Here is a 256,087-nt window from a genome sequence, read left to right on the forward strand (position 1 = left end):
TTATCTCTCAGGCACTGAGTTCAGAAACAGATGTGAATTGTGTTCTATGGGTAACTCGTTGACGTCTTTTATTGTTACAGTTGTTGGATCAAAAAAAATAGTGGAGGTAGTGGAGACAGCAGACCTTTTGAGCAGCCTAGGAGCAGGCAAGCAACAAATGGGAATTTCACTGAACTGATTTTGTACAGCAAAAGCTTGGTACACAGTGCCCTCTTTGTTCCACAGAGAAGAGTGCATCACTCTGGACCTTGCTGCAAGGAATAAGCAAAATTCTAGCTAAGAACTATGTTGAAGGGATGCCAGCTGTTCAACTTGGCCTCCTCCTTAATCTTTGTGTGTTTGGAAATGCTGTGCAAGTCAGGGCTCCTCCAGGCCAAAGCACAGACTGCAACAAATATCTGAGCTTAGACATTTGTGTCCCTGCAGGGACATCTCTCAGACAGGGACACACAAGCCTTTGCCAGCACAAGAGGGGCTTTGCCCCTCTGTAGGAGCACCAGAACTGTGTTTGTTTCAAATGCTCTTTCTGTTGAAAGGCTCTTGGAGTTTGGAGCATTTGAGGGACCCAAATGCAAGGATCCAGTGAGATCCTCACTTGTTACATTCTCTGCCTCTGCTAGAGTTCAGCCAGGCTTGTCACAAGCTGGAAATGCCTCTCCTCTCCTAATTTTGGTAGCAATGAGAGGATGGGTCTTTTCGGAGAGCCCTCCTCACTGAAAGAAACACAAAATGCAGACATACAGAAGCTAAGAGCTTTCACACTCCAGGAAAACACAGAGTTTCTGAGTAAGCAACAAATCTGCATGGGAAGAATCTGAAAGGAGCCTGTTGCCCTGTGGTGTGGAAGTGTGTGTGGTGGACAGACTGCCCTCGGCGTCCGTGGATGCGGCAGCTGCTGTGCCTGCGCGCTCACAGGTGCTGCTGAGGCCTCAGCTGCTCACAGTTCCAGGAACTGGAGGAAGAGGCAGCCAGAAGGAGCAAAGAAAACACAGATTGAATATTCAGGAAAAGAAGATAAACTGTGCTGAGTGGCAGCTGGTCTTTAGAAAACAGGCTGTGTAAATACCCCAAGGGCCTTGTGCATCATCCCTGGGAAGCTAGTCCCCAGAGGGGGACTCAGCTGGATCACCACGCCATGCCACTCCACACTGGAGGTATGTTTACTTCTGCACAGTCTTCAGTGTTTCCTGTGAGAACATTCCCCTGCTCATAATCAGTATCTGCTGACCTTTCAACAAGCAGTGTTTCCCTTCTCTGTCTATACACATCTGTCTGTGCTAGAAAAAGCCTCCAAATAAATTATTTACTGCTCATCTTCTTCTGAAGGCAAAGGTGCAGTCCAGGGCCACTTTTTACAGTGTTGAGGGGAGAGACCAGCGACCAAATAACAGGATTGTGCATTTTGTCTTTAATGCATAGGTGGCATACAGTGTACTTTCTCTACCTGTGTATAATGGAAGCAGTTTGTAGGGAAAACTTGCCTGGAATAATTTTCTGCATTGTATATACTGACAGCTCTACTGATACTTTTGCAGTGGTAGGGATAGGTGGCTTTTAGAAGAAGAATACAGCTTGCTAGCAGTGTTTCAGTGCCAGCTGTTAGTGTTGCCTCTGGCTGTAATTGTGCAAACCATCCTTCAATGAATATTTGACAAAAGGTGTCACCACTTTGTGCTTCTGTTAACCCATAGGTCCATTTTGTGTCTGCTATGTCCCTTTCTTTTTCTGTTCATCCTTTGCTGTGTTTCTCTCTTCTCTCTCTGTCCTTCCCATGGTTCACCAGAAATGTGCTTTGTAATGTTTGTTCCCTGCAACTCATTTGTACTGGTGGCCTTGCCAGGCCTGGAGGCACACAGAAGTTTTGGCACTGGCTTTGATGGGAACTTCAGTGATCTTGACGAAAGAACTGACCCCAGCCTGGAGCTGTGGGTTTCCTTATAGGGCTCTGCAGAGGCCCCACAGAGCAGGGGTGACCAAAGGAGAGGGACAGCTGAAATGATTTGCTATCAAACAGTTTATTTGTCTAAGGTTTGGAGCAGAAGAGCAGTGCTGGTGAAGCAGCACTTAGGTGCCCTCTGGCCCTGCTTGGGGCTGCAGCTGTTGTCGCAGTGAAACATTCAGTCCTGCACCATCCAAACCCTTGGTCTCCCTTTCACTGTCCCCAGGCTGTGGTTTCCACCCACCTCTTCCATGCTTTTGGTACTTGCTGTCACCCAACACCTGGCTCAGCAAAGGAGCTATCTGGCAGAAAACTTTCTGTGACTGACTGACTTATTCTAGGTAATTAATAAATGAGAAATTCTGCCACACCAATGGCCTGCCAAGCATATGGCAGTGCTATAGATACACTGTGCTTGATGCCTCACACAGACAACATCCCTCCTCTAAGAAATTGTCAGCTTGATTTAGAAGTGAAAAATGGGAGGAAGAAGAGAAGAGATGTGGTCCTTGGCAGAGACCTGCCCTCTCCCTAGAGCACTACCTGGAGTGTTTTATTTCATGCAGGGGAAAGGAGCTGGGGATTCGCTGTTGTCTTTACTCTGCAGGCAAGCAGCAGGTAGTAGCAACACACCAGGGAGTGGAAAAGTAGTGTAAAGAATTAACTTGCACATTCACAAAAGCTGAAAGGAATTAAACGCATGGTGACTCCTGGAATTTACTTGTGCTCTTACTGTTCCACTCCTTAGTGCTCTATCTAAGATCCATACAGCCTCAGTTAAGGATCTGCGTCATCCATTTGTTTATTGGCTGCTCATGGTGCCCACAGACTCCAAATGAGAACAGACAATTATTTGCATTTACTGCCCTACTAGGGAACTTGTGCTGTGTATCAAAATCTAATTGTTCTAGGAATACAAACAAAGAGAAAACACAGAAGCACAGAAAAAAAAGAGCAAAATTTCTTTCAGTCTAAGAAGATTTTTAAAAAAGACCTGGAGAGAAGAAAGCATTATCACTTCCTTTTCATGTTTGGGAACTAGAGCATTAAGAGATCAAATAACTTGCTCAAAGTCATAGAGAGGGTGGGTCAGGAAATGAACCCAATCCATCACTAGCCTTTGCTTGCAATCCCATCTCTTCTTTAAATAAGGGCTCTGCTCCACCTGTGCAGGGAATGTGGTCATATAGCTGCCAGGCAATAGTCTGAGTGGGAGCATAAAACTCCCAGTTTAGGATGTAGGCTAAATTGTAGTTTTTGTAAGGGGTAAGAACTAATGCTGCTAATGACTGGCTACTCAATTCCATAGATCCATGAGAAGGACTCAGATTATACTCACTTGCACCTGTGACTTGCCTAAATCTGATAACTTACAGAATGTGCAATCACCTAAATACCAACGGCAGTGTTTTAGGACAGAAAAGCAAGGGAACTAAAGACTAAGAACAAAAATCTGTTTTGAGCTACCTGTTTTTTAATGAAGCCTGTCCTGAATATCCTCGTAAAGAAAGCCTGGGTGGAAGTTGCTGAGGGATGGAAAAGACAGCTTGTTTTTCCAGAAGCTGAAGTGGTTGCAGCCACTTGTTGTGTTGCAGGTGGGCAGTGGGCATGCAGCTGGTGGCTCCTGTGAGTCCATCAATTTGCCACTGTCATCACAGCGGCTGGAGATCCATTCCTGTATCCTGCCCTCTGTAAACAGCAGCTCATAACCACAAAGCATCAGGCATCTCTGCTCCAGCATCAGCTCAGGGAGCCTGAGAGCTCCTTGCTGAAAGCTGCTTTCTGTTTGCTTGTAGACATGTCAATATTTACTGAGTGAGGCTCCACTTTTGCCCAGCTGGAGCATGACAGCTTTGCCACTCTTGCACTCAGTGGCCCTATCTTCCAGCATTAACATCAGGAGGTGATGAGTGACCAGGCTGGCCTGATAAATGGGAAGAGATCTGCAAACAGAGAACAGCAAACACTTCCTGGGGGGCTCGGGACACCTGCTGAGAAAGATGTTCTTTTTTTCAAGGATCAGGTAGCTTCTGATGCTGTATCAGGAGAGACATAGGAAAGGTGCTGTTGGAGGTGCTGGGTGCTGGGGAAGGCCCAGCTGTGAGCAGGGGGGCACAGTGAACTGTTGAAGTGCCCTCATGGGGAAGGCACAGTGCCACCTCAGAGCTGTAGCTGTGTCACTGGGCTTTCAGCAGAGTCCTGTGAGTGCAATATTGGGGGGAAAGTGACAGTCCAAGAGGTGCACCAGCAAGGTTGACCCCCTCTCCTGTTTCTGATGAGAGTAAGGAAGGCAGGATGCAGGACACACTTGTGGGGAAGATGCTGTCAGGGGCTGGAAGGTGCTGAGCTCTGCTGCACAGTCACAGCTGAAGTTCCTCAGTTATCAGATGTGTTTGAGTGAGCCATTATATGCAAATAAAAATCAAGAGGCCAGTTTCTGATGTTTAGTGTTCAAGCTTAATTCTCTGGGATTTCACAGCTATTTGCAGATACTTTAGTGGTAGACACATTACAACTAATGGTTTGAATTTGGCTGGAGCTTACTGGCATGGTCTGCTCTGCATTAGGTGGACAATAGCTCCCAGTGGTGGGGACTGGCAGAAGGGAGGGATTAGTAAACAGTATAAAAGACTTAGATTCACTGAGGGATAATATTCTGAAAAGGATAAACTGTTCAGTTTGGGGTTCTTCTAGGGTAGGCTTTTTTTCATCCTTCTCCATTAGGACCATAGGAAAGAAATGTAAATTACTGAAAACTGGGCCTTTCTGTACAGTTTAAGTGGCAGGATGGCACAGTAGGTTCTCCAGATTTGGCTGAGACACCTTCGAAAATCCCTCAGAGATGTCAGTGTTGGTGGCAGCATTTCCCTGAGGATTTAGGAAGTGAGAGGGTCAGCAAGGAGGATATGAGGACAGGGAGTCAAGACATTATATAGAATCATAGAATTATTTATGATGGAAAATACCTCTAAGATTACTGAGGCCAACTGTTAACTCAGCACTTCCAAGTTCACCACTGAATGGAAACAGCAGAGTGTAGAATAAGGGAGGCAGTGATAATCAAGTGTTGAAAGAAAAGCTATGAACAATGAAAGGAAGGCAGGAGAAAATGATACAAAAATGGGGAATAATAGTTCACGCAATTAGTGAGAAATAGGAGTTTTGGCAGCAGAGCTGTGTATACAGCCAAGCAGTGTCAGTAGCATTTTCCAGCTTTTCTAATGCCACGCTTTGCATCATGCCTGTTTTAGCATGATGTGGGATTAGTGACCCAGAGGTTCAGATTTTCTTTGCCATTATGGATTTGACATTTCACCTCAGTGGGGCACAGAATCCCACAGTGGTGGTGGGGGACATTTTAAATGAATTTTCACAAAAAGGATATGAAACAAGCTGCCACACCAGAAAAGGGTACCAGCAGGGCTACACTCAGTACTGTCACTCAGGGAGCAGTGCGAGGCTGCAAGGGTCCCAGCCCTGCTACCCTGATCTAGCAGAGCCTGGGGCAGCCAGCAGCCGCACTGGGCTGCCTCCCAGGAGTGGGGTGGACAAGATCAGCCAACATCTGTTCCCCTTTAATCTCTTGTTCCTTTATGTTTTGGTGTAGCTCTTTTGTGCATAACAACTTGCATGCTCTGGCACATCCCCAGCCACTGTCCTGGATGGTGTTTCCTCAGCAGGCAGTGCTGCTGGAACTCAGAGGCTGGCATGTGTTAGGAGGTGGTGCAGGCTGCAGACTCCAGCGTGTTTCTGATGGCCCAGCTCCTCCTGCCCCCTGGACTTGGCAGGATTCCCGGGGCTCACCAGACCCCATCGGGAAGAGGCTGAACCATGAAAGTTGGTTCCCCTTCATGTCTCTGCTTCCAGTTGTTTTGATTACAAGGGGTGCAAGTCAGGACAGTGTCCAGGGCTTCCTTTCATGCACATCCTGTTACGCAGTGCTCTCCTCTCTGCAAGGAGAGCACCTGCAAGGTCCACTAGCCTGGAGCCACCGGTGCTTTTCACCTCTTGCAGATGCCACTGAACACGCTCAGATGCTTTAGGAGGAATGGGGAGGGGAATAATGTACTAACAGTACATTTTCATCTTCCAAAAATGCCTTGTGCTTTCTCAGCTTCCACCATGGCTTTAGGAAGTTTACTGGGACCCTGGTAAGGGAACTAAAGATGGTTTTTTCATGAGAAGAGTGGTCACAGATACTCTGTGGCATATTTCTCCATTTAACCCCTTCCTGAAGGAACTCGCAAAGCAGCATCCAGGGCAGCAGCCTGGAGGGTGATGGCTCCTTGTGAAACAAAGGGTTTAGACAGACTTTAGGAGGAGATGCTCTTTTCCCTCCAAGCAATGTATGAAATTCCAGATAATTTCCTTCTTCCTTGGTGTTTGGTTTGCAGGAGTTTGCCTGCAACTCCTCCAGGTTGGGAAGCACATAAGGATAATATAAATCACCTTCCACCTCTGAGCCTTTTGAAACATGAGGGATCTTACAAATGTTTGTCATCCAGGAGGTCACCAGCAAGAGGAACATACACAGCGCTGAACTTAGCTGAAGCAGTGAGACACCAGCTTCTGCATGACTGCACACTGCAGTCAGGAGTAGTAGTGATGGCAGTATTGCACATGGAAGAACAGTTCAGATGGTAAAGGGATGTCAGGAATACACAGTGGGACAGATATTGGACCCAGAGCAGCTCCAAAGGATTGTGAAATGACCCTTCTCCATGTCCAGCTCTAAGACAAAGCTGGCTGGGTCTGTAGTCCCAAAACTCAGAGCAAGGGAGGATAAATAACCATGAGGCCCTACGCAGAGGGAGCTGCTAGCTTCCATATTTTCCAAACCAACATCACTCAGCCCAGCATGTCTGCTTGGGTGGATGTGTTCTCCTCTCGAAGTCAGAAGGGCAAAGGGAGCAAGAAAAGACCTGTAAAGCTGAGCTGCTTGCCCTGCTGTGCTGGTTTTGGCAGAGATAGAGTTAATTTTCTTCATAGTAATTAGTATGGGGCTATGTTTTGGATTTGTGGTGGAAATGGTGGTGATAACACTGGGATGTTTTCTTTATTGCTGAGGGCTTGCACAGCATCAAGGTCCTTCCTGATCCTCAACCCCCTGCCACCAGCAAGGGGGCTGGGGGTGCACACGAAGCTGGACAGGGACACAGCCAGGACAGCTGATCCCAGCTGACCAAAGGGACATTCCACACCATCCATCATCGTGCTCAGTATGTAAAGCTGGGGGAAGAAGAAGGAACTGGGGACATTTGGAGTTGCTGTGTTTTACCTTCCCAAGGCACCATTATGCCACGATGGAGCCCTGCTTTCCTGGGGATGGCTGAGCACCTGTCTGCCCATGGGAAGCAGTGAATTAATTCCTTGTTTTCGCTTTGCTTGAGGTTGTGGCTTTTTCTTTCCCTATTAAACTGCCTTTATCTCAACACACAAGGTTTCTCACCCACGTGAAGCTGAACCATGACACCTGCTCACACGTCCAAGAGGCAGGAGCCAGTGGTGGCTGTGACCTGTTGCTGATGCACCAGTGGATATTTGGGCACCTTTTCCTGTCCCCATCTCTGTGCTGGGGGGAGGATGCTGGACTTCCTCACACCTCCTCCCTTGGGGTCTGTGCAGCAAGGAAGTTGTGATGGCTGGGGAGCACATATAGCTATGGAAGCTATTGCTGTTCCACAGGTGGCTGTTCAAGGGCTCAACCCTTTGGATTTTTCTTTCATGCTCATGGTAGCTTCATTTTCCAGAAGCCAGTGAAAACAGGATGTGATGACATCAAGTGAACCTCTCTGATCACTCCTCCCAGGAAAACAGCCTATGGGCAAGGACCCTACAAAGCCAGAAGGAACTGCCAGGAAAAACAAAATCCTCTCTTAGCAGTGACCTCCCCTCCAGCTAGGGACACCTCTGCCATGTCTTCCATAACAGAACAGCTTGTATCCCCTCCTCCATGTCACTGCGCAATCAGGTACTTGGATGCCAGACATCTTTGTATGTTGCTTTGCAAGAGTAGAATGTGAGAGTAGGAGAAACAAACACAGAGCAATGAGCACTTCAGTACTGGTTGTTCCTTCCCACTTCCCATTCTCCACTGAGAAGTAGCCAGTTTGGGAACCTGCAGAGGATGCTGATAAGGAACAGATGGGGCTTTAACTTACCAGAAAGGCCATGGGTTAGTAGTCTCTATTAGGAAATCACTTTGCCTTTTTTTCCTAACAATTGCTTCTAACTTTGCAGGTTAGGGACATGTCATATGGACTTACTTGCTCTGGTCCAGGCTCCTGTGCCATGGAGGCATGAAAGCCTTTTGGGCACAGAGCTGCCTACACCAGCTATCCATAGGACATAGAGAGAAAGTTGTCTTCTTTCCTGGGAATCAGTGGTTCTCAGAACAAGTGAACCCTCACTTGATTTGCTTTTGCTTAAACAGAAGGCTTGAATCAGTATTAGAGTCAAAACAAAAGCTGTTTGTTCTTTGATTATTAATCTTTAACAGAAACCTGTAAACAGTGGACTGTGGGGATAATGCTGTACTAGAGATGGTGCATTAGTGCCTCCGGGATCTGAGATACAGGCTGATGTATCTGAGTGTTGACTCCTCAATCTTAGGGAAAAAAATATTGCTTCAGACTGTAGGAAAAGTGTCAGGTTAGATGTGTTTTCAAATAGTCTCTCTGAGAGAAGACAATAGATTTTCCCTCTATTTTTCTTAAGACCTGTGATCATTGATATAGTTCAGGCCCATAAAGGGAATTAGAATTTCCTTTCTTAAATATGGGATTTAAGAAGGGAAGGAGGCATTGCTGTATTTTATTGCTTTCTGTTTGGAGGCAATTTAGTTACTTAAGCTTGCTTTGCTTCCCAAATTTTCAGGCTCTGTCACACACAGGGCATGCCTACCATCAGTGTTTAATTGCAGCGTAGCAACTGCATATAAACTCTAGCAGGAATGAAGTAACAGCAAGACAGACATCCAGGGAGGCCTGTCAAGTCCACTCAGGGGCTTGAGCAAGCTTGTTAAACCCCACTGCTGCAGCTTGACTGCTGTTGACATCCTGACTACTTGGAGTTAGATGAGTCTGCCAGTGCACCATTTTCTTCTCCAACTGCATTTTAAAAAGGAACATCTTGTGAATCCCTACACAAAGTCCTGGTATAATGTGCCATTCTGCACACTGCACAGGATTTCCGGGGCTCTCCAGTGGCCTCAGATCACCCTGAAGCTTTTATATCTCTACGCATTTAAGATAATGAATCCCAAATCAATGAAGGGAACTTGGCTCCCCTCCTCACCAGAAAAATAATTCTCCAGAATCAGAGCAAATGGTGATAGTGATGTGTCCCATGGACTTCTCCAACCAAGGGCTCCAACACCAGCACTGCAAAGTGGGAAAGTAGCCCTCCTGTGAAATCAGTGTTGCTCTAGAGCTACCCCCCTGAAACATGTCACTGGCTGGCTTGTCCCACCAGTCACCTCCTGACAGTCAAGTATGCTATGACCAAGTGTGCTCTCTTCTTGACCAAGAATTTCTATTCCTGGCCCGTACTATGCTTGCTCTAACAGAGCCTTGATCTTTCATTAGAGAAGCAGAATATGAATACCTCCTATTCACAGCCTCATATCTCACATAAAGGCAAAGTACAAGAGAAAAAACACAAATATTTTCCTTGCTTTGTTTCCACCACTTACTCAGTTCTCTCTTCCTTTATTATGCTGAATAATGTCTCATCACTCTTCAAATACTTGGAGGCCAAGATTCTACTCCTAATCAAACTAGACTAAGGCAAACTAGATTTTGCTTTTGGAATGTTTTTCTGCATAGAATCTCCAGCCCCCTAATCATCTTTGTTGCTGTTCTTTGATCTGCTTCTCATTTGTCATGATCCTTCTGGTACATGGGATTCCTCAAAATGAGAGCAGTATTCCAATGAGTGCAATATTCCAGACACAGGAGCCCTGCATGTCCCATTGTGTGTGTGATGTTGCCCTCAGGTGGTTACTCCAGAGAGAAAATGCAGCCTTAAAAAAAGCCTTTGATATTTCAGGGCAGATTTGTAACAGCATGGGGTCTGTGGAAAGGGTAACTCTGTGCTCTCAAGTGGTGCCTTTGCAACAGAAACCAGGACTACACTGGCTTTTTCTGCTTTTCATCCAATTTTCTGAGTTTTAAGTGTATTTCCTAATGTGGGTGTTGCTGTGCTTAAAGAGTATCAGGAAGAAGCTCAGCTTTGGTGAGCTACACAAAGCTGAAAGGGAATTCTAGGACAAGAGGCACAAGAACTGAGAGACTTTCACCACCAACAGCTTTAATAATACTAATTTTATCACTACAGCTACTTGTCTTGGTCACACTTTTCAGTAATTCGTTTTGTCTCAAAACTCTATGCATCATTCAATCGGATTTCCTTTCTTTATTACACCAGGGGTTGGGTAATTCCTAGATTATAATTCACATAAAGTCATGGAAGGTCCCAGAAGGTGACAAGAGACTTTGCTAAAGGTCTAATTAGGAATTAATCATGTTGTCTCTTCCCTGACTCAGTTCTTCACAAAGGTAAACCATAATTCTCACTCATTCCCTTCTCCCATCACATCCCCCACTGCCTCATTGATTATGGTGCTATTTTTTCCCATCCTTTTCTATTCCTCTCTGCCCCTTTGTTAAGGAAGTGATCATGCCTATCACTGATTTCAATGTAGAGCCACGCAGCTGATTTGTTTAGAGATTCTTATGGTAGTGTATACATCCCTGACCATTTAATAGATGGCAATCTGCTCTGGTTTTATTTTGCTCTGCACTGAACGTCCTCTCTCCACACTGCACTGTTCTCCACAGAGCTTCTCCCACACGTCAGTTCTAACCCCAGTTTTTTAATTTAAATATTAGGTAACTGAAATACAATCTTCCAGCTTCCCTTAACTTATACTGGCACACAGAGAGCTCCATCTGCCATCACTTTGTCCCACTTATCTAACTTTTGGTTCATTCCCACTGAATGCAAATGCTAAAACTCTCACTTGGTTTAAAAGGAGTGGCATTTTTTAGGGCCTATAGAAGGTTTTACCAATCATTCCTATTTTCCATAGATTTGGTCACCTCACTGAACACTTCATCCTTTGGATATGGCACAAAAGTAAGCTCCAATCTCCCTAATGGCACTGAAGATTTTGACATTGAAGCCAAAGGAATTGGATCACTCTTGGCTACTGCATCTCAGCCTTGATCATGGGAGCTGCCTTGCAAATCCCATCAATCCCTAAGTGCTAAGAAATGGATGCTTTCTTCTGTACATTCTTTCACAACCTCACTTTAGTTCCTTGCTTCCCACAGAACCAATGCTTGTACAATCACCTGGTGTGTCTATAGGTGTGTCCTCCCAGCAATGTCTTGATCTGTTTGCCAATTTCAACAACTTCAGCAAGCAGAGATTTCAAAAATAGTTCTGAAAGATGTTTCTACATGTTTCATGAAAACTGATGGTTTTGGGAGGTGCAGGGGGAATTTTATATGCACACCTAGAGAGAACAAAGTCTTAGAACAACTCTGTTATAAAGTTTTTGTGTTTGTACTTGCAAAATACAAAGTCTTTGTGTTTGCAAATAGTAGCTGCATTTTGCAAATACATGTAGAAAATGAGGCTTCATTAGTTCCGCTCCTTGTGGAACTGATTATTAATCTTTGGCAAGGATTCATCCTGCAAGCTGTTGTTGCCAAGTTTTCTTAAGAGCCACTTGCAAAGGGCTTTATCCTTGTACCTTTTTGGAAGGGCCAGTCAGTTATTTATGCTGGGATTTGACTTAGCTAATTCTTTACAAGAATGCTGAAAAGATGAAGGGGAAAAAAATGCTTACAGAATTGTTGGTAGTGTCTTGTTTATGGTATTCAGTAATACAGTAAAAAGATACATTAAAAAATGCAGATGGATGCATTAAAAAACAATCCCTACCTTTTTTTCCAGCTGTATTTTGGGTCCTCATATAGGCCTCAGGGTCTGTAGTGCTATTTTCTTTAGGTGAGAGGTCTGCAGTGCTGTTATTGCATTATACTCAAACATGCCTGGTTTTCCAGACTAGCTGTTTTTAATGAAAAAAGAAAATCATATCCTTATGTTAGAAGTTCAGCTGGTTCAGTCTTCATTTTCTTAATGCCTCTGGACCTGAAGGGTTTCTTCAGATTACTGTTGTTGTTATTGTGATACAATGTAGGCATAACAACTAATAATGGACAGCAGGGCTACCACAGAGAGAATAAATAATTACTCAGAAAGAAGATCACAGAAACATTTCCAGGCAGCTAGTGCAGTTCCCAAAAGGGGAGGGAATAATGCACCAAATCAGAGCAGAAAAGTCTCCAGAATTTCCATTGAAGTGAACAGATCATGAGACCGACTTCTCAAAACACACGTCTTCTCTTGTGCATTTCCTCAGGCCTGCAAAGGAGCTCACGCTCCAGCAGCCCCTTGGCTGCCTCCCAAACCAATTGTGGGAGCCCTGTGGGTGCCTGGTGCTCAGCTGGTATCTCTGTAAAAGCGTGCTTAAATCTGGGCTTCTCCTTTCCCCTCCGAAGCCCGTCTTTGTAAGGGCCAGTTTTGGCAAGCTGCCTATGAGGAGCTATGGCACAGCAACAGGACAGAGAACCTGCCTCTCTCCTGCAATGCACCTATCCCTCACATCCCACAAATCCCACTGATGCTCACCAAAAGCCACACCTGGAGTTTGCCAAGATCAGGATGGAGAAAAGGAACTTGGGATCTGGCCGGTGATAACAGTTAAAGGATCCTCAGCAGCAGTAATTCTCTTTGAGAAGGATGGCAATTATTCTCTGCTACTTCTTTTTGACTCAGCTGAATATGATAATTGCTTTTTTGGATTTTATTTTGTAAATTATATAAATTATTGAGTATAGACCCCCTATACATACTGATTTATCAGCCACCCTTTGTTGAAGATACGTCCTTTGTTTCTGCCACCAATACTTCTGTCACTACAATAATGAAAAAATCCATAAGAAATGTATAGCTATGCTGTTGCACAGATCTTAGGATTAGCCCTCAAGTGCATTTGACCAGTTGCATTATGTGTTTTTCATGATTTTTGCTTTCTTTGCAAGACGGTACTTCTAGATGGCTTGGAGCAATGGTTACAGGGGATACACAGTGCCCTGCTAAGACAGTAAGACAATAAAAATGGCTAAACTGACCAGGGTTTAACTTTGTTTCTCTGCTGATTGGATGGAGTTTCCTTCTATTTAAGCAATTCCTTGTGTCCAGGCTGCTATGCACCTGGATTAGCCGGTGCATAAGCCCTCAAGACTCCAGCATGCTTCCCAAAATGCCAGCAATGTGTCCTGGCCCAAGGGGGCTCTGCCTCCCCTCATACTCCGGGGTCAGCACTCTTTGCGTGCAGAACAGCAGGGCCCATGTCCCAGAGCCCAGACAGGACCTGCACACACACTCTCAGTGCATGGCTGTGTGCACACCCTGGCACCATGGTGTTCTGCACACCCAGCTCTCAGTGCATGGTTGTGTGCACACCCTGGCACCACCGTGCTCTGCACACACACTCTCGGTGCATGGTTGTGTGCACACCCTGGCACCACCGTGTTCTACACACACACTCTCAGTGCATGGCTGCGTGCACACCCTGGCACCATGGTGTTCTGCACACCCAGCTCTCAGTGCATGGTTGTGTGCACACCCTGGCACCACTGTGCTCTGCACACACACTCTCGGTGCATGGCTGTGTGCACCCTGGCACCACCGTGTTCTGCGCACACACTCTCAGTGCATGGCTGCGTGCACACCCTGGCACCATCGTGTTCTGCACACCCCAGCTCTGAGCCTGAGCTCCCGGTGCTGCTGCCTGCCTCCCCTCACCAACATCCCTGGGATTATCCCTGGGGTATCACTGACCTAAATACACTGGTTTGGACTTGAAAGTTGCCTTTGTTTTTAATGATGCCACGTCTCTAAATCCAACACACGTAACAAGCCTCCTGTTTCCAAACAGCTGTTGTGTAACCCGGCTCCCCACCCCCAGAGATGTTGCCTGCCATTCATTTGATGGGTTCGATTTCACTGGGAAGTGCCGGGGGGAACCTCCGAGCTCCCTAATTAGCAACAGAAGGGGCCAGTCCTGGAGGTAGCCGTGAAACATTTGTGAGGTCTCGTGACAGTAAGGGAGGCAGGGAAGGGGCCGTTCCCAGCTGGGAAAACATTAACTTTGATTCAACTTGCAGTGCAGAACAGAGGACTGAAGAGAAACTTGGAGGAAAGGTGCCTGTAGAAATTATGAGACTTTCTAGGCAAGAAAAGAGCATTTGTGAAGGGGGAGGAGGGAATGAGAGAGATTATCCGAGTTGTCCATTGCTGCTGCAGCCTGAGTTTTATGTAAAACACCGTGGGGACGCAGGGAGGCCTCGTGGGCTGAATGCCGGTGGGGACAGGAGCGAGGCATTGCTGCGATCTGCTCTCAGATGCTTGAGCTGGCTCTTGTTAATAAGATTCAGGAATTAACAGCTTGGAAGTGCTTAGGCGCTCAGTGTTTCCTCTGAGGATGTGATCACTGAGGCTGAGGACAGAGCCTGCCATTCAGCACTGGAGTAGACTTGGGTGCAAACAAGTCTCCCACGAACCAGCTGAATGTCCTGTGACCTTACAAGGAGGGGGAGCGCTTTTCTGGTCCATTGGCGGTGTGGTGATGTGCTTGGGGCTATTCCTTAATCCCCAGGACACAGCGACATGTGGTAAGCTCTCTGACTTTTCCCATGCAGTTCCATTTCTGGGCAGGGCTTTTTTTTCATACAATACCAATTGAGAAGGGTTCTGTGGGAGTATGGACTGTCCCAGCTTGGACCCATTGGACACTGGGGACCACCCCCCTTCAGAAGTTATGCAGGGAAATACATCATTCAGTATCTCTGGACTGTGGGAACAAATATCCAGTGAAGCAAAAGAAAGCCTTGTCAGCCTTAAGGACCCTCCTTAAAAGCAAAGAAAGAAAGTGAAGTTCAAAGTGAAATTGTGAGGCAAGCAGGGTTGCAGAAGCCTGGAGGAGCAGAGGGGAGATCTTAAATTTTCAGACATCACTGGCCAGCAGCTCACTGGTAGTGGCCACTCACCAGGTGAGCTCATCCCTGCTATTCATAAAGATCCCCTGTTACTGAGCACCATCTGCTCCCTGGTTATATTCTTAAGACAGTGAACCTGATTTTGTGCATAAAAAAAGAAAATTATGCAGCAATGCATTCAGGCTGTAAGATGAAGACCAGCACATTGCAGCCAGGGCCATAACACCCAGTGAGGGCATTGCAATGACTTCAAAGGTCAAAATAATAATTTCTGAGTTGCAACAGCTTCTCAGGTTATAAAAGAGCTGTGCTTGAAGCTTTTGTGGTCCGCTCTTACCCGTGTTTTTGAGCTCATTTCATAACCAGAAACCACCAGCTTTCCTTCTTTTGTTTCAGGTTTTGGTATTAATAGTATTTATGGAGCTTTATGGATTATGATTATGTGCAACTGGAAATGAGAAAGAAGAAAGGTAAAAAAAAAAAAAAAGGTGCCTGAATAGAAAAAAAAAAGAAGTGGAATTGTGCATACTGCAAGCTCCTCTCTCCCACTAGTGAGCACCCAGCATTTTGCAGAACTCCTGCTTGGCCTTTGAGAGCTTTTTCCAGCAGCAGTGAATGGTCCTGGGAGACCTGGCAGGTTGTGTTGTGTTTGGCTCCTCCTGCTCGTGTCCAGCTGCTAAACCAGCTGAAAAAATACTTTATGCAGTTCCATGTGTGCATTTTTTGTCATTGCTGCAGGGGTGATCCTGCAGATCAGTGACAAGAGCGAGACAAAAACATAGGAAACAAGCTCTCTGTTAGTATGGGATTTGTGCAATGGAAACATATTAAATCCCCTTATAAAATTACACCAGTTGGAAAGAGACTACAGGATGGCCACAACTGAAAGTTTAGATGGAAATGCAATAATGAGATACAGTATATAAAATGTTATTCTCTCTCCTGGTTATTTTGTTCTTTTTCATGTTGTTGGGGTCTTCCCATGCCAGAAGAGCGGCTACACCAGCAAAATCACAGCAGTGTGACAGAGGCAGAAAACTTTCCAATAGAGCTCCAAGGAGGCTTTTTAAAAACCCATTTGCTTAGAGACATTTTGCTAAGGGGTCCTGTTCCAGTACAGAGAGATGCTCTGAGTGAGACATTTGTGCAGTTCCTTTCCTGTGGGATTCCCCTTTCCACTTATGTCACATGCATCAAATCCAGCAGAAGGCAGCCTTGCTTACTCCAGCAAGTAGTTTCTGCCTGGATTTGTGCATTTTGGCCACTAGAGGTTGTAAGAGAGAGGGGAAAAAAGTATTGTTTTCCATCGGACAATCTGCGGCAGCATCCCAGAGCAGGATTTTCTCAGGGACCCTTTGATCCTGTCCACCAGAGCTCCCACAAAATTCCTGCACTGGGAAGTGCCTGGGGGAACCTCCTAGCTCCCTAATTAGCAACGCTTCTTTGTATGTACATAGACAGCATCCTGACATCTCAGCTATTTCAGATTTATCAGTAGCAGTTTGTTGCCTTTTAGCCCCAGGGCATTAATAATCTTGGTGTGATCCCCTAAATCTGAAGTAAGAGGTCTTCTGATTCTCAAAATCTTTTAGAGAGAGAGCAGCAACCTGTATCTTTTCTCTGCAGCGTGGACTAGATCTTTTGGCTCTTTTCACACATTCCTTGTATAGGTAATCTCACTCTAAGATTTTTAGGCCAGACCTTCTTCCCCTAGCCTTTATGCTTTTTCCTAGTGCTGAGTAAGAATTAGGATTTTGCTATGGTCTCCTGGAAACATCACAGCCTGTTGTACCTTGCACCTTGCAGGTTCTTCAGCTACCTTCCACATGGGCTGTAATTCTTTCCTCTAGCTGTTGATAATTCTTCAGTCTAACTATAGTGCCTCTGCAGTCAGGGACACCATCTTCCAAGAAGCCTCAAGAGAGCTGAATTTTTTTTGGGAAACACAGTGTTAAAGCTAAGTAATCCAAAGAGTAGATATGATCAAAAATAGCTATAGTGTAGCAATAAGTTGAACTTTAACCACATGAAGGATTCGCAAGCTCTTCTTGCTGATGGCTCTTTTTGATGGCACAGTGGCTGCCTGTGAACTCACAGCAGTACAAGACCTAATCATCACAGAGCTCACTGGTGGTGGGACTCCACTGTAAGCATTGCACACTGATAGGAATCATGTCCTCTCCTGTAAAAGGCAGCTATTCCTGGAGTGAAGCACAGCAAAGACATTGCAACAATTCCATTTCCCCGCCTACAGTTTATCTCAGAATATTGGGGACAGGATAATCAGCACAATATTTTAAACCTTAAAAAAATACTTCATAATCTTAAACTACTTACTTTTTCCAACATATTTTATGTCAGTATTTTTAGCTTTATCATCATGTGGTTGAAAATGAATAGTGTCTTCAGTCCTAAATCTTTATCATACACAACCACCAGCAGACTGAGCTTGTTTGCCAGCACTGAAAAACCCCCAGCCTCAATTGCAGGATTTTATGGATGGTAAATAGCAGCAAGCCACACTGATGATACATGTATTGAATTGTACCTTACAGTGCACATCTTAATGTACAGCAGTGGCCTTGGTTGTGTAATTTTGTCAGTCCTTGAGTTTGAGAGACAACCACTTGTGACATGGATCTCAAGGTCCCCAATTCAACTGCAAGAGACAATATTCACATGCCTTAAAATGTCCTTATTTACACGCTTTAAGAAACCCCAAACCCCTATAAGAAATCCTTTTTTCTTCATTCACCTTAAAACTCACTGACTGCAAAGCAGAATCTCAGACTTAGGAATTAGGCAGCACAGATTCCCCTATTATTTAGATTTCATGGATAGGTATCTTTTCCATCTGAAGCAGTCTCAGAATTTAATTTTTATGATTGAGGCTCACCATTGCCCTATCTTCTCCATAGATGGAGACAGTAAAGTGTCCTAAGAGAACCCACCAAAAGTAGTAAAGTTCATGTTTCAAGTTTCCTTATGTTGGATGCGAATGTGTCACACACCTGAAGTGGGTCCTTCTAGCCCAGTCTCTGCCTCTATCAAAGACCAGAAGGGGAAGCTAAAGAATCATTTGAGAAGAGGCCATGCCCATGGTGGCAATTTCCTGGGTATCCCCAGTGTCCAATAGTGGAAAGCACAGGGCCCTCCCAAGCCAGCAGGGATTTCTCAGTGGATTTCCGGCTGGCACCAGCCCTGCTGGGTGACACTCCCTGCTTCCCTGGCAGCTTCCCCCCCTCTGCACTGCCCATGGGGCCACAGAGGGCCAGAACCCCTCCTCAGGCCCATGGTTTGGGGTCACATCCCACCTCCCCAGCTGGTGTGGGCTGGGGGAATGAACAAAGCAGTGAGGTTTAGTTGCCATAGGAGCCAGAGTGCAGGTGCCAGGCTGGAAGCACAGCCCTTGACAGCAACGGTGACTGGTCAGGAGTGGGGGCAAAGCCAAGCCCTGTGCCAGAGGTGAGTAATGAACCCTGGGCACACCTGTGCTGGCCCCACAGGGCAAGGCAGGGAAATTACAGAATCATCCAGGTGGGCTCTAAACAAGGGACACCCCTGTGGCCTCCCTTGGCAGCCTGTTTCAGTGCTCTGCCGCCCCTCATAGCCTCGCTCTGTGTGGAGTTGCTCCCGCGGGGATGCCTGGGCAGCCCTCTGGGGAGGCCCCTCCATGCCTGGCTCTGTTGTAGCCATGGGCTCCTGGCCAGGGTCTGGCAGCTGAGCAGGAATGGCTGGGACTCCGAAGAGCATCACCTGTGGTCTCGCAATGCACGGCACCACCACACCATAACCACACAGGGCTCCAAGTTTTACAGCCAAAAAGGACTGGAGTGGTGTGGCCTTGCTGGGTGCCAGGTGTTCAAATCATGTACAAGTGTGTGTGTGTAGGAGAGAGGAATGTATTGTGGCGCAAAATTATCTGTACATAATTCCTTCTCAAAGGAAGAGTGGCTTGTCCCTCCACTGTACCAGAGTGTCTGTCACCTCTCAGCTACTGCAAATTGCTTTAACTAATACCCTTCTTGTAGCATTGCCTCTTCTTGCATCCTGAAACACTGAATTTTGTCCTTTGGTGCTACTCAAAGCCAGTCCAATCTGTCACATATCAGAAAGGGAGACATGTCAGGGAATTGTTGGGGATTTTTGAAAACCACTTCGTTACAACCTTTGTAAGCTTGGGGCAACTCTCCTCCCCTGCAGCACAGGGTACCTGTACCCTTGTAATCACTCATAACCTTATGACTTTGCCAAAATATTGCTTTGAGGAGAAGGGAGTGGAAAGAAATATCAGGTTTTCTCTACTGAATTACTGTGACTGTCCTTCTGGTAAGGAGGCTGCAAATAGGAAGTTGTGTTTCTCAACTGCTTACAGCCTGGAGAGGGGAGAGAAGGTTTTAATAACAACCCTCTCTCTGTGTTTTTTACATTGGTTTTGGAACTTGCTAATCAGTTAGGAAATACTTCAGTGACACAGCATGTCACAGGCACTGAAGATGAAAAACGTACCCAAATAACCCCAGTGAAAGAGCTTGCAGAAAAAGAGCCAGATCTATCTCAAAGCAATAAACCTTTTTCTTACTTTTTTTTTTTTATTTCAGTTTAATTGTTGTCTCTCTGGGTTTCTGAGACTTTCTGTTTTTTAAGACACTGAGAAAATTTCTGGGTCAGAAGACCAGTCCTAGATTTATCATATTACAATGCTGGATGTAGCAAAAATCCCTAAAACTAGAAGTGAAAAAAACAACAAACAACCCCACTCATCAGATAAAGCAAAATAAAAAGTTTGATTTACAATCTGCTTCTACAGAAGGCCTCACTCCTATATGTGCAATCAATTATTCAAATAACTTGTTGACAATTGATATCATTATTTCTAATTATTCTTGATTAAAGTCCTTGAATTATGTGATTACATCTTGATGTATGCATCATAAATGCAGAAGGTACAGCCTAGATGAGGAGGAAATACAATTTTATTTTTCAATTTATTTATTTTTACTAGATAAAAGAACTCAGAAAGTTTAATTTTCATGATCCTAAACAGAGGCTCACTGAACTCATCTTTATTACGTTTACTTTTGTACGTTAAGTAGTAGAACTTCTTCAGCTATGGAAGCAAAATTCACTGTATTTTTTAATATTTAGGAAGGCTAAAAACACAGTAGAGTTGTGTGATGGACATGCAAGTAATGTGAGCGTGTGTGGTTTTTTTCTACAAAATCAAGTCTGTAGTGCTAAGTGGGTTGCGCCTAGGAGAATATAACCATTGCAAAAGTGGCAGTTAATTCAAAGTTTGTTAATTTGTTAATTTCTCTCATGATTGAAGTTTAAAATTAATGCTTCCTTCTACTGTAAATTCAACTATGTTCTTATGATTGTTTAGCATTTTGCAATTACTGGTGCTTAGAAGGTTTTAATATGTATCAGATAAACATCTGAACTTGGGGCATTAATTCAGCTGGGCATGCAACAGGAGGAGATTGCTGCCTCAAAACATCTCAGGTGGGTGGGTGTGAGGGAAAGGGGCAGGTGGGGCCTTGCTCTGGCGCCTGCCAATCCCGGCACACTCAGGCAATGCTCCACACCTGCCCCTGGAGCTCCCACCCTGCCCCAGAAGGGCCAGATGACAGCAAGTCCTGCCCCAGGGAATGGCCAGGAAAGCCAAAGGGCACTGAAACTGGGGCAAGCACCAGTCTTGGCCCTACCTTCTCTTGGAACTTCTCTGAGGTGAACGCTGCAGGAACTAGGAGTGGTAACTATACTTGTTCTTTTCTATAGTGTTTCTGTCTTTCTCTTTCTTCTAATTCCTTCTTCTTAGAGTTCTCAGTAATTTAAAACCAGACGGGCTTGTAGTTTACTAAGTTGAATGGGCAAAGTTTATACTTTGTGAAACGTTTTATGTTGATTGAATGCTTCTCTAAACCTTTTGCTGAAGTTCTCTGATTTTTCTAAAGTTGCCAGTAAAGTTTTTCGCCATTTTGACCTCTTGAGAAGATCTTGTCAGTATTTCTCCCCTGCACCTGACTCAGAGTACATAAAAAAATGTAAGCCCTTTTAAGAGCCTCATTGAGCAAGTTTTTGAGGGCCTTACAGCAACCTAGCAGGGTACTAAGCAAAGTGGATGCTGAGGAAGCTCTATCTAGTGAGCCAGAATTAACCCGATCTCATTGCTCCCATGCACCTTCACAGTTGAGCAGCTTGGTTACAGTGAAATATCTTCCTTTTAAAATTATTCTGTTTATTCCAGTCCTTTGCTGATGCATTCTACTCATTGATTTTATAGTCCTTAGGGAGCTCTATCCTTCATGGTCACCAGCTGTGTAATAAAGATGAGGGAATGATGTCTCACAGTGGCAGACCCTTGTGTCTTTGTCTGGTCCTGAACAACTGCTGGGTTGCTCAGGTTGTTCACAGGAGTCACCACCAGGTTTTCACAATGGTAAGTGCAGCTTCTGGTGCTTGGGCACCACAGTCCAGTGTGGTCAGTAGCAGGCAGGAGCATGGACTGAGCTAAGGACTGCTGGTGTAACCTCTCTAGCTTGAATCACAGCAGCATTTTGCTCCATCTGCATGAGATGGTTTCTGATCTTAGGAACAAAGCCAGCCATGCAGAAGTCCTGAAGACAAAGAGCTGGATCAGCGGGGAATTGGTAAATGGAGGGAAGGGCAGATGAGGATGAACTGAGTATCAGTGCTAGCAGTTGCACCAGTTCTGGGGGGCTGCTGTACCTGCCTGTGATGAAACCTTTTATGTCTCCATGGCACCTGAATTCAGAGGCATTTCAGCAAGTTTACTCTTGCTTAGCATCTGGTTCTTAGAGAAGACACTACAGAATATCAAGAGACAACAGTTATTACCAGCCTGTCGGATACTGTGCTGGGGCTGACATGAAGATTATTCTGGCCTCAAGCAGCACAAGGACATGGGAAATTTTGAAACAGAGCTAAAAGAATGAAGGTGCAAGTCACATAAAACTTTCCTATCTCTTTCTGGCTTTGTTCCTCTGTATTTACACCCAGCTGAAATGTCACAGCTCGATGCTAGGCTTGGAAAAACAATGGGAGCAAGGAGCAGCTAGGGATATACCCAAGCAAAGAGATTTCCCCTCTGAACTTGTGGAGCAGAGGGGAAGGCAAGGGGCACCAGGGTCATGTGTCCTTGTAACATAATGCCATCTTCTGGGCCTTGCTCTGGCAGAGGAGGCAGTGCAAATGAACTTGGGGTGCAAGTCCAGCAGAGCTAGAACACACCTGCTGCCTCACAGCCATGTGAGCACAGACTGAATGAGATTACATTTGCAGTTAGCTACTGTATATGGTTTAATAGAGCAGGTTTTAGAGATTTTTCATTCCTTACTGCCTCACATTTTTCTATGGAGTATGACAGTGTATATACATCCTGTGCTACATTCAGACTGGCTGTTACTGCTGTAAGCTTTTCCCTCTGGGGTGAAAACCGAAGTTGTGGTATCATTAAAAAGCAATTGAGACTTTCTGGGTTCACTGCTGTGTCACTTGTAAGTCCAGGGTGCATTAAACAGTGCATTTGTCACTCCTGTGTCATTCCTGCAGTGGATAGACAGTGATGGGATAGACTTGTCCATGAAATTGATGTTCTGACTAGCTGGTAGGATTTCTTACTCACCACAATTCCCAAAGGTATGATCCTGGAAACATGTTGGTTTGTGATACGCATTTGCTGGTTGAGATCACTTACATGATTAGAAGTGTAAGATTCTAGTGCCAGATTTCTCCGAGTTCAAATCCTATCCTAACACAAAACTGCCATGTAACATGAGGACAGATGAGGAACTGGGAACTTTCCCAAGCTGTTCCCATGAGAGGTTTCTTCATATATATTTTGTCTGATGAAAACACACTTGGAAGAAATTCCCCTGAGTGCAGATGTTGGGTTTTTTTTTGGTTTTTTGTTTTGGGGTTTTTTGTTTGTTTGTTTTGGGGTTTTTTGGTGGTTTTTGGGGGGGTTGTTTGTTTGTTTGTTTTTATTTTGGGGGGTCTGAGGAGGCATGGTTTTAGGCAACCTGTTGCCTCAGCTGCCTGAGTCTGTTAAGGAGGAGTAGCTTAGTCATTACTACACACCTACAAACACCTCAAACTAGGTGTTCTTCCTCCTCAGAGGTTTGATCTAGAAAGGATGCTCAGATCACACCAGGTGCCCACGTGGCTTCCCATGGAACAGCACTCCTGCTGCTTCTGCTACCAGCTGCAGGGCATAAGCAGCTGAGATCTGGCTCTTGTTCTTGCCTTTGCCCACAAGGATTAAAATCACAGCTCCTGCCTCTCAGCTGTAGCAGGACTTCTGAGTTGATACACGATAGATCAGCTTTCTGTTCATTACTGGCCAAGAAGGTCAGGGAGGCAATGCCCAGTAGCACACAGAGCTGACTTGCAGTGAAAGCACTAAGGTGCAGTGTTTGTCCACCTGCAGCAGAAGCTTCCCATGGCCATGGGACATGGGGTAAGGGATTATGAGCTGCTTTTACATATGCTTTAAGGGCTCTCACTCCAGAGGTTCCAGCCATGGTGATTATATTGGATCTGAAATGGCACACAACATGCCTCCTTAGTACTACTATGCCTGGCTGGAAATGCTCAATGACAGCTTTTGGGGATTTTAATGTGATGCATTTTCTACCTTCTTAGTAATTGCCCTACCTGATAGCTGTCACTAGGAGATGGTTTACAAAAAATACCAACCTTTGATTGTGGTTCAGGTCTGATATGCAAATTGCTCAGATACGGGGCAGGTAGCCTTCCTTACCTGCAGTATCTGACTTTTGGCATTTATTTCCTGCAGTTAACTGTTAAACAGCAGCTGTCCCACTTTATGAGTGCTAAAAAAAAGTACAGCAGCTCAGCATTTCTCTTTGCTAACAGGCCCATTTTAGAGGCCCTCACTTGGCAGCTTCTGTGATTCATGCCAAATGGAACTCATTTCCATGACTATTAAGGGTCATTTGCAGAGAGTTACACATAACACAGCACAGGTTTGCAGTGAACACTCTCTGAGAGCTAATTTTTCTGCTGGCTATGGTCTGTATCACAGCAGCCCCGTGACCATCTGTGGGTCTCCCTGCATCTGTGTGAACAGAAGCACTGCATAAAAGCAGAAAAGGTTAAGTGAAAAGATCTACTGCCAAGGGAAAACTCTTATATCTCATGAACAGCTTTCTTCTTTTTAATGTGTTATCTTCAGCCCAAAATTGCATAATGGTAGGAGCCTTTGTTTTGCCCCTTGTAGGACATGCATACATTCCAGATTGAAAAGCCATTTCAGATGCTTGAGGAGGATGAAATATGAGTTGGCTCAGGCAGTTGGAGTGATATTGCTCTGAAATTTAAAAATGGCACAATCTGAAGTTACTTCTGCAAATACCCTAACACTCAGCTATTTTCAAGGCAGGACAAAACATATACATTAAAGAAAAACATTCAGGGCTTCTGAGCTGCCTTCTTTGGATAGCAAAAAGGGCATCTAGCTTCGTGAAAATTCTTGCATAGAGCAGAACTGTCCCCAGAAGGCTGCAGTGAATGCACAGAAAGGTTGCACCTAGTTAGTAGCAATGTGTGAGGATTCATCATTTTTGCAGCCTCATTCTTTGGTTTAAGGTGTGCTCTGTGCAGGTTTGAACTTCACCTAGAGGCAAGGCACTCTGTGCATTTAAATGATAAGCAAAACGAGTAAACACAGACAGAAATAAGAAGGTGATTAGCATCATTAAAGGGGTTTGCAAACTCCGTTTGAGATTTCTGCAATTACTTAATGAAACAAATTCACTCCGGTTTCTGTTAAATATTTCACATTGTCTCAGTCAAGACTGAGGGGTGTGAATAAACAGGGATTAGTTTGGTCACTGTTGTGGTAAAAGAAGGGGTAGTGAGTGCTGACCCGACACATGGGATTTAAAGGGACTTTTAATCCTGCAAAGGAGAAGTAGAATGCCCTAGATAACCTATTGAATCAGCCTCTAGAATTGCTATGATGTTATTCCCTGTGGCTTCAGGTCTGCACAGGCCATAGGTTTTTAAGGGCAAATGACATATGGTGTCAGCTTGGCCAGCAAAGGATTTTTTCCCTTCAGTGTTTTTCTTGTGCTTTGTTCATGTTTGTTAAATTCCTCCAGAGCCTCCTGCTTGTTGTAACAGACCTCACCAATGCCAGCTTTTCATTGCACTCTTTTCAATAGACTAGTTTGTTGCCCAGAGCAATAGCCTGAGCAAGTCTGGGGACTGAAAAGATCTAAAATTAAAACCCTGCAGAGAAACTGTCTTTGTTCTTTCCCAGAGAAATGAAATATGAATACATCTTTGCCAGAAACAAAGGAATCTACCCCACAAAAAAATGACAGTGTTCTGTCCCTCTCCAAGAGGACTGGGAGCAGCTCCAGACTGTGAGAGACCCAGGTATGAAAGGCAAAGTGACCATGCTGTGCCTTGCTCTCTGTTCCCTCGCTGGGCACGGGAGCCATGCGGCCCTTGTGACATCCAGCAGAAAGCACTGCTGCCATTTGGAAGATGAGCTTTACTTAGGTTTCTCCTTTCCTTACATTTCAGACACCAAGCTTTCCCCCAGAATGGATTTCTTTGTTACAGTGATGTGTACCCAGGCCAGCGGACTGCACAGGCTCTTCTGCACAGCAAATAACTGTGCTGGGAGAATCATTCATTTCCACGCAATGCTTCTGCTGTGAAGGCCGTTTTTCAGCAGCTTGGCAGAAGGGTGGCACCTGCCTATTTTTTCATTTGGCTTGAGAACTACTACTCAGAATACCTTCATTTTTGGACAGGAAATACCTGAGAAGCTGCTAGACTCACCTGCTCCCCTTTCAGCATCCCCACGTGGTGGGACGCCAGTGCGGGCTGTGACTTTTTGTGCGTGGTCCCTCTTCTAAAGATTTATTTGGTTTTTAAATGGGTTTGAAGTCAAATGAAATGGTAACACCCTTTCATGGAGACATACAAAGGCCCAGGAGGATGATGCTACATGAACTGACTTCCAGACTTTTTTGTTTGTAGGCACATTCTGTCTGGTACCCTTATGTGGCAGCTGTGATCAGAAATCATCTTGAGTCAGAGCACGCCTTTGTTTCTTTATTGCTACTTCTCTTTGTCTCTGGAGCTAACAGTTTTTAAATGTTGAGGAACAGCACTTACTAACATTGTTCATTTTGATGCTGGCCCTAGCCCCTAAGGCAGGCCAGTGGAGGTGTGCTGGGATGTGAGCTGAAATGTACCATACAACACTGAGAAATAGATGTTTTTCTTTGCCTAAGCTTGGACCTTGTGTAAAGCAAAGCAATATTAAAATATGTGATGCCTGTTTAGTTGTGATGTAATCCTCAAATTGGCAGGTTTCTTTTTGTCAAATTCCCCATAATTTTCCATTGTTGTTTCAGGGAGGGGAAGCATTGGAGCAGGACAGTGAGTGTTTGGAAACTGAAAGTGTTTTAGCAGATCTTGTAGGATTTGAATTGAAGCTCTCTTGAGAAGTGAGGTAGTTCTCTGCCACAGAGCCAAGGAAAAGACCTGTTAAGAACTTCATGGTACATTAGGTCATTTATATTCATAGATTTATTGGCTTTGCACTTTCTCTGCTCATCACCCACGATGCTGTAGGTACAAAGTAATTCTGGTTACCTGTAGGTTTGCTCATCTGGGAACACCAGCAAATTTGAGGAAAAGAGCTTTACTAGCTGTGCACAAGTCTAGGACACCTAGCAGAAAATTGGTATCCTCTGCTATAGCAAGTTGAGGAGAGATTGAAGTGAGATGAAACACTTTATCTAGTTCTAGGGCAAAGAAAAGTGTGTAAGAATATCTTTGTGCCATCTGAGAGTACCTGGATACTTCAGCATGCCAGAGAAAGCTGTTAGTGTCAGCCATGACATCTTGGAAATTCTTTACACACACTGCTGCTACAACAAAAGCTGTTTATTTTTCTGATGATGCCATTTTGTCATTCCCCTTTCACAGTGTACAAGCATTTCTTTTTATTTCAAAGAAGAAACAGTTTCTTGAAGTATTCTTGAGAGAGATTAAATGAGCAGTAAAAGCCAGCTCTCTGTTTCCCTCTGTCTAATTACAGTCAGACCTTTAATGACTGGTACTCTAAGATATAGTAATTTTTTGTCTGGGATCTGATCTCATGTTTTTTATGACCTACCATAGCCCAGATAAAGAAATTAAAGGATGTGCAGTGAATTTATTTAGACTTTTGTCACTGAGTACTCTAGTGATGGCAGACCAACACAAATTCCTGATGTGAGCTGCTGTTCCTTTGAGCTATGACAGAACTGATCTTTAGTAATCTCTCAAGTGTTACTCTTAAGAGCAAAGAACTGCTAATCCAGCAGGAGGATACACAGTCTCACTGGGGCTTGCAGTTACTGTGCATATTGTTTAGGTCATTGGGCAATTGGGACTTGAGTTTCATCAACAGGTGCTCCAAAGATCTTTGGCTTGACCTCAGAGCTGGGCTGAAATGTTAAATTGGTTTCTTTTGCTACAAATTTCTAGCTATGAAATCAGACAGGCCTAATTATGGGCATATTGCCTGTGGAGTCAGGAAGCCTGTATGCAGTTTTGAGGAAAAATAACACTAATTGAGATAAAGAAAGGGATATTAAGTTTGTGAGGAATACATCAATTGTTTCAAATTGTTACCAGACACCTTTGGTGCCCGAGGACCAGGTTCTGCCTCTGGAAGAGGCCATTGCTGACTGCATGTTCTGGCCTCTGCCTCTAGGCAAAGGTGTCTGATGGGGCTCTGAGCATTCAGCCCCACAAACTGCTCTGATGGCCACTGGCCAGGCTGCAATCAGATCCCCTGGGGCCCTTTGCCACCACACCACTTGAGCCCCCATCCAAAACTGATCTGGGATACCTGACTCTGGCAAGTGAAACCTTTCTGGTCCTTGCAGAAAATTTCCTTCATTGCTTGTAAACTTGTACGGGTCCTGTGGGAATGCTGATTTACCTCAGGATGAATCTGTGTGCTTCCTCCTTCAAGTCCTGGTTTTGTTACAGAATCTGCTTTATTCTAAAGGAGACTTTTGTGTACAGCAGGTGCAGAGAAACAGGTGGGCAGAAGACCAAGAGGAATCACTTGGGTAGTAGCTTAAATTAATGCTTCTCACTTCCAGATTGGAGCTCCTGATTCTCTCATTAATTTCTTTGCTGTTAATACAATTCGTGTTCAATTCCTGTACACATTCCAGAAGCCATAATGATAGTAAACCCCTCTCCCAGGTCATCAACCTAATGAAATGCAAAACAAAAATGCTAACAAAACTCAGTGGAATTGCAAATACCAGTTCTATAGGATATATGAATAAAACTTGTGACAACTGACTTTTCTGTTTCCTCCTTATAGAAATAGCAATGGAACAAGTTCCAATTTGTTTGAACTTCTAGTCCTGGCATTTATTATTCATGTGATGTGTCTGGCCACAGTGTGCCAGAAGCAGCAATGTGAATTCCTGACAATACAGACCTTAAGTACTAAAGGTCATAATCTTACAATTTTTGTTCCTTGTTCTTTTATTTTTAGATTATTCTAATGTAGTTCTTATCTAAAGCTCACAGGAAAAACAGATAATTTGAAAACATTTTTCTGTAAAGCATACTATTTAGCAGTTGTTCTGACCTTTTCATTTGCCTACTTAAAGGTAGATGAGCCAAAATCTTCAAAGGGTTCCATCCTTATCAAAATTTTAAGGCTCTACTTTATCTTTTATTGTATTGCATGTAAGGTTATACTCAAAAAGGAGTTTTCTATTGATGCCTGTTTCTTACTTGTCTTGTTCCACAAATTGTTTTAGTTAAGGAGCTTTCAGACTTGGAGAAGGCTTAGGACCCCAAGCATGTTGGGACTGAAACCTCATGGCAGAGTGAATACCTAGAAATGCTTTTCAACTTTTTCCTTGGATTTTGTTATTTTTTCTACTTTACTGTTTGTTATCCTGCCTTCCACATTGCACCTATGGTGCAGTGTAGAATTCAGCTTATTTTCTTGGATTACTCACTCACTAGAGTGTAACATGTTTCTTGCCCTGTAACCTGCAGGGTTTTTACTTGTGTGAGTGAATTTTATCAAGTCACCAGAAAGAAGGGTGCATGTCATGTAGCTCTCTCCATCAGACGTATCCATAACCATTGTGCAGGCATTAATTCTCACAAGGCATTGTAACAGCAAAAAACGTGAGGCCTTGAGATAAATTTCACCCTTCAGTGTCAAAACTGACTTTTGCTGTACACTTAGGTCAGAGTATGGATCAGTGATGAGGTGCAGACTTTGACTCTTCTGCACCATTTCCTGGCAAGCACTGCTGTACAGACCTAAGGAGGTCGGGCTGCAGCACTCTGTCTATTTTGGGTGTCCCATGATATGGGTGAATCCACTGTACTGAGTAACAACAATTTTTTCTCCAAGTCAGCTGATTGAAAACATGGTATTTTTGAAAGATTATTCTGCTGAAAGTTTGATACTTAGAGCTGGGGACCAGGCTTTACAGGATCCACAGCTTTACAGGATCCACATAGCCTGGGAGGCTATTTTCATTGCGTATATGAAAAAGGGTTATATTGCCTTTGTTTTTTTTTCATTAAGCTGATGCCACAGCCTTACTCATCTCTGTTTCCTCTGCTTGTAGATGAGGAGATTTTTTTATTTTTTTTAATTGAAGGGTTTCAGGAGAGTATTCTTGGACTGAAAATCACTAGATGTAGATTTTGCTGCTTTGGTTATCTGTAAAGTATTTGCTGTGGTTCTAATACAAGCAGGGCCCATTTTGAAAGGGCCATCCCTGAGGTTTTCAGCATTTGCAACTCTAAATTCTGTATCAATATGAACAGAAATGAATGTGCTGATGCTTTGGTTTTAAATAAACCTCTAAAACAGAGCTCACTGAGCTGGTTCTGCTATAGAAGACATGACCTTTCTGGAAGCCTGGGGATGTGTTGGCATGCTGTTGGCAGGCTGAACACAGTATCTGGGAATATTATGTTACACCAGCAGTAATATCTACCTAAGGGCTTACTGCCATATTGGTTCATTAGTGGCTACATCCATAAAAAGGATACAGGGTAGGGACTGGAACATGACTCTTTGGTAGTGAGCCATGATTTGTGTTTTCATCTTTGTGTTCTCTAGCATCATGAATGAGTTTTAAACTGCAGGCTGTGGAAGGCTGTGCAGGGCTTGAAGAAAGACATCCCTTTTCTGTCTCAGAATAGGACTTGGTTCAGAGGAAAAAACTGAGCCTGAAAAGTTGGTTATTGCTGTTCAACGAGTTGTCTGCCCTCTGATTTCAAACTTCCAGTGCATCATTTTGATGGCACTGTTCCACCATTGGTTGTGGGACAGCAGGAATGATTTGGAAGATTTCTCGCAGTGAGCCAAACACCTGTTCTGAATATTTTTCTTCTGTCTATAATACAGTTCCAAAACCTGGGTTACATTTAGCAGAATTCTCTAAGTGGGCTGGAGTTTTGTGGTGGGACAACAAGTATAGGCTGTTCAGGAGTTATTTAAGCAAGGGCAGGCTGTCTTAGCACACTAGTAGTGTGTTGTGCACTTCAGCTACTATAGAGAGCATGCTTGTGCTGGCTGTGGCTGGGTTGGGGTTCATTTTCTTCCCAGGAGCTATGTTTTGGATTTGTGCTGAACACAGGGCTGATAACAGAGATGTTTTTGTTATTGTTGAGCAGGGCTTGCACAGAGCTGAGGCCTTTTCTGCTTTCCATGCTGCCATGGCTGGCAAGGAATTTGGGTGTGCATGGGATGTTGGGAGGAGACACAGCTGGCACTGGTGACCCCAGCTGACCAAAGGGATATTCCAGGCCATAGGAGATCCTCCTCAGGATAGAAAGTGGGGGAAGGAGGAGGAAAGTGGGGGGACATTTGCAGTGAAGGCATTTGTCTTCCCAAGTCACTGGCACCTGTGATGGGCCCTGCTCTCCTGGGGATGACTGAACACCTGCCTGCCCATGGGAACTGGTGAATGAATTCCCTGTCTTGCTTTGCCTGTGTGTTTGTCTTTTGCTTTCCCTGTTAAACTCTCTTTATCTCAATCCATGAGTTCTCCAGCTTTTGCCCTGGCCCTGCTGGTGGGGGAGTGAGTGAGCAGCTTGGTGGGCCTGGCTCCTGGCTGGGGTTAAACCATGGCAATACTGTTAAGAAACCCATATGTGAAAGAAAATGGCTTTTCTACGTTTATGTGTTTTTACTTGGCACCAAAGGGGTTAGCAAAGTCCAAGAGCATAGCACAGCTGATTTGGTGTTGCTCCTACTGGGGTACAGGTGCTGTCACTTGCTGGGTTCTTTCAGTGCAGCATTGCTTGAATACATGTGGCACTCCATGAAAAATGAGTATGGGTACTCAAAAAATAATCTGGGGGTGGGGAGAGCTTCTTTTTTTTTGTAGGAAACTGGAAAGTTCTTGGAGATGTCAACATCTTTGGAATCAGTGCCCTGCTTTAATTGATGGTGCCTTGGAGGTGGATATCAAGTCAGAAAAGGATGTATCCTATGAAAAACATTATAGTATTGTAGGGAAGCATTGTCTGTTTGTTTACTTGAAAGGTGGCCTTTCTAGTGCATGTGATTCTGAATGGAGAGGGGACTCACCCATTTCACCATGATCATCTCATTCCACAGGAGCACAAATCCTGTTGTGATCAAAGGCAGGGAATAGGATAAAATCCCTTCCTTCTCTGTGAATCAGTCCAGGGCAGGGGCCTGCGCTGTAGCTGTGACATTGCAGCTTTCTTTTCAGCTACTGGGATTGAAATTTTTTTTGTCTTCTTATGGAATGCATCTGAACATTTCCAAGCATATTTCCAGAGAAAATGCATATTTGGAAAGGAAATTTAACATGACAATAGATGTCAGCAGCTGAATTTAAATTTTGTGTATTTTGCAGGCTAATTGTAGGGATACAGTGCACAGTAAGCAATTATAGTTGCTAATTGTCTGTAAACAGGACTAATATTTTGTTTCCTACTTCATATGATTGTTGTGAAGCTACATATGTGAAAGAATTTGAGTTCCTAAATGCATATTTTTTGTTAAGTGTATACTTCACTTTTCATGAAAATGGGCGCTAAAATAATAATCAAGTAGAAGAATTGTCTTGCAAAAAGCATGGAAAATGTGAAAGTGAGGTGCTCTGATATTGTCAAAAAAACCCAAAAAACAGACGGGGACATAAGTAGTTTGGGAATTAAGGTAAAGCTTCTCTTCATGAGAATTGATTCCTTCTCCTTGTTCTGCCCTCATCACTCCTGCTGTACCTGAAATCTCTTCAGGTGTTGTATTTGAAACTCTGTGGGTCACAGGGCAGCAGCTCACCCACTGGGACCTGTGCAGTCAAAAGCTGCCTTCCTGGTGCAACATAAAACAGCTCTTAAAAAAGCACAAGCTGCTGAGGCTGGTGTTTATCTTGGGAAATTCAGCTTCCTCCCATCCCCTGTCTTCACCTTTTTGTTTGAGTATTATTTGCTGCTGAGTGTTCTCATTTCCAAACTACTTGGAACATGGGTCTCCATAGAGCGAATTATTTAGAATTTGGTAAATTCTAAACCTGGTAGCAGCTTTTTAGATGCAAATCAGAGGGGAATTTATGTTCATTTGGTTAGGACTCCTGTAGTCTTAACAGAATGTGACAGCAGTCCTGGCAACAGAAAATCACAATGACTCTGTGAGTCTCCTGAGAAATCAGAAATCCGGGGTAGTGCCTGCTTTCCCAGATTCCAACTACAACTTTAGTTCAAATCTACTAGGGGTGAGGATCCCACTGCAGAAGTCCCAGTGGTCTGGCACCAGTGCCAGCGCTGCTCAGGCTCTGCAGAGCCCTGCAGGGAGGCACCAGGGGGGTCTGTCAGTGTTACGTGGTCTGCCTTTGGGGTGGGTGCGTACAGAGGACTGGGAGCTGGACAGCAGGGGCTAATACCTGGGATTTCGTGCTCATAGAAACAAACAGACAAACAGAGAATAAGAAAAGCATCATGTACTGAAACAAGATTCTTTATTTCAGTGCAGTACAAAGAAATGGGAGTTACTTTGCTTTGAATGAAAATACCAAACCTAAAAAATGGAGCAGATAAAATACGTTTGTGTAGTACTAGGAATCCTTGGATATCAAAGCAGGTAAAAATGATCTCTGTGATGCTGCAGCATTAAAATCAGTATTTACCTATCTTTAAATTAATGAATTACCACCTTGATTTATATCATTGGTAACTTAGTTTCCAGCAGTATATTACCACTGACAATGCTGTCTTAGCCATCAGTCTTTCAGCCAGTGATTTCCTTACATTTAAAATGCATTGGTACAGAAGCAACACTCTGTACCAAGCCAGCTCTCCAAAACATCAGCAAAATTGGTCTCTTCTCTTTTTTCTTCCAAACAAATGAATTTGATCAATTTTGTTAATTGCATTGAACTTTGGTTTTGAAATAGTAATACTGTAAACAGTGGGCCCAGTTCACAATCAAGTAACATGAATTATTTGTATTAAGGTCATGAGTATGAACTTTAAGTATTATTTAGAGAAAGAAAAAAAAAGATTGCTACATTGTCATCCTGCAGCACCAAAGACAGTGGCTGCTCAGGATTGGATTTTTTCAATTACAGCTTGCATCAGGACAGGTCATCTGTTTTCCTAGTCAATGCAATTTACATTTTCAAAGGTACCAAAGCATGCCAACACAGTGGCTCTCAGCAGACTCAATGGCCCCATTTATGGATTCAGGGATAATGTTGTATTTTTTTTTAAATAAATAAACACTAAGTACACAGGTATTGCTGTGAACCAAGCCCATTGTCTAAAGGAAGCACATTTCTTGCCAAATTAAGAATTTACATAAGAACATGTTTTTATAATGGATTTGAATAGCTGCTGTGCAAGTTATTAAAATCATGTGTCTTGCAGCTTGCACTTTGTACCAACACAAATAATAAACATGCAGTAAAATGTAGCATCGTTTAGAAAATAATGTGTAAAAAAACATTCAGTATCTTATATTAAAGCATTTACACTGCATAGGCATTCATATAAGGATATAGTATAATAAAACTTATCAAATATACAAGCATGCAGCAGTTGCCTTATATTCACAGTTCTAGAAATGACCACACATCGATTTCCTCAAATATAAATTGGATTATCCAAAATAGATTTTGCAGCCACTCTCCTTTGCAGTGGCAAACTATGTTCTCATGTGCATTGCAGAGACTGACCTATATAACAGGCCTAAGCTATGCCGCTGTATTGTACACATCTGTGATAAATACTGTGGTTTGGAATAGGAAGGATAATGAGAAGTGATCCATACTTCTCATAGCAGAACTTGGAGACTACACAGTGCTTGAATTGAACAAAAGATATACACATATTAATTGTATTCTCCTTAGAGAGTAATGCTGTAACCTTGCCACACATCTAGCTACTGCATAAGCTGGCCATGCAGTTTTCAAAATAAGTTTAGACAGATTTTTCTATTTGATATTTATTCCATCAGAAGAGGTATAGTAGGAAACATATAGTACATACCCTTTTTGCTCTGCAAACTCTACACAGGACTCCTGATACTTTTAGATTGTGTTGGGGAATAAAATGCAGTGCCAAAGTCACACACAGAGATTTAAAGTATGTTTGCAGAGAGATGATCTTTCTTCATTTGCTCTTTTGAGTGTGGTGGTGTTATACATGATGGTGAGCTTGGACCATCTTAACTGTCACAAGATGACAAGTACCCAGGTTAGCCCCCTTCTGTGGCCAAATGCCACCGGGAGGATAAAGCTGAGGTCACGTGGCTTGAAGTTGTCTGTGGTTTTGACTCGCTTGTTATTGCCTAGCTTGGCAGGTTAACCTGGAGAGTGACTCCAGGCCAACAGCAAACAGAATCCCTGGAGGCAAGGCTTGTGTTAGCTGCGCAAGGTTTGCAAAATTGAGCTCTAGATCCTGATACAGATTTTGGGTGAGCCAAGGTGAAAATCGGACTGAGGAGTATGACTTTAGACCCTTTCCCTGTCCAGGTATTGCCTGCATTCTGCTTTTGCCCTGACGTCCCTTGTCTTCATACGTAGTAATTTGTGTGTCTTTAAACAGTGTGTGCATGCACGTCCTTCTTCTGAGCACTTCAGGTAAAGCTAGTGGAAGTAACCTTGTAGGATGTTACAGCACCAACAATACAAGTTGCAGGGATTCATCCTTGTGTACAAAGCAGCAGCAAGGGATTCAGAAACAGCATTCAGGAAATAGCTTGAAAAGGAAAAAGATGAGGCAGAGATGGTGGAAACATTTGCTAATTTGCAAAGTGGAGTGTGGAAAGGGAAGAAAAGTGGGGCAGTGATTGCTGTTCTCTCTATTAAGAAAAAAGAAAAGAAAAAGAAAAAAAAAGAAAAAAAAAAGAAAGGTATAATCCTCTCCGGAATGTTTCATTCAGAGAGAAACACTGCCCTTTGTTTTTTTTTAAAGTGGGCTTTGGCCCACATTTAGTGTGGAAATGACAAGGTGAGCAGATGGCTTTGGCGTGTGCTATCAGAAATGGTGACACTGATGTCCCTCTGTGCTGCAGCCAGGAGTCCACTTTGGTAACTCATTATTCTGAGTCTCTTTGTGTGCATATTTGCATTTTCTAGTAAAGGCCCTTTCCAGACAGCTGTACTGTTTCCTGTCAGCCTTATTTAAGAGTAGGACAGCAGTGGAACAAGTAATTGTGCTAGAGATGTTCCAAGCTCTTCTAGCAAAGACACTAATTTTTCCTTTGAGGACATGTCTCTGAGTGTGTGTGAGGAGCCTCAAGTCTGTACTTGGAATCTGATACAAGGACATTTGGAATCTGAGCTGGATAGGGGCACTTGAATGCTTTTATTGTATCAACTAGCACTTGGAAAATGGGCTTGCAGCTTTTTTTTTGGTTTGTGTACTTGCTGCCACAGATGTTGCTTTTCTGCCTTTCTCCAGACGTGTTCAGTAAGATCTCTGTGGTGACATCTGAAGACACAACTGCTGAGAGAAGTGACTGGTTTTCAATGATTATTTGGCAGTAAGATCTGTATAAATATACACAGAATCCCATTTTTAGCCTACCTTTTAAGCTGTATACATTGAGAAATGGACATAAAACTTTGAATGCTGAAACCTTTGTACAGCACATCAAAGCAGTTTTCTGATTCTTCACTGCATCTCTGCATACCAAGAGCAGCAGTTCAGATGTGGGGACTGTCCATAAAAGTAAGAGTTTTGGTTTATAAACTCCAGTCCCATTAATCTGAGGTACTGCATTAGCCTTTCGTTTGCCTTCACAAGTCTCATTTGTTGGCAAAAATGAGAATGCCTTGTGGTTTTGATCCTGATTTCTTATATATTTTAATAGTTGTACTAGGTTCTTTGGATTCCTCGCTGAACCTGCCCTTTCTTTTTCCTTTTCACAGGGAAAATTCTTATAGCCTAGTTTAGAAATGTCTTTGAAGAATCTGGAGATTGTTAAAAACAGATGTCACAACTGTCTTGAGCATAGTGAGAAGGAGAAAAAGGAGCTCTCCTGAGAAGTCTGACAGCTTGCCACAAAGAAATTGGTACAAAAGCTGTGAGCCCCAAGTTCCCACAGAGATGGACCATCTTGTGAGAATTAACAGAAGTCAGATGCGTAAGATCTTTGCTTCTTTTAGAAACCTTATCAGCTCTATTTCTAGTAGCAACCTGGCCTATTCCCTCAGAAGAGGGAATGTTACCTGCTTCTTCCACCTCTCTTACATAGTGAAGAAATTAGTTCAGTTCATAAAGACGAGGGGCATTTGACCTCTCATCTTTTCATGCTGAAGTTAGCCACACATTTCAGGCATTGCAAATCTGGCTGTGTGGTAAAGAATGGTGCATTCCAGAATAAAGCAAATTCACCAGAAGAGGTATTTATATCATCAGAAGAACCTCTACCTGATTTGAAGCTTGCCAAGCATTCTCCTCACCCCCACCTTCCACCTTTTTTTCCAGATTTTGCATATGTGTCTTTCCAGGTCAAGAATTGCGTGAGGCACCTGGAATTATGTGCTTGGCCTCTTTTATTATACTTCTAATATCTCATTAGACGAGGGATCTCTGAAAGGGCAAGATCATGTTGAACAGCCAGCAGTTTTCATAAACAGCAGGTGACTAAAAATACTTCATTTTCTTTGCTACTCAGGTCATGACAAATGTAAGCCTGGATTGAGCTGCTGAAGAAGTAGGAGACAATAAAAGGACAAGTTAGATGAGAGGAAGTCCTCTGATCTTTAGAAAGAAACAGCTTTGGTGTTCTTTGTTTGCTTCCAGAAGCATCCTGCTTTTTTGTCAAGTTTCAAGTAAAACACTGAATACACGTACAGTGTCACTTGAAGCAATACAAATAAGGAATACTTGCAGAGTAATTTAAAGAGATTATTGTGAAGTAATTGAACATTGAGATCTACTAGATTGAAATCTACCAGAAAATACTTGTTAGCAGGTCAGTCAACAAAAAGTTGGTCTACATACTTCCATTTTACATTTTTTATGCTGTTTTGCTTAGACACTACATATAACAGTGCATGCCTTTAATCTTTAACAGAAACCTTCCTTCCCCATTAAAACCCCCATTAAGTCCCTCAAAGTTACATTTGAAAATAATTCTAGCTTCTAAGTGACTTATAAACTTTATACAGTATCATTTCTGGGAGGATTCCTTTTCCTCATTTGAGTGTGTCAAGTTGGATTGCCTGATACTTGTGCTTAGTTTTCACTAGTTTATCAGTAGTTCAGAATGGTATCTGTCTGAGGACTGTATTTGTACATTGAGAGAACAAACAAATCACAAGCAAATGCCGTGTGTGATGTGAAATTTGCAGGCGTGTGCTACGTTGTCAATTTTGGCTTATATTACACTAGAAACTTCTAATGTCCAAGGAGGAGTCCCATTTCAAATAGTGCTTTACTACCTGGTACCTGCTGGACAGAAATCAATGGACTTTTATTCATGCTGATTTCTTTCTGTTAAGCATAAGTTCACAGTTGTTAAAGGTCCCTTCCTCATTCTGAAAACAACCAAGGGAATTCACTTGTATAAAGATGAGCAAGGAGGATGCATAAGAAATACAGGATTTTGCAGAGAAAGGAACAAAATAAAAATGCAGTCCAGAGCTTTTATGTCAGCATCCAGTCTATTAACTCAAGCTGATCCAAGTTAGTTTGCCTCTGGCTCTTTTTGCCCCTTCCCCTCTACCCTTCCTACATTTTATGCTGTTACAAGAGGGATGGATTTTACTGTATGAGATTCAATGTCCACCATGTCTTCACACAGCACCACTGTGATACATGTAATTCATATTGTTCATGGTTGTGGCCATGCAACATGAATTAACACAAAATTATCCTCTGGAATGCTGCAGTTGACAGCTATTCTGTTATGGTCTGCAGCCCAAATTGGCCATCAACCTTCTCTCTGTTCTTAAAGGCAGAATGATCATGGTTATTTTACAGGGTTAAAAAGTTATCGAATCTTCCTGTAAAATCACAGTGTAGAATTTGTTGTGAACAAAATAGAGCTGACTACATTACTATAGCAGAATAACTTGCAGCCAGATTTGAATTACATTCTTAAAAAATCTGTTTTTAAGAATGTTTTCAGAAATAGGCTGCCATAGCTTGATTTTTGTCCTACATGTTTTTGAACTGTAGGGAAAACCTGACATTAGCATGTTAATGCAGTTTGTATCATATGGATATGTAATACAAATGTGTTTTCATGAAAACCCATTTGATGTTACTGTGTTGAACCACTCAATACAGCTGGATTATTTTCAGATTCTCTGTAAATTCCTGATTGCAAGGTAATTCAAACAGACAATTCTCACAGACTTTTCTTGGAAGCCCATGCAGGATTAATTTAAACAGGAGGTACAATAGAAAGCTCCACTTTATTATAGGACCAGAGTTTATCCATTGACTTCAATACCCTTCAGAGTGTAAAGCACATGAGTTCTTCTTGTCTAAACTATTTTGAATGAGGTCTCTTGTACATGCTAGTTTGGCAAGCTTCTAAGGCATTTGTGCAAAGTGATGATCCAAGAGCAACCTGATTCAATACTGAGAAATTCATAAATAGCATCCAGCAGTAATTAAAGTGAAAAACTACAGCTAAGAAAATCAATCTCCTACAGTATCAGTTGAGCTGCTATACCTTGCAGTGTCAGAAGTGGAGCAGTGTTAGAAGTAGTACCTTCAACTTAGGAGGCATCGTTGTGAATTTTAAACACACCAAGGATTCATTCTGGTTTCTTTACATAGATTGCATTGGAATAATGATGACTGAAAAACCATGAATATATGATAGCTGTAGGTAGAGAAAGGGTAAGAGTGGAATAAAAACACAGCACCAGAAATTACCATCTGGAAACATACTAAGCATTTAGTCAGTATATTTGCATTGAAATGAAGAGTTAATTTTGAAGACCAGAAAGGTTTGAAGAAAACTTAGTGCACTCTATAAGGCCATTCTCAGGAGTAAAGTGTATAATCATTTGAGACAGGGATATTTAGAACTTCACAATGAAAAACTGGAAGAGCCAGCAGATGTTTTTACCATCTTGATGAGAGTGCATTCTCATCACTCTTTCCAGTAAGTACATGCTAAAGTCACAAAAAACCCCAATAAATTTTCTGGATTTTTTTCTTAGATTACCTTACGTGAAGGTAACAAAACTTATTTGTTCAGTTTTTATGTGTGCAAATCTCAACAAAGTAGTAGAATTTAGGTAGCTGGTAGTATAGCAAGTAATGAGTAGGTCTTAAAAATAGCATTTGGAGGCTTTTCTATGTGTTTCTCAAGCTCTCTTCGAACCACCTGGATTTACTGGAAGGAATACCTGGCCCTACATTGGGTAAATCTGTTCCTGTTAGGGTACAGCTATAGCCATTGTGCTGTAGCACATTATCCTTGCCTTTCTGGTCTTCAAACAAGAGATGAGAGTAGTTGTGGATCCTAGTTCATGCTTCAGACAGAAAAAGTAGCTGGCCCAAAACAACTTGAGACTTAACATGCAAGATCTGGAAAGTAGCCACTGTGTGATATTTGGGCTTCAACCTGTGCTTACAGGAATTTCTGTGATTATGGTTTTGATAGCAGCCAGATGTTGGGAGAATTCAGATTTCATACCTTGGCAGGACAGAATAACTCAACTGTGTTGTAGATTATTGGATAAAGAAGCCAGGAGTAAATTGTGAAATTTAGCTCTTGAACTGGGATTGGATAAAAATGCTCCAGTTTCGATGTGCTTGTGGTTTGGACCAACATCTCGCAGTCAGTTTTTGTCTTTTTGTGACTCTAGTTTTAGGTACTAAACTGTAAACATCACAATGTCTTCTTACTTAGGAAGTTTGCTCTATGCCTCAGTACTAGATACAGGATCTTTAGCAGGACTTCATGTGAGGAACAGTTAAACAAAAACTTGTATGAATAAGGCACTAGTAAATGTTTGCAGCAAACAACAATTGCAGTCTATATTCTTTAAGAATAAAACTGTTCTGTTTAGGAAATTGCCTTTAATATGACAGAGTTACCAATACCAGTTAGAAGGGCCTAGAGAAAGTGCATCTTTTGGGTTATGCCTGTGAGGTCTGTGAGAACCCCCTGAATTTAACCCCCTGTTAAATTAGGAAATAGCCTGTGCAGTGGTGATACTCAGGAGATTGGAAGCAAAAGGAAACTAGTTTAGATTCTGATACCTGCTAAACTAGTGTGAAATCACTAATGGATTTTCTTCCAATTTATTACAGTGGTAGAAGGATCTGAAGCCAAAATTGAGGCTGTTTTAGCAAATCTAGTTAAACAGCAACAGTGAAAAACAGGCCAAAGAATTGGCGATAATCCCCTTATATGGTTTCAAAAATAATCTGGTATTTTAAATTTCCTATTTGCTGAAGTTCAAGGATGCACTTTGTCTTTTGGCTAATGTAATAGGTCAAGGCCTTATGTACTACTTTGAAGCTGACGCCATTTTAAACAGTTATTACAGTATTGATCCATACTTTATACCAAATGAAATTTGAGTCTGCCATTCCATTTAGAGCATGGCTGGCCAGTATTTTGTGTTGAAAGTTGTTCAGAACCACCCAAATTCTTCCATTCATAAAACAAAAACATCCTGACACTTTTAAAAAATAGTTTTATGTATATGCTCTTTGAGGGGGGTCATTGAAGCACCAAGAATCTGTTTATCTAGCCAATAAGAAAATATTTGCAAACTAACAGATCTTGTTAGTAGTCATGATCTGCATTTTCCTAGGATCTGTCCAGTAAAACCATTTTAACAATCATTTGTTATACTAAAGCAGTCAATGGTCAGTCTGATTTCATCAATAAATCCTGCTTTGTAAACAGCTTAGCTTTATCATCTGACAAATTTGTGTTCCACTCAGATCCTCCATTTTTTATACAAGATGTCATTTAAAAAACTTAACACACTTGCATTATCCATAATGCAAGAGGGGGGGAAAACCCCTACATTGATTGGTTACTGTATATTATTGCCATTAGGTGCTACAATTAACAACTCCAGGCAGTGGGGATTTTTGTTTGCATGAATAATTTTGTGGTTTATGTAAGGTCATGGTATTAAGGTTATCTCAAACTTTAGGATCACCTATTCATAGGGACCTCAGAAACTGTACAACTATCTCAACCAGCTTTTAAAAATGTGGTGGGCTTTTTGTTTGTTCATTTTGTGGGTTTTTGCCTCACAAGACTAAAATTACTGGTGGTACAAATCAGCTGAAATTTTCATCAGCAATTAATCTGGACTAATATTAATTTCTTAAAACAAAAAAATCCACAACAAGTAAGTTAAGTTCTGGGAATCTGTCTCCCATACATGCTGTACATACTCTAAATTAAACACACAAGGAAGAAAATCCAGAAATTTCTCCTCACAAAGATCTTTCCTCATAGCAACACAGGAAACCTTTTTCTTTTAAAACAGTTGGTTCTTATCAGTATGTCAGATTATATGTTTCTCTCTGTGTGTGTGAGACTAATACATGCCATGTGTTTATCTGAATATCAGAAAATGTTGTTGACTATTGGAGTTGTGCACAATATTTTCTGTAAAAGTTGACAATATTAAAAGTTTTTTATCATTATTTTCATAAGATAATGTAAATCTTTGCAATTGCAAAATAAAAAAATCTTTGTCAAAAGTGTGCCTTTTGGGGTCATGATTAGTCTTGTGGGGTATTTCTAGCTGACAATTTGAAATTGTGCATACGTTAATTTATTAGAATTTCTTAAGCTGTGCTCACTGTGACATAAATCTGAATTTTTTTACCTTATAAGTGTAAGCTATGTTTTGAATGTCAACGTGGGTTTTTAACTTCTTCATAAGATTAAATTAATACATTGGAATGTGGTTGGGTTTCTTTCTCTTTTTGCCCTCTGCTTTTGAAGTGTGCTTTCAGGAGATGAGAAGAAAAGTCATCATTTTGGAAAAGGTTCTGTAAATATTTAACAAAACGCAGAATGCAGTTTGCTTTCATGGCTGTGTTTCTTCAATGGAAGCAGAGGCATAGTAGTGAAACATTTTTATTATGAAACTATACTATTACATCTCTGATTGGAGAAAAATCTGTTGTCAAACATTTGTGTGTATTCTTCAAAGAGCAAGTTCACACTTTCATAGAACAGCTGCTTCTTGGTGCAACTTAGTTGTGATTATAGAGGCACACTTTTGACACCAACTAAAACTGTGGTCTAAATAAAGGCATTACTTTCTGTCCATGCAGGTGTATTTACCTATATGGATGACATTTTAACAAAAAAATGTCACTTCACAATTTTTATTTCTTTTTAAAGTAGAAGTTAGGAAAGCAAATTCTCCAGGTGTAAAAATCAACAACATTACTGTATGATAATTTAACAACAATTATTGCATGATTTTGCATAACCCTTGGCCTTTCTAAAAAGCAGTATTTGATTGTGAGATGTGCATTGGTTTAATAATGAGTCAACACAAATCTGCTGACTCACACATGATAAATATTTAACTTGGGGAAGAAATTTTCTTCAGATTACAAAAACATAAAAAAAATCAGTTCTAGGTTTTAGCTATTAACCCAGAGATTTTCACTGTTAGATGAAATGTAATTGGAAATAAATATTCTGTTGAAAGGAATCCACAGTACTTTGATAAAAAATCTGAGAGGCTTTAGGGAATATGACAAACTTGATGAGGCCAACCCCAACCCCTCAAAAATTTCTCATACTGTTAAAAGATGAAAGAATTACCAGTCCTGTAACTCCAATGTATTTTAAGGCTAGTTAGAAGACATGGAATAGTGATACTCAAAGTAAATGCTCAAAACCAGTAAGTATTTTTATGACGGGGTAGTTATTTGAGGGGAAATATTTATATGGGTGAAACGTTCCTAATTCCTTTACATTTTCTATTATAGTAAACCTACAATCTATCTGAATGTCGATAATAACTGATCTTAGAATGCCATTTCATAGCTTGAATCTTCATTTTGCCCCAAGGTTTGCTCTAGCCAGGTTGGCAATTGGGGAAAGTCCTAAAACAGAAACATTGACACATGCTGATAAATTCAAATGTGGAACATTAAAATTTACATGGAAGCGAAAATGACATTCAGTGTCAGAAGTAACAAATTTGAAAGTCTTAAATAATCCATATAGAGAATATAGGTTAGACAGATTTAATATAAGTGTGCTTTTTCCTAAAAACAGCCCCCCCAAACCAAACTTCTTTTTTTTTTTTTTTTGCTTTTTCTTTAAGTCTTTTGTCTGTAAATATGAAAGAAGGCTACACCCCAACATAATTCTTCATTGCCATACTAAACGGTAAAATAGTCTTTCTAATTCACATTGCTCATGGAAGTCTTATTTGAAGTTCCTTTATTGAGTTTGTGGTTAAAGCAGTTTGGGATTTTTGTTGGTTGTAAACTTTTGGCATAATGTGAATACCAGTCCCTTTCAAAAACAGCCTTGAGTTGCTTAATGATGCTTGTGCTGTTCCCCGCGTCTGCTTGGTTGATAACAAGGCCAGCTCCGGCATTCTGCGTAAAAGCATTTCCTACCCAATCAAAATTACCTGCAAGCAAAGGCAGGAATAAACAGTGAGTTTCTAACATTAAAAAAAGAACCAAATAAAAATCCAATCTCCCTAAAGGCAATCCAGAATGAAACAGTACCATTTTCCCCAGTGCAGAGATGGAAAAAAGCTCCGATACATACCATGCGTAGTGAAGATCGTTCCTCGAAGTTTTAACAGCTGTAAGTCTTCAGAAGTGAAAACAGGTTCTTCTATTTATTCAAAACTAATTTGCTCCTCTTTTTACATCTATTACATTATTAGTCCATTTACTTTCCTCACTGGCCTTTTCAGTGCTAAAAATGAATTTTTTTTTTTTCCTGTATAAACAATTCAGAGTTCCAAACCAGTAGATATTTTACAACTTACCTGTTGACAAATACTATTTGAGGAAAGAAAAATCGATTTTACTGGTTTATGCCAGTTATTACAATCTTTGTGGAAATCTAAGGTAACAAATAAGCACTTTGAATCCAGGGGATAGCAGGGCAAAAAGGTTAATTGGACTAATGGAAAACAGGTAAATCAAGTGCTTCAGCTACTTTTTTTTATTTCAGTAAAACTGTAAGTATTTTAAATTATACACTTAAAACACATGCAGTATTCTGGACAAACAAGGCTGTTACTTCAGCAGGAAACGTTAAGAATTTTAAAGTTATCAAGGATGGTAAATTGAAACCTCATCACAATGGATAATTTTTCCTAAGCTTTCAAGTAAAAAAAAACCTTTTGTGAGGTGCCACACAGCAATTTTACTTAAATACACTTTTAACCCAAAATACCAGTTAGATACGTACCTAATGTTAGGAAGATGTCTGAAATGTCATTATAGGAAATGGAGTTAGGCTTTGGATGAAGAGCATCTGTACAGTATTTGCCAGGATTGACCATAGCTTTAGAAATAATATGGGAAAAGGAGAACACTCCATCTTCATTGGATTGCAGAACAAGAGAATATGTTAATAATTATACCTGCTTCATAAATTGTGTTATATTTGTGTTTTCAGTCTGTTTTAATATACTGAAAGCAGAATGTTGGTCTTGAGAAACCGATTCAGAGGGGAAAAAAAGGTTTAAAATGAGAAGAGTCTCAAAGTTCTGTCACCATCCAGGTTCCCAAAGAAATTAACTATTATCTTCAGATAAAGAACATATCAGCTGTAGATTTCTCTACAAAAGGTTGTTATTTCAGGATACAAACTAGAATTTCTTGCGATGTGGTTACTTACCAATATACGCAGCTCCATCAGTCACCATGTATTTGTTACGATTCAATTTGGGAAGGGAAGTGTTCTTCTGTTCTTTAAGGAAGCAGGCACTCTCTTCCTCAAGGTCAAAGAATTTCTGCCATAAAATAGAAGGAAGCACAGGTTAATGAGAATTGCTCTGTAAGAGACAGAAAAAATACAGTCTGTTCTCTAATCTTTATTGAAAATGAGTTGGTACTACAGAAGAGCTTGAGTGTTTATTGCCAAGCATTAACTTTAATAAAATGCTGCACATTGTATTTCTAATTAAACTCTCATAGTTTGTGATACTCCTGCTTTGACATTCTGAACTATACAAAGTATATGGCTACTGCATGCTAAAAGCAATACAGTGCCAGGTAGTAAAGGCTATAAAATGAAAAAAAACCCCATCTTTCTGTTCTCCAGGGTAAGAGCCAGGAAATTTCTTTAACTCATTTCCTCATTTTTCAAGGGACACTGGGGTTTGAAGTCTGCTTTAGGATTGGGATCAGCAGACACAACAACAGCTGAATTAATACCTCTGCAATCACACATTGCATAGTTTCCAACAGGAAACTTACCATTTCACAAATTTAGAAGCTTCTCAGGATTGAATTTGGTATAAAGAGATCAAATTTTCCAGGCAACAAGAGGAAGATGTTTTACCCTGGAGAGTGAAGTATGAGCAAGATTTATTTATTTATCTGTTTATTTATTTATAATTTTAGAGCTATATGCACTCCTCATCTGATCAGTAACAGACACAAATGAGAAATAATACACCTGCACAACTCAAAAATAGATTCATGTGGATGCTCAAGAGTAACTTGGCTGTAGATAGATGTTCCTTGCCACTCCCTTGTGTCTTCCAGTTGTCTAGAGACAGTTTTGTTCTAGGTCATAATTTTTGCAGGCCCTTTCAAAGCACACACTTTTCTCTGTTCAGCTCTGCACCCAACAGAGCTGGCCCCTTCCTGCTGCTCATTTCAGAGTTAGAGCAGGCATTCACACACACAGGATGCATTTACAGGGTCAAGTACACAAAACTTAAGGAATACAGAAATTAAAGTTCCAAGAAGTACAGTGGTGAGCTCTTCACCTTGAGTCTACCCTTTCTGATTCAAGCTTTAATTTTATGACCACATGTGCATAGGACAGAGCTCCCTGCTTCAGCAGCAGTTTGATATGCAGGTTACTCCTTGCCCTTTGGCTGTGCGCTTATAGCATTTAGTTAGTCCTCAAACAAAGCTTTCTAGGTGCAGGTTCTTCCAGTGATCATGTTCTTCAGAGTACTTGTATTGAGTTTGCATTCTCAAAACAGTTTCAGTTGAAACCATTAATGCCTCTGTAAATGGAACTTGGAGATGGTGAAAATGCCAGATTTAACAGGGTTGCAGTGCCCTAACTCTATACTTGCAGTAAGGCAACACCAAAACTTGCATTAGCTTGGTCAGAAACCAGGAGGAGATTCCCATCCAACAGAGAAATTACATCTGCATCTCCTTCTCCAGGATGACCACTGGCAAATCAGTGCACCCTGCAGCTGCAGCCAGCCATTGGCACTCCCTACAAACTTTCAAGCCAAACTGGTCTTTCCATAGGGATAAGGAAAAAAAAAAAGGAAAACAATCAAGACAAGGCATATCAGAAGGATCAAAAGCTAAATGAAAAATAAGAAGTTATGAGTATGCTTTGTAGGACGTATTATCCCCAAAAGAACAGGACAACAGGGTGATAGGAGGTCATGTGGTGCAGGTGTGTGTGGCATTTTGGTCAGAACCATGCAGAGGTATTGTGACAGCCTAGCAATTTTAAGTGTAATTTCAAACACTCAAGAATTTGTAAGAGGTTTCTCTTAAAATTGCAGTGGTTTTGTATATAAACACACACAATACAAGTCTGCAAGACAGTATTTTTTGTACTGAGGTTAGTTTATGTTTTCTCACTGCCAAAGCAGAACCAAGAGAGAAAAGGAATGTTTTCAATAGTTCAAAAGTTAGTTTTTTACTGTTTTAACCTATTCTTTCTCCTCCATACACACACATAGTTTTGTTTCACTTTGATCCTGGCTATAACAGATGAATACAGAAGAAATGCAGCTTTAAAAAGCAGTTGCTCATCTGACATGCATTTTTAGTTAAAAGAGTATTGAGATGGAGCCCATAGCACTGTTTTCAGCCAAAATCAAATTGATCCCAGCAAACTCTGACCCTTGGGCTATTACAAATACCAAGGGTTATTTAAGGCAGTGATTCCATTTCCCAGACTGGGAAATGTGATGCACAGCACAGAGGTAACTGACTTAGTGTTGTACCTTTACAACTCTTTATAGATGATTTTTTTACTGAAAGTTGTTTTTTTCTTTTCTAACTGCAGAGATTCTAGCTGGACTATTCACTTAGAACAGATGCTGACGAGTAGTTTTTTCCTTTTATCATTTAGTTCTTGACAAGATAAATTCTGTATAAAAGATTTTACCTGCTGTAAATAGATGGCAATGGATATAGGTATTAGGTACCACTTGCAAAAAAAATTTGATTATGTAAATAGAATTTTGATGGTAAATATGGAAAAAGCTAGAAGTTACTTAAAATTGAAGCATCTTACACAGAGTCAGCTATGTATGGGGTTTTTTGACTTAAAAACACACTTTAGGCTGCTTTTTTACTGAGGAAACTTATAATAACAACATACATTGTAACAAAGAAGCCTTATTTCTAGATATGCATAATACCACTTATTGTGTGTATAAGCAATAGTACTTCTTTTTTAGAATTGTTGTCAATTTTCAAAAGGCCAGAAGGATTTACGGGATTATCAATTTAGGAAATCAAAATAATCCAGCAGATTATTTAGAACTGTTACCTGAAAAACACAAAACAAAACCAAAAAAACCCCACAAATCCCCCTCCCCAGGATCCAAGGTGGCTGATTTCCAGTGTGCCTCAATTTCATAAAAGTGACATGTGTCACACTGGAAGTAGCACTTACCATACATTCTGTTCTCTAATGCATTTGTATGGTGTTTCTCACTTTCCCATACTGCATGTCTAATGTGGCCCCAGAGTGGCGTTTCTGGTCTTCACAGTTTTGAGTTTGTAGACTGAATTCAATGCAAAACCTTCATTATTTTTTTCTTGTGCTTTTCACTTGACTGGAGGAAAAGTAAATGCTTACACAGCTTAACAGTAAAGTTATGTGAATGCAGACTAAATAATATTTTTGTGCTGTCAGATTGACTCTTATCTCACAGTATAAACACGACCAGCGGCCACAGTTCACTCTCTGGGTTTTGCTGTGAGACACCACATGTGGTGTTTTGCATGGGCTGTCCACCACACTGACTGCCTTTTGGCACCAATGTATTTTTCTGTCTTAATTTCAAATTCTGTTACCACTAGGAGTAAATTATGTTCAGTATATAACATTTCCTGATATCTAATTGAATTTATGATAATAACAGAAAAAATTCTCAGTTATATTTTCTTGTTTTTTTCTTTTAGGGGAGTGGGGAATATCTTATATTTTAAAGCAATATGGATTATACTTACAACTTTCAAACTACAGCTTGGAACTTCAGTGCAAATAGCTTTCAGAGATGAAACAAAGTTAAAAGTAAGGGGATCTGTGTCTCTTGAGAAGCTGATGAGAAGTCGTACTTTAATACTTCGTAAAACCAATGCTTCTCTTATCTTCCCATCTAAATACGGCCAGTACCTGTAGAGAAAGAAGGTAACATTAGCAGAGAACTTAAAAAACTTTAAAACATTCGGGAGAGCCGCAGGCAGAGGGCGCTGCTGGCCAGCCCAGACACGGCCACACAGGATCTCCCTGCTGGCACAGGTCAGGGAACTGGGACACCGCATCTCTCCCTGGCTGACATCCCTTCTTTAACCCCTCCGCACTGGGACCGCGCAGGCTGGGGGCTGCAATGCCTTCTGTAATTTCTCCTTGGGAAACAGAGCTGCTGTGCAGGGTGCCTACATCCTTCAGGAGCAGCAGATGAGATGGGTTGCTTAAGGAGGATGCTGTGCAATGAGGATTGCAAGAATTCTGCCCGGAATGGGATGGTGGCTTTCACGGTGATATTCTCACAATTGACAGTTAGCTCTGTATTCCTGACACTTGGTGGGAGCAGGTCAGGGCAGGGAGAATGAATCAAAGAAAAATGCATGTTTTCTACATTCAGCAACATCAAAACACCTGGGCTAATGAAATCTGAGCTCTACCATGCCAGAAGATAACTTAGAAGCACCAACTGGGAACTGGCAAGGCAGAGAAGCTGGGGCAGTGCCTCAAACACAAAGCCATGATGAAGGAAAAACGTTGAAGAATTCACACTGGTGGCTTTCCTGGATGCCCCTAATCCAGTAGAGAGAATAAGGTAAGGAGGAGTACAGGAGATAACATACAACACTGCAGTGGTTCTACATACTAAGATGCTTTCCAACATAAAGGAGAAGTAGGAGGGATACATATTGTGAAACTGAGGTTCCTACAGCACTGCCCATGATTCTTTTCCTGTGATGGAGGCTGTACAAAAGGAGTTAATTGGAAAAACTCTCTCATGGACTTAGAACAGTTTATGCTTGGTATCAGTAATATGATTATTTTTTGAAAAATTTGAACAAAACAGCTCTAAATAGAAAAGAGTACATAGCCACATGTTTAGTTTGGCTTAACTGTGTTCAAATAAAATGCATAGATGGAATAGCAGGCTTTGCTAGATTCTAAATTAATTGTGAGCATTATCAAGAGTAGGAGGGACCAGTGGATACTTGCCTCCTGAGCAGGATGGTTTTGATGCACTCTGGCTCCAGTGTTGGGCCCATGAATGCTTTTTAATGGTCCATACAAACTGGCTGTTCAAAAATTATGTGGTTTTGTTTGTTTTAGCACCTCTCAGTTAACCAAACTGTGATATCCTTCAAATATAATTTATTCTGAACTGGGAATTTTCATTTATATGTGTATGCCAGTAAGATAATGACATTTCCTACACTGTATACAAGGCACAGCCAATTATTTCTCTCCTAACACACACACACACTTTGTCATGTTGAATATCTGCATGATATTCATAATATGCCAGGAGCTGTGGTCTCAGAATAGTCAATATAATAGTGTAAGAAATAGGATTTGTGTGTAAGCAGACTGTTATATTCCTGGATCCCAGTCACATGCAGATGGTCAGGCTAGACAATTTCTGATCTCCTTTAACAGGCAGATCCAAAGCTTAGGACCCAGAACTGGAAATGTCCTCTTAGATCCCAATTCTGCTCCCATTTAAGTCAATGGCAGGACTCTCACTGATTTCAATAAGAGCAGAATTGGGCCCCAAGAAATGGGTGCACAGTAGTAACTAACCTCCTGTGGGTTCATTTTCTCCAGCAGACCCCCCTGGCATTATGGTAACCAGCTGGGCCTGGGCCTGGACACTCACCGTTTGGCGTTGGTGTCGATGACAATGGGCAAGTAGTCCATGACAGCAATGTACACAAACTGCTTGGCATCATCAATAACACTGTAGATAGCTTCGATATCCAGGACTCTGTCCTTGGGGCAGAAGAGTTTAGGTGAGTTCTGTGAAAGGAAAAGTTCAAATATGGCATTAAAAATTATTTATTTTCTCTCCCCCTCAGTCTTCTTGAGATGAGAAATAGTATCCATTATTTTAGCAGAGATTATTAACTAATACCTTCAGCTGTCCTGCTAGAATACTCAAAGCTACAAAGGCAAGCTACTTGCTTACTTGGCCCTCAAAAGCCTCACCATTTAGGTGTAACTGTGAGTAAAACGCGAAAGACACAGACTTCAAAACATCCACTGTCATGAAAGAAGCTGTAATTGAAGTTACATTTCAGAGAAATTTGCTCCAAAGAGCCCGAGGACTGGTTTCTATTAGATGGAGTGTTCATATGTTCTTGCCACATGAGCATGATGCTTCACTTGTGAGCAGGAATTAAATGCTTTATGTCAGTGGCAGGGAGATGCTGCACTTTTGCAAGAAACCTAACTTTAAAACAAAGCTTCAGGGATGAATTTCCCGGTCCAGAGCTGGTACAAGCCCAGATTGCAGCTGTTCTGCCTTCTGTCTGGGGCTGTCAAAGGCAAGGTGAAGCCAGTGGAAATTGCTCATCTGTGGCAGAAGTGCCCAGGACTTTCTACACTGCTGCACAAGCAGGGAGAGAAAAGTGAACCCCCCTTTCAAGTTGTTTGTAGGCAACAACTTCATTCCTGGGACAGAGGTTGTCAAAGGCACTTTAACCCAGCTGGAACAGGTGTTTTCCTGCCACTGTATCACCTTCTCACCTTTGTTACTTTCTTGGGCTGCAGCTGACATTCAGATGGGCATCTTTCCTTTAGGGAAAGATCCCAGGGGTTTTATTAGTCTTCCTTAATTTCAGCCTGTCACAGTGGTTTCTTATTACTGATTGGTGTTCTTAAGGATTTACTACAACTAAGTACAGAAAATACTAGAAAATTAACCATGGCAAGATTTCAAGGCCAATATTCCAGATCCATTCCTGAACACTAAAAAACCAAAACCTCTTACACTTTATCAGCCAGTCTGAAAGATGAGTTTGTTGCTAAGCAACACTAAGCTATGATTCCCAAGTATAACAAAAAAATTCAATGACTGTGTATGGCACTTGTTTTATATAGCACAAACATTGAAATAAGTTTTCAAAAAATTAATTTCAACTCAAGAAAAAAGTGTAAAGTGATTTAAATATGGCTAAAATATTAAATATAACTTATTTTAATTATCTGACACTTTTTGGAGGTTATTGCTCTGAGATGTTATTCTTAACACTTGTATTATTTTCTTGAACTTTTAAGTTACAGAACAGCTGAAGAAAGAAATTGTCATGCGTTTGTCTTCTTCGGATGCGTTCAATACAAATATTTATTTACATCTGAAAGTGAAAGACTTCCGGAAGATAATTAGGAGAAAAATTTCAGTAAAAACTCTCACTCTACCTCTACGCTTTGGCATTCCACTTGTTACTCTGTGGCACAGCTGATCCCTGCCCCGCAGCCATGGACTGGCTTAGGAATTGTCTCCATGTTGTGTAGCACTTGCTGTTCTGATCAAGCACTCATTTGTTCCTCCTCTTCACCCACCAGGAACAGCCTTTATTCTGCTGGGAACAGCACTCTTCCATGCCCCTGCTCAGGGTGGGCTATCCTGAACCCACAGGGACGCAGCAGCCTGTTTCTACCCCAGGCAGGACTGCCAGGGCAGCAAGGGAACTGCCTGGCTCCTGGGAACCTCCTTCTGATCTTTAGCTCAGGAACACACAGCAGCATTAACACTTGGTCCACCAAGTCAGTCCCAAGAAACTCCAGGACTGCAATTAAGAGGGGCATGTCAGCCCAAGTGGCTGTGGATACAAATTCAGTTAGCTCTAGGAGCTGGACTTCAGTGATCTGAGCTTCTGAGTACCACTGAGTCCTTTTTGTTTTCTAAAGTGAAGTACCAAGAGAAGAGGCTTCCATGCCTACAGAAAAGGAAAAAATCACAGAGGAAGGGAACACTCTGCAAACTGAAAAAAAAAAGGTAGAGTGTCCCTCCATCTGCCTTTGTCTAGGATCCCAGATTCCTTAAACTGGGCCGTAACCAGCTTTCAATTCTGTGTTCCCCTCCAGGATTAACTTCAGCAGGATTTCTCCATTTCTTACAGATTTCTTAGAAAGGAGTAGGATTTCATTTCACAGTGCATTAGCAAACTGCCCAAAATTCTGTCTTTCATATAAGCTAGTCCTTAAGATTTTCCGGAATCAATGGAAGTGTCCATTTTTTCAAACCACTAATAATTCTGGCTGTCTAAGGCACTTCCAGACTCACTGCAAAATAGTTCGCTGTCTGTCCGTCCACTGATTGTAAGAGTAGGAAAAATCCTGGACGGCAGAACATTGCCTGGTGTCCAGCAGGTGAAGGGGAACCCTGCCCTGTATAACCACTCATCTGCACTGTCTGATGCCAGTGGCTGTACAATTTAATAGTGGGCCACGTGTGTTGTGCTGTTTTAGACAAAACATGGCTATAAAGCAATGGTGGTTTTGCTCTTGTTTTATAGAGAATGGAAAATTACTCTCAGCAACTTTATTTATATTCCTGATTTTGAAAGGGTGGTTTACACTCACATAATTCACCCCAAAATTAATGACACTCCACATCTTCCATCATCTCTATCTCACTGGGTACATTTTCCAGTTTTGCTACATCACTGATGAGAAGGAGGACTGCATTTCTTTCCCTTAAAAATACATACACAGTCAGTGCTTCCATGGGGATAACTGCTTGGATTTTAGAAGTTTTAAAATGTCATTTAAAAATAAAGCTGAAGTAGATGATCTTTCGTACAGAAGTATGAATGCTTTGCAATAGGGTGAATCCTTATAAATTACATTGATAAAAATGCAAGCTCTGCTTATTCTGTATCATTTTCTATGTCTGATTAATGGTTCATTCACTCCCAAGTGATTCACATTCTACCTATTAGTATAAATAAAAGAATTTAATTTGAAGTGCCTCTGTATCGTTTTCTGAACATGACTGGAAAAGTGTGGAACATGGCAGAGAAAAGGAAATTGAATAATGCTAAAATGAAATCCTGCAGTATCTAAAGCCCTGGCAAATGGCATGTCATAGAAACCAGCAGAATTTAAAAAAAAAAGTGATTTTTCAAATTTCCGGGTCTTTCAAAGATCTTGTGGGTTAAGTACACTTCTTCCCTATCCTCTCCCCCCACCCCCAACCACCCCTGGAACTCCTTTCAGAACTTACCGACACAAAAGCTTCCGATTTTGTCTCGTTCAGCTGCAGCGTCAGTTTATTTTGAGTATCGTACACTCCATAGAGTCTCTTAGACCAGCTTGGAGGTACTTTATTCTTATACCTTAATGAGCTGTACAGGGCAAATATCCTTTGTAAATCCAGGACCAGGCAGCTACAGTTGTATACGATGACGCCAAGTTCCTTCATCTGTGAAATTAAAAGTTGGATCATTAGTGATATTTTTGCTGATGGATCTGTGGAAGTATGCAGCAAGAGCACAAAAACCTCACCTTGGGTACCCCAGCTTTCTGGGTGTTGGTTTCTTCACACGTTGAAAGGGAGATAATGATACTTTTCTCTCACAGAAGATGCTTACTCTGTAAGCATCAACATTCTCAAATATAAATTATGAGGAAAAATAGTCCAAGTAAATACAGACAGCAGAGTACAATTAAATTCTTTATCTTTCAACAGGCACAGTCCCACTTCTCATTTACGTAAAGGCAGATCTCTTGATCATCATAAATCTTGTTTTGGCAGAGATTTCATTAATTGTACACTCCTAGTACCTAAGCTGCTGACAGAATTTTATGCTGAATGTAATGTCTGGCTTTTGTAATCAAAGTGTAACCACATGCTCACTCTCTTCCCTTCCTTTGCTTTAGAACAGGTCAAGAGAGGACTGGTGTGGGCCTGAATGCTATTGACCTCTCACTGTCTGTATTTAAGAATACTTCAGCCATCTTCTAAAACAAAGCAAGAAGAAAATCTGCATGTATCTGCTGGAAAATCATACGTAGGATAAATATTTAAAAGATCCATGCTGGTTTTCTGCAGGCAAACTCTCTTGGTAGCATGCCGGTGAAGTCTGCCTGGCATGAAGAAGAAAATAAGGGTAATATGAACTCTCCAGCATGCTTACCCTTTCAATCCAAAGTATTCCCACTGATGTTATTCCCTTAGATGAGATCTCCACAGTTACACAGACTACTTTCTGGTAAAAGCATATCTTTCTGTAAAGCCTGTGGGAACTCTGAACCCCGCACTGATGATATCTCAGAGCTTGTTCCAGTGCAATTCTCCCTGACTGCAGATGAGAACCTCTCTGCAGGAGTGGGCAGAGGGAAAGTGAAGGATAGAATTGAACCTTGACTCCTTCTGTGGTGGGTGAACACAATACTCCAGAGAGAAGGAAATTCTATGGGTGACACATTCTTCATGACCCCACCCTGGAAATACCACATCCCTAAGAATACACAACACTGAGCTATCTCGTTCCTAAATATTTGCCAAATAGTTGTAACCACAGGAATAAGACCTAATCTTATTGCTACCTAAATCAGAATATTTCTGCAAGCTTCTTTAATCTGTCAGCCTGCACAACCTGAAATTTGCAGAGAGTTGGAAAAACAGACATACTGTACTGCAGCTTTTCATTTCTGGATAAGCCAGTAAATTAATTTTGATGCTAAATATAAATATGACCAACATCCTAGCTGAAGAATCTATTTGGAATAACATCTTTAATTTTTCCCCTGGGTTCTGGTATCTTTGAGGATGCTCCTATATTCAGCTCTAGGCTGTCCCCATAGTCTGGGCACTATTTGTCTCCAAATATTTTTAACTATACATTAGCACTGTTTTCACTGTGTGCTGCCAATACAGCTCTCTTAATTGCCAGGCATGCCATTGCAGAGGACTTGCTAATAGTACTCTGTTACATCTATCTGCATAATGTGGTTTAATCGGCTTTTCATGGCTGTTAGTTGATTCTGACATAATTATGTGGTTACAGTTTTCCTTTCATTTATCAGTCCCATTATTACCATTCCACTTTATCCATTCTATTAAAAGTAAAGATAAAAGGGTCCTCACTGCACACCAGAAGCTGCCAGGATTGCATCTGCACGAGCAACTCTCCTCGCAACAGGAGTGCCTGCAGTGCGTCCCCTCCCCATGAATTAAGAGATTGCCCTTCTGCCTAAGTGGTTCCTCATGTAGAGATAGGGAGGAAGCCAGGGGCACTAATGGGTTTTGTTAAATGCCACTTTCACAGATCACCACCTAGCTGGAGTGCCAAAGGAAGCATTAGGCACGCCTTAGCGCCAGCCTCTCCCCAGGCGCAGGAGCGCAGGGACCGGAGCCTCCCCGGAGCTGCTGCGGGAGCCGCGGGGATGCCCGGCTGGGGAGCAGCCGCTCCCCCGCCCGCAGGGAACAGGCTCAAACCACGGGCTGCAGTGAAGCCACCCACAGATGTGGTTACAGCCAGTAATGAACGCTGCCTTCCCAAGGTGTGCGTCTTGCAGCTGGCTTCTCAAAGCATTGATCAAAGCTTTTCCTGCTTCTGAAGCTTTTCCCCACGGGATTCCCTAATACATGATAGAGGCAGGGCTCCTCTCCCTCGCTGGGAAAACACAGATATCCTCTGCTGCCTGTTTTCATTAAGATTTTATAAACTTAAGTTCAAATTTAACTCAACCTGAACAGTAGATTCAAAGCTATAGGAAGAGGGCAGACAGCGACTCCGATGCTTGTTGCGCAAACTGAATTTTCTTAAGAAATTGGTTTCGATGTCAGCCTGTCACTTTGTGACCCTCTCAGCTTAAGGGTGATACATCCCCATGAAATGCAAGCAATACAGGTACATAGTAAAACGCCACCTCTCTCCTTTCTTGTGTAACAGCCCCAGTAAGTTTGGAGACAAAAAAAAACCAAAAACAACCTGTTTCAGAAGCACCTTCTACACTGAGCCTAGTTTTACTCCCATACTCTGAGGTGAGGAGAAACTGCTCTTCTTCCTATTAATCATGAAGCCTTATAATCCCGGAGGCATAGGGGGCAGCAGGAATCTGGTAGCGACAGATTTAGTATGAAGTGGTATGACATCTAGATAAGGGAAAAGACTTTCTCTTCCGTTTGAGAGCTGCTGTCATTACAGACTTTTTTTTAGTAGTCTCAAGAGGAGAAGCAGAAAAAGCCATCTATATTGTAAGAATCAAAATCTGAGTGTTGTTCCCTGACTTGCCATCATGGAAACCTTCAGCTAAGCATCATTTGAGGTATCTGTTAAGGTAAAACCCTTCAGGGCAAAAGCTCTTCAGGCAAGGGAAGTATTTTGCCATCTCCAGTTTTAAGAGCAATTAATACAGTAATGAAAATGTCACTAAAAATTAAAGTGAAGATGATCTCAAAAAATCAAAAGCTTAATGAAACTAAGGAAGATAAATGTGAAAGGAAAATATGGAGTCACAAATTGATTACCTCAAAATAGAAGTTTTTGGAAGGTAAAGTTGTACAGTTGCTTGTGAGTGACATTTTCAGGGCATGTGCCAGGAACGGAGGAAAGGAATGGTTATCTGCACAGAGAATTTTGTGTCCTCTCTTGAGTAGGTTTCTTCTCCTCTTTATTAAGAAATACTATGCATGCTCTAATCAAAGAATGGAAAATATAGGAGCTGGTTTTCCTTGTTTTTCCCCATGTCATTTACCTTTGTGTAGAGCAACTCTTAAAGACTACGAAATTACTGTTTGACTTCCTTGCCAATAAGGGCTTTCTTAAAGCACCAGAAGAGTGAATAATTATATTTGGCTTAAGAAATGTGGTTTCCTCCCACTGTACAGTGATCCTCTAACTACAGAGCTCAGTTAAGCTATGAAAAGTAATAAATATGGCCTAGATAGAAAAATGGTAATTTTATGACAAGAGGAGGAATTCCTTGCTAAATTGGACAAAAAGCAGCATTTCAAAAACAGGAATTTTAGCTTATTCTTTTTCCATGTGCATTCATAGGCATCCTGTGCAAAAGGAAAAAAAAAAAAAACATGGGAAAAGAACCTGAACAATCCAGGCTGTGAACACAGAGCTCTGTAAGATTCCTACACTGAGAAACAGAGTTAGCAGGACTTTTCAGGTACATTTGGGTCATGGGCCAGAGAGGGTGTTCCATGTGTCCTTACCCTGCGCTGTGCAGACCAGACAGCTCCTTTTATATTTACCTTGAGCTCCACTCTGAGAGACAACCCCGCTGTGTAGGCAAGGTACTATTTGACCTACATAAGAGTGCCACAATCTGGTTCACAGCTTGCAGTATCTGAGTTGTGGTAAATGTAGCAGGAAGCTTTAGAAAACCCCTTGCTTAAAGAAAAAGTTTTCATAGTTGTTCACACCCAAACCTGATCCTGTAAACAACAGGCAGCTCCCCTCAGGCAGGAATTGCCACTTGCCCAAAAGCTCTGGCCACTGGCAGATGCCAGGAATCCATTGCCTGTGCTACAGAAACTCTGGATTAACTACAGGTAGCCTATTGCACCCAAAATTTACTAAAGTAGACATTTGGCATACAGGATAGTGTATACATCTGTCATTTGCTGTGTTTGAAAATGTATTTAATTGTGCATTTGAGCCTCTGATTTTTTTAATGACCAGTTTCAAAATGAATGACTGAGCAAAGCCAGAATCACAACAGGGTAAACTAATGCAGTAACAAAAAGCACTCCATACTGATAATCAATTATTAAAGCCTAAGATTTCAATAGCTTCTAAATAAAAGTAATATAGAATGTATTCATTATCAGCTTAAGACAAATCACAGATATTTACACTGATACACTAATCTTTTTATAAAACATGCTCTAATTATCCAGTTACCCAGAACTCCAAACATACTTTCTTTTTCATTAACAGGCTTACCTGATCCTTACTGCAGGCCTCCCTTATGTTTTCATGTGGGATCCTTTAATACTGAGTGAATATTCCCCAGTCATACATAGCACCACTGAAGGCTGTCTCTGTGGAGCTATTCTTTACCTCTCTTTACCAATATCTGCTGAGCAGATTTGTGTGCCCATCCTATGCCAGGCACAGGTGACAGCTGAGGGGTGGCCTGTGGCAGCAATGCAGGAGGAGAAGGGCATTCTGATGGGAGTGCCCACCAACAGAAAGAGAGATTTGAGAAAGGGAAGAAGTGTTTCTCTGTGCAGAGCTGTTTGCTGTGACTGCTGTAGCACACTTTGCTGAAGAGGCTGACAGGAGCACTGCTCATCACAAATGCACTCAGTGTAACAGCCCCATTCAGGCAGCCCAGTTTTGATGTAAGCCAAATGTGCAACCTGATGCTAAACAGGCTGAGAAGGCTGTAGCACTGCCTGGCCCCTCTCTCACAAACCTCTGCAGGTATTACAGTGCACCACAACAGCAAAGGGATGTGCCTCAGCTAACACTTCACTAGAAACTGCAACCTACTACGACATTCCTGAGACAAAAATCCTCCTCCTGTGCTTGGCTAGTGATAGGGTACAGAGACTTCACACTTTGTTATGTTAAAATCAAAAGTAATTCAGTGAAATCCAAATCCAGCACAGTCCTGCTTCTGCTCCACGTTCCATTTTTTCTTTTCCTTTGCTAAGAAAATGGGACCTACACTGATATTGGGAAATACTAAACAGAAAACATTAATACAAATGGGAAAGCACTGTTTTCTCAGGAAGTTAATAAAACTCTGTCTAGCTTAAACCATTGGAAAGTGAATAAATCTAAATTAACAGCATCTTTGGATGTCAGAAATCATCTAGGGCACAATAAATGTTTTTACTTGCATTCCCTGCTATTTTGACAGCGACAAATTGCTTTTGAATATTACTTACAGAATTCAAACAGATTAAATTTTGAGAGTTACTATTTCACTGTTTAATTGTGTAACTTTCCTGTTTTCTATAGACAATTTTACTGAATCTATGGTATTTTTAAAATCTTACATTCAGCTCTCAACCATTCTCAAATTAATCACCTTGTGAGTCTTGCACTTGGATCTCTCTTGTGCCTGCCCTATGTCCTAGAGTTTTGTAGGTTTTACATTTCTGTCATCTAAGGGTAAAGGTTAATTTTCTATCATGTAGGTTTTAAGTAATTTGAAAATAATTGCCAGGTAGAATTTCTAATGAACTAGAAACAAAGCCCTTCCACTTGACAAAAAAATGGAATTTCAACCTGAGCCAGGAACTCAGTCTCATCACTGAAAATGGAAAACTGTCACTCAAGCCACTGTGCTGGAAATAAATCTTAGCATGTGACCAAGAAAAGGTGATGCATTTGATAGAGAGTGCACCCAGCATTGGCACTGAATGTCAGTATAAAACCATGACAAGTTTTCACCAAAGGAAAGGAAGTGGTATAAGTAGACTGACTGTACCACTGAAGCTGATAAATTTGAATTGTCAGACACCAGCAGTCCACTGGTCTTTAATTCTCACCTTCAGAAAGTACATTTGATAGATTTGGAGCTATAGACCATGCAGAATAAAAGTCTCAAGAAGTTACAACTTCATATGTTATGTTTACTAATATTAGGTAATGACAAAAAGCTGCTATGATAAGGCAGAGAAGATTTTCAATAAGCTGCTAATTTTTGTGTTCTCTTTTTTTTCCAGTGGTCCATAGGCAAAGAACACAAAACTGCATTGTCATGCTCTACTAATTTCCACTTCACTTCAGCCACACCATTATTTTTCATAGCACCCTGATCTTAAGAAAACCATGCTGAGAAAAAAAAGGATAGGCTTAGCATTTCATTTCTGCTGGAAAATACTGCTGCTGAGACACAAAGCAAGTTAGGCACCCAGGCAGAATAGGGGCTTATTTTAAAATGGTGTGGTTTAAAGAGAATTTTGTGATGAAGAGGTAGCAATGCATATTCAAAGTAGAAATCCCCTGTGTCCTCATCACATTAGAAAGAAGCCCCATCACGATTTTTCTTTTTCAGCCATCTGTTCTATTGATACTAAAAACTCAGCAAAAATAAATTTGCTTGCAGAAAAAATCAAATATAGTTTGTTTAAACCATGGACCACTCTGTGATGATGTTTACATAGACCCTACCACAGAATTGTGAATGCAAGTTTGGGCTGTGCACTGCTGTTGTTTAAGCTCACTAACAAACCAAGCCTGACACATGGCTAATTGTCAGAGCAAGCCAGAAGCAGAACTGAATCAGTTAAAAATTCGTTGCCATATAATCTATCAGCATAATTAATATCACTTGGCATAATCATAGCCTAATTTACAATTTTCAAATGAATTTTCGGTTTATAGATTCATTACCCCCTCAAAGAAGGCACAAGTGTCTTCTTTAGGGGAAATGGAAACTTGCAACTGCAAGAAAACATTTTTCCAGGATTAAGTTTGATTTATTTCTTGTTTTACTGCAGGAAATCTAATTAATGTGAATTCTAATTTGATTCTGTTTCTCTTTTGAAACAATTTTGTTCCTTTTGTCAAAGAAAAGTGCAGGCTGGAAAGAAAAGGATCATGTTGTGTTGGCCTCCCATCTCACTGCTGGCAAGCTGCATCACATTTCAGTCTTGGTGTCATTCACATGACATAAAAAAATTCCCTTCTCCAGCAGAACCATAAGACAACTAACAGGTGAAGTGGAAGACCCTGCCTAGCTTCTGAAAAGGGCTGGACTCTCCTTCACCACCTACATGTGTGCACCTCCCTGAAGCCTCTTTCCATTTCCCCTGCACCAGAGGCTGTCCTGTCAGCCCTTATCTCACAGTCTCCCCACACAGCAGGAAATCACAGCAGGAGCCCTCAGCATTTGTTGTCATGCTAAGCAATGCTGCAAAGGGCAGCCTGCACACGTCTTCTGCTGTGCAACAGAGACAGGAGAGTGCAAAGGGCTGATCTCAGAGTAAGGGCAGTATTTATGTCTAAACATTTCTCTCAAAGCACACAGTTTCTTTGGGGCTTTCAGATCCATGGCCTTCAGGGAAATGCAACAGCATGTAGTTGACTAATTGGATGCATTATTTATAACGTTACTGACACACACAGTGGGTTTTCCTTTTGCAAACTGAATAGAGATTGGTAGCAGGCATGCTGGGGACACAAACGGGGACAATGACATTGCATATGAATTATTGCTATAACTGTTGAGCTTTGCCAGACTACCTGATCAGAATAAGAAACCTTTTTTCTTGGTGTAAGCAGAGGGCCGAAGGCACCAATTAATTTTTGACTGAGCCTTGATTAAATTCAGTGTACAGGACCTTGAGGTAAGCTAGAAATCCAAACAGTTTAGATATGTAAGGCAATTTAGTCAAATGGTACACAGGCAGCCCCAGAACAATGGCTAGTCAATATGAAAATCTATTTTAAAAATCCACTGTGCTCTCTGTCCTTTTTTCTTGAGTAACCGTCTTAGATATTTGTGAGGTTTCTGGCTGCTTCAACATGGAAGCAATTTCTCTTGTAAAGATACAATCCTGATATAGGCCCTTAGGAAGAAAACTTGTAGTTAAATTAATACATCATATTTCTGCCTCCTGACTCTAACAGTAAAATTGGGAACACAGAATGACAGACTGTGTAAGGCTGGAAGGACCTACTGGAGGTTATCTAGTCTAGCCTCCCTCCTACCATGGTCATCCTCGAGCATATTGCACAGGATGGCACCCAGACAGCTCTTGAATACCTCCAGTGATGGAGACACCACAACCTCTCTGGACAATCTGTTCCACTGCACAGACCCACACCGTAAAGTTCTTCCTCATATTCAGGTGGAGCTTCCTGTGCATCAGTTTCTGGCCATTGCCTCTTGTCCTATTGCTTGGCAACACACAGAACCTGGCTCCATCCTCAACACACTGCCTTGAGATACACTTTCAGTCAACTCACCAGGCTAAACAGGGTGAGTTTCCTCAGCTATTTCTTGTGAGGTGCTCTAGCACTACATTTGAAAGAAATGCCTAGTAATTCATCATACTGATTAGAAAAAGTTGCCTGTCCAGTATCACGATTCCTATGACTTCCTCAGTTCTCTGAAGACACATTTAACAACTCTGTTTGCAGGGGCTGCCTGCCCAATATACCTCCCTCATGCAGGGATTAATAGTTTTCCACTGAGTAGTTCCAGGGAAACGTCAATGACTTCACTGTTTTGATGAGTGCTGTTTACTTAGAAAAGTTAAGGAAGGTGACTGCATGATGACTTCTAAACCAGACCTTGATGTTTATGACGACAGTATCAAGATCTGAAAAGGTTAGTGATGACATTAATGCTGCACATTCATATGGAAGGAATGCTTTGTCAGAATCTATTTTTTTCGGCTTGATGACTTATGGGTATAGAAAGATGAGATTTTATTCTGAACTGCAGAATCATTTGTCTTTTATAAAAGGACTGAAATGATTGTCCTTCCTTGCCCCAACTCATGGAGATTTATGCCATGGTATTTCAGCCTGATTTACTGTGTGTCTTATTCACAGGACAATACCAAATCCAGTTTTCCATGAAAGGATTCAAACTTTCAAGCAGAAGGTGACTGGGCTCCATCTGGGAACCTTTTCGAGTTGAGGCAGTTCTGAATGAAGACATTTTTCTAGGGGGGAACTGTCATCTGTGCAATATCAAAGTGTGTGTGCGTGGGTGGAATCACATATTGGGAATACACTTTCATGATTATTTTAATGTTGTTATTTTAATTGTTTAGTTGAACAAGACTGAACTGATGGGGTATGCTAATAACTAAATCCCTCTGAGAGGAATCTGCCTCCATTTGTTAACATCACTGACCAAGATTAGTTGCCAGCAAATTCTTGTGGAAGATGACAGAATAGACTGGGGTGCATTAGCTCCCCCAGCAGAGATTCAGCTGGGGTTAAACAAACAAGTTTTCTTTCAGCACGACATAAATCATATTTTTGTGAAAGTGGCGGATTTACTGTTTTTTACAATATCTATGTAAATTTACTGGTTATTTCAGACTACCCCTGCGTAGATTGCTGCAAACAGACTTTACAGAGATGTACTTAGAAACAATTTTCATCTCTGTGACCAATGTCTTTTTTATTTTTATTTTTTTTAAAGCCAAGACAACTACCAGGTGAGCTACTTGTGATGCAGTCTCTGGGAGATCCTCCCAAACAGTTTTTATAAATTTCAACAACTTAACTCTTAGGTTACTGTGTCTTATTCCTAGGCCATGGACTTGTGCAAGCACACTTCACCAGTGCTGTCTATTCATCAGTATTTGCTTCAAGATAGCAGAAGAGGTTTTAAAAGCTGTCTCCTTTTTTGCATGCACTTTTGTGGATGATTTTCTATCCTGTGTGCAGTGGTGTACAGTTTGTGTTCTGGTAGCAAATTCCTGCATGTCTCCAGTTCCCTAAACACTTTTAGAACCCATCCAAAATTCTCAAGTCTGATAATGCTAGTAAACTGATGTTATTTGTCAAGTATATGAGGGACCAGTAATAAACCAGAACCAATCACACTCTCTTTGCAACATCTGACTCTTAATTAAGACATAGTAATGGCAAGGCAAGTATTAAAAAGTAAGTAAATTATTATGAGGTTAGTTTTACTGGAGAAAGAACCTTCTATTTTCCTTTGGGTTTTGGAGATCCGACTACCTGAATATGCCATGCTACTTTGGAAAGAAGACAGTTTATCAATTCAAAATGGATATTCCATAATTTTGCTCTGCAGGGTTATTATTTATTGATTTACAATCTATTCTTGATTACTCCAACAGCAGGCAAACCTGTTCACAGGACTTCCACAGCAACTAAAAAAAAAAGATGAGAAGAAAATAGAATCATAGAATGGTTTGCATTCAAAACGTCCATAAAGATCATCTATTCCAACCCCCTGCCATAGGCAGGGATGCCATTCACTAGACCAGATTGCTCAGGGCCCCATCCATCCTGTCCTTCAACATTTCCAGGGATGGAGTATTCATAATTTCTCTGGGCCAACCTGTTCTAGTGCCTCACTACCCTCACAGTACAGAATTTCTTCCTAAAATCCAATCTAAATCTACTCACATTAAGCCTAGCATTCAGCAATATTCAGGTACCCAGGTACCTGAAAACGCCATGCTCCTTTGGAAAGAAGTCAGCTTATCTGTTCAAACCAAATATTCCATAATTTTCCTCTGGAGGTTTATTACTTACTGATTTTCAATTTACTATTGATTATTTCCACACTAGATAAACCTGTTTCACAGAACTTTCAGAGCCACTGAAAACATCAACAAAAAAATCAAAAAGACAAGATCTGTAATTTCAAAGATCAGAAACAGAGTGATGAGCATATTCCTACAATCACTAGAAATCAAGATGTCGATGTGTTTTGCCCTCTCCTACACTAAATATAGACACATAATGCAGATGATACATTGGTGCATGTGAGAATGGAGCACAACAGTGGGAGAAGTATGACAAAGGGGAATAAATTCTGAGTTCCTCAGATTTGGGAATCAGCACTGCACCTAGAGAAACTAGCCAAGCTAAGAGGACTTTCTGGCTCCAACTGCAAGGCGAAGATATAGATCCCATGCTGTTTTCAGTCAGTAAATCACACAACCAGAAGCCCACAGCAGTAAGGAGGAACCAAGGGCACTACCAGGCAGCAATGAAGCTCATACAAGGCACAAGTGGAACAGCCACGTTACCACATTCCTGCCCAGTTTTAACCAGCTCTCTGTGAGCAGTGCACAGCAATGGTGAGCAAGAGACCAACAGTCCTTTTGCTTCACTGGTATTTATCTGTAAATACTGGATGCATAGGTACTATATTTCAAGCAGAGTAAGAATAATGGGCAACACTGACTGTCCTGATTTACTGGATGTAACTGAGAAAAAACCAGTTAAAGAATCTCAGTTAAAGAATCAAACAAAACATTCTACTTCCAAAAATGTAAATTTTATATTATGATAAATGCATGCTGTGAGATCTGCACATTTACAAGAGTATCTTCTCCCAGTCCTCTAACTTTCGGGGAAAAAAAAAAAAAAAAAGAAAAAAAAAAATAGAAAAGCTGCAATTTTGGAGATATGTATCAGCCACTAAAGTGCTCTAGATTTAGTCAAAGATAAAACCCTAGCCAAAAGCTCTTAGCTCTTAGTGAAAATAATAAAAGTATTTTAAACTTGTCCTTTGAAGGACAAGCTGTAATAGCATCATAGCAAAGTTCTGACAATACAGCTAGATTTCTATGCAGCAGGAAAAAGAAAAAAGTAATAACTAGTTTAAGCAATAAATTACTAAAAAAGTAATTGTCAGTATAGCTCTGTAATATCTCCCTATGCCTCCTTTCTTCCCATATTGCCTCATTTACCTATGCTTGAAGATCTGGGTTCCACTTTTTTGTTATCTTTAAAATATTAGCTAGCTCAGGAAATGATGCCATAGACAGAAAGCCCATGAGGATTTTTTTAACGATTGGATCACATGGGTAACAGCATATCAAAACTTTTTAGGAGATACTCTCTGTCACCCAGAAACACAAATTTAGATAGAATACAGCAGTATTATCTTGCCTGTACTTTCAGCCTAGTATTTACCCATCTAAGCTTGATTGAACCTCAGTGGGCAACGAAGTTGAAAGAGCCTTGTTTCATGTTATAGGACACTTGAGACTGTGTTCAGTTTACTAATAGCAACATGATACTGAACACCACTGGGACAGTAAGAAAATTAAGCAAATTATTAGAAGAATATGAGAAAAACTGACAAAGTGCACTTTAGGGACAAATCTGTAATTCATACTAGCACAACACAGTATCAAATGAAAACTCTCAATATAACTTCTGCTTGACTGAAAAGATGGAATTCTATGTCAGACAAATATCTTATCTCAAAAGGACCAGATGCACTATTACATAACTTCAAGAGACTCAGATAAAATTCAGAGAAACCACTGACTGATTACAGATTGCTTTTGCTCTATGAGTTCTGTAAAGATCATCAATAGAAATTGCAAATGTGCAGATTTTGTCTCAGTGATCAGTTTTGAGAGGTGGGTCTGCTGTGGCAAGATTTTGGGGAAGCTGAAAACGAATAAGATCATCATGATGTATTTTTGAGATATATAGAAATCCAGTATTTATTACATCTTTGTTTTATTGGAGGACAATGTTTTTCCCACAATAAATAGAAAATACAGTGCTCAATGATATAATTTGAGGAAATCATCATTCCCCTTTCCCTGGGAGAGATACATAAAAAGAAACACAAGTTGCATTTGCTCCTGGCAGCATTCCATAGATTCTTGAATTTTGGGAAAGTTTTTATTAGAATCCATATCCCCAGAAATTAAGGCCAAGAGAAGGGATAATTCTGAGGTGAGTTTTGTCTCTCATTAAGTGTGGCCTTTGAGCTACATCTCCTCCTTATGAGTATCGTCAATATAATTGGGATGAGAGTTTTGAGTAAAGAACCAAGGGATTGCTTCCAATTGATTTTACCCACCACAATCAATGAAAGGGTTGCTCCTCTATTATTCCCAGAAACATAGATTGCCCCAAACTTGCTCCTTCAGATGCAGCTCTTAATACCTGATATACCATAATTTATCAACTTTTGTCATTTCAGAGTAGGATGGGAAGAGTTTGGGCTTTATCAGTCTTTTTGTCACAAAAGATTAGAGAAGATGGTACAGATGAATTCAGACTGCTGCTTTTGTCTCCTTTTTTCTATGTTTCAGGAAGGGCAGCCTGAACAACTCAAGTGAAACCCCCATTATTTCTCAAACCAGTTCTGTCCTGTTGGGTGATAACAGGCAAGACAAGCAGACACACTCCAAGCACTCTTGGAGACATCCTGCTGCAAGACTTCCTACAGCTTAGTTCAAAAAACAGACTCATACAAAAACAAATCAAATATTGGCTCATCAGTTTTTACTTAAAATGGACACGAAGAAAATGTCTATCTTTTGATCAACTTAAGTTTTGGGGGTTTCCTCCCTTCCTTTTTCCCCTGCCTTTTTGTTTGTTTTCCTGGTGAGTGTAGGCTTATTGATTTCACAAATGTCAAAATCCAATATACTTTTGCTGTAAGTATGCACTTGATAATTCATATTTATTGTAAAAGACAAACCTTAGTTTATCTACCACATCTACAGATGCTTAATAGATCTTTTTTAAAATAATTCTCACAGCTCTCCGTCTCAGCTAATTTGACTATTGATTCAACTGAATTATCAACAGAATAAATGAACAACTTTTTTCCTTATCCTTCAAATGTAACCGAAAAATTCAGAATTGCTACAACTTTCATGTGCTGTAGGACTCAATACTAAAGAGACAAGTATGTTTTAAGTACTAATAACCATAAAGAAAAAGCAGCTCACAGAGAGTTTCTCATTCACACACTATCACATCTCACTTTCTACAGTACTTTTTCCCCCTTGGGTATTTATTTAACATCTTAGGTGCATCAAATAAAAAAACTAACTCCTCAGATTAAACACAAACCTGACAAAAACTGTTGGGACAGTTTATCTAATTTTCCAGTTGCCGAAATTATGTAGATAAAATTAGCAGTTTGTAACTCATAACAACAAGAGAGTAAGAGGAGGATGGAGAGGAAACTGACTGACAAGGAAATCCTGATGGATTTTTAAGATTAAGAGAAATTAAATGCCTTTCTGAAGTCTTACTTATATTGGTAAAATAAATCACACAAAGAATCCAACAGAGAAATGAAATTAATGGGAAAATGAGAAAAAGATCACTTGGTTATTTTTTTGTCCTTAAAGAAGTATGTTTCCCAGCCTGGTTGTGTTTTTTTATCCTTTAAAAGGATAAAAAAATCCTGTGATTTTTACAGCCTTGTTGTTTTTGGTACTAAAAAAAATTAAGTCTTGCAGCTATTCAGCTTAAATTTATCTGAATTTAAAAGATTAGAGGAATGAACAATCCAGAAAATATATCAGACTTAAGAGGCATCTTAGAAACAAAAATCCTCTGCAAGCAGTTTTTACACGGCTAAGAGAAAAAAATCATGCTTAGGAACTTAGCCTCAACATCAGCTGAGCCAAAATTTAAGCAGGAATTTTTGAGATAATGCTTTTAAGATGTGCTAGGCAAGAGAGAGCAAATGACTACCTGAGGTGTATCTGGATATTGGGATTTCTTTAAGAACCAACACAATGAGAGCTTTTGCAACTACTTGATCATATTTCACACTGTCCATCCATATCTTCTGTTCCTGCAGGGAAGGGGCTGCTGGCCCCAGATGCTGAGCAGAACGTTGGGTCCATCCCTGCTGCATGGCTGCTCACCTGTCTCAGGCATCACCAGTCAGTGGTTTTGGTGCATCCCCTGGCTTCCATCTTACCCACAGCTCTCTAATCTCCAGGATCACTCCCGTTTTAAAGACTTTTCCTCCAGTCAGGAACTTCACCTTTTTCCATTCGAGTCTCCCTCCTTAGTGTCAAGACCACTTCCCCCTGGAACCCCAGACAAGCCACTTCCCCTCAGGCCAGATGTTTACAGTCAGACTCCACAATTCCAGGGAGCAAACAGCAAGCTTCTACTTGAGACCTTGAAGGTTTGAATTTGATCACTAACCTTCACACATAGACTCAACTACCTGGTACTGGTGGTATTCATAATTTAAACTATTTTTTTTGCCAACAAAACTAGCTAATATTAGCCTGATTTCACTTCCAGTGAAGACAATTGGATTAATTTTACTTGTTTCAGGAATTTTCAGTAATAGCATTTTCCAAAAGCTGATTATTTGTTGCACATAAATGCATTTTTCTGAAGTGGTTCAACTAATCCATTACAGTTGTTTGCCCACTGGATTCAATTATTCATGCGTGAATAAAACTTTTCAAAAAATGCTGCTAGTATAAAAAGCTCCAGAAACGTTCATATGTATTACAAACCTCATGCTCCTTAACAAGATTAAGGAGACAAATGCATTTTCAAGCTTTGCTGGAATTATTGGAGGGAGTCATGGAACAAAATAAATATATGATACATTTCATTAGCTTATGGATTGTAACAATTTTTATATAACCAATTTATTTTATGAAGTAATAATAAGCTACTAGGTCAAGGAACTAGAATACAGCACCATGGCCATCTTGATTGTCATTAGTTCAAGCCACAGGAAAAAATTAATCAGTATACATACACAATTTTAGGCATGTTGGAGTGACTAATTTTTTAGTTGTTTCTCAGTATGTATAAATTTACCAGCGAGAAGCTAGGTGATTTCACTGGTAAAATCTTACAGAGCCTACTATATCTAAGAAAGTGGCAAAACTCTGGTTGTTCATAATCCTCAACTGTCAATGGGTTATGTAATTAGGTAATATTTGGATATATTGATAAAAATAGAAAAAGATGCAAAAAATCCAGAGTTGTACAAAGAAAAATTCAAAATATTCCACTATGGACAAAAAAACATCTTATTTTTGTAAAATCCTGCTTTCAGGAACTCTAAACAAGTACTTAACATTTCCCTGTGGGGTTTGATCTCAGACTGAAGCAGATAGCTGGTATAGATGATTTCAGCCAGAATTACTACAGCTTGACAAACTTGCAATTTAACTGAAACACAGTTTTACTTGAAAAGTAATAATGTGCTCTTATCCTTGCTCATAATTTCAAAGCTGAGACTCTGGCAAGTATTAAAACTTTGCCAGCAGAGGCACAGGATATCTGCAACTTTAAAGGTTATTCTTAAGTAATATCTGCAGCATATGAAAATCTCTCCTTGATGCAGAAAATTTACTTTTAAGAAAATACTCTCATTGCTTCTTGTCAGTGCTGGCAAGTCAAGAAAATGGCAACAAAACTAAATAAGCTTCATATGTGATTGATTTATAGTATCCAGCTTATAAACACAAAGAATTCTCCACAAATACTGCAAACCCAAAGCAATTAAGTCCTGATGATGTTTTCCAAGGAGCTGTTAAAAGTTAAACTATTGTTTCAGCTTTAGATTTAGCCTCCTAAGAGACAAATGATGCTAAACAGACTGGGTTTGTTTTTTTGGTGTTTTTATTTTTCTTTTTTTTTTTTTTTTTTTTTTTGTATCAGGTGAAGGGACAATAGAGGAAAGTCAGAAAGAGAAGGAGAGGGAGCTGATCCCTCATTTGCAGCTATACTGAGACTCTGATAATGAGAACCCGTGGGAGATGCATTTCCCCAGCGAAGGCTCAGCTCACCGTGGGTTTTAAGATTAAGTCCCACACATGTGCAAAGCATTTTGCTTGAGGAAAGGACTCAAAATAAAATGACAGAGTTCCATGCTTATTTTGCTTATGTGAAAAGGAAAGTTCAAGACAGATTATTATTTTAGGACAGCATATCAGATCTCTTTGACAGTTGCCCTGATTTATTAACCTGCAACTCTGGGGTAAGGGAATCAAACACTTATATCTGGCATCAACAGGAGCCAAGCATCTAATTTCCTTTGGCTCTTCTGAAACCCCAGCATACATTTCTCAACTAACTGAAAGCAGATTCTCTTTTACCATAATGCAGAGAGATTTCTTTTTGCATTGTACAAATATTCTTCGGAGCTTCATCTTACGACTACATATAAAAATATACTGCTATATGACAGTAAGATTAAAACAAGTGCAAATGCATGCAGAAAAGACTGATAAAATTAACATCAAGGAATCACTTTTGAAACACTGGTCTACAAGTAACTGGCATCAAAGTTTAATGCAAGTATGTTAAAAGATTTAAGATTTACTTCAGCATGAGAAGAGCAAACCTATATGGAATCATATAACCTATGATGAAGATTATATATACATAAGCAATATATAAGTAATATAATAATCTGTGCAGTAAATGTACTTCTCTTCCCCACATTTATTATTTTCACTGGTACCCATCCCCCAAATAGAAGAGGCTTCAAAGACAAACTATTTGTAAGCTAAATAAATCCTGTGAAGAGCTATTTTGTTATGACAGAAGAGTTTAGCTCATGAGGCAGAGATAATGTAAAAACATTTTCTGAACTGTCCAAAAGCCCAAACTGTATTTTCTTGCATTGACTGGAAATACAACATCCTCTTTTCCAAGACTTTCTCTAACAACATTGTTTTTCCTACCACTGTTCCAGATTCATTTGTAAACATACCTTTTAAGTAAATTATTATCATAAGAAGAGCAAAAATGCATTTATTCAGTTTCTTTTCTAAATTGGCTAATTTGCTTTTAGTCAGACTTCCAGTCTTAGCTGAAAACAAATAGTAAAAAGTTCAGCAAAACCAAGACACATGTTCCTCTTAACAAAATCATTACAACATTATCATGTTCAAAATTATTCCTGTGTTTCTGAGATTCTGCTCATATTAGAAAGCAAGCTTTTTTATAGCAACTAATAACTACCTAGGACTGATGCTTTTCCCTCTCTGTTGTGCTTTTCAGTTACTGAGATCTCAAAGTACAGGTTTCACTCCATAAGTGTGTCTGAAAGCAGCCTCACACAGTCAGTGGTATATAGCAAAAATGAACATGACAGCCACTAATAATCCTGAGACTGTTACAGAAATAAAAAAGGCACACATCCCTACAAAAAGGCAAATAAGCTGTGCTACTGACGAATTCCTCAAAATGGTCACAGACTGAACAGAGTTCTTAGCACTGTCATGTTTATGAGGAACAAAAATGTGGAATTCTCTCTAATATATTCAGCCTTCAAAAGCATTATGCTATTTGACATTCTGTACCCATGAATCTGACCCTCCCCAAAGGTAGTGGGTATTCCAGTATAATACTCACTATCCATTTGGAAGTCTCTCCAAATCTGGGGTTTGCTTTTTTAAATGGCAGATCAGAGGGAGTACGTCTTGTCCGTGATATTACAATAGTGGTTTGTTTACCAATGGGTTTGCTCCCTTTTTCTTTTCTTTTTTTTAATAAGTAAACTGGGACATACAACGACCATCACAGAAATTAATAAAAACAATCAAATATTTAAAATTTAAGCATAATCACGGAAGACAGCTGTTATAATGAAAGCAAGCAAAATTTATAGTAGTACATTCTTGCCAACACAGAAGAGTCATCAAAATTGTGGCAGTACAGGTTTTGATGTTAGCACTTTTGCCAGTAAACTATCAGAAAATAGAGCAATCCAAGTGTCCTCAAAATGTTACTTTTTTTCCTCATTATACTCTCAAAGGGTATAGGATTAGTTTTTCAATTCAATTACCTGTCCCAATGATCTCCAGTCTAGGCTGGCACTTCCAATGTATACGTGCTGCTTGTCAACAATCCAGAATGACGACTGAAGCCGACCTTCATTATATGCTGACATGTTCATATACAACACTTCAGCACCTAGAGATTTAAGGATAAAATAATAAATGGCATTACTTAATATGAGATAATTTACATTATTAAAAGAAAAATGATTTCACATTTCACGGCCTCAGTTTCCAAAATTAGTGAGGGGCATATTGAAACATACCATTAAGGTTTAAAAGCAATGATAACATTGTTACTGTCCCAATATTTAAGACTTTTAACTAACATTTATTTCAGTTATATGAAGAAGTATTTATGTAATGCATGTCCCAGGTATAGGGAACGTTCCCATGTGTTATAATGCCTTCCACTTTAGAATGAAATAATTGATTTTTTTCCCCAGCACTGTATGTTCCTAAAAATAGTTCATTTCTAAATTTCTATTCTCTAACATAAACCACATATTGCAGTAATGACCTTTAAAATATGAATGCAATTAAAACCCCTGCCTAAAAAGCAGACTGTTCTGCTCCTTCTGCCCTCTGCAATGGTTTGAGCAGGTAGCTGCAGTGGTTGTGGCATATAACAGACCCCAACAAGAGGGACATGGGTGGAGAATTAAGGAAATAAGCAAAGCCCTAAATAAATTATGTTGAAACTGCTTTTAATCCTGCTAATCTGTGACATTCAACCTACCACTCTGAATGGCACAGTTTTATTAATGACTATAGGCCACTGAAATCAAAGGAACTCCTTGTTGGTTCCATTGCATCACTAGAAATGTCTGAATTGGCCCCATCTGTATGTTTGCAGAACAAAATCCGGAATATATTTAATATTAGGTAAGTCTAGGGGATTTCTCACACCATCACTTGTTCTTTCAGTGCTCCAGTGTTTGCAAAATTAGGTGATTAATCTGAATTAATCATTCCTGAAGGCATTTTACAGTAACCCACTCATCTTCACATTTCAGTCATGACTAACCAGGGAAGAGAACTGACAGTAAACAGCAGCCTGGGGACAGTGATGGTACCAGCCATCTCCTATTAAACACTCATGGGGCCTCCAGTACCATGAACTCCAGTAGTGGTTGAATATGACTCACAACTTTAAAAGAATTCCAGGATAGATAGAGAACTAAAATGTATCTCTTTTAATCAAATTTCCTATTTTTGATCTCCTTAGAGACAGTTGACTTGCAATTTTAGGCAACGGCTACCAGTGCTAAATATTTCTTTATTATTATGAAAACAGCAACTTTCCTTGAAAAAATTATTTTAAAAGTTCAGACATCAAGAAAAGAAGAAAAACCAGGTAAAGGTGCCGCTTACCATGATGCAGGAAACACGCAAAATAACATTTTGAGCACATTACAGACTTTGGCTCATTGGCCAATTGCATTTGGTGCAACCCAGTTACCTTTCCAGTTTTTTGTATGTTTCACTCACCCACACTCATCTATGCTTAGAAACAATGATTTTTCCAATTTCCTTGCAATGTATTGCTGCTGCTTTCAATTAATGCATTAACGAGCAGAACTGTGCTAATTATTGAGAAAATGAATGTGAAATGGAAAAGAAGTCAGAAAAGATGATAGCTGCTATTAAAGGGTTTAAATTGTTTCCTGGTGAATAAACAAAACAAAAGCAACTGCTATTAGCTAAGGATGACCATTCTGTAAGGCACTAAACTACCAGCTAGTGATCTGAAAACTGTGTTTAAAATCGGGTTTAACAAAGCAGTTTGCCTTGATGATGTTTTCTTTCCATACATCCAATTTGCAGCATTAAAGAGCAGTATGAATTTAACACCCACAACACACCTACACCAAAAAGGTTATAAATGAAATGTTAGGATTTTTGCATAGTAAAGAGAAAACAATAGGAAGTTACAATAAGCTTCCTTCTCATAACTGAGAGCCTAAAAAAATAACAATTTAAAAACATTTTTGAAATATTCACTAACAAACAAAAATGCTGACTGCCAAAGCTATAACAGGAGACTATTTAACCAGTAATACTAACATTAAAAATAGCAGACAGCATCAGTAACTTGAACCAAAATTCAAAAGTTGTAAAACACCAGAATTTGTTGGCATAGGTTGCTCAGACATGGGCAGAAGCAGTGGGATGGGACTATTACTCTAAAATATAATCTAGGCTTCAATTACCAAAATAGTGAATATAGCAGTGCAGAAGATACTGCTATCATATCTACCAGTAAGATCAAAACCTGGAACCCAGTTTCTGTTTCTTTTGGAAACAGCCAACTAGTAAGTGAACAGGTGAGGAAGCAGTATCTCCAAGTTAATTAAAAAAAAGTCATTTGTTGCAAACAGCAGCTGTTGTGCAGCCTATTAATGAGCCCGTACCTTTTGAAGAAAGGAAACGTGTATCAGTATCGATAATTACCTCTGTTCCAGAAGCCCTTGAGATGCTTTGTTAAAACAGGCTCATCAAGCCTTCAACACAATCCACCATCCCTAGCGTGGTTCAGGTCCCATGAGGAAATTAAATTGGACTGATCAATATGTGAAGCCATAACAGAACTCTCTGCCATGCTGCAGTCTCAATTACACAAAGCTGTGAGTCTACCGAGTTCAACCAGAAGGGCACATTTGTAGGCTTGATTGCTAATAAACATGCCAAATAAATCTAACTATTTTGTTTCACTGGAGATTAAATTCAGGATGAGAACTTACAGAAAACCAGTGCTGTCACTTAAAACTCAAGTGGATTTGTCTGTCCCTTAAAATTGTGCATTCTAAGGGCTGGGACAGATGACACATTTTCTGCAGTAAAAAAACTCACAAAAAAAAGAGATGCTGTAGGGATCAAAGCATATTGTAAATAACAGACATTTATCTGAGTACTTTTTCCTCTAGGTGGGGAATTTTTTGCACTGTATAAGGTAGATGACTGATGCAGTCTGGGATGCATGGAGGGGATCCTGCCACTGAGAGCCTGGACCTTCTGCATGTGATGTGAACACACCCCCTGGGAAGTGCCAGACAACAACATAGCCTCTAGCTTTGTCTCATAATGGAGGAAGAACACAGAAGGTATCAGTAGTGTTGCAAGAAAGATTAACTTTTCATTCATTAAAAAAAAAAAAAAATCCAACTCCCAAAGTAATCCCAAAGAAGAGGGGTGGCCAAGCAAATGTCATTTACAATTTCTAGCTTTGCAACATCCTGTTTGGTCTAGCTGCCTGCTCTCAGATACTTCACTAACAATGTCTGAAAGCTACAGGGCAAGCTTGACTTCAAGAATAAGAACTTGAAGAGAATTGGGATTATTCAGCCTGGAGAGAATGCTTCATGGTGACCTAATTGTGGCCTTCCAGTGCCTGAAGGGAGCCTACAAGAAGGACAGAGGTGGACCTTTTCCAAGGGCAGGCTGGAAAGAGGGAAGGAAAAAGGGGAATGAACTCAAACTGAAAGAGGGTAAGTTTAAATTAGATATTAGGAGGAAACTCCTTACTGTGAGGGTAGTGAGGGAGTGGAACAGGTGTCCCAGAGAAGTTCTGGATGCGCTGTCCTTGGAAGTGCTCAAGGCCAGGTTGGGTGGGGCTCTAAGCAGCCTGGTCTACTGGAAGCTCTGCCTGCCCATGGCAGGGGAGCTGGAACTAGGTGACCTTTAAGGTCCCTTTCTACCCAAGCCATTTAATGATTCTGTGAACCTAAAGCTAGGACATTTTTCACATATTTGTGGCAAAGCACTAAAGTCTAAGCAGGACCCTTTGATCAAGAGCTCATCACATACACGCTGTCATGAAAACCTGTGTCAGGCACATTCCTGGTGCAGCTGTGTTGTGGCTGTGGATTCTCCTGCTGCTCAAGCAAGGTCACCAGACAGCTGCACAAACTGGGAGATCCTTCTTCGTGGGAGAGACTGTAGGAGGTCAGAACTCACAGGGCTGCCACTTGGCCTCCACATCAAGTTAATGCAACAGTCTGGAGAAGGTGCATCTTCTTTGGAAGTCTTCACTTTCTTGAGGCTTTGGATCCAGCACCTGTGAGCAGCTTAGGATATTGTCCTTGTATTGAGACAGCATCATTATGCCAAATCCCCTCACTGGTGGATGCAGTAAATAATATTTGTAAGGAAGACCGAGAAAGAGCAACTATTTAGGCTGCTATTATCACAGCTGCCTTGAAAGCAAACATGCAAATTCTGCTTGCCACAGTTTTCAGCAGTACCAGTTACAGGCTAAACTTACTCTGGAGTTAGCAAACATAACGCCCAAGAAACAGAAGCTGCATTTGCTTGTACCATGCCTAAAATTGGTCTTCTGTCTTCACAACTTTCTTACTTTAACTACAGTGGTTTTAAAATCAGAGAGGAAAAAAAAATAAGGGGGAGAACTTTAGGAGTAAAAGGAGAGCCAGAGTTATTTATTTGTATAGATACAAATATCTCTTTCTCTACATTTTGCAATATATGCTTTGACGTCATTTATTTGCTTTTGATAATAATCTTTAGCAAAAAGTACTCCCATGAATAAATATAATTTTTATTCTACTGAGAGAAAAATTCAGAGTTTTCAATGCAATTGGTCACAAGTGGTGCAGTAGCTGTCTCATTTGGGGTAGACACAAGTGATCCAGGTGGAGGATCACCTCCCCATGAATTTTCAAGCTTTTTCTCAACTGATTGCAAAAAGTATGGACTTCTTCCAGAAGCCCCATTAGTGTGACCTGCCACCACTCAGAAGAGGACAAATACAAAAGCAGAAGAATGCACAACTTGAAAACAAAGTTATTTTTACTAAGTCTCTGAATGATTAAAAGACAAACTATACTATTTACTATTTCTGTGCTCTTTATGGAATATTGGATTTGAAATGCAATTTAAAAATCTGCCTGGCCCAGAAAGATTAATGATTCAGATTTATTTTAAAAGAGAACACTCAAGGACTTTTAGGGAAATATCTGATGGTAATACCCTAACTTTGAATCAGCCGTTTTGTTTATATTGCTCTCTGCCTCTCTCTCTCTAACACACATCCCTCTGTCCTTTTAAAAAACTACCAGGACTGAATCCTGTCACTCTAGGATTATGTGCTATTCATCACTCTAAAGACACAATAATTTAAAAAAGAAGCAGCCTAGAATCAAAACCTTGCTGTCTTTTCTCTAGCAGCTCTATATTCAACTGTCACACATATGAAAAATGAAATCACAATTACTCAAAGAAATTACATTCTAGCACAAGTCAAAGTAATCTTCAGAAAGCTTTTGCAATAATATTTACATTCATGCCATCTTGGCCCATCTTAGACTCAAACCTACCTGCATAAGAAACACTTACTCCCTGTGTACAATCAGCCATAAGCTGTGTGCATATGTAGCTTCTCAAAACTGCCTTTAGGAAAACTGGGTTGCTTCTGATGTAGGTATTTTTCACAAAAATTAACTGTGCTTAATATCTTGTTTTACAGCATCTGAGGTCACTGACACAAAGATAATTTTGAGGAAATCAAAGCCCAGGAGACGAATCTGTGACCAAAGCTCCATGAGCCCCTCTGCTATCTCTCTGGAAAGACACAGATGCCTGCAGCACTCACTGGGATTGCAATGGATGGGCTCACATGCTTGGGGCTGTGGTGTGGGTGTTCAGGGACACAGTCACTCTGCCTCCTGTGTGCTGCTGCTGTTCATCTCCACTGGCACGCTCCCCAGCCACCTCATGTGTCCCTGTCTGGCTGCAGCTTGGAAGAAAGGCTGCTACAAGAGAGCTCTCCTAAGCAGACAGGCTGCAGTCAAGGATCTCCCTGTGGAGCTGAGGACGTGAGAAGAGAGGTCTCCATCGCTGCCGTCTGACTTCCCAGCCCCCTCTCCAGGCCCTGTGCCAGCTTCTTCCTGGCTCCCTTCCATCCCCAGCAGACTGCAACATGCTGATGGGCTCTGCCCTGGATGATCAGGGGAGCAAATATCCTCTACACTCACCATTGCTTTTTTACTTTGTTTTTTTACTCAGTCAGTGGGTTGAAATAATTTCTGTGAGGTGGTACAGCCCCAGAAACTGCTCCAGCCACACAGCTGTGGAAGCCAAGAGCTGAGAATGTGGACAGGAAAGAGCAGGAAGAAAAAGGAATATAGTGACAAATGAGCATTACAAATCCCAGCTCTCTCTGAAACCAAATTATTACAGAACTACAACTGGCATGTTTAAAAAAGGGGAAAAAACTCCAACCCCCAAAACCAACACAAATTACCCCAGAAAATAGTAGCATGAACAGATCTCATCTTCAGCAGCCCTTCTGCCTCCCTCCACTGCCTCCTCAGACGTGCTGAAGGAGTTTTTTAGGGAATCATTTGGATCAGAAAATGGATCCAGGTTAAACATAAATAAAAATAAGAAAGGTATTTCAAATGTAGAACAATTCACTAGTCCAGCTCACCACATGGCAGTAAACAATTTTTTCAAACACAGCTGAAAGCAGAGAGCAAGTGTGGGAATGAGTGGCTGTGGCTGAGTGCAACAAGATCCAGGAACTGCTTCTGCCAGTGCTGCCATTTAAAGGTACACCCACATAGTCTCAGCCTCTGTGCCTCTCAAAATCAGGCCTCAGTAATTTCAGGTGGCAAGCTTCAGAATCTGTTTGCCTTTTACCTTGTATAATCATTTGTCTTGTGCAAAGAAGGCAATTCTAGCATTTGCTTAGGTTGGCATTCTCCATGTGCTTACACAGGGGTTGACAGTGACACAGAAAATCAAGAAAAGACCCATCAGGGACCCTCATGTCCTGGATACAGGATGGCAGATTTTTGAGAACAAAGGAAAGGTCAGAATTAATTTCTTGCAATTGCTGATTTAACTTCAATGGCATCTTGGGAGCTAGTTAATTCCCAAAGTAACATTTATCTAAATATACCCTTACACTGGCTTTGAAGAAGTCAAATGTTGGCCTTTGTTGCTACCCAAGTAATCAAAACACTGATTTCTCAGCTAAGCACCCAGCTGTAGCTAGAGTCCAGCGTGGGAGTGTTACAGCTCTCCCCCATGTGAATGTATTTTGCGCTGCCTGCTGGGCCCTTTTGATTTACTCAGCAGAAAAATGCCAGAAATATAACCAAAGTGCTTCCAATCCCATCTCACAGGCCAGACAAAAGAGAGGCCTGACAGCATTTCTTTTTAATACTTGTAATACCCACCCAGCTACACCTTACTTCTGATTCACCAGCAAACAGCCAGTGGCCCATCACAAATATGACAGCACAGAGATAGAGATTCCCCTCTTTACCTGCAGAATAGACACAGCAGGAGAACACTTGACCTTCTCCTTGAATAGAATCATACAATGGCTTGGGCTGAACGAGAGCTCAGTCATCTAGTTCCAAACCCTCTACCACAGGCAGGGACACCTTCCAGCAGACAGAAGACCAGCTCGCTCAGAGCTCCATCCAAACTGGCATTGAACAGTTCCAGTGATGGAGCATCATCAGCTTCTCTGGGCAACCTTTTCCAATGCCTCGCCACCCTCACAGCTGATAAATCATGCATGGACATGTTTACTTAACTATACACAGAATTTTAGAGTGCAAAGAAGAATAAGCTCATATAACTACAGATCTTTGACCTTTCCATGGTGGAAATCCAGGGCATCAGCATGACCTTGAGAGGCATATACTGCCACTCAATAGAAAACACCAGCAGCCAACAGTATAGCTCAGTACATAGAACAAGACAGGAAATGACATGCTCAACTCTACACTTTCCAACCTAGATGTGGCCTCTGAAACCAGGGATTTCTGTACTGTATTTGCTAAAAATCTCTTACTGTTTGGGCCAAAGTTTAGGGCTCCCATTTTAGTCTGTCTTAAAAAAAATTAAATTGAGCCCATGCACAAGAATTTAGTGTAATTTTAAAAGCTCCAAACAGCTTTTCCTTTCCTTCTAGTAATTTTATCAAAAGTAGCAAACATTTCCACCTCTTTTAACAAGTGCTCCTGCTTGATGTAGCAACCTGAGAAAAATCCTCATTTTTTACCGCCTTGACTTTGATATCAGTATTTTTACATCAATTTTTACTTCTTTTTGAGCTATTTGAAGTATTTCATATCAAGTCATAGAAAATTTTGAATAAAATTTTGAATAATGAGAGCATTGATGATCAGTTCAATTCTTTCCCCTTAGCAGAACTCAGCATTCCTTTAAATAGCATTTTCTTAGTACAAATCTGCTCTGAGAGTCTGATGATTCAGTAGAGTCTGTAAGAGAACTCATATACAGCGAAGTTTGCTAGAATATTAAAAAAAAATCCACATCTTTTTATTGCCCTTCATTATTGGAGAGTAGACTGCTCATTTACTAGACAAAGCTATAAAAGTGATTGCTTTGGAGATTGGGAAAAGTAATTTTCTTACTTAGTTGATTCAGGCGACAAAGCATATTACCACTTAAAGGAAGACTATAATACAATCAGTAAAAGCATTATTAAAGCTGAATTGGGGCTTTCTTTCTTTGCCTAAGTATAATTGCATATGTTTTTACTATAAAAGAAAGCCATTTTAAATATAATAGAGAGATTAGTAAACTTGCACACTGCTTATCCCACTTTCTTGTGAAGACTTTTCTTTACTTGGATTAGCATTATGAACCACTATATTTATTTATATACTTCTTGGATGAAACATCCAAGAATTCAGTGACATTTTCTCATCCTAACACACGAGGAATTAGGATCACAACCTTTTATGAATGAACAAGGCTAAATCTCTACTGAGAAAAATGCAGTGACTATTTATCCCTATCTCTCTTTTTAACTTAGCAACATGATTTCATTCTGATATTTATACATTCTAAAATCATCAGTATTGGCAACAGTCTCTTCTAAATATGCTGACTAGCAGTAACAACACTTGTGCATTATTCTCAAAATGTGCTCCTCAGACATCTGGAGCTCTGCTTTGGGTTCTGTCAGTTTCCTTCTCCTGAAGGAGAAATAAATCTCAGTTCTGGAAGGTGAGATACTGCAGGGCAGGCAAAGAGTTGAGGGCAGAGTTTGCCTCCTTGGGTGGCTACTGCTTTTAATTTTTACAATACCATCATAACAGAATCTATTTTTTTTTCCTGAACTTTCATTAGATGATTCTCTGAGCAGCCTCTGAGATAACAGAGTATTATCTGCAGACTACTGAAAGCCAAGAGCACCAGCTGACCTGGCTGGGGCCATACAAGAAAAGCAGAGGCACAGCCAGAAGTAATCTGGGTCTGCCAGTGGCACAGACATTTCCTTTCACTACTTCTCCCTTGTCTCTAAGAAATTTTCCCCACCTCCTTCCTTTGGTTCTATCTTGTTATCTTGCTGAGTCAGCCTTTGACTTTTCTACATTTTTTTCAGGTCATTTCTATCTCAATGGCAATTATTTTTCTTTCCATGTTGTCACAAGTCCACCAATAACATGCTTCACCTGTTGACGACATTCTGTTCTGATCTTGTCCCAAATTAATTACTCAGTTTTCAATTTCTGACCTTCGGTTTTATCTGATTCATTCCTCCCTCAGATTTCATTTTCCCCACTACTTTCCACCAACATCATTCTCCTCCCTCTCCTTTGCTCTCTTCCATTTCATGCTCAGTTCATAATTTCACTCTTGCCCTTGTCTACATTTACATTGTTTCATTTATCATATATATTCATCCAATTATTCATTCAGACCCTCTTGCTCCAGTTACTTGAGGAACATATTTTATTTTATATCTACATAAGCAGTATATAGTATATTCTTCAAGTTTTTACAAATAAATTTGTGAAAAGGAAAAAATACATTTTCTTAAGAGTTCTAAGGCTAACCATGGCTTTGGGATACCCAGATTGGTCCTAATTTTACTTTATTTACATGTGCTAGGATTTCTACAGGGATTAACTCATTATATACACCCCCAAAATAAACATAGATTTCTGATGGTTGTTGCAATTTAGGACTCAGGGAATTTCTTCTTGCTTTCTTAGTCCAAACATCAACGGAAGCTGAGCTTTTTACTACCATGAATCTAAGGTTCTTGAAAGAACAAGACACTTCTACAGCTTCTTCTTTTATCAAAGTAAGCATGTACAGCAGACACTGCAGCTCTGCTGTAGCAGGCTGAAGAGTCTCACGCTTGATTTACTATTGTTCTAACTAGTCTGCCAGATGCATTTTTGAGGGCTTCATTATTCTGGCTTGGTCACCGAGATACTCCATTCATATAAATGGAGGCATTTTAAAGAGAAAAATGGACATGCCCTGATGTCAAAATCAGAAAAATCCAGACAGTGGACTGAGAAAAAACAAAAGGCATATAGGGAAAAAAATACATTGATTTGAGGAAATACCTAGGGGATACAGATCAATAGCTTTTCAGTTAGCAGATTTTTAACATGCATTGACTTTCTTCCAAACAGCCTACTTGAAATGTAGAAAGCAAAACAAAAGGAAGCCACAACCCCACAGATTCTATCTTATTATCTGGGTGAAGGACACACAATATACAGTCAATAAAAGTAACTGCACACTGAAATCACAGAGGATTTTAGCACCACAGAGGGACTAGACAACAAAACAAATATTGTTTCATTTCTCCAGTGTAAATATCAACAACTCCCCGTGAAGGACAGGAATACAGGTATATTACTCCCCTGTGACATTTTGAACTGGTGGATAACCAGGTCTGTAGGACTTCTTTTCTACTCCAAACCACATAGGGCAGACAGAATTGGCTTGAGGACAATGAGAGACAGAGATGGATCAGTTCAGTTGGGATGGCAGTAGTGCACAGGACAGGGGGCTGTGGAACTGGACTGCTTGCAGTTGACTACTGGGATCTCTATGAAAGCAGGACCAGAAGGCAGCAGAGGCACTTCAAGTCTCAATATCAAATCAGGGACTTGGTTACAATCCTGTGTCTTACGGCTGATAACAGCTGCTCTGTGGTCCTTTGCTTAGGAACCGTTATTTTTGAAAGCTTCTCATTGCAATCATCACAATGTTCTTTGTAGTGATTTTGAAGCTTAGTATAGTAATTATGTAGTCCTATAACTGCTGGCGCTTTTGTCCATCACTTTAATGCTAACAAGACTACTGAGATTAAAAGCTTCAAGAGCAGGGATCTGTTTTGCTTTGAGTCACTGAAATGACTGTCAATTTCTGTACTACAATTACTAAGACTTACACACTGTAGAAAGTTAATATTTTGTCCAAAGGATGGAAAAGGGGCTGAAATCACTCTGTTCTCAAGGATGAACATTAGAAACAACTGCTCTGTAGGGACATGCAGAAAGAGGTGGAAAAGATAGAGAGTAACAGAGATATCACCCTGAGAACTTTGCTTCCAGCTGAATAACTTCAGAAGGATCTTAATGTAATTTGCTTTCCAACCATTAGGCTGTGTCAAAATTCGTAACACACCAAAGTGCTGCAGAAGTGAAGGTTAATTTGAAAACTGGTTTAGGAGATTACCAGAAAGATCAGTATCATAGTGGCAAATCCATGTTACAAAGATCAGGCTTGATAATTAATGTTGTATAAACCAGCAAGATTTCATTGCATGGGTTTACTTTATGCTACAGTTGTGCTGTACACAATAACACAAGCTGAGTAGCCTTTCCAAAGTGTTCATCCAATGAAAACCAAGTGGTGTTGGTCAGAGTGCCGGTTGGGTTTGGGCATTTGTTAATGCTTCTTATGTAACTTTGAGCACACAGTATTTAATCAGGTTTGAAGCAGAAATTGAGCTAGCAGCGAAGGAGCTAAAAGATCATAATACAAGTGTCCGCGTCATGTCACTTCAGGAGATGGTCTTCTCAGAGCCGCCCAGGTTTGAAGTTACATCTCAGTCTAGATGACATGCAAAACTTGAACAGGGTGAGAGACAAAACACAGTCCCACTGAGAAGGCTGGAGCCTGCTTGCAAAACAGCAGCAATCAAAAATACACCAAATCATGCCAGCAGCACGGCTTTGACTGACCAAGGTACAGTTCTAAGAAAACAGTCAGGCTTCTAGTGAACATTAAGTATGTGAAATGGACAAATCAAAATTGACCAAAATTAAATTGTTTTCCTTGGATCCCTTTTAGGACCATTAGCCTTCATGCCCTTGCAGGATGAGATAACATTAGTATTTTTGCATACAAGAGAAATCATGGGATGCCAAAATTTCTGCAAAGGGAGCACAGCCACCTAACGAATGATTTCTGAGCTCAGATGGCCCTGGCAGCTCTTACCAACTCTTTCAGTAGCTGTAGGTAGGAACTTGCACACTATCCATATGCTTTAAAAATGTCACAACTAATTTCTGCTAATGCCAGCCGTTATTGGTTCCTCTGTGCTAAAGAGTGTCAGCAATTCAAAGCAGCTAGTGCCATACGGGAAGAATCCATTCCAGCATGTAAACCACCAAGCAAGATTTGAAGATGATCCCTGTGGCACAAGCTCCTATGTTGGACCTGACTAGGTCCTACCTGACAAGAGCACTTTGGCTGTTCTCAAGATGGCTGGATTGCCCAGCCCATAGTTGCGCTGGAGCTTATTAAATACAAAAGTGCCCACTGCTGTCAAATCCATGAATACACACACCTTTGTATCAGACTTGAGTGCAATATTTGCAAACTGAAATTATGTACTAAAATACTGACCAATCTACCATGAAAGACTTTTCCATTACAAATTTCAAAGCAGAAGAATTAGGATATTGTTTCTACCGAGCACTAACATCTTAAATATGCCTCATAGTACACCTGTCCCTAACAAATACACCTCTCAGTACATCTGTCCTTGATTAATGAAGAAAATTAATTAAATGAATGTATTATTATTTACCTATGCATCTTTGAAACGGTGACTACAGATACTGGAAAGCACAACTGGTATCTTATAATGCCAAGGTACACATTACCAATGAGAGAGTACTGTCTTTGGGTACACAGCCATTTCTCTCAGAAAGGTACACATTTCTACAGACACAGAAGCTGTAGAGCTTAGAAGCAGAATTTATTGCTTACATATCTGGCTCTAAAAGACAGAATTTTTGGCTTAAGTGAACCTTTTCCCCCTTCCTCTTTGTAAAACAAGCCAATACAACCCAAGGTCCTGGCTGCCTTCAGAATTTAAATTATTATGAACTTTGTTTTGGTTTTTTTTCTCCCTCTGTTGGCTGTGATGTGACAGCCTCATACTGCTAAATCTCTCCTGCTAGAGAACTCTGTAAGTCAGGCTATGCCTAAATCTTTTTAAAGTTAGTGTGCTTCAGGCTCACAAGAGAAAGTAAGCTGTTCACATTATGAACTATTATGGTGCCTAAAATGAGGATATTTGTGTATCTAGGGAAAGTTTAATTCCCAGATTAGGCATCTAGTTTCCTGTAGAACCTATAATAAAAACCGGATTATCACTAGTTTATTGTATTTCTTGAGCTAAAAGACATCCAAACTAGGCAGCAGCCAATGCTGATGGAAAATATGTTGTTTACACCAGTTCCTCATTTGGAATTGCACAGAAGGATGGATTCTCCAAAGAAGTTTTAAAATTCTGTCCTACAATCAGAATCTTAAAACAATTCTGTTACTATTAAGGGTAAGAATTTTCTTTCAAAATATATCTGGAGGCAATAGAAGGAGCAGAAGCAGAGTAGGGACTGGAAGCCAGGTTTCTTCTACCCCAAATGAATGTGTGACTACTACAGCCATCTTTAAATGCAAACACACTAAAAGATTTTCTGCAAACTGTTGGAACTCAAATCGGAAGAACCAAGGGAGCACCACTACAAGGTCCCTTCTGCTCTTCCTAAATCTTTGTGATTGCAAGCTCAGCTTTAAGAAGTTTAAGATGTTCAATACTAGCTTAAGTGATTTGCTTTCTGTCAGGTGCCTAGGAAGGCAGACAGCTGTAAGGTAAAAACTGGCAGTTTAGAAACTTTCAGACAGAGCAAGATTTTCCACATCATCTTCTGCAACTCAGGCAGATGTCCTGTGTTGAAGACGTTTGGTTATTGGCACAGATGTAACAAAAACAGTCCCCACCTGCACTTTTCAGTCATGTTTCATAAGGCTGGATGTGCTTTACGTTACCCAGCTCCCCAACTGAAACAAGTAAGAAATGTTTGCATATGAGTTCTCATGGGATTCAGGCATAAAACCAGTGCTGAACATTCTCTTGTGATCAAGATGTTTGTGGATGTGTGCACACTGTGCAACATAAACTGAGGTAAGTCAGTTTAGGTGCCTAAACAGAAAGATATTTCTCCAAAAACAAACCTAGTTTCTGCATGTTAGGTATGAATGCTTGAATCTCTGATGCAAAACTAGGACCTGCTTCTTTCCTTTAAGATGGGCTGCAGCTAGCTTTGGGAATTCAGCTTGGTAATTCTCACTACATAGAACAGTGTCAAAGTTACTATGCATTCTAAGAGGCAAAGAACTTAATGAGATCTTCCATCTTGGAACTGGCTTTAAGATTGCTTGTCACAGGCTTAAAGTGTTTGAGAAAGTATCAGGAAACATTCTCCAATAGCAACTAATAAAAGATAAATCAAATCTTGCATCTACTATTTTCTTGCATCCGAGCTGTCTAAATGAATAATAAAAACTGAACAAGGCATGATTCATAATAAATCAAAATATAAAAATGAATTTTAAAATCAGATGTCAAAGGTGTTGTCAGTGGAATTTTCATTAGCTGCCTTTTGTACACTCTTGTATTTTCAAGTGTGACTTAAAGTTTTAGAAAAATGTCAATATTTATGATTTGAAAGGAATGGAAGAGATTTCTTGCCCTCTGTTCACATGCACCTTTACTTATCTCTATGAAACTCAGACCCAAACTACTTGCTTTCTTCAGGAAAACTCACCCCTCAAAAAATCCTGCTTACTTCTTCATGAAAAATCATGAGGAAAAACCACTCTGGTTTTGGTACTGCTGCAGGAATTTCCTCCATCTTAACATCCTTCCCTCACACACACTCTTGGAAAATCCAGCCTAGGAAATGAAGAAAGCAATGGAGCTACAGATCCATTCAATGCCTTATGTAAAACCATCCACTGAACATCAGCTGTCAAGAGCACTCTTTACACTCCAATGGAACATGCATCAGATAATATTATTCTTATTATTCTTATGATAATATTATTCTTATGTGCAAAAACTGACCATCTGGACAGGCAGAAATCTCTTCAAGATCCACCTTCTGAATTAGAGCTTCCCATTATATGAACAGAATGCATTTTCTTCTTAGTCTTTGCAGAGTATTTGATTCCCAACATTATCTTCACATGAAGAGGATATTTAAGACTTAATTAGAATCAGAAAATCCCAGGTTAAAAGGGCCCTCAGAAGACCATCTGACCCAGTTTTTTGTGGAAAAAGGAAGCCTATATGAGATTATTATGAGCACCCTGTCCAATAACATCTTGCAAACCTCCAGTGATGGAGACTCTACCGTGTTCCTGAGGAAGGTTCTTCTGGTGAATGATTGTTCTTACTGAAAAAAAATTCCATCTTATCTTGAAATAAATGTCCTTAAGCACATAAGTTTATGTTCTCTTTCCAAATCATTACACAATGATTAAACCCAGCTTTGAAATCAATCTAGACCTTTCCCACACACGAGATCTATGAGGCCATTCCTCACAGAGGCTTGTCTATTTTATTCTTAAAATTGCCAGTGATAGCTCTTGTCTAATCTCTTTACAGACCACTGCCCCCATATTTTGAACAATTTTTTATAATACTGAAACCAAGTATTTTGTGCTTAAAATAAATCCATGTCATCATGGTTTACCCTAGCAATGGCTGTCAAAAAAGTTGCCCAAACCCCAAACAGTTTTAGACCCAAGGGAACTAATCAGGAAATGTTCCCTCTTAGTCTTATAGCTTTATCTTTTCCAGAAAAAATGTCAGTTTCTCCAGGAATGGTCAATTTCTCATTCCTAGGGCTTGCAGTATACAAAGACTCTAGTTCAAAAAAAGCACCAAATTCACGGTTTATTTCATAAGAAAAAAATGTACTGATATTCCCAGATGATCTCCATCTTTTCTATGACATAGCAAATGTCTTTCAGTTCTTCTATAGTATGTTAAAATTTATATCTTCCTTTCCTCCACAAGAAGACAGGGAAAGAGAACATGATTGTGGCCAACAGTAAAAACTCATGCCCCACAAGCAACCCAGCTCTAACTATACAGCACCTTAAGTGTGCCAACAGATGCAGACAGAATATGGAATTACACACATTTAATAATTTATACAAACCATATTTACCATTGCTGTCCATTGTGCTACACTTATGTTCAGACTCTACAGGAAAGTACAGGAAACCCTGAAACTTCCAGAAGTCCCTTGACATTACATGAGCTTTGTTTTGGTTGTATCTGATTAGGAAAGACTGTAATCCTGGGCAAATGTGCATGAACTGCTCAGTGAATAACAGCTGCACATGTGATCTAGTGATTGGATCCTGCCCCATGACAATGACTTCCTATGATTCTCTGGTTTCCTTGCTAATACACAAAAGTGATTACTAAAAGTACTTAGAGGACATTTTTTCCTAAAATCACACTGTGACATGGACAGACTCCTCTTTTCTCATCTCCCTCAGCCACCACTGACAAAAGACAAAATATTCCTTGCAATATATGAAAAATGCTTCATGAAAAAGAGTACTGGGGAAAAAAGAAATAGAAAAGAAAGGAAACAATGCAAATTGAAGAAGGAAAATCCATTGGTATGTCTTAAAAAGCATGAACACTATCAGCTAAAATAAGATATCAATTAGTAAGGGATTTAGATTCTGTACATGTGAGAAATAATACAACAACCTGTTAATCGGAGACAGTGCTATTCAAATGTTACTGATGAACAAAGACTGGTACATAATTATGTGAAAGGAGGGGGAGGGTTACAAGAAACATTTCAGTCTAGTAGACTGAGCCCCAGCTGGGAAAAGGCTAAAACAATAGCCATGAAAACAAGCATTAACAAGCTACTGTCACAGTACAAAGAGGATAAAGAAGAACATGTTTGTTTACACAATGAGACAAATTTTATCTAAAGACAGACCTACCTTTCACAAGAGAGTCATAGAGAGATATGCATAGTATGGATATACATATATCCTATAAAGTACCATCACAGTTTATAGTCTGTTCAGTAATAATTTTGACAACATGAGCTGAGAAAACTTACATGTGATTATTTTTCTTTAATTACGAATATACTTTTTAAAATTTTAATTGTGACTATAGAAAACAAATGCTCTTATCTGGCTTCTGGTGCCTGTGTTGCCATTAATAATCATTGGCTGTCCCCAAGAGATAGAAACAGCAAGAAACCTCACCTAACAGGGATGTTGTAAAAGAAATTCATTAATACTGTATTTGCAGAGCACTCAGATACCACAGTGAGAAACAGCACAGAAAGGCCTATGAGGAAATTAATCATTCTGCATTCAGTGCAGGATCTGGCAGATGTGCAATGAAGAAAGCTTAGAGACATACATTAAATATGAAGATAAAAAAAGATTCTAGCCATTACCAGCAGAAATAATATCCCCTGAATGAACATCAACTGCCTTAGGCATTAAATGTTTGATGCATTCTCATTCAATATAAAGGAAAACCCTGTGATTAATATGCTAATATTACAACAAGTACCAGCCAGGTATTCTGGGCAAAATACAGAATCTGAAAACGTAATTAAAGTCTGTAACAAATATATGCTATGGCATTAGTATTTCCCCATTTTTGCATACTTAGTTTTGCAACTAAATAACACTCCCACAGTCCAGCAATTATTGGCAAATGTACATTATCTCAGCAGTCAGAGAATCCTGTCACCACAGCTGACACAGCATGGGATGTGTTAGCACAATAAATCAATCCATGTTTCATGCTGCAGCCACTGGACTCCTGTAATCAAGCTCCCCTGCTTTACAGCTACCTCAAGTAAGTCAGGATAGCACAGAAAGGCTAAAAAAAAGTTACTGGAGTGATGACAAACCTGTAGGTTCCCAGCTAGCTCAGATGTCTGCACTAGCATTGTGATTGTGAATTACTAATTTTATTTCACTCCACATCAGTTTAGTTCTGCTCCCCCCTCCACATAAGTAATTTATGTTACCCCATCAGCCCACATTTGAAGCCAGATTTCAACCTTCTCCTCTATTAATCAATAGGGACAGCTGCTGCAGAGGAAGCAGGTAGAATGCACCATTGTGGTGGAAAAGATCTATAAAAACAGCTTTCTACAGTTCTTCAGAAATAGGGGGAAGAGGCAAGGGGACTCAATGCATGCCTATCTAGAAAAAGGAAATATATGCTGGAATAATCTGTCTGGCAGAAATAGTTTTGACGCCTGTGTCGAGATGCAGTAGTACAGGAGCCTACCATGGTTCCTCATACAAAAAAGCCAAAACTGCATGAAAACATGTTGGTGACCAAGTACTGGTCTTCAAGCAGCCCCATGTGTTTAAAGCAATTCCACTTTGGTGGAATTTTTTCTTCTTCTTAAAGCAGACAGGGCGTGCTACCTGAAGATTCCCTCAAGGTTCCTGAGCAATATATTAACAGGTACATCCATGGCCAACAGCCAAATTACCTCTCATCCTAGCCTTAGGAACCAGTCTGCACCACATGAGGAGACAGCCCAGGGGTTCTGATCACTCAGCCTGCTGAAAGGAAAGGCAAGACTCTTCCATCCTCCTCATGCAATACAATTCTCTCTCATGTTCAGTAGAACAGCTTGGGGACAGTCTGACTTGTGCATATAATCTGCCTTGGAAAGAAGAGCCAAACCTATGCCCACTAGCAAGGTGAAGGCCGATTCAGAAAGGATGAAATTCCCAGCATCCCACTGGTAATGTCTGTGCTTTCTGTCCATGCTATTGCCCATGGCTCAGGTGCCAAGCATGTTTGCTGCTTAGGATCAATCAGAGTTGTTGATCAGGTGATGAACCCCAGAGCAGGGCTTGGTCTTTCTGCTGCCCAATTCAGACTGACACCACAAGTTGGGGTTTGGGTCTCCTCAGACAAATGTATTCTGGTTCTCCATCGTGAGATCCTTCACCACTTGGCTGAGCTACTGATTTATTTTCTGCTTTCTTCACCAAAAGAGGAATGCATCTGCTAAAAAGGGTGCATAGCATATTTTAAAGACAAATCTGACCAGCTGCAGGAAAAAAAAATTAGTTGTCTTCATGGATATAAGTCCAAGTGACAATGCACAGTTCCCTTTCAATGATCAGTTCTGAAAGATTTCTGATGATGCAGGTGGCCAGCCCCTCACAAGCAAAAAGATTAATAATTTTAGTAGATAGGCTTTCCAGGATAGCATAGTAAATATTAATGTTATCTGGTTTTTTTAAGCCAGCCTCATACTTAGCTTCTATTTGACACAAACAGGGCCATAAGCTGCTCATACAAGGTCTACTCATTTCAACATAAAGACAACTAAATCTGACTGAATTTAAAACTAATTTATTTCTTTTCAGGAATGCAAAACCAAAGAAAGATTTATCTAACTTTCACAGAGATAAAAACCAAACAACAAACCTAAATGAGTGAAACAATTGCAGCAGAGCTGGCAATCACCTTGCCATAACCAAGATATTCTAATAAAAATATCAGTGCAGAAGGTAGCAGACCAAAACATGGAATGAAAAAAAAAATCATAGTGAGAAAAACTAGAAATTGCAATATTGATGTTTGAGAAAGGCCAATAGTAAACAATGATATATACAGTTCCAGGGTTCAAAGATGATGACAACAAAACTCACAAAAATTACCAGCAACTTTCTCCAATCCTTAGCTTAGAGCACAAATATATTGATAATTTCATTTAAGATCTCCTGTAAGAAGAATTTACTGTAAGATTTCCTGTCTCAGAAATCTAAAAAAGACATAAGGGAAACTAAAGCTAGTAAAATTGTAAAAGCCTGATTTCTGGGGTTTTTTTTAGGCTCACAGGTTAGATTAATTCCCACATAAATAGAAGGAAGTGTTAAAACATTTCTCCTCCTTTTCTAGCTAAAAATTTCTCCTCATCTTTTTTTGAAAGAGGATAATTTTTGGTATTGTGTATTTTTAATAAATGATACTTAAAATATCTGTTGCCAGTACATCAATATGAATGTACAGGCCTACCCCTGCTATTCTCTGACTCATAGGAATTTGGGATATTAGAATCACAGAGAAAAGAAACAACTTCTCAAAAGACAATTTCACTGACACTGATATTAAAATACCTATTTCCTTTTGAACACATCAGAAAAAGACATTCCACATATATCTGACAAAGTATTTGATATATTCTTACTGGTTATCAAAGGATCAATATCTCTTTTGGTTATGTAGCGGAAATCATCAAATCCCTGGAACAGGTAGTGTCATGAAATTATGAGGATATATAGTTATTAATTATTTAATTAAATTTAAGTTTATTAAATTTAAATAATATGTAAATCTTGATTAAAAGCCGATTTCCCTCAGAGATAAGGACTTCCATTAGTAATATTCTTTTACTTGTGCAGTGAGGAGATTACAGGGAATTTAAACAAAAATAAATTGATTTTTGTGGAAGAGCATGCCCTTTATTCTTCACCATGAACAGTCATGCTATGTTAGGATGCTGCTACACATAACAACTCCTTTGTCTAATTAAATCCTTTAGAGTTTCCTTTGTGATCCATATGGGTATCTTTGTCAAAAATGATCCCCATTAAAACACATACATTCTTTTTGATCTTTGAAAAGTGTATCTTATCCTTAAAATCGCGATTTTATCAGATATAGATAACTAAGAGGAGAAATGTGTATGAGATTGCTAGAACTCCTGAGAGAGACTAATTTCTTTCAGCAATTATTGAATTCTCTTTACTATTTTTCCACGCAGTTTTACACAAAGCAAGTTCATTCATGCAGTGCCAATGTGCAATCCCTCTGTGGATAGGGGTTTTTGAGCCTCAAAATTACAATTAGGAAAGCAGAGACGAAAGAAATATACCTAGCACAAAGAACCTTGTCAGCTGGTTAAATCTGATCAATGGTCTATTTTCCAGTGCTTCAGGATCATCAGTACCATACACGTGTTTTGTTAATTTACTTTGCTATTGCTCAAAAGAGGAAAAGTATCTTGTCCCACAAGGTATCAGCCCAGACTCTCAGGTTTCGTTGCCTACTGTTAAAATGGCCACAGAGAATTGAAACATCTCTCTAATGCACTGTCTTTTTATTTGCTTGGGAGCTGCACACATCAGCGACAGTAACAGTTTCAGACTTCTGACATCTGTGAACCAGAGAAAGCTGAAGAATTACAGGGTCATAGTGCAATACCAGCAGTGTGCATTTTATGCATCATCCAAGTCTGCATTTTAAACAGCAGGAACATCACGCAGCAGCCAATGGCAGAACGACATAAAGACCTTGGTCTTACCCTTTGTTTTCAAGTCGTTTAATACCTTGGATTCCACGGGCAGTTTATCGCTCACGAGCTTTATCTCAATATTTCGGGACGCCAGTTCCAGCAATTTTTCAAAAAGACGCTGACCCTGGGAAGGACATTAAAGAAAAGTAGAAGCTTTTAGACACAGAATTGATCAAACTGCATATCAACAAATTAAAAAAGCACATTAAAACAAAAACATTATAAAAAACATCTGAGTAACTATGTTCCTAGATATCATTAAACCTATCCTAAAGCTTTGAAACTCAATTTCATTTTCTTAGAGAAATACTGTTCTGAAGGCCACTAAGGTTTCTTACTTTTCCCAGACTGTGCAATATTGACAAGGTGACAGGTGTCAGGCAGAAAACGAAGTGTCCAGAGGTTTTATGCTGCATAAGCACATTTTGACATTAACTTTCTTCTAAATAATCGCAGTCTGTTCACTAAGTATTAAAAGCTCAAGGAAAACAGTTTATTACATTTTTTTCTGTATTGAGTGATATTTTTTCAAGTGGTTCTAATCACAGTACAACACATTCCCAAGTAGTTGCATGCTCATCTTCAGATGAGTTATACCAAGAAGGAAAATAATTATCAGTAGGTATTTTATGTGCATTTAATTCTTATGCTGCTGTAAACGTTTACTATTTAAACCCTATCTCTAACACAGAACAAGAAAAGGAAAGTCATACTGAGCTGTATACATATAAAACCAGAAATTTCATATGAAACATAAAATTTTTATTCACCATGTTTTTCCATATCCAAGAAACAAACAAGAGGTAAAACTTCTGATTGCATTGTAAATGTTTAAATTTTATGTTGAATATTTTAAATTAAATAAAAAATTTTAGTAACACCCAACTAGACCATGTGTTGTTGTAGTGTTACTATAATTACAACCAGAGTTCACTTCCTTGGTACTGTCCTAACCTAGTACTGCAGACACCACATTCAATTAGCAGTCCAATACAGAAAGACTTTGGGCTTTTGCACCTGACAAAATGCCTGCCTACCTACACAGTTCACTTTAGATTCAATGCATTGTTTGCCTCAGGGTAAACCTAAAACAAAAAAGCAATAGCTATACATCAACTTTCAAACATACAGGTAGAAGATACAGCTCTTCACAGAAACATCTAACATAATTCTCTGCACAAACAAAGAATCTTAAAATGATCCTTCCATTCAACAAAAATGAGCAAACCAAGAGCAGTTCAGGTTGATATAATATGATGCAGCATGGAGGAACAAAACCTCTGACAAAAGCCCTCCCAACACTCTAAAAACCCATTAGCAGCAGAAAGTGGAAAGCCTAGAAATTTGCCCTGTAATTGCCTAGACAGATTGATACTTTGAGCCTTGCTGGGCTTTAAACATTACACAGTCACAGAAAGTAATGCTTCCCCTGTCTAAAGTACAGACCTATTTCCTAATGTTCACTTAGTTTGAATATATGTGGCAAAATAAAAATACCCATCCCCCTAAAATATAGCTTTCTCAAAAATAGAGGCTGCAATGGAAACAGAACTACTGCTTTTACTTTTGTAATGTATGCCTGCTTGCTCACTCAAATCCATAGTACAGCTCCCTGCTCATCCCAGGGCTCACAAGAACTTTGCAATGAACACAATGCTGCTGTAGTGAAAGCATTAAAGAATAGCTAACAGAACAGAAAAACAAAAACATTCCTTGCATGAAGTTCCAAGTGCTTCTTTTACTCAGATTCAGCATTTCTCAAGGTTACTAGGTGGTTCCATATGTAAGAAATATCATCCATGATTTTAACTCACACACCCAAGAGTCCTGAGTTGCTCTGTAAGTTTAAGGAGTGGCTTTCCCTCACATACCTCATCAAGCTAGAAAAATCCTTAATTATTACACCAGAGATTATGTTTGGTCTTTTTAAGAATGAGAGCATATGTTACAGAGAATTCAAGAATTAATGAGATAAGAATGTGGAGGAGATGGATGCTCCACATAGAGTTATGCAGCTGCTCCAGCATGGTTCTGGGGGAGCAGAGGCGCACTGACTGGTGTTCCTGAGTGCCCTGCTCCCACCAAGAGGGTTTCTCATGCAAGTGCTACTGTCTGGCACTGCTAGAATCTATTCAAATCTGAGAACAGCCATGGCTGTCCTGCTGTCTCCTGAATTCCCAACCCTTGCTTTGCCCCATCCCCCAGCTACCCCAAAGCATCAGGGTCCTGGAATGTCAGAGCTCAGCCAGCCTTTGGATATGCTTCATATGGGTCCAGCACTTTTGGTTTTCATTAGCTACATCTTTGCAAAAGTCAGCTGGGAAATTCAAAGATTAAAAGGTTCGCATTATGCATATTAACTAATATAAATGTAAGTAGAAAAAGCTACTCAGGTTCTCTGTGTTGATTCCATTTACTAAGTAGACAAACACCGTTTTTGTTTAGGTTATCTAAAAACTCATTTTGTCTAGAAGAACAGCAGAAAACTGGCATACAGAAATAAACATGGAAAATGCATTCATAAATTTGATGGAAAATTATTATCATTATCAAAACAAATTAATGGGTTAACTGTTTTGACAAAGAAATGCTTAGAAAGTTAATATCTAAAACTGATAAAATGAATTGCTTCAGGGGATGGATCCTAATTTTACATAGGGAACTACAGCAGTTATTTTTGGATATTATTGTCACTTCTACCTGCAGGAAATTATATTCACACATGATTTATAAAAGCTTTGATAAACAAGCCTGGACTTTCTGTATTAATTGCAGTTTGGACAAAAAAGAATCTGGCAGCACCTCCTGAGTTTTCCCTGATGTAACCAACACAGCTGTCTCCTACAGGCCGTGCTGCCTGCTGAACAGCCTATCCTATGGATTCATAGATTGCTTGGAGTGCAGCCCTGCATTCCAATGAAACCATCTCCTCTGAAAATGCATCTGTTTTCCCATCAGGGACACCACAAGCTATTCAATTATGGCATTTTTTTCCAATAATGTTTATGAATGGTAAAACCTCAGATTGATTCAACATTTAAAACATCTCTAAGTAGTGATGGTTAAAACTAGGAATGCACTCACCACAAATATTTGTGTTTATACAGGTACATAAAAACCACCACCTGTAACAAAATTGGAAAGAATTCCCTTTATCTCACCTGTCACTGCATCATCCCTCAGCAGGCATTCATACCCCCAAGGCTTAAGTTTGATGAACCAAACTATGAAAAATTCACAACTTGCTTTTAAAAGCAAGTACATACTCCACTAAATAGGGTTACTAGAAATTCTTCCCACACTGCTGAAGAACCTAGACTTCTTCTCCATTAATATTAATTTGAAACTCAGTTTCTACACTTTCTGACATGTTTACTTGCAATTTTACTGGTTTGTTCCATGAAAAGGAAAAAAGATGGGACAGAAGGTCTGAAATGTTTTGTTACTGCTGTCAGAACATTTGAAATGCTTCTGCTGAATACAAACCCTTATGCTGTCATTCAGACCACATTCCCTTTGTGAGACAATACCAGGCTGCTGCACCACTACGTGACAGTGATCAGAAGCATTGCTATATACTCAGTTTGTGAGGACTGAGAAAGAGGAGCAGCCAAGTGCTATGAAACTGTGGCTACCTTATAGCAAAATCTGCATTTTAACAAACAATACCATCAGAAATCTCCTTATCCTGATAAAATATTCTCTTACACTTTTCGCTGGGCTGTTTGAAAAACATGAGAAGTGAAAAAAGAGAATGTAGTAAGTATTTATCACATGAAAATGTGATAAATTTATATAATTTTAATTTATAGAATGTAGTAAGTGTTTATCACATGAAAAAATTTACTTTTGCATAGTGGCTTTAAACCAACATAAATCTCAAACATCGGTCCCAACTGTACCTGCCGCAGAAAACTGGTGAATTAAAATAACCCCGAAGTTGTCAATACCAAAAGGTCCTGAAATTTCCCCCAAAGCAATTTACTGGCAGACTCTCAACAGGCTGACTGTAGCCTGGCTGATTTCCCTTGTCTGCTCTTGTCTCTGTCACCATAGGTTCCTCATTAGAAATAAAATGGGGAGATACAAACATGAAAATTATGTATTTACTGAAGGACTCTCAAATTGCATTATTGTATTCTCCAGTAACACAGATTCCTACAGTTTGGAAAATGCTTATCTTTTTAAACCCACAGAAGAAGCCTGGTTACCTCATAGAGTTTTCTTCTGGTTTTATGTATATATTTCTACTATTTTTTCCCAAGTTTTCCCATAATCAAGCCTCTGGGTATACTTCTAAAACATGACTAAAAACCATAGCATGCTGGCAGAAACCAATAGAGCAAATAAATCAAGAAATCCTAACTTTTACAGCTGGTATTTAATACAGAACAAAGAAGCTTAAATGCTTTCCTCAATTCTTCTAACCAAACAGTAAATGGAAAGGAAAGGAATATGCTTTCATTTTAAAAACCCTCCTTCCATTGAATTTATTTTCTATGCCTTAGTCAGTACCAGGGAAATGCCACCACCTGAAGAGGAGAGATGTTTATGTAAAGATAAGCTTATAGATCTCTATAGCTGATCCCATCCAATTTCCACTGGGAGCTGCTAGATTTGGAGATATCCTCTTCTTTGTATTTATTTGCATTTTTCAATAATTTTCAAGGAAGGGAACTTAAGCTCTTGCACTAACATTTGTTCTACCAAACAAATCACTTAAGCTCCTTGGGTAATGCATGTGTGAGTGACTCATGACTTCTCAGCAGAGATTCATTACAAAGCTGGACAGCTGCCGTACATGAAACAGAGTATCAGATGGATGGGGGACTTCTCCCACCAAGCCATATGGGAGATGCACAGTAGGTTGGTGAATAAAATCAGAAGTAACTATTTTTTATGTGATACTTGTAAAAATCAGATGCAGATCTACCCCTGATCATCTTATGTTTATCCAAATATCCATCCAGGGCCAACTGTGTCATCCTCATGGCAATACCAATAAGCCATGATGGCATTGATTCTGATTTGTGAAAAACAAACTGAAGTTTGTGAAGGACTTGCTGGAAATCTAAAAGGTCATTCTAAATTAAAGTTTCAAAACATAAGACGACCCAGAGGAAATGAACTGTGAAAACTGTGAACTGGCATGATCTTGTATTCACCTCTCTCTTGGCACTGAAAATGAATCAAAAGCCATCCTCAAAAAAAGAAAAAAGGCTCCATTTTCCACTACTATCTCTAAACAGAGATTACCACAGGAAGAGCCACATACTCACATTTCACAAAAACCTCAATGCTGCTAGGGTGACAACTACCCTGCTATTTGAAAATGCACATATGACAATACAAACTCGCCAAAATATGTGGATTTCTTCTGAATGAGAGAAGCAGCATAGAGAAAACTCACTATTTTGCCAAGCAAATATTTGTTTATTTGACTGCTTTATCTGTTGTAGAACAGAAACACTGTCTCATCATGTGTCTGTCTTTAGAGAATCCAATTTAGCAAAACTCATCATCTCAGATGACTGAGCGCGGCTGTTGTGACCTGGACAGCTCAGTTGGCAATGAATGTTTATTTACATTTATAACAAAAAACCACAGACATGCAAGAGTCAAGGACACCAGGTAACGTACCCACAAACAAAAATACAGAAAAATACAGCAGGAAGTTCTGCAATTTTATATATGCAAATGTATATGTATCTATGTATATCCAATATACATTTGGACAAGACAGACAATATGTATACATACAGATGGCACATATATTGGGCATATATATGTATGTGTGCATACAAAGCTGCAGAATTTCCTGCTGTATTTTTCTTCAATATATATATTGCCAATATGTGTGTGTACATGTACTCACATATCTATGCATGGGACTACAGAGACGTATATAGAGAATGTAATTAAACCTTGTAACTAACTGAGAAAAAGAAATCTAGCCAACTCTGCTTTTCTCCTTCAAAAACCCATGTCTGTTCAAGCACTCTTGTGGAGAACCTTGCTCTCCAATATGACTTGAAGATTCATAAAATGGAAATTGCTAATTATATAGCAGGATGTGGGTCCGTATGGAAAATTGTTATGTCCTTAATTTCTAAAAAACACGACTCATTCAAGGAACAACTAGGACTCATTCACTAAGCACTCTACTACCTGGGAGTTTTGTATCTCATCCCCTTATCTTTCATAATGCTTCTGCCATGCTGGGCAAATTTCCCCAAACTCAAATTGTAAGGACTTGAGGGCATTGGACTTTTTTTTCAAACAATTACTAGATTAGAGTTATTGAAGCTTCTCTGAAATTTCACTTCCACTTCACTGAGTGGAGAAAGCAAATGTAATGATACAAGTTTTCTCCCTTCCCTTTCACAGAGTGAGCTTTGTGTACATTCTCTGGGAGAGCAAGCTGCTAAGAAACACTGCCTCTTGGCAATTTTTTAGCAATCAGACTGGCCAATAACAATATAGTGCTTTAGCATGAATAGACAAGCTTGACAGAAAGATCTATCAGCGCTTCAGCCCACGCTGCTGTACAAATGAGAAAATGACTGGAATATTAATTGCCTTTAATCAGAAGTAATTACTCATTTTTGTAAGACTACTAGCAGGCAGAAAAAGATAGCTAGAATAGAGTATTATGAAAAATGTTTTATTTTTTCTGGCTATAACTGTGCATTTGAGGACAAAAGACCAAATCCACTTCTTAGACGTCTATTCCTCCTTTCCCTGCTGAATGGTATCTTACAGCTTTTACTTTGCAATGCGAATGTGGAAAAGGGAATGGATTTGATGCTTAACTACTGGAATCCCAATTTCAATTTTGCTATTTTATCTGTTTGGGATTTGTTAGGCTCTGCCAGTTTTGAAGCAAATGACATGCTGAATTTTTTTCAGACAAAATATTTTTGAAAGATTCATGCACATATCAATTCATGCACATCCTAGACACATCTAAGGCCCTATCTCCTTGAATTCATCTGCTTGAATGGCAGTACATGGGTTTGAAGCTACTTAGGCAATACATTTTAAAAAAGCTTAGCTGCACAATTACATTGCAAAAAAGTCAATATTTTGATATTCCTCATAAATTTATTCACAAACCACATTCCAATATTTATAAGCATTCTAAAATGTAGGATTTGCATTACATTTTCTATTCATCTGCTCACCTTATATTTTCAGTACTCTAAATGGACATGCAGCAAACTTTTTCTGAAGAAAAGTTAATGTATGCTGCTCAACTGGGCTACTGTCTATTTCAAAAGAAGCAGAATATAGTTGGTTAGAATACCAGGATTTGCCTATCATCTACCAAAAGGCATTTTTTACTCCACCACATCTACAGAACTAGAAAGGAGAGCAAAGAGTTTTTGGCACGGCATAACAGAGTTGTTTCATTACAGTTACCTGGCTGTCATTTTAGCACCACTTCATGTCAGCTGGGTGGCTCCTTTCAGCAAACAATCTATCTAGTGGAAAAGAGGAGATACTCTCAGCCTATCCCTTCTTTGATATCTTAGTTTCACAAGTGATGCTGAATGGAAACCTTTTCTGACCATATTTCTAAGAGGATTGCTCTCAAGAATGAAGTGTTTCTTGGCACAGCATCACTGCAATGCATGTCTGCCTTATTCACTGTGATTTATGATTTGTCATGCTGGTTTAATTGCAGAAATCTTGAACACTGCTCCCTCCCAAGACTAATTTAGAAAAGCTATGAATCATCTGATATGATATTGTTCTTTGTAAGTGTAATTCTATCCATCTATTTGCCTGGAGAATTAATTCACATGCTTGCCTTTTATTTCATCAGCAGCACCAAATAGAAAATAATTGTACAGATTTAAAAATATTACCAAATAGGTAGATGTGCTAATATAGATACAACTCGACAGCTTTCTTAAGGTTACACAATGTCTTTCTTTCCTAAAATGGAAATGCTGTAAGTATATGTTGAATGTTATCTTGTTCAAGCACACCACTGCTCTTAGAAACTTTTGTATTGGCAGGAAAATCCCCATAAGAAAATGATTTTTAGACTACCCAAACAAATAGTTCTGCTACAGGGAAGGGTTTTAGTTCTGTAAAATTAAGTTTGACAACAAGGACAGACTGTTAAGGTCCCACTCTTTTGTTAGGCTAGAACATACCTGGCATGCTGATGGATGACTGTGATTGAGGTCCCACTGGGAAGATACTATGTCAACAGACTTTTCAGCCATATTAAGCAAATTCATCCAGCCTTGGAAAAGAGACAAATGGGATGGTGCACTGTCTGAATAGTTGATCCCTTCAGGAATATTTTCCACGAGAGCAACCCTGAGAATAGATAAGGAAAAAATAACCACTTAACAAAAGCACTTTTTTTTATTAGAAGGCTCCATATTGTAAAGAACTTCAGATTTTGGGCTTGGGGTTCAACATCTGCTCCCAGAGGCTCTCAGCAGTTTGCCACCCTGTAACTCTCTCTGAAGCATCTGACTGTCATGCTCCACACTCCCCAGAAGAATGAAATGGGGAAGTGACCTACTCTGAATGCAGCAAAGCCAATCAAGCTTTCAAAGCTGTGCAAAATTAGCTTACACAGGGAAAAGGTTATTTCTTACAACACAGTAAGTGGGAACCAGTCCTTAAGGTGAGCATGGGAAGAAATAAACAATCTCCTCTTGCTTTGCCACTCTCATCTCTGAATATATTTTCTTCTCTCTAAGGAATTTGACAAGATGTACACTCCCTGGAATTCTCTTAGGTCTGCTTTTACAGCTGACATTTTATTACATGGACATCTCTAAATATGAATTCTCCCTTTCCAACTGCTCTAAGCTACCCAATTTTTCTGCTTTTGTTTACCTGTGTAAGGCTCTAACTGGGACCCAGCGGTTAAAAAAAGAATTATGACCTTTCAGTTTCTTGCTCTTTTTGGAAAGCTCTTTGATCTTACTGTCTACAGTATTCAAAACATTTTCAAATTAGAGTACACAAATTCACATGGATATAATCACATCCAGGAAACCAAACAAGCATTGTAGCAAACAGCTCAAAACATGCTCCTCTGCCTCAGGAGAATGAAATGATGTGTTTAATTCAGCACCTCACTGCTAGATTTCCTTAAATTGCAGCAGGTAAAGCTTCTTTCTACACTCAGTAGAGGAATTTTAAAATTAAATAAAGTCAAACAAGTTCTTCAATTCTGTCTTTAGGTAAAGAGAATAAATTTTCATATAAATGCCTCCAACATCTGCCACTTCTACTGTGAATGAGACAAACCAGATGTAGGAAAGCTGTAATAGGAACTCAGAGAACACTCCTCTCTTATACACAAGTACATCAAGCATTTCCACACTGGTTTTGTACTTGTCAATAGTGTTAATTATCAGCTCTAGTAATATGAATATAATTTGTAAACTTTAAGTAAATCATTATTACAAAATTCCAGGGTAAAAGAGATTTGTACATGTTTTGACTCTCAGATTAGTGCAGTATATACTATTAATTCAGTTCATCCTAGAGGGTTCACGTGGAAACTTTTAGAGCTATTTCAGAATATCAAGCACATTTGTAAAGTGAATCCATTAAAAGACCGAAGATTGGTACTCTTAAGCAATATCAAGAAAACCCAGCAAGAATTGTGATAAAGTAAACCCATGGCCATTATCACACTCAATCTCCTGGCCTGGCAAAAAATCCCACCAGCCAAAGCAGAACAGGCACAGTTCCTCCTGTAGGTTCTCTTATTCCCTCAAATCTGTCAAACAACATGGGTATCACTAAGCTGCAATTACCAATGACACTCTCCACAACTTACTTTGAACACACTATTCTATCTATTAACATTTAACTTAGCTACATTGCAGTAATGGAGTTGGAAATCAGCAAACAAGCTGTAAAATGTTAAAAACACAACTAGATTTTTAAATGTCTTTAAAGTATAATTTATTCCAAAACATTCTACCTACCTTGTTTAAAAACTTTCTGAAATAACTACTGCTCTAAAAATTGAAAGCCCTTTTTAAAACATTTTAAAATAAACTTTTTTACTCTAACACTCAGAGGTTCAGGCTTAATTTTGCCAATAATCGTGTTACAGAACTTCATAAAACTTTGGTTAGATCCCTTGAAAGCCTGGCTTGTTCTTTTTCAGTAGTTAGAATTACAAATCATATTGCAGCTCTTAGCATGCCCATGTTTCCAGAACTTTTTAATGGAGAGCTGTAGGATGGCCACCTTCAAAGAGCAAGAAATTGAAGCTGAGACTACAAGGGCATAATACCCTCATAATCCAGTTGCAAAGATCAGAAATTAATGCACCTCTTTCTGAAATCTTCCATCCCCAACTCAATCACACCTAGATACAGTAAAGAGTTATTCTGAATATGCTTCAAATACATTCTTAATACCAAATAATTTTTTCAAAAATAAAATAATGTCAAATGCAGTTCTGATTTAGCTAGAATTTAAAAGTGAACAAGTAGCGACCAAAATTTCCCAACATTAGAATATTCCCTGACATACACAGTGTTTTCTAGTGGAACCCATGCAAATCAATTACACAGGAGCCCACAACATAACTGATAGGACTGAATCTGTCACAGTCTCTTCCAGTGGTTTTAAGTAGTGCTTCCTATGGGCAGTAATGAACTTGTGTCTCACTAGAAAACAGTATCTTAACTTCCACTTCTCCTGTCTCTTTCTCTGGCAAGTTGAGAGCTGCCAAAAATCTAACCCTGCCCCAGAAGGGCTAAGACGATCTGGAGGTCATGTCCTTGTCAAAGGAGGGCCAATGCCAGCAGGTTGATCAGGACACTATCCAGTCAGGTTTTTGCATATTTCCAATATCTCCAAACCCAAAACTCATCATATTTGAGATGACAGACCTGACCCAGCCAAACACATACTGTTTATTTCTGACTTCACATTATTTAGGTGTGCATTAAGCTATAATGCAGGAAGAGTTGTGGGTCATTGCTGTTCACATACATTTTGCTACAGATACCATCAAGATATTCACAAAAGTTTGTCTCTTCCTCATTTGTCATGGGTTAAAACTTTTTATTTTTTCAAAGAAAGTAGCAAGGAAAATTTACTGGGCAATAAGGAATTCAACTCCTCCTAAAAGGACTCTTGCCAAGGACAAGGTGCCTCTTGGCAAGGAAATTTGTCCCGACTATTGAAATAAACTTGCTCTTCACTGGGAGAACATCTCCCAACTTCTAAATCTGCGTAGCATTTACCAGGCTATGGGACCAGCACTAAATAACACAAATGACTGCACAGCTCCTGCTATTGTATAATTTGGGTTTCATTGTGCCAAATGCATTCCCGTTAACAAAACTGTTATTCAGAACAGACACTATCTGATAATATTTTTCCTACTCTTCCATTTTACCAAATAGTAAGTACAAGGAAATGGTCACAGCACCAAGCCTGAGTCTGAGAAGGGTTTGGACAACGTTCTCAGGAACATGATGTGATTCCTGGGATGTCCTGTGCAGGGCCAGGAGCTGGGCCCAATGATCCTGATGGGGCCTTTCCAACTCATCATATTCTATGATTCTATTTTGTGTTCTTTAGCAAAAATGAAAGAAAAAAAAAGAAAAAAAAGACATTTTATCTATCTAGGGCACTAGTTAAAATACTCTTTTCAGAGTGCTGATTTCTCTTTAATAATGAATTGATTCTGCCATAAAATTCCAATGTTAAAACCCAATACCAAGCTCAGAAGTAATACCAAAAAGCCAAGCTGCAAGTTTTTATTCTAAGTGATTTTGCCTTTATAATATTCTCCTTTTGTTTGGCACAATAGCAAAGTTCCAGTGCTTAGTCAAGATAAGTTTCAGTAAAACTTCTGTGCAAAAATTTGAGTTTGCAAGCTCCAATCCCATCAATAAAAGCTAAATTTAGTTTTCATTTTTGTTCCAATATGACCCACAAAGAGGTTCTTCAAATATGGTATTACAAAAACTTCCAGGAGAGAAGGTCACTCACAGACCTTGAGTAAAGTTAGACATAGTGACATAATTTATTCTGCAAAAATGGCATATTAACGAAGCAAAACACAAGTGTACCATGGCGATTAAAACAGATTTTTGCAATCCTCAACCTCATTAGCAGATAACCTTACACCTGTTGAATGAAGATGTCCTTCCCCTCTCTGATTCCCTGGTGCTCTGTTTCATTTGACAATGCCAACATAGGCTTGTGTCTTCAGTTTTACAGCTGAATATCCTCAAAACTACCTCACACAGACTGAGAATGTAATGTTACACATTTTCTGTGAAGTTGGACAGAGAGACAAGGGTCAGAGTGAGATCCAAGCTCCTCTCAGCTTACAGAAATGGGGCAATAGAATGGTATTTAATGCCTACCACAGAACAGACCATGACCTCAATAATAAGACTCTTCTGAGCTCAGCTATGGCTTGCATTTAGCAATTCCAAGTGAATTTTATACTTGGTTAAGGATTCTTGTTCATCTTTGACAGTTCTTTGGTCAGAAAGCAAGAAGGATTGTTTCTGATGTCACACCAATTTGCTCCTCAGAAGGAAACAGGGGTTCTTAATTTAGCACGTGGGTTAATTAAAGTAGAGAGGGCTAGGACAGGCAAAATAGACAGATGCTATATGTCTGTCTCTTGAAAAAATCTGGGGCTATTCACAGAAATTTATAGTTCTGTCAGAAAATTTAGCTCTGAAAACTCACTAGTATAAAAGGAATATTTTTTTATGGTTCACACCATATTAAAACAACAAACTCTGGAACATTATTCACTTTGGTTTATCTCAATCCACAGTCATCCACTAAAGAAAACCCAGGTCATATGCACTTAAGCATCTCTACATCATCTGAATTTGCTCACCATTAAAGGGAAGAAACTTAGTAAGAAAACACTGCAATGATTTGTATGAGGCAATAAAGAAGCAAAAGATGAAAAAAGGCTTTGACATAAGGCTGCTCTATTTCAGACAAGGGAGACAAACAAAAAAAAAAAGGGAAGATAATTGAGAAAAGTATGCAAGTTCTGCTCCTACACTATAGTCCTATTTAAAGATACCCTCTTGTGATCCCTTTTTCTTTCTTTATTAACCTAGAAGCCCTGGAATCACCATTCCCTGGCCTGAAGGACCACATCTACTCACATAGTTCCAGTTTCACTTATAACACCAGAATCTTAATGTTTATTAAACCTACCATCTTTCTCTTTTTCAATTAAAGCTTTCACCATGTCTCTTTTAAACCCTCCACATCCTTCTTCATCACTTCTACCACTCTTCATACCTTCTACCACTCTTCCCCCTCAGATCTAATCATTAGCTGTCATCCTGGCTAAGATCACCTTCCTTCAGTTCTCAACTGAACCACAGCTCCAGCTCTTGATTCTGAAAAAGATTAAGAAATGCCTTTCTAGACAGGGTACAGTTACAATTTCAAAACATGCAAAACAAACATGTTTTCTGGGTTCACAGAGAAAATATCCGAAAAAAATAGGGAGCGTATAGCACAACTGTATTTGGATACTCTACTTAAAGCCAGTGGTAATGATTTGGAAGATCGAGTGCAATAAGTCTGCTTTGAGATCAGAACTGAAGCATAAAGGTATCCAGTATATTTGGATAATTATACGTTATATCCAGTAAAGTAAAATCAAACTGTGCATTGCATATTTACTTTGTAATTAATTACACCTAATTCTTCCAGTATGAGAAGTTACAAAATGTGCTATCACATACTTATGCTATGAATTTCAATTTTAAATAAAACATGTTTGACCCATTATAAGGAATTCAAGACAGAACATCAGAGCCAAAAGTGAAATGCCAAGCAGCTAAGATAGAATTTACAATGGGCTGTGAGCTCAAGCTCAGTGCTCAAAAGCACCTGGACTACTAGCAAATGAGAACATATCACAAGTTCTGTAACAGTCCTCTAACACTGACAGTCTCAACTGGTGAGGCACGTGTGTGTGTGTGTGTGTGGGTGTGTTTGTATGTGTTTGTATGTGTGCAAGTGCCTGGGTACATGCACACTATGAAAACTCTTTGATGGCATTTACTTGTCTGCTTTTTGAATTTTAGTCATGAAGGCCTTGATGTCCAGAGACAAAATCTTGAGATGATGAATGCTTGGTTCAAGATTATTCTTTGAATTAGATCTGCGGTGAATGAGGATAAATTCAGGTTTATGATATTACATTAAGTATATTTTTCTGCAGACATGCAAGGGACAAAGTTTCATTTGAACATTTCCAAGTATGTGGTAGAGCAGACTAGAGTGATGTTTAAAATGAAAGGCTGTGCTGCCTCAAGCCAAAGAGGGCACACTGCATCTGGGTTTCTGCCCTCCATCACAGGAACCAGTCAGTGACTCCTCACTCACACTGCTCACGTGGGCTAGTATGGCACCAGGGCACCCTGACATAAGAAAGGGTCCCAGCACCTTACACCACAAAAGTGACTAGACTCAGAAGACACAGGCTTGATCCTCTTAAACATGCAACTGCAGAAAGTGGCTGTGGCACAAGAGTGAGAACCAAAAGTCTTGCCAACTTCAAGTATTCACTGAAGTCCAGCCTAAGCACACCAGTTAATTCCTGTAATTAGATGTTATACTTTCCCCTTCTACAGCTGCCTCTTCTTTGCACTTAGCTTCTTTTTTTCTTACTGGTCCACAGAAGAAATTGAAGTATGATAACTATATTTCAAAACATATTTTAACTTCTCACCACTTAGGCCTTTTTATATTGTTTGTAATCAACTTGAAGATCACTCTGTTGCTGCTGTGCCCACATAATTGTTTTTGTGCCCACTCATCACGATGTCTGGAAGACAAATACAGCATGCGAACACGCACAGCACATCCATTAATCCTGGTGGATTTTATGTCCCGCATTCTCGGTTGGTCCGATATAGAAAATAAGATTTTCAGTCAGCACTTATGTCAGTGGAACAATATTGGTTTTTACCACTTAAAGATTAGATTCAATTCTGTAGCTCTATAGAACAAATAACTAGAAGCACTCCTGGAATACCTCTTCTCTTTGGATTGTCCTATGGATGTGCAAAAAGGATGATACCCTCCCTCTGATACCATCATGTTCAGAAGAATGCCCCAATAATCAATAATAAAAAGTCCTTCTGTGATGAATAACACAGTAGCTGTGTTGTAACACACCATAGGCACAAAAGTTTTAAAAGAAAGATCCACTATACAAATTCACCAGTCATCTAAGGTTTAAACCTGTGAATGATTTCTAATTAAACACATTTTAGGTGATAAAATGAAGTTTTCACAGTTGCATTTCAGATGCAGCTTTCAGTTCCCAAAGGCAAAACTGCATGCAAAAGAGGAAAAGAATTGACCAGATGTTTCACAATGTCACCTCTTCCTACTGGGGACAGTATTTCCCTGGAGTCAAAGCAAATCTGAACCTTAGCTGGAAATTCAATCTAGCCTGCCAAAATAATACTGGAACCAAGATAGCAGTCCTATAAAGTATCAAATGAAAAAGGAGCACAAGAAAGAATGAATAGCAAACATTAAAGGCCTTCATTTATTTTACTGACATGACCGATACTTGCCTAAGCTCAAAAAAACATATAAATAAAGTACAATGAGCACAGAGCCTTAAGAAGCCTTAGAACTTTTCATATGGTTTGTGCAGACTTAGGATTTCTTGTGAATTATGCAGAACAGTCCACTCAATACTTATCTTTTTCCTACACTTTTACATATCCAGGTGCATACCAAAATAATCCTTACCATCTGCCCTTTGCTCTCTAAATGCTGACACAAAGATGTTGAAATGCAATTGTTGTTTCAATTGTATAAAACTATTTAGCATCATTAAGACTCAATAAAAAAATCCCATAGAAGAAGAAGAAGAAAAAAATAGAATCTAATTGAAAGGGATTGACAAAATACATATAAAGACCCTTTTGGAATAAAATACTGTGTGGTTTTGCTTCAGGTTTCTAGCTCAGTTATGCCTGAACCATAGCATTAGCATTCCTGTATAAGAATACCTAAATAAATTAGACATTTTAAAATTATTTCAAAAGCAAATTAACTTCTGTGATTGTTAAAGAAATAAATCTGAGAAGTAGTAATCACTAATAAGTATCAACAGCTGAGACTCTGAAATCTGTAACTGGGAGAATTATCATGATAAGAATGCAGAGAACTAAAAAAGTCTTTAGTTTACTGAATTGACTTCTAATTTACTGAGAAGACAGGATGTAGAGTTTAGTCTTTTAGATTTCAGTCTGGCATTTCTCACCAATTCAGTAAAAGTTTTTTCACGGGTTCTGAAAATACAAATCTCAGAAAAATTTATCCTCTTTTATACCTTCTGTAACCATTTATATATATACAGATCAAACAGATAAAGACCTAGTATGCCAGAACATATAAATATTTTATGAAATAATTATAAATATTGCATTGTTTATGACTTGGATAGAATTTTTTTTACACCAGCTAAGGAAAATGACACTATGAAGCTGAGCAGCCAAGCCATCAAAACAGAAACAAGCATATCTACATTTAATAAAGAGAAGTGTAAAAATATAATAAAGCTAAAACTTATATAATCTTTATAATAGAGATCTAGTGTTGATCTTAAATTTCAATTCTGTATATAAACTAATGAAGAATAACATTACTTAATACCTGAAATTAACAACATTAATTAACCACAGACTTAGTTAAGGCTGGTTTGACTGGAAAACCACTACACTATTCCAACACTATGCTTTATTGTCCCAGCTTTCCCATCTTCATCCATGAGAATCAGTGCCTTATTCCATGAGGGAAGAATTACTTGTTACAGTGATAACTAGTGCTGCAATAGTGACAACTACATTTGAATTTCTAAGAGACAGAATGGATTTCCATTTTAGGAAACATTCAGATGTTGCATCTAATAATTTAACTTCAGGTGAAATCTTGCAGGAACTGATGAGCACTTGATCATTACTAACTAAATCCAGCCTGCGTTGGCAGTTCTTGAAGCCCCACTGTGCTGTTTCATCAGTAATCAGAGCGGAAGCATAGCACAACTTTCATACTTTACCTAAAAGTTCAGCAAAAAGATAAGTACATTTACTAAACACCATAATAAAAAGTGGAATGTTTGATAAGGCCACAAGAAATGTCAAAAAAGACATTATTTGAACCAAACTGGCACAGCCATCATCACACTTTCCCCATGTTCTGATGGAAGTTGACCTTTCAAAATCCATCAAATCAATAGAAAAGGCAGCATACACACCACATTTCTAGATTCATGCAATTCTTTGGTTGCTGTCAGAGCTTTGATTTGCACCCTTTTAAAATGGAATAATGCCTATATTTTAATCAGAAAAAAAAATTTCTTAAGGTTCAAGTAAATCTGGTGTTCAAGCAAATCTTATTTCATAATCTCATGTTTGAATTACTCGAATTTTTTTTCAAATGAAACACCAAGGCACTTTTATGTCAAAGAAAGCAACAGTATCTCTAGACACTTATCATCATTCATTTCAGAGCACACTGTAGCTAAATTTCACATACAAGAAGGCACAATACAGAGGTCAAACGCTGCAGTGCTCTGCTCATGGCTCTCTTTATGCACAACAGATATAAGCCTTGGGGATATGTGTGAAATCTATTTAATGGACACAGACTAAGAACAGAAACTGCCATCTGTTCCTCGTATATATTTGGGCTTTCTGTAAGACACTTCCATTAGGCTATTGTTAGGCTATGACGAATCATGACAAGAAGCTTTAAAATCTGTGTCTGATACACCCCTGTCCTCATCATGTCTAAAACGTGCTACAAAACTCTTCAGCACCCTATCACGTGCCAGAACAACTTCCTTTCAGACCGTGATATCACAATAGTGTTTAAAAACAACAGAGGGAAAACAGCTTGCATTTTGGTCTCATTAAAAAAATGCATCACCAATGAAGGCTGTCATACCACTTTTGCATATGACTGAAATTTATTTGAGGTCACAACAGCACTTCAGGAGCTCAGATCCTCTCTATCAAACTTCAAGTAGCTTAACCAGCTTCTCTATGACTATTTCATTCTTAAGCTCCCATATTTCTCATCAATTCTCTCATTTTTGTCCCCAGGTGCTTATTCATTTCAGCTCCTTGTAGAGCCCTTTCTGAGAGGGAACAAAGGCAATTCCTCTCATGGTTATCCTTCATTGTGATGATGTTTTATACAATGAAATTTAAACTTTGTTGGTAAGTGGTCAAAATGCATCCCTTTGAATGAACTGTTCATTATCGTGAGATTTTTTTTCTTCTTATTCTTGAGAAAAGAAAAGCTGGGAGGAAGCCAGACTGGAATCAGCAAAGTCCTTTTGTGGGGATCATTGGGTTTTCTAAAGATAATAGGCCTACTGTTGTATTTTTTTCCTGGGCACTCTGCATTAAAAAAGCTTGCTCCAACCATCTTTTGCTCTAGATGTGCCCTGTTTTGAACTCTACCACTCTCACAGCTCCTTCTCCCCTTGCCTCCCTCTTCTGTGTATTAAAGCCTAGATGACCTCTATTGCTTTGCTCTGTCTAGTTAGTCTTCCTCTCAATAAATTTCTTCCAAATTATTTAATTGGCAGAAAACATAATACTGTCACTAAATCTCCAGGACAGATCTGTGCATTCTATTTTGTTTCTCCACCATATCTGATTTGTCCAGGTAGACTGAAAGCTCTTATTAGTGGCACTTCTTGTTACTCAAGCAGTAGTGACAAAGTAAGATTAATTTTTGCCAAATTCATAGGAATTATTACATCAGAAAGAAGCAGCATAGGCCTCTGAAAAACTCTGCTGACAATAAACATTACCCAGGGACATGCTTCTAAGTACTGCTAACTAAATTGTCATCATTCAATTCTTTACATAAAATGCCTCATGCAAGTCTAATCTGGCTTACTGTTTTGGGTGACAGGTTTTTGGGCATGGCTTTTTCTTTTGTTTTGTTTGTTTTTTTTTTTTTTAGGGGGTTTACAGATAACTTGGCAGCTTCCTAATTACAAGAAGCACAGTAGTAACAACTAGGTCTTCTAATTACTATTTCTAAGGATAACTCTTTGGAAGTTTCCTGCAACTTTCCTTTATTTCCTCTGTATTTCCTTGCAGCAAATACAAAACCAGATACATCGCTTTAAAAATGGAACCTGTGGACAGTGTGTAGGACCTGAAGAAATTATTCCAAATTCAAATGGAGAAGGTTTCCTGGGTGATCAAGTCTCTCTCCTTGCTACTTCAGGCAATGTTTCATATGCTTTCATTCTTAAATTATGACAGAATCACAGAATATTCTGACTTGCTAGGGACCTACAAGGACCATCAAGTCTAACTCTTTAAGGGAATGGCCTCTACAGGGATTGAATCCATGACCTTGGCATGCAGATGAGGAAAAGATAAGAGGACAAGCAAGAGTTTTTACCACCGCTTCTCATACTGGAATATTTTTATCTTGCTGCTGTCCTAGGCAGAAACCTACCTCGTTTGATATCCTTTTACCTGCTCTAGCTTCTATCCTCAATAACTGAGATCCCACTCTGTAATTTCTCTCTCCTGTGCTATTTTCATGGATGACAATAACTTTGGTTTTTAGCTGTCACCCCGCACAGCCAAGTGCTTTTAGTATCTTTCTCATTAAAGGAACTTTCCATTTCTAGAACCTTCTCCTACTAAGCATGAGTTCAACCTTCTTGATTACTGATGGTCACTTACACACAATATTCCAGATTAAAACTTATTGATGCCTTTCAAAATGACATTAAATACTTGGCACTTTTCTTGCCAGATATAAATAGCATTGCATCTACCTCTAAGCAATCCTATCTACTTTTATTACGGTTTCCCTAAAGAATTGTTTCCCTTAAACAGCATAAAGTTGTAAAATCTAGATAAATTTCAGATGGACTACTGCTTGGGAGTGACAAAAATTGAACTGTTAACCAAAGTGGTACTTATATCCCCATGAGAAACCAAAAGATGTATTTTCAAATTCAACAATTTGAATAAAGTGTTTTTCTATTCTCAGCATGAGGAAAGGGCATTTTTTGATCATTCAATTATTTTCTGCCTTCAGAAAAAAATTATTTGTTGTTCAAATTTAATTCTAATGATCTCTGTAGGGAAATGTATCATTAGGAGGCTCTACAGTCAGCTGCCATTCCCTACTATTGTCATTTCCTGCTTCTGCATGACTGCTGTAGTTTGTAAAGTTCAAAGAGAAAAATAAAGTAAAAAGATACCAAGACTAAAGCAGTAAACCAACTAAAAGCCAGAGGATGCTGAGGTGTGTAACAGGCGTAAGAAAAAATATTTCTACAACCCTGTTTTAAAACTGTAAGCAACATGTTCCAATAAAACAGCTGACTCTTGAAGTAGCTTTTTCTCCAAGTTGCTTCTGAGAATGTTTATTATTATTTTCATCTAATTCAAGATCAGATGACCTCAGAACTTCAGGATTGATAAACTCCACAAAATATGAAACAAGAGACATGTTGTTAAGCAGGGACAACAAAAAGAAGGTAAAAATACAGACAATCTGTGAAGAACTATTTTGAGGTGTTAACCCAGTCCATGCAATAAGAAATTGCATGATGGGATCTGCAGGAAAAGAAAAAAATTAAGAAATTGTGCTGAAAATATCTGGGATTAATCCTTAACAGGAGATTACCAACTGCCAGAATCAGCTCTGTCATACTGAATTGCAGGGAAGGCAAACACTCCTCCAAGAATTCACATAAAAAGCTCACATGGCTATAAGGAAGAATACCACTGCAGAAGAGAACAAAGAGCTCCAACTGGCAATCCAGCAAATAAAACAGCAGACAGAATTATTAAATAATTCAGGTTAGATGATGCCCCTGGAGGTCATTCAGTCTAACCTCCTTCTCAAAGCAGGTCCTCTTAGAACAGGGTGTTCATCATTTTGTCTGGCGAAGTTTTCGGTATCTCCAAGGACAGAGATCACACAATCCTCTCTGGGTGTATCTGTTTTGATATTTAACACTCTCACAATGGAGAAAAAATTAAATTTAAGAATAAGATCCTATGATAAAGGCTAATGTTTACAGCGATTTCCAGCAACCCAAGAAATCAAGTAAGGCTCTTCATTCAATCCCAGTATATAAAAAGTCCAAGAACCTGTGTCAATAATAAAGTAAGATGCCTTGCTCTAATCCCCATTCTTGCTTTTCATCTGCAAATGAATGATTTTGTGCTTTGCAGTATTAAGTGACTTTTCTGTAACTCCAGACCATAAGATCACCTCTTGCCTTCTATGATATCATCCTGAACTCCCAAATTCTTCCAAGAAGTCACAATATTTCTCATCCTAACCCTTGAGCACAAAATACACTCATTAGAATATGAAATGGTACTGATAGTGAGCTGTACGATGCAGAGCGACGCAGAGTCCCCAGGCAGTGCAAAGGAGAGCTGCTTTATTGCAAAACCCAGGCCTCTTAGAGCAGTCAGGTCTTTATCAGTTACATAGCTTTAAATCATAACAAACATAATCCAACCAACTACCATACACCACGATGTGAACACATAATGGTTTTATAACTTGTTTTTCTACCTCTAACTCAGCTGAGTCACCTTCCCAGAGTCCTCTTCTACTTAGCTGAGGCAGCAGGCCTGAGCCACGATTTTACAAGGGTAACAAGGCCCTTAGTTTATAATTTTATAAGGCTTTACCTATATGCAACAGTGAGCACAACTAATTCTCAAAAGATACTGCTGTAGGCTCCCTGTTCATTATGTTACAGTAGCACTGCTGCCCTCCCTTGTGGTAATTTCTCACCCAACCAAGAGGTTTGCTCAGAATGATACAGAGTACATCTACTGCCTTACCTTGCTAAAGTAGTCAATTACCTTATCACTGGAAATACATCTGGTAGAACCTACCTCATGCAAAGTAAAGGGAATTTTTTTATCCTGCTTTCCAACATCTGCATTAAAGTATTGTATAACACTGAAGTAAAATTTACAGGCTGGTGTTTTTTTAAAGCAGAAGATATGTTAACTTATAAACACTACCTGGGGAAGCATAAAATTTCAAGCAACCTATTCCAAAGAGACCAGACTTTCATCACAACAGATGAAAGAATTTTTCTTGACTTAATCATAAATTATAATGAGCAAATTATAATCAGTAAATTAAAGCAATACAGATGGGATGTAGAAAATTCACTTGCGACAGCGAATGAGATGTATGAAGATGATTAATTAAATTATTACAGAACAAAACCAACTGTAAGACAATAAAGGTTGATAAATAAAACCAAAAATAAAGCTTATTTCAAAGGAACTTCAATAGGAACACTAAGTAGTAAAGCAGAAATATTCCCTAACATACTCTAGTCCAGCATTTGTGTTTATAAAGTAATTTGAACATTCGCAACTAGAAATCTCTAAATAAAAATAGGTTCAAGATCAGAGGAACACAAAATGTCCTATTATTTTGCCTAATACAAAGTGATTAGATATGAAACCATCTTACCTTGATTCAAAAAGAGAAAAAATCTCCGCATTTATTGGTTGCTCATTATTCAGTAATGAGTAACTTATTATTTTCCTATAAAACCCCTCAGTATTATTTAATTTTGCCATTTCTGGTATTTTGTGGACCTAAAGTTTCTCAGCTAACACAACTAAAGGCAAATTCATTAGGACTGCCTGCAGTACCCATATAGACTAAACTACTGCTCATTCTGTTCTTATTCTGTCTCTAATACTTCTCATAAACTGTGTGCTGTAGTATCTTCTAGCAAACAATTTATCCATGCTTACTCAAAGAATAAAGATTGACAAGTCTATATTGCTGAAATTTTACTTTCCCGCTGTCATATAGAAACATCTGATGAAAACTCAACATTTTGACATAGGAATTGCCTTGCTCCATGCCAATCTTCTCAGGAGCTACATTCACTCTAGCATAATTCCTCTGGTGGATACTTTAGAGATATAATGACAGGTTATTACATCCAGTATTCTCACAAGTTCAAGGCCATACACTGTCAGCTATAGATAGTGTCATTCCTGGTTTTGTGCAGTATCTAACATATCCTGGACAAGAATACATTGCATATTGACATATTAGGACTATGTCGAGATAGAAAGATAGATGAAAAGGACAGATAAAAACAATAGGTTACAAATGGACTAATTTATTGTTCCTAGGCCTTACTGGTAAGAACAACTGGAGCCTCAACAAATAACCTACAGTTCAGAGTAGATGCCTACCACCTTATCACACAATCTTTTGAAGCTACTTTCCCAGTCTACCACTATGGAAGATGATGTTGTAGAAAGAGGATATTGTTCTGAAGACTTCAGATCTCTGTTCCCAAATCGAGAGAAAACAGGGCTGAGAAGGAGCAGGGGAGTTTTGTTTCTGTGAGGTGCTACTTCAGTTATAACTGATTATAAATTTTTTAATAATATCTGTCCTGAAGGAAGAATTTTGATGACTCTCTTTAATCAAACTATGCATATCAAGGGAGATGCTATGGCAGGAAAAACGTCTCTAAGTATGTCTCTGTCCCTTGGTCTCAGTGACTACCAATAAATAACACAAAATACTGATAACCTGCAGAGCAGTTTCAAAACAAAGCCCTCCTTACTGATGCTCCAAAGATAGAAATGGAGACAAAACCACAGAGAACAAGAGACTCTAAAAAACTTTATAGGAATGCTAATGGGAGAAAGAAAAACGGTAACACAATATCACCTCTTTGTCTCCTATTGTCCATTGGCAAGCAAAAACTCACAAAAGTGATGGGTTTCCTTCAGCCCTCCCAGGTGCAAGCCAACTGTTTATAGAAACTGTTCACAGATCCCTCATGTGTCCCTCACCTGAGGAGGCAGATGGTGGATTGTGATGAAGCAAAACAAATTAAAATCTAGGCTCCCTAAAATGAATAACAAAATGCCTAACACTTCCTTTGGAACAGAACTTAGCTCCAACTTACTCATTTTAAAGAAACTTCAGGAAATATACATAAAGAATTCTGCAGTAGTTCACTATTCAAATCCATTAACTGTCTATTTGATCTCATTAATAATCAACTTTAGTTAATTCTGGCCCAGCAATTTTATGTGCCTCATAATTTTATGCATCCAAAAAAAAAAAAAAAGAAAGAATAAATAATTAGTATGGAGAAGGATTACAAATGTTCAATTTGCAAGGAATTAAAGTTGCAAGTGAATGCTTTTAACAATCTAGTTGAAATGGTTATTGATAATCAAAAGCATTGTAGAAAAAATAACATTTGAGGCTGTGTAATATCTGCTGTAAGGGACGGGATCCACTTAGGAGCAGCCTCATCAGTGGGCCCATACACACAACACACAAAATTTAATAAATCACACACTTTCTCTTTACACAGCTGCTCATTCTACAGGTCCTGTGAACTCTGCATTATTTCCTACCCACAGTTTCCACAGACAGCACAAAACACGCCAAAGCCCACACACCTGGCTACACCCCTGATACGGTGATTAAGACACCCATCCAAAAGGGGAGAAGCAAAGAAAAGCTTACAGCTCAGCTCATCTGCTTTCCAGCTACTGCTGACTCTCTAAAGAATGAGCCCCATTCTCACCTGGTAAGGAGAGGTCATGAGCTCAGCGGTGTGAGCTCTGCTTGGTTTTATTTGAGCGTATTTCCCAGATCAGTAATTACCCAGGGGAGTATTTTAACTGTGAAACCCAATTTTGCTGAAGGAAAAGATGGAGAACTCTTCTAAAAAGGCGTAGTGTTAGAAATGCAGAGTACAAGAAACCTTGCCTGGTTGGGGTACATTTTTCATTAGAGCAATTTTTTAATAGATATTAAAAATATTAATATTAAAAAACCAAAAAAACAACCAACAACATAGATTATGCTCTGCATTTCAGCTCCTCATTTCTGCAAACTTTGCATTTCAGTACACAAGGTGTGGTTTGGGATGTGGAACCAATGCCAACCAGCTCCAAGATGCACCCAACACTTGCCAAGGCAATTGTGGTAACACCTCCAGGATAACACAGTTAAGAACAGGGGCAAAAACTATTGTGCAAGAGAAATTGCAGCTGGGGAGAGGAGTGAGAATATGTGAGACAAACAGCACTGCAGGCACCAGTGTCAGTGGAGACGAAGTGGGAGGAGGTGCTTCAGGTGCCACAGGTGAGATTCCCCAGCAGCTGTCCCCCTGCAGCCCACAGAGGACCTTAGGAAAAAGCAGGTGGATGTCCCTGAAGAAGGCTGTTACCCTGTGCAGCAGGCTCCTTGTGAACCTGTGGAAAGAGGAGCTCCATGCTGGAGCAGCTTTGGTGGCAGGACTTGTGACCCCACTTGGGACCCACACTGGAGAAGCGGAAGAGTGTGAGGAGTCCTCCCCCTGAGGAAGAATGAATGGCAGAGATAATGTGGGATGAGCTGGTCACAGCCCTTTCCCAGTCTCCAGCATTATTGGGATGAAGGAGGTAGAGAACCTGGGAGTGATGATGAGCCTGAGAAGAAGTGAGGGGTGAGGGAAAGCTGTTCTTAACATTTGGGTTTGTTTCTCATTATCTTACTTTGATTTGATTGGTGATAAATCAAACTGATTCCCCCAAGCAGGGTCAGTTTTGCCCCTGACAGTAACCAGTGAGTGATCTCTCCCTGCCCTTATCTTGCCCATGAGTGTTACATTCTCATTCTCTCTTCCCCACCCAGCTGAGGAGACAAGTGATAAAGTACCTTTGGTGGGCACCTGGAATCCAGCCAAGGCCAACCCACCACAGCATATTGATTGTCTGGTTTCATTCTGGCATTATCAAATGGTGAAAAACTTCTTGGCCACAGGAGTAAAAACTTAAAAAACCAATACTGAAAAGAATATAGTCTAATTCAGCTGAAAGAGTTGCTCAGGACAGGACTTAATCTTGTGCCTGGGGAAATTGATAACAATATTCCACTGACTTGTTTTAAAGTATCATGACCAAGTCTTAGGTAATTAGGGTTTTCCACATTCTGAGTACTGCAGAGATGAGAAATAAATAATTTACAATATTCCTTTCACTGGACAGCTTCTATCCTATTTGCCCTCTCTCTCCCATTAGCTGTATTGACTCAATTCATCACAATTTTTATGATGAATGCTTGTCAATGCTTTATTTACCTTACAAAGCATTCATAAAAGAATTCTTTGAATATTAAGTTACATCTCTTTGCCAAAAAATGGTTTTGCCTTTTCTCCCCAGGTATGTTGTTATGTTGCAACATAACTTCCTTTCCCAATTTTCCTTAATCCTTCAGGTCTTGGTTGACAGAATCTCAAACACACATTAAGTCACCAACTCAATTTCAGAAGTTTATGTTGGCACATTCTCACTGCTTTATTTGATTATCCAGGTTTTCAAAGTTCATTCTGGAAATCTATCTCAGGCAAAAAATGCACTTGGATAATAACACAATCATTAATGTCACTTAGAGAACAGATATAAACAATTTAAATTATTTTATACACTCTGTATTTTTTCCTTCTATCTGGCTTCAAAGAATAACTAGATTAATAAAATCACTGTTTTATTGGCCACTAACTCAAATACAATCAGAAAAATACAATTTTTACCATAAGCCCATTTATAACAGAAAGGGGTTTTTTTGACACTTTACAAACATACACAGTAAAATAGCTATCAGTCCATAAATTGCATGCCTGGAAAATAACTAAATCTTTGAGAAACTACTTTGATCCCTGGAAGAACAAAGTTAAAGTAAATATGAAACTCCAAAAAAGGGTCACCATGTAAGTATGTCTATTCACTAAGATCAATGAAAACTACAAAATTATAAATTCCAATGGAGGTTACTAAAATAAAAAGCAAGGCAAGCAGGACAGATCTGAATCAAACACTGTCAACACCCTTCCACCCCCACGAAAAACCCCACAGGCAGAATGCATAAGAAGCCAGAGGTGCATTCCCAATTGCCATGGTACATTCAAGCTTTCAAGTTTAGGACCAACCTTTTAGGTGCTGACATTGGAAATGGATTTGGCATATTCCTGTTACTCTGCACTCTGCAGCGTCAATGAAAGCCGAGAAATAGGAGATGCGGACTCAAGATAGAGGCACTGTGAACAGCATGACACAGAGGGGCACATTTTTTCTAAAAAATGCTTAAAACAATACAGTAGCAAATAGACTCTTCCAGTAGCAAATAGGCTCCAGTAAAAAAAAAAAAAAATAGAGATGGTCTTCAGTAGCATGAAAGTGAGGTTTTGTCTCTTAGACACATCTGAGCACAGCTTGGCATGGACAATGAACATCCCTAAACTTCCTCAGACTCCAATAAATAAACCTCTAATGACAGCCAAAAAGGAACAGCTCACCTGTGCTGTCTCAAACATAAAACTTAAGAGTACAGCGTAACACTACAAAACCCCAGAATAGCAGAATAATATAGTGAAAAGACAGTTTAAAAATAATTTTTCTATGTAAAATAAATCTCAATAATTCTTTGTTTCAAAGAAAATGTAGCATTTTTAGCAAGATTTTCTGTAGGCCTCATGCATGAGGCCAAAAAAGGATTTTATATATTTTAATCAAATTAACTCCAAATATTGTAGGCTATAATTTGATTTTAAAAAAATATATGACATTTCATCTAGAAAAAATTAAGTAACAGAACTCAGGTGTAGTGTTTGTGGAAAATTAAAATTAAATTTAAAAAATGATAAAGCGTTTTAGTTTGGTTTTTAAAATGTAATTTGTTTTTACATTTTAATGTATTATTCCCCTGCTCCTGATATGGAAAAGTAGTTTTCAGTATCAACTAAACCTCCTAATACTATTTTACATTTATGAACTCTATATATCTTCTAGACAGTTCTTCCTTAGCCCCTTCATTATTGCTGAATTTTAATTCTGTATTTAATAACGGCATTGCAATTGTAATTTTGAGACCTTTGGTGAAAGAAGTAATATGTTAGTTAATTAAAATAACAACCTATCTTGCATAATACAGAGGGAAGTTTTAGCCAAGTTTTCAGCCCTAAAGAGTCTGAACTGGAATACATGAGAATCACATTGCTAAGTGTAAATCCATCTTCGTTAAAATATGGGAACGTGAAAAATTTTCTCATTATTACATTTTGTCATTTCATCTACCAAAACCAAGAAGCAATAGCCACACGACTTGTAATTACACTGTTGTTATGAATTATATCAGTGAGCCATAACAGAATGATCTCATGAAAAAGAAATTACTTCATCTTCAAAGCATATGAAAGCCAAAAATAGGCATTGTTGTCTTCTCCTCAGCACATAAACAGACTGTCCCATGAGGGTGGGACTGTATGAAAATCAAACACTGCAAGCTTGCTACTACAAGTCAAATAAGTAAAAGACAACAAGCAACTAAAATGAGGATTAGACCAATTTGTTGTAAAAACCAGACAAACACAAAAGCCTCCATCAACAACAGCAAAAAAAAACTAAGAAGCCTTCCTGACAAAATAATCAATTCAGAACATCCCCCTCCATGTGCCACCCCTTAAAACAACAAGCTCTGTACAAATTAAAATGGGGACCTTTTATCAGTTTAATAGTTTAATTCTGTGTTGGTGAAGCATCAAGACTGTATTGAGCTGCACTTGGTTGACTGACTGACCTAGGGTTTTTCGGTGCCTTCACTCCCAAGCATTCCATGAGGGTATAATTAAAAAAAAAAAGTTGTAGGTAGAAGACATCAGAAGACATTTTTCTGTGAAAAACTATCAAGACCCAAATTCAGAAACCACATACACAAAACACCTTCTTGTACAAACCCCAAAAACTGAATAGCTGATTATTAACTACCTGGAGTTTGGACTTTACTGTAGTATAAGAAGCAACAAAATAATGAATGAACACACATGAATAAAAGAAAATTACTGCAATTTTCCAGCAAGATACTGCTAAGCATTAGCAGAAGCTTTTTGCTGCTAGTTCGTAGTCATAGACAAAATAATGGCATCTGCAAGGAAGATAATCTCCCACTACTGCCTTCAAAGGCAGAGTAAAGCTTCAGCAGCTTGAAAATGCTTTTATTATCTTGAATTGGTTCTTTTTCACTGCAAATGGGATATGTTTTTTAAAAACCTACTGAATAATCAATGAAATAAAAAAATTTGCATTATTGTTGCAATACTTTAGTGTCATGCCAAAACACAGACTCCCAAGTAGTGCTGAATTTATTACAAATGCCTTGCATATTCAATAAATCCTAAATTAAACGGAATTTTAGTCTTAATGAGAAAAATGCTGTTATTAAAAATATTCATTTCACTCTCATATTAATAAAAAACCAAAAAGCATCAGCTAAGTATTTTAAAAAAGGTAAATTTGGGGATGCAGGGGGAAAAAGTAAATTTAAGACATTTACTCTTCAAACAATGAAAACACTTGGTAACATAGGTGTCTTAGACTAATTTAGAAGTAGACTCTCTCTTCAAATGAGAGGCCAAGCAGAAACTCTTTACTCCAGTACAGACTTGCAGCAATATTTTCAACTTTTAACTCAGGACTTACTGCATTCAAACATGGTAATTCCAGATTCAGATAACTAGCAATACCCCAGCAGAGAGACTCAGAGACAAGAAATAAGCACCCAGAGGGTGGAGATGGAGACAAGGAGCCCCAACTCGTTGCTGGTGCGAGCAGTGGTCACAGCACGTTTTCCTACAGTCACGCTCCTCTCCTACCCATGGATCTGACAGACGGGAGTTGTGAGAAGTACTTTAGGAAAGAGGTGACCACAGTTCCCCAAAGAAGAAAAATGCCTGGCAGTAAAATTTAAAGGCTCAAGAGGGACATAAACAACCATGATTGCCCCATTAGCAATGTGATAGAGAATTCAGTTACTCCATCTCCTTGCTCTGCTCTTGTTGATTACTACCCTAACTACTTTCATCTAATACCAGTATGGGTCCAACATCACAGCAAGCCAGAGTGAGGTGAGCAGTGCTTTGCTTTTAGAACAGTTAACCTGAGCTGCTTACACAACAGAAAAGAGTCTTCTTGGATTTTTAACTAATTATAATAGCAAAAAATCCCTGCTGGGAATTTGTTCCTCAAAAAATAAGCAAAGATCCTTTCTTTGTCTTTTTCTCTTTCTGATACAGAGATGGCTAATTTTTATTTAGCTACATTTCATGCAATCAGGTATTCTGCACAATTTCAAGGCTGGCCACTGTGCATGCAATGTGATGACCTTCTAGTATTAGCTCTCTAAAACATTGGCACTAAACTGTAGAATGATATTTACAACACACCTCATTATAAAAAAGAGACATGGATAGGAGAGCTCAACACTTTCCCACAGCTTTTGACCTTGAGCAAAGCCTAACACAGAATGTTTCCTGAGGACTGAGGAACAATAACCAAAGGTTAGTTGTTTTTCCACTCTAACTCCAGCTATTTTGTATTCCTAATTTGTCACTTAAGTGTAGGAAGAGAATCCCACACTAGAGTCATTATTAATAAAAGGCCAATCAGCATTCTTGCCTCACTAGATGGCAAGACACATAGGAAGTCCATTAAGCTTGAATATGTCAAACAAATGTCCCTCTTCATTGTCACATTATTAGCAACAGTATGAGTTCAAAGAATGGAATTACCTGAAACCTGGAGGAAAGGAAAAAAAGGTACATACCATCATCATGATGGATTGCTGGATCTGGAGAGCAAAGGAGAGGAAAAGAGAAGATGCAACAACAACAAAGATTGTTATGAGGACAATTTACTTTCCATATGAAATAAATTAGTTCCAAATAAAAGGTTGCATTTAGAAAATGGATGTTTACTCTGATTTTTGTTACTGTTTAAACACTGCACCTGTGTGACTCCCAAAGAAATTAAAAGCAAACCATTTGTTGTTTGTAGATAAGTCTTTGAATTTGATTAAATGCTTTCATTACCTTTAGTATTTCTTTAAAATAAACTCATCTTGTTTAAAAACAGTAAAGTCAGAATTTGTGAGTTAAGGCTCTAGACACGGCAGTTCCAGTTTACTTCCAGATGAAAGATATCACAGAAACAACTAAAACCTACGTTTTTTTGTAAAGAATCTATAACTAGATTCTTAGAATTGGTTCACATATGTTATTTACCTAATAGCATACTAGGTCAATATAAATAGGGAAAACTTAAAGAATATTTTTTTTATTATAACACGCAAATACTCCACAAATATATCAGGGTGACAATGAAGATAACGCATACAACTTTAATACCATAAGACAGCTAATTAAACTTCAGTCAGGCCCACTGATAACTCCTCTATCTTGCAATATGGTTGCTCAGATAAGCTTAAGGATAAACAAGTTTGGTACAGCAACAGATTATCCAGCTGATAGCTCTTTGATTACCAAAGGATTACAAAAAAATAAGCAAGTCTGTGGTTGCTGAGATCAAAAAGAGCTAACCTACTCCTTTGTAATTAGTGCACGCCTTCAGGATATGTTTGTGCCAACACCACTGAGCTTCTCAAACAATGTTGAACATCCCACATTTAACATTTTTCAGTTTCATTCCCCTGTGGGAGGGTACAATTTTTTCTACCTTCTTCATATTTTGCTCATATCAATGGGACTTCCACACTGTGCATGGAACACTGCAGACAGCTCTATGCGACCCAGATTTGTCTGAGTAACTTGTGAGAATCTTGCATGCCCCTTTCCTGACTACTCAGATTACAATTAGACAATACTGAGGTATACATAATAATCCCATATTTGTGTACTGTTGAGATCACTACAGAAACTTCACTACAAAGAGGTCCTGTTTCTTGATATTGCTGAATCAAGAAATGCTCATTAAACACTCAGTATGCACCTCAGTGGTGTTATAAGAAAGAAAACAGAAAATACATTATTTTGGCTTATTATTTACACTTGTGTAAAGCATTCTGAAGGTGGTAGTGACAATCTTCAGCAAAATAATTTGTTGAACTGCACAGTAGCCCTTTCCAAATCCTACCTGTCCTTGTTATGCATCATCTGATGTAAAACTGAGAGCTAAGACAAAATTCAGCAACATAAATACAGCAACACAGATACAGCACATCAATGCAGATGACTGCACTTCAGATAAAATTTATCATGCACATTATGCCTGAACAGCTCATTCAGGGCACAGGAGGACTAGCAGAGGAGGAAATTATTGTATTGTTTCAATAGAAAGTACATTACCACAGTGGGAAAAATCAGAAATATCATCAACTCCTTCCTTTTTTTAAACCGTGGTTAAGGGAAGAAAACAACATCCTTTGAAACAGCCTTGATAGTCAACTGTTAAACATCTGTTGATTATTTCAGATGGGAGATGAAGGAAAAACAATTTTTAAATTTTCTGATCTGTCACCGTCTTTTCTAAAATCTGCATGAAGCACTCACCACTACTTTCTTTTGCAACAGAAGACATAATTATCTTAGTTAAAGCATCTTGCTTTTAAAGAAAAAACAATTTCCTTGGCTCAGTACTCTACTGACTGAGTCATGGGCAGCACTGTGTGCATTTGACTTGGCCACTGTTCTACAGAGCATCAGTGGGTACAAGTAGCTAAATTATCTGCTGAAACACAGCAGACCCTTCTATCCTGGGCTCTTCTATAGAGCTTCTAAGTGCTGCATGTAGGCAGGTGACCTCAGTGCCATTTGTGAGCCTAGGAAGCAGTCCTTCCCTTGCGCACCAGTAGAGGAGAACATCACCTCTTAGCCCTAATTTTCTCTTTAAAAATAAAACTCAAAAAAAAAAAAGCACATAAAGCAAACCCTTTGCACCAAAGTCCTCAGGTGACTGAAGATCCAAAATACTAGTGAACTTAGTAATGGCAAAAGCTTCCCTCCCATTACTTAAAACTTAGCATTCCAGCTGTATCAACTACCCTAAATCCTTATGCAGAGTGAAACAGTTTGAAAAGCATTTCTTGGCATCTTGCCCTTCAGCACAAGAAAATTTGCATTTTTACAGCATTTCTGCCTGTCAGCACTACAAGATTTTAATGGGTTTTGCAGCTGTGGGGAGAATTGAGAGCTGGTCAGCGGATTCTTATGGCAGACTGCTGAGAGACAAGTGCCTGAGTGTGCTGAGGCAGGAGAAACCAGCTGACCTGACCAGCCTTCACACTCCAGAGAAAATTCAAACAGCACCTTTCACTTCCAATAAGCGTACCAAAACAAAGGCCCTTCCTGATCCATGGGCTCTGAGTAGCAAGGAACATTAAAATCCTTACTTTTTTTTTTTGCACTTAACAAAATAAGCAGCTTTCTGTAGGAACTCATCAAAGAACAAAACCATAGCCAATTGCGACTTCAATTCCCATAAGCTGCATCTAGTATATTGGGTTTAAGTCACAGATCCCAGTAACTACTGCAAGCAAGAGAAAATCAGAGAACCACAGGGTCTCAAGTTTCTTCTGGGGATGGGGACAGCAGTGTGGCTGACTTAAAGGTGCTTCTTCAAAGGACATTACTTAAATGTACGAGCGAGGGGAAGTGTGAGAGGTGGCAGCAACGCCAGGAACTAATCAGCACATGGAATCTCTCTGGAAGATCTCCATGCTGAGCCAGAAGGGTATTGCAGTACCAGGAGCTGCCATTCCACAGGGCAGTTACCCACCATCTGGATGCCCAGTTTCAAAGTGTGAATTAAGTTCAGGAATCCAAGTCTAAGGAGGGGTTAAACACACTTTCCTCTGCTTAAAGCAGAACAACACATCTTCTCCACAATGTCTCTTGGTTAAACACTAATCCTACATATTTCACCCCAAAAGACATCCCTTGGCTAACCCAAGAGTCTATCTTGTTTCAGTCAGTACACCTTATTAAATCCTACTAATTGCTGTCACAAAATATAATCCTTCTCAGGTGTAAGAAGAGCTGATATATTTTGATTTCAAGTCTAATAAAATTGGTATCACATAAGCATATTCACTGGATTAACTATCTTATGACACAGTCTTCTAATAATTACACCAAAACTAATTAGCCAAATTCTTGTCTTAACATAATACTTAAAACTGTGAATTCGTTTGATATTTGCAGCTCTGCGGCCAACACAGATTTATCCTCCAGACACTCTCAGTCTCCAAATATAGACTGGAGATAGCTCATCTAGGCAGGGAACACGCATGTGTGTGGGAGGCAGCCTGGAAACGTTCCAAGCAATGGAGTTTATGCCACTTTCTAAATCACTGGGGGATAGGGAAAGACCACAAGGAAGCCTGTAATGAAAAGCCCAAGGGAAGGATAAGCACTGTCAGAATCTCACAAAGCCAAACCTAAATGCCACGGTCAAGAAGGAGAGAAGGAAAACAAGTTACAGATGTCTGTCAAGGGGAAGGAAAATAAATTTTAAAAAGTGCTAGAAATAAGAAAGCAGTGAGGAAGCATCTTTATTGCATGACAAGATTCAATCAGCGTGTAAGACACAAAAAATGAAATACACAGAAGCAGTAAGATGAACTACTTCAAGTCAGAGTTTGTAGATAAAGTATTAACAATTTAACACTCCACCATTCATTATTCAAAACATCCACACTCACATGAAAGTTCTTGAAATCCAGCTTGCTTCTCAGGCTTGATGTTAATGAGAGGAATGGTATTCCCTCCATTAAGGCCTGCCAGTATCCTGCCTATGTGACAGCCACAGTGCCTCTGTTGTTTTCATAACTTCAAGGTGCTACATCACTCAGTGCTTAAAAAAAAAAATTAAAACCTCACTCTTGTAAAAAGCAGATCTGTAGCTCACATTATCACATTGTAGACAGCTAGGTGCTACATTGAAGGACAAACTACAAAAACATGAGGATCCTGAGGATCTGAGGTGAATTGAAATGAAAAAAGATAAGGTACATTTTGCAAAACTTCTACTAAAAAAAAAGAAACAGTGACCCAATTCTGTTGAATTTAGAATAAGAAATCTATCTGTCATGTCTGTTTATTATCTAGAATGCCATATATACCATTAACCAAGAGGCACTACATCATTTAGTTTTCTCTGTTCGCTACCATACAGTAATTGAAGATCTCCAGGATATGCTTATCAAAAAACCCACACACCTGTGTTGTCTACATCTTTCAAAAGTTTATGTTTAATCTTTAGACATAAAAGGACAAGGACATAATCAGAACAGAAACTTTTTTTAAACCCCAGTTTTAGTTACCCAACACCCTATTTTACCCCTCCCACTTTCTTCTTAGTTTTGAGAAAGGACCAGCCAATTTCCATTTTATTTAATCTCTTTTTGGCTATTAGATTTCTGACCCCTTAGCAGAAATATGGAAAGGCTGGCCTAGTTTTATTCCTGTACTTTTTAATATTTTCAGTCTGATGCCACAGTTCTAACATATCCTCAGTTTATACACAAAAAAACCCCTTGTACTACCAAGTTTGTTTTCTCAACATCTTATTTGTCCATAAATTCTTAATTCTGAGCAGATATTTTCAAGATTACTATCTACCAATGTTATAGAAAAAGTATTCCAAATACATAACATATACAGCAGTTTGGCTCATGTGAAGTGTCTGTTTCCTGACTCCAGGCAATGCCCCTAAATGGCAGCTGGGGAGGCTCTGCCCCAGCCCACAGCACGAAGCTTCCTTCCTGACAGAGGTGAGGACAGCAACGCTGCCCTCCTTAGGTGAAGCCGCTCTTGCCCCTGTCATGCCTAAGGAGACCCAGAGGCACACTTCAGGGAACACCCTGCATATGCATCAGTCAGGAATCAGGAGCTGAGCCTTCCCAGCACAACAGTGGGTGCTCACTTGGTACCTGTTTAGTCACTGAAAAAACCCTCAGCCTCTCTCTTTTGTTTGTAACGTGTTGAAGTCTTGAGTAAATACCATTACCATGACTTTCAAATTATGTGAAACTCAACAGCTGAGGTATTTAGTCAGTCCTGTACAAAGCCATATAGCAGCCACATGAGCCCCTCATCAGCTGTTATGTCTATTTAGCTCTTTAAAGCAGCAGCCCATTCACTGTTCACCCATCTGTAAAATACACCAAAATATCCTAACATAACAACTTTAAAAAGCCTCTCAGAAGAGCAACAAATATTGCATAAATAGCCCTCTCGTATACATTAATTAGTTAACCAGATGTTTTTATTTTACTTCTACATTCAGTTTATGACTATGTTCATATTAAACCTTTTTATAAGGCTTGAATATGCCAAATTATTACAGGCTTTCTTTTTTTTAAATAACAGAATTTATGTTGTCTTTTTATTTCCTTCCATACAACCTCTGATCTTCTCATATGGACACTTTGTAACTGTAAAGAGCAACACTAATTTGGACTGAATAATCACATATCAATACACAAGAAGTGGGAATTTGATTGCTACTATTTTTCTTTTGGCCCACGCATCTTTCTAAAAGGCACTGATTATCCTGGCATGACTTGGGATGGATAAATGTGTTAGCTTATGGTTGTAGAAACCAATCAAGAATCAAAAAGTTATTTTTCCTCATAAATCAGCATGATTTTATGGTGTTAATAATTGAATGCGAATTTTCTAAGTAAGAGCTCTCTTATCCAGAATAGAAATTAAATTATATTCTATGATGTTGGCATTTACACAATCCAACAATACCTTAAACTTAATTCATGCCCTTCCTGTCGAGCAAGAACAAACAAAAATGCTTTGCAAAACAATGAAGGAAAATTGAAGGTAAAAACTTTAGTCAGCAACTATTTGAAATCAGCACTGCAAATTCAGCAGATATAGGCGAGGTAGGAACAGTAATAAAAATCCACAGATGAAAAGAATAAAGTACCTAAAGTATCCATTCCCAAAGGACACTGCAGTGCTCAAATTACAGAGGCAAGAATCTATGGAAACGTTCCAGGACACCTTAGGAGTACGAAGGTAGGTTTAACTACTGTCAGATGGTTTTATATGTGGTATCTATTTGTATTTCTCTTTTGTTGTTGTCGGTTTAATTTTGGTTTTGGTTGTAGGGCTTGTTCGTTTGTTGGGGCTTTTTTAATGGTAATTAAGTTAGGTCCATCTAGAATTGCATCTGACTAAAAATGCATCTTTAAAATTTGTTGCATTCAAGTTAAAACTGGGGAGGAAGGGTGGGGGGGGAAGAAAAATTGGTGGGTACATTTCTGGCCAAGGTGAACAGAGTCAGGAACCTCTTCCCCTAACAGACACAAGCTATCCAGATTGATAAAGCAGTGTTTTAAGAACACCAAAGGAAAAAAGCAAACAAACAACAAAACACCTCTTTAGGTCTTAATACAAAGCATTAACTGACTTATTGGTATTTACCCCATGGAATACATTTTAACAGCAAAATCTTGACTCTCAAGAAAGGTCTGAAAACATAAAAACCCCCTCAAATATCAGAAGCACATTTTTCTCTGGAAATTCTACCACGTGTACACAGCCAGAGCAGTACCTCTGACACAGGATCAGTTGGCTGCCCATTTTAGGTATTTGCGTGACTCTTCCCGAGAGCAAATTGAAAAACTCACTGTTGTCTCCTCTCTAGTCAGTCCTGAGGAAGTCTTTTCACATGCAAACAGATGCGCCACTAGGGAAGATAACAGATTGCCTGTTGTCATACAGAGGTTACATCTCTCCTTTCCCATACCATTCCCCAAAGCTGCTGTAGTGATGGATTGCCTCCAGTTTTGGCAGCCTGTCTTGGCCCAAAACTGGAAGGTCTATGGGGATATCTTTGAGGTGGCTCACATGGATTTATGAAACACAGCAGATGCAGCAGCTCTTGCAGTCTGTCACTGTCCCAGTGGCTGCATCTTTCAGGAGACACTTCCACTAGTCCAGCACTTCAGCCTCCACTGGCCCAAATACATCCCCTCAAGTATCCTCTAATGCATTTATTGAACCATACTCTCCACCAGCATCTGCAATGAACTGTAAAACATGCACTGCCAAGCTGATACAAGTGACCCAAAACTGGCTGAGAAAAGGACTAGGGTTTCTGAGAGTGTTTGAACAAAATCCAAATCATGGCTGCCTGCCTGGTGCTGGTGACACATTCATCTTGCCTTAAAGTGTCATGATCAGTAATGAAGCTTATGCATTTTGCTAAAATACTGGTAAAAGTGCATTTTTCTCCAATGCTCAGCCAGTAGAAGAGTTCTAAAAAATATTCTTATTCAAGCCCAGCTATTGAGGAGCCATTTCATAAAAAACAACAAAGAAAATTTTCAAAAATCACTTTATTTCTCCAATAGGTTCTTTAAAGAAATATTTTGATAAGTCAGCGAAAATCAATTAACTCTATACCTGCCAAACTGACAGAAGATATCAGATACCATATGTGGTCAATATATATGAGTGTCACATACTTATTCCAAGAGTTACAATCGGATCTAGAGTAAAAAGTCAAAGCCAACACTTCCAATGTGCTATCAAATATCCATCAAAAGTTTAGTCTGAGGCAAGATGAATCCTCCCCCTCACATCAGAAGGCATGCAAATCACTGATGGTGCTCAGAAGAGCCATTTCAACACCTAGTATGTAAAGAAAGCAGCTTTAAACCTACCACATTGTGATGCTGTCAGTCATAACAACTCTCAGCTGTATAATAATTTTGAAATAATCTCATTTGGAAAGGACTGGTCATTAAATAGAGAACAAATGACAGATCTGCATCTGGCATATGCCAAAGCTGGTTTTGTGCATTATTATTTTTTTTTCAGCCTGGTTGACAGGAAGCAAATTAATTATGGGGGAAAAAAACAAACCCTAAAACATAAAATGAAAAAATACTAATGGTAATGAAACATTTCTCCAGTGCATTTTTTACCCTTGGTCAAGACAATTGGATGTGGGTGAATTGAATAAAGGAAGCAAACTCATACCTTCTGATTAACACAGGCGATTGACATCTTGCAGCCTTGCAACATTCAAGAGCAATCTGTATCTGAAGTGTTACTCACAACAACGCTCTGACTAACTAGAGAGACCTGGACATATGGACACCATACCAGAGACCCCTGAGAGGCGACTCTGGCTTCGCCTAGATTTCACTCATGTGTTCAGAGGAAAACAAACCAGGAAGAAAATCTTCAGACTAACAAAGAAAAACCTCCAAACGTTTTCCCAAAAGCTGTCTTTCTGTACATGTAAAGAGCATCTGGAAAAACCAGCCCTAACAAACCGTGACCAGCAGCTCTCCCTGACGCCTCCCAGGAGGACATTAATGCCAGGAGCTGCTGCCCTTGGGGTGCAACCTCGGGCCACCGCAACAAAGTGAGCTGCACATGGCTGAACAGCAGTGTCAGCTCAAGCCCACCAGGCCCACCAGCTCTGCACAAGGCTTTGGGCTTCAGCAGGCACCACACCTGCTCCCCCTTGAATGTGACACCGCCATGGTGCTTGGAAAGGCAGGCTCAGCCTCCTACTCGCAGGTCACAGAAATCATCCAGCACAATATACTTGCACTCCTGATGAGTATCAAATCATGCTAGCCCAGAGGACACTCACAGTGCTGTCCTAGAATTAGCTGCAGAACCCAATACATCTAATGTAACCTGACAGGATAATAAGTATCTTTTTCATATTCTGCTCCGAGGGTGGAGAAGCAATTAAAAATAAATGGTGTCACTGGAACAGGTGCTTGCTAGGATCTGATGCAAAGTCAGCTCTGGCTGAATGAACAAGTCACCCTGAAATGGAGCATGAATTCAGAGAGACTCCACTACAATTTTTACCTACTTTTAATGCCTTTCCCACAAGCAAAAGGAAGAATGACTTATCAGGGAGCTTTATTAAGCTGGGTGGCTATTCTCACCAGGCAGAATAAAAACTTCCCTGAAATGTCATAAATTTTCAAGATCATGAGAATGACCAATAATTTTAGATTTCATAATTCTTAGTATAGCCTTACAATCTGGTATAGAAAATGACCTCAGAAATCTTTTGAGTTCGCTCGGATGAAGTAATTTTAGTCTTCTGAAGTCATTAAGGTGAAAAGAGAAAAGAACAAATTAAGCTGAGAAGGGAGAAAGAGAGGAAAAAAAAGACAAAATAAAAAGATTTAATCACAGAGAAGCTCCAGCAAACTACACAGGAGATAGGATACTGTAACACATGAATTACTCCTTTATCCCACCTGCATTATCTAGGAACCTTAAAGTAATTGAAATTTGATTTCTATTAGCTTGGAACATTTTCTCTGATATCAATTCACAAATTGTAAGTCATAAAAGGAGAAATAAACACATACTTTAAAAGGTAACTTCCAAGAACACAAAATATGTTAATCTCTGTTTTACATCCTATAAAACACGTATCATGGCAGGAAAAGCTGTCTTAAGGAGACTCTAAAGCCCTCTGTCCTAAACTCCACAGAAAATAATTCTATTTAACAGAACAAAGAATAGGAAAAATAATAGGTTTGTGTGTTTGAATAAAATGAGTGGAAGCCAGACCTATTTGATATAATGTAATTAACCATTAACTATCTACTGGGAGTAATGCAGGCAGAAAAAGATCTACACAATCATGAATTTTGTCACTCATTTTTTTATCTGTGAAGACACTCTCTACAGCTGAAAGTAAATGCAAAACAATAACAAAAATCCTTTGCTTTTTGTATTTTGTGCTGAAACACAGGAAAAAATTGTACAGGTACTGTACTGTTAATACACTATCTTTTCCATTGAAATGCATTTCAAAAAATGAAAAATAAAAGGCAGGAAAAGTAGAACTTCTTGTGCAAGTTTTTGATTTCCTTCCCTGGCTTCAGATTTTGAATGGACTTGCAAGAGGTACACCAGAGTTTTGCAGTGCCCAGCCATAAAACTTCAATTGAAAGAGTATTCCTTCTTTGGATGCAAAAATAAAAATGACTACAAGTAGAGATCATCTGAAAAACTTGGAGGTTTTATAGCTCATTCTCTGTATCACCCAAAACCAAGAAGAAAACAGTTAGAACTGTTAAGGTTGGAAAATTAGAATTGTTAAGGTTGGAAAGAAAAAAATCACAAAGTCCAACCATTAACCCAGCACCATCGTTAACCCTGTTCACCACTAAACCACATCCCTGAGCCCTGTATTTATATCTCTTTTAGATACCTGCAGGGATGATGATTCTACCACATTGCTGAGCAACTTGTTTCAATGCTTCATAACCCTTTCGGTGAAGAAATAGCTTTTAATATCCCACCTGAACCTCCCCTAACACAACCTGAAGCCATTTCCTCTACCACTTGCCATGTGGGAGCAGAGACTGACCCTCACCTGGCTACAGCCCGTTTCAGGTGGCTGAAGAAAGCAATAAGGTCAGCCCTGAGCCTCCTATTCTCCAGACTAAGCAACCCCAGCTCCCTCAGCCATTCCTCACAAGACTTGGTGCTCCAGACCCTTCACCAGCTCTGTTGCCCTCCTCTGGACCCTCTCCAGCACCTCAATGTCCTTCTTGCAGTGAGGGCCCAGAAGTGGACACAGCACATGAGGTGTGGCCTCACCAGTGTAGGGGGACAATCCCTGTCCTGGTCCTGCTGGCTGCACCACTGCTGGTACAGGCCAGGATGCCATTGGCCTCCTTTATCCCCTGGACACACCCTGGCTCATGTTGAGTTGCTGTAAACCAGCACTCCCAGGTCCTTTTCTGCTGGGCAGCTTTCCAGCCACTCTGCCCCAGCCTGCAGTGCTGCAAGGGGTTGTTGTGACCCAAGGGCAGGATCCAGCACTTTGCCTTAGTGAACTTCATACCTTTGGCCTTTGTCCATTGATACAGCCTCTCCAGATTCCTCTGCAGAGCCTCCAGAAGATCAACACTCCTGCTCAAATCGGTGTGTCTGCAAACTGACTGAGGGTAGACTTGATGCTCTAGTCCATCATGTTGACAGAAAGCATTTTTATGCCAAGTGGAGTAGTTGTTTTGTAAATAGAAATCTTCAGTTGCTCTTTAACAGGCTTTTCAAAATCTGAGCATCTTGTTCTGTTTAGACATTTAACTATTATGCTTGTCATAGTTTGTTTATTAAATAGAAACCAGTCAATATAAACCTTGCTATGTACAGAACCCACGCAGCACACAGAAAATCTCCTCCACAATAAGCCAGGGGCAAAGCACTTCCAAGGTAAATGAATGTGAGCATGTGCTGCAGTATGCTTATTTAACAGTGCTGCAAAACCCTACTTAGTGAAATAGCAGAGTAGTTGAAAGAAAGATTTATAAAGCAACAGAAAAAAATCAATTGTGGGCCCTCTTTCACAACCAGAGAATAATCATCTAATGAAATTGAAAGCAATGCATGCAACACACAGTAATTGTTCAATATAAATAATTATTGTATGCAACTAGATTTAATCTCTAAAATTCAGTGTTGCAGGGTAGTGTTGAATTCTAAAGCTCTGCATGTCAACAGGAAGATTCAGCTCCTCTCCAGCATACCAATCCTTATCCAAAACAATCCAAACAATACCTAAAGAAATCACAAACACTGCTCAGGTATCATGGCCTACTTGTTACAGGGTAGCACTGGTCAAAGCCTACCTACAATCAAGAAGTGAACTAAATAGGCTTTGCCACTCCTGTCGTAAACAACAGCAAATTCTTCCAACACAAATCTAAACACAAAGGAGCAAGTGCCTTCATTATATATGACTCTGAGGAGAAGAGAAATTACCAAACCAGCATCACTGGAACAGAATGCAAGACAGAATCTGCCTTGAAAACACACACAAACAGAAAGCAAGAAAATCCGTCCAATTATCATCAGAGTAAGGCAATATTGAAAAGAAAAATATGACAACAGTTTTAGTTTTAGCTTGGTAAACATGGAAAGCAGCTACCATTGCTTCCCTTTTTCCTAGTTCTCTAGTCCCTCTCAAGAGACAGGGCCAAACCCACAGCCAGAGGTAGGAGCTGCGCCAGCTGCTACCACTGCTTCAATGGATATTGGAAAGGCCAGTGAGATAAGGATAACTAAGGGCATGTGCAAACTCCGCAGGATCCCTAGCATGGCTATCAGCACCAACAAGGAGGAGAAGAGGCTCAAGTTGAGCTTTGAACAGCTCAAGTTACCATTAATAAATCAAAACAACCTTGGTTCAAATAGTTTGGGTAGCAGAGACAATCTCTTCATAGTTGTAATTTCTTTTGTTTCCCAAATTGCCATTTTTAGAATTTATCAGTCAATTTCAACAAAGTCAAGTAAGTCTTAACTGACACAGAGTTACATCAGAGGCTAGCCAAGATTTATTCACAATAGATCAGCCATTAAAATGTACTATTTTCAAATTACAATAATCTAATTTTATAGATTCAGTGTCTAATGGACCCACAGCAAGACAGGCAACATTCCCAGACTGCTAAGCATATCCTCTTAACCAGTCTCATCCATCAGGGCTGCCGAACAACATCACTGTGGACGTCTCAAGAGAATAATTTCCATCACATACCGAGCACAAACTGCAAAGCCTCAACTTTTCATAGTCACTGCTACTTTTTTTCCTTTAATTTCAATCAGTTGAGTTTCCTTTTAATAGGATGGGTAGCATCAATCTCTCCAGCAATCAGAGAAGATATGCGAAAAAGCTTGATTTCCCATTCCCTGACTTATTTTTTTACAAAGCCCCCAAGAGAAATAAATACATCAATAAAGAGTAAGGTCATTTTGGGAACATATGCAGTAAGTATTCCCCATGTAATTAAGGAATGGTTTATAGAAGGGGAGCCTCATGATGAATTACAAGCAGATCAGAAAAGCTGCATTTGTGTTCCTGAACAATCCAATCACAACAACAAAGAGAGATGTCAGCTTTACTGGAAAACACCACTTGCAAAAGCTCTAGATTCTAAAAAGTCTTCTTACGCTCTCTTTAAAATTCTATTTTTCCACACAAGCTCCAGAACTTTCTAACCAGAGAACTTTTCTAGACCACAGTTCTATTTCAGGTGTATATTCCTTTAAAACAAAAAACACAGGAATTCAATTTTCCAAAGAAAACAGCCATTAAAAACCATCAGCAAAGTTCTTCTCAAATCCACAGCATCCTTTCCCATCAACATTCTTCACAAATTCAATCAGTTAAAACCAAAAAGAGAGTTATAGGCTCAAGCATATAAACTTATATTTGACAAACATTTCATTATAAAAAAGTTTAAAAATCATCTATTACCATTCTGTCTCAGCACATCCTGCTAATGTAAGCACCTCTTCCTGAATGTCAGGGAAAGTACTCACACAGCAGAAATGTAAGAATTCAGTAACTCTTGTCTTACTTATTAAAAGTGCTTAGCCCAAGTACTAAATATATGCCCCTGGCAGCAATTGATTTGTGACACTTCAGCTAATGTGACACTTCTGTGATGTATTTAACACATAAAGGACCCCAGTTTCATCGTGTAGAGAAGGACTCAATGTTAGCAGGTAGCAGCTGCCAGCACTTGGATACTGTTGTTAGAACTGGTTTCGGCAGTTTGTACGCACAGCGTTCACATGCCTTCTGGTTCAGGCATTAGTAGCTAGACCACGCACTTGGATCACTCTGGGAAAGGCACCCTAAAATAGAGCTGGGCTCTGGGCTCACTTTTAGCCCTGTAAACTCAGAGCAGTTTAATTGACTCTTATGTTTAAAGTCAAGAGGCTGAATTTAGTCTCAGGCTCCTCTAACACAATCCAGGAGAGGACAAGAATGACACATGTGAACCAACAGAACAATGAGCAAATGTAAGTATTCTTTGTAAAAGCAGATTGCTGTAACCCATGCCAACAGACAGAAGGAATCAATCTCTCACATGGAAAAAAATTAATATCCCTGTTTTTCTTAGTACTATGTATCACTTCTTATACATAGTACTAAGAAAAGTAATCAGAGTACTTCTACTCTGATTTTTTTCTCCTTTGACGAATTAAAAGTGAAGAAGGTGAAGTCCTTCCTTGGCTAGGCCTACACAGCTAGCCAGAACAGAATGGAAATCATGAGTTGATACAACTAAGAGGAAACATGCTGCAGTAGTTTCTGACTGTATTGAAGTCGTGTGCAGTGCACTGAAGCCAATAAGCAGGAAGACTTTCCCCTCATCTGACCTAGTTCTGTCAAAGATTCACACATGGAGACAGTGGGTGTAGAGGTGACACATGCAGTATCTTCAAAAATTTTGGAAGACAACACCTCGCAGTAAAAGACACTTAAAACTTTGATGGGGGAAGGAAAGCTGGCTGAACTCTAGAAAATTCAGAGAAGAAATCAGAAGCCTGCCCAGACCTGTAGGAGTACAACGAAGTGAACAAAACCAAACCTAAAAACAATTATTGCAAAAAGTGCCAGATGGACAGCTGGTTTCAGGACAAAGCTACCTGATGCTGTGAGTATATTCCATTTCAAAGGAGATACAGATTTAAAGAATCTGTATCTCCTTTGAAATGGAATATACTTGCAGCATCAGGTTTGTTTTTTTGGGGTTTTTTTGTTTTGTTTCTTAAGCAGCATGCAAACAATATTAAAAAACCGCATTATAATTGAAAAGACATTACAAAAATTTCTGGATTCTGAATTAGCGCTATCTGCAATGTAACAGGTGCAGCATAAAAAGGTACTGTCCCAAAAGAGTCTTCACACAAAATGAACAAACAACAGAAATAAGGATCAAAAGCTCAAAGAAACATCAATCTTTCATTAAATTATTCTAAAATGCAAATGTCAGTTAGCTCCTACCCAATGTATACCCAGCCATTGGCAGGTAGGTTCTGCACAAACAGTGGAACAGGCTGTCCAGAAAGGCTGTGGAGTCCATCCTTGGAGCTACACAGAGCATGACTGTGCACATGCCTGAGCAACCTGCTGTAGCTGACTGTTCTGAGTGGGGTCATGGACTGAAGGATGCCCAGAGGCCCCTCCCACTCCAGCAATTCCAAGATAAGATTAGAATGGATCTCTGTGAAGTTATTTAACAATGATGGGTTTTTTCGTACAGTGGATCAGAGAGGCTGCTCTGTATAAAATTAAAAGTTTTGATAAAACCCCAAACAGAATACAACTGGGAATGAAACCTACAAATGATTTTTACATCAGCTTGGTGGACAGAAGAGGCTCAGAAGATGACCCAGGAAAAGCATTGGTCATCACTAATGAACCAATTAATGGAGGGAGCTGACAGTGAGGAGCAGCAAAATGAGATTCACAGTCAGGAAATGAAAGGCCCAAAAACCTAATCACTTACTTAAAACTAACAGAACCAAAAGTTAAAAGATATAAACAGCTATGGCACGTGTCTGAGGAAAGTCTTAATTCAACACTGTCAACACTCATCTTTCTGATCATATCACTAATTTCCTTTACAGTTCATAGGCAAGCCTCAGTTCATAGGAATGCATCAAACAGGAAATAGAAAAACTCCCCCTACACAGAAGGGACAGCAATCTTAGGTCAAAAGGCATCAGTGACCTTTCTGGAGAAAGAAAGAAAGAAGCAATCTTGATGAGAAATAGACATGAAAGAATTGGGAACTATGTGATCCACCTCAGTACTCAATTGCTGAAACTTAATGGGCTTTGGCTCAGGCTTACAAAGTAATTGATCAAACACAAGGGTCTTGCTCAAAACACACCACCAATAACTTCAAAAAGTGTGCTCTTATTTTGTTAAACTAACCTCCAAAACCAGAAATTTAAAATGAGAAACTATTTTCTTCCTCTGTTAGCTACTCTTCCCAATAACACCACAGGACCATGGCAATTACTTCATGCCCTTATGTAACACATATATGTTCCTTTCCACCCCAAAAGAGAAGTTTTGTTTGTTACCTCTTACCGACAGTTATTTTGACAGTTCTTCTCTGAGAGTCCATCCTCATCTTCTCCCATAATATCCACTGCCGAAAATATCAGTGCAACCAGAATTGCAAAGCAGCATACCAGTGCAAAGATCACAATGCATCTTTGCTGGGACTGAAAGAGATTAAGATTGAAAAAGTTTTAATGGCATGAGCACATTCTAATCAACAACTTGAGACTCTGAAACTTTTACATAAGATCTAAATTTCTTTGAAGACCTTACTGCAATAGCTGTCAACATGAAACACACCTCAAGATGAAAACACTCTCAAAACTGTCCTTCATGTATCACCTTGAGATGTACTTTAAATCTCTCAGACACTGTTTAATAATTCATGTCACAAATAATATTCATAATTCAAACTGCTTTCTGTTTGTACCACAAGGAAAGCATTATGCATTAAAATAATGACTCCTACATTAACCAAGTATTTTCTGATTGCGGCTCACAGGTAAAGTACACACTTGGGATGGCACTTAAAAGTTTTGTTGTGTTTGGTTGAAATAAAACATGTCATTGCAAGAAGACTGAAGAGCAAAGTATTTTTTTCCTATTGCTACAGAAAGTACCTGACATTGTCACTATGACTGTCACAGTCACTCAGACACTTTGGGAAGTCCTTGCCCCACAATATCTATAATATAATGAACACAAATTCACAGATGATAAATGGGATTCAAGGAAACAATGGAAAACTGTTGCTCAGTACAACAGGCAATGCCTTCCACATCTCAGATTAAATATTAAAACAAGCATAGCACTACCTTATGAAATGTTGCAGTAATAAATCAGATGCAGCTGGTAGTGCCCTAGATAAACGTGAAGCCTCCTAAAGACAGTCTCTTGACATGCAATTTACATAGCTGCATAAAGTATATTCTGAAATCAAATGTTCTAACAAATATACCGTGCAATCTCCTACTCAAGCAAATTTAAACAAGACAACATCTATATATAAAAACATCAATGTCTAACTTCTGTTGTGATAGTCATTTTCTTAATTTTCATTATTGCTCCATAATTTAAATGTCACATGTAGGAAAAGGCCTTATAAAGGAATGGGAAAGTGGGAAAGCATGTAAAATGTAAGGTAAAGGAAACAACATCACATTTGCAGCTGATAACCAATTTCACAGTATTTCTATTGTTCCTGATATTTTGTTTAAGAGGCAACAAGTTTCAGAGTAGTAAGAACATTTTCCCATACACCTAAATGAAAGATCTAACTCTTTTTTTTAAATTAAAAAAATTCCAATACTTCCCAGCTAGTGCACTTCTCAGGAGAAACATGCTAATGTTTCATTTCAGAATAAATCAGATATAAACACTTTATTTCAGTCCATGAAAATATAAAACACAATAAACAACTTCTTCAGACAAACAGGAAAAACTAATCCGAAATTTAGCGACAAATGTAGCCTTTGACAGTAACACCAAATGTGTGGTTCAGGTTATAAGCATACTTTAAATATAATGCATAATAGACACTTCTATACATTTCAAATATATGTTTAAATCTGTATTTCTATTATATTAACTAAAATCTTACCAGAATGCAGCATAAGAAAATGTTCTTCAGCCATAACAAAGCTAACTCATTAAAGAAATAAATTTGGATTTTTTTTTCCCCTGCTGCTAGGTAGAATCATGGCAACATTTGAAAAGAGTTGTAATTTACTGCACCTGGGTGTCCAGAACTAAGGCTGCACAGTGGGACTTAGGAGAAAATTATTCAACACTCTCATTGTCTCATACTACTAGCAAGAAAAACTAAGAACTGCCAAAGAAAAGTAGGTATTCAGGTCTGGGACTCTGCTGTATGCCATTTCTTCATCAGGACACTTCAGACTGCTTTTAGGATGACCAATGTTTTTTGCAGTACTGCAAGTGTACTCCCAGAAATGCTTTGATGCAGGTTCTTCTGTGCACTGAATGTATCACCATGGCAGCAAGGCAGCAAAGCTACTCCCATCACCGGCAAACCAAAAAGAGCCTGGGCTCGTTTTCTAGTCCCTAGGAGCAGGGGATGTGACCCAGCAGGGCTCGCAACCATAGGGCTCTTTTTCCTACCAAATCAGGCTAACTGCCACCATTTTACCCACTGGGACTAATTTTGAGTCACTCTGGATAAATTTGTAGCACAAGCATCCTAGCTGCCACTAGAAAGACTTCATGTTATTGCTCCAGGGAGTAACTGCCATCTTCTTGTCACGCTGCCATGCAAGCTGCACAACAACCACAGGCAGCAGTGGGACCACTGGGCCAGCAGGGACCACATCAGCCTTCGAGGCTGGGCCAGTACTCACAGAGACAGCGGGCAATGCTTCACTGAAAGGTGGCCACAGAGTTGTAAATCATAACACACCTCTGGAAACCTCTCAGCCTGCTTAAAGCTTGAAGGCCAAATCAATATAAAATCTACAGAGTACCAAAAATCATACAGTATCACAAGGAGGAGGGGATGTGGGGGAAAAAGGGCAGAACCAACAAATGCTTAAAGTTAAATACCAGGAAATTTTATGGCAGCAATTTCTAGGAGGTCAAAATAATTCTTAATGGATCCTCCTAATCGAACATTAATTTCCATTCCACATAATTTTGGGGAATATATTCAAGGTTTCTTGACTCCTGTGTTGTAGTTGAAAATTGTATGAAGTTTAAATCACTGTTCTTTCATGGATACAGCTTGTCAAGCCCTGCAGTTTGTGAGTACTGCTCACCACGAGCAGCACAAGCTTAGAACCATTAGTAAGAACATTGCTATTCTACCAGCACTAAAATAAAGACAGAACCACACAAACCTATTTTACTGCTCTTATTTCACAGATCCTTTATATTACGCAGTTGTCTTTGACAAGTATAATGGATTAATTATCTCACTTTTCCCTAAGTACCAGCTTAACAGTATGGTTACAAATAGCATAGGGAACCTTTTAAATCAACATTCAAAATCCCCCCTGTGACTACAGTAGTTTTTCTTTGAACTAAGGATAGCACAAAATAGTCAATAAAATAAAGCAAAAATTCCAAGTTTGTGATTCTCCTAACTCTACATTTTCAGCCACAGGTCTGAAGGGTCAAGTAAAGACCAGTAAAAAAAAATTAAAGAGAGTAAAGAAGATTCAAAAAAGTTTCACAGTTCATGTTGAACTTAATTCCTGCTGAGTGGCAGGTTTTTTCACTGCTTTTCAATCTATATAATACATTATAAATTAATGTTCAGAAAATGTTTACATTAAAATTCATGTTTAGAAGAAACATGAAACTAGAAAAGAAAGAATAAAAAACAGCTACTTGCATCAAACAAGTCTTTTCACAACAGCAATAAATCTTTATTTTCACACAATTTGCCATAAGGCTGACCATTTTCAAATAACTTTTTCCTATTGAAATAGATTAGGATAGACCCTATCCCCGTTCTGTTATACCATCCATGCATGCCTCTGTGTGCATCTATGTGCAAGGAATAGCAGGCATCATGAAAGAACCCAAAATCAATGAGCTCACACCACTGACAGACTAGAAGGGACCTGCTGGGCTGCTCCTCAGACCCCTGTGTCAGTGGCCTTGGGCAGACTGCTTGTTTGATGCTGTCTTGTTGCACATCCCCTTGGGAACTGGAATCCCTCTGAGCTTTTCAGACCTATCCTTCTGTTTCCTCCAGTAAATGCCGCAGCGTTCAGGCTTTCAGTCTTCAACCCTTATACACAGAATACAGGAGTCTCTAAAATTTTGCAGTCCATCTGTCCATATACAGAGTTAATTTCTACAAATATTAATTCCAACAGATATTTGTTTAGCCCGTCCTCAAAAATCCAGAGTTGAAAGAGATCCTGTAGTCTTTTCAGGCAACCCATTCCCATATCTAAGCACCTGACTGCTGCCTAAGTTAAGTCTCTTATGCTGCAACAACTCTTTTTTTCTTTCCTGTACTCACAGAAAACAGTGAACAGAGCATTTCATTCTCTTTTACATATTTAAACGTTGCTATAGATGCTAAGAGGCCCAGGGCCAGACCCCCTACAAGTTTGACTGTACTGACAGGCAAGCCCAGAAATTCTGTTGCATGAGAGAAAGATTTGTTCAGGGCTTAAGAAAGATTGGAAAAGAAACTCCTGCAGGAACAAAGACTATCAAAAATACTGTGAGTAAAATGTGTTTCTTTCACCTGGTCAATTAGCTTAAACAATACCTAAGTTAAAATAAATCCACCAAAACACTGCATTACTAAAACAAAGCATGGGAATTTTTTCATACCTCAAGGGAGAGAGTGGGAAGAAAAGCCAAAATCTGCACAATGGTTATTCAGTACAGTACTATTCAGACTAAAGTTTAATCTGGGAAGGACCTGCTTGTTTATTATTAAGAAAAAGGATAGCCTATGCCAATTAAGCTTATCGGAGCCTGTGACACCCATGCGGAATTGAGAATAAGAGCAAGAAAAAGGCCTCCATCTTTACTGCACTCACATTGCTCAAAAGCTGTTAAGAACACTTCACTGGCTCCTGAAGTTTTCAGTTTCTTCACAAACAACAGGCATTTCTTTGAGACTGAGATTTTAATCAGGAATTTATTCTTTCTCCAATGCAGTACAAGAATGTCTTCTCCCAAAAAAGGAGCCAAGAAATTGCAATGCTATTGCTGCATCTACTGATAAAACTGACTACATAACAAAACATGTCACCGCTTTGAACTTGTACTTCATTTTTTTTATACTTATTTACAGACTGAAGAAGGCAATACTTATACACCACACTAATACAGGCTCTAAGAGGCAGGCTTTCACATCTTTGGTCATTTCATTAGTCTGCCCTTTCCTGCAACACCCGTGAACACAAATGTGACAACAGAAGCACTCGTCTACAACACCCATAACTGCTGGACAGCCCTTAAAGAGCTGTTTGTGAGTCAGGTTCTATGGGGTGCTGCAATACACCTGCCAAAAATAGCAAGGAACTGGACTTGATGAATTAGCAATCATTCCTGATTACCCTCGGTCATGCGTGTTTATTAGAGAAAAACATTATTATAAATACTATTTCCCCTTAATCTGGAATCTGCATACACTAATAATCTTCATTGCAGCCTTGAATCTCCCACCTAGTATGATTAATGCCAATAAACACTTCAAATCCTCTTTAAAAGGAACAGATTGCTAAAGAAAGTTAAATATTTTAAAATTGTCTGGACCTAGTTAGTTTCACCCTTGGATATTTAAGGCAGTGGCTGAAACTAACAGAGAACTTTTAGGACTCAGCTCTGAAAATTCACAAGCCTGAGTGAAGTATCAGAAGCGTGGAAAAAGCAAAAGTGTTACCCATATTCAAGAAAAAATGGTGATCAGACAGTAGAGGTTGGGAAACAATGAGCTAGTTATTCTAGCTTCAGTCTCTATAAAATATGTAGATATGCAGAAGGTAAGAAGCTTTGTCATGCAAAAGTCACATTGATCAAGTCTGATTTCTATCTCTCCTAGTTACAAGCCCTAATGCTGGAGAAGCTGAAAACAATGTATACCCTCACCTTTATTAAAAACTTTCTTACAAACCACAGCAACTATGTCCAGATTATCTCAGGAGAGGTGTAAAGCTGGTTGAAAAATCAAGCTCATTGAAAAAATGGGAGGACATTTTGCAGAATGGATTCTGCATTTAGAATGGATTCAGAGGATTCTGCTTTGTATCTGGTTTTGCTCATGTCTCCATTAACAATCTAAATTCTGGAATAGAAATAAAAAGTTCTTATTAAGTTTTCAATCAAAACCAAAGCCGTAAAAATTGAAGACAAGGTTAAAATTTAAAAATGTTCTTGACTTTTTAGAGAGTATGTCAACAAAAACAGGATAAATTTCAATAAAGGAAAAGAGCCACAAGCAGATAGGACCAAGCAGTTGCACATATACAGGAACTGAGAAAACATTAGGAAAAAGAATAACCAAAACTATTAACAGGCTGGAACAGATGTTTTAGGAAGACCAAAAAATGGCAGGAGTCTGTAGTTTGGAGAGAAGAAGAAATATGACCAAGGGGTACAATGTCTACACATGAACATCAGGTATAGTGAAGGCAGAATTATCCACCAAGTACTACCATTCCAGAAATAGTGGATGTTTATTGAAACTTCAGGAGTTAAGTTTCAAAAAGATTAAGTACTTTTTTATGAAGACGATATTAAGCATCTGGAATTTGTTGCCACAGGAGGCCATGAAAGCAAACAGCAGCAGGAGGTTTAAAAAGAGATTAGACAAAGCTTTTAAAAATGCATCCTCATCAGATGCTAGAGAAAACAGGCTGGGATGTGCCCTTGGCTATAGAGGATGGGAAACATTCCAGTGCCCACTGGAAGGCACACAGTACAGGACTAGACACGCCATGAGTCCGAGCTGCAGAATGTATTTTCTACATTCTTAAATAGTTCCATTTTTCCACAGAAGGAATCAAGAGTTATAGCAGAGAACAACCTGATCATGTCACATCATGTCACATTGCGTTGACTTAGATCTCTGCATCCTGCTATAATGCCTGAACTGCATGCAAGGCAAAAATAATCCTTAGTCTCTACTTCAAGTTGGTGTATTTTGTTTACCTTTCAAGACTGAATGCAGACAGCTTAAAGCAGAATCAACAGTAAATATTTAGTTCCATATTTAACCACTGAAACAAGAGAATCACCAACTAATACTCCAAAGAACACATCCTTTAATGTGTTTTCCAAGCAAACAAGAAGACACACTGTCCAGCAGTCTCCCTGTCTGCCCAGTGTCTTTTGAATCTGTATTTGATTTATATAGAAAGATTAATATAATATAATTATCTCCGAAATTTTAGAAGATCCATATGCAGGTAGACTTGGCTGAGAAAGACACAAATAAGATCCTCTACCAAGGGAAAGACAGTCCAAAGGTTTGCCTTCCCCCACACCCAGGGCTCAGCAGCAAGCAGCCTCATGGAATGGGGGTGGGAGGAAACCCTGCCCTGGGCGGGGGGCTGTGGGCCCTGAGCACACACACAGTGAAGCAGCTGCCTCGGCTTCACTGCTGTCTGAACAAACCTTTGATCCAACAGCTCAGGCACATAACACATGGACAGGCACATGGCTATAAATGGAAAACCAATAAACTACTTTGGAAGAAATCCAGGGCTTTAGAGGCTACTTATCTGGACCTCCTCCACGCAGGGTTCTATACTGCAGAAAGATATTAACATTCAGAAAGTGACGTCTGTAAGAAAAAAAGGTTTCCAGCACATAACCAACTAACCCCTGATGCAATTTGTCAACTAAAACTGGCATAAGAGAAGGGGTGAAAAGCCTGAATACATTGAAGTGTTCATGTGCCATTTTCCGAAACTGGGCCCTGACTTCTCATCATGATATATCGACTCAGCCTTCAGCATAATGTATGGCAGTATTATAATTTGGCAATGTCAAAAAAAGGCCATTGTCTACCCTAAAAATAACATTCCACTCAAATCTAGTGTCTCCTGAAAATAGAAAAAGAAATAAGGTATTGAACAATCTGAACCTGGCCTGAACAGCCAATTCAGAAGATTATTAATACTTCATTAGTATGAAAAAACAGCATAAGATTTCTATATTCCAATATCTCTTTGTGAGTCTTTAAACCAGAACCCTCTAAGTAAGGACTCCTACCACAGCTAGCATTATAGCTATTATTTCACCAGGACAAAACCAAACAAAAAAAGAACCAAAAAATTGTGTTACACATACAGAACTTTAGTTTATTGCATCTTTTATGTACAGATAGACTTTCTATGTATAACTTTATTTCACAAATATAATTAAAAACTGAACTCTTCAGAAATCAGGTGAAACCCAGCAACTAATAACTGAGCAAACAAACATTTGGTCTATTATTTCCCATCAAGAGCTGTATCCCATAAGGCAGTATTTTGAGAAAGAATGAAATTAATAACTACATGAAGATGCAAATCATTAATATATTGCAGAACAGTCCATTTAAAATCAATTACAATCATCAGAGGACAGCTGGCTGGGGGGTATATAGCAGATGATAAAAAGACTGACCTAGAGTGCAGAAGACAAATTTCTAGCAGAAAATGCTCTTTCAAATTTTACACCCTTTATGTATCTTTCTGGAGTCTACAGCATGCAAACCAAGCAGCTAGAAAGCCCTACTCTGAATTGTAGGCTACTTCTCTCAACACATAGTTTAATTTTGATGTTGACAGTCTTAACTCCTAATGAAAAACCAGATGCAAATATCAGAATCTATAAAAATCAGAATTTTCCATGGACACAAAACATGCAGTTGCAGTAACTTGCCATACTGCATTTGTCCCTAGCCAACAATTCTCTTGTTTTCAAAATCAACAGGCGGGAAAAAAATAGTCTACAGTAATACTGTCTTTTCCATACTTTGCTTGCATTCATCAAAACCACATTTTTGTTCTAACTCTGACTCAAGAATTTCTTAAATCTCTTGTGGAATGAATTGTTTATTGTACACATTCAACTTTTAATCTAAAGATTAACTATATTTCTACAAAAATTAAACAGAACGTTCTAAGTCAAAAAGAAGGGGAAAATTGTTTTTTCTTAGTTGCTGGTTAAACATGCTCAAAACTTTTCCTCTTAGATATTTCAGACTAATTTTAAATGTCTCACCAGAAAAGGGAGGCATCCCACATTTGAAGTACATGAAGTCATGTTTTTATTTCAGGTTTTATTTCAGCTTTTATTTTCATTTGGTCGCTTTTTAATACAAAAGTGAGCTAGAACACAGAAGTGTCCACTGGCTACAATGATTCCAGAGTGATTTCATCCCAATTCCTCTGGATCAGTCTAATACATATTGTTCTGGCAGCATAATTCTGCACCAAACTACGCAGGACTGCAGTAACTAAGACAGCTTCAACTTTTCAGGTAAGGCTCCTAAAGGAGCTATAAATGTTCTAAACATTTAGAACAGAGCTGTTATAACAGTTATAAATATTCTAAATTTTAACAATAGCCCTGCCATGCTATTAAGGCACATTCCAGCCTAGAGACAACCTGTTTAGATGGTAACATCCAGATATTCAGTATATTTTAACAGGCTGAATACAGGACAGGAAGCATTTGAGAACAGAGGACAGGACAGAGTGTGCTTTGGCAAACCATGGCATTTACCACTGCAACATCAAAGAATTTCAGACTCCCTGACAAAGGAGATTAGCAAAATGTTGGGCAGCTCTTTTCTGAGCACATGATAAATAAATTTTTATGTGCTAAGGAAAGAAAATACAGTAAACCTAACAATAGCAGTGGAAGCATGTCTGTGACAGATCACTCCATATCAATGAAGCAGCCAAAAAGCACCAAAACATCTTTGTGTGTCTTACCCACATGTTGCCAAGTTTCCTGAAATCAGAGAGCATAATGTAGATTCCTGTTTCAGAACAGTTACTAATTTGGGTGCGTGTGTCTTTGTATATATCTATATTCTTAAATATGTATATTTATACACACAAACAGACATATAATAATGACCATTAACACCCAACATAAATCTGTCTCTAAATCACAAAGAGAAATTAGAAGTAGGCAGTGAGAAGTAGCAGCATGAAGGTAGACCAGACTCTATGCAGATGAATACACTGATTTACACTAATTTACATTACTATTACATTACATTACAACACTTTAATTTACAAATGGAAATGCCTCTGTTATGTTCAAAGTTAACTATAATTTACTTTTGTATGATCAGTAACTGTAGAAAAAAATTCTAGTAATGTACTCAGTTAAGTAATGCAAGACACTAACAGCATAGCTTCAACTACAAGTCACTTTCTTTCAAGAGAATGTTTTATATAACATTGCTACTAACAAAGCTTTAAGAGAAACTAAGTGAAATTTTAAAGCAATGAAGAAAGTTTATTCACAGTGTTTGCATACGTCCTTTTTGGCACATTAAATGATCATATGTACAGTCTGCTCAAGCTTCATGCACACAGCTTTGTTTTGCTAAGATACTTTCAAAATGAGACAAGACTGAAAAAAAAAGACTAAAAATAAAAAGTTGTGGCTACTGGCACATAGACTCCATCAGGGAGCATGTTAGACACAAATTTGAGCTCAAGTGCAGTTCTGTAGAATTACGAATTCATCACTCTACCTGGAGTATGTGCCATTTTATCCAAATTAACAAGGCAAAATACATTACGTTAAAGCTTTTCAATGAGATTTTAGCATTTAATCCCGTGATTGGAACAGGCTAAGAATATATCTACCATCAAGCACAGCATTATCCCATTAAGTTCCGATAAAGCGATAATTCTACAGTCAAGGGCAGGTGGTGCAACTGAACCTGGACGTACTAACAAATTTTGTTATATAAATCACAAATTCCTGGTTTCTCTTCCATAAAGTGTAAACCGCAAATTGAGAATATTTCAAATTAATTTTTTTTATGTTTGCTTTCAGTCATTCTGACAAGATACACTTAAAGAAAAAGTCCTATTAACGCTGTTATAAATTAACACAAGTTCAGGAAAAGAAATTATCTCATATGGGAAGCATTTAATTTTAGCTCATTCTGAGTTTTTAACTACACTGCAAGTACATATTGAACTAATAGATTTGCCATCTGGCCAAGAAGTTAATTCCATTGTCACAAAGAGCACAACCAATGTGACATTCACAATAGGAATATATATATTCTACTGTAAAGATATATAAAGGAAAACAGAGGCTTATGATCTCCAGCTAATCAGAGATATAAAGGTAAGCTAGTTAATTATAGTGATTAAGTGTATCTGATCTATGCTTTCTTTCCTGTGAAAGACTCAAGAGGTAATTTAGGTACCATGGTTCTTATCCTACAGAATTCTGTATTTGAATTAAATGACAGTGTTCATACTATATTTTAAGTAACTCCACTTGACTGAAATTTCCTTTACTAGCTAAGTAATATATAATATTATGAGTAAAGATCGGACTGCCATATTGACTTCAGCTTCCCTGAATCACAAGAAATGAACAAATATTGGAATATTTACAAATACAGTACATCTATAAGCACACATGTATAAATATATATATACATATATATATATATGCACACAAATATATACCAAGAAAGCAAACAAAAAAGAGCACCAAGAGAAATAAAGACAGAAACAAACAGCAGCAGGCATTTAAGACTTCCATCTTCTACTTCCCTCTACCAAAGTCTCTTTCTATGTGATATCTGTTCCAGACCTGTCCTCATTGTTGTAGAAGTATTTTTTCTACTCCTAGTGGAGTTGACACATACCATTATGGGTAGAGGAGATAAAGGTAAGAGAATCAAGTTAACTGGGCAAAGTAAATTGTTCATGGATGTTTTCTTTTTTCACTATTTCAGCTATATTCATCTTTTCCCCTTTCCCTGTTTCACCAAACAGCAAAAAATAATTCATCGCTCTCACTGTCTCACTCCAACTAACAAGCCCCCACTCTATTCTGCCTTCGTACAGTGCAGACAAAAGCTGCACAACATGGACACCAGGTTTCACAACCTGCAGAAGATAATAGCTATCTTGAGGGGAGAACAAAAAAATCAGTATCAGCAGGATCTAGTTTTGAAGGATCAAAGAGATTATTTTTCGAGAGAGCGGCAACCATGTTCCTGCAGCAGCAGAGTGACAACTACTGTACTCTGATTAACTTTTCACCTCTCGCTGGAATTACCAGATACCTCTTCTATCAGCAGAAATGCTCCCCACTGTTTGCCCTTCCTGTGCCGCCTTATCTCCATATTAATAAGGTCAGACTCCTTCTGGTATGTTGAGATATCAAGGTGTCCTGATTTACAGCATTTTGTCAGGTTTTATTTCACAGCTTGTTTTTCTCATTTGCTACCTTTGTGGAAAAGGCTTTGTCCTACTCTTTTCTTTGTTTAATATATTACTATAGCATTCTACTGAATTGGGCTCATTGCCTATTGTTCAATTATCAAGTCCAAATATTTATTTTGATTTTCTTAGTCTGTATATAGGATAAATCAAATAATTTTTAAAAATAAAAATGTCCTCAACAAGATATATAAGGACAATCTATCAACATTATAACTGACTGGGCAAACATAAAAAATGTTAACTTGGCTTCCTTCATTTTCTATTTGTCCTTCAATGTTTTTTGCATTCAAGTAATCGAAAAACTAGATAAAACACAGCCCAGTTATGTAAAACCCATTACTAGGTGGCAGAGAATATCTTTCCCTCATCTCACCTTCAAATATCATGACATCTGACTTGAAAATGTCTGGAAGAACTCCTTTGTATTACATAATGTTGAAGTCAACCTATGAATTTAGAAGCTATTCAGAAGGAAAACTATGAATGCACATGAATATACATATTTACATGCACAGCCATGAGCACACAAGTCTCAGTTCAATAGGAAGACAATCTTAGAGATTAAATATGGTATCTAACATACATTACTGGTTAAAAATAAATTAATTAAAATATCTATCCAGGGAGATGGCTGTTTCCATGAAAACCATAAAACATTCTGGTCTAGTTGAATGTGTGTCTAGTTTTATTATTGTTTTAAAGTAGGCAATCACTACAGCTTTTTTTAATGGTTGCCAATTTGGAATTTTAATTATTCTGTAAAATAAAACATGGAATGAAGGTACAGTGAAATTCTGTCTTCTTATTCTCAGTTCTGTAGCAGAGAATCTCAAAAAAGTAAAAATAGTGAGAGAGATGAAGATGAACCTTGAATATAAAACAGCCACACTGCAATTTGACATGGTGGTGGTAGAAATCCCTCAGTGAGGTTTCAGAGCTCCTGAAAGCAGAGGAGGTGTATTGCACCTCACCACAGAGATGTTGATGGACCAGACAGAGTTCCAAGAAGGATTGACTGCATGCCAAAGAGTGCCACAAACCATTATCACCTTTCATCCTACTCTGAAGTCCAATATTTTTCTGGTGCAGGTGTTTTATCCCCTCCCTTTCTTTTTTGACAACGAACTTCTTTGGGAATACTTTCCCAGGACGAAAAGAAACTAAATTTTCTGGAAAAAAGCCTCTTATGGCAGGCTATCAACTGATGAAAATTGTTATGGGCACAGGTTTGTCTTACAATACCTTACAAGCCTTTCTAAACTGAAAAATAAAGTGCAGCTTAAGTTTTCAATACTTTCAATTCAGTATCAGGCCTTAACAAAGCAAAGCATCCAGAGAAAGGTAAAGAGGTTTATCTCTGAAATTTCAGTCTCAGGGTGACAGACTCATTCCCAATCTAGAAGTAGTAGCAACAGTTTATTAGAAGCTTTCACTGAAGAAAGCAGCCATTTTGTTAAGTCCTATAAAATTTATACAGACATCTGCATTTATTTTGCCACACTATCAGAAATGTTCATAAAAAAATGTTCAAAGAGGTCTCAAAATATGGAATTTTCTTCATTTCTCAGGGAGTAGCAAAAAATGGTAACTAATTTTTAGCATTTTGGAAGTAATTGGAGATATGCAGATCTTACACTGTTATATTAATTTGCATTTTAAGTTATTTCCTGAAAGCAGTAGCTGTGTAACACATGCACATTGTACTTATAAAAAAAAAGCTTAGTCCTAATAATTTTTGCATGTGTTGCTTAAGGCTTAAATATATTCCATATAAATAAAAATCAATACAGTGTTTACTGTGTATTCTGGTAAAATAGACTATAAAATTCAAGTAAAATTGGGTCCATATTTGTTTTCTGAATGTGTAATATTTTAACAAGTATAATTTTAAGCAATGTATGTAGATACTCTACTTCTCAAAAATAGCAAACTCAGATAGTATAAACTGGTAACATTTCCAGATTACTGTGTGTCACCATGTGTCCCTGTACACACTTGTTGAGACAACAGTGATTCCCATAATTCTTCACATCCAGACTCCCTCAGCATAGGAAATGCAACTCTAATTGTTTTTCTTGGTTTGCTAGCTATTTATAAAAAAAATAATAAAATCTCCAGTGGTATAGACACACTAGGTATGTGCTTCTTACACAGCACATTCAAAATAAACTATTCTTATTTTTTTCTGAGATAACAGACAACATTTGAACAAGATAAAACAGACTTACTGCAGAAGCTATATGAAAGGCCACACCTGCTCATATTATCAGCTGATTGATACTCCATGTTCATGTCTATGTAGAGATTACTTTTTAATTACAGGAATTTATTTCCATATTAATCTATTAAGAGATTTGCACAAAAACAGTTACACAGAAAGCCTTGCCCCATAAACTAAAAAAAAGTTTCATTTCGTTGACCAACATGCACTGAATGAACTACTGGTAGCCATGCAAATCAGTAGATATCTTTGCTGGCATTTGTAAGAGATATGTATGTGTGCACATATATGTCCAACAGAGCTTATTTCTGGGCAAATGTCATTGTATATCAAAAGCATGTAATACTTCCCAAACTTTCTTGGTCACTGAAACCTTGGCAAACATCAAGAGCTACAATGGAAACCCACAATTATTTTTTTAATCAAAAAATTGCCATTGCAATTAAAGTCAAGTAAGCAGTAATATTTAATACAGTTCAGGAGGTCAGCTACAGATCACTAAACACAACTTTTTAAAGTCATCAGTACTGTACAGACTACATCCTAACAAATTTCACAGAGAGAGCCCAATGATCTGGGGTCAAAATTCCCTTTTCTTGTACCTATGGAGAGATACGGGGAAGATGCACAGACCTCACTACAACCTAATTCCCCAAACATACAGCAGAGATGCTTGAAATACGTATTCTGAATAAACAGTGAAGGACAAATTTTTGTAGCAGCTTTGACCTAAAGATGTGCATGTGCATGCATTACAGACAGAAATGTCCACAAACAAACTAAAATATTCTATCACTAAAAATGACACTTGCTTTGCAGTAAGCTCACCACACTTGTTACATTCAGTAAGGAGTCACTGGGGAGAGGGTTGCTCTGAAGGGCTGTCTTTACCTACTAAACAGCCACCACGTTTGCTAGCACTCTCCAAGGTAGATTTAAGTCACAGTATGAGCCATGATCTATGACATTTCTCACGTTCCCCATTTTTATACTGATGGCAAACTGCCCATCTGCTCCTGCCTTTCTTGGCTACCCACCTTTCTTTGGCATTGAATTTGCTATTGGCTTGGAAAAGGCTCTGTGTATAATAACGATTTTGCCACTGTCTTTAAAAGGAAAAAGGCTTAGCTCAACCTTCAGAAAGAATACAGTTGGATTTATATTGCAAAAGCCATAAATACACTATAAAAATGTTATAAATTTTCTTCAAATAATAAAACTGCAGACTTTCTTTTTCAGGGGCATTAAAATGCAGACTACAATCACATAAAAGTCACTCATTCAAAACAACCTTTTCAGGGGTAATATGCAACTCATTGTTTAAATTCTTTGCCTTCTCCTGTCTATTCTGTCTATGAATACTCCAGTCTTCCCTATGGCCCTAAATGTACAATTAGATACATGCCCAAGCTAAAACTCATCCATGTCACTGAGCTCAAATTCAGATTTTGCCAAGGACATAAAACTGTGGCTATGATCTACCATATTTATTTGGCCACAGTCATATCCTACAGGCAGGTAGCACACTCATAGCTCAAGCACTTCTGTTTAACATGGCTCTCTGCTAGACAAACCTCTTGATCCCATTTTGAGATTACACCAAATATATATAGAAACACTATCAGATATGGTGTAAATTCATCAGCTTGATTTATACTTTGGATACAAAAGACTTGATCAAAATTTAATTGATGCTTCAAAGCATCTGGTATTTCATGGAATATTTAGATATTATCCTATTACATATTTACCCTATGACCTATTAACAAGAATAGGTTGCAATTTCATTTTCCTTTGCTGCTAAGACTTTCTAACATGTTTACAGTTTTCTTTGTCCCTTTCTTCTCTATACTCTTCAGGGAACTTTCCACAACATGCAAAAGTTATAGATTTTGTTTTTCATATTACAAGTTTGCTCCTCTTGGGGAAACACCAAATGGCAAAACAACTCCCTTTGTCTGCTGGGACTGTGAGGCTCAATTTCTTTGTAAACATTAGCTTTGCACTCAGCGGCTGAGAACAACCTGAACAATAAAGTGTTACAGTAACTTCTTTTTCTGTTTGCAACTGTGTACTGCTATCATATAGGTAGTGCTATATTAACCTTACAAAGTTCATGGACTTTCTTCAAAATTCGTGCTAATATAAACATGAACAGAATTGAGCCCTTGCTCTTCTTAGCTCCTTCATGGCTGCAACTTCTCTACAGTTATTTAGTAAAGATGAAAACATTTTAATACATGTCATTCTGATCTATCTGGTTCTTGCACCACTTTTAGCTCAATTCTTACATTAAAAAAAACCAATGGGTAAACTGGAAGTTAACTAAGCTTGCTATCTCATGCACATGCTATCTCAACTACATATCAATAATAAACATAAGTAGTTTGCAAAAGGTTATTATAAAGCTTAGCAGTCCTGCCTGAGAAGCATATGAACTATTTTATTAAACATGAGGGGAAAAAATAATTAGTTTCCATCAAAGCCACAATAATTCAAACTAAAGGAAATTACCTAGCAATTTATAAATTCAATAAATATGCTCATGCTTATCCAGAGATCCCTCCAAGGACATTGCATCTATTTGCTGTATCTGCATAAATTAATATATTCCCTTTCTGATGTTTTGTAGCTGTGCAAATTGCTTTGTAGATGGCAAGACTGGCAATTTATCTCTTTGCTATGTAAGAATGGGCTCAGAGACTGTAAATGATTACTTGACTAAAAGCATCTCAAGTTTTTTGGCTTGATGCAAGAATTTTCCAGTACTCTGTTCTCTGTTAGACTCTGAAGAATCACAAGCGGAAAGAAAGCACCAGGGTAACCTTCTTGACTGAAATGAAGATCTACACGCTTGAGAGAGAAAAGAAACAGTCTGAAGGTTAAAAAAAACACTTTAACAAAATTAAAAAAAAACCCACCAAGAAACCATGAGACAGTTTGAAAAAAATTGCAGTCATTTTCTTACTTTAATCACAAGACTGAACACAGCATGTGGTCCAACAGTTGTTTAAAAATTTAGCTAATGATTTGGATGGCACCCTTTCTGAAAACAAGTCCTGTCTCCTCTCCAGCCTCTATGCTGAGCTGCCATAAAACTTACAGGGCTACTTCAAGGAGAGTACCTAATGTGTAGACAAACTGAGCCACTCTGCTGTGGTAAGACAGGGTAAGAGAACAGCCCTGCCCATCATTATTCAAAGAGCTGGAATGTCTTAGGGGTAACACCAAAAAGTCATCAAAGTGAATTAATGTTCGCTAGGATGACGGCATTCCAAAAGGCAGTTTAGGATAATGAAGTCATTTAAGGTCATCTTTCTGAACAGTAATTTTGGCTTATTGCACAAGGTGATTAAAACTGAGATGGGAGGTAGTGGGCTGTCTGTAACAGCCAGCACTGCTATGAAAAAACATTGAAAAAATCTTTATGATTTATTTCTCCAAGGTACACGCACAGCCAGAAAAATCAAGAATGTGGTTCCCCTACGTAAAATTAAAGGTCCCAAACCATCCTTTTCAGCCTCTCTGACAGAACAATGTTCTGTGGATTAGAAGGAGACAGGTCTATGGGATAGAGGAGAACAGAAAAGGAAGACAAAAGTTGGAGCTCACTAACTACAGTGATAAGACAAGTAATTTAAAGAACTAGTTTTAGAAGAGTGAAAAGATGAACACTACAAAAATATTAGTGGTATTTGTTGCTGAATTTCCCTGAAAATGATACATTGACTTTCAGGCAAATCTAGTGAAAGATCTAAAGCCACATGCTTGTATCCCCAAGGATGCCCAGGATGAGGGCTCCAGCACTATCTCAGGAACTACTGTAACTGTGCTCACTCTCCATGGCCTTGATGTTGGAGCATAGAGCATAATGAAGGAAAAAAAATCCTGTTGTGGTGCTTCTGATATTCAAAGAATTCTTCCATACAGAAGCTATGCTCAAATTTCTTTTATCTATTTTCCCCAGTTTATCTGTGTCTGGTATACCTCTATAAATATATCTTCAGAAAATATCCCTTTATAAGTGTCTGGCACACCCAAGGAATAAATTCCAATCTTTTCATTTAACAATCACAGTATATTTTGCTATTTCTTCCGCAATGTTATTATCATTTTGCTACCACTCACTGATTCTCCCTCAATTCCAGCAAGTTCCCTGTCTCATCTCTGAAAAGATATCTTTGCACAGGAGAATAAAGATGCATTGAGGCTTTGTAGCCTGCCTCAACACCTTCACTCAAATAGCCTGGAAGGCTTCAGTATGTTCTACAAAAATTTTTTGACTGCTGTCAGAAGTGTCAGAAAACAACATCAAAGTCCCCTAAGAATACAGGACAGTGCCAAAACAGGAGGAGTAGCATAAGCCATTTCCATTTGCCATTTTAGATTGTCATTTTCAATAAACACCTGGAAACTTCCAATAGTTTCAGCACGTTCCAGTCCATGACCACAGCTCTTATGGCTCTTATTATGACTTATTCAATCTAAAATAACATATAAAAACCTAGGTAGCAGTGACATCTAATTCCAAAACACCAGGCCAATATCAAAACACTCTATGCTACTTATAGTGCAGAAAAATGCACACAACATTTCTGATTTTATTTGCCTCAAAATTATTTTTAAACTATAACCATCTATGAGCAAGATGACAGATTTAGCATGCAAACTTATGGAAACATCAACTTAGTGTCTGGAGGTAAAAAAGGCAAGCTGAATTTACTAGAAAGAGAGCAGAACACCAAAGAAAATTTCTTCACATTGTGAATTTTTATACATTCATGGACCCAAACCCTGAAAGTCACAAAATTCTGGTTCACTCATTTCAAAAATCACAGAACAACTGGAAGAGGTATAGAAATAGGTAAAAAGGACAATCAAAGCATAGAATGTTTCTATATAAAGAAAGATTAAATAAACTGGTAATCTTCAGCTTGGAAAAAGACACGACTAACAGAGGAATGTGACAGAACTATGAATTCATAAGCAGCATGGAAAAGATGACTATGAAACAGTTATTCACTGTCTCTTCCAATAAACACATTAGAGGGCATTAAATTAATTTTGTTGGCAAGCTTGAATGAACAAACAAAAAAGGGTACTCATGGCATTGTTAAGCCGTAGAACCCCTTGCCATGAGACACGTAGGTGATAGAAGCTTACATAGATTTGAAAGTGAGTATCTTTGGGTTTTCTTCATGGAATAAAGCCCTGGGAGCTAGTAAAGAGAAATGCCAACTCCAAGAACTGGAAATTACATGACTGAGTCCATATTCTCCCCACTTTGCCAGGGTCCTGTCAAAGATAGGATACAAGGCAAGCCAGATGTTTAGCCTGAACAATACAGCTACTCTTGAGGTCCTTGGTACTCCTTTCCTGGAGAACTCTGGCTAAACACTCCAAGACTGTATTTCAGGGCTATACAGTTGTAAAACATACTGCCACTCAATATTAGTAACACAGTCACTTATGGCAAAAAATACAATCACTGAATTTTCTAGAATTTGCATTCAAGAGCTTCAAGGAATGTAACAGGACATTACAGGTGCCAGCTAGACCCCACAGCTCCTCCTAGCAGCCCATGTCAGCTACCAGAGATGTCAGTGCCTGCCCCAGCAGGGCTGGGCTGCAGCTCTCCACAGCCCTGTCCTGCCCTACCCTGGGTACTGCTGGGCCAGGGCTGCCTGCAGCACAATGGGAGCACCAGGCTGCCCCCCAGCCCTCCTCCCTGGCTGGGCTGGTGGGATGGGGTCTGGTCATCAGGCCCTGCCCTGACAGACCCCCACCAGTAAGAGCCCCATTCCTGCTGGACTCTGCTTCCCCGGGTGCCATACATACGGGCATATGGGGTGCCATACAGTGGGGCCCACTGCACAAAGCAGCCTACACCTCCCACAGCAAGGCAATGCAGTCACTGATCCCTCAAAATCCGCACCAGAGGACACCCTCTTGCAGGCACGAGGGAAAGGTTACTGCACTGTACACAGGCTGTCATGGGTGACAGTGAGGTTTCAGCTGCTCCTGCTTTAGGGACCCAGAGATCTCACTGCTGAGTGATGACATGTAAGCTGCCCTAATGTTTTAAGTGAAGAATGACCATACAATCTAATTCTGTAATCATTTGCCTTAAGCACATCAATGAAGTCACACTCTTTCTATGCCCTAAGATTGCAATAAATGGTAAAAAATGTTTAGTTGAACTGTCTTGCATTTCTCACAATTTCAGAGTGTTCATTAGGTATCAGTGTGCTAAGCTTTTTGTCAGCCTGAAGTCTCACTGTCCAGAAGGCTTTCATGGAAATATCTTCTCCTAGCCTCCAGCATATCTATTCTGAAGAACATTTTCAAGATTACTTTCTTCCTGCACATCATTGTACATCAGCTTTATCCAGTCACCATTACAAAGGAGATATAATACTTGCATAAAAAATTAAAACTTAGGGCTGATCAGTAAATTTTATTTGTGACATGGGAAGAGAAGGAAGACAGAGAAACTCCTTTACATAAATCTGTCAAAATTTAAGACCATTTATATTTAATTTATGCCAAGTGTTGTATGGGTTCATTAAAGTTTATGACTTCAATAAAAACAACAGCAATTACCACATAGAAACAGCACCAGCATCAATTTAACAAACTGGTTTAAATGTTAAAAAATAAAGCTAGAGTTAACACTGTCTGATGTAATGCCAACAACATCTGATAATATCTATCAAAGAAGAAATGGTATCAATCTAAATCCAGCTACTAATGTATTAGTCCTAGCCTTCAGGGGAGGACACTTTTTCTTTATTATTGTACAAGACCTTGGAGCTCCCCAGTGCCACACACTGCCATGTGTTCTGTGCCAAAACTCAGCTTCCAGATAGCAAATACATTAGATTCATGAAGACAGCAGACTGATTTTCTCCTTGCTTTCTACTTTAAGAATTAAGTTTATTGAGAAAAAGTAGTGCTTGTCCACCATAAGAACAGCTCTTATGTCTATGCATTTATGTGATTTCATATATAAACCTTTCATATAAACACAAGCAGCAACGCAAATGAGTCTCAATAATTGCATGCACAAAGGTACTGTGTACTTTGGCTATATGGCCTGCTCTTCTTTCCCAAATAATAACAGAAGATAAATTAATCTTGGCAGTACCCCACAGCCACCTGAGAAGTCTCTATTATCTCTATTTTGCCCATAAGACACATTTTACAAGCTCAATTTTTGCTCATTTTGAATAGATTCTGATTACAACAAAAGGAAGAGATACTCATCTCTACTGGGAAAGAAAAGTTTAAAGGGTAGGTTTCAAGCTCCTCAAGTTGGTATAATTATGAAAGGCTTGTAAATGTCTCAGCAAATAGGACAAAACCTACACTCAATGTCAGTGGGCAAAGCAAGTTTTACTGAAATTAATGGAACTGGCACAAAATTCACTATGTCAATATCATTAAAGTGAATGAAAAAGATCTGCTAGTCCCACTGGAAACTTGACAAGACTGTAATTGATCCAAGTTCCTAATAAACAGAATTAGCGACTAATAAACTGCCTAGGGAAGAAAACTGTCATCACCATCTTATGGCTCAGTAAAATGCATCTGTTGATGGTTGACCAACACACAGGAGAAATAAATACAGGAAATCCATTGCAGATGGGCAATTTCTGGCTATTTCTTAAAGCCAATCTCAACAAAGCAAAGAAGATATTCTAGACTATTCTGCATTTTTCAGCACTCCCATGCTCTAAATCTAGTCTCTTTCTTCCTAGTCCAGGTATGAGGAGTATTTAGAGTAGGCAAACCAGTCAGCAGTAAAAATACACAATCTACATCACTTCTGTGAATAATTCAGAGTTTACTTGGCCACAATTTTAGAATCAGAGAACCAACTATGTAAAAGATGAAGTTATTTAAACAGGAAAAAAGTAACAAATTTAAATTTAAAAATCAGGTGCACACACACACAAAAAAGCGTTTACTAGGTTTCAAAAATGAAAAATTTTAGTGTTATGAAGCAGGATCTCAATTCTATTTATAAATACATTCTAATGTGTCCACAACAGAACCATATTCTTTATATCTTCAAATGCAAACTCACTCTGTAGTTCTTTTCTGGATTACTGGTTTCTAAAACTTAAGAACAATATGTAGGCATCAAGACAGCAAAGCATAGTGCTCTTTGCCTTCTAAAATATTGATTCTTCAGGTAGGAATTATATATTCTAATCCAGATGATGAGTGAGATGTGTTCCATTTTCTCCTATGCACTGTTCCTACTTCTCTTCATTTAAAGGAAAGCAGCATGTACAAGACCAATGCTGACAGCACAGTTAGAGTTACATAAATGAACCATTAATTTCTTAGAGTAACATTCAAAGCAGCAATGAATCTTGGACTTAGATGCTGAAAGGGTTCATTAGTTTAGAGCACCAGTAATTTAAGCAGCTTTGTTTTACAGTCTGCAGAAGGAAATCCAGTAGAATTTCCATCTGTTTCTCAGACTGCATAGTCTGACACAAAAAGCTATGAGAAATGATTCTGTAAGTCAAAACAGCATTCAGAGAACAAAAGTACCCCAAGTGACTTTCATGACCAGAGAGTAAATTCCAGTGTTTTCTTTTGTGCTTTCACAGTCTTAACACACTGCCATTTTCATTTCTGTTTAGCAATACTCTCACCTTCACAAGCCCAATCACAGATTCCTTGCCAAATCGAAGTCTGCAAAACTCTCCCTCACAGCAGACAATGTCTTTCACCTCAAAAGTCCAAACCTCACAGTTAGCTTTCAAGCAAGCAGCTCCTTGAATTGGTTCATTACAAGTGATAGCATTGGCTGGAGGAAAAGGATGGGATTGCATGGCTTGGGGGATGGCTGCAACCTGAGCCTGGACTGGATCATTTCAGCTGCTTTGAGTAGAGGTGACAAATTCCTGGATAACCCCTTGTGTAACTACAGAGAACAACAGTGATTATGAAGCATTGTAGCTATTTAACCCAGATGCTTTATTTTTGGATGATGTAAATGGTCCTTCTGTATTTCCATTTTCAGTCATAGTAGAGCAAAGATTTCTGAAATTAAAAGATGTCATGGATATGTTAAATTCGTAATGCCTTGCTATTTTTGTTCAAACATTTGTGAATTCACATTGCTCACTCAAGAACACCTGTATGATTCTGCCAGTGATCTTCCATGATTTTCAGGCTACTAGCTAAATGAATCAGGAGGCCTGTAAACCACTTGGAAATCAAATACACTGTCCTGTGCTGAAAAGACTGACTGAGTGTCTAGGGTGATTTTTCACAGAACCCTAGGTGATTCACAGCTATCACAATTAATCTAAGCTAAGATCAGCATTCTTAAAGGGAAACACAAGAAGACCCAGTCTTGATATTTTAAATTACTCTATTTCCCACTTCCATGCAAATATCATTCCAGGAGTTTTTCTTGAAGGCTCAGCAGAACTCAAAACTCTTTAAAAATCCTTTTGTCAAGGCACTGAGCAAGGAAAACTCTGTTCAGTTCACAAGTTCATCTGTCATCAGTGCTAACTATAACACAGCAGGATTGAATTTGTGATCTTGATGATACAGAATACATATGGGTTTTCCAAAGCTTGAGCTCATCCATTTTTTAGCTTCCTGTTTTCTGTGCTAGAAGGAAAATACAGGCCATTTTTCCTGACGACACTCGCACATTTTGGTGGCAAAGACCTGAATGTAAAAGGACCCTATTTCCTGTCTCCACTCCCCCAAGAAAAGTTGTAGCATACTGAAAAAACAGCATGTGGAAGTTTGGACTGCCACTGTCTAGGGAGCACGTATTCCGTGGGCAGGCAGACTATTTCATTTGCCAGAGCTGTCAAGCCAGCCCTTTCTACAAACACTAGCTTAAGACAAAAGAAAAGAAAAATTATAACAAAATGTTTTAAAAGCTACATGCAGAGGGCTGAAGCAACGGCATAGTAATTAAGCAGTTTCCTGGGTAACGATGGGGCAAACTGATCAAATCTGCCTGCTTAAAATTAGATTCTTAAAATCTACATTTAGACATTTAAGAGTTGCACAACTTCCAGGTGTTCTGAGTTGCAGCTGTTTTGATTAACTGCACCTCTAGCAAAGTAAGCAAGTCAGTCCAGTTTTGGAAATATAAGTCAGTATGATTCTTCCTCTTCTCCAGTTGTGACTTTGGTATAAAGTACAAAAAGGGCTCAATTTGCCAACATGCCAGCAGCCATAAACTGTCAGACTGAAGCTAAAGCAACTTTTCAAAAATCGGAACAATGTAAGACTGTCAGTTTAAGCTTTAAGACTAGAGGCCTGCCTACCTAAACACAGGTATGAATCCAGCCCACTGTGAGAGAGTACATGACATGAAAGGACAGCTTAAAATCCAATTATTTGATTTAGCGTGGCAGAAATCCAAAAATGAAGCTTGGAAAATCTCCTTTACCATCCCCCTCATTAGGTGTCTGCATTTCTTGAAAGGGACAACAGGGAAATAATACAGGTGAAGTGGTTAATGCTGTACATAAATCCACTGAAATATTCCCCTCTCCATGAGGGACTGCCTGCCTTGTAAGGATCCTATGAGTGCTCCACATGCTTTATCAGTCCTTTTGCCTTCTGGTGCAAGTATAGCAAGCATGAGATCTCTGTAATGAACTGTGCAGCAAGGATTTGAAGAATTACTTAGAAATTTTATTTACATGAAAATGAAATGCACACCCTAGCAGATGGGAGATTGTGAAAGACAGTTTGGACTATCTAAATCATTTTTATTTCAGGAATAGATAAGCTCTTATGCAGTTTTCTAAACCAAGGAATCAGACATCTGGAGATCTCATTGTCGTAGCTTAAAACCTTATTTTATACTAGTTTTTCACATCTTTCTGTGTGTGGGAGGCTGTGAGCATGGGAAAGAAAATATTAGCTGGCTAATCAGTAACTTCGCATTACAAACAAAGCCAGTTACACGTGGTTTTCTCTGGTTTGGACAATAATACCAGCCAGATTCTGGTGTAACTTAATCAAACAATTGGTCTCCTGCTAGGTATGCATTTGTGCAAGTGGTTTACAGTGTTATAATAGAAGTGATGTGTGCATGTAGTTCAGTAACTAGGATTCAGAAAAAACCTGTGTGAAAAGGGAAATGAGGTGTTCACTCCCTTTATTTCTCTATGAAAGAAAATACACATGCTAAAAATAAAAAAAAAAGTGACAGGTGGCAAAGAAGCATTTGAATTATGTTCCAAGTCTTTAAAGAATTGAGCCATAGGAATTCTCATCTTTAAAAATAAATTGAAATGTTCAGAATGTTATTCTCTGTGGTGTTTCCTGCAAGGTTTGGGTTTTTTCCACTAATTTAAGCAAGAACAAACAACACTGAATTTTAATTAACTATCAGGTACATCAGTTTCTATTCCAAAACTCCTCCGGGAAACAACTATTTTAGAATTTAACACTGAAGGCTGTTTATAACAAAAAATAATATGCTTCTCTCTGCAGCCTAGTGAGTGCCAGGCCCTAAAGATAGTAAAAATCTTAAGCTAAGCATGGTCTTCTGCTATATCTGTTTCCTTAGACTACACTGTCCATTCAGAAATTGTGCTTTTGAGTTAAAAAAAATACATCTGCATTTACACAACATAGTCTGAGATCAGAGACTCAAGAGAAAATATACATGTCACTACTGAAAATAGAAGAGATTCTGCAAGTTTGCCATATTCAGCTGTGGGTCTCACTTTGACCATTAAAACCAGCAGCACTGACTTTTTTTAAGGTGGGATGCTTACAGAGGTTTAGCTTTTGAAACCTCTTAATAGCTGAAAAAAAATCAGCTTCACAGTTTTGGTCAGGATTCCTCCTTGAAATTAATGCTGACTCAATGTAACGTCTCTCAGTGAACCTTCCCCAAAGTTTAACTGCTGTGCCAATTACTTTTCACCATATACTCTCCACAGGACTTCTTCAATCAGGCCTAGAATGAAAATGTTCCACAGTGAACTCTTAGTGAAGATGCCCCAGCCACGGGTCCAGGCAGGGTCAGGGCAGAGAGCGGCAGCCTTGGCCCCTGATATCCTGTCAGAGCTCCTAACTGAGGGTCAATGCATCACAGAGCATCCCCAGGACACTCCAGCTCCTCACAACAAGGATTTCTTGGGCAACACTAAGAGCGCAGCCCACAACATGTATTTTTGACCAAGAATTTCCAGGTGTATCTAAGCTGTCCATTCTTACAGAAAATGTTACCACACACACTGCCTACAGCTTTGTTTGGAGACAGCAAAAACAAAATCCACTGAAGCCGTTTTCTTTCCACAGAAAATGAAGAAGTAGTGGGAAGGAGGAAGGGGAACAGAACACTATTTTTTTTTTGTTGCCTTAGGATGAGATTAATCCCAGAAAACTCTCAATGCACCATACCCAGCAGTAATCACTTGCCCTAAGCAACTGACTCTGTTTTCATTTCTTATGTCTGAGTCACTGCTGAGTTACTTTGTAAGTAGGAGAGTATTTAGCAGCAGGTGAATTAATATCATCACCTCTTCTGGATACCTTTAAACAAATATGGGTATGATCCACAGCAGTGGCAACTATGCACGTAATTAAAACTGTATTAAACAGACAGGAAAACCTAAACTTTAGAGAATTTCCATGGTTCTCATACTTCTGGAAGAGTAAATAACTTTTAAGCTATTAAATAAATGTTTACAACAGTGGCCTTTATTAGGGCTGTATTAAAATTCCAGTGTAATATGTTCAACAAAAATTTTGATCAAAAATTCTTTTGAAGACAAAGATTAGAAAAAAAATTGCTGCATTACATATGGGAAACAAACTGCTTAGAAAACCTTTATACCACTGATAAATTAGTATTATGTACTATCACTCCAGGAAAGTAATTTTTTCCCTATAATTATCTATTGCTATAAAGTACTTTCTCAAGCAGCATCTTGCAGGTATCTTTTACATGCATGAATTTAATTATATTGTTCATGAAAAATCCTCCTACTCTCTCATCACTGACTGGAAGCATATATTTTATGTGCTTCCCTACCCCCACTGACATAGATCAGAGAGAATATTTCACTGGAGCATTAAAATGATGCACAGCAAATGCATGACTTCAATGAACCTGGACTAGAAAATCTATGAGGCTGAAACAACCAGTAAAACTACTACGTTTCACTCTACATGAATATGAATTTAAAGTATTTTAGCCTTTTTTCACCTTCTAGATCCTCCCACAAATATTTTTACATTTCTTTTTACTAAAAAGAGACTCTAATCAACATTGAAGACAACTCCATTAGTATATTTATAAAAGAGATGTAGCATTTTGGGGACTTGCGATATGCTGACAACCCAAAATCTGCTACAAAAACTAATGTTTCACAAAGTCATATAAGATTTTAAAATATTACATAATAAAATTCTTTCTATAACAGTTTATAAATTGCATGTTCTGTGTTATGATGCGCTACACCAAAACTGTTTTGTTCAGTTGGCTTGCATTTGTCATGACTTCAAGGAGTTCTGAAAATGAGGCATTAGAAGGATTCATGTTTATGCTGGTACACTCTTAAATCTGTTTATGTTTTTCCAAGCAAGTCACTCTAAATGAATGTGTCTTATTAGGCTGCAGAACTACTCCCTATCTGAAGTAAAATACCTAAATACACATTTGGTGAAAGTTATAAATACTAAACTTGTGGAGGTGTTCGGGTTTTATTTTCTTCAAAAGGAAAGAACAAGCAATGCACTTGTTCTATGGCACACAACAAAAGCTGTTATTTGCAAGCACCAAAGGATTAAACTGCTGCCACCCTACAGCATTGTTCTCAATCCCTACAAAACTTATACCCACAATAACAGCTTCCTAGTAGTTTTTGGTTTGTTTTAACACACTTAAACCCAGAAACATGACTGCCTCCTTTCTCAGAACCTAGCAACATGGCAATTACTTGTTAATCTCAAACCCATCAAATCCACCAGAATCACTAAGACAGAAAACTCTTTTGGGACTCAGTTTTTCAAGCGCTTCTTCAACTTCCTAGAAGACCAAACTAAGCAGTTGGCTTTAGATGATGAATACATGAATGACATTGAAAACAAAAGGCACAGCTGGAGACAAGGGACCTCCACTTGCTGACTACAGGACCACACCAGCCATGATAGGCAGAGGAAATGCAGTCCATGAGCAGCCCCAGTGCAAAAGGAGGTAACAGCCAGCTACAAGCATCATTTCATGACAATCTCTGCAGCAAACAAATGCTAGTAGATACCTTAATATATTCTGCTTAAAACATCCCTAGTGTGTTGTATTCATCCTTCCCGCAGAACTCACTTTTTCATGCTTTGCATGTACAAGGACACCATTTTTCTTCTACCTGTGCCACAGCAGAGGAATTATTAGATGCAAGTGCTGATTTTGTGATCAATCCTCTGTAATAGTGGAATGAGGAGTAGGACAAAAAAAAAGTTTTTTAAACATGCCTAATACTTTCGACAATCCTTCAAAGAGAAAAATAAGAAAACTAACATTAGTGCATACAAGTTTAGTCAGAAGATAATCTAAAAGTTTGTTTGACTTAAAAGACCTTAAGTTATCAAGCACTCTCTAAAATTAGTCCCTTCTATTTCTTCAATGAAAAGAAAAAAATACATGAGGAACATTTCTTTTTCTGACATAAATTTTGTAGGCCAGTTTGAGTTGTTGGAAGATCATTTTTATGTGAATGATAGAGGTCTGCAGTAGCTCTTTAGTTACTCAAGACCAAATGGCCCAGACAGCATGTTTGTCCCAAATCAAGCATATATTTTTTTCAAAGCTTAATCTCTAGAATTACTGCTGGTAAAATCTCTACCACATTAGGCAGATTTTTTCTTTCTGAAAAGAAAGAACCACAACAAAAACTGCAAAAAGTAGGTATTTACAGGAAAAGAAGCTAAATCAGAGGTGTAGTCTTATAACATCCTCTTTCTTGTCACTTCTTCCAAATGACTATGTAGTCTCAGTCATCACCTGACCAAATAAATCCCCATTATATGGCTAAGACAGGGTTCTCCCTCTTACTAGGCATATGTATGTCCAGTTAGCAGGAAGAACATGTCAGCAGCCTCTAGTCTGGTAGCCTGACACACCTGTACCACCTCCTGTCCTATGACAGGGAAAATTATCACATAAAAATCCTGTCATGGAAGCGACATCACATAAGGGGAAAAAAGGCTGCAACACAAGATCTCAAATTCTCTGAGCAATTCAAAAGGTTAGCACTGTGAAGTTAAAGCCATGCCTATTAAAGAAAGGACCCTATTGTGGTAATGGAGTCAAAAGTGTTAAGGGTTTCACCACCAGATTTATCTATCACCTTTGACTGAATAAGGATCAACACCAGAGATTACCAACCTTCTGCTGTGGGTTCCAAAAACCTTTCTGAATCCAAAACCTTTAGTCAGATATGCAAGGTGTATATTGGTGAGAAGAGTGAAGTGGAGCCCCAACAAAGGGCCAGGAGAGCAGACAGCTCTCGCCTTCAAGCTGAAACTTCATTATCAAAGATACGATAGGGCTGCCTGTGGGCTGTGTATCCCCAGGTCACACCACAACACTGAAAAACGTCTAAATGAAATATTCATAACAACAGATTTACAGTAGACTAAAAACTCTGGTGCAACATCTTTAGGAATGGCAGCTTCGCATCAGCACTCTGTGGGGAAGCAAACCAGGAAATCTACCCAAACTGTACCATGTCTCCCACCACTACATATTAGCCATCACTACATATTATCCATCCTTAGCTCTGGTTAGAGCTCACTCCTTATAAAAGTGCTGGAAACATATCCTTCTGGGCACAACTCATAACTTGCTCTTCTTGCATCTGCACAGTATCAGGTGGGTATAAAGTTGTCAGTACTTTTTTATCTTCTCTACACTTCTTTTACATAAAGGTCCATGGTAAGTCTCAACCTTAATTATTTTCAGTATTCTCAGTATAGTCATGAAGTACAAGAACAATTATGTGAGGCAAAATACCATGTTGCTATGAGGGTCCAAAAATATATGGGAAACACAATTTTGTCCTGATATTTCAAAACACAGCAAATGCCATGATGCAAACATTAAGCAGATGCAGAAAAATATGTATTATCCATCCACCCTCTCACTAAAGCTGTATTCCTCTAGAAGCTGCTCCCATCAATTATTTCACCTAGCGACCAGATTGACCTTTTTCCCTGCCTTCATTTTTACCAACTTAATTTCTGATGGCATGACAGGATCAAAGCCAAAAGGATAGACTAATGCTAAAAGCATCCGTTTTCAATAGTTTCTTCATATATTCACGGCTGAAGGAATAAAACCCTGTCTTGAACACAGATGCAGCAGGCATGCCAATACATTATGTAAAACACAGCAAATAATTTATAACTTCCTGAGAGCAACTCATTTTAAGTTATACTACCAGTGTAATGGCACAGCTTAAAAGATGGATTTCAGTGAGCAAAACCTGATCTGCATGGTAGGTTAACTGTAGAATCAAAGGGCAAATGGCTTAAAAACATAATCCTCCATCACCTAAAGAACTACTTTTGCATAAACCTTGCCTGGTGACATATTTTATTCACTGAAAGTATTCAGCCTCCATAAACATAGATGCTGAGATTTTAAAATACAAACTTACTTCATTACAAGTAAATGCTAATACATATATATATACATATATACATATGGAAATCTTCCAACATTACATTTCAGTGAAATTTCAATGTGATTTATTTTCATCCTTCACAAACAATATTTATGGAGCATGCAAGAGTGTATTTCACTCTAGAAGAGTGCCAGACTTACTGGCATGGTAAACAGCCTGAAATGCAGTTTTTTAACCTAAACCAAACTGTGCCAAAAGTTAGTTGGGACATATAAGTTAATACCAAACACATGCACAAAGCTATATTGCAGCAGATTCCTTCTGACCACTGTCAGCATGAGTACTTCTGAATGAACAAACGCCTTTTTTACGAGAAAACTGGCAGAAACCCATAAAAGAACAAAACCTGAGAATATTATTAAATCTTGAATCAAGTTCATAGCAGATGCAAAGCTATATTTCCTTTCCTTAAACATATTTTATATTACATATAAAGTCCACAGCTTACATATTTATAATATACCTCTTTAAATAAGGATTACATTTTCAGGCAGATTCTCAGACTTCAATTTAGTTACTGAAATTTAAAAAAAATGTTTAGCCTAAATTCATCTAGAGGTATAATACATCCAATTGTTGAATAAGCTATTTTCAATTCTGCACCAGGAAGACACTGCAAATGAACTTTGCCATACCAAACATATCCCTTTCACTAATTATACTTTATTAGAATTTAGCACTGTGATAGTCACGTCTATAACTTTTTAGTTTTTCTGGTAAAGCCAGTACATTTTTTATAATTTTACTTTTGTTCTTTAGACTTACTAGAAAAAACACTTTAAATAATTAAAGCTGATATCTACTGCATTTGACAGCTTGCAATTTGGGCTTCTTTAAGACCATTTACTATTTACATTCTACAAGACATCATATCATCTAAAAATTTTAAGTGAAAGGCTGTTCCCTCTGGACTATTAATGTAATTTTTTACATTGCTGACTACTATTAAGGGTACATCTTTGGGGGATGTGTGTGGTGTGTGTTTCTTTTATTTTTTTTTCCCCTTCAGTAACTTATGCAAGATTCTTGCCCAGGCCATCCAAATTGAAAGAAATAGATCCCTTGTGAACTCACTGCTTTAGTTACTGAACTAATCCATGTCAAGCAAGACACAATGTAAGTTTACTTTGGCTAAAACTTTATTAACAGCAAGCATCTGGCAGTACATGAACGTTATTTTTTCTAGAAGGAAATGTTTTTATTAACTTGCTGGTACAGAAGCATAATCTGCATTTGACTTATGAAGGAACTAGAGAATCACAAAAGTGGAAATATATGTAACACCATTTGTTATTAATTATGTTCTGTGATCACAATAGGCAAATGCAGCCTGATCTCCTACCTCCAGCATGTTCCTGTAAGAAAATTTAGATGCAAGATAAAAGTAACTATGGGCACAGTCTTCTCTGACAAGAAACAATATATTCAAGTCTCTTCAGTACAACAGTACTGTTTAATGGTTACTCAACATAGGGGATTTTTGTCCAAAAAAAAGCAATAATAACATTAATAACAACAACAACAAATATTAATAATAATAATAACAACAACCACCACACATAGATTCATGCTAAACATCTTTCCAAGAACCTGACAGCCTAGCTGCCATTCAATTATTGATTTTGCAATCTATTCTGCATACTGAGGAAGAAAATCATAAATTTTTAACACATCAAAGTGCAATGTCTAACATGAAACATATAGGCTACGATAACGTTATTGGCTTCATGACTTTTATTTCAGTGAAACCACTTAGAAAAGGAAAAGATCAGAAAGAATTTATAGATAGGGTTTTTTAATTTTTGTACTGCTAAGAAAGAACAAATACACAACAAAGATAGAAAATATAAATCAAATATTGTTTCACATTGCTGTACACTTTTCAAAGTCTCATAGTTATTCTGTTAAAAATCTCCTCTTCCATTTCAATCACAAAGAGAATACTTCCCTATACATCAAGCTGGACTGTCAAGTAAATGTATTTCAGTGCTCTTCAGACTTATTCAGTAATTTGTTTTCCTCACACTCTGACGTACTGTAATGTCCTAATCAATAAATTCCTGGACTTAGTATGCCCTTAAAATGAACGGCTGACTTTCCACACAGGAGATTGGGCTTGATGTTTATTTCAATCAATACCCACCCCCAACCCCCAAAAAACCCCAACAAAACAGTCTTGACAATGAGTCTTGGGAGTAAACACTCCCAAGATACGTTTCCTCCCTCCAATTCTTTAATATGTAGAAAAATGCTAATATGCATATTTTTATTCTATACTCAGACATTTTTTAAACCATTAATAGCATTGGCATCAATTTACACTCTATTTAGATCCCATATTTATATGCATTACATTTTACTTCTATTGATTTAATGCTTAGGTCAGAATATTTAAATTGGTACAAATAATAAAATCATTATTCTAAAAACTTTTCCCTGGTTATTTTCCCACCAAATAAATGCACTAGAGAAACATTGTAATTTACAGGTTTTCATGGATTGAAAACCCAGAAAAATAAAAACTTCATAGCTCCCTAAAAGTCAAAGGCATGTGCTGAGCAGATCTGCTTCTTTCTAAAAAGCAAAACCCCAAAACCCCTACAAAAGTAACCACACAAACATACAGCCTACATGAGTGATTGGCATAGGTTTATTTATATTTTTATGTATAAAGTCTATGTCAGAGATTATTAATCCAAAATAATTTTAAAAGCCCATACAGCTGTCCTTCTGAAATAAACCAAGTTGACAGACTTACAATTTATATCAAATACTCATCAGCAATCTCTCCCAGTTTTAAAAGATTTTATATAAGCTGCACAACATGTTCAGTGCCAGATATATTTGTCACCAACTTGCATTGCTGTTCTCTTGCAGAAAAAATCATAATTCCTTTGCATCTTACATACTGTTGGTTTTTTTTAAAATACTGACGTTTACTAATTTCATCATCTTTTAAACATTTTTACAGGGTAATAACCTTGATCTGGTGAAAAAATAAAAAGCTTCTTACCATCCTGATCCAGTATTTTCCACGTCTCTGGAGTTCAGCAGCAAGGAGCTGTTGCTGTTGCACTGCTTACTAGAGACACTGGAGGCTTTGGAAGCAGAGAATGTTTTATGTGGTTAAAATGTATCACCACTGATTATATTTCAGTCCCTCAATTCCTAGCCTTGATGCTCTGGAAATCAGCCAATCCAAGTGATAAAGAGGTTTGCAACAAGAAGTTGCAGAATTTCCAGTGAATGCTTCATGGAAATGTTTTGCTTCTTGATACTTGTTTTTTTATATCCACTAAATGTTAAAATAAATCCTGCCTCCCTTTTCCCTCCTTCTCTTTTTTTTTGCCCTAAAATGAGATTCATATATTGTTCACAAGGGACTTTGGCATTTGCTATAGCTAGGCACCGTGCACAAAGGCATCATGCCAGATTACGCGTATATCTCAGCCAAGATACCTGAATTTTGACTTGCAACACACCCTGTTATTCCAAACATGGATCTTCCTAAGCCAAAGCTCCTAACTGCCAAAATACACAGTGTTTTTGTGAGGCAGCCAAATGCCCCTTCAGATTAGCTAAGAGCATCTTTTGTTTGCCATGTGGTTGCTCTTTGTCGGCTTTTTTTTTTTTTTTAACACATTTTTCCCTAGGGAAGACAAGGTGGTAAGTTCCAAAGGGATGAAATGATCAACTGGCACTTCTACTGCCACTCGTCTCAAGAACAAATTTCACACAGTAAATTTCACAGCAAATTTCCCTGCAATGCTACAACTATGATTAATTACTCAGTTAACATTATAACCATCTTAATGCTCTCAATGGTAGCTCAGGATGCTTCTGTATTTTGTGTGATAAAATAATTTTTTTCAAAGTCCAAACAAAACAAAACCAAAGCAAACAAACAAAAAAAAAACCACAAAAACCCACAAACCCAAAAGTTAACTAAACAGGCAGTCCTGACTCCATGGCGTTATCAAATAACGCCTCACAGTAAGAGGCGGTGAAGAGGGAGGCAAAAGGAACCAAGTCAGATTACTGGCTAGTTTAACAAGTACTTAGAATAATTCCCAAGCTTTTTGGGCCTCACAATAAAGGGGTTTTAAAGAAAAGAGTATCAAAACGCTATAGAGACTACCTTGGAGATGCTCTCAAGAAGAAAGCATATTATTGTACTAAGAGAGCGTAAGACTGAGCCTGAAATTTTAATGAATAATGAAAGAGGATGGAGTGATGCTTCTGCAACAACTGAGAATTTATAAAGGTCTAGAAAAGTGAAGACTATGTTCTGTGCAAGGAGGGAAAATAAATTCAGACGAGATGCCTGTGGTTTTTTTCTATTCTGTTTGCAAAAGGAAACAATAATGATTTTCACTGAATCTGAATGGGTATGAAAGTGCAGGACTGACCTGAAGAATGCAAGGAAAAGGATGCTGGACTAATTGGGAAGCCTGTTTAATAGGGAAGAAGAGCTGGATGGAATATTCAAATGTTTGTTGAAACAGCAATGAACTTACTTTAAGAAATTACGTTAAAAAATAAGTCATTTCTGAACTTAGAGAAAGAACAAAGTAATAAATGACGTGTTATGAACACCATGGCAAGATTAGGTTGTTTTCTAGAGTGACAAGGAAGCAGCAGGAAGGGAGGCTGCAGGAGGCCTGTTTTAGCCATGTTGAGCTGTTGACATCTAGCTGAACAGCCACAAGAAGTTCTCTTTACTCCACACCCTTCTTCTTCAGCCAGAGCTACAAAAATTCATTTGCAAGGCATCATGGCAAAGATGAATTTGACTTGTATTTACAGATGAGCTTGTCTGATGCAAATAAAAGGACCACAGTTCAATCCCTAAGAAAAATAGCAAGATAAAGTGGAAAGAGGTACTGAAAGGCCGATTAAGGAGATAGAAGGGTAGAAAAACAAGCCAACCAGGTTCTGTGAAACCAAGAGAGACAAAATTTGAGGAAGAAAAATGGACAGCAGTATACAAGATAGCTTACAGGACAGAGAAAATCAGTAGACAGCCCTAGTTTCATTGTTTGACCAGAAAGCTGTCTACAGATACCTTGTCATGAGCAACATCAGCAGCATGGAAGGAGCAGAAGATGCACAGATTGGTCAGTGCCCAGTGCCACACCAGAACTTGGGCAGTGTCCATAAACAACTCACACAGTTGTGTTAGTCACACTGCTAATGGGATTCCCATCAGAGAGGTTCCACATTTAATATCACTGAGACCCAGCAGAGAATTCTGTGAAACAATTCAATTGCAATCAATCTGGCTACAGAGGTCTTGCTCTTTTTAGATGTAAAAACTTTTCCATCAGAAAGTTTTTGGTCATCTTAATAGTCCAAACAAACCTTTCCTGAAATCCTTGAAATTTATGAAACCCTTATGCTCACAAAGATGTCTGCTGGGATAGTGATCAGATGCCAAATATGAAGACATGCAGAAGTTGTGCTCCTGAATGTTTCTACACAAAATGTATATGGGAGGGGGTAGCATGGCCCTATGCATACACACAAACAATCTTCAACTCTGCCTTTCAGCCAATGAAGCCAGAATACTTCAACTTTTTACTGAAAAGTAATTCAATTATTGAATGAATACAAATTTCAGAATGAATTCTGTCATAGTCTTCTCACAATTAAAACATACACCTCCCAAATTCACGCACAAATATCGCCTCCTAAATTCAACTAAAGATATTTCTTTACAGAAAAAATGCTATCATGCACCTATACAGGCAGAGAAAACAATTCAAGTTGACTAACTTACTTCAGCATTAGCACACCTGCTTCAAAACAAAGCTACCTTTTCCATTTACTTTGAACTCCTTCTAACTCAGAAAAAAGTGATCACCAAGGGACAGAGTTATGTACTGATATAACTGCTAAAGTTTAAATGTGAACTCCAACTTCTTCTTCAAAAAAAATCTGTAATTTTTTTTCTCCCTTCAATTCTTGAAGAATCCACAAGCAATGGGAACTTAAATCTTCCAGAGAGGTCCAGAATTTCTCCTTTTTATGAGGAAACCAATTCCTTCCCAAATTTGAGTTAAAATCTGTAATTTAATCCTTGCTGACTGGTTACAACCCTATTGCCAGACTTCACCCCTCTCAGGATATGAGCTGCCAACATGAGCTCCTTGCTTCAGAGGCTATTTCAAAAATAAAAATAAAGCTCTGAAAGGTATCTAACACATTCTTTAGGCCCCTGTAGAAATGTAGTTAGCAGGCTACATAATTTAAACACTTATTTAGATGACATAAAGATGCCCTTGAATACTCTAAATTATCAAGGAATGGATAATGAAGCTATAAAAACTTAAATTGGATTAAAAGAAATCTATCTTTTGTGATGAAAATAGGTTAGATATGGCAATACAAGTTATTTCACAAGTGTTCTTTGCAACATCTAACAATTCAGACTAGAGCCCTCAGTCTGCAACAACTGAATGGTTGTACTAACTGGTACCAAACATAAAGCAACTGATCAAAGAACAGAATTTTTGCCCTGACAGAATTTCTTTTATTTTGGCATTCAATTGTTGACTAGAGAGAAGAGTTTAAAAAAAATCTGGTTTTCATTAAATGAAAAATCCTAATAAATTAAAATAAAAAATTGTTGAGTTGTTTCGGGTTTGCCTGAGATGTCACAAAGCCTCAGGGACACGCAATTATGGCTCTCTTGGGGCACTCTGTAAGTCTGTCCAAATTGTCCCTAGAGTTATGAAGCATCTTCTCTCCCCATAAGTTGTAAAAAAAAATGACAGTATCTATGAAAAATTTGTTGTAAATAGATAAAAATAAATCACAGCTTGATAAGTAATAAGACAAAAAATTGCAATATTATTTGGCATAACAGAATGAAGACAAACAAGATTATATATGTTGGCAGGAATTCTAAAAGTCAGCAAATTAAAACAGATACAAAACTTCAAAGGCACCTAGACAACATATGGAATTTATCAATAAAGACTTTTTTTAAATTTTTTTTCTGTGAAGAAATGTCTAAAGTGCACTCTGAGTGTAAATTGGTAAAATGCTGCAATTCTGTGGGCTAAAAAAGTCAACTGAACACGAAAATTCTCAATTCCTTCAAAAATCTAACTAGAACAGGAACTCCAAAACCAAACGACACAACTATAAATGCCAGTATCAGCTCTTCATTGTCATCAGTTTCATTAGCAACACGGAAAAGCAACAGGATTTGCAGGAAAAAAATAAGTTGTAGGAAAGAAAGAGAGAGAAAGCAGAAAGACGGAAGAGAGCTGGCAGAGGCAGGGTAGGGTGCAGAGAGGGGCAGAACTTCACATATCTCAGTCTGGTCCATCTTCAAGACTTGGTGGATCTACAAATAAATAGCTAGCTCAAAAAACAACCAACAACACTGAAAATCAGAGACTGATATCCCCACCTAATCTGTTACTCTTCTACAAACACAGCAGTATTTCACCTTGCAAGAAGCTTTATCAAACTCTCAGATATAAGCTACATCCTGAAATCACTCACTCACAATTCATATATTAATATCCATGCAACTTTCCAGCGGTAAAATCATATTCTTCAAATGGACTTACAAAAGCAAAGCCTCAAATACTTCAAATAATGTTCTGAAGCAGAAAAAAGATGATGATGTTCTACTGGCCTTGCAGGAAAGAAAACTTTTATGCAAAATTCTGCTTGTAGAGGTTTGGACCTCACTCAGCAAGAATGCATTCAGATCGTATTAAATTGGTACAGCATCTATATAATAGAAGAGGCTCCTTACTAATTCAACTCTGCTCAAGCAGTAACCAAAGATTAAAACATGGCCCTGGATGTTTAACATTACCAAGCCCTAAACTGATGTGCCAGCTCATGGATTGTAACTGGAGCAGGTGGCAGCTACTTAAATGGGCAGTATCAATACACAGAGGATGATGGGCTGTCATTGCCATCAAGCACAAACAATGCTTACATGTTTCAAAGAAATATTTTCCCTTTATATTTGGGGAGCTGAAAGTGTGCGTTAAAGGTAAGAATAGTTGCAAAATAAAGTCCATTGCATAAAAAAAAAAAAAAGACAGAGAAATAGAAATCCTCCTTATCTCTCTGATGGAGCTGAAAAAACATATGAGTGCTGCCTCCCAGAGTCCAGCTGCCTGGAACAAGTCTTTCTATTTTTACAGTGATTCAGTGGCCAAGAAAGTCTCCAAGGGCTGAGAAACAATGACTACATTGTCTTTCTGCCACTGTTCTGAGGGGGTCACACATCCCAGCTCAAGTTTCACATAGGTTCAGCCATGTGTATTGCCTAAACAGGAGAGACAGGTATCAGCTTCAAAACAGAGCTGAATTCATCTCTCTCTCTCTCATATGTACATGAATCCCTGCCCTCAAAATCTCATAAAGGAAAGCAGAGTTAATAGATCCTCTCTCTGCACAGGTCCTGAGAATGCTGCACAGAGACTTGGTCTCCCACCACTCCTCCACCTGGAGCAGCCAGGTGGGCTACAAGAGCCACTTCACTCTAGGGAGCTGGCTGAGGGAGATGGGACACAGAGTGAGATGCAGAGCTGCTCTGAGAGGGTGGGTAGCTTCCACTTCCCCACATCAGTGTCAACAGAGGCGATGCTACTATTTCTCTGCAGGCTGCAGCCAAACTACTCAGAGCAGCACAGCATTTCTTGATCTAACCACTGAAATTAGCACACACTGTAATCATATTTTAAAGCCAAAAGCAGATGTTGAAGGAGTTCCATTTAAAGAAATTTATGGTATTTTGAGCACTAATCAGAGATCACTATTTTGCAAGTTTGGAGCAATCCTCCCATCACAAAGTAGCTCAAGAGTCGTTTCTACAAAAAAAAAAAGCCAAGTACAAAGAGCATGATCCTATTATTTTAGGTAAAAGGAAACAAAAATTTGGTTTTTTTTCATCATTAGTGAAGATCGGACACAGCCTTTAAATACTGAGAGTACAATCAGCATAACTCAGCAAACAATTCGTTTCGGTCACTGAGAAATGTGGTTGCCAGGACAACATTTCCCTTTACAAACTTCCAAGGCCGCAGGAGTCCGTGTCCGAATTCCAGGTGGGAGGGACGGGAGCGGTCGCGATCGCCTCGGCCCGCGGCCACCGGGGGGCGGTGCAGCACCGCGGGCGCTGCCGGCGGCGGGCGGGGAGAAAGCGGGGCCGCCGCGGGACCGGCGGCACTGGTACCTGGATTATCGCCCACGATTATCGCCCCAAACCGGGGCAAGAACGGGCACCGGTACCTGGATTATCGCCCCAAACCGGGGCAAGAACAGGCACCGGTACCTGGATTATCGCCCCAAACCGGGGCAAGAACGGGCACCGGTACCTGGATTATCGCCCCCAGCCGGGGCAAGAACGGGCACCGGTACCTGGATTATCGCCCCCAGCCGGGGCAAGAACGGGCACCGGTACCTGGATTATCGCCCCCAGCCGGGGCAAGAACGGTCCCACACAGGCTGTCTCGAGTGCTTAATAAGGCAGCGTTTTTATGGAAAGAGCCTACGTAACACAGACACTAAAAATAGCCAATTAGTATTTGGCCTCCCATGTAACAACATTAGCTGTTTTGATGTAATTACCTTTTGTTTCCATGTGAAATTACACTTAATGTGATTTTGCTGGATCATAAAAGACATTTCATTCTGCTGCAAAACTCTCCTAATGCCAGTCTCAAACTTTGGTAGAAGACAAATGAAATAGCAGAAAGAGAAAAGGTGATGCCACTAAATTGAAAACAGTCAAATACAGAAGTGGAGAAAATGGAACAGCCTCCAAGGAGATTTTCAGGGCTTTTTGTGACCTCAGGGTTACTACAGATAAAGGTGACTTATATCTGTTGGACTTCCTTGACTATGACACCTCTCCAAAACTGTCCTGAAAAAGCAAATGCCTAACACACATGCTAGAGATGGGTGGCTCTGGAAAACCTCAGATGAAATGGGAGGCACAGCAGAGTACTACTGCAAAGTCATATAGATGAGAAACTGCTCAGAAAGGCACTGGATGTCTAAGGCTCATATTCCTGCGTGACACAGTGCCTGTCAGACATGACAAATCCCAAGCAACAGGGCCAGGAGAGTGCCAAATTATTCCAGTGTAAAAAGCTCAGTGACAAATAAAACCTACTTTGAAAAACAACACGTGAGTTTGCACAAGTGGTTCTCAGGGAAGAAACCAATCTTAAAAAAGAAATTAAAAGTATTTGAACAGCACCACCATTTGCTTAGGTACCAGACACTATGAATCAGGTGATGCTGATTTAAACCCACTTCCAAATGAAGAGTCATGAGCAAGAAATCAAGCAGGCAAATGACTGCTACAGATTTGTGAAAACTTGAGAAGTGTAGGTGTACACAGTATGCATCTCCAGCACAGGCTGAGCAGAAAATGGACCTGCACAGTGCTGAAAGACATATGCAAGCTCAATATCCCCCTTACCTGACAGCATTTTGTGAAAAGACACAGCAAGTGGTCAGACAGCTAAACAGAAACAATCTTTGGAAATGACAGATCATTTGAAAAACTGATCATAGCAGTGGATGACAATCTGGCCCACTTGTGCTAAGAATACAAGAAGGAAGAATAGGGAAGAGCTGATTTTAGTGGCAAGGTCTTTGAAAAGATTCTAAAAACTGTGCACAAGCTTCTGAACTAAATTCTTTAACCAAAATATTATCCATATTGCAAAAAGGAGAAAACTGATTTAAGGGATGGACTGCTGGCTTAAAAGATGGAGGAACAGTGAGTTATGGCTTTACCCTAAACTAATTAATGCCAAATACAGTTGAGATCAACAGACTAAATCTTTCACTCATTTGACCAAGCTTAGAACATGTCCATTTCACATAGGATCACAAGATGGGTTATTCCATGTCCTGAGAAGTAAGAGGCTCCAACCCACGAAAAAGTAAAGTCAAGAGTCTTACAATAACCTCAGTAAATCTATGGTTTTTAAAACAAAAGAAGTTGCTGAGAAAGAATAGGTTATCTCACTCTGGAGACTGATGCACAGAGCTGCCAGTCCAACAGCCAAGATCTTTGAAGTACAGACACACACAAATCAGAGTGACCATCTGCTTATACACAGATACTCTTGACCTAACAGGTGCCTGGGGAGCAACACTGCTCCAACCACAGGTCTGCAAATGGTTTATGCTTACATAAACTATTGTGGGGAAATGACCCTGGCCAGAAGATCAACACCCATACTGCTGCTCACTTTCCCCCTCTCTGTGGCACACAGAAGACAAAACCAAGAACAAAGGAAGGAAACCTGTGGATCAAATAAAGACACCTTAACGGGTTAGGGAAAGAGAGGACACACCATCTCCAAAAAAGCAAGTGACTTGAAGTCACTCACTACCTCCCACAAGTGTGGATACCCTTCAAGCAACAACCACCATGGAAAACACTCACACACCCCCACACCCTCCTTCTTCTACCCCCAGTTTCTATTGCCAAGTAAGCAGTCATAGTTGTATCCCATCCCAACCTCTTCCCCACCTACTTTCCTACTGAATTTGAGGAGAGATGGAGAAACAAAGACCTCTCTGCTGTGCAAGCACTCTTCAGCAACAGCCAATTAGTGCATTATCAACACTGTTTTAGCCATGTATCCAAAACACAGTACCACACAGCACAGTGAAAAAAATTAATTACATCCCAGCTGGACACAGTACAACTATTTTGCAAGAAAGTTGACTGTCAGGACAGGCAACCAGAAAAAGAGAGCGATCTGGATAATATGGACTTAACACAAGAGATAATGTTGCAATCTGCCCAAAGCCACCATAGATGGAGTTGATGTTCAGCTCAAAAGACTCTATGGAGAAATAAATTATTAAATCAGATATAACTTCACACATGAGCATTCTCAGTCTTGCTCTTTGTTGCCAAAGCATTGCTTACTTCTCAAATGAAACGCTTCTAGTGGTTCTCTGGAGTCAGCTGGTAGGATGACATAAGAGCTTCAGTTAGGAAAGAAAAGTGAGAAAGAAAAGTGATCAATAAGATAGCAAAAACCCAAAGCCAAAATCAAGGTTGCTTGACTTCTCTGGACACATCTTCCAGATGAAAAGTGATCACTGCTTGTAAGGCTGTGTTTTTTGGGCTAGCAGGAAGTGACTGGACAGTGGAATAGCGGTTGAGTTGCAAAGTAAAAAAAAATTTTGCAGCGCAGCAAGAGACAAATAAAGAATATACAAAAACAAGAATATACTGTGCCTGGTGCATACAGTCATTACACTGTACTGGCAGAGGAATAAAGGAATAATATGCATTTATAGTAATTTAAATTAATACTCACATTTTAACAGTGTAGCTGAAATTTAATGTTGGGTGATGAGTAACTTAATGAACTTACTACTGGTCAAACTGAATCAAAGGTACAGTTTAAGTTCATTAATAGCTTAATCATCTAATGATTTTAAGGTATCCAGAGGTAATTAAGGCCTAGGTATTCTTCCTGGTCCAATTCTTTGCTGCCATAGTGCACATACAGTGTCAGTAATTTTGACTGTGTTTCACTTGTTGCTATGTTCCAATTGTTTACTCAGCTGAAAAATATGGCATTGGTGAGATCAGGAGTGACCTGCCAGGGAAACAAAAATAACCTTTGAAAAACTAAGGACTGAGAAATATACAGAGAGAATGCCACACATTGCAAGAGCAATGCCACCACTACTTCCAAAGTATTGGAAGATTCTGCCCTGATGACATGCAAAAACTATGACTACTAAATTTAACAGCATACTAAAGTAGCATCCAGCCATGCTCTCCATATTACATTTGTTTAATGTTGTCTTTTCAGCCTCTACTGGATAAGCTTCAGTGGGAACAGACCCAAATACCTCACACAAGGGGTTGAAGAACCCACAAGTCAGACATCTGAATAGTAAAAACGTGATGGGAAACACATCCACATTGCACCTGGTTGCTGCACACATTGCTTTACAGCAGAGAGAAGCCTGTCTCTAAAGGCATCTTCTTGAATAAAGAACTTCAAAGATCCAATGCTCAGACTTAATTTTAAAATCAATGAAAACCCTCTGTATGATATATATAATACTTCCTATCTTGCTAAGTCTTTTTTGAGCAGAAGAGAGAGGGAAATGTAATAATTTTCATTATTTACAAGAATTACATGTAATGTTTATGTAGCCAACAAAATAAAGCTTCCTGTATATATAAATTTCCTTAAGAGAGTATCAGCCTTTGAATCTGCTATAAATAATTTGACCACTAATTGGAGAAAAAGCCACAGCATGAACACATAGTTTACAGGAACTATTAAAAACCACAAATCAGACTAGTCTGAGTTACAAATTTCGTCCCACAGATCTAAATATTTGAATTTTTCCTTTGCTATGTCTTTACAATTAAACTAACTACATTTGGATTATATTCTGACCTCTTATAATCTGAAGGGAATTGTTGACGCCAGTTTTACATTCTATCTTTTTCTCTCAAAACAAGGTAGTTCATTACTTCATGAAAACCAGTCTCTCAGAAAAGAAAGTTATACTTGGACATACTCCCATTGGAAATCTCTTCTGCCCACTTTTCAGTAGGCTGCTTTCAAAACTTTATTGAGCCCTCTGAACACAGGCGAATCTCCAGCTAACTCAGTCCTGATTTAAGAAGAAAACAGAATATATTTCTGTGGGAAAAAACCAAAACCATATCCTCCCCAATCCAAGGACCAGAGCTTCAATCCCATGAACTGAAATTGTAAGATATGTTATGCAAATGCAAACCATTCTTTGTTTTCTTGAAGAGTTCATTTTTAGCTAAATGATGGGTGTACTTTAATTAGAATTTTATATTGCTTCTGTACTACTTGTGATTGTAGACATAAGTCTGTGCAAGTGCCGAGGGCCAAATGAAAAGTGAGATCAGTGTGCCTCTTCTTATAGACATTTGCAATAAAGACAGGCAAGCCCAAAAGTGAAATATAGTGGCTAGGACATTAATCTAGGAGTCAGAGAGCTAATTTAAATCCAAACCAAACAAACTGAGACAAATTGCCATTCTCTGCCTTTATTTCACCTCCTCAGCCTTCCTGACAAGGCCTCTCATGGCATTTGCACAGCATGCTGCATAAAAGGCCCTAATCTCAGTACAGAATGCTAATCCACATTATACAATATGCTGTTAAAAATATTAAAGGTGACCTCCAACTTTCTCTACATGCTTTCAGATGACTCAATTTCTGTGCGATTAGGATACATACATTCATAAATTAAGATTGCGTCATACAGTGAGCATGGGTCACATGGGTCAAACTACAACGTTGTTGCTATGACCTGTGAAATGAGTCCAAATCTCTGAATATGTTCAAAAGATAATCCCAGAGCCAAGTCCCTCCATCTTCACTAGAACTGCAAAACTGATGATGGATGTCCACCTTCAAAAACCTTCAAATTTGTAGAGTTAAATGCAGGTTTACCACTCAATTTGAACCAAAGCAACTTTTGCAGTTAAATAAAAAAACAGAAAAAAATTTCACAGAACAGGCAGATGCTTCAATGGTAACCTTCACATTTTCCAACCACTAAATACATACCAAATATTATATGAAGTGGCTATCACAGCCTCCTGAGCTAAGGGGCTTTTCTTAATGTAAAGATAAAGTAAATAATCTGAAATTGTTCCAGATTCTCCTTCTTTCCAAAATAAAGGCATGGTTTCATACTCTTCCGCCTTTATTTGTAATATTATCCTTTGGACATATACCACAACATGGACAAATCTGCAGCTATGTAAAAAACTATCAAAATCTGTGTTACTGCACAGATATCTTTAACAGGCATTTAAAAAGTGAAAATGTAGCCTTAAAAACAAGGGAAGAATAAGGAAGCCTGTAGCCTGAAGTAGTCTGACAACATTATCAAATGAGACAAGAATGGTTGTTTTTAACTGGTATATGTGCCTGCACAGAGGTGTAAAACAAATCACAAGTCTTCAATGAAAAAATCCCAACAACACCCTTTCTGTAATAGAAGTTTGATAAGAATGAACATAAAACAGGTATTGTCTGATACACTTTGGAAGCAAAGCATATTTGTTGCAGTCGGTAACCCAAGACAGTCAATCATTCTTTGAATTACCGTACTCATGCATTTTTACCTAGTCTCTACCTTTTTTTACTTAGACAAAAACTACAATTGCTGATTGATAACAATACATTTTTACCAAGCTGCTTTTTCAAATTCCATCTTACTAAAAAATGACTGAATGAATCAGTTTTCTGAAAAATTGAATAAACAGAATTATCTCTCTGAAGAATAGGAGTGCATCCACCACAAAGATTCTTTGAATGCTGCCTGATTTATACCGTCCTCCACCTACTGCATCATGATCCCCTACTCTGCAGTACTCCAAACCTATAGGAACTGGAAACACTGGGACTCCAGATGGCAAACTGCAGAATGTAAACAGGTTATAAATCACCTGAAGAGCTCAAGGTAGGTGTTAGGCAGGCAGGACAGGTAATCTTGTTATATTTTTAAATTTTATTTTTTAAAATCACAAACTAGTACTTGCTTGCTTTAGCATACAGACTCACAGAAGTGTAAAAATACTTAAAACTATATGCCCTACCATCATTTGTTTAATGAAATAAAAGTAACATTCATTTTCTAAAAAAAAGGTAATGTAATTATGTCAGGTTTCTGGTTTACAGCCTCACATAAAACACGGCTTTCTGTTATTATTAAAGTGTTTCTGTGGCTTTCTGTTATTATTGAAGTGTTTTAACAGAGAGGGGAAAGGTATAATTTAACAACAGGGTTACTCATTCATGTTCAAATAACAAGAAAACAAACCAACAAACAACAGTAAAAGCACACCACTACCAAAGCCCCAACCCCTAACTGCAATACAACACACTTATTAAGAGAAGGACTCAATTTCAAACTATAACAAATTAAATACCAAGTCAGTGTCTGTGCTGAATATAATCTTAGAAATGAAACACAGCCTAAAGCCCTCAAGACAAGGGCTTCACAGTAATCAGCACTACATAAGCCATCAACATTTCTTCCCACAAAGTTTAAAATTGAGAATTTTAAGGCCTTGATTTCAAGTTCATTGGAATTAGCAGAGATTTCAATGGCTTTGGATTATGTCCTAGAGAAATAAGCAGGCACAGGCAGACTGGAATATAAGACAAGGTAACAGAAAAACACATTAACAGTAAGAATAAGCTTACTTTATTTCCTGAGAAACAATCTGTACACCTGCTTTATTTCAAAATCCTAATACAATTATACTGCAGGCTACATTGCCTGCAAGTTTCTTTGAACTGCAGATCTTCGGCTTATTTCAAGATAAAACAATAAAAGCAAACATAAAAAGTAATAATAAATGTATTATAACCTACAGGGACTTGGTAATTTTATAAGCAAAGAACAAAATATCACCATTTTTATATGAACCGTAATGAAAAAGATTAGATACATTAGTCATAACTGGCAAAAATGCAAGAATACCAAGTTCTAAATATTTTTACAAGAAACCACTATTTTAAGTCTTTAACCTGATGATTAGGTCTTTACATTGATGACAAAATATAATTTTATCCATCATTTAGTATTACACTTAGTTATAGCTAACGCATTCCAGAGGTATTAGCATGGACTATGTAACTCCCAACCTTCCTTTCAGTCTTGTTTTTTATGATTTACTTAAAAGAGGGACATATTTCATGGGCATGCTTCCAGTGATCCAATTACAAAACATACACAACTGTAAAAGTTGACAGAAAGTATATACATTATCTTATTACACATTTTTCTTCTTTTCCATTTCCCAGCAACCTTTATCAGTGAGCTTTTATCAGTGCAACAGCTTAATGGTAAATAGTTTTCTGTGCCACACTGTTTGCAAATATAGCTTACAATTTAATGAAAAGAAATGCATTTTATAAAATTACAGAGAAATGTAACTAAATATATTAATAACTATCTCTTAAAGACCACCTGTTGGTTTAAATTGCTCAAATGACTTGAGAAAAATGAAATGAGCTGGCAATTTGCTTCCATTTTACAGATCTGTTCAAGAATAAACATGGTTTGGTGCTTGATCTTTCACAGCCCCTGCAAGATCCTCATAGGCAATCTGATTAAATATGAGCTGGATGAGCAGACAGTGAGGAGTGAAAAGAGGCTGAAGGGTCAGGCCCAGAGAGTGGTGGTCAATAACAAGGCAGAGAATGCCTCAGCAAGTCTGCAGATGATACAGAACTGGGCGCAGCGACTGATATGCCTGAGGGTTGTGCTGCCATCCAGAGGAACACTGACAGCCTGGAGGAACCTTAAGAAGTTCAACAAAAGGAACTGCAAATCCCTGTGCCTGAAGAGGGACAGCCTCAGCAGTTCCTGCGTCAGTATGTGCTGGGGGCAGTCAGCTGGAAAGCCGCTTTGCAGAAGAGGCTCTGGGCATGCTGATAGACACCAAGATGCCCTTGGGGCCAGCAGGACCAGCAGTATCCTGGGCTACATCAGAAGGGGCATTGCTGGCAGGTCACGAGAGGGAATCTTTCCCCCTTACTCAGCCCTGGTGAGGCCACAGCTGCAGTGCTGTGTCCAGTCCTGGGCTCCCAGTACAACAGAAATATGGGGCTACTGGAGAGAGTCAAGCAAAGGGCCATGAAGAAGACAGTTAAGGGAATTTATCAGTGTGTAAAAATGTCTGAAGAGAAGCAGATGTAAAGACAGTGGACACAGAGTTATCAGTGATGTCCAGTGACATTTTGCACTGTTTATCCAAGTATTTGAGGATAAGGTCTCCCACCTCTGTGAAGCTATGGCCACATAGAGTACGCAAATACTAATAAATGCTATAAAAGTCATTGAAGCGTGTGTCCTGTGTGCCTATATTTTAATAAGTGCACTCTGCAAAGGAGACAGATAAGAAGCACTTTATGTGAGAAATGAAGTGACTGGTAAGTAATATTATGAATTTGTACTAGCAATGCAAGTTTAATCAAAAAAGTCTAATAACACATGCCTCAAAGTTTCACCCTTCCTGAAAGGAAACAATAGCTAAATCAGTATGCTAGAAGACAAGAAATCTGAACTTGCATAACATCACATTAAGGCTCTCTGAAGCAGCTGTTATTAAGAATTGTTCATATTAATATTGCCTTTCAAAACTAGGACCTAGACTGTCCTTTACCCTAAAGCCAAACAAAAGCCCTTGCTCAGATAAATAAGCCTAAGAAGGAGCCCTAGCAAAATGCTAAAAAGTACTATGATAGCATTTAAGTTTCCACCTGTCAGAACACAATTATATGCTTCAATTTGCTCTTAGCCCCAAGTTCCACAATGCAGTGAGGACACATCTTGTAAATTCAAAAAGTCCCAAGAACATCAGAGCCCTACTTGAAAAGTCAGAAGGCAGGTCTACAAAAATCATGTAGTCCTGTCATTTTGGGAAATATTTTATCTTTTAGATTAGGGTAGGTCAAATTTCACTTTACGAAAGCTAATTGCTTAATGGCTAATGTTGATATTGACATGGAACAAACAAGTAATTGAAGTAATTTGTCCTCAAATATCATTGTACATTGCAATATCCTGCCACAGCCATCCATACAGGTTCCTACTCTGAAAAAAAAAGCAGACCAAAAAGCATACTCTGTGTGAGGCCAAGATAAAGTCAAACACATCTCTAAAGATGCCAAATTGCTTTGCATTTCAAATGACTATCAAAAGGGAGGTTTATGATCAGTTCCTCTCCTGTTCTCACATTCCTGCTCCCTTCTTTTCATCAAATTTGCTCACTCTTCAGCAACAAGAATGCTAGATCATTTCACCTATCTGAAAGAAAGTAAGCAATTCCATTTGGCAAGAAAACTAATTAAACTTTTGATAAAAGTCATCAAGCTGATCATCTTAGCCTCTGGTCACAAAATCACCAGGAGCAACACAAGGAATGTGGCTAACTCCATTTCATTTTCAACCTGCAGAGGAGACATGCTTAGAATTGCATCTGAAATTTCCAGGGTACCATCTATTCTGTTGAGCTGGTGACTATTCATGGTTTACAACTTGTCTATGTGTATATTTTATCATCTTGACTGGATACATCCCCAGAACCCTTATAGAAAGCTGAGTAATATTATTAGTCCATTATACATAGAGAGAAACAAATTGCAGTAAGAGTATGGTACCTTGTCCAAGGTCACAAGAAAAACACAAAACCTCTTTCCACTCTGTCCTTTAAAGGAGTAGTCCTGATATCCTCTCCTGAGATTTTATTCCCTGCCTATGCCCAAAACATTTTTTTACACTAGGCCAACTTCAAGAGACTGAATCTAGACCCTGAATATTAAAAGCATAACAAAGTGGAAATTGAGTAATACTTTTTCTGCTCATTTCCATTGCTCTTTCAAAGACTAGCCATTTTCCTGGAAAATTTAGGGAAGCTAAGAAAAGCTAACTTTGCAACAGAAGAAACTTCTGGCATATAAGGAAACTGGGTCAACATTTTGAGTCTCAAAGAAGTACTTCTATTGTTGGATACCCTTTTCTCTACTACAAAAAAGAATTAGTCACAAATATGTTCTGAAATCTCTCAAGGAAAGTTAGAGTCAGCCTAACTGCAGACAGCTTGCCTTGGGAGTAATCCCAGAAAGATAATAGCCAGGTGCACTTAAGAGCAGGTGCAGGGGAGAAATTACACCCACTTCTTTATTAGAGTTGGAAATGGGCAAACATTTCCCACATTCAAAGTGAGGTCAAGCTCAGGAATTGGCCAGACTGAGAGGCCAGACTTTTCACACTTGAAGAGAGAAGGCAACAAGTGAGGAAGATGATGTGGACATCACCAGGATTTACCAAGAGCAAATTGTATTCAACTAACCTGAATGGCTTCTGTGTGATATGACTGTGCACTCCATGCACAAGAGGAAAGCAATCATATTGCATAGCTGGACATTGGCAAGGCTTCTGGCAATCTCCCATATCATCCTACGAGTGTAAAAGGTTGCAGTGGTGTAAGAACACCACAGATTCTAGAAGTCACACCAAATTAAATAAGTAAACAAAAACTTTTAAAAAGCTCAGGAACAGGTTTTCCAAGTGGTATATAACTTCTCTTGAGGTCTGCAAGAATAAGATATCTGCCACTGCCTCTAGAATATGAAGGAAAATAAACTAGTCTTATGTTTAAGATCCCAAAAAATGAGACAAAAGGAAAAGGCCTGTTTAAAATCCACACCTTCATAGAGGAAGATGCAGCTTACTAAGAGCGTTGAAGAACTTTTTGCAAACAGGTTGGACTTTAAATAATGCCTTCCCCTCCCTCTGAAATTAGTCCATTAGGATGCATGCGTAGTCAAGAATTCAGGATTAAGAGAAAATGAAAGAACTGGTATTATTTCAAGTTTCCAAAAATCCAGTGCTTTTTATCTGCAACCAACAATTAATTTTATTGAAAATGCCAAGTTAGTGAAAGTAATGTAAGAACTGAAACTCTTACTATTGCCATATGTGGCATTGATACTGTATTTGGAGGCAGCTCCAGGTCATAAAACACATTTCCCCATCAGACCTGATGTTCTTATCTGTACTCTTTATATCTTTCTGTCCCACAACATATAGGAGAGGAAGGAAGAAAATAAAAGCTTCCTGATTATCTGAAATATCAACATAAACTCCTGTTTCCCTTATCAAGTGAAAGTGCTCATGAAACACAATAGAAAGGGAGGCATTTCAACTCTCAGAAAGACAATGTTGTCACTCAAATGACAGATGGAGACTAGTCATAGCATGTAATGGGTTATTGACATGAAAAAAATCATGACTGAAGTGACTGCATGGTTCTTCATACATGCTTCAAGTAGAACAACAACCTTACAGATTATATGGTAGGGAATAACAAAGAAAAACTATTAGTTCATTTCTGTAATCTTTGCTTTAGAGTCCTCAGGAAGGAATTCTACTTTTAATGTAGTTTTTCTTTGCAAAGTGGTATGAAAACTGCTTGAATGTTTACATAAATAAATGGCAACCTGCCTGACATGAAGACCACAGCAAGAAACCAAAATTCCTGTATCTCAGAATAAGTATGTTTAAACAAATCAGGTGAGATCATTATGTTTTACCTCTGTTTTCAGGTGATATCCATAAATACAAACTTTGGAATGAGTTTTTTTAGGGTTGAAAAAAAACCTCACCTCAGAAAGGTTTGTGCAAAAGTACATTTGGAATTACTTATGTCTAAAGGGTTCATAAGGCCATCTAGAAATTACTCATGTGCCTTCTCTGCAAACAGAAAATATAAAAAATAGAGAGCAAGGTAAAGACAGCATCTTTGTGTCCAATCATACACAGCAAATTGCAAATAAATAATTTTAACCAACAGAAAATCCTAAAGAACTTGTCAGATGCATTACAACTTTGATAAAATTAACTCACAATTAGAATATCCCCAGCTTGTAGAAAGTAAGAGTGACCCCTAATGACTCTAAATACTTAATATTCCCCTTTTTGGTGGTTTCTGTAGCTTCCACATCCCTCACTTAAAGGTGTGCAACAGAAGCTAGTTCAATGAGCCAATGACTCCACATGTCTCAGGAAAATACTAGTGTCCATGATACCAATTACATTGAAAAAAGAAAATCAATCTCTGCATCAACATTCATGTATGTTTTTAGAGCCCACTATTCCAAGGACTCAACCACAAAAGTTGCTTTTGCTGTTATTGTCTTGCTGCAATATTTGGCCAGTTTGTATGTGGAGATTCATGATGGAGCTTCATTTCAGGCAGAGACTTCAGAGGAAATCAGTGAGTCTGCCATTGTGAGTATAGCAAAAGAAGAAACAAACCCAAACAGCAAGAAGGAAAAAACCCCAATCTACAGAACTCTATTTGTAATTGCTTGCACAAAAGTACTAAGCTAATACAGAATCCAGAACTCACCCAACAGCATAGAAAGATCTGAAAAAAAAACCAGATCTTTGCCCCCTCATCTTGCACAGCAGGTCTTTTCCTCTGATTTGGCTACCCAAGTCAAAAGCTTTCAAAGGCTGAGTTGAACAATCATGTTTTCCACTCCAGAATCCTAAAAGAACTTCCATCTTTCTGTGTACTCCTACAACCAAGTTCTCTGCTCCTTTCAGCAATCTTCCAGCCTATGGTTTCCCTTGCTTTCTTCAAGCTTCATTGTTCCTCTCCCTCTCTGCTTGCCCCACCTCCACCTTAAAAGCTTCTCTGGGCCTCATGGCTCAGTTGCTTTCAAAAATCACTCATCTCTCCCTTCACAGCAGAGCAGCCAGGACAATATAACAAGAGAACCTTTCTGCTGCTGCCAAGCCACCATTTTGGTTTTTTTTTAAAGGAAGAAAGCAACACGATGAATAGTAAATGTGCAGTAAATATAACTAAACAAAGCTAACTGTTACAATATCATGCTCAATAGTTAAAAGTATGCACACATATAGAAATTAAAGTTAATTAAGCAGAGCTAGAACAAGCTACTGTAAAACCAAAGTAACTCACAGAAGAGAGGCCACTACCAGCAGCTTTGCTGTTTTCAGACTACATCTCCATCATCATATCTCAAATTAGACATGCAATTATTATCTTGAATGGTGTTTTGGGAAGCTGTTTCCTTCATGGTGGTAACAATTGAACACTCATCAGTAACTGGTTCCTCATCAAGCTGTTCTACTCAAGTCAGGAGTTCCACATTATGAGCCTGAATAAATGAGCCAGACATGTTATCAAAAATTAATAATGCCCAGAAATAAACCAAGAACATCTGATGCCACACAGAATCATTAAGTAAATAAACAAAGCAAAGTAAATTCCCAAAGGTTCTTATAAAATATTTTTAATCTTGCAAATGCTGGAGAAACACACATTTTAAAAACCCTAAGTGCAAACAGCTGTTAGGGAGAAACTTTTAGCAAAAAAAATGAAATCATAGAAAGCATCAGCTTAAATACAGCAACCAGATTTAGTCCAAACAAGAAAGGAGTTTACAGCCTTTCAAAAAAACCATACTCCTCACCCCCCTTATTTAAGCAATGTATTAAAAAAAACCCCGAAACAACAAAAATACAACATACAGAGGTAACCTGAGAGCTAAAACGTACATAAATTTTAAGTACTTCATGTGTCTCAGGTACTGTGGCCTGTAAATCAGAAGGTATTACTATACAGTGGTACTTCTATAATAAACAGGTATTTCTACATCTGCTACAAATTTCTCACTTGATCAGAGAAAATCCTAATTACTACCTGCACAAACTAACTTGAAAAGATGCACTCTCAGTTTTCTATTCCTGAAAAACAGAAATAAATATACAATCACTTGGAAAACAGATTTCATATGAACAAGAAACAACTTCTTCATCCCTTTCAAGACACAAAGGTACAATTGCTTGTATTTCTCTGAACATAAAAAAAAAATTTGAGTCCTTATTTACTTAAAGAGAAGACATTCTGAAAGAACATGCTGTTGGCTGACACGATGAAGTCACACTGGTGGTGAAAAGTTTTATTGCTCTTCATGTAATCATTGCCTTTTATATTACCAGATCCATAGACCATACTTGCAAGGCTGTCAGCCAACTCACACTCACAACTCAGAAACTTCCATCTTCCTTGCAACTTCAGGGTTTTCAGAAGTGCATATTTGGGATTTATGAGTTTAAATCACTTAAGAACTTCAGAAAGTGTTGCCCTTCCAGAACAAAAATTATGTACAAACCTTATAAGAGAAGTGCATTCTCGCAAATCCTACATGTATTTTGCACACTATATCTTCCCTGGGTGTTTCACATGAGGTACATTGCAGAACATGGCATGTGTTACTAAAACAAGCTGTGGATTTGTTAGAGGAGTTTGTGATGATAGAGCAAGAGTATGGGGACAAGAGAATAAAGCAAAAATAATTAAAAAATAAGCATCATGAAAGAATTGATGAGATGATATAAACAGGAAAAAATTAAAAACCAAGGAAGGGCCTTGGGTAGGTAAACTGAACCTTGGAGAAGTAAAAAGGGAAACAGTTGTGCAACAGAGTGTCTTGTAAAAAATGGATATGAGAAACAGTTCTTTAAAGACAAACATAATGCCTGGAAGAGCCCTAGCACAGACATACACTAGAGAAACAAAGTGCCCAAACTGAAAAAAAAAAGCATTTTTTAAAAATTGAAATTTCCAGCAGACTAAGGTCTCAGTTGTCATATGGTAGCAGAAACAAACTGATTTAGGCTGATGTGCATTAAGACCATATACACAGAGCCACAGAATACAGTGGGGAACATTCCAGTTTTCCACAGCAGGAGTTTGATGCAGTTAAGCCATGACAAAAAGGCTTAGAGAGAACAATATTGCAGAAAATGGGATAAAGTAACACAGAAGGTGTTAGCTGCCGGCCACAAGCCCAGTGGGGAATTGGAAGAAAAGTCTGCAGGGACAGCAGCTCACACTGGCAAAGGAAATTGCATTGTTCAAAATGGTAATGTTTTCTAAAACACTTAAGGGTTTTGTTTCATGCTATACACAAAGAAATTGTTATTCAAACAATAAATTGTTTACACTGTAAAAGCCTGAAAACAGCATTTGGTGTATTGATGTATTTTGATGCTCACAACATCCCAAATAAGCACCAATCAGTCCTCAGCATCATAGATTTTGTTCACATTCTACAAATAAGTCACTCAAAAATAATTTAAAATTGCAAATAATTTCAAAATTGTTTGGGTTTCATTCATCAGTGATCTTTTTGTCTACTTGTTTTCAGTAATTAATTTTCTAGCCATCTTTTCTTAGAACCTTCCCATCCATTGCACTAACCAGGGAAGTTACGTAGTCTTTACTGAGATCTCCTGAGTAACAGGAGTTACTCAAAAGATGCATGCTCTCAAATGCTCTAAAAAGCAAAGCAGAATTGAATATACTTCATCCCATATTATTTTATGCAGCACTTATGCACAGGACTGCATGCATGACTCTGAGCAACTCTTTACCTAGTCAACAGCAAAAGTCAGATGTCACACAACATGCTGGTTTTCCATGAAAAGATACACAGAGAATTTATACAGTTTAGCAAACACTTTAAACCATGATTGAAGCCACATCTAAATAATGCTAAGAGTATCAAGATCCTACCTGAATTTAGCACTATGTATCCTGTTGAAAACTCAGGGAAACTACTTTTCCACAAGGCATCCAAGATGACAAAATTAAGTAGGAAGCTGCCTTCAGTATTAGAGCTTACAGAACTAAACACATGGCTGCAGGTCTAAGACAATTCTTTAATAAGCAGGAAGAAGTTATGGAATGTACTGATTCAGGGGAAGAAAGAAAACAGTCTGCTCTCTGCCAACCCATTGGCTTGAAACCTTTGCAACACTTTATTCCATAAGGTAATAGCAAATGGGCAGCACAGGGTTACAAATGCACATCAACTTCTGTTTCGGAAGACAGAAATCCCCACCCACTGCACTGCAAGGGTTGTTAGAGCTGTTCCAGCCCAAGAGCAAACTGACAGAGCATTAGCTCTAACTTATTTCATTTCACTCATCTTCCCAATCTTTTCTATGCTAGCTATTTTTTCACTACCCAGGAAGAGACTAAACAGGCCAGCTTTTGTCAGCAGCTGCCAGAAAGCCACAAGAATTCCTAAAAGACCCCACATCACTTGTGTTTCTTTTTAACATTCCATCTAGAAAGGCTTGTATTCCAGGAATACAAGCCTTTCTAGATGCTCATGGGTCCTCTCTAACAAATAACTATGGGGAAATAGCAGAACCTGACACGTCCCCATTTTTATTGTAGCCACTCCAATGGACATTCTTCTATTGGCTCATCGAATTATTTTTTCACAAGAGGCAACAGGGTGTTTTGGTGTTTTCATTATCTTTTTTCCTCCCACTTACTACCATTGAAGCAGGTGCACATTTCCACTTAAATAAGCACAAAACATGAAAACAGATTATACCTGCCATCATTAATCTGAAATCATAGTTTAGGTTTGATTTGCTTTTTTGCATGATCAGCATTGTTTTTCACTTACACTTTCTAGAGAAGTACAGAAGTATTCTACTGGGGAACAAAGAAATCATTTCACAGGTAGCTTTGTTTTGCTGAGTTTTCTTAAGATACCCATTCATTACTCTTGGCACAAAATTGCAGTTACAAATGCACCCTGCACCCATCTGACTTCCTCGTATATTCTCCCTTCTGAAACACCTTAAGGTAGGCTTAAATGGTGAAGAACTGGATCTATATAATTTTTTCATATTCACATAAATATTACAGCTTCTTACATCCCTTCCGTTATATTAGGATGCCTTCTGTTCTTCTAATAGCTCTGTGCTAACTGCGTATTGCTCTCAAATAATTTATACAGCAACCAACCTGACGATCCAGAAACTTAAAGCTCAAGAAAAGGTGAATATTCCAAGACAGATTTTTCCTCCAACTCTTTAGCATGAGATAGTGAACTTGGTTTTTAGCTCCAAATCCATGACAGCCAAGCTGATGTACAGTCTTTACAGTCTTCTCTCAAGGAGTTCCTATACAACTTGAATCCAAAGTAATGAAGTCAATGGATAGTGGTTTTGGAACAAGATCAAACAAAAGTGCACAAGCTGCATTTAGGAAATAGTGTCACCTTAAACACCATCCTCAGCAAATAGCCTCAGCTGAGGTAACACCTGAAGTTTGCTCAGCCCATAAAGCATATTCCCTTATAAAAAAAAAACCCCAACAACTCTGCCTAGAAAAGATCAGTCATGAAACTTAATGAACAGCAGCAGAATTTCTGCAACATGAAAAGCAGAGTAAGGCATGTTTATTGTGGCTGGAAGTGCTGAAGACCTTATTAACTTTTACACACTCCTGTGTTTGAAAACAAATACAAATTGCTCATTGTGGCAGGTTTTTCACAGCATAAACTGCCTTTTAGAAAACTAAGTTAGAGTACAACCCCAAGTACATATGCCTTTCCTGCAGTAACAACAGTGTCATAAATTTTAAGTTGGTCACTATCACTATCTCATCACTGCTCCCCATTTGGTTCTGCTCCGAACAGTTAAAAATGCCTCGGGGAAATCCAGTCTATTTAATGTATCAGAACGCCAGGAATTATCTAAATCACTATTTGTTTTATTAGCAGCAATTCTCAAATACATGAGCTTTTTTATTCCATTAAACATTTAATTACAACTGTAAATAGACATAAATGAATAGCAACAAAAATAAAAATAGAATGGCTGGTATTTATGAGCTGCAACAACTTTATCAGTTACAAAACAAGCTGCTGATTATGTTGACATCATGCAGCCAAAAATGAAACTTCCTAAGCTCTCTCAAAATCTTAGTTTTAAGATGAGCAATTAATAAAATACACTTTATTCATCTACAAATACTGCACATAGAGGATTTTACAGGCTGTGCAAAAGTGGGGAAAAATAGGGAATTTTTTTTCATCTTCAGACAGCAAGCCAAAGTAGTATTACTAAAAATACCACTCTCATATTTCTTTGTCCAGAGCTAGATGCTATCTACACAGTCAAATTCACAGTGCATTGATCAAAACAAAAGAAGACAAATCCCTATAAAAATATTCAAATCCTATGTTCTATTTGGAAAGCCTTTATAAAAGTTAAAGAATTCTGAGGAGCAAATCCTATTAAGAAAAAAAAAAATTAGACTAAGTTTTGATGGATAAGCACTCAAAAAAACCCTAGGAATAAGTTTCCAATCTAATAAAAAAAATGTTTTCTGATTAAATCAGTTCACTTATGAGGCGCCAATGTATCATTCATTTCCTCTCTGCCCTGTCCTGAATTTCTGAGTTTCTCCCAACTCCCTGCACACATTTCTTTAGCTGAGTGGCCACTCTGCCCACAAGAAGCCCAGCGTTTGTCATTTGAGGGTGACAAGTGGGTTAACTGCCTTCCCACGAAGCACAAATGGCCAGGGAACCTGCAAGTGCCTCATTTCTCAATGAATGGATCAACTGCGTCCCCACCAGGCTAGGGAGCACCTAGGGACACACCCAGCTCATCTCTGCCACATGAGCAGGCAGGTCTCAAGCAAGCAGCAGCACACGTCCTGGACTTGGCTGGTCAGGGAATATGGATCCCAGCACACACTTATTGCCTAGCAGAGACAGATCCTCAAGTAATCTACTTTTGTTCCCAGAAACCATGAAGGGCAAATTGAAAACAACTTGATTGTCCTCTCAGACTACACAATTTTACAGACATTAGAGAAATGTCACTGCATGGGAAAATGAATGCTACACTTTTTCACTCTACCAGCTGTCATCTAGGAGTGCAAAAATTTTAAAAATTCCATCCAAATTTCATTTAAAGAAACCTCTTTTCAGACTCAGAAATACAAGAGAGGATCTATTTGGTGTATATAGATATATGGACCTTTAAAGACATTAGCGGGGTGCCTATTTTTTTTCCTCTCAGTAATGAAACCATAAAAAGGCACGTAAATCAGATCTGAAAAAATGTTACAAAAAAAGCAAAGCAAGAGGTGGGCTGTTAGAAATCCATCCCTTGCGCCTCAAGAAAACATTCCATAAGGGGAGACAGATCTAGAGAGTTTACTGCCAGCACAGGACTTTCTTTTTCAGGAACAATGACGAGTATATGATTTCCCATCGTGAATGGCAATAAAGCAGGGCTTATTAATCATTGGCATGAGCTGGCCAGTTGCTTCCATCCTTTTGATAGTCTGGTAAAGTTATTTTACCTTCAGTATTTTAGCATTCCTGCTTATGGAATGGAAGAAAGCCTCAGGTAAACACACAACCAACCACAGCAACTAGCTTCTTTGGGCATCATCTACAGACAGGGAACTGATAGCATTTGAGAGGATGCTTCATATTCATGAAGCATAATTTTCCTAGTGTTTTAACTACTCCTACTACCCATAGGTGTGTTACAGTCAATGGTCACCTACAAGACCAAATCACTGAAGACTGCAGAGTATTTGGTTGTGTAACAGACAAGGACATTAAGTTGCAAGTTTCTGCAGCTCGTTTTTCAAAATGCTTAAACAAGGATGGTAAACGCTGTTAAAATAAAGGATGACAGTAGCAAAAAACTAATTTGGATTTTCCTTAATGCTGGTGGCATTAGAACAAGCAAAGTAAGGGAAAGCACTTTCCCTATACCTACACTGAAATTAACATCTGAAAGAAAGGTAGACTAAGATATTTGTCTTTTTTTCAGAAACCATAAATTTTCATTTCTAAGAAGTCTTGAAGAGGCTGGATTAAATTATAACTTATTTTAGATATACATATATAAATTAATGTTAAGAGCAACTTCAAAACTTTATTTTGTATTCCTGTGCAACAGCATCAAGTCAGACACTATAAATTAAGCTTGTTACAGTGAATATGCCTCTCAAATATTTTAAATTCAGCTTTAGAGATTTGGACTTTGAAAGTCACTGATGTTGAAATCATCAGAACTGACTGTTAAACTAATGTAATGTTGAATGATTTTCTCATACACCACAGAATGAAGAGCTGCTTCCAGGATTCGTGTATTTGGTTTACATGGTTAGGTTCTGGGGGCAAGGGGACACTGCAGAGGTGGCCTCTGTGAGACCAGTGGCTGCCCCATGCTGGACACTGCCAGTTCCAGCTGGCTCCATGACAAACCTGCTCTTTGCCAAAGCTGGACCCATCAATAGGACTGCTTGGTGCCTCTGTCAATAACATATATAAGGGAAAAAAACCCTGCTGCCCAGGAGCTATGGGAGAGGAGCAAGAAAAATGCAAGAGAAACAGCCCTGCAGACACCAAGGTCAGTGAAGGAGAGCAGCAAGGAGGCACTCCATACAGCTGGAGCAGAGATTCTGCTGCTGCCCATGAAGAGGGCAGGTTGTGCCCCCACAGCCCATGGAGAACCCCACCAGAGGAGGCAGAGCAGCTATCCACACTGCAGCCCATGCCAGAGCAGTGGATGTGCTCTGAAGGAAGTTGTAGCCTGTGGAGAGCCCACAAAGGAGCAGGAAGTGCAGCCCTTGGGGACCCATGCTGGAGCAGTCCATTCCTGGAGCGTACCCCATAGGGAGGACCCATGCTGGTACAGTTTTTGAGAGCTACAGCTTGTGTGAAGGACCCACACTGGAATAGTTTGAGAGGGACTATATCCTGTGGCAGGGATCACACACCACAGCAGGGAACTGTGGAGAAGGACTGACAAAGTGTTATGAACTGACTGCAGCCCCCATTTCCCAATATCCTGTGCCAGTCCCTCGGGGGATTGAGGGAAAAGAAGTTGAAGATTCAAAAACAAAGGACTGAAGTTGAGCCTGGGAAAATGGGGGGAAGAGAGAAGGTGATTTTAGTCTTGTCCTTGTTTCTCACTATCCTATCCTATATTGAATTGGAAAGAGATGAAATTAATTTTCCCCAAGTTGAGTCTGTTTTGCCTATGACAGTAATTGGTCATCTCTCCATCTTTATCTCAAGCTAAAAGATTTTTCATCTCATGTTCTCCCTGTTGTTGAGGAGGGGGAGAGAGAGGGTGGCTTGGTAGGCAGCTGGCAAAAAACCAAGGTTAACCCACTGCAACTAAAAAGAGAAAAAATACTATTAGGTATCATATTTTCACTGTTTTGCAATACAAAATTACTTTTGTGTGTGGGAACTACAGTAATAAATTACTCAGGATTTGAAATTCCCCATACCACTTTCAAAATAAAACATTTTCTATTTTTTTCCTCTAAAATGTTATTCAGTACTTTCCAACACTGCTCAATTATTTTGGTCCCTTTTTTCCACTTTTCTGAACATTTATTTTCTCTAATTATGTTTGTCTACAGAACATTACTGGAGAAAGACACCTGCAAGGAAATCGGCATTTCAACATAAAAATTCCCCTCCACACACAGTCTGTCAGCAGTGAAGCAAACTGCATGCTACTACTTCAGCAAGAATCACAACTCATGCTAAGTACCGCTGCTCCAGGCAGGCAATTCACATACCAGTCTCCTGTTGAGAAAAAGCCCAAATCCCTCTAACTTAATTGAGTTTGTTCCTTTGGTTTTAATGACAAAACCTAAATATAGATATCCATCTCCAGGACCAGACAGATATTTGGAATTATAATCTGCAACTACACCATCAAAAAGCTTCAAATATAAGAAACAAATTCTCTAGAATCCTCTGAATTGTCCCCATCTATGTACCTTCCTACATGACACAAGCCATTCACTTTGGTATCTAACATTATTGCAGATGACAAATTATTTATACCTGCCTAGCACAAAAGACTCTGACAACTGTGCAGCAAGCACAGCATCGCTGGTCAGGGAAGGCAGGGGATTGTCCTGCTCTGCTCTGCTGCGGCCTAAACTCGAGTGCTGTGTGCAGCTCTGGGTGCCACAATATAAGAAAGATATAAAGCTCCTAAAGTGAGTCCAAAGGAGGACAATGAACATGGTGAAAGGCTGGAGGGGAAGCCATAAAAAGTGGCTGAGGTTGCTTGGATTGTTCAGCCTGGAGAAGATTGAGGGGAGACCCCACAGCCATCTACAACTTCCTCATGAGAGAAAGTACAGGAGCAAGCTCTTTTCTCTGGTGACCAGCGACAGGACCTGAAGGAATGGCCTGAAGTTGTGTCAGGAGAGGTTTAGGTTGGATATTAGATAAAGGTTCTTCACCCAGAGGGTGGATGGGCTGGAACTGGCACCTCAGGGAAGTGGTCACAGGACCAGCCTGACAGAGCTCAAGAAGCATTTGGACAACACTCTCAGGTACTTGGTGGGATCCTTGGGGTGTCCTATGCCAGGCCCAGAGTTGGAGTTGTAGATGATTCCTGTGAATCTCTTCCAAATCAGGATAGTCTGTGATTCTATGAACTCATTTAACTCAAAAGAAAACATGTGTTTGCATTTATTTCAAGACTAGGCCTGCTTTGGGAATGTTTTTTGAATTCTGATTTATATCCTTGCATTATTCTTCCTTAAACTGAAGCCATTGCCACTGTCCAGCAACTGATTTGGCTTCACTGGGTTCTACTCCTGCTACGTGCTTTACATCAAACTACATCCACCTTTTTTGTTTAGGTGTTGCAGGCTATAGCTATGCACATGGTGTCTTCTGCATCCTTCTGGAGATTACAAATCTGTCTTCTGACTTTTAACATTAGTGTTAATTTTAATGCAAGAGCAGAAACGCACTTGGAAACTGTCCAACAATGATTTTTTTAAGAATTTCCAATATCATAAAAAAGAAGAGAAAAACAAAAGCTGCCTAACAGACTTACTAATTTTTGAATAATAAAAATGAACTAATAATGAAAATCAACTTTTAGAAAGGTATTATCACAGGTGAATTAAAGCTATATTTTATTTATGATTTGCTCATGCAGCTCTGAGAAATATTCTGGCTACGCTTGTCAGGCGCTTTTGTAAACTGTCTTAAGCCTAACAGTTGCATATTAGATATCTGCCTCTGCTGCCAAGTGACACTGCTACCCCTGTACCTCATGGCCACTCTTCTCCCTGGGTAGCAATGCTGCCAAAGGCACAGCAGTGTGCTGAGCAACAACATTAACTGGTCAAATAACAGCAAGAGCACTTAGAATCGGAAAATCCCAATATTGCCCTTGCTGCTGATCAGATCTTCAGTAAAAAAACCCAAAAAAATGATGCAATAATTGTCAATCACTTATCCTAATTATGATTCTTCAAAAATAACAGACTGAGGATTGCCAGGAAATAACACTGTCCTGATGACAGGTATTCCCAAAAGTTAGCAACTGTGTTGCTGCCACTTGGATAAAGAAAGCTCTACAAAACCAGCTAGCCAATGAGCCACACTACATTAAGATCCATTCAAAGGACAATTAATTAGCAAGACACCAACAGGATGTTACAGATTTTGACTTCCTCTATGGTTAGTCAATAATTAAATATTGATCAGTTTTAAAGAAACTCGATCATATTTGTGCATCTGAACTTGTTCTGTGCTTTCAGAAGAGATAAAGAAGATGAATTTTGAACCTCTTTACCACAGTCCTCAAATTGACATCTGTATACAAAAAAGCCTAAAACAAACCAAAAACCACAAGAGCAAAACCCAAAACTTTGCTACAGTTTTGAGATCTAGAAACAAACTGTTTCTATATTTGAGAATCTTTTTACATAAACAATTTGATACAAATTGGCTTCAGAAGATGTTTTTTAACCCATCAAACTGTATGTCGATTAGTAAGTGCTGCACATGATTAAGTTAGGCTACTCACTTCAACAAAGTCAGTGTAAAATACCTACTGTGGCTTCAAGGTCTTACTGTGAGTAATGAACAAAATATGCTGGCTCAATTTCATCCCTGTTACAACTGAAATCAATTTAAGAAATCATTTCAATGAAACAAAACTCAATCCCCTCTACAATGCTGAAAGAGTACATATGAAACTTCAAAATGTGTTCATATGTACCTTGACTTGCACTCACTATATACCCCTCTTCTGCCTAACCTGTCATTGTACAGCATCAAGTCTGTGATAATATACTTTTAAATTCAGTGCCTCCATGAATGCTCAGTCCCTGGATTTTGATTTTCTTTGCAGGTTTCAAGTAACATGATTATCTCAGAGGGAGTTGCAATGAAATGTTATGCAAACTTTGTGAGGTGGATGGAGGATATGAATATCTTCATTACTGGCCATAAGTGATCATATGTCAATGACTATCCCATTCAAAATGTTGCATCTCAAAGTAATTGGTTTGTCTCTTGGAGTGGAAGAGTGGAGTGTAGGAAATAACTTGTCTAGCAAGAGAACACTCAAAACCCTCAAAAACTCATCTGAAAACAAAAAATAACAACCTTGCTCTAAAACTGTATAAGCAAAATAGAATTTATAAATAAATAGACATTTTATTTATATTCATGTAATAGCCTATCTGTTACAACATTCATGAGTAATGCAGTTGCCTTAAACCATAAAAAAAGTATTTTCATGTATCTACCATTAGCATATCAGTGTCCTTTGGGGCAGTCACAATAAATGTAAATTAAATAAATATTTTATGGCAAGGAAGGGATATCAATGTTCCATTTTTTTTCTCTTTGCATTGTTCAAATAGGCTGTGGGAGTAGAAATAACTGTACCAAATGAGAGGGAAACCCCCAGAAGAACATGCATTACAGAGAAAGCTTTTCACACAAATGCTGCAGGGATATTGAAAACAACTATTGTGACAAAATACGTACTTAATAACAGGAATAACACTACCAAAGGAAAAAAAAACCAGCCACAAAACCACACACGAAATAAAGGTTTTGCACTTTCAATCTTCAAACAAGTTAATGCCTATTTTCTTTCTTCCTTATAATATTGTGATAAGGTTTAATATACAGGTATCTGATCCTTCAGCTATCAGATATCAAACTGTTGACAGATTAATCCCCCCTGCAATTAATAATTATTCATTTGACCACAGATATCAACATGTGGCAAAATCTGTTACAAAAGACACAGCTCAGATTTCTGTGCTTTCAATGTTTTAGCTGTACTGAGATAAGGCACTGACCTTTATTCTTGATTGACAATGGGAGAATACTTCACTTAGAAGCTTACTACTGAAGCCTTGTTGTCAGTGTGAAGAATCACAAAATTGTGTTAAAAGGCAGACAGAATTCAATACCTTCCTCAACATTTGAAATGTGATCTTTCCAAAAGATCATCAGTTCTTGTCATTTCCCTAGAAGTATAAACAACTCAAGTTTAAGATTTCACTAAGAGGGATAAAATAGTCTCTGCAGGTTAGGGGGAAGGGAGGGTTACAGTCTATGAACTACTTGGTAAAGGACCTTTTCTCAGGTTTCCTCTTCAAAGGACTCTACTATGCCATCTAGGATTTTCATATAATAAAGACAATTTATCCTTCTTATCAGACCATTTTTATTCAAAGAGACTTGAGGTGGCTGTACCAGAAGAAATATTTTCCTGTGCCTCTTGAAGTCAATGTGACTGTGATTGCAAATTACTCACTAATGTAAAGAATAGCAGACTGTTGCATTATGCAAGCCCATCCACATTCTTTTGCATCCCTGTAAATGCAGCTACTTTCCTGCCTTGATTGTACTGCACACTCTAACAATGGGTTTCACCTAATAAGCCATTCAGGAAACTTACATAGCATGCAGGTCATCTCAATCCATTTCCTTTCTGTTACAAGTAACATGAAGAATGCTTTCAAACATCATCTGAGACAGGAACACTTTGAAGCACCTTAAATTCTCATAAAATATTCACTAGAGCTATCCACAGTATCAGTCCTATTGTGGCCTCAAACACAGTTAAGTCATGTACTACTGCTGCAGCAAGAAAAGTCTTGAAGGAAATCTCTACCCCACATAGAGTATGTTCAAAGTCCCATGCAGGGAGGAGAAAACGATGAGGGAGGGGAAGAATGAAAATTACATCTAAAATTAAAAACAAAACAAACAAACAAAAAACCAACCAGCAGCTATTTTTTTAAGCTATTCTAGAACTACATTTTAATCACCATGAGATAAATGTTCTAACCTCCATCTGCACCATCCCAATCTTTCTCCTCCCACATCAGTGCTGAATTTGCTGAAGTAGAAGAAGGTATCAGCCAAGAACATGAAAAAATATTTCCAGTTAGAAGGACACTTGCATGTAGTTTGGAACAGTACTGACATCCCATTTACCTCAGATCTGACCACTATGGGACCTCTAAATAGCTCCTTTCTCTATCATTTGGGAAATGCCATGCCCAACTACTGGAGCAACACTTTTCTTCTGGAGTCCCAGCTGGCAGACAGCCTAACAGAGTACCTAGACAGAGGTCTACAAATTAAAAAAAAAAAAAAAAAAAAAAAAGTGGGGGGAAAAAAGAAGCTGGCTTACGTGCTCCAGTTTGTCTTTCCTCCTCAGCCAGACACTGGCACTGTAGTCCTGCTGCTTGACAGTGCTGTAGAAGTTCGCACCTACTCTAGTGAGGCTTGGGGAAGGCTCCCTGGGTCTGCTCTTCAGCCTCATCTGCTCGAAGCCCTCATGGGGGGATGAGGAGAGCCAGTCATGCCTGACTTCCATCTTGACATGACAAGGCAAAGTCCAAAGGAAAAAAAATCAGAAGAAATCAAGAAATTAAGAGGTACTAAACGAAGATGGTCCAAAAGGGAACAGGATGGGGGAAGAAGAAAAAGAAGGAAATCAAAAAACCGCTTAAAACCAGAAAATGGTAAGAGAAGGGGAGACAGGCAGAGGAAAGGTAGGAGTGGAGGGAGAAAGAAAGGCTGCAGGTACGAGAGAGGAGCGGGCTGGGAGAGATGAAGGGGCACTCGGGAAAGAAGATGCTCCAAGATGCCGCTGCTTGTTGCCCTGGCCGCCAGGAAGCTGCAGTCCAGGGCCGACGCAGCGGGAAGCGGCTGCCTGCGGCTCTGCCCGGGACGGAGGCGAGGGGCGGCGCGGCCCCGGCAGCCGAGGCCGGGCGGGGCTGCCGCCTCCAGCCCGCCTGCAGGTTGGCGCAGTGGAGGGGCCGCCGCCCGCCCGGGGATGAGCCCGGCTCCTCCCCCGCCTCCCCTCCCCGCAGCCACCTTCGGGGGAGCAGCCAGCGGCACGGGAGAGCCCCTTCCTTTTGACAAGAGCTGCTGCCGCCGCCCTCCTGGGGCCCCCCGTGCCCCTGGGGAAGTTGTCTGTCTGCTCTCCGCTCGTCCCGGCGGCACCGACCCGCCCGCAGCCCGCCGAGGGCTGGGCGGTCGCTTGCCACTCCCTCTCCTGGAAGCCTTTGTCCGATCTGCCCACGGCGGAGGCTCCCGGGGCCGCCGCCCGCTGCCCTGCCCGGCCCATCCCGGGGTGGGCTGTGCCCCCCGCCCCGCCCGGCCCCGCCGCGGCCGCCGGGGGATGCGGGGCTGCGGCCGCCGGGGCCACCGCGCCGGCCTCTCCGCAGCACCTCGCCGTCACCGCGTCCCCTCCCTCCCTTCCTGGGCAGGGGCTCCCGGTTCTCTCGGAGGTAACCAGACCGAGCTGCCGGCCCTTTCGCCGGGGCAGCCAGGAGCGCACCTCGCCTGACCAGCCGGCGAAAGCCCCGGCTCGGCTCCGGTCCAGGTCCGAGTCCCGTCTGGAAGCCCCCGCCGCCGCAGCGGCTCAGCCAGCACCAGACCTCAGAAATCGAATCTCTTCTGTGGTCCCGATGGACAGGGTCGCTGGGATGCCCACATTCGTAGATCCCTGGTATCTTGGATTTCTCTCATAAAATAAAAAGACCTTCTAGGGTGGTTTCTATAGTCCGCTGCCACCTCTTTTCGTAGAAGTTGATGTGTGTTGCTATTTAGCTCAAACCTGTTTCAGCAGAAAAAAGGACTTTCCTTTTTCACACTATGAAAAGCCACCTCGCTAATTGCCCACACACTCTGTAAAGCTATATTAGGCATAGACAAGAAAACTTTCTCACACTGTGCATCAAGAAATATTTACTGGAGCTCAGAACAACATTTTAGTTTCCTAGTCAATATTTGTCATCAGGCAAGTGTTTGCATGTATTCCAGTCCTTTTGAAATAGGTGTCTCTAGGAGTATGTACAATTGATACATCGGCATCTGCAGATTTTTTTTCCCCTGTTACAGAGCTACACTGATGTCGCTATTCTGATAAAGGGATGCTGAACTAGAGGTCTACACTTGAATGCAGTTAAGTGAAAATAGCCTTTAAATGGTAAAGAAGTTCAACCAGACAAATTTCTGAGAAAATTACAGAAGAGCCCTTGGCTAATCACTTGATCTACAGTGAGCTCTACTTCCATCTGATCAAATGGCAAATTTAAAATGTCCTTGTGATTGGACTTAAGGCGTATTTCTGCGAAAGATGGGTCAGAAATCAGACAGGTAATTAATTTTTTTCTCTGTCAAAATTCTAAAGATAAAGGCAAAACTCACATCACAACTCGTTATTGAGGATTATTATTAATAGGTAATACTAGTACCTCTGTGAAATACTGGAAGAATAAACTGAACAGTAGCAGCAATTGCAATATCTTCTAAAACTAGAAGGACAATTTCAAAATCCTTACCTAAATACTACTACAAAAAAAGAGTGTAACAAAATACCAACAACCAGAACTGTCAATATTATATACTTTTAACTCACCAGTATAAAGGACTTGCAGTTCTCTTTCTAATACCTTTCTAGTTTCTTCAGTTAGCAAATGTAGGTATTTTCAGGATTGTCAATACAGCCTCAAAACACCTGGATCAAAAATGAGATCTATGTGATCCTGCTGCATGCAGGACACACTGGAAGGCACTGAGATTTAATCTATGGCACGTCCCAGCTGCAGCAGTTTTAAGCTCACACAGAATAACTTGATTAGAGATCTGCTGAACTGAACTTTAGTTGCAGATGCCCATTTAGGAATTCTATATGCTCATAGATGCAGCTACTCCCAAAGGACTGGAATAAATGCAAACATTCAGTCAGAAGAAAGAAAAAGAAGGAAAACCAAAAGACCCTCTATGTTTCTTCAAATATATAATATCCCAGCAGCATACATATACATACAGATATATATATATATATAGCGTTCTTAGAAAAACTGCATGTGCTATAAATCAGGAGAGCCTGCTTTATGCTGCTTTTAGCATAAGAATTTTCACATTGTATCTCTAGCAGTACATGAAGCACTTCAACCTTTTCTTTATTCTTCTGATCTTTCTTGGGTTTTCTGCTTGCAAATATTAATAAAGAAAAGTTATTAGTGTCACTCTGCAGTTGCCACCTGCTTTGCTCCCCATCCCTTAATACTGCAACAGAATCAATATGCCACTGAACTTGAGTACAAGGCATTGTCTCAGTCCCCCATACGTACTGGATTAAGATTTTTTTAAAACATATGTTAGCTATTTGGTAGGGCTCATGTATCCTACCTTCCCTAGCTACACTACCAGCAGACCTTCTCAACTGCCAGAGGAACTTCTTTCTGCCTATCCAGGACAGCCAGATAATGGAGTCCTAAAGTTGCTTTCTGTCTCCAGGCTATAAAGAGAGAGTTTGAGCCTCTTTCCAAACACCCTCTTTGACATGTAGGTGTGCTGCTTTCTACTACTACTACTGCCAACATTATTATTATCCCAGTCCTACTCTCACTAGGAATGAGAGAGAAAAGGCAAAAAAAGAAGCCTGGAAAAAGTCTGTTAAAATCATGCAAACAAGCTATACTTGCTAAGACGTTCTTGCTTGCTGACCCCAAGCAGAAAAGATTTCTAGTGGGAAAACATAATCTAATGACTATAAATCTTTGTGTTTTCCTAAAAATTTTACTCAGGCAAAGTAATAAGCTAAGAATACAATGTCAGTCCCTAGTGAATACATGGTTATTAATCTAATTTGAAAAGAATAAAGAGCTATTTGCCAGATTTTGGGTTCCAGTTTATTTCCAGGTTAGATCTATGCAACACCCCCACCCAGTTTTGTTCAAACAACCACAACCATATCAACCAACTTAATTCAAAGATAATTCAACTCATTAAAATTCAATCAGTTCTGTAGTAGATAAGAAATTCCAATTGGCTGTATGAGCTGGATTAAACTGCTGTCTTTCTCTTCCACTCAATTTTCAGAATTACCCAAACACCTGCTCCTGTCAAGGCCCTTTGCTTCCATACCCAGATGACTACAGCAGCAAGGATAACTGAAATTACAAACATTTCACTTATATAATTAGCAATAGATGCAAGTCATGCATATCATTATATGATTTTACCTTACCATGGTTCAGGCTACAATTTTCTTCAATTCGCTGCCCATCTTATCAAGACTCAGAGGAACTCCTTTAAAGCAATCTACGGAATTTCCATTTTCTATACCAACAGGATGAATGCTGTAGGGGGCAGAGTTAACTCAAGCCAATACAAAGAAAATTAGGATATAAGTGGAAACATGTAGGTAGGGCTTCAACAGATTTACTTTTTTAAAAAGACAGCTTCTATTTCTTCCAAAAATCTTAGCTAGATAAGTTTTAAAGGATCCCCTCCCTGTGCTCCAGCTTCTAAATGCATTTTTTTAAATGAAGGGGTTCCATCAATTCAACATACCTACAAGAACCTTACACTTTTTATCAGCAAATGGCATATACCTAAAACTATAAAAACTCCTATAGCAAAACTTTATTTTGGCTGCATAACAATCCTTGCATGTATACACCTGTAATAGATTCAAAGCCTCCTTACAAAGTACTAATTTCTAATGCAGAGCTGGGCTGCATACAAGCACTGACCCACTTTTTAGAATGTACTACACCTGACAAAACAGCAGGCAACAATCGCCTTGCAGGCTTCAGCTGCTGTCCAGTCAGAGGGCTGTGACTGATACCAGCTCCAGCAGCAGCGCTGGGCCTGGCAGCTGCCTGGGAAGGGAACTGTCACCTGCTTACCCAGCTCAGCTCAGCTTGCTTTCTCATCTAGGAATTGACAAAAACACTCAAATGGGCAGATCTTTTTATCTCCCAATAACACTGGCCTGTTCCAGATTAAATTAATCATCTTTCAAACAATTTTTAGAATTACCAAAACACCAGCTCCTTCCTAGCCCCCCTAATTCTATCAGCCTACAAAGAATAAACCCATTGCAGCGGGCTGTTTCCTCTATGCTGATATGCTGGCCATGTCTCCAAGCCCATCTGCTACTACATCTTGGAAGCAGCTGCCAATCCTTGAAACATGGATTTGCAATAGAGAAGGACCAGAGAGGGAAAAAAAATAAGAAAGAAAAAGGAGATTTTTTCCCCTAAAGTGCAATGTCCTGCAGTGCCAAGCACAAGGTCACAATAGTAAAAGTCACTAGATGTGCAGTAGGAAAAAAGTAAGAAAAAGCTAGACTGCTACATGGAGATTTATAAATTATTTGTGCATTGTTGCTTTGTCAAATCCTATGCAGCACAATATGAAACCTTTATACCTTTATCTTCAATTTTTGGGCAAGAATTGCAGTCACAAGTATGAAATCAGAGGGTCAAATCTAAAGTTAAAGGGAAATTTTGGAGTTGGAGGTGCTTCAGATTTCAGGTTATGAACATATCAGACACCTACCTCAGAAATAAAATGGAAACATCATCTAATACTGATAATGTTCCCTGCTTTAGCCCTCCCTTTCTGAATTCAACTATTAACCAAACTTTTCTGTGTCTCTTGCATAGAATTTTAACCTTTAAATTCTTTCTTCTTTTCATGATCTCTGATTCAAAATAAATAAAAATCAGCAACAAACAAAAAAATCCAAAAACCCAAACAAACACAACAAAACCTCCACAAACACAAATAAACAAACACATAGCAAACCCTAACACAGAACAACCATGAATTAGGAACAACATTAGTCTTGAGATATCTCTTGTCTGTCAGATTTGGTTGAAATAAGGCGTGTTCCAGAACACATTTTGGGACTGACAGAAAAATAGTATAATTACATAAACTTTATTTCCTTCAGAAACCAAATAAAAAATACCTGAGACATCAATTAATCCATCTTCAATTTGAAATAAAATGTTATTCTGTAAGTATCATCAAAATACCACTTCACCTAGAAGTCTAGGCCTAGAATGTTTCTCCTGTGGCCTCCTTTCCATCTCCATGTGACATAAGAGGGTGCTAAACTGGCCCCTTGGATCTGTCATGGGCTGCATGGATACCAGCATGGACTGGGACACTCACTTTCACTAGGGATTGTGAGATATTACATGATATCTTCCATCTCAAACCAAATTCTGCCTTTGCTCTTTCCACTCTCCTTTATCCCTTCCCCCACATCCATCCATACATTGCCAAAGAACATTTTCAGTTCCGAGCCTCAATAATCTGGTCCAGACAAGATTTCATCTTGCACCTTAAAATAATATTCATTAGTGGCTCATACTAATTGGGCCAAATTCTGTCCTCTATTCCACCTCTATGTCCCCACCGGAGTCATGAAACAAAAATAGTTGTAAAATGAACCTGCAACCAAGGGGCAAAATTTGGCCTACATTTCTTTTAAAGAAATCGGCAGCAAGTAATAGGTGTCTACTTGCTGTGAGAATGGGACCCTTTACATTTGTGTGAAAGGTTCTGGCTTTTTTTGGTCTGTTTACTGGGCAGGTTCACAACCACCTCAGCTTGGGTTTTATATGCTGAATTTATCTGTTTGGTGCAACTAAGTTCAACAAGCAGACTTCTGACAAGATCGAAGCTCTCGAGGAGTCTTGCTCCGAAGTGAGTTGTTAAAACTGTTCCAGAGAAGTGGCAGTTAGCAGACAAAAACACTGTAAGGGACAAGTTTTTAACAGTTGCCCAGGGGTAGAGGAATGCTTTTTCACTTCTGTTTTCAACACATACATAAATTTTGGTTGATAACAAGGGATATATTCTCTACATCTGCAGAATTTGAGGTATAGGGAGGAACAGGAGAGAAAAAAATTGAACAACCTTCCATGAATCTTAGAATCATTAAGGTTGGAAAAGATCTCTAAGATAATTTAATCAAACCTTTAACACTTTGTTCACCAATTAACTATATCCCCAAGTGTCACATCCACACACCTTTTGAATACTTCCAGTTATGGTGATTTTGCCACTTCCCAGAGCAGTATGTTCCAATGCTACTACAGAAACAAACAAACAAAAAGAATGTAGAGAAAATCAATTCAATTAGGGGGTGGGGAAGTAAGACAAAGAGAAGGAAACATTAGTGAATATTCTTTTGTGGATGGATTGATAGGGCAATGTAAGGAAAGAACAGGCTCTAAATCAGCACTCTGAAACCTCCCATAAGTATATTCTCACAAGGATTAATATGATGCAAAGAAAGAAATGTATTTCAAAAAGAACAAAATAGCACAAAACTTTTTTGTCTTTTTTTATAATAGTAGAGTACCTCTGTAGTGTATGTTTGTACTTAGTCAGCAAAATTTTCAGCACAAAATGTATTAAAACAGGAATTATCCAAAGCAATCTTACATATAAGACATTTTTTACTTACAAAATATTTTTCTACCGTACAAAAGAGTAAACTTTAAAATAATCCAAAATTTTTTAAACACAGAAAATTAATTTTCAATATATTCTGCCTAATTTTTGAAGATATTACTCTGAACTTAAGAAAATTACCTAAATTACAACTGCCTTTTGGAAATCAGCTCAGAACTTTCTAAATAGTGTCAAACTGCAAGCTACACTATTAGAAGCTTTAACACAACATGTTTTCTAAGTGCAGTAAAACTTAGAAGAAAAAGTGATTCATCTGTATTTGTGCCATCCTGTCTACTGTAGATACAGTTGATTTAAAACATTTTTCGCTGAAGTGTTTATAAGCATTTGGATGGTGGCTTCTAGGGAAATACAGGTGAAAGGGTTTTTTTTTTATTTGCTGAAATATTTTTCACTGAGAGAAATCAGAAAGTTATGTCACAAAAGACATTTCTTCCCCACAAGAATTATGTTGTGTTACATCAGACATCAGGCTTCCTTGTGTGACCAGAAAGATGTCTATTGGTTTGACAGCACCTAAAATAAGATAAAATAAGACCCATGAGGCAATATGACACATATTCTTTAACTACAAACTTATCTTTGTATCATGGCCCAACTGATCTAACAGCATTTGGGATCATTGTGTTTGAATCAGACCAGCTACACACAGAAGAGCAGTGTTGGAGGTCAATGTTCTCACATGGTTGATGCAGGAGAGAAGAAGAATAGACTGACAGCCTGGATTTAGAGTGTTTTGAGTTACAGACAATCATGTCCTTGCAAATAAGTGTACTTTGTATAAAGCTTGACTGACCCAGAAGATTACCTATATGATTAACATTTCAGGACAAGTTTTCTAAAGGTTATTATTAATCAGTGCCTAGCATATATTATGGCTCAGGTACAATATAAAAAATTGCAGACACTGTCTCATTCACATTTGCTGGGACAGAGATCTTGGGATTATTTGTACAAGGTTTTGCATAGGTATTATCTAAGCGATACTCTCTGCTTCTTGAGCTTTCTATCTGAATAAACAAGTCAGAGATCAGAGAAAGAAAGGAAGCAGTTATTCCATTTTAGCAGATAAAATCTGAGATACAAAGAAAACATGCCAAAGTTATTAAGTAGCCTTTAAAAGACCTAAAGATTGAGAGAAGATCTCCTGGAATTCATTCCACTCTTTAGCCAGAAAAAGCACCATGGTTTTGTGCTAATGATTACACACTACAGAGGAAATTTCAGCCCAGTGGTTATGCAGTAAAGGATTTCACTATGTTTCTCTACTGGGGCTTTAGCAACATAAGTACAAGCAAGGGTGCTGAAAATACCATAGATGTGCTGTCAAACGGATACAGCCTCAACAGGACTTGGCAAATTCATTATGTGATGTTGACAGCTGCATTACAAACTCCTGATTACTTTACAGCCCTGATGCTATTTCACAAAGTAACACAGAGTGAAGGAGAATTAAGGTACAGAAAAACAAAAATGCAGAATATGTCAACTGTTATTTGAAGGAAGTGGAAATGAATAACTATCAGTGCCAAATGCTAACAGGAAAAAACCCACTTGTAATAAGATGGTGATAAAAAGAAAGCAATATGTACTAGTTTGTGGATTGTAACAATACAAGGCAAAAATAAAATTTTTCAGGAACGCGCATCTACCTTGACAACAAAAATGAAGCAGATTCCTAGCGTAAAAAGATTTACAGCTAGAGGGCTAGAAGAGTTTTCTACCAAGATAAACTAGTTCAAAGGAGGCAACAAATGGAAATACCAACAGTCAAGGTTAGGTTTTTCATTGGTGTAGATCTCCTCATCTGGCTTAGCTTTGTTTCTTGATTATATAGGGTACATGAGCCAAAGCTGCTAATATTCTGTCTCTAAAACACTTTTTACCTCAAGAAGCAATAGTTGGTTTGAAGATTGAAACAAATATGTGTATAGTGTGTCACATTTCAGAAAAATGGGGAAGGATGAATGATATGGTCTTTTTCTCTGCCCTAAAACTATTTTTCTTCCTCATACATATATTTCTGCTACATTTAACATATTCAAAAGTGACATGCTGGAGCTGGCCCGAAAACCGGTTGGTTCATACGTAATTTTACCCATCTGAATATGCACTGATTGTGCAGTTGTATTAATGTGACCAAAGTGACCAACACTTTGCTGAATCATCAATGACTATGATTCAGAAAGGACTGAATCTGTCTGAGATGCTTGGGATATAGGATAGTCTTCCCTTTTATGAACTTCTGGGATCAGATTAACATAAATAGACATGATATGTTTGCCTTTAGAGCCACAGCTTCAAAGAAACAGTCTTAGCTCATCCTCACTTCGCCGTACCCTCACTTGGAGTGAGGTTATACTGGAAGACAGAAGCTGAGTGACGGAGCATGGATATTATCTCTGCAAGCAGTGCTTCCTCCATTGTATCATCCCTTGTATGCAGAGCCAGGCAGAATTGCCATAGCTCCAACCTATCACAGCCACAATGTAAGACATGTGAGATGTGCTCCTGATGAACTTTGCTGACTTCTGGTATGAAATGTGGTTCATTCTAATACAATCCACAGGAAATGTATTCTAAGGGAAGAGTTCCTTTTCCTCATAAACACTCTCAATGGCTTAAACCAAATCTTCTTGAAATGAAATATTAAAACTCCTGTGAAGTTGGAAAACTGGCAAAGGAGGGACTGCAGTCATCACAGTTTGTGTGCTCTACTCTAGAAAGGAAAAAATCCGGATTTCTTTAGGAGACTGAAATTTAAAAATAATTAGAACTTTTTTCAAATTTTGATCATCTGTAAAGCCTGGAAATTACTGTGAATGTTCAAGCTATTGAATGTTGAAGTATGTATTACCCTTTCCTGAAAATTGTTGTGGTGTATATGATCCCTTTTTATACTGCACAAGAAGGATTCAGATAATCCCTAGATGCGTCACTAAGATTTTTTTCATGCAGAAAACATTTGCAATTGTGACAGTCCTGAGGAAAAGGTAGAAAAGATTGATGCAGTGCAAGGTATCTTAGTATTTAGTAGGTATACTGGGTTATTGCTGTTTGTTTTCCAGTTAATTTGCAGTACTCGACTTCCCTTCTATAAAGTATTTAATTGCCCTTATGTAATGGAAGTTAGAAGCTGAAAAACCTGAAGCAGTTACATAAATGCTTAAACCCATCAACCAAATTTATCAGGTGTTCTAGAATTTGCAAATTCAAATTCTTGAAACGTTATAAGAAATCAAAGTAAGGCCACTTTAGGGATCTTCTTTTAAGAGCTTTAATATGCTCAATGTTTTGGTAGAGAAGTAGAATTTACAAGGGATTGATTTTGTACCAGGAATGTGCTTCCTCGTTTCTTGTAAAAATCCATCCACAACTGACCATGTTGCACTTCTAATTCACACAGTTTGCTCATTATGTAGTTCTTAGACCTCACATGGAATTCTAAGTAACTATATGGGTAAAGAATACCTGAATGTCACATACCAAGCAGAGTTTTCACAGGCTTCTTCTGTCTGTGTTTCTTCTGGGGGGTTGGGAACATGAACTAGAAAAGATTCTCTTTTCTTGAACTTCTGTCTTAACATCAAGGCATAAAAGACAGAAGTCTATCCAAAAAGGAGAGAATGTTTAGAAATCGAATATTATTTCTGATAACTACTTTCTGGAACTACAAAGTGGGAGTTAATTAGGACTGTCTTTCTAGGAACGAAGGCAGTCATGGGGTTTTCACCAGAAGAGACAAAAATTTGCTTTTAGAGAAGACTCAGGTTTGTCTTTCTGCAATTCAGTACATACTGTTTTGAGGCTATCCCATAAATGCTACATCCATCAAAATATTGATCAAACCTAAGTTCTTTCTGTTGGTTCCATGGCTACTTCAAGAGCTTTCCCTGTAACTCTAACTTTAGGCAAATGTGGTACTGACTGGCTAGCACCATGTCAAAATCAATAAACTAATCTCAGTATTATATAGAATGTTAGAATATCTTGAGTTGGAAGGGACCATGAGGCTCATCAAGTCCAAATCCCTGCTCCTTGCAGGACTACCTAAAAGTAAACAGTATGGCTAAATGCCATCCAGCTGCACCTTGAACTCTGGCAGGCTTCCTGTTGTCACCACTTCCCTGGGAAGCCTGGTGATTCACCCTCTCACAGGGAGGGTGAGACATTTTCCTAATGCCCAGTCAGAATTTACCCTGATGCAGCTTTGTTCTATTTCTTTGTGTCCTAATGCTGGTCACCAGAGAGAGGAGATCAGCACTTCCTCCTTTGCTGCCTGCCTTGAGGGTGTGTCTTAGCTGAAGTGAGCCTGAAGACATTATCAAGTCTGTTAATGACAGGGGGGGCCCAGTCTGAGCATGGCAAACAGAGCACAGACTAGACTCAAGAGAATTGAGCAACATTATAGAACCTGGTAGCTGGATTCTGAGAAAAATGGACTGAGGAGTGAACAGAGAGGCTGGGGAAAACAGTTTAGCATTTAGCTAACAGTTTAGCATTAGTGCCTGTGATGTAATGATCTCCCTAAGCAGAGTTTCTTTATTCAAACTGTAATTAAACTTTTGCAGTCCACTGTGAGGAATTTGCAATTCAAGATGAGAATATCACTACTTACACTTGATTTTGAAATATCCTTCAACACTCTTCTAATATACTTTAGCATTATCATTTCAAAAGGAAAAACTAAATTCTGTAAAAGTTCTATATTTAATTTTCTCTACTAGTAATGAACGGAAGGAAACTAATATTTACGAATGTTAAGGCAATCCATTTTGAACAATTCTTTACAGAATTTTTTTTAAAAATTAGGTTATTAATAATAACAACAAATATGTCTTCCAAATCTAATAAAGCAGTAAACCTATATAATTTCTTCTTGTAATACAAGCTGTAAAGCAGTTTAAAATGGAGACAAGAAAAGCATAATAAAAAAGGTAAAAATTACTCTTTGAACACTAAACACTAACCACCTGACATACTGCTTATGAGCAAAGAGACAAGTCACTGTGAGTTGATAGTCCTCCAGTGTTCTTCCCAAACATAGCTTTTAAAGAACTGAAGTAACTGGCTGGGAAAGGCATCTGATGTAGCTCATCTGAAAGAACAGTGGGATGTGCCTCCAGATATTTTCACAAACAAAAGAAGAAGCACTGGTGTAAGTAGGGCTTGGAAGAGAGAACGCTTACATTCAGGGTAAAATAACTCTGGTACCAGTTATAAAGTGAGGAAGGTCTGGACCATCCTCCATTACCTTCAGGTCAGATTATGCAGAAATGCCAAGACCTAATGCATAACTTTCCAACCTGAACTGCAAAATGCAGTCTCCTTACTTTGTGAACAGCTGCTCTACCCAGCCCTCTTATTTAGAACCATCATTCACTATATACTGTTGAAACTCAAATATAAAAATTTCAAAATTAATTAAAAAAAAAAAGAAAGACTTGTCCTTAATCCCCAGAGCACACTACAGGGGCCACTGAATCTCATACAAGCATATCCCATAGCCATGTCATGTCTTTATTACTCAGCCTAAAGAGGTTATAATCAAATAGCTGGTTGACCTATGGTAATTTGGAAGACCATCTACTGCCATTCAAAATATTCAGTTAAAAAATAACAACCAAGAAAAGAATCCAATGCAAAATATTTTCTGCAAGGAAGTGAGAATTTTGCATGTAGTGTATTTGGGGGAGGGGAGTAACCTCGGTTTGTAGAAGAAACCCTGAAAATGTGACCCAGTTGCACCTCATGGTTTTAGAGAAACAGAAAGCAGATAAAAAAGATCAATATTGCAAACGATTTTGGCATTTGGGGATATATCATGTTTCATCCTCTTTAAATTATTGAATTTGTCAATAATGTTATACAAGGGGTTTTTTTTCCTGGATACCTTGCGGACTTTAGTTGCTTGCTTTTGTACTAATTGGGCCATTGACAGCAGTTCCTGAGATGATTTGTGGTTTCCCAGACTGTCTGTTTTAGGAGTGAAGAACAATACTTTTACTTTTGTAATTCACAGATTGGCTTATCATTAGGGCTTGGAAATCAGATACAATATTTGTGGCTGCAGTACATAACTATAGATTCTGTAGTTTTGTATCATGGGGTAAGAACAGCTAATAGCTTCTTACAGAGTCTGCCTTAAAAGCTGAAACATTTGCCAGTCTTCTGCTTGGCATCATTGGGCATTTGGTATCCGAGAGGAAAAACAACCCACTGAAAAACAAACAGAAAAAGCATGAAAATAGAAAAGAAACCAGGGAGAAAAGCTTGGAAGTTAGGATATTGATACAAACTGCTGTCTGAGACAGCAATAACTTCATTATTTTCCATGTTTCCATATTGTACAGTTCATTCTGTACAATAGGGCAGGGAAGGCAAGGCAAGGCAAGGGAAGGGGAAAAACGGGAAAGAAGGGAAGGGAAGAAAGCAGGTATTTATTGGACTCTTCTGTATTTCTAGACATGTACAAAGAACAGAGGGGATTAATCAATAGCCTAGAGGATAGGAGCAGTCACTGCACTGTATGCTTGTCTCAAAATAGACCTCTATACTGTAGTTCTGCCTACCTTTCTACCTACTCCCAGTGAGAAAGTGTAATATGGATGGGCTCACAACTATGGGCTAAGAATTCTCCTTGAACTCCCAGCATGACTCCTGTACTTTGGAGCAACGTTCTACCTTGTGTCCACTTGGCCTCCCACAGAGGAGAAGGACAAAGAAAAAAAGAAAAAAAAAGGCTATAAAGAAAAGCAGCAGCAGCACATTTTTTAGGCTGCAGGGGTTTTCTTCCTGCAAAAGGAAAGCAAATGGCCTTTTATTCCCATTGCTGCCTGTGGCACTTTTCCTCTCTGTGAATCCCATTAATTTTAACACACTGGTCTTACTGCATATACCCAAGTTCCTGTCTCATTTATGGTGCCTTTTGGTGACCTGAAGGCTCATAAGAGGAAGTAGGACATAGCTTCACAGGACAAAAGAAGGCAAAAGCTCAAAGTGAGAATTTTCTACAGAAACATTAGATTGTTGACAATCTTGCAAAGTAAGGCAACACTTTCCCCTTCCTCTCTTTATTCATTGTCATTCAGTTTACAATCAGAAAGGGGAAAGGTTTTTCTGCAGAAGTTGAGCTTCTGTCCACTTCTTAAATAGAGCTTGTAATGCTCTAAGTGATCATTGCTGTACTAAAGTAAATGAAATCTCTATAAACACATTTAAAATTAAATTTGTAAGCAAAATGAAATAAAGACAGTGGAGATGTGTCCTTGCAGTTTTCTTCAGAGAATTTCTGTTGGAAATCTTATTATTTTTATGCTTAATACATTCCACAAAAATTACTTTAAACAGGTGCTTTATAACTAGTATTGGTGATCAATGACTAATGAAAGCACTACACTATATTTCAAGAAATGCCTAGGTAGTTTTAAAATGCAATCAGGCAATTGCACGTTAGTTGGAATCACTAAGTTCTAAGCAATCTATTTTTCTGGGTCTACTCTTGTTTCATGACATAAAAATGAAAATTACATTTTCTGCAACTCAGAGCAGTTGAGATTTCAACTCCAAATCTTTTAACCTTCTTTCACTGACACCGCACAGGACTATAAATTATGCTGGGTGGAAAAAAAATGGGAGACAATTGTGCAATCCTACTTTGCATCAAACACCAGCCTTTTTTTTCATATTTGATTAACAGTATTCTCTCCCAATTTACATGGGAAAGAGTTCCTGTACAGAATGAAGCACAATCCTATTTTTATGGACATCAGTACAAACAGGTATTTAATGCCTTTCTGTATCATCTTCAAAGTCTCTGAAGATGTGATTTTTGAATGTCAAATATTTTTTCATCAAAAATTATCATATGCAATAAAAATCAAAAGAAATATTCCTTGCTTAAACTGAAAGTAGTTGAACATTTTATGAACTATTTGCATTCTGCTAACCATATTTTGTAATTTTCTGAAAGAATATGCCTGTGTTTTCTTGGAATCACTGGGCAGCATCCTGATTTAATCCATACAATTCCAAAGACAGATACACAAAAATTAAAAATCTGTCTCTTCCAAGATTAAACAACAGGGAATATACAAAGTTAAATCTCCCCTTTTTTTTCCGTCCTGACATTTTCCAAAGAATAGTGGTTTTCAGGGAACTATCAAAGCTGCAATTGTTCCATCACCTCTTATGATGGGCAAATAATAATTTTAACTCACAATGATATTTCTAAGTCCACAAAAAAAAAATTAAAATAATTCTCCCACTTAACACAAGTTGTTCTGAAGAACTGATGGAACTGATATGTCCACAGCCTCCACATTATCATTGCCCCACATGTTTCTGGTCATGTGTCACTGAAAAGTTAAAAGTTTATGTCCCTTATGTTCCCCCCTCCATCACAGCATGCATTTTGTAATGGTGGTTAATATTGCATGGGCAACAGTTTAAGTTCCCCAGTCAAAAAAACCCAAACAACCCAACTGAAGTAATACTGGGAAAGTAAATTGCAAAGGTGGTTCTAGTTTTTCCAGTTCCATATGGGACTGGGAAAAGCTCAATATTCAACTAGCTGAAACAATATTAATAAGCTACATTCAAGTGCAACATCAAGTAATACTAACCTCATAAACATGGTTGAATTAAAAGGCCAATAAATGTGTCGTTGATATTTCTTTCATGCGTAGTATAACATATCTCAATGGGGTTTTATGCATTTTTACTGATGGATGAAAAAAAGGTAGCAAAATATTCACTAAAGAGGTATATTAGTTAATTTAGGATGCTGACAGCACTGAGGTTCTTTAACAATTTATTTACTGGCTTGCATGTTACCACCAGTTTGTAATAAACATGATTTCATTGTTGGCTTGTGAGACTTATGCGAAATTAACAACAAAAAAGGAGAAGAAAATGGAAGTCTTATGACATGATATAATTACTTGCACATATTATTAATGCTTCACTTTAGTGAACTGTTACTTTATAAATTCTTTATATTAGAAATTATGCACAGAGTATTTTCCATGTACTCTGGAACTAGATACTAGATATTTTATCCTTTCCCATTAAGGATTATTATGAAACTTTACATAAACGTGCTCAAAAAGCATGTTGGCTTCACTTAGTCCATAGAAGTGCTACATTAGAAAGGTCATGGATAATTCTATGGTATTTTCACTAATTTCTCCCTGACTGGCTTTGCATACCTGAGAGCATAGTATCTACATAACAAGCAGAAAAGTAGCCATTATAGATGCTTCAGAAAACTGATTTTCAGTTTTATTGACTGTGAGTTTATATGACACTCAGAAATACCACAAGAACCAAAGCTCATTCTTAGATTCATACGGAAAAAAAGAAACTCTAAAGCTATATTATATTTTTACTTGGGCAAACTTTACACAAAATGCTGAACTGAGCCAATTAACTATGCATTTTGTGATAGCCTTCTTTCTTAAAGTCCTTTGCCTGCTAGACATAATCAACACATAAATATCTTTCACAGTAAAATTAACCCCTTGTTTCTCTTGACCAAGAGGAAAGAACATGTTTCAAAAGATGCAAAACCAGATTTTCTGAAAATGAAACCAGCAACAATGAGGTGAAGAGAGTTTTTGTCAGTGAAAAAACATTTTTTTCTTCTTATTTTCTGATGATTATGTATGCAAATGATTCTATATTTTTGCTACAGGAGAGCAAATATGTTTACAACTGAATAAAAATTGTAGGGCATTGACTTTTTTTTCTGGCATTGCTGTTCTGATTATTATTTTGAGCAACAAAAATGAATGCAAAACAAATAAACAAACAACCCCCAAAACATCAAGGCAACATACCAGTTTCATCACTACTTCTGTCCTGTATGGTCAAGTACAGCAGTGCTCCTGTTTGAAGGCTCATTTTTGTTTGTAAAATGTCTCAGTACATATTGTAATGATACCTTCATTTTCCCAAAACTGTATGGTGTTTTCATCACTAGTCAAGCCTTAGGGCATTATCACAAGCTAGAAACGAGGCTGTAAGAACTGTAGTTGTACAAGACAGCACTAAATGAATGCCCTAAATTGCACTCTTTACTAAGAACAGCCCAACTTTTCTAGCTGCTGGCTGCAAAACCAGACCACACAATAGAAGACACAGACCACTACCATGAGAAAAACTGTGCCTTTTGTCAGGAAAAGCATGCAAGCTGTAGGATACAAAAGCATCAGCAACAGACCGACACCTACATTTCAGCAATAGTGTGAAATACTTTTTCAAAAGCATTTCAAACTTTTATCCAGAGAAGGTAAAGTATATAATTGTTATCTGATAGTGCTGGGTTTTCTCCTTGGTGATGAGTGGTAGCCACAACATTGGTGCTTATTCATTACATCAGTTAGGACAGAAGGTTCTCTTTCAGTACCTGAAATCTACATTTAAAAAATAGAAATTAATGAAAACCAGGGTTCTGGTCCTTCAGTTCATCTCCCCTTGCTGCTATTTCATCTCTGTTTAGTAACTTAGTAACATTTCCAAAGTCCGCAGAGATACAAATTCATCATCATACCCGGTTGTCGTAATGGAGTAAATTCAGAAAAATTTCTAAGCTTCTGTTTATACTAATGCCAGCAGCCACATCAATCTAGAAATGCCATACAGAGCTAAAAGGTAGATAATAGAATCTGATTGCAGATTACATGAGAAGTTTCTTGCTGTTTCTATGGACACTGCTAATTTGTTAAATTCTGTAATGGGCTGGATTTTGCATTCATGCAAGACAATCTCTACATCTTCCCTCTGGACACAAGGGAAGTAAGGAGCTTAGTAATTCTCAACTCTATTAATTGCTTATTCTGGGCTGAAGATACCGTAAGTGCAGAAACCATTCAAGATTATTCTCTGCCTTCCTGCAATCTATTTTGTCAAAGAAAGTCAGGAAAACCAACAGGCTTCATAGCTGAGAGAGGCATTTGGGCACTGTCAAAAAGCTGTGCAAGGTTCCTGAGTAGTTCTTTGTTCTTGTGTAGCCAAACAAATTTTTACCACATGTGTTATAATACAGACTTAGAGATTGCCACTATTATCAATAAAATAAATAAAAACATTATACTTATTTAAAAATTTACTCAGGAAATATGTAAAACAACACAACCCAGTAAAAATATTTCTTATTGCTACTCTTTGATCCTAGGGTCAGGAGAAATAGCTTGAAAGAATTTATATTAATCATAACAACCAATTTGAGTTCCTACAGACTGACGCTATTTAAAGTTAATACTAAAATTCCTCTCAGAAATAAAGGCCAAAACATATTACATCAGTTTTTATTCATAGTATAATGTTAGTACTTTGAAATGGATGCAAAAAATATATGCACCATTATTTAGGCTGTAAATACTATGCTGCTATCATAAATAAATCTCTTAAAGAGTACTCTTAATAAATTTTTCTATTCCTAAAACTGATTAAATATTCTCTATCATGATTAAAAATGCTCCATAAGTAATAGATTTTGATTGTTTACCCAATCTTCTAAGCATACATAAGAATAAGTAGAACTGTCCTGACTCAACATAATCTGGTCCACTCTGAGAAAAGATATATTTTATTAATGTATTTCTCTCTCTTTTATATGGCTAACAATCTGAATTTGCTTTGCATACCCTTCTGAGATGACCACCAGCCATACTGTACAGAAAAAAACTTTTTGCTCCTTAATGTTCTATTGGCATTAATTGCATTTACAGTCAGTGTGTTTCATTTCTTATCAGTCACAAGTCCCTTCCTAGCAATAACTTCTGAGTATGTGTTAATCTGGGATGTGATAACACAAATGGAATGTCAACTAGAGCAAACCCAAATATTACAATTTATTTCAAAGACCAAAGTTGTCAGGGAAGGAGAAGGCAGTTTAATCTGAGAAGTCACCTCAGCAGTAGTATCTAATCCTCAAAAGAGATCTATCCAATATTGCAGCTACAAATTTGAGCATGGCCAGAAGGCCAAAAAGAAGAAAAGAAATATATTTCTGCAACTCTTTCCCAAAAAGTAATTGAAAGAGCACTTTCTCTTCTTGTCGTTGCTCTTAGAGAGTACAAGGAAAATCAAAGTGTAAAAGGTTGCTGCAGAGAGTGTAGAAGTGGATGGAAATTTGAAGGCAGTTTTGGAAAACAGAGACAGCAAGTAGAAAACTGAGTATTAAGATTCTCTTATTACTACAATAGACATGCTCAAAATATATTATGCATATTGGCTTATTGTTTTTTGGTTATGTTCAGGTACAGAATCAGAGTAATATCTGACACTGTATTATGGACCACTTCCCCTCTTGAGGTCTGAGGCTCTCTTGTTTTCCAGTTTGGTGTCTACAATTTCTTTTATTTCCATCCTGTAGCAGCCCTGTTGCATTTTACTTTTACCGAAGTTATGAAGAGAAAACGAGAAGGAAGTTATAAAAGATAACATATGTATGAACTTGCTCTTGTTACACACTGGAAGGCAGTTCTGAAAATCACATATTGGTGTACCATTTTCATTGATAATTGTTTCTTTGAATTTATATTTTAGTTAAAAAATAAGAATGTGTGAAATTTGTATGGATGTGGATGTGGATGTAAATGGTACATAAAATATTAATGAGAAAGAAGAGAAAAAACATAGACATACAACAGCAGCGGAATTTAGGTGAGGCAGTTTCTTTCTATATTAATAGGTTTTTTCCCAAAGAATTTAGGAGTTGGACAACCACTCATCAGCAAACTATCAGCCTTCTGTGTTATTACAGTAAACAGAAAGTTGCTATCATATGGTCTGTAGCAAATGGAATGTGCATGTGGTGTAACTGGCACCTTTTTGAATAGTAGAACATAATTGCTATTCTTTCGGGTTTTGTATTGATTTTGTGTGGTTGGCATTTTTTTAACAGACTGGCTTAAAATACTTCACAATATTGAAATAAAATTTCATCTCCCACACATTGAGTATGTGAACATAAATGGAATATTCTTTGATACTATTTTTGAATGGAGTTTAGATGTAAAAAAATATTAGTCATTTGTAGAGTGTACTTCAGGATCTGATTCTGAAAAGTTGTACGCCCACATGAGAATTTGTCACTATTTTTGTTAGTCTTATTCTAGTAAATAATATTTTCATGGCAGAGAATGAATTTCAATCTATATTTTGTATAGTCCCATGAGAAGAACAATTAAATGATAATGGGATAAATTATTTTCCATGGCATCAAAGAACTGAACAAATAAATACCTGGAGGAAACAGAAAGTTGGGTTTGCCAAAACAGTGACTGAAAAACACTGTTGTTGCTATTTCTAGATGAGGGGAAGGAAGAGGCTTCATTTTAGACTGAGACCAGGAGTCAAAGGAGGAATGCTTAGGATCAAATCAGCTGTTAGATACAAATAGATTTCAGTGGCCTTTTGCTTCCCTCAACTGCTCTCTCACCTAAAAATTGTCAAGACCATGATGGCAAGAAAAGAATTAAGGGATTTTACAGATAATCAGATTTTGAATCAACAACTGAAAAAAGTTAGCAGACTTCAAACTGCAAAAATTATGTCATATTTAGTAGTGAGACAGTGAGGGTGTATATCATGGAAGATGATGAATTCTTCATCACCTTCAGTTAGGATTGATGTCCTTCTAAAAGATTCACTCAAACAAGGATTTTGCAAGTCAGATGTAGCAATGACTCTCAGAAATTCAATATTAATATTATCTAAGAGTTCAAACACACATTTTAAATATTTCTCTGACTTTGAATTCTATGAATATTATTAATATATATAGCAGAAAAATCTAACTCATGTAGCAGGACATTAATGAATGAGTAAAAGATGAAATCAACTTCTGCTCTAAAGATTTTTGTTGTATACTTGACCCTAAAAGAAAAGAAAACAAAAAAATATAATTATATTGGATAATTATAATTGATGTTGTAAAATAGGTATATTTAGGCAAAAAATCTCTATAGAAATAAAAATTGAAGCAAACATGATCTAGTGGTTATAAAAGAAAGTGTCGGATAAGCTTGTTGAATCACCTGTTTTAGAATATATGTGGAGAACAGCAGAGGTAATTGGAAATTAATTTACCAAATTACATCAGTCCAAGCTATCTTCCCACTTGAAAATGCTGAGGGACAGGTGAACTGTTCAGATTATGCAAGTCACAAAACCACCTGCTGAGGTGTAAGGATCCTTAAAAAACACTTTGGATCAAGCTTCAGGAAAAAGCAGCACATACATTACCTTCTCCATCTGGAGGATGTGATCAAAATGGGTCTATTAAAAAAAAAAGCTTCAACCTCTAAGTGCTTTCATTGTGGTCACAGCTGGAAGCTGGGCTGTGGTTTTGTAGGCCAAGCTTTTACACTTTTTGCTCATAACTATTAGAAGTATGTGGAGTGCTGACAGATTCTTTTCAGGCACTGACCTAGATTTAGCCTGGTTCAGTTCAGAGGCCTTTCTGTAGGCAGAAAACCCTGTCCTTCCTTATATTCTAATTTATGCAACTTGTTTAGTCTAGGTGACTCTACAGCCTGTAGTACACAAAGGCAATTCGAAGCATCAAGGGAATCCACTAAATATGAGCATAACCCTGTTTTATCATCCCTTTGTCTGACAGTAACAAAGATTATTCTACAGCACTGTAAAATCGTGATTCCTGTGAGCTGTTCCCAAAGGACAGGCATCCATCAAAGTTTCAATCTCATTATGGATTGAAGAGCTTTTATCTCCTTTGACAGGTCCAAGTTCAGGAGGATGACTTTGACCTTCTCAGAGCACCTCTAAATTCACAGAAATTAATGTCTTTGCCATGGGCGCTTATTCATGTATATAAGCAGAGCACCTTACAGGAATTTTCTACTGTATTCACATAGGCTTAGATTTCACTTTTCCACTCTTTATAAAATTCCTTTTCACATCAAGAGAAGATGGACATTTACCAGTTCTCTCATCTTAAGAATTTTCTTTCAAAAGTTCACCTACCCTTAAGTATCAAGATTACATTCTAATGAGTACCTTTCTACCTAAATCTTTGTATCCTTACAAAAAACCACAAACCTGTGTTTTCTTACTAAAGCAGCTGTGCTCAACCTCAGCTGACCTCAAAGACAGGAAGGTGGCATTGGTTTCACAGGGAGTTTGTGCCATTCTCTACGTTCTCCTGTTTTCAAAGTTATTAATACCTGTAATAAAATCCATATTTTATAATGTTAATGTTTAAACTCTCCAGAGTTCATTTCTTGTATTCTGCTTGTCACACTATAAATTTGTCTATTTTCTTTAAATCTTTTTGAATCCTGTCCTTTCTAGCTGTAAGTAATGTAAACCTTATTACATCTTCAATCAACTTAATTAATATGCAATACATTCTGACTTCTCAGATTGTCACCAATGGCAAAAATAAACAGTGAAAATGAGGGCAGAGGAATTATTGATGTGTACTTTGTAAATATGTAACTGCAATGTTAAATCTAGTTGTCTTTGGTTTTCTTTTGTGGTCAGTAGTAAGCAAGATGACAGTTCAAAGTACCTAAAGGAGGCTTCTCCTTTGTTTCTTTTACTGAAAGTTGTCTATGCAGGGAGCCTAAAAATGAGATTTGTCTAAGCAAATGCAGACTTGATGAGCTGTGCTGGTCACTTAAGGCTTCCTTTCAAGGTCAGTGGGAAAAATAGGGAGTAAATCTTCTTTAAACTGCATGTCTGTAATAGGTCTAATGAATCACTTTCTGCTTCTCCCGTTGACCTTAAAAAGAAGCCTCAAATTACTTTCTTAAGTGCATATGCCTTCAGCTTATGTTGTAAATGCCAGAAGTTGGTGCAATGAATTCCACACTAACCTTCTAATTTAGATTATTAAATTTAGGTAGCTGCTTCACACATAGCTCCAGGCCATCCAGTAATTAAACTTTCTTTTCAAGTATTGAAAAGTGTACTATTTTGTTACCTCCCAGTTCATGTTTAGTTTTCAGGCAGCAAAAAGAGTTTAGCAGATACATTTGACCTCCAAACTCTCCCCACCTTCTCCTTCCAGGCCTGTAGCTCCCACTCCATATCCACTTCAGAGAGACATCCAAATTCATGTCATAAATCTTTAATTTGCAATGTCGTGTGAGCAGAGGCACCTCCTCTTGCGAGGCCCCTATGATCCCAGCCCTCAGCAGGATCACTTGTTCCCTCTAAACAGTTGGCTCTGGGATATTCGACAAATTTTTGGATGCAACAGGAAAATTCTAGTTCATAAAAGTGTGTAACTATTGTGATTATGCATTGCTTTGCCTGGAAACAAGGGAGATGCTTGGAGACATTGGCTGAGATGGCTGCCAGAGAGTTTTTCACAGTAATTTATTAAATTGGATGACCCCCAGACACTTGTGCTGTTGAACAAAATAGGACCAGAAGCAGAGAGGTGTCTGACCTGGACATTAGGACAGAATGTGTCATCCTTTCCTTGTCGAGTTCTGTCTCAGCTCAGAATCTCTAAATTTTGACTTGAATCTCCTTCCAGTGCATAGCTGGGACATCAGCAAACTGAACAAAATGAAATCAAAATTTGAATAAATGTAAGCTACCTATTTTTCTTATACACTTATAATAATATACTTCTAACATTTTCAAAGAATTTTTACAAATAAGAGGTCACTGTTTACCAATGCAACTTATGGTGGCACCTGTTTGGCAATAATTATCATCAAACTGTTCACTGATTTTTCTTTTATTTCTTTTTTTTCTACTATCGATAATGCTCTGAAAATCATGAGAATATTTTCTTGTTAAGAGAACTGCCTCTTCAAGAACAAGACTGTACTCAAAATATATACATATGTCTTTTAAATCATCAGTGTTTCTAAAATAATGTGAGCTTTTCCTGATTAGGATTTTACATAAGAAAATGACACACAATTAAGATAATGGCAGTTGCAAACAAACCCTTCATCTGTCTGAAGGAAATGTTTCCTGAAGCAGTTGACAGCGCACTTAGAAGCAAGACACACTCTTTGTGTCTGTGAAAGTGGAAAATGAAAGTGTGACTTCTACTACTGCTACTTCACCACCACCATACCAGAGCTCTCCAAGCAGGGGGAGCACAATCTGCATGGGCACCACGGCACCTTTTGTGGTTGTCTGTTCTAGCGGCACTGACAAAGAAAACCCCATGGAGCAGTGGCAGCAAAGCACTTCCTGAGGAGCAGGAGGGGCTGCAAAACTGAAGCCACTTTGCATACCAAGCTCCCACTGAGTAATCACCCACATCTCATGGAGATGGGTAAGTCAAACTGTTTTCTTCTTTCACAGAATAAGAAATATTCTGCCAGGATGATGTGAAACTGGAGTTGTTGCAAGGGAGGGAAATTCTAAAACTGTGAATGCAGTGATAAATTGCAGCTCTTGCTTTGGGCCACATCTTTTAAAGAGCTAGTAGTGTTGCTTCTGCAGGAATATAAGCAGATCAGAAAATGCCTTACTTCAAGACATAGAAAGTTAATGGTTATGTACACACCTAGTACTGTAGGGATACCATGTGCCTTAAGTAGCTGAAGGACTTGAGATGCCGGTCTTATTTTGGGGAAGGAAAGCAGAGATGCACAATAGAAATACAGGGAATTATCAGTGACTACTGACTATGGAGTAGATATTTGGAGGAAAATGGTTGAAGAGAGAGAAGATAAAATGCTGGGATGGTGGATTAACAGGTGGAGTCTGCGCTGGGGCCAGAGGATATGTATGTATATTTGTGTACATCCATGAATATATTTTTTCTCAAGTTTTCTACAGATTATAATTTTCTTTTACTAGGTTTGTCAACAGTTGTTAGAACCATTCAACAACATGAATATACCCTACTGTGTGTGATAAATGAGTTGTACTTACATTCAGTTTCATTTATCACACAAGTTGAACATCACATCTCCTTTTTAATTGCTACCCCTACTGAAAGATGCTGGCCTGATTTAGAGAGCAGTACAGCAAATATAAGATTACACAGACTTGATAATGAGCTGTAAGCACCTATGAAAATGAGGCCAACTTTATACTTGGGGATTGCACAACCCAGGGCTAATGAAGCATCCATGCTGCTGAACATCTTGTGTATAAAACATTCATAATGGCAAGTACATACTACAGTGTGGAGGCTGGTACTTTGAGAGTTTGTTGGGTTTTTTGTCACCTACTTTTCCTTGAGCTTTGCAACATCAATGAGCACAGAGAGATGGCAAAAGCAATGACTTTGATTTTTGCTGACTGTAAGCATGGAACTTGTGTTTTATACAGTCTTTAGTCTATCAATGTATTTAATACCAAAATATTGGCACAATTTGCTAAAACAAAAATCTTGATGATAGGTAAAAAACTCTAAATACTGACAAAATAAACCTAAATATGAAACAAAATATGTCTGAAAAGAATGCTAGCTCCTTCTAGTTTTTAAGGTTTTCATTTTGATTTTGAATGCTGAAAAAATGTTCATGTATATTTGACAAATTTCATAACTTCGGGTGTCATAATTAAGTCTGTTCTGCTTACTTCTGAAGCCAGGATGTGGCTTATATTGTGAACCTTGCTAACCTGCCATTTCATCCTGCTTAAACTCCTGTAGGGCTTGCACAGTTTCAGCACAACTTTCCCTTTACATTTTCGAATCTAACATTGTAGAAGAGGTAGAGAAAATACCACTTTGACCAACATTCAGCCTTACTGTAAAACGTCTGGATTCTGAAGTTTGTGAAATTTAGATTATACTCTGGCTGAATTTGTCCCATTGTTCTTGTAGAAACAAAGGGGATTTTGGTAGCGAACCTGTTAGAAGGTATTCAGCACTTACAGTTCTGGTTTAGTGTTTGAAATTCTTGTTCTTCATGAAAGGCTTGTTGATCTATATTGAAGAACTACAATTTTAGCATAAAAATTCCCAAAGATTCTGTAACTATAGTATTTGAGGGTTGAGAATATTTTCTGCAAAATCTATTGCAATGCTGCTTGCAAGTTCCTTGAGAAGTGCATCAAGGGATTTAAAAATGTGGTTGCAGTCCATGCACACCCAGGAGAACTTAGTGCTTAGAAATTATTAGAGGCTATTCTTGTAAAGTAATGATCTCCCTGAAACTGGCCATGAATGTATTAACAGCTGTACCTCCTCCTCACTAAATTCAAACCCTTACAAAGCACTGATTGATTAAAGTGTTAGAAAATAATTAAACCATAATTGCATAATGAAAAATAACTGTCAGAATGGTGAAGAAAATGATAAACTTACCAGAATATTAATACTTTGTTTTTTAAATATAACATGGCAATGTAATTCACAGGACTATAGCATCTTTTCTGGCACTAATGGGAATTTAAAGATTTCAATTAACAGTTTTGTTGTTCAATACTATCAACTAAAACATGAGATGTACAATTAAAAAAAAAGTCTAAAATCACAGAGCCTTGGAGTTTGGATAAAACCAATTTCTATCATTCATATCAACATCTTTACATGTTGCTGTATTTTATGTAAATCAGGCTGTATTTACATCCTCAAAACAGCAAAAATTTAGACTGGACTTCGAGACTAATTAATTTCAGCAAAGGACCTGATAATGTAAAGGGTTGAGGATATTTCACAGAAGCCTGAGAAGAGGCACTTTATCTGCACCCAGCTTCTAAAATATGAAACACAATATTATCTAAATTGTGATTCTTTTGCAACATCTGAGCAGCCTGCACTAGTGGGAGGTGTCCCACTGACCATGGCGGGGGGTTTGGAATTAGATGATCTTTAAGATCCCTTCCATAACAAGCCATTCTGTTTTTATGATTCTATGATCTGTAGAAAAATATGTCTAGAATCTTTCTGTTTTAAAAAATTGTCAAGACTTATGTTCCTCTTTTGAGGAAAGTTTGGTCATCTGATTAACCTCAAAGTTCTGGCAGAATCCAACACTTGCCCTTCATCATAAATGACCCAATTGCATTCGGTACTTTTAAACTGAAGATTAACCGAACAGAAAAGATCAAGCTGAAATGTTTTAATTGCATCAATTACCTTAAGTAATTCATTAAAATGTCATAACACTGAGAGATGATCCTCTCCAGAGTTCATGTATATATGATCTTGGTTGCTTTGATGTTTATTTTGTATCACCCATAATCATTTTACTCAAACAAGATGCTTCTCTGTATATGTAAGGAGAACAATGAAAAAGTTATTGTTTCAGACCTTGAAAAATGTAAAAAACTTGCACACATATCTGAAATTATATGTTTTATCTTTTATTTTCATTCTTTATTCAAATAAAAATCTTCTAAATAAATCTCTGTGAAGACATGGACTATGTGATAATCTAATCTCTCAATCTCCTTTATATTTACCAGTGTTCATAGAGAATCTGTTTTAATAGGTTATTCAGTGCTCCAATGAATACCTCAAGCAGAACTAGAGCTTGTTTGTGTTTTAGTTTAAGCTTTAGAGGACAAAAGGGAAAAAAAAGAGGCATCTTGATTTCCTGGTCTCACAAAAACATTACATAAACTATCTACATTACATAAACTATGTAATGTAAAACATAAAGATATGGCAAGATAGGTTTTGAAGTGCATTGCAAACTTGGATACAAAAGTCAGCGGGCACTGCACACATTGAGGGATTTTAAGCATTTGACATTTTCAATCAAAATATGACATGATTATACAATGCATAACTATATTTCTGAGAAATATTTTTGAAGACAACATCACCACCCTAGCAGATGAAAAAATAAGAATATTCAAAGACTCGAAGGTAAAGCTGGATAACATTAAGCACAACATTACTTCATTTCAATAGTCAAAATAATTAATGGTTGGAGCTCCTTCAGAATTCATGCTTTAGGGTTCACATTGATGTATATTATGTAGAAATTAATATGTATTATGTAGAAATGAATATGTTGAATGTGGAACCATTGAAATACATAAGAGAGAGGACAAGCAATTGTGAAGGCGTGCAAAGTGATGCTGAATTAGAAGGCTGAGAGAGAGTTCAGAATATTTACCCCGTGAGTTCTCCACAGAACTTAGAAAATATGGGTAGGAAAAGAAACACTTAAGGAATGTCTTCATCATCTTCAGAGCAGAATACAATTCTGTGTATGGGAGATAAAAGGAAGGACCAAGAGAAAGTTAAAGAAGAACATGGAAAAATTCCAAGCTCACAGCCGTGGTATTTCATTGCAAATCAATAATTAATTCCTAATAACACAACTCCATTTGTTAATTCCTAATAACACAATTAATTCCTAATAACACAACTTAATTCCTAATAACTGGAAGTCACAATCATTGTGACTTCCAGTTTCCTAGAATTGCACTCTTTGCAATCAGCAAAAATAAAGGCTAATTATTTATTGGACATATTTTCAGAAAAACCAACATCAAATTTAGATACTTTGCACCAAGGATTTAACTCGTGCTGTCCAGTCTTTAAAGATGCCTGTCAAAGCATAATATCATCATCCAGAAACAAGCTCACAGCTAACCCAAACCTTATCTGCAGGAGTCAAACTCAACCAGGTAAAAAAATTAATCTGAGCAGTCTTTGATTTTCCCTTCTCCACAAGCCCTAGTACAACAATATTGACTTATTTAAGAAATTAAGACTTAATTATATCCTTTCTATAGTTACTAAGCTGTTTTTTCCACAGTTATGTATAAAAACATATAAATACTAATATGTGAGCACATACAAATAAATAATATTTAATTAATTATAAGACCAAGTACATTACTTTTGTGCTTCAAGGTTTTTGCTTTTATTTTTACTATAAAAGTAAATTCTAAAATTAATTTCATTTGAAAATTCTTGGCATAACTTGAAACAGTGATAGTCTTTTTCACATCAGTATTCCTTATTTTTTTAAAAGCAGAAGTCTACAAGTGAAAGTAAGTGGAATTCCCACCTCTTTCACTTTTCTAACTGTCCTCCAAAGTCAGACAAAAGACTGACCCATCTTTATGTGTGAGTCATGCTTTAAGGAGTTCTCTGGCTCCCCAGTGGGTCTTTCCATACTTTTAGAGAAGATGGGCAATGCAAGAGAGGGATTTATTTCACCACCGAATGATGAGGAACACAATGACTGCACAAATTTATGATCTTCTGTGAAAAGATAGCACTGTTGGGAACAGTCACCAGATATGTGATAAAATGTGTAATCTAGATAGGTTTGGGTTTTTAAAAATAAAATACTGCACAAATATGAACATATATAATATAAATCCCTGTATTTGTAATATATGGATATAAATATTTGTGAAATAAGTAAAAAACCCAGAACATCTGAATTTGCTTTAAAAATTCATCCACATTAATGAAATTCTAGAAATTTTATATAATCAATTAACTGCAAAGAGAGCAGAATTTTTATTTTAGATGGTGCAAAAAAAACATAACTGATGAAAAACCCTGGAGCAGAACTAAAATGAGTGTCAGATGATGCTGTACATGCAGCTTTTATCTCTAAAAGCAGAAGAGACTCCTGCTTTGCAATAACAGAGGGATGGAACTAGAAGAAACCTGAGTATCTAGTCAAAAATAGGTGAATTTTTGCTATATATGATCTTTAATTCATACAGCTAGTACATATTTGATGATGAAAAAAGACAGTCACTAGTGTAAACAATGTTAGAACAGAATTTCATTTAGTTTTATAGGTAAGTCAATACATCAATATTACCAGTGTCATTCTAGGAAAATGTAAGCAAGTCTAAGCCTGTCAGAACACATGGATCTATGCTATCTGTTGAAAATGATACTTTTATTACTTAAGAGAAGATTTGGAAAGTTGTTTTATTTAAGAATAACAGTAGATCCCAAGTTTTTGAAAACAGTAAGCATTGGTTTATTTGCTATCTTAAGTCATCCTAACCTGTTAAAATAGTTAACATAAAGGACAAAACAAATCACTGAGCATTTGAGGTTTTTATCATTCAAATGAGAACATGTTATTGTTGGGGCAAACTATTTTTTGTTTTATTACATTTCTGCTACTACAGTTAATGAGTTCCATCAGCCTAATCATGCTCCAATACCATGCTCTCAGTCAGTCACAGAGCACCATGTGGCCACTCTGCGCCCAACTCACCTTTTGGACTTCAAGTGCACTCATTATGCTTTGCTCTATAAAACAAAATGCTGCTTTGGTTGGATTCCAAACTGTCTGCTGGAAAACTGGGAAAGCAACTGCCAGGGGATCTGGAGTATCTAGTTACACATATGTGAGATAAACAAAAATAAAGTAAGAATTCTGACTTAACTGGAAGGATACCACCTATGAATGGAGAATGTCTATTATGAATTTAATTCTCAGAGCTGACTACTAAAGGAGATAAAGGGAAATAAATGAACTAACAGCTCAAAAGCCAGCACCAACAAAATGCTACGTTTTAACTTGGACATAATCAGGCTACCTGAAACATGTGGAAGATTCAATGATGTTATAAGTTCTTTTTACTGCTGTCTCTAATGTGTGGAAAAAGCACCTTGATTAAGATAATTTTGACCTCTCTGTGAGAATTGTCTTGGGTATTAAATAACTTATCCATTCAGTAGTACTGCTACTAGTACCCTGAATGTACTGATAACCATCAGCAGGGCTTAGAAAAGTCAATCTGAGCATTGCAAAGACAGCATTGTAGTTTTGCTCAGAAAAGAAGATTGAGTAAAGCTTGCAAAAGGATTACTTACCTCTAACAAACATTAGCTAACTTCTCATTTCAATCGTCTAGGATGGGCCTTTTCATATTAGAAAATTCTTAGAAGATAATGAAGATTAATAAAACTTACAGCTCACTGTTACGGTCTCCTGCCAATTCAGCACAGTCCTGTCAGAATCCTTCTGGCATAATACTGATCTCATACAAAGAATTTTTGACCTGCCAAAGCAAGCCAAAAAAAATCTTTTTCAGAAGAAATCTGAAAATCACCAATTTGAAATTACATGTATTATAAAAATTGAATTATCAAACAAATTGAATTAATTTTTTTAACATCATTTATACTAGTTAGTGAGGTTTTTCACTATCAAAAAGTAACCAATATATTTGGTAAAAACTCTAAGCTCAGATTAATGAAGATGAGAAATAAGAATGACCAAAAAAAATATGTACGTGGAAAGAACAGGTTTTTTCTCTCCTATGTGTTATTTTACATAAAAGCAGACATTGAAGATTTCAGATGGAATACAGCCACATGGATACTTACTCTTCAAAGCAAAAATAAATTAAAATTGCAAAATTATATTACAGTTACATAAAAGAGGTTTCACAACAACTCTGGAAAAGTTGTCTGTTAATGTTCCCACTAGGTATTACTCAGCAGCACACAAAATTGTGCCTTGGTATTCAAAAAGGCAATGAGTAAGTAATATCCTTTGTATTAAATAGTTTACCAAAGGATAGTGGTGCAACCATTTCCTCTGGTCATAAAAACAGTGTAATTGTTTCTTCTGGCCATAGAATTTTTATAGAAGTCCATACATTTTCACAATGATTGATTGGGGTGCCCTCTGTATGTAATGTAAATATAAAAGAAAGATTATCATCTCTGAAAGAGAATATACTAAAAAAAGCAATTTGAATTTAGCTGGTATTGTCATCTATGTGTAGAACTCTAAGTGTTCAGTATTTTGACACCAGCAAAATTAAAGGGAGTTAAATAAATTCTTAAGCAATAGAAAAATTAAATGAGACCATGAATGATTGTGATTTCAGTCATAAATGTAAATAATATTTTACCTAACTTCCAATAATTACTTCTGGCCTATATGGCACCTTCTTTCATGAATTATATACTCAGACTCTACATAGGCTTAAGAATTTATTTGTACACAAAATTTGTGCATTATTAAATTTGGAAAGTTGATTTTAAAAGCCAGCAACATATTCAAATTATTTTTAAAATTAAAGTCAACTTCCACGCAGTGTTTGTTTATACTATCAACAAAATAAGATGTTGCTTTAGAATGTCTCATAACTGAAAAAACACAGACAGAAGGTAGGTATTAATTTGGTTGACATTAACAGGAAGACAATTTTGGATATTCTGTTTCTTAAAACAGTGAAAGCCAGGAGAAACGGCATCAGACTCAAGGCATTCACAGTTGTGCAAAAGTGTTTGAAAAGAGAATATAGACCATTTCCTCTTTGGCATCTTACCAGATACAATTTTTATCCCAGCACTACATGGATTCTTTTATTCTAGGCAGTGGCTCAATGTATGTTATGGACTCAGAGAACTTCCTCTCTGTTTACAATATATATTCACAAGCTGCAGAAGAAAAAAAAAATAACAGCAGCGTAAGAACAGGAATAACTGTGGCCATTGGCAAAGTTCAGACAGCTGCTCTTTAAGCATTTTTGTGCTTCCTTGTCTCAATTACAGCTGCTTGTCCTCTTCTTCCTGTTTTCAATTACCTATATCCATTTTCACATTTGTTGTCATGTCCTGTAAATTCATTGTCATTGTGAAGTAAACAGGCACACACAGGGCCTGTTTACATTCACATCTGAGTTTGGCTCAAGAGTATGCTTTTGAAATAAATCCCTTCTTCATGCTCTACGTATCATGGCTTGGTTCACATCATAGAGCAGCTGTATTATGTACAAGAGACTTCCTGTGTGAAACTGAACTGAAAGATGCCCTCCCATGCACCCCAGCACTGGTCATTGCGTTGCCTGCATCAACTGCTTCTCCCTGCACATCCACTCTTGCTGTATTGCACTTCTTGCTAATACCTGCAGTTGCATGTAACCAGCAACAAGCCAAATGCTATCTCTTCCTTGCCACTATAATCCATTTCCTTCAATTTGGATGTGTCTTTGGACACATAGCTGAATTATTTTTTTAATAAAAGGATGTGATGAAGAATGCAGACTCTCGACCCAGGAGTTGGAAACAAGCCTGTTTGGAATATATTGTGGGATAGCAACAGATCTGTCATCCAGTTCAGTGTGATAAATGCATATGAGGAGCAAAACATGCAATATGTGCATTGTATCAGTTATAGGGTGGGCAGGGTGAATCCTGTTATTACCTGGGAATACTTCCATATATCTGTCCTCTCCTTATACATAGCTTAGTTCACCTTCCTTTCACATTTTAATAATAGGTCTCAAAATGGACTAGTAGTAATAGAATTGGGGTGGTGATCTCCTGTATGACCAAACAAAGCACAGTGTCTATGCTTATTCCCAATACTAATTTTGAAGAAGGGTGGTAGATGGGGATCTTTCACAATTGTGATTGACACGTTGAAATAAAGAGAATGCAGTGACCATATGTTTTGTAATTCTGACTGAAGAGATTGTCATCAAGTTATATATCTGTCTAGCCAGTTAATGACTAATCCAAACCTCTTCTGTTGTACTGTTAATTTCCTGTGCTGAACAGTGTTTCTCTAAGATTACAATGAGCTTGGGATTTCAGCATTATTTCTGAGGGTGGTGTGTTTACACTGAGTCATCCATCCATCCTGATGCCCTCATCTTCTTTTTTAGTAGAAACTTTATTTTCTTTTAATTTGCTTGAAGAGTCAGATGAGGCTTTGAACTAGTTTCAAGGATGTTAGCAAATGCTGCAGGCTCTGCTGGAGTGATTAGAGGTTGGTGGTGAAGATCTCCAGGTTGAATCAGAGGACTCAGACTTGAGCTCATCCACTTGAAAGTTTGATGCTTAAAATTAAAAACTCCTGTCTAACCTTGTTCTTTCAGTGGCCTCAGCTTGGGTTTGAGACACTCCCTGAAGAGAGATCATACTGAGAGTAGGCCCTGTGCAACTGTGCCTGAGCTCATACATCATGTATAGCTTGAATTCCATAGACAATGTAAAACTTGTAAGAGAGGAAGAAAGCCATCAGAGTATATATCAGGTACATCTGGTTCATACTGAGACCAAATGAGGCCAATAGCTACCCACAGCTAACTACCAACATTTTCATTTTTCCCACTTCAAACCCACAATACCTTTATTAATTATCATTAAAAAATAACACTGGAGCTACCTCTATCTTACTGCTCCTAAACATGCTGCTTTCCCTCTATCCCAGTTCTCCTGTGGATTAAATTCTCATCTTCCTGAAGCTGTCTGCAACTTTTTTTGCAGATTGGCTCACCTGCCTCCTTTAAAACCTGATTCAATCCCATGAGCACACCTTGCTGTGACCTTTTACAGCTAGCTTCCACTTTGCTCCCAGCTTGATTAATTTTGCCTGGTTTTCCTCCCATGCTCTTATTTGCACATCTCTCTTATACAATATATTTGGCCTTGTCCTCTCTTTACCTTTGTCTCTCTCTTCAGCTCTCTTCCCCCTGCCTTCTATTTACACTCTTTCAAAAGGAATAGGGCCCTCCTTCCTGTGCTCCAAATATTCTTCTTTTTTCCTTCTAATACAGCCCTTTTCCTGTCCTCTTTTGCAAAGCCTTACTATAATAGATTTTTGCCACAGTGACCTTTTGTTTTCAAAAGTCTTAGTCTGAAAAATTGCTTAGCAGTGAAACGTCAAGGATGTATGCAATGGTAAAATGAAAAGAATCAAACCTGAGCGCTTGACCCCCGGCTGAGTGCAGTGTTCTGTTGTTCCTTCTCCCCCAGGCTTTGCCTGGATTGTTCATACCAGTTTTCTCCAAAGTGCCCTCACTTCATCTGAGGATGATTCACATCAGGATTACACTGAAAAAGAGTTATCATAAGACTGCAACACTGTCAGCTCTCCCCACCCTGTACAATTCTTCACCACCCCCTCCTTTACAATCAAAGAACCCTAGGGCCTGTCATAAACAACGTCAGTGCCAGGTGATGAAAACATATTGGTGGAATGTAGAACATTCTTCACAATATTTCAAGCACTTTGAGCGTAAAAGTTATTGTGTTTTAGGGCTATAGGATACCATGTAAGCCGTGTGGCAAACAGCTTCCCTCCTGTAGAAGGAACCAGCCAGAAGCAATGTAGGCATAGGCACATGCACACAAATTAGCTTTAGGGACAAGGATATTATTCTGATTTTTTTTTTTTAATTTCACTGTATAGATATGTTTTACTATTGTTTTTATTATTTGTTCTCCTATGGAATGAGCTCAGCTCATATGACTTACAGTGCTTCAGAGACATAACCTAATCCACCATGATGATACCATTTCACACTTATGGCTCCTCAAAGCTACAATTGTTCTCAAGACAGACATTTCATTCTTTCATTCAACACTTTTTCTGACAAGTTAGTCCATGCTATGTTCATGCTTAAACATACATGCATAGCCTATGGGTGAAAGAAGTGCTGAATTTTCCAGGAACCCAATTTCCACTGAGGTTTTCTTCTGCAACTGAAAGAAGTCATGACTGGATGCTGCTGCTTCATACCTGTGCCCACAATATACCTCTCTCCTTTTTTTAGGTCATAGTCTGGTTCTAAGATCCACTGAGTATTGCAGGACTGCCCCGTTTATTACAAACTGGATGCCTGGTTGTATTCTGATAGCTTACTCATTGACCAAATGGCAAACAAATCTTTAGAGGTTATGTCAGGTATTAATGGAAAAAGAGAGGCCAAGAGGAATTATGTTGCTGGCATTCTACTGAACAGTCCTGGTTTATATGGTCATAACTACATGAAGGCAAAAAATGTCATCTCATTTCTACCAAAATCAGTGAAAGCCTCTCCATTAGTAGAAAACATGTGGTGAACATAATTTGAATGGAAAAGTGTATTTTTTTAGAGCAGTTGATACAGATGGGAAAAATAGGCAAGTGTTTTTGCAAAGACTTTTTTTCAGGTAAGAAAACAGAAACAAAACACTTCAAATAGCTTACGAAAATTGGTCTCAGTTTAATTATCATCAGTCATCAGTCTGAAAAAAGAAGAGGTAGGAGTCAGGAGTCGTAAGATAAGGTGATATGTTAGCAAAGGAGGAGGAGAGAAGTTCAGTAGCTCCTGTGAGAATACTGAAAAAGAAGTAATTATCTCCTATGCAGCAATGAGGTAGGAGTGATGTTTGGCACAAGGGAAATTCTAAAGTCTTGATCTCATTATATGATTTTCTTTTTGTGGATTCAAGTTATGAACTTCAATTCTTAGGCTTGTCTTTTAATGATACTCTGAAAGTTTTCCTTGAAGTCCAAGATGTAGTGATTGTTTTGTGAATGTTCTGCTAATGGTAACAGCTCTTCCAGCAGCTGTATTTGCACATCTTGCTTGAATATGCGCAAGTTACCCATCTAAGATGTATGTGTGTTGAATATCCTACTGGATAAGTGATAGATGAAGCTTACTGCACATTCAAAGGGTGACAAATAATATGTAAAGAAATAAAGAAATATGAAGGAAGGTGAAGAAAGAGGGGAGCCTGCTTCTGGAGAACAGTAGAAAAGGGAAGGAAACCTTATCTCCTGCTCTAGGTCTTCACACAAGGGATAAAATAATAAAAAGGAAGTTAGAAGGGAAAAGATGAGGTAGCCAAACTCTAGCTCTATAAATGAATCATGACTAATAATAAAGCTACTCTAATAGTAAGTCTGGGACTTTGAAAAGTGAAGAGCTACATTTAAGAAAATAAATTCTCCCAGGTACTCATTAATTACTTCCTTCTAACAAGAGGCAGAGGAATGTGAAGCAGCATATGACTTAAAAAGTGCACCACATTGTTACATGAGGCAATGAAAAAAAAGGAGCAAGTTCTATAATTTATTGAGACTGGAAGTTTTGTCAAAATTTACTTAAAAGTTGTCTATTTAACTGTATATGCATACTAGTAGAAATATGCTGCAAAAAAATCTTTTTCTTCCTTAGTAGTCCATAAGATAACATTGAAAAATCTGCTTTAAGCACTCTATTGCTTTCTGGAGGTCACTATTTGTTTACTTGCTTTTTTAATTCTTTATTGTAAGGCAGGTCAGGGTGAGTACCTTTTCATATCAGTAGTACAGGAATGTAAAAATCTGATGGACAGTGAATTTAAGTGGACCACAAAAAAAAAATATAGGCATTTAGTGGGCTTGGTTTTCAGCTGCATCTAAGATTTAAGCTTTCTGGGAACATAGATAAGCAGGTCTGTCCTTGCTGCTCTCTCCTCATCAGAACTGAAGATTGTTGTGGGTTTCCCTTCAAGTATTGTTTGTGATGTAATTCTGTGCTTTTGAGGAGAGAAATATAGAGAAACATTGTCTGCTTAGAGAGAATGTTCCAGAGGGCTTTGAAATTGCATTGAACTGAATGCAGTGTTGGATGGAAATAAGAGGGCAAGTGGCCCTTTGTAGTGACTACCAAGCAAAAGCATTCTGGATATCACAGAGTATGGGAAAATACAATTGCTTTTATAAATGCAAACTTGTTCCCTGCTGTTCTTATCCACTGTGAAATTGTCAATAAGCAATTTTTACTCTTTGATCAAGCATGATATGAATTCAGAGTAAAAAAATTAAGAGAGAGAGTGCAGTGTTAGACTAATCAAAATAACGTCCTTATTTAGATGAGCTTAATAAGCCAAAAACGTATCTTAATTAATTAGCTTTAAATCAGATGCTAAAAAAAATATCTCAGTTCTAAGTGGGACCCCAGATTAACTAATTAGTTAATGTTTGCAAAGTGTGGTGAATATGTGGAAAGGGAGGGAGCTTTTTCTGTAGTGCAGGGTCTGTGCTTAGGCTGGGGGAGTGTGGTCTCAGCTGAGGCCCTGCCTGGAGCCTAGGTTTGCATATAGGAGAGAATATAACTTGGTGGTTACAGTCAGCTGTTGACAAAATAGCACATTTCTGAGCTGAGCTGTGCTACTGATGTACTGTGGCTGGCAGCAAGTCTGTTTTGTTCCTCTATTACAGCCGAAGAGTTAAAACAGACTACTTTGGTAGGGCAGTGAGGTTCAGTCAGCTGATGTGTATGATGCTCTTGAAAGGCCATTGAGTGATATTGAGCATGAATTTCATCTCTTTATATCAACTGTGACCTAATGCAGTCCTAAGGACTGTGCTGGTAGGGTGAGGGAGCCATGAGTTCTCTGTGGCTTTCACAATGCTGTGTGCATGCATGAAAACAGGTCTTTTGTTTTGGTGGTATACCAAATTGCTTTGATTTTCAGATGTACAAGTGAGGTGAAGTGACCACAGTACAGAAGGAAGGATGGAAGAGATTAAAAGCAGAAGATATTGAGAGGCAGCTCTCAGTGGCAGGCAAGGAGCACAAAGAGATTGAAAAATTAGGGAACGCATAAGGTGGGTTGTGACACAAGGAAGGGCAAATTGGGGAACACATACTTAGTAATAGTGCAACAATTAATCCTTGATTCCTTCCCTGGCAAATGACAATACACCACTAGAAATTGTTTTCTCTCTGAGAACTACTCAGAAATAGACTGGGAGGGAGAAAATTCATATATGTTTTTATACTGTTATGCAGTAATTTAAGCACTTGGACAGCAGAAAGAATTTATTTGCTCAACGATACTGTGTACATGAAAAGCATTATAACAAAGCAGGTATGTTCATGTACCACTAAGTTGGCTCTTTCTCACATCCAGAAGAAGACGACACTTGCTGTATTTTGTACAAAAATTTGTGGCTGCCTGTTCTAGTTGTTTTCCCCTTTGACGATCTGCCTCTCCTTCTACCCCTCTCTTCTCTACAACCTGCACCCCTGACTCACCACTGACTGTTGCAGAACTGACATATCTGTGTCAGGATTCTCAGTGACTGCCTCGGAGTTTGTGTTCCTGCCCAGTTGGGGACATCTCTTCCTTATTAGATTTATCGATGAAGTCAGAAACTAGCTTGGTCTTGGGCTCCTTCAAAAATTACCAAGTAAAGCATAGAATACTAGCGCCAAAACAGTGTTCTGTGATGTCCAACTGACAGCAGCTTGAAAAGGAATTCAAGTCACAGCTCTTTTCCATATCCATTTACTCACTTCTCACTTCTTCATGGTACACAGTAGCATGCATTTCTCATAATCAATCTTATTTCCTACTGTAAGTTTAATTTTCATTACAGTTGAAGTTCATTAAAATGATGAAAAATTTCACTTCCCATCTATGAAATACTGTTTTACAATGTTGACTCTTTTAAATTTCTGAAACATATTTAATTTGTTAGCAATTTCTCCACTCTAAGGAGCTCCTTATATATTCAAGTACAAAAAGGAAACTTCATTATATTTTCTCTATTCATCAAAATTTCATACAATAGTCCAATGAAAGCATGTACTATTTATTAAACACAGTTACTGATTAATTAATTTCAGGATTATTTCCCTTTCATTCTTAATATTTATCTTTGCCTCAATAAGGGCTGGTGCTAGAGGCCTTCCCTGGTTTGGAAACAATAATTCCTATCCCTATACTTCAGTATATCATCATTTAGAGTTCAACTGTGTCTACAAATAGCATCTAACATGCATTATTATGGATTTGTCAGCAATTAATTTAATCTTTTGTTATATTGACAATTTATCTAGCTTTTCTTCTCAACTGATCTTTAGACCTGACTAATCTAATTACTCTCTTGTTCTTCAAAGCTGAGAACAACTTGACTTATCTGCAGAAACTAGGACCACTGAAATGTTAATGCACAATGAAGTTGGCTAACAGGGAAAATAAATTCATGTTACTTCAGAAACCTTTCCTTGAAATGCTATCTTCTTAAAATTTTGTTTTATATTTTAGCTATATTCTGGCATATATTCAAATGGAAGAATATGCCATACTCACAGAAAGTAATAATTTAGAATTCATATCATGCTGTTTCACACTGGAAACACCAGCCAGTCAGAGTTATGAGAAACTACAGTGGCATCAGGAAACCTTACTCTTCTACGATGTGCAAAAAAAAACCCAAACCTGAAAATTGAAACAGTTTGATGTGAGAGTGTCTTCCTGAGCACATAGAGATGAGGCTGAGTATTTCTTTTGCCTACCCATTCTCCTAATTATGGTGAAAGTAATTTCAATAGGTACCCTGCAAAGGGAAGGCCTCAAATTATCCTAAAGGCCACACATCCCCAGATCCCAATTTCCATGTGGATCTCGGAGAGGTTCAAATACTCTTATAAGGACAAAACCCATCCCCACAATTGCCACCACAGATGCAGGGCAGGGACAAAAGTTATACCTTCGTCCTTAGCACAATGACTCTTTTCTTTTTCTAGTCTTCACCCTTTTCTCTCACAAGTTCCTTTATCCCTACTCAGTTACTCCCAATATCTTAATTTACTTCCTTACCTCAGCCTTTGTACCCCTGCCTATACCCTTTTTTCCTCAGTTCACCATGAAAATATTCCTGTACTTACTTTTCTAAAAAGGGCCTACTTCCCTATCATCCCTTGAAAGAGTGTGGGAAGAGTGTGGGTCCTTTCTTGCTGTGTGGGCTCCAGTACCATTTGGAAGATACAAAGAATCTGGCAAACCCTAAATAAAACATACAGCATATGAAATAATATAAACACTGTTTGTAATGAACAGCAATTCTACAAATTACTGAAATACATCAATTTTTAAATGGGCAATTTTAAATTGGCCTCTTTAAGTAAATCCAGCTTTCCTTTGAATGATGTATTAAAAATCTGATAAAGTGCTGTTAGTGTGAGGTGTGATGTCAGGGGACGTGACAGTGATAAGTTTTGAAGAGAAAGTGCAGACAAAGAGGTTTGATGAACTAGAGCACATTTTCTTTGTTTCTGCTTAATTTGATGCAGCAGGAGATATAAATACAACTCATGGTACCTTGGTTCAAAGAAAATAAACATAGCAATCTCTCCTCACACAAAATAAAACCCAGCTGAACCATTACTTCCAAACATATCTGGAAGTTTTGATAGCTACTTACTTTTTATCTGAGGTGTGCTTGTCAACCCCACATTTAGATCAATTTCATTGCATTTTAGCCTAATGTGATAAGGAAGGAATGTTTTTAGGAGAACCAGAAGCCAGGTTCAAGACTGTTTCAGCTTTTATCAGACCTGGGCAGTTGGTAGCTAATCTCTTGCACCTTTGGTCTGCAGTACAACCACACATAATTTTCAAACGCTTTGTCAGGACAGACCCAATGTCAGAACAGCAGTAAGTCAATACACATGTTCTGTGCTGTCAAAGGGAGAGCAAAGAGGACTTGTACAGGCTGGAGGTTGTAGAACTGTGGGTTTTTTTCCCCTGACACAGAAATGTAATGTTATCTCCCATCTCCCAGGAGATGAATTTGATTTAAGGAGTGAAGAATTCATTCTCAATAGCTATTGTATTGAAGGACAGATTGTCAACAACCCTTGAGATGGTGTCTGAGCAAGAGATCTGTATTTCACTTCAGGTGATGTAATTCAAAACAGACTGTAAGAATCAAACTAAAGGTAAAAAAAAAGAGTAACAATCAAATAAATTTAATAATCTACTGACAATTTGTCTGCAGCCTGAGAAATTTATCATATTGGCTATCACTTTTTATCAGCATTATTATATGATTGATTGGTGGATTGATTAAAAGAAATCAATGTAGCTAGTGAAACAAGACACTTAGCTGACTTTTCAGATGTCACAGACAAGAAAAAAGAAGCATTATCTAAACCACATAGATCACAGACCATCTTTAATCTGATTTTTTTTTCACATATGCTATTAGTTTGTGGAAATGTGAATAAGTAGCAAAATGAAAAATACAAAAAAAAGCTAAATATATCTCTAATTATAAGTGGTTTTCAGGCTGGGCACTAAATTTATGCTCTTTAGTGTTTGTTTCCTTTTGTTCTTTTTCTTATTGTAAATATTTTAGAGACTTTCTGAGCTAATGGCATGCCTGATTTCTTCCAAAAGGTACTTCTAAGTTCACAGCAGGGAGTTTACAGTTATCAATATCCTCTTCACTAAACACCTATTTTCAGGGAAATGCTGTGTTCAAAAACTACCAGGTTTGAGCTGAAGCTGTTTATCCACGGCAGAGAGAAAACACATCAATGACACAAATTTCCCCTGTAAGCTCCATGCTCTTATACTCTGTGCAGGAATGGGATGTCATGTTAAGTTCCGTACCTAAGAAATATTTCATCCTTGCTGAGTCTGCCAAAAACCAGTCAATTAATGCTAGAGGTGAACATAACCTACCCTCTAGAAACTTGTAGCAGGCAGTCAAAAATTTCATACAGTTCAATATTGCTCTAGCAAATAATGCAACCATGCTTATAGAACATTCCCTATAAACCCCACCTCTGAGGAAACTCTGTCCTAGAAAAATGACTTTTTAATGTCAGAAGTAAGTGCAAAAAATGCTCCATACTACCTTTTTCATGTATAGAAACAATGCACAGATGAGTAGAAATTGAATCTAACTCAATCCTTTCTTCAAATTCTATAAATCCTTTATCTGATCCCATATGAAAAACCCTGAAGCTCTACTCCACCTACTGGGTTGCAACCTGTTGGGAATCCATCTTCTGATGTTGGCTGCAACTTTCCACTGGAACAGCCACTGTAACAGCTAAGCTTGTGAAGATTCTTTGAGAAATCACTGCAGATATGTGGACTGTGGGAACTCTGGTGAGGACAATGCTTGGCAGCACCACAGAGGGTCTCTGCAGTTACTCACACCAGCCTCACTCATAGGTTTGGGAAGAGAACTGTTAAAAGATTAGACATCACTTTTTCTTGCTATCTACAGGTCCTCAGATACCCTGAAAAAGGGCAAAAAAAGATTTGTGTGAAAGTGGTGACCATTTTCTACCCATAAAAGGAAGCACTCTCCCAAGCAGCCTTTGGCTATAGAGAAGCACTGCTAGCAGGTGAGCGAAATAGCAGAAGGAATTTAAAAGCTGATGCACAGAAGAAGGATTGTGGCCTCCTTGATGTTAATTTTTTCATGCTTAGAAGGTGGGGCCTGAATAAGGAAGATCTTTAACTGTATCTGTTGACAAATGTACACTTTTTTTATACCACTGCCTATGTATTATACACCTATTTCTGTACTGTTAATTGCAGCACTGGGCTTTGAGGCAAGGTGAAATGAGGTCTCTTTACTAGGCTAAGTTTTGCTATAGCAACTTCTGATAGGAAAAAGTAAGAATGACAGAAATTTGCTTCAGTGTGGAAGATATAAAATATAAAATGATATTAGTATAGCAAAACCAGAAATTGTGCCAGCTACAGAGCTTCATTTGCTAAGCAGCCTGATTCAACCTGGTACAAATTCAGAGCTGCTTATCAGAAACTAAGTGCTTGAAATCCCAACCACTGTCACAGGACAGTTTGACATTGCTTTAGCTCACAAACATCAGTTCCGTTGGACCCTTCCATACTGCTAATGAACTTAAATAAGGAAAGGAACCCTGCCTTTAAGTCCCAAAGGGAATCAAAATGCAAAAACCATGACAAATTATTAATATAATTCATAATCCTGCAGAGACAAAGTATATTTCAGGTAGAAGCTAAAAAATTAAAGCAGACCTAGAAATACTTTCCTGTTTAAAGGAGAATTGTGAGAAGTATTTCTCTTATTGAACTTAATTTTTTCTACCAGAAATTCATTTTGAACCATTTGGTTTGGGAGGAAAACTTGAATTCAAACAGCTGAAAGAATCCAGTGACTCGGTATCCTGGTGGCTAAGGGGCTTAAGTACATAACAATGTGACATATGGGAAAAAGTGAAGGGAGCTGCATCTGTTCAGTCTGAGGGAGGTTAAATAGGTATAAAATCGTAGTTTTCAATTATCAAGTAAATGGCTATGGAGAAAATACATGGGAAAAGGTCAGTGTCTTTTTGAAAGTGCCCAGCAAAAGGAGTAGAGGCAACACTCGCAAGCTGCAGAAAGGGAAATGCCAAAGAGAAGGAAAAAAATTCCCCTAAAGGAGTGTGCTTAAACACTGAACCCAGCTGCCCAAATAAGTTGTAGAATCCCTGCCAATGGACTCAAGACTTCTGTGTACAAGTCCCAGAGCTGTTCTGACTGTGCAGGTTTATCATGCCCTCCAACGTCCCTTCCAATAAAATCTCTAAATAATATTTAGAATAACGTCATAGTTTCTGAATGCCAGAGTAAGTATAAGTGAAATAGCTGCATTAATGAAAGGCAAGGTCAAAAGTACTACAAATGCATAGAGCTATGTAATCACAAGCTCTCTGTCATTTCAGCATGAAAAATTAATTTAATTTACTATGAAAACTGGGTCAGAGACAAATTGCTTCATGGAGATGGCTCAGTTTATTTTTTACCACATCAAAATTCAAAGCTCAGTTTATCTAAAAATAGTTTTGGGGGAAAAGATTGTGGTTTTGCACTAACACTCAGTGTTCTAGAAAACAAAATATTCTCTGACATGTATTTATACATAAGAACATCTACTAAGCTGATAAAATATTGATTCAGTCTATAACTGACAGTGTTCAGCTTCAAATGCACTGCTTCAAAGATGTGAAGACTACTGGGCAAGTCTAAACAACCTGAAGGATGAAGAATTGATCAGCTACAAAGAAGAGATGGTGAATAGGCTAACAATCTGAAACTAAAAATTTTGTATTTTCTGTAATTCAGTCACTGTTTACTAGAACAAAGCCAAACATTTCCAGTTCATTCATCAAGTGATGTTCATTTGCATTTATCCACACTTTTATATAGTTAGATTCAACATAGATTTAAAAAGAAAAAATAGTCCATGTAATATTGAATGAATGCACTGATGCCATCCTACTATGAAATTTAAAATATTGTTTTATTCTGAAAATAAACTCAGACCCCTTCTGTTCATAGGTTAATATTTTTATTGAAGGGGTATTTAAATTGGATCATACTAATTGTAAAAAAATATCACTGTTTACACTGAGGTACTGAAATTAAAATAACAACTCCAAAGAAAAATCAAGTTATCACTTAATGACCCCAATGTACATCATTTCACCAACCAAGATTTAAATAAAAAAAATATGCATGAGCAATAACATCAATAGGCATGAAACACAATTCAGTTTTTGCCTGTTAAACCACAGCATTTAATTACAGAATTGGCTCACTGAAGAAACACTATAGATAATCATAATGTACAGGTAGATGTATACAGGTAGGTGTGTGCGTGTGTGTGTGTGTGTGTATATATATATATATATATATATATATATATACATATATATATATATATATATAACATATACACCTGTCATTGTATCTATGTTACAAACATGCTTAGTGTGTTTGTCTTGTACAGTTGCTGTAGTGCAGCATCATCTGAGATAACATGAACATAATCAAATAAGCAACTTCTGTCACACAGAACTTTTTATAATATATTGTTCTTTGAGTTAGCAAAATTCTGTGTTAGTCTGTTACACTATGGTTGTCACGGGCTTTTGTAGCTGTAAAATTCAGTCCTATCAGTTTCTAAAAGTGAGCTGAGTCATATGGTCTATTTTCTCTGAATTATCTGTGCCCATCTCTCTAGGAACTACAGAAACACAAGATTGTACTGTGCCACTCTATCACTTTTCCCCATCTCCTTTTTAAGATCTTTTCACTGAGAGCCTCACATTTTTCTCCAAGCAATATGTATCTACTGTGACACTGCTCTTTTTCCTGACAAATCTTTTCTGCAAAATTCATTAGCATTTCAAATCATCTTTCTACATCTTTGAGTTCCTTTTCCCTTTGTAATCACCCTGTTTCATGCTAAGGAGAAAAACACATTAATTATTTATTCCTCAATTTAATGCAATGATGAATAAAGAATAGCCAAATGGCTTCAACTTATACTTTGCAGTACAGGAAACACTGAAAGAGGATTAATTTCAGTCACTATTCTCCAGTGTGAGTTCTCTGTAGCAGCTGCATTAAACATTTCATGTAGCTCTTTTGCAGGTATTTTTTTCCACAGGATATTTTTCTGGGATCAAAAAGAAAACAGATGCAGTTTTAGCAGGATTAAAAATGGGTTTCTCTTATGCAAGGCTTATCCTTTCTGAGGATTAAGACCCTCTCTTACTAACTTAAAAATACATAACAGAAAAGGATCCCTCAGAGATAGTCACAGAAATACTCAGAGAAGCTGTCAGTGGTTGTTGATAAAATGACTTTCAAAATCATCCAGCTTTCAGTGATTGTAGATAAAATTACTTTCAAAATCACCACATGAAATCAAACTCAAAAGGAACTGTATTTTAAGAAAAAAGGTTTACTTAAAATATTAATAGCAAGTAGGTGGGAAATCCTTAGTGAATAGTTTTTACTTCATAATACAGGAACACATTTGTAATGGTAAAGAATTTTTTATGAGAAGTAGATCATAAACCATATTTTAAATAGTTCTTCATCATATGGCTAGCTTTCATCTTAAAGTATTTCATATTTTTAATATTTAAAAGATGGTTTAACTTGAAAATAGTAACATTTTTTACAAAAGGAATAAGACATTCGTCTCTAACCAACACAAACGCACTCAAACCCCATAGTCAGCCTGAATGGGGAAGTTGGGAAAAGCAGAAAAAAGTGCACCAACCAAAAATGTAGAACAAAAATTCTGTTTCAAGCTATGAGATGAACACACTTTTTATTGTAATGAATTAAGTAATGCAAAGTCTTTATGTCATATGTCCAAAGAACAGTTTTGGTCTTAAGAGAAATTTTAAGACAGTTTTGGTTTTAAGAGGTTATATTCCTTGGCCTTCCTGTTTCCATGATCAATTAATTTCATAGCTTCAAAAGTTGTATTGTGCTATTTAACTTAATCAGCTTTAAGGACAAAACTCCTTGCTTAAATCTGTTTAGCCTGGACAATTTTAATTCTGTGCATTAGAATTTGTAGATTATCCATTTGGTAGGTAAAAGCTGAAACACTTAAATATTAATGAGTTTGTCACCAATCCACGTAGTTAAAGAACTAAACAGCATTTCAATTACTTCTGGCTTTCTGAGGACAAGAAATTGAACCAAGTTCAATATTATGATGTAAAACCTAGCGCTTGTTTGGAGCAGCTCATTTATTATAGTGAGTATATCATCATTGTTATTCACACTCCAGCGTGATCTCCAAATGGCAGGGTATATATCATTCAAGTTGATATTAACAAAAGAAACACCATGTACTGCGGAGAAGAACTGGGGAAGAAGCCTTTCAGTGACTTTTTTCCTGTGAGAAACTTGCTATTCTTGTCTCACTGTAAAAAATGGCAAAACTGACAGTGTATTTCAGTCATTGTTTCTTGCAGCCGTTTGCCAAACAAAAAGAGTAACATAGCAACTATTTGTAATCATGTTTCTGAAAATATTTAGACAGATGGTATGGTGACAAGATGTTGGTAACTGCAGGTTTGAAAGAAAGCATACTTTCAAAAATCATCTTAGTCCACCCATTTACAACAGCAGCTTAGCATAAACAATATTGCTCACATATATGAAAATTTCAGAAAATTCTTCACTTAAAAAATCTTCAGAAATTTCCCTGGCATAATTGAAAGCAGACATTGTTAGGCAGGTAAATTTGCTGATACAGGAAATAATGATAGTAAAATAGTCAAACAGTAGCCATGAGATACCCACCGTCTTCTAAAAATTGATTAACAATGCAGCAGTGTATAATCATTTCACTGTAAAATCTAACATTTATGTAGCATTTAGTAGTATTGAATTTGACATAATTTTTATCCCTTCAATAAATATTAAAGAGATAACAGCCAATCTCTATCAAAATCTGTAATAAAATTTCCCAAGTTCCTCAAGGAAGACCGGACTTCAATAATGTGTCTCTGAGAAAGGGCCACTGCTGAAAGCACTTGCCATAGGGCCAAAACCACTAGAAAAATATGAGAGATTAAAAAAGGAACAGAAGAGATGTCTTAGGAACAGAAGAGATGACCCGGAAAAAGCTAGGAGAACTGAGATTAATCTAAATTTCACTTTAGAACGATTGCAATGCCTCTCTGACAGGA

The 256,087-nt window shown here is 38.5% G+C and overlaps 1 protein-coding gene across 7 annotated transcripts; it reads right to left on the bottom strand.

The window, feature by feature from the left end:
• Nucleotides 1-43,830: 43,830 nt before the first annotated feature.
• PLD5 (phospholipase D family member 5) lies at nucleotides 43,831-208,965 on the bottom strand. Of its 7 annotated transcripts, XM_030946465.1 has the most exons (11): nucleotides 208,775-208,965; nucleotides 208,086-208,271; nucleotides 141,370-141,506; nucleotides 102,745-102,913; nucleotides 94,589-94,703; nucleotides 73,145-73,272; nucleotides 54,180-54,377; nucleotides 50,829-50,968; nucleotides 48,937-49,102; nucleotides 45,386-45,500; nucleotides 43,921-44,156 (listed from the first exon to the last, which is right to left on the bottom strand). In XM_030946465.1, exons 2-11 carry the CDS (start codon nucleotides 208,269-208,271, stop codon nucleotides 43,921-43,923), a joined length of 1,590 nt encoding a protein of 529 aa, XP_030802325.1. In that variant the 5' UTR covers nucleotides 208,775-208,965. The 7 variants fall into 7 exon arrangements, with proteins under 7 accessions (XP_030802326.1, XP_030802331.1, XP_030802332.1 ...); XM_030946466.1 differs by lacking the exon at nucleotides 208,775-208,965 and having other exon boundaries at nucleotides 43,831-44,156; XM_030946468.1 differs by lacking the exon at nucleotides 208,775-208,965 and having other exon boundaries at nucleotides 141,363-141,506; nucleotides 208,086-208,213.
• Between the last annotated feature and the right edge of the window lie 47,122 nt (nucleotides 208,966-256,087).

The sequence above is a fragment of the Camarhynchus parvulus genome, chromosome 3 (genome assembly GCF_901933205.1).
Source record: "Camarhynchus parvulus chromosome 3, STF_HiC, whole genome shotgun sequence".
Lineage (NCBI taxonomy): Eukaryota > Metazoa > Chordata > Aves > Passeriformes > Thraupidae > Camarhynchus > Camarhynchus parvulus.

Coding starts and splice junctions, on each gene's coding strand:
- PLD5 (XM_030946466.1), bottom strand. CDS start 208,271: ATGGAAGTCAGGCATGACTGGCTCTCCTCATCCCCCCATGAGGGCTTC. Junction 73,273..94,588: donor AAACGACTTGAAAACAAAGG/GTAAGACCAAGG, acceptor TTAAATCTCTAG/GTGCTGAAGTGTTGTATATG. Junction 50,969..54,179: donor AATCGGAAGCTTTTGTGTCG/GTAAGTTCTGAA, acceptor TTCCTTTCACAG/AACTCACCTAAACTCTTCTG.